The sequence below is a fragment of the Bombina bombina genome, chromosome 9, assembly GCF_027579735.1.
Source record: "Bombina bombina isolate aBomBom1 chromosome 9, aBomBom1.pri, whole genome shotgun sequence".
Lineage (NCBI taxonomy): Eukaryota > Metazoa > Chordata > Amphibia > Anura > Bombinatoridae > Bombina > Bombina bombina.
In genome coordinates, this window is record NC_069507.1 from 24,454,291 (window position 1) to 24,703,553 (window position 249,263).

General features: G+C 39.4%; 2 protein-coding genes across 3 annotated transcripts in view; one reads left to right on the plus strand and one right to left on the minus strand.

The window, feature by feature from the left end:
- Window positions 1–34,594, plus strand: part of PSD (pleckstrin and Sec7 domain containing) — a 325,502-nt gene extending 290,908 nt beyond the window's left edge. Inside the window, 3 exon segments of the mRNA XM_053692857.1 lie at window positions 21,300–21,444; window positions 25,084–25,224; window positions 33,888–34,594. Of these exon segments, the coding sequence (XP_053548832.1) occupies window positions 21,300–21,444; window positions 25,084–25,224; window positions 33,888–34,133 (532 nt within the window). The 3' untranslated portion in view covers window positions 34,134–34,594.
- Window positions 34,595–64,968: 30,374 nt separating this feature from the next.
- On the minus strand, window positions 64,969–243,552 carry NFKB2 (nuclear factor kappa B subunit 2). Of its 2 annotated transcripts, none has more exons than XM_053691952.1 (22): window positions 243,396–243,552; window positions 175,083–175,155; window positions 174,377–174,417; window positions 162,072–162,170; window positions 160,568–160,719; window positions 158,405–158,511; window positions 148,868–149,026; window positions 129,241–129,345; window positions 119,090–119,175; window positions 118,030–118,168; window positions 113,207–113,329; window positions 111,887–112,120; window positions 111,411–111,543; window positions 110,635–110,749; window positions 109,512–109,719; window positions 108,273–108,442; window positions 106,045–106,147; window positions 105,363–105,610; window positions 99,955–100,021; window positions 95,885–96,057; window positions 95,321–95,432; window positions 64,969–66,060 (listed from the first exon to the last, which is right to left on the minus strand). In XM_053691952.1, exons 1-22 carry the CDS (start codon window positions 243,426–243,428, stop codon window positions 65,900–65,902), a joined length of 2,841 nt encoding a protein of 946 aa, XP_053547927.1. In that variant the 5' UTR covers window positions 243,429–243,552; the 3' UTR covers window positions 64,969–65,899. The 2 variants fall into 2 exon arrangements, with proteins under 2 accessions (XP_053547927.1, XP_053547928.1); XM_053691953.1 differs by lacking the exon at window positions 243,396–243,552 and adding an exon at window positions 193,098–193,464.
- Window positions 243,553–249,263: the final 5,711 nt, after the last annotated feature.

Genomic DNA, 249,263 nt, shown 5'->3' on the forward strand with positions numbered 1-249,263 from the left:
TGCTCAGTAAGTTATCACATTGTCACACACTCTGTTACATGCTCAGTAAGTTATCACATTGTCACACACTCTGTTACATGCTCAGTAAGTTATCACATTGTCACACACTCTGTTACATGCTCAGTAAGTTATCACATTGTCACACACTCTGTTACAAGCTCAGTAAGTTATCACATTGTCACACTCTGTTACATGCTCAGTAAGTTATCACATTGTCACACACTCTGTTACATGCTCAGTAAGTTATCACATTGTCACACACTCTGTTACAAGCTCAGTAAGTTATCACATTGTCACACACTCTGTTACAAGCTCAGTAAGTTATCACATTGTCACACTCTGTTACATGCTCAGTAAGTTATCACATTGTCACATACTCTGTTACATGCTCAGTAAGTTATCACATTGTCACACACTCTGTTACATGCTCAGTAAGTTATCACATTGTCACACACTCTGTTACATGCTCAGTAAGTTATCACATTGTCACACTCTGTTACATGCTCAGTAAGTTATCACATTGTCACACACTCTGTTACATGCTCAGTAAGTTATCACATTGTCACACACTCTGTTACATGCTCAGTAAGTTATCACATTGTCACACACTCTGTTACATGCTCAGTAAGTTATCACATTGTCACACACTCTGTTACATGCTCAGTAAGTTATCACATTGTCACACACTCTGTTACATGCTCAGTAAGTTATCACATTGTCACACACTCTGTTACATGCTCAGTAAGTTATCACATTGTTACACACTCTGTTACAAGCTCAGTAAGTTATCACATTGTCACACACTCTGTTACATGCTCAGTAAGTTATTACATTGTCACACACTGTTACATGCTCAGTAAGTTATCACATTGTCACACACTCTGTTACATGCTCAGTAAGTTATCACATTGTCACACAGTCTGTTACATGCTCAGTAAGTTATCACATTGTCACACACTCTGTTACATGCTCAGTAAGTTATCACATTGTCACACACTCTGTTACAGGCTCAGTAAGTTATCACATTGTCACACACTCTGTTACATGCTCAGTAAGTTATCACATTGTCACACACACTGTTACAAGCTCAGTAAGTTATCACATTGTCACACACTCTGTTACAAGCTCAGTAAGTTATCACATTGTCACACACTCTGTTACAGGCTCAGTAAGTTATCACATTGTCACACACTCTGTTACATGCTCAGTAAGTTATCACATTGTCACACACACTGTTACAAGCTCAGTAAGTTATCACATTGTCACACACTCTGTTACATGCTCAGTAAGTTATCACATTGTCACACACTCTGTTACAGGCTCAGTAAGTTATCACATTGTCACACACTCTGTTACAGGCTCAGTAAGTTATCACATTGTCACACACTCTGTTACATGCTCAGTAAGTTATCACATTGTCACACACACTGTTACAAGCTCAGTAAGTTATCACATTGTCACACACTCTGTTACATGCTCAGTAAGTTATCACATTGTCACACACTCTGTTACATGCTCAGTAAGTTATCACATTGTCACACACTCTGTTACATGCTCAGTAAGTTATCACATTGTCACACACGCTGTTACAAGCTCAGTAAGTTATCACATTGTCACACACTCTGTTACATGCTCAGTGAGTTATCACATTGTCACACACTCTGTTACAGGCTCAGTAAGTTATCACATTGTCACACACTCTGTTACAGGCTCAGTAAGTTATCACATTGTCACACACTCTGTTACATGCTCAGTAAGTTATCACATTGTCACACACTCTGTTACATGCTCAGTAAGTTATCACATTGTCACACACTCTGTTACATGCTCAGTAAGTTATCACATTGTCACACACTCTGTTACATGCTCAGTAAGTTATCACATTGTCACACACTCTGTTACATGCTCAGTAAGTTATCACATTGTCACACACTCTGTTACATGCTCAGTAAGTTATCACATTGTCACACACTCTGTTACATGCTCAGTAAGTTATCACATTGTCACACACTCTGTTACATGCTCAGTAAGTTATCACATTGTCACACACTCTGTTACATGCTCAGTAAGTTATCACATTGTCACACACTCTGTTACAGGCTCAGTAAGTTATCACATTGTCACACACTCTGTTACAATGCTCAGTAAGTTATCACATTGTCACACACTCTGTTACATGCTCAGTAAGTTATCACATTGTCACACACTCTGTTACATGCTCAGTAAGTTATCACATTGTCACACACTCTGTTACATGCTCAGTAAGTTATCACATTGTCACACACTCTGTTACATTTCTCAGTAAGTTATCACATTGTCACACACTCTGTTACATGCTCAGTAAGTTATCACATTGTCACACACTCTGTTACATGCTCAGTAAGTTATCACATTGTCACACACTCTGTTACATGCTCAGTATGTTATCACATTGTGACACACTCTGTTACGCTCAGTAAGTTATCACATTGTCACACACTCTGTTACATGCTCAGTAAGTTATCACATTGTCACACAGTCTGTTACATGCTCAGTAAGTTATCACATTGTCACACACTCTGTTACATTGCTCAGTAAGTTATCACATTGTCACACACTCTGTTACATGCTCAGTAAGTTATCACATTGTCACACACTCTGTTACATGCTCAGTAAGTTATCACATTGTCCACAGCTCTGTTACATGCTCAGTAAGTTATCACATTGTCACACACTCTGTTACATGCTCAGTAAGTTATCACATTGTCACACACTCTGTTTACATGCTCAGTAAGTTATCACATTGTCACACACTCTGTTACATTCTCAGTAAGTTATCACATTGTCACACACTCTGTTACATGCTCAGTAAGTTATCACATTGTCACACACTCTGTTACATGCTCAGTAAGTTATCACATTGTCACACACTCTGTTACATGCTCAGTAAGTTATCACATTGTCACACACTCTGTTACATGCTCAGTAAGTTATCACATTGTCACACACTCTGTTACATGCTCAGTAAGTTATCACATTGTCACACACTCTGTTACATGCTCAGTAAGTTATCACATTGTCACACACTCTGTTACATGCTCAGTAAGTTATCACATTGTCACACACTCTGTTACATGCTCAGTAAGTTATCACATTGTCACACACTCTGTTACATGCTCAGTAAGTTATCACATTGTCACACACTCTGTTTACATGCTCAGTAAGTTATCACATTGTCACACACTCTGTTACATGCTCAGTAAGTTATCACATTGTCACACACTCTGTTACATGCTCAGTAAGTTATCACATTGTCACACACTCTGTTACATGCTCAGTAAGTTATCACATTGTCACACACTCTGTTACATGCTCAGTAAGTTATCACATTGTCACACACTCTGTTACATGCTCAGTAAGTTATCACATTGTCACACACTCTGTTACATGCTCAGTAAGTTATCACATTGTCACACACTCTGTTACATGCTCAGTAAGTTATCACATTGTCACACACTCTGTTACATGCTCAGTAAGTTATCACATTGTCACACACTCTGTTACATGCTCAGTAAGTTATCACATTGTCACACACTCTGTTACATGCTCAGTAAGTTATCACATTGTCACACACTCTGTTACAAGCTCAGTAAGTTATCACATTGTCACACACTCTGTTACATGCTCAGTAAGTTATCACATTGTCACACACTCTGTTACATGCTCAGTAAGTTATCACATTGTCACACACTCTGTTACATGCTCAGTAAGTTATCACATTGTCACACACTCTGTTACATGCTCAGTAAGTTATCACATTGTCACACACTCTGTTACATGCTCAGTAAGTTATCACATTGTCACACTCTGTTACATGCTCAGTAAGTTATCACATTGTCACACACTCTGTTACAAGCTCAGTAAGTTATCACATTAAGCTCAGTAAGTTATCACATTGTCACACACTCTGTTACATGCTCAGTAAGTTATCACATTGTCACACACTCTGTTACAAGCTCAGTAAGTTATCACATTAAGCTCAGTAAGTTATCACATTGTCACACACTCTGTTACATGCTCAGTAAGTTATCACATTGTCACACTCTGTTACATGCTCAGTAAGTTATCACATTGTCACACACTCTGTTACATGCTCAGTAAGTTATCACATTGTCACACACTCTGTTACAAGCTCAGTAAGTTATCACATTGTCACACACTCTGTTACATGCTCAGTAAGTTATCACATTGTCACACACTGTTACAAGCTCAGTAAATTATCACATTGTCACACACTCTGTTACATGCTCAGTAAGTTATCACATTGTCACACACTCTGTTACATGCTCAGTAAGTTATCACATTGTCACACACTCTGTTACATGCTCAGTAAGTTATCACATTGTCACACACTCTGTTACATGCTCAGTAATTTATCACATTGTCACACACTCTGTTACATGCTCAGTAAGTTATCACATTGTCACACACTCTGTTACATGCTCAGTAAGTTATCACATTGTCACACACTCTGTTACATGCTCAGTAAGTTATCACATTGTCACACACTCTGTTACATGCTCAGTAAGTTATCACATTGTCACAACACTCTGTTACATGCTCAGTAAGTTATCACATTGTCACACACTCTGTTACAAGCTCAAGTAAGTTATCACATTGTCACACACTCTGTTACAGGCTCAGTAAGTTATCACATTGTCACACACTCTGTACAGGTCATAGTTATCTTGTAACACACTCTGTTACATGCTCAGTAAGTTATCACATTGTCACACACTCTGTTACATGCTCAGTAAGTTATCACATTGTCACAACACTCTGTTACATGGCTCAGTAAGTTATCACATTGTCACACACTCTGTTACATGCTCAGTAAGTTATCACATTGTCACACACTCTGTTACATGCTCAGTAAGTTATCACATTGTCACACACTCTGTTACAAGCTCAGTAAGTTATCACATTGTCACACACTCTGTTACATGCTCAGTAAGTTATCACATTGTCACACACTCTGTTACATGCTCAGTAAGTTATCACATTGTCACACACTCTGTTACATGCTCAGTAAGTTATCACATTGTCACACACTCTGTTACATGCTCAGTAAGTTATCACATTGTCACACACTCTGTTACATGCTCAGTAAGTTATCACATTGTCACACACTTGTTACATGCTCAGTAAGTTATCACATTGTCACACACTCTGTTACATGCTCAGTAAGTTATCACATTGTCACACACTCTGTTACATGCTCAGTAAGTTATCACATTGTCACACACTCTGTTACAGGCTCAGTAAGTTATCACATTGTCACACACTCTGTTACATGCTCAGTAAGTTATCACATTGTCACACACTCTGTTACATGCTCAGTAAGTTATCACATTGTCACACACTCTGTACCTAGCTCAGTAAGTTATCACATTGTCACACACTGTTACATGCTCAGTAAGTTATCACATTGTCACACAGTTTGTTACAGGCTCAGTAAGTTATCACATTGTCACACACTCTGTTACATGCTCAGTAAGTTATCACATTGTCACACACTCTGTTACATGCTCAGTAAGTTATCACATTGTCACACACTCTGTTACATGCTCAGTAAGTTATCACATTGTCACACACTCTGTTACAGGCTCAGTAAGTTATCACATTGTCACACACTCTGTTACATGCTCAGTAAGTTATCACATTGTCACACACTCTGTTACATGCTCAGTAAGTTATCACATTGTCACACACTCTGTTACATGCTCAGTAAGTTATCACATTGTCACACACACTCTGTTACATGCTCAGTAAGTTATCACATTGTCACACACTCTGTTACAAGCTCAGTAAGTTATCACATTGTCACACACTCTGTTACATGCTCAGTAAGTTATCACATTGTCACACACTCTGTTACATGCTCAGTAAGTTATCACATTGTCACACACTCTGTTACATGCTCAGTAAGTTATCACATTGTCACACACTCTGTTACAAGCTCAGTAAGTTATCACATTGTCACACACTCTGTTACATGCTCAGTAAGTTATCACATTGTCACACACTCTGTTACATGCTCAGTAAGTTATCACATTGTCACACACTCTGTTACAAGCTCAGTAAGTTATCACATTGTCACACACTCTGTTACATGCTCAGTAAGTTATCACATTGTCACACACTCTGTTACATGCTCAGTAAGTTATCACATTGTCACACACTCTGTTACATGCTCAGTAAGTTATCACATTGTCACACACTCTGTTACAGGCTCAGTAAGTTATCACATTGTCACACACTCTGTTACAAGCTCAGTATGTTATCACATTGTCACACACTCTGTTACATGCTCAGTAAGTTATCACATTGTCACACACTCTGTCACAGGCTCAGTAAGTTATCACATTGTCACACACGCTGTTACATGCTCAGTAAGTTATCACATTGTCACACACGCTGTTACATGCTCAGTAAGTTATCACATTGTCACACACTCTGTTACATGCTCAGTAAGTTATCACATTGTCACACACTCTGTTACATGCTCAGTAAGTTATCACATTGTCACACACTCTGTTACATGCTCAGTAAGTTATCACATTGTCACACACTCTGTTACATGCTCAGTAAGTTATCACATTGTCACACACTCTGTTACATGCTCAGTAAGTTATCACATTGTCACACACTCTGTTACATGCTCAGTAAGTTATCACATTGTCACACTCTGTTACAAGCTCAGTAAGTTATCACATTGTCACACACTCTGTTACATGCTCAGTAAGTTATCACATTGTCACACACTCTGTTACATGCTCAGTAAGTTATCACATTGTCACACACTCTGTTACATGCTCAGTAAGTTATCACATTGTCACACACTCTGTTACATGCTCAGTAAGTTATCACATTGTCACACACTCTGTTACATGCTCAGTAAGTTATCACATTGTCACACACTCTGTTACATGCTCAGTAAGTTATCACATTGTCACACACTCTGTTACATGCTCAGTAAGTTATCACATTGTCACACACTCTGTTACATGCTCAGTAAGTTATCACATTGTCACACACTCTGTTACATGCTCAGTAAGTTATCACATTGTCACACACTCTGTTACATGCTCAGTAAGTTATCACATTGTCACACACTCTGTTACATGCTCAGTAAGTTATCACATTGTCACACACTCGTTACATGCTCAGTAAGTTATCACATTGTCACACACTCTGTTACATGCTCAGTAAGTTATCACATTGTCACACACTCTGTTACATGCTCAGTAAGTTATCACATTGTCACACACTCTGTTACATGCTCAGTAAGTTATCACATTGTCACACACTCTGTTACATGCTCAGTAAGTTATCACATTGTCACACACTCTGTTACAAGCTCAGTAAGTTATCACATTGTCACACACTCTGTTACAAGCTCAGTAAGTTATCACATTGTCACACACTCTGTTACAGGCTCAGTAAGTTATCACATTGTCACACACTCTGTTACATGCTCAGTAAGTTATCACATTGTCACACACTCTGTTACATGCTCAGTAAGTTATCACATTGTCACACACTCTGTTACATGCTCAGTAAGTTATCACATTGTCACACACTCTGTTACATGCTCAGTAAGTTATCACATTGTCACACACTCTGTTACATGCTCAGTAAGTTATCACATTGTCACACACTCTGTTACATGCTCAGTAAGTTATCACATTGTCACACACTCTGTTACATGCTCAGTAAGTTATCACATTGTCACACACTCTGTTACATGCTCAGTAAGTTATCACATTGTCACACACTCTGTTACATGCTCAGTAAGTTATCACATTGTCACACACTCTGTTACATGCTCAGTAAGTTATCACATTGTCACACACTCTGTTACATGCTCAGTAAGTTATCACATTGTCACACACTCTGTTACATGCTCAGTAAGTTATCACATTGTCACACACTCTGTTACATGCTCAGTAAGTTATCACATTGTCACACTCTGTTACATGCTCAGTAAGTTATCACATTGTCACACACTCTGTTACAAGCTCAGTAAGTTATCACATTGTCACACACTCTGTTACATGCTCAGTAAGTTATCACATTGTCACACACTCTGTTACAGGCTCAGTAAGTTATCACATTGTCACACACTCTGTTACATGCTCAGTAAGTTATCACATTGTCACACACTCTGTTACATGCTCAGTAAGTTATCACATTGTCACACACTCTGTTACATGCTCAGTAAGTTATCACATTGTCACACACTCTGTTACATGCTCAGTAAGTTATCACATTGTCACACACTCTGTTACATGCTCAGTAAGTTATCACATTGTCACACACTCTGTTACATGCTCAGTAAGTTATCACATTGTCACACACTCTGTTACATGCTCAGTAAGTTATCACATTGTCACACACTCTGTTACATGCTCAGTAAGTTATCACATTGTCACACACTCTGTTACATGCTCAGTAAGTTATCACATTGTCACACACTCTGTTACATGCTCAGTAAGTTATCACATTGTCACACACTCTGTTACAAGCTCAGTAAGTTATCACATTGTCACACACTCTGTTACATGCTCAGTAAGTTATCACATTGTCACACACTCTGTTACATGCTCAGTAAGTTATCACATTGTCACACACTCTGTTACATGCTCAGTAAGTTATCACATTGTCACACACTCTGTTACATGCTCAGTAAGTTATCACATTGTCACACAGTCTGTTACATGCTCAGTAAGTTATCACATTGTCACACACTCTGTTACATGCTCAGTAAGTTATCACATTGTCACACACTCTGTTACATGCTCAGTAAGTTATCACATTGTCACACACTCTGTTACATGCTCAGTAAGTTATCACATTGTCACACACTCTGTTACATGCTCAGTAAGTTATCACATTGTCACACACTCTGTTACATGCTCAGTAAGTTATCACATTGTCACACACTCTGTTACATGCTCAGTAAGTTATCACATTGTCACACACTCTGTTACATGCTCAGTAAGTTATCACATTGTCACACACTCTGTTACATGCTCAGTAAGTTATCACATTGTCACACTCTGTTACATGCTCAGTAAGTTATCACATTGTCACACACTCTGTTACATGCTCAGTAAGTTATCACATTGTCACACACTCTGTTACATGCTCAGTAAGTTATCACATTGTCACACACTCTGTTACAGGCTCAGTAAGTTATCACATTGTCACACACTCTGTTACATGCTCAGTAAGTTATCACATTGTCACACACTCTGTTACATGCTCAGTAAGTTATCACATTGTCACACACTCTGTTACATGCTCAGTAAGTTATCACATTGTCACACACTCTGTTACATGCTCAGTAAGTTATCACATTGTCACACACTCTGTTACATGCTCAGTAAGTTATCACATTGTCACACACTCTGTTACATGCTCAGTAAGTTATCACATTGTCACACACTCTGTTACATGCTCAGTAAGTTATCACATTGTCACACACTCTGTTACATGCTCAGTAAGTTATCACATTGTCACACACTCTGTTACATGCTCAGTAAGTTATCACATTGTCACACACTCTGTTACATGCTCAGTAAGTTATCACATTGTCACACACTCTGTTACATGCTCAGTAAGTTATCACATTGTCACACACTCTGTTACATGCTCAGTAAGTTATCACATTGTCACACACACTGTTACATGCTCAGTAAGTTATCACATTGTCACACACTCTGTTACATGCTCAGTAAGTTATCACATTGTCACACACTCTGTTACATGCTCAGTAAGTTATCACATTGTCACACACTCTGTTACATGCTCAGTAAGTTATCACATTGTCACACACTCTGTTACATGCTCAGTAAGTTATCACATTGTCACACACTCTGTTACATGCTCAGTAAGTTATCACATTGTCACACACTCTGTTACATGCTCAGTAAGTTATCACATTGTCACACACTCTGTTACATGCTCAGTAAGTTATCACATTGTCACACACTCTGTTACATGCTCAGTAAGTTATCACATTGTCACACACTCTGTTACATGCTCAGTAAGTTATCACATTGTCACACACTCTGTTACATGCTCAGTAAGTTATCACATTGTCACACACTCTGTTACATGCTCAGTAAGTTATCACATTGTCACACACTCTGTTACATGCTCAGTAAGTTATCACATTGTCACACACTCTGTTACATGCTCAGTAAGTTATCACATTGTCACACACTCTGTTACAAGCTCAGTAAGTTATCACATTGTCACACACTCTGTTACATGCTCAGTAAGTTATCACATTGTCACACACTCTGTTACATGCTCAGTAAGTTATCACATTGTCACACACTCTGTTACATGCTCAGTAAGTTATCACATTGTCACACACTCTGTTACATGCTCAGTAAGTTATCACATTGTCACACAGTCTGTTACATGCTCAGTAAGTTATCACATTGTCACACACTCTGTTACATGCTCAGTAAGTTATCACATTGTCACACACTCTGTTACATGCTCAGTAAGTTATCACATTGTCACACAGTCTGTTACATGCTCAGTAAGTTATCACATTGTCACACACTCTGTTACATGCTCAGTAAGTTATCACATTGTCACACACTCTGTTACATGCTCAGTAAGTTATCACATTGTCACACACTCTGTTACATGCTCAGTAAGTTATCACATTGTCACACACTCTGTTACAAGCTCAGTAAGTTATCACATTGTCACACACTCTGTTACAGGCTCAGTAAGTTATCACATTGTCACACACTCTGTTACATGCTCAGTAAGTTATCACATTGTCACACACTCTGTTACATGCTCAGTAAGTTATCACATTGTCACACACTCTGTTACATGCTCAGTAAGTTATCACATTGTCACACTCTGTTACATGCTCAGTAAGTTATCACATTGTCACACACTCTGTTACATGCTCAGTAAGTTATCACATTGTCACACACTCTGTTACATGCTCAGTAAGTTATCACATTGTCACACACTCTGTTACATGCTCAGTAAGTTATCACATTGTCACACACTCTGTTACATGCTCAGTAAGTTATCACATTGTCACACACTCTGTTACATGCTCAGTAAGTTATCACATTGTCACACACCTCTGTTACATGCTCAGTAAGTTATCACATTGTCACACACTCTGTTACATGCTCAGTAAGTTATCACATTGTCACACACTCTGTTACATGCTCAGTAAGTTATCACATTGTCACACACTCTGTTACATGCTCAGTAAGTTATCACATTGTCACACACTCTGTTACATGCTCAGTAAGTTATCACATTGTCACACACTCTGTTACATGCTCAGTAAGTTATCACATTGTCACACACTCTGTTACAGCTCAGTAAGTTATCACATTGTCACACACTCTGTTACATGCTCAGTAAGTTATCACATTGTCACACACTCTGTTACATGCTCAGTAAGTTATCACATTGTCACACACTCTGTTACAGGCTCAGTAAGTTATCACATTGTCACACACTCTGTTATAGGCTCAGTAAGTTATCACATTGTCACACACTCTGTTACATGCTCAGTAAGTTATCACATTGTCACACACCCTGTTACATGCTCAGTAAGTTATCACATTGTCACACACTCTGTTACATGCTCAGTAAGTTATCACATTGTCACACACTCTGTTCATGCTCAGTAAGTTATCACTATTGTCGACACACCTCTGTTACATGCTCAGTAAGTTATCACATTGTCACACACTCTGTTACAGGCTCAGTAAGTTATCACATTGTCACACACTCTGTTACAAGCTCAGTAAGTTATCACATTGTCACACACTCTGTTACAGGCTCAGTAAGTTATCACATTGTCACACACTCTGTTACAGGCTCAGTAAGTTATCACATTGTCACACACTCTGTTACATGCTCAGTAAGTTATCACATTGTCACACACTCTGTTACATGCTCAGTAAGTTATCACATTGTCACACACTCTGTTATAGGCTCAGTAAGTTATCACATTGTCACACACTCTGTTATAGGCTCAGTAAGTTATCACATTGTCACACACTCTGTTACATGCTCAGTAAGTTATCACATTGTCACACACCCTGTTACATGCTCAGTAAGTTATCACATTGTCACACACTCTGTTACATGCTCAGTAAGTTATCACATTGTCACACAGTCTGTTACATGCTCAGTAAGTTATCACATTGTCACACACTCTGTTACATGCTCAGTAAGTTATCACATTGTCACACACTCTGTTACAGGCTCAGTAAGTTATCCCATTGTCACACACTCTGTTACATGCTCAGTAAGTTATCACATTGTCACACACTCTGTTACAGGCTCAGTAAGTTATCACATTGTCACACACTCTGTTACATGCTCAGTAAGTTATCACATTGTCACACACTCTGTTACATGCTCAGTAAGTTATCACATTGTCACACACTCTGTTACATGCTCAGTAAGTTATCACATTGTCACACACTCTGTTACATGCTCAGTAAGTTATCACATTGTCACACACTCTGTTACAAGCTCAGTAAGTTATCACATTGTCACACACTCTGTTACATGCTCAGTAAGTTATCACATTGTCACACACTCTGTTACAATGCTCAGTAAGTTATCACATTGTCACACACTCTGTTACAGTGCTCAGTAAGTTATCACATTGTCACACACTCTGTTACATGCTCAGTAAGTTATCACATTGTCACACACTCTGTTACAGGCTCAGTAAGTTATCACATTGTCACACACTCTGTTACATGCTCAGTAAGTTATCACATTGTCACACACTCTGTTACATGCTCAGTAAGTTATCACATTGTCACACACTCTGTTACAAGCTCAGTAAGTTATCACATTGTCACACTCTGTTACAAGCTCAGTAAGTTATCACATTGTCACACACTCTGTTACATGCTCAGTAAGTTATCACATTGTCACACACTCTGTTACATGCTCAGTAAGTTATCACATTGTCACACACTCTGTTACAAGCTCAGTAAGTTATCACATTGTCACACACTCTGTTACATGCTCAGTAAGTTATCACATTGTCACACACTCTGTTACAAGCTCAGTAAGTTATCACATTGTCACACACTCTGTTACATGCTCAGTAAGTTATCACATTGTCACACACTCTGTTACATGCTCAGTAAGTTATCACATTGTCACACACTCTGTTACATGCTCAGTAAGTTATCACATTGTCACACAGTCTGTTACATGCTCAGTAAGTTATCACATTGTCACACACTCTGTTACATGCTCAGTAAGTTATCACATTGTCACACTCTGTTACATGCTCAGTAAGTTATCACATTGTCACACACTGTTACAGGCTCAGTAAGTTATCACATTGTCACACACTCTGTTACATGCTCAGTAAGTTATCACATTGTCACACACTCTGTTACATGCTCAGTAAGTTATCACATTGTCACACACTCTGTTACAAGCTCAGTAAGTTATCACATTGTCACACACTCTGTTACAAGCTCAGTAAGTTATCACATTGTCACACACTCTGTTACAAGCTCAGTAAGTTATCACATTGTCACACACTCTGTTACATGCTCAGTAAGTTATCACATTGTCACACACTCTGTTACAGGCTCAGTAAGTTATCACATTGTCACACACTTTGTTACAGGCTCAGTAAGTTATCACATTGTCACACACTCTGTTACATGCTCAGTAAGTTATCACATTGTCACACACTCTGTTACATGCTCAGTAAGTTATCACATTGTCACACACTCTGTTACAAGCTCAGTAAGTTATCACATTGTCACACACTCTGTTACATGCTCAGTAAGTTATCACATTGTCACACACTCTGTTACATGCTCAGTAAGTTATCACATTGTCACACACTCTGTTACAGGCTCAGTAAGTTATCACATTGTCACACACTCTGTTACAGGCTCAGTAAGTTATCACATTGTCACACACTCTGTTACAAGCTCAGTAAGTTATCACATTGTCACACACTCTGTTACATGCTCAGTAAGTTATCACATTGTCACACACTCTGTTACAGGCTCAGTAAGTTATCACATTGTCACACACTCTGTTACATGCTCAGTAAGTTATCACATTGTCACACACTCTGTTACAAGCTCAGTAAGTTATCACATTGTCACACACTCTGTTACATGCTCAGTAAGTTATCACATTGTCACACACTCTATTACATGCTCAGTAAGTTATCACATTGTCACACGCTGTTACATGCTCAGTAAGTTATCACATTGTCACACAGTCTGTTACATGCTCAGTAAGTTATCACATTGTCACACACTCTGTTACATGCTCAGTAAGTTATCACATTGTCACACACTGTTACATGCTCAGTAAGTTATCACATTGTCACACACTCTGTTACATGCTCAGTAAGTTATCACATTGTCACACACTCTGTTACATGCTCAGTAAGTTATCACATTGTCACACACTCTGTTACATGCTCAGTAAGTTATCACATTGTCACACACTCTGTTACAAGCTCAGTAAGTTATCACATTGTCACACACTCTGTTACATGCTCAGTAAGTTATCACATTGTCACACACTCTATTACATGCTCAGTAAGTTATCACATTGTCACACACTCTATTACATGCTCAGTAAGTTATCACATTGTCACACACTCTATTACATGCTCAGTAAGTTATCACATTGTCACACAGTCTGTTACATGCTCAGTAAGTTATCACATTGTCACACACTCTGTTACATGCTCAGTAAGTTATCACATTGTCACACACTCTGTTCTGTTGTACCTTAACATTTGGGTTTAAACTCTTAAAGGGGACACTGACATACATTCACTAACAGCTTGTGTGGTCTTCCCAAATGTTATTTCTCTTGTTAAGTGTATCCAGTCCACGGATCATCCATTACTTATGGGATATTAACTCCTCCCCAACAGGAAGTGCAAGAGGATTCACCCAGCAGAGCTGCTATATAGCTCCTCCCCTAACTGCCATTACCAGTCATTCTGTTACACCCAACGAATAGATAGGATGTGTGAGAGGACTGTGGTGATTATACTTAGTTTCATACCTTCAATCAAAAGTTTGTTATTTTATAATAGCACCGGAGTGTGTTATTCCTTCTCTGGTAGAATTTGAAGAAGAATCTACCTGAGTTTTTCTATGATTTTAGCCGGAGTAGTTAAGATCATATTGCTGTTTCTCGGCCATCTGAGGAGAGGTAAACTTCAGATCAGGGGACAGCGGGCAGATTAATCTGCAAAGAGGTATGTAGCAGCTTATTATTTTCTGACAATGGAATTGATGAGAAAATTCTGCCATACCGATATAATGTAAACTCAGCCTTAAATGCAGTAGCAGCAACTGGTATCAGGCTGTCATGTATGTATATTTTACACTTCAGTATTCTGGGGAATGGCACTTCACTGGAATTATACTGTATGCATAAAACTTTAGCCTAATTTGCAGGGACTAGCAACAGGCTTTTTAATAACACTCAATTTATTAATGTTAAACGTTTTTTGCTGGCATGTAAAATCGTTTAATTTTCTGAGGTACTGGGTGAAAAAATGTTTTGGGCACTATTTTTTTCCACTTGGCAGTCGTTTTATTTAATTTATGACAGTTTACTGATCTCTCTCACTGTTATGTGTGAGGGGGAGGACAGAAGTTTATTGTCTTCCCTGCATGATCCGGTTCATCTCTACAGAACTCAGGGGTCTTCAAAACTTGTTTTGAGGGAGGTAATCACTCACAGCAGAGCTGTGAGATTGTAGTTGACTGTGATAAAAAAAAAAAAACTTTTATTTCTGTATTTTTTTTTTTATTTTTTTTTCTGCTATCAGGGTTAGTTATCCTTTGCTAATGGGAGCAATCCTTTGCTAAAATTGTGTTTTTTACAAAGATTTGATGCTATAACTTTTCAGTTTATTAATTTTCAACTGTCATAACTTTTTCTGTGCTTCTTATAGGCACAGTACATTTTCATATTATAGTAAATTACTTGAAAAGTATTTCCAAGTTGCTAGTTTATTTGCTAGTGTGTTAAACATGTCTGATTCAGAGGAAGATATCTGTGCTATATGTGCTAAAGCCAAAGTGGAGCCCAATAGAAATTTATGTACTAACTGTATTGATGCTACTTTAAATAAAAGTCAATCTGTACAAATTGAACATATTTCACCAAACAACGAGGGGAGAGTTATGCCGACTAACTCGCCTCACGTGTCAGTACCTGCATCTCCCGCTCGGGAGGTGCATGATATTGTAGCGCCGAGTACATCTGGGCGGCCATTACAAATCACATTACAGGATATGGCTACTGTTATGACTGAAGTTTTGGCTAAATTACCAGAACTAAGAGGTAAGCGTGATCACTCTGGGGTGAGAACAGAGTGCGCTGATAATATTAGGGCCATGTCAGACACTGCGTCACAATTTGCAGAACATGAGGACGGAGAGCTTCATTCTGCGGGTGACGGTTCTGATCCAAACAAACTGGATTCAGATATTTCAAATTTTAAATTTAAGCTGGAAAACCTCCGTGTATTACTAGAGGAGGTGTTAGCGGCTCTGAATGATTGTAACACAGTTGCAATACCAGAGAAAATGTGTAGGTTGGATAAATATTTTGCGGTACCGGCGAGTACTGACGTTTTTCCTATACCTAAGAGACTTACTGAAATTGTTACTAAGGAGTGGGATAGACCCGGTGTGCCGTTCTCACCCCCTCCGATATTTAGAAAGATGTTTCCAATAGACGCCACCACACGGGACTTATGGCAAACGGTCCCTAAGGTGGAGGGAGCAGTTTCTACTTTAGCTAAGCGTACCACTATCCCGGTGGAGGATAGCTGTGCCTTTTCAGATCCAATGGATAAAAAGTTAGAGGGTTACCTTAAGAAAATGTTTGTTCAACAAGGTTTTATATTGCAACCTCTTGCATGCATTGCGCCTGTCACGGCTGCAGCAGCATTTTGGTTTGAGTCTCTGGAAGAGACACTTGAATCAGCTCCATTAGATGAGATTACACACAAGCTTAAAGCCCTTAAGTTAGCTAACTCATTTATTTCAGATGCCGTAGTACATTTAACTAAACTTACGGCTAAGAATTCCGGATTCGCCATTCAGGCACGCAGAGCACTGTGGCTAAAATCCTGGTCAGCTGACGTTACTTCTAAATCTAAATTGCTTAATATACCTTTCAAAGGGCAGACCTTATTCGGGCCCGGGTTGAAAGAAATTATCGCTGACATTACAGGAGGTAAAGGCCATGCCCTGCCTCAAGACAGAGCCAAACCTAAGGCTAGACAGTCTAATTTTCGTTCCTTTCGTAATTTCAAAGCAGGAGCAGCATCAACTTCCTCTGCACCAAAACAGGAAGGAGCTGTTGCTCGCTACAGACAAGGCTGGAGACCTAACCAGTCCTGGAACAAGGGCAAGCAGGCCAGGAAACCTGCTGCTGCCCCTAAGACAGCATGAATCGAGGGCCCCCGATCCGGGAACGGATCTAGTGGGGGGCAGACTTTCTCTCTTCGCCCAGGCTTGGGCAAGAGATGTCCAGGATCCCTGGGCGTTAGAGATCATATCTCAGGGATACCTTCTAGACTTCAAATTCTCTCCCCCAAGAGGGAGATTTCATCTGTCAAGGTTGTCAACAAACCAAATAAAGAAAGAGGCGTTTCTACGCTGCGTACAAGATCTTTTATTAATGGGAGTGATCCATCCGGTCGGAACAAGGACAAGGGTTTTACTCAAATCTGTTTGTGGTTCCCAAAAAAGAGGGAACTTTCAGGCCAATCTTGGATTTAAAGATCCTAAACAAATTCCTAAGAGTTCCATCGTTCAAAATGGAAACTATTCGGACAATTTTACCCATGATCCAAAAGGGTCAGTACATGACCACAGTGGATTTAAAGGATGCTTACCTTCACATACCGATTCACAAAGATCATTACCGGTATCTAAGGTTTGCCTTTCTAGACAGGCATTACCAGTTTGTAGCTCTTCCATTCGGATTGGCTACGGCTCCGAGAATCTTCACAAAGGTTCTGGGTGCTCTTCTGGCGGTACTAAGACCGCGAGGAATTGCGGTAGCTCCGTACCTAGACGACATTCTGATACAAGCTTCAAGCTTTCAAACTGCCAAGTCTCATACAGAGTTAGTACTGGCATTTCTAAGGTCGCATGGATGGAAGGTGAACGAAAAGAAGAGTTCTCTCTTTCCACTCACAAGAGTTCCCTTCTTGGGGAATCTTATAGATTCTGTAGAAATGAAGATTTACCTGACAGAAGACAGGTTAACAAAGCTTCAAAATGCATGCCATGTCCTTCATTCCATTCAACACCCGTCAGTAGCTCAATGCATGGAGGTGATCGGCTTAATGGTAGCAGCAATGGACATAGTACCCTTTGCACGCCTACATCTCAGACCGCTGCAATTGTGCATGCTAAGTCAGTGGAATGGGGATTACTCAGACTTGTCCCCTACTCTGAATCTGGATCAAGAGACCAGAAATTCTCTTCTATGGTGGCTTTCTCGGCCACATCTGTCCAGGGGGATGCCATTCAGCAGGCCGGACTGGACAATTGTAACAACAGACGCCAGCCTACTAGGTTGGGGCGCTGTCTGGAATTCTCTGAAGGCTCAGGGACAATGGAATCAGGAGGAGAGTCTCCTACCAATAAACATTCTGGAATTGAGAGCAGTTCTCAATGCCCTTCTGGCTTGGCCCCAGTTAACAACTCTGGGGTTCATCAGGTTTCAGTCGGACAACATCACGACTGTTGCTTACATCAACCATCAGGGAGGGACAAGAAGCTCCCTAGCAATGATGGAAGTATCAAAGATAATTCGCTGGGCAGAGTCTCACTCTTGCCACCTGTCAGCAATCCACATCCCGGGAGTGGAGAACTGGGAGGCGGATTTCTTAAGTCGTCAGACTTTTCATCCGGGGGAGTGGGAACTTCATCCGGAGGTCTTTGCCCAAATACTTCGACGTTGGGGCAAACCAGAGATAGATCTCATGGCGTCTCGACAGAACGCCAAGCTTCCTCGTTACGGGTCCAGATCCAGGGATCCGGGAGCGGTTCTGATAGATGCTTTGACAGCACCTTGGACCTTCGGGATGGCTTATGTGTTTCCACCCTTCCCGATGCTTCCTCGATTGATTGCCAGAATCAAACAGGAGAGAGCATCAGTGATTCTAATAGCGCCTGCATGGCCACGCAGGACTTGGTATGCAGATCTAGTGGACATGTCATCCTGTCCACCTTGGTCGCTACCTCTGAAACAGGACCTTCTGATCCAGGGTCCCTTCAAACATCAAAATCTAATTTCTCTGAAGCTGACTGCTTGGAAATTGAACGCTTGATTTTATCAAAACGTGGTTTTTCTGAGTCAGTTATTGATACCTTAATACAGGCTAGGAAGCCTGTTACCAGAAAGATTTACCATAAGATATGGCGCAAATACTTATATTGGTGCGAATCCAAGAGTTACTCATGGAGTAAGGTTAGGATTCCGAGGATATTGTCTTTTCTACAAGAAGGTTTAGAAAAGGGTTTATCCGCTAGTTCCTTAAAGGGACAGATTTCAGCTCTGTCCATTCTTTTACACAAACGTCTGTCAGAAGTTCCGGACGTTCAAGCTTTTTGTCAGGCTTTAGCTAGGATCAAGCCTGTGTTTAAAACTGTTGCTCCACCATGGAGTTTGAACTTAGTTCTTAATGTTTTACAGTGGGTTCCGTTTGAACCCCTTCATTCCATTGATATCAAGTTGTTATCTTGGAAAGTTCTGTTTTTAATGTCGATTTCCTCGGCTCGAAGAGTCTCTGAGTTATCTGCCTTACATTCTCCTTATCTGATTTTTCATTCAGACAAGGTAGTTCTGCGTACTAAACCTGGGTTCCTACCTAAGGTGGTCACTAACAGGAATATCAATCAAGAGATTGTGGTTCCATCTTTGTGTCCTAATCCTTCTTCGAAAAAGGAACGTCTGCTACACAATCTAGATGTAGTCCGTGCCCTGAAATTTTATCTACAGGCAACTAAGGATTTTCGACAAACGTCTTCCCTGTTTGCCGTTTATTCTGGTCAGAGGAGAGGTCAAAAAGCTTCGGGTACCTCTCTCTCCTTTTGGCTTCGTAGCATAATACGGTTAGCCTATGAGACTGCTGGACAGCAGCCTCCTGAAAGAATTACAGCACATTCTACTAGAGCTGTGGCTTCCACTTGGGCCTTTAAGAATGAGGCTTCTGTTGAACAGATTTGCAAGGCTGCAACTTGGTCTTCTCTTCATACTTTTTCCAAATTTTACAAATTTGACACTTTTGCTTCTTCGGAGGCTGTTTTTGGGAGAAAGGTTCTTCAGGCAGTGGTTCCTTCCGTATAAAGAGCCTGCCTGTCCCTCCCGTCATCCATGTACTTTAGCTTTGGTATTGGTATCCCATAAGTAATGGATGATCCGTGGACTGGATACACTTAACAAGAGAAAACATAATTTATGCTTACCTGATAAATTTATTTCTCTTGTAGTGTATCCAGTCCACGGCCCGCCCTGTCACTTTAAGGCAGGTAATTTTTCCATTAAACTACAGTCACCACTGCACCCTATGGTTTTCCTTTCTCTGCATGTTTTCGGTCGAATGACTGGTAATGGCAGTTAGGGGAGGAGCTATATAGCAGCTCTGCTAGGTGAATCCTCTTGCACTTCCTGTTGGGGAGGAGTTAATATCCCATAAGTAATGGATGATCCGTGGACTGGATACACTACAAGAGAAATAAATTTATCAGGTAAGCATAAATTATGTTTTTATAGAGCCCACAAAACTCTCAGCTCTTCAGTGAATTAGTTTTCATGTGTTTCTCTGTTATTTAAGAGACATGAGAGACATAATAAAGCTTTCATGATTCAGCTAGTGCAGGCAAATTTATAAAGATATTAATTGGCTTCTATTTATAAATTTCCTTGTTTCTATTGTTAGTTGAAACTTAACTTCTTTCCATAAAATCATCAGGAGCGTGCACATAACTTGATCACTATATGGCAGCAGTGCTTGTAATAATGTTTGTAACAATGTTATACATATGATGCAGAAGAGATGTGCACACTCCTGAGCCTACCTCAGTATGATCTTAGGTGCTGAGTTTCAACAGAGGTTGCCAAGGCAAAGAGGACATTTTGAAAAGTATTAGGTAAAAAGTGTTTAAAGTTAAGATGAAACTAACACTTTCTTTTTACTTCAGGAACGCAGAGCAGATGCATTCCTGGATCACCCGCATTAATGTTGTAGCAGCCATGTTTTCTGCGCCGCCATTCCCAGCTGCCATCGGTTCACACAAGAAGTTTAGTCGCCCACTTCTGCCCAGCTCCATCACCAGGCACTCTCAGGTAATAACATGTGAGTTGTCACCTGGAGATACCTTAGGCGGGTAGGTGACCTCATGATAAGCTTAGATTATTTTTGGCATGTTCATTTATTTGCTTATTTTTTTACAATTTTATTAACGGACAAATATTAATCAGCTTAGTGTACATGGATTACCCAACTGAGTAAGACCTGAAGTAAACCATCATTATTATTATTATTAACAGTAGACAACACAGAACTGCATGACAAACTCCAGTACTTGGGCACCATTGCCTTCGTGCTGAGCAATATCCGACATGTAGTGACCCCATCGAAGTCTATTAAGCAAGCATTTAGCACCCCCACAACATTAGCGCATCCCAGACTACTGCTCGAGCGACAAAAAATAACTTTGGACTTTTAATATAAGAGCAAGAATGAGAGCGCTATTGGTTGCACTTGATCGAAGCATCAATAGAGATAATATTTGTGCGCTCCACATGTTATCTAGACCTTAATGTTAAAATCTCAAGTTGTTTTATTTTCCTTTTAATGGACACCGAACCCACATTTTTTCTTTCATGATTCAGATAGAGCAGTAATTTTAAGCAACTTTCTAATTTACTCCTATTATCAAATTTTGTTCATTCTCTTAGTATCTTTATTTAAAAAGCAAGAATGTAAGTTTAGATGCCAGCCCATTTTTGGTGAACAACCTGGGTTGTTCTTGCTGATTGGTGGATAAAGTTACCCACTAATAAACAAGTGCTGTCTAGGGTCTGAACCAAAAATTGTCTGGCTCCTTAGCTTAGATGCCTTCTTTTTCAAATAAAGATAGCAAAAGAACGAAGACAAAATGGTAATAGGAGTAAATTAGAAAGTTGCTTAAAATTGATGCTCTATCTGAATCACAAAATAAAACATTTGGGTTCAGTGTCCCTTTAAGCATTTTAAGTGAATTCAGATGTATTATTTAGAATTCTCTTGCAATATACATACTGTGTACTGCAGTATTATTTGTATAATGAGGACTGAATGACATAAGTGACATATGGGTGGCATAATGTATATAGCTACATGAATAATGCTATACAGAGAAGTCTATTGGTATTATAATTCAAGATATGGACAGTAACGTCAGAATGAAACCTTCTTGGATCAGATAGATCATGCAAGTTTAAAACACTCTCTACTTAATAAATTTGGCTTATTCACTTAGTAAAAGAAAAAATTATATAGGAGGGCGCTATAAGCTGAGTATATATATGTACCAATTAAAAATGAGTGAAGAGCAACTTATTAGTTAAAAGATCAGTGCAATTTATTTATTAATAGGGACACAATGATATATTTCTTATATATCAAATTAATAATATCACTAATAGATGCAAGTTCTACGAAAAAATAGAGGAGATATTAATAAGCCTCAATGAATAATATAGTGACTATCTTGAGAAAGCCCGAGTTTGTGGGTGAAACGCGTTGATCTGTAGCCAGCTGAAGCTGTACTGCTACTATTTATTCTTTATTGACTGAGTTCGTAAAGTTTGGCCAAACCGGTAAGAACTTGCATCAACATCCTGGAACTTTTCATACCGAATAACCCTGCGTACGAGATGTACTAAGTGCAAGTAACATCACACAGGTGCAGGAATATCACGTGACGTGCACACACGTGATTGCGCACCAGAAGCAGTTTGTCGGAAACCGTCCTGGGAGAAGAACGTAGGAATCTATTCGGAAGCTCATTGCATTAGAAGGGGCTGAGGCTGACTGTATCAGAAAGCACAGGTAATCCGTTAAAAAGGTTTTTTCAAGAACCGGAGGGTGAGTACCGCCCATCTCTACGCTACATTGAGACACTAACCAACCGGACAGATGTAGATATAATATCTAACTAAGAACGGTAGTGTTGATATTTTAACATAAGTACCCTAGACATTGTGGATCAAACGACATACTACATCTGAAGAACCATTACTATTATAACTATATATTATAGACTTTATGGGAGTTGCTGTTTGAAAGCACATATCGTAAAAAATCCTTTTTGGACCTCCTATATCCAAAACGAGAGTATATCATTTGGGAGACGTCCCTAATGAATTATTATATTTCATTTGGAATTAGGCTTCATTATTTTTGATCGGCTAAGGTTTTAAGTTTTTTAAATTTGTTTTTATTTAATCTATATCACTGCATTTTCTATTTGTATCGCATTGTTGCCATTTAACTATAAAGTTTAGAACATAGTCACTGGGTCCTGTAACATTATTGCAGCCATTAAATTAATTGCTGCCCTAGTGATACAGTCTACGAATACTCCTAGTGCGCTTATTTAATATTGTGCTATATTATTCATTGATACTTATTAATATCTCCTCTATTTTTTCAGAGAACTTGCATCTATTAGTGATTTTATTAATTTGATATATAAGAAATATATCATTGTGTCCCTATTTATAAAAAAATTGTACTGATCTTTTAACTAATAAGTTGCTCTTCACTCATTTTTAATTGGTACATATATATACTCCGCTTATAGCGCCCTCCTATATAATTTTTTCTTTTTTTCTTTTGAATCTCACTTTTTGGTGTTTCACATGGAAGGTAACACTAAGGAGAGGCAATGAGTCTTGTGGTCCAGCGCTACACTTCTTCTTTATTCTTATTCACTTAGTAACCTTTGTGGAAGGGTAAACCAAGGTAGGCTCATAGGAACTAAGTGTGCACTTGCCTTTAGCACTCTAGGAAGGCAGTAATTGCAACAATGTTCCTAGCAATGTTATACATTGCTGCATGAATTATGAGCGTTTTAAGGACCATTAAATACAGTAGATTTACATAATAAAATAATCAGATAATGAAGACAATGCAGTAACACACAATCAGAATTTAAAATAACAAATTTCAAAATTGTCGTCAATTTCCTACCCCCTGTATTATGTGACAGCCGCCAGCGACTTACAGGCTCATATGCGTATACACTGGGAACTCTTGCACATGCTCAGTAGGAGCTGGTGCTTCATAAAGCGTACAAATAAATGTATCATGTGACAGCCATCAGCCAATCACAGACTCATATACGTATACGCTGTGAACTCTTGCACATGCTCAGGAGGAGCTGGTGCCTCAGAAAGTGTGCAAATAAATGTATCATGTGACAGCCATCAGCCAATCACAGACTCGTATACGTATACGCTGTGACCTCTTGCACATGCTCAGTAGGAGCTGGTGCTTCAGAAAGCGTACAAATAAAAAAACTGCACCATTTGGTAATGGAAGTAAATTGGTAAATTGATACTTTAGTGTCCCCTTTTTTCCGTACTGTTCATTTATGACAATGGCAGGTCTAGAATTTATCATTTGGGGGTGTTGAGAACATAAATATCAGGCGCTATTACCATTATATTCTATAACCCTTTACCGAAATCATCACTCACCCCTTCCCCCAATTGAAACCCCTTGCTCTGTACTTATTTGTTATAGCTGCACACATTCCCCTGTCTTTTCATCTATTTTACAACCCCCCCATGCTCAGGGCCTCTCGGCTGCTGATGTTTCTTGTGGTATGATCTGAAGGGCGGGACTGGGAGTATTATTGTACACATAAGAGTGGCTTGAAGTGACGCTAAAGTAAACATTTAAGTCAAAATTAAACCGATCTCTTGTGTGTTTAGGAGGAACAGGTAAAAACACATGAATCCAAGTTCAAGAGCATGTCGTCTAGTTTGATAGAACATCGCACATCCCCTCCGGACAAAAAGGTGAAAGTAAAAGTGGATGAATTCAAACAGAAAGAAGAGTACTTAGAGTTTGAGGTGTGTATTGCGCATTCATTTGTCATTGACATTTTTCTTATAGAAATGGATTTTCATTTGAATCCCAGGCACAGATTGAAACAAAACACCCTGTTATTAATATAAATATTCAGTGACTTTTACAGACCTCGTGATCCATAGGTGTGTGAATCAAAACAGCTGTGAAAGGCACATACTGGGTAGTAAGAGGAAATATCTCTGTATTTGAATGATCATAGACTGACTAAAAATCAGTTTACTGTGATATGAAATGACAGTAAAAAAAACACTGTAGCCTTGTAAAAAGATTTATTAAAACAAGCCCCAGCACTGATCCCTGAGGCAAAGAACTTGCTTGTGATACCACAAATGAGATATCAACAGGTTCCAGCAAAAGAGACTAAAATACTCTTTGAACTATTGATAGTTCACATTTATACCTTGGTGACAATATTTACATGATGCTCGTACTAACAAATAAATCTCACATCCATAAGGTCACATGTACATTCAGCAAAATAAACATTATGGTGCAGATCTACATTGTCCATTTTTGCCACAACAAATCAGAATTAGGGTCCCATTTAACAATGCATGGACAGATAAGGTCGCTTGTGCAAACCTGTCCGCCCAGCATGGCAGCCAGTGGGCAGCAGTATGCTGCCCACATTTAACATTGCACAAGCGGTTACTTGTGCAATGTGTCCCCTGCTCACACTAGGCCAATGGCGTGAGCAGAGGCTGTCAATCATCACAGGCAAATTTGATGTACAATGTAACCAACCTGATGACAATACTCTGTCACCACTCAAGGGGGCGCTAATATACACGGAATATATATTGTGCTAGATCACTCCTATAATGTCAACAGATTACAAAATACAACAAAAATATAGTGTATATATAGTGTGATAAAATATACAAAATTATATAACTTATTAGTCCATAGGTGAATCAATCACTGAAAAAAGTGTTGTCCATTTGGACTTGCTTCCAATGGTCTTTTATTCTTGAATTCACGGCAGCTCCTTCCCAAATAGAAGAGGTTAACTGGAATCTGTGATGGTATAAAACAAACACACAGAAGGGCAGCACTCACTCGTGCTTAGTAGTGCATACTGGAATCTCACAGTGTCCCAGCTCACTGTTCTTTTCCCACAGGTCTCAGTCTAGGCTGTAGTCTCCAACCGCAAACAAACATGGACAGGCTCTCAGTCAAGTGATAGGTTTTAAAATCAGTGAGCTGGGACACTGTGAGATTCCAGTATGCACTACTAAGCACGAGTGAGTGCTGCCACACTTGTGAGTACCTGAACATCTGTTATCACATATTTGTACACCATCTGTACTTTATTACACTAGGAGGTGCCCTTCTGTGTGTTTGTTTTATACCATCACATATTCAAATTTGATGTACAGGTTTGGAAGTAGCAGTCTGATGACAGCTGCTTATTAACTATCAGCTACAAAGCTGCATACACAGCTTGATAAATGAAGCCCTTAGTTTTATTTATTCTGGTTATGCTTTTATTACTTTTTTAAGTCACGAATGTGTGATTCTCTCAAAAGAGCATGAGACGCTCATTTTCATTTGATTCTGCCAGGCTGTTTAGGGCAATACATATATTTCTTTCCTAAGATATGGTGAGTCCACGGCTTGATTAATTACTGTTGGGGATATCACTCCTGGCCAGCAGGAGGAGGCAAAGAGTACCACAGTTAAACTGCTAAGTATCACTCCCTTACACACAACCCCCAGTCATTCTCTTTGCCTTCGGTGCATGGAGGAGGTGAAGTTTAGGTGTCTGAAGAAAAAATTTGATTTAATCTACAAGCAAGTTTTGAGGTATAGCCGTATTCCACGTCATTCCTGTTTGGGTAGTGGTGCCTTTAAAGCAGTTAGGAACTTGTAAAGATTCTGACAATATAATTCCTTCTTCTGAGACTGAGGTGGTATCCTTCAGATTTAAGCTTGAACACCTTCGTGTATTGTTAAAGGAGGTTTTAGCTACTTTAGATGACTCCAATACCCCTGTTGTTGTCACTCCTAAGAAATGTAGTAAACTTAATAGTTTCTTTGATGAACCTTCCACTTCAGAGGTTTTTCCTGTGCCAAACAGCGCTAAAAAAGGGAGATTATCTCACAGGAATGTGAGAAACCAGGGGTTTCTTTTTTCCCTGTCTCCCATTTTTAAGAAAATGTTTTCTGTCGAAGACTCCATTAAAGACCCTTGGTATACTGTACCCAAAGTTGAAGGGGCCATTTCCACTCTGTCTAAGAGAACTAGAAATGTGCGATTCGTTTCGGATCGATTCAGAAATTCGGCCGAATTTCTTAAATTCAGAGATTCGGATCGATTCGAATTTCCGAATTGAAATAGTGCCGAATCTACCAAATAAATCCGAATTAGTTAGGATTTATTCGGTAGATTCGGATGGCCATGGATTACACTAGTATTGTACAGTATATTAGGTTATATCACTCTACTAATATACAGTACATAATACTAGTCTAATACACAGCATATCCCACCTAACACATACCGAAATTCCGAATTTCCGAATCGAACCGAATCAGCGGAATTTATTCGAATCCGAAACGAATCCAAAACAAATTCATTCTAATTTTTCCGAATTCGAATCGATCCGAACCGAAATTTGAAAAAATCCGAATCAATCCGAACCGAAACAAATTTTTCAATCATGCACAAGTCTAAAGATAACCACTATTCCTATTGAGGATAGCTGCTCTTTTAAGGATCCAATGGTCAAGAAGCTGGAGGCTTATTTAAAAAAGATTTATGTTCATCAAGGTCTCCAATCACAACCTGTGGTGTGTATTGCCACCATGACTAGTGCAGCATCTTATTGGTTCAACGCCTTGTCTGATTCTCTTCAAGTAGAGACTTCCTTGGATGAAATTCAAGATAGGATTAAAGCTCTTAAAGGGCCATAATACCCAAATGTTTAAACACTTGAAAGTGATGCAGTATAGCTGTAAAAAGCTGACTAGAAAATATCACCTGAACATCTCTATGTAAAAAAGAAAGATATTTTACCTCAAAAGTTCCTCAGTAGCCACATCCCATTGTAAAGGACTTCTAAGCAGCAAATCAGTATGTCTGTCCCGGGACAGCCGAAGGATTGAGCCTTGTGCACTCTCATGTTATTTCCTTATTCAATGTAAGGAAGTTTACAATGAAATCTCATGAGAGTTAAGTCAAATCTCATGAGATCACAGTAAAAGAGTTCATGACCTCAGCACTGCTGATTGACTGCTGTTCATTTCTTCATTTTTCTTTTCTTTTTTTACCTGAGTATAAATTTTTACACAGAACTTACTCTGCCGAGCTGAGGAAATTGTTAGGTAAAATATCTTCCTTTTTTACATAGAGATGCTCAGGTGATATTTTCCTGTCCGCTTTTTACAGTTATACTGCATCAGTTTCAAGTGATTTAGCATATGAGTATTATGTCCCTTTTAAGTTGGCCAATTCCTTTATTGCAGATGCCATTTTACAGGTTGTTAGACTAGGAGCTAAAACTTCTAGTATCGCTGTCCTAGCCCGCAGGGCGTTATAGTTGAAATCCTGATCTGAGGACGTTTCCTCTAAAGTCAAGCTTCTGGCGATTCCTTACAAGGGCAAAACCTTGTTTGGACCCGGTTTGGCAGAAATTATCTCTGATATTTTGGGTGGAAAAGGGTCTTTTATACCTCAAGATAAAAATAATAGGCCTAAAGGACGTCAGAGTAATTTTCATTCCTTTCGTAACTTCAGAGGAAAGCCTTCCCCTTCTTCTTCCAAGCAGGAACAATCCAAGTGTTCTTGGAAACCCAATCAGTCTTGGAACAAGGGGAAACAATCAAAGAAACCTGCAGCTGATTCCAAATCAGCATGAAGGGTTTGCCCCTGATCCGGGATCGGATCGGGTTGGGGGGGGGGGAGACTTTCTCATTTTTTTCAAGCCTGGATATGAGATGTCCCAGATCCCTGGACTGTGGACATAGTATACCAGGGTTCAAATTGGAATTCAAAGACTTTTCCTCCCAGATACAGATTCCTTCTCTCAAGATTATCTGCAGACCAGATAAAGAGAGAGGCTTTCTTAAAATGTATACAGCATCTTTCCTCCCTGGGAGTGATAGTTCCAGTGCAGGAACAGGGTCTCGGGTTCTAGTCCAACCTATTTGTGGTTCCCAAAAAAGAGGGAACTTTCCGTCCCATTCTAGACTTGAAGTGTTTAAACAAGTTTCTCAAAGTTCCATCCTTCAAGATTGAGACTATAAGATCCATTCTTCCTTTAGTACAAGAGGGTCAGTTCATGACAACCATAGACCTAAAGGATGCGTATCTTCGTGTTCCTATTCACAGGGACCATAACAGATTCCTGTAATTTGCCTTTCTGGAGAAACATTTCCAGTTTGTGGCCCTTCCATTTGGTCTAGCCACGGCTCCCAGAATTTTTTCAAAGGTTCTGGGGGCTCTTTTGGCAGTGATCCGTTCTCATGGAATTGCTGTGGCACCCTACCTGGACGACATATTGGTTCAGGCACCATCTTTTTAACTAGCAAAATCTTACACAGAGATATTGTTTTCTTTTCTTTGTTCCCATGGATGGAAAGTGAATCTGGAAAAAATCTCCTTTTCCCTTGCTACAAGAGTAGTGTTCTTAGGGACCATAGGGACAATAAAGATTTTTCTGACAGAGGTCAGGAAAAACAAAATAATTTCCTCTTGTCTCTCTCTTCAGGCTTCTGCTCATCCTTCAGTGGCTCAATGTATGGAGGTAATCGGTCTGATGGTGGCTTCCATGGACATCATTCCTTTTGCTCGATTCCATTTGAGAGCTCTCCAGTTGTGCATGCTCAGACAATGGAATGGCGACCATGCGGATCTATATCAGAGAATAGAGTTAGATCAGACGTCAAGGGATTCTCTCCTGGGGTGGATTTCTCAGGAACATCTGTCTCAGGGCACATGCTTTTGGAGACCTTCCTGGGTGATCATGACCACGGACGCCAGCCTGCTGGGGAGCAGTCTGGAACTCGTTAAAAGCTCAGGGCCTTTGGACTCGAGTGGAATCTGCTCTTCCCATCAACATCTTGGAGTTGAGGGTGATTTACAATGCTCTATTTGCTTGGCCTCAGTTGTCCTCAGCTCAGTTTATCAGGTTCCAGTCAGACAGCATAACCTCTGTGGCTTACATCAATCACCAGGGAGGAACTCGAAGTTCCTTAGCCATGAAGAAGGTTACTCAGATTCTTCAGTGGGCAGAGACCCACAATTTCTGTCTATCTGCCATCCACATTCCAGGAGTGGACAACTGGGAAACTGATTTTCTGAGCAGACAGACTTTTCATACCGGGGACTGGGAACTCCATCCGGAGGTGTTTCCCAGCTTAGTCCTCAAATGGGGGTGCTGGAGTTAGATCTGATGGTATCCCATCAGAATGCTAAGCTTCCAAGGTACGGTTTAAGGTTAAGAGATCCGCAGGCTGTTCTGATAGATGCTCTGGCGGTTCCTTGGGTTTTCAGGTTGGTATACCTGTTTCCGCCATTTGCTCTCCTTCCACGAGTCATTGCTCGTATCAAACAGGAGAGGGCGTCAGTGATTCTAATAGCCCCTGCGTGGTCTCGCAGGATCTGGTTTGCAGATCGTGTGGAGATGTCATCTCTTCCACCTTGGAGACTACCTCTGAGGAAGGACCTCCTGATTCAGGGTCCCTTCCTTCATCCAAATTTTCTTTGTCTGAAGCTGACTGCTTGGAGTTTGAACGCTTAATTCTGTCTAAGCGTGTTTTTTCTGAGTTGGTCATTGAGACCATGATTCAGGCTCGCAAGCCTGTTACTAGAAAGATTTACCATAAGATATGGAGTAAATATCTTTATTGGTGTGAATCCAAGGGCTGCTCTTGGAGTAGAATTAGAATTCCCAGAATTGTATCTTTTCTTGAGGAAGGCCTGGAGAAGGGATTGTCAGTCAGTATCCTGAAGGGTCAGATTTCTGCTTTATCAGTTTTACTACATAAACGTTTGGCGGATGTGCCAGATGTGCAATCTTTTTTTCAGGCCTTGGTCAAAATCCGGCCTGAATTTAAGTCTGTTGCTCCTCCTTGGAGCCTTAATCTTGTTCTTAAAGTTTTACAGCTGGCTCAGTTTGAGCCGTTGCATTCCTCAGACATTAAGTTGTTATCTTGGAAGATTTTGTTTCTTGTTGCTATCTCTTCTGCTCGAAGAGTCTCAGAACTCTCAGCTCTGCAGTGTGATTCCCCTTATCTTATTTTTCATGCCGCAAAGGCTGTTCTTCGTACTAAGTTAGGTTTCCTTCCTAAGGTTGTTTCTAATAGAAATATCAATCAAGAAATTGTTGTTCTTTCTCTGTGCCCTAATCCTTATTCTTCAAAAGAATGTTTGTTACACAATTTGGATGTTGTACATGCTCTTAAATTCTAGTTACAGGCGACTAAGGATTTTCGCCAATCCTCTGATCTCTTTGTTTCTCTGGGAAAAGTTAAGATCAGAAAGCTACTGCTACTTCTCTTTCTTTTTGGTTACGAAGTATAATTGGTTTGGCTTATGAGACTGCTGGACAGCAGCCTCCTGAGAGAATTATGGCTCATTCCACAAGAGCTGTTTCCTCTTCTTGGGCTTTCAAAAATGAAGCTTCTGTGGAACAAATTTGAAAGGCTGCAACTTGGTCTTCTCTACATACTTTTTTCAAAATTTTACAAATTTGATACTTTTGCCTCAGCTGAGGCTTCTTTTGGGAGAAAGGTTCTTCAAGCGGTGGTGCCTTCTGTTTAGGACTGCCTGTCTTGTCCCTCCCTATTTATCCCTATCCTCTAGCTTGGGTATTGGTTCCCAACAGTAATTACTCAAACCGTGGACACACCATATCTTAGGAAAGAAAAACAAAATGTATGTTTACCTGATAAATGTATTTATTTCCGGATATGGTGAGTCTACAACCCCACCCTTTATTTTAAGACAGTTGTTCTTTTGACTATAACCTCAGGCACCTCTACACCTTGTGTTACTCCTTTTTCTCCATTTCCCTCGGTCGAATGACTGGGGGTTGTGGGTAAGCGAGTGATACTTAGCAGTTTAACTGTGGTGCTCTTTGCCTCTTCCTGCTGGCCAGGAGTCATATTCCCAACAGTAATTACTCAAGCCATGGAATCACCATATCCGGAAAGAAAGAAATTTATCAGGTAAGCATAAATTTTGTTTTTTACATTTGATTTGAATAAGATCTAGTTTACCATCTCATATAGCAGCCTCTCAATATGAATGTACTAATTGCTGTAGAATAAAGATACTCATTAATTCTAATAAATTATACATTTTCAATGGTCACTTTTTAAATAAAACATTCCTTATCTAAAACCCAGCAGCTGCCATGTAATGCCAGTCTGGGCACCTCAACTTAGGCATAAGTCCTACCCCAACACCTAAAACAACTTAATGAAACTCCTGATGTAACCATCACAAACACCTGTACTCTGGTAAAGTTTCAGAAATATAAATACAGTTGGACCAGTTTTTTGTTTTTTTTTGCAAGCTTTCATAGTATATTTGGTTTTGGATACAACTATTAAACCCACAAAACATATTTAATAGTAAAGGTCTAATATTAGATACATTACCTATAAAGCCTGGGTTGGTAACATGGTAATGTTTTAACCCTTTGAGTGCTAAGCACTTTCCCACCTGGGTGCTAAGGTTTTCTTAAAGGGTTTTTTATTTTTAATATTTTTAAAAATATTTTTTTTTACTTTTTTTTTTTATTTATTTCAGATCCCCAAGACTTACACCATTGGAAAGGTTAGGCGATTACCTTTCCAACGGTGGGTCTTGGGGGTCTGTAGCTGCTTCTAAGCAGCATGCCCCCTGCCCTGCTCCTATATTTAACATTGTTAATGTTAAATAAAGTTGCGCGGTGACGTCATCACGTTTATAGCGCGTGACGTCACCATGCAAATCGGAAGCCCCGGAGATGCCTTTCATTATGCAGCACCGATCGCCGGGGTAGAAGCGGGTGGGAGCACCCAGATCTCCCTCAAGTTGGGAAAGTGCTAGTGACGGCTCTGAGCCATCATTAACACCAGAGTGGGAAACTCTGTGACCGCTCAGAGCCGTCATTAGCACTCAAGGGGTTAAAGGATACATTTTTGTACATGTGTTTGAAAGGGACACTGAACCCAAATTGTTTCTTTCATGATTCAGATAGAGCAGCAATTTTAAGCAACTTTCTAATTTACTCCTATTATCAAATGTTCTTCATTCTCTTGGTATCTTTATTTGAAAAGAAAGCATGTAAGTTTAGAAGCCAGCCCATTTTTGGTGAACAACCTGGGTTGTTCTTGCTGATTGGTGGATAAATTCACCAACCAATAAACAAGTGCTTCCATGGTTCTGAACAAAATATTGTCTGGCTCCTTAGCTTAGATCCCTTCTTTTTCAAATAAAGATAGAAAGAGAACAAATAAAAATTGATAATAGGAGTAAAATAGAAAGTTGCTTAAAATTGCTGATCTATCTGAATCATGAAAGAAACCATTTGTGTTCAGTGTCCTTTTAAGTGAAAAACCGAGTATTAACCTTCTGAATTAAAGCTGATTGTTTTGAATCTAAGCTCTTTCAACACAGCTGTGATTTTGTTTTCATCTTTTCTTACTGTAGAAGTCACGCTACGGCACCTATGCCATGCTACTGCGAGCAAAGCTGAAGGCTGGCACTGAAGAGTTGGAAGCTTTTGAATCTACTCTCTTTGACTCAGCAGAAAATGATGAAGATGGACTAAAAAAGTCACGGTCGAGTCCCTCTCTAAATCTGGACCCACCTGTTTTATCCACCAAAGCAAAATGCCACCAGTCAGCTCGATCCAGCTGCAGACCGACCCATAGTAGCAGTCGGCAGAAATCTTGAAGGACCAACAAGTTGTTTTTTTGGAGAAAGAAGAGTCTGATGTCCCTCTTTATCTATAGCTACCTGCCGGGACCTTGGTTGGCACCACAAAGTGTTTGCATGATACCATACATTTTGCTGGTAAGCACTTAGCCAGGTGAAGTCTTTACAGAGCTTTAGAAAACTTTGCTGGAAGGCCCCCGCAATGACAGGGTAAGTTCTCACACAGTAAAGACATTGCCCATGGATAGGACACAACATTCTCGCTGAACAACGATCATGTGCGTGAAAGCCACTCTATTATTTGTGTATCTGTGACCAGATGATGAGTAAACCCTTTGTTTTATATTCAAAGCCATTAAATTCATTTTATCAGTGGGAATTTACCAAAAAGTAGTATTTCTTGTATAACTTGGATACCCAAATGAACTTCATTATGGATTCAAATACAGCACATAAACTTTCGTACCACTAAATCTTTTTATGGGAACTACTTAAAGACTCAAAGATGAATGCCTATGATTCAACAAGAAAAGGGCAATGTACAGGATTTCTTTTGTAATTTTGTATATGAAATAATCCCTTCATTTGGAAGAAAAACACCAGATTGAACTAAAGAAACCATGGATTGATTTCTCAGAGGGCTTTTGGCACATGGTTTGATCAAGATGGTGCCATTTCCAAGCAGTTGCTTACTGGATTCCTCCTTTTTTGTGACATATTTTTGCACTTTTACTATGTACTGCGTCTAAGATTGTCAGGCTGATTTTTGTAGTTTTAATGCTTCTTTTGAGAATTGGGAAGTGTTTCCTTTTATGATAACCTTTTTGAATGTCAGATTTCATTAAGAGAGTTCAGTCTTAATGCATCAAGACAAGAACGGTGCAAATGTCTCTGCATGTGTCTACAAAGACGTGATACGTCAGCTTTGTCTTTAGCATAGACGTTGGACCAGGACATTACCTTTTTGATATGTGGCTTTTGATGAAAACCAGCATAATGTGCATTATTCATAGTTGTGCAAAGTGACTTTGTTGCAGTGACAATGAGAAATTAGGATACTGCTGTTTTCATATACACCTTTTCCAAGATATAGCTGTGGGCTCTGTGGAGATGCCAAGTGTTAAAGCCATAGAATCTGCAAATGCACAGCGTGATTGCAAAAAACAAGGAAAATTTATTTCTCCATATTTTATTTAAAACACTAGAACAATTTGTCCTAAATTAATTCTTAAATTTTGTTAGGGAAAAGTGCTAACATAAATGTGGTGGGTTAGTAGAAGCAGATACAACCAGTATAGATATATGTTTAACTTCAGTTTTTTTTATATTCATCAATTTAAAAACAAAGAAACAGCAGACATTCCATCTATCCACACATCAATGCAAGTTATCAGCTCATTCACATAAGAGAATATATGTTAAAAAAATGTACTCCCCAGACAGAACGTTACTGGTTGTGTGGCATTTATATAGGAGTCTGTGCAATGTAACAACATCTTATGAAGTTAACATTATTCTATCTTCTCAGCATAATTTCTGAAGTGTTTGGAACCATATATGAATGTAGCCAATTAATGATTTAGCGAAATGCCATACATTATTTAAATTTTACCCAGTGCCACCAAACCCTAGGTTAGACAATTTAGTTTATCTATGTCCTGCCCCTTTATCTTATAACTTGTGAAGCCATAGAGGTCTGGCACACTAAAAATATTTTCAAGAAGGTTTTCAAGAGGTGTTTCTCTGGATTTCAATAACCCTGTGCATTTTGCTAACAATGCCAGTTTTAAATAATGTTAATCCGTTTAATTTATGCAGACGTTTTGCAGCATGGTGCTCCATTTCTGATATATACTAGGTATAGGGGTCCTATTACCACCCTTTAAAGCCTACACTTAATGAGTACAATATGGCAGATCACGGCTAGGAGCTTTTCTGTACAATGTGTGCTACATCAGCTAACCCAACCTAAATGCCACACTAAAACAACTTTTTCTACTTTACATATTTTCAAGTAAATATATAAATTAAATTGTTTTACACAACTTGTCAAATTTTGTATTAGCAGTGCAAAAGTTTGTAAAATGACAATTTTTAAGAAGAAATATTAAGGAAGTAGATTTTCCTCTATAAAGTTTATTGCAGATACACAAACCATTGCCATGCCACTGTCCCATATGGGCAGCCACTCAATTACCTATAAGGGCAATATCACAGGACAAACCAGCTTATACTCAAGCAAAATACATTTATAGCTTTCAGAATAGTCAGTTTCCTTGAAATGATACCCTTGTCCATAACACATTTCATACTGTTTTGTATCCCTGGTACCACTGAATCATTTTGATAAATAATGGTGTATAACTGAATTTTGGTGCATAACATGATGTTTTACAGGGAAATTTTTGTACTGGGTAAAAAAAACATCCGTATAGTAAGTAAACTCAAAGGGATAGAGGGTTGAACTATGGACTGTTTCTGAGGATGATTTCAAAGCAAAGATGTAAATGTTTGGCTAATCAACTGCTATGCACATATACAAGGGACAAATTGCGCACACCACATTACGCGTTTCACCTTGCACTGTGTTTTGCCCAGCTTGGTACCTTTCCTTAAAGTCATTGTATTCATAAGTGAATCTCATGCTTATGTACATATCTTCGGTTGCACTGTTCCCTTATGATTAGCTTTTTTTTGTGATCTGAGCTAATCTACAAGATGACTAATACTTGGGCAGGTTTAGTCCTTGGCAGACGGCGAATGCCACTTACTGTAGGGAACATAATGATGTTTGATGTTACCTTTTTTTAGTGTTTGAGGCAGAATATTGGCACACAATAAATCAGAAATGACAATAATTAGTTGCAGCGCTTTCAATTATCAATGGAAAAAAACATTCCTCTACATTTTATAAAAGTAACTGCAGCCAAATTGATTTTTGATACATAATATTACAAACCATTTATTGGGTATCTATTCAGGTTTTTTTATTCAAAATTATGTAAAGTGATTTTGTCGGGTTAAAGGGCCAGTAGTTTTAGGAATGTAAATAAGATAATGAATGTGCATCACAGCTCACTTAAATGAATATGCACTGAGCCTTTTCTATGGGGGCATAGACATAAGTGATCTGCAGTCTAGTACACTTATACTTTACCCTGCTGCACAGCCAGCCCACAGCTGCAGTCAGTTATATGCTAGGCTCTGCAGTTGTTTTGCTTTCTTTAAAGGGACATAAAAATGCAAAAAGACCCCTCATGTGTTAGAGCATTTATAATAACTATATAACGTCTGCGAAGAAGTTAAACACATTGTAAAGACAGGTCCAGATAAGCAATGCACCACTATCCCTGGCTTAGAGGGACAGTAAACACAGTGATATTATAATGTAAAATGCTTAATTGTACATAGCAAAACATGTTTGAAATATACTTTTATTATTTATTTTGCCCCCATTTCCTGTAATTAAAGTCTGAAAAGTGTGGATTTTTCCAGTCTTGAAAACTGAAAGAGCAGGTGGCAAGCTTCACAGGCCTATCCCTGCAACATATCTCTCTATAATTTGCAGCTTCTTATCTTTATATTCCTGTTGAAGACAAACAATGTGAACACAATGACAGTGGCGACCGCTGTTGTCCCAAGACACAATTTCGAATTGGCTCCTCCATATAAGGAGAGTGGTGGCTGGAATTTAACTATTAGAAAAACGATTTCACCAAACATTCTGTTGTAATAATACTTAGACTGCAGTGTTTACTGTCTCTTTAACAAATCTGGTAAACCAATGACAAGAGGCATATGTGCGTATCCAACAATTAGCAGCTAGTTCCCAGTAATGCATTGCTGTTCCTGAACCTATATATGTATGCAATTCAATGAAGGATAATGAAGTATTATAAAAGTAAATTGAAAACCTTTTAAAATTGCTGCTGTTTTAACCATAAAAGTTTTTCATTTTGACTTTATAGTTTCTTTAAAGGGACATTAAACACTTAAAGATGGTAATATAAAATGATTAATCGTATATATATATATATATATATATATATATATATATATATATATATATATATACATATATAAACAATATACTTTCATTATTGATTTTGTCCCCTTTTATTGTAATTCCTTTTTGAAAATGTGAGCTTTTAGTTCCTGTTAGAAATGGAAGTGTAGAACACTGTTATATTCCACACAACCATTGGCTGCACACTCTAGTGACCTATTTATAACTGTCTCTAATTGGCCACAGCAGAGAAGGTAACCTAAGTTACAACATGGCAGCTCCCAATTTATAGACACTGAAACGTTACACTTATTTTGTCACTATTTAAACAACTAATGAAACTTTAAAATATACATCTACATGTGATTCTCGGACTAATCTTTTCTTTGAATGCATCAGTCTGTCTAGCATTTATGTAGTGTTCAATGTCCCTTTAAATACTATGTCATATTATGAGCCAGGTCTGTCTCTGTTCAGACTGGTATGTAGCCTGAGCAATGACAACATAAACACTGCTGTCAGCTAAAGTTTACTGTACAATGCAGATCACTATTCCTGTACTATTGATCTAAGACCCTCTATAAACTGTGTGATAAAATATTAGGGAGTTCTCTATCATTTGGATACATATGTTCAGATGCTGAAATCCTTTATAAAAAATAACATTTTGAACAGTCTGAAGTTTTTGTAGATGTTTCTTACTTAAAAGAAGCAGCTTAATTAGCTGCCAAAAAAAAAAGATTTTCCGGAGAGAATTTCTTTCTGCCAGAGTCAGGTGATAAAAAACAGTTCAGTTGGGGACAGCTTGGTTTTTATTTGTAATGACCGTGTGTATGAAGTGGGAATATGCAGAGGAATACAAAGAAGCATAATGCTCATGGTAATCAGTTATATATAAAATGCCCTGTTGCTGTATTCACACCATGCCCTATCATTACTGTGCTAAAACAACATACATAGTGCCATTAACTCACAGATACCTTGTGGATATTAACTCATTGTTTGCTAGCAAGCATTGTATCACAATATGCAGACAAGTAGTTAAAGGGACATGTTTTATCCTTTATACGAAAGAGCAGCAGGTGTAGTATTGTTTGCATGAAGAAATGTTAAAAGGGAAGTATTCATCAAGTTTCTGTCATCTGTATATATTGCCTGAAAATATATAAAGAGGTAATACAACACTAACAGTTGTGCGCTTCCTAATACTCAGTGGCTTGTACAGTATGTGCTCATTGATAGGGTTGCCATATTTCCGCTTTAAGGAGGACACTTATGAAAAATACATATGCCAGGGGCTGTTTTGAATAATGTTCCATTATAAGAACCCGGACATATGCATTTTTCATATGTGTCCCCCTTAAAGCGGCAATATGGCAACCCTATCAATGAGCATCAGCAGAAAGCACTTGCCAACCAATAAGCATTAACAGGAAATATATATCAGCCAATGGGCATAGCAGGAAACACATATCAGCCAATGAGTATTAGTAGGAAGCATTTGTGAACCAATGTGTATTAACAAGAAATATCTATCAGCCAGAGGGTAATTCAAAGAAATACATATCATCTGATGAGCATTAACAGAAAATATACATCAGCCAATGAACATTAACAGGAAATATATATCAGCCAATGAATGGGCATAACAGCAAATACATATCAGCCAGAGGGTGTTAACAGGAAATACATATTAGCCAATGAGCATTAACAGGAAATATGCATCAGCCAAATAGCATTACCAAGAAGCACTTGGCAACCAATGAACATTAAAAGGAAATAACCATTATCCAATAAGCATGAACCGAAAATACATATCAGCCATTAAGTAATAACATAAAGCACTTGTCAACTTATGAGAACTAGCACTTTTCAGCCAAATAGCATTAAAGGGCCATAATACCCAAATGTTTAAACACTTGAAAGTGATGCAGTATAGCTGTTAAAAGCTGACTAGAAAATATCTCCTGAACATCTCTATGTAAAAAAGAAAGATATTTTACCTCAAAAGTTTCTCAGTAGCCACATCCCATTGTAAAGGATTTCTAAGCAGCATTTTAGTGTGTCTGTCCTGGGACAGCTGAAAGGATGAGCCTCATGAACTCTCATATTATTTCACCAATCAGGTAAAGGAAGCTTACTATGAAATCTCATGAGAGTTAAGTCAAATCTCATGAGATAACAGTAAAAAAGTTCATGACCTCAGCACTGCTGATGCTGATTGGCTGCAGTTCATTTCTTCATTTTTTTTTTAATTTTTGACCTGCAGCTGGGAGCAGCTGAGTATAACTTTTTACACAGAACTTACTCTGCTCAGCTGAGGAGATTGTGAGGTAAAATATCTTCCTTTTTTACATAGAGATGCTCAGGTGATATTTTTCTGTCACCTTTTTACAGTTATACTGCATCAGTTTCAAGTGATTTAGCATATGAGTATTATGTCCCTTTAACAGAAAATAACTAGTAGTCAATGAGAATTCACAGGAAGTTAGTAAGTTGCATACCAGCCAATCAGCATTAGCAAAAATCACTTGTCAACAAAAGGAAATAGCTATCAGCCAATTAGCATTAGTAGGAAGTGCCTATTAGCCAATGAGAATAAGTAGGAAGTCCCTATTAGCCAATGAGGATTAGCAGGAAGTCCCTATTAGCCAATGAGGATAAGTAGGAAGTTCCTATTAGCCAATGAGGATTAGCAGGAAGTCCCTATTAGCCAATGAGGATTAGCAGGAAGTCCCTATTAGCCAATGAGGATTAGCAGGAAGTCCTTATTAGCCAAAGAGGATTAGCAGGAAGTAAACAAGCGAGACAGCTGTGTTAGCTGTAGTTTATATCTTTTCATTTAGGTTTAATTCAAAACCTCAACCCGTTTAGATACTGATCTTTTATATAAATGACAGAAATGTAGAGAATTTTTGAGTACTGTGTCTCTTTAAAATGTTTATGAACTGCTGATACCTAAGTATGTGTTGTTCGCTGGCTGATGGGGACAGTTTCCACAGGAAAAACAATTGGTTAAAGTCTCACAAAAACATAAAAACCCCCGCATACGAGCGAATTGCCTCCGGGTGTTCCACTCACGCAGCTATATCACTGGGATTAGATAAGCAATGCTGATGCCTTTCAGTGTATATTGTGGGTGAACATGTCAGCATTTTCTTTTGGTTTCATGAGCATTATTTAAGCAAATAGCATGATTGGTCATATTGCCCCTCGCATACTATGGGTCTGACATTTTATTTGGCGTTCTGCAGCACAAAGGGCTTAGCTATTGCGTCATATACTTTATCATTCCAGACAATATCTAGTAGGTTTTAGAGGTACGGCTTCTGTTTTCCTTCAAGGGTATTTCCTTTCTGCGTCACTAATTCTGAGAATGTTTAATAATGTTGTTTTTTTTTTCTTCTGTAATTTTGGTCAGTTGCAAGTCATGCGCCTGAGAAATGCCAAACTGTTTTTGTGTAAAAAAAGATCTGTGTTGAGTTTTTTTTCTCATAAATTTATTAAATTGAAACAACTCTCCATATGGCTGTGTGACTTTGTTTCTGTTAAAATTATTTTGTATGAAGACATATTGGGAAGATCAAATAAATGCATTAAACAATTGGTTATATTCTAACTGGAAAATAACATCAATAATATATATACATTTAAAATTCACATGTATGTGTTAAACACCAAAATGCTAAATACACATTTGGTTATCTGTAATTAAAGAAATAATTTTAAATAAAGCTTTTCTTTTTATACAGTGTGGGCCAGCTTACCAGTAGAGCGGTAGTTTACGCTTGCATTCGAGCATTAAAATCACTAGAAGTAATTTCTTTGCGCTCGGAGAGTTCAATGTTTCCCCCATAGACTTCACTGGAGCCAAAAAGCGACCCACAAGTCGCGCAAACACGATTGCGGGTTATTTAAAAGAGTAACATAAGAAGATAATATTGCATATTTCATAATACATTGTTCTGCACAGAGCATAATATGTTATATTCATTCTTAAAGAGATATTTAAATATATATCTGATGGAATTTTGCACAAATTTATATTTATACCTATATATATATATATATATATATATATATATATATATATATATATATATATATATATATATATATATGATAATATCTCATATGTAAGGGCACTCACAGGGATTTAAAATTAAAACTTTATTGAGGAATTTTCTTAAAAGTCAAATGTCGACGTTTCGGGCCAAAGTCGGGGCTTTATCAAGACAACATGTCAGTTACAGCTTGTGTATTACACATGCTGGAGCGGCGTCCTAGCCGTCCTCCCGCAAGTTAATGCAAAAAGATATATATATATATATATATATATATATATATATATATGTGTACATATGTATTTATGTGTAATAAATACATATATACACATATAAATACATACATAGAAATGCACACACACACACATATATATATATATATATACACACACATATAAATACATACATAGAAATGCACACACACACATATATATATATATATATATATATATATATATATATATACACACATATAAATACATCCATAGAAATGCACACACACACACACACACACACATATATAAATATTTAGATATGTATATGTATGCATCTCTATGTTAAAGCCCTTTGCAGACCTTTATTTTCTAAAGAAAAAGAGGTAAGAAAAACACTATTGTGGCACACTGATACTATAAGTGGATAGTGAGTACAGAAAAAATAAAAGAAAGGGAAGACGGGGATGGTTAGTTAAAACTTAACTTATACTGATTTAATAATATATAAAAAAATATAGGGTGAAAAAGCACACATATTAAAAAACAACAAGGAAGACTGCTGCCTGAGTGTGTCACCATGAACTATTAAATCCCCAAAGGTTACAATAATAGGGCAAATATATAGTCTGAGAAGGTGATTACTGAGCAGGCAATAAAGAGATGCAATTATACATTAGTTCTATAACTATTACCTGAGTGCACACCTAATATAGGGATAACTACGTCTGCATGTATGGGCACTTGTAAGAGGACAGAAAGGAGTACGATAAAGTGTAGTGATTGGTGTAACTTGAGAAACAGTGAGGTCAGATAGCCTCCAAATCAGTATTAGAATCTCAATGATAGCTGAGTTTACAAGTTAGCATTACACTAAACGAGATTAACATAATGTTACTTGTATCTCGAACAGGAGGCTATTGAAATATAAAGGGTTTACAAGATTATGTCACCAAATGTAGGCTCATAAATTCCAATTAACATAACCAAGATAGGCTGTGTTATACCTAGGAATATCGTACTCACTTACCAGACTAAGCCTGGAGTATCACAGCCAAAATGTCTGGAATAGTACCTTTTAATAACGTGATAGAAAGGCGTTCGCACTGCTCCCTGTTGTGTGTGTTTATAGTCAATTTCTCCTAAACCGCTGTAATTTGTATGCGGTACGGTTCTCTCATTACTTTTTAGGTAAGTTAGTTTACTGTGCCTGCATATTTTAGTTTCTACTATTCTAGTTACGGCAAGCCTCAGTACGGTATTAAAAGTTAATATCCAGCTGTTAGGGCGGTGATACGAATAGATTGTATTATTTACTAAACTCATAGATTTATAGAACTAGCTATTTAGCTTTCCTTTCTATCACGTTATTAAAAGGTACTATTACAGACATTTTGGCTGTGATACTCCAGGATTAGTCTGGTAAGTGAGTACGATATTCCTAGGTATAACACAGCCTATCTTGGTTATGTTAATTGGAATTTATGAGCCTACATTTGGTGACATAATCTTGTAAACCCTTTATATTTCAATAGCCTCCTGTTCGAGATACAAGTAACATTATGTTAATCTCGTTTAGTGTAATGCTAACTTGTAAACTCAGCTATCATTGAGATTCTAATACTGATTTGGAGGCTATCTGACCTCACTGTTTCTCAAGTTACACCAATCACTACACTTTATCGTACTCCTTTCTGTCCTCTTACAAGTGCCATACATGCAGACGTAGTTATCCCTATATTAGGTGTGCACTCAGGTAATAGTTATAGAACTAATGTATAATTGTCTCTCTTTATTGCCTGCTCAGTAATCACCTTCTCAGACTATATATTTGCCCTATTATTGTAACCTTTGGGGATTTAATAGTTCATGGTGACACACTCAGGCAGCAGTCTTCCTTGTTGTTTTTTAGTTGTTTTTTAATATGTGTGTTTTTTCACCCTATATTTTTTATATGTTATTAAATCAGTATAAGTTAAGTTTTAACTAACCCATCCTGGTCTTCCCTTCCTTTTATTTTGACTGTACTCACTATCCACTTATAGTATCAGTGTGCCACAATAGTGTTTTTCTTTTTCTTTAATATACTTACCCAGGCACTAGGCACTGCCCCCCTATACGTACATATTACAATAGGGGGGATCTGGATGTGTGTTCATTAACCCTCGCCTTCCTCGGTTTTATTACCAGGGAACCCCGTCTTTTTCTCAAACCTTTATTTTCTTACACCTGAGACCTCATATCTTGAAGCTCTTATAACTTTTTATTGCAATTTTTTTTAAATAATTTTTATTAGACAGTGTTGTTATGAGTGTAACTGTACTTTTTAATGTATTTTTTATGTGTTTTGTGACAGTTTTTATTCTATCATAACAGTTAAACTAAAGGTCCATTTTGATTAATTAGTGCCCGTTTTTTTTTTTTTTTTTTTTTTTTTTTTATTTACAATAATGCATAATACATGTACAAATAAATTTGAACCCCAACCGGGGTATACAAAGGAAAAAATAATAAACAGTGTATAATTGCAAAACTATAATTCCATAACTTTTCCAGATTTCAATTGCACATTATTGGCTTTTCCATTTTATATACAAAAAGGCAAGGACAAGGACAAAGACAAGGACAGAGACAAAGACAAAGACAAGGACAAAAAAATAAATAAATTAATTACCACATTCCTAATAAGACCAAATCAGAACTTCGGAAATGATATATTAAATATTCAATTTCAGAAGGTGGAAGTGCTTTTATAACTGGTGACCATTTAAGAAAAAAACCTGACAATCTCTTCCTCTTTATCGGTACTAATATCAAGTTGTTCAAGGGTACATTGTTTTTTTAAGCAATTTTTAATTTCCGGGATACTAGGAACTGCCCGCATTTTCCATTTTTTTAAGATAAGGTATCTAACGGCCAATATAACAAGATTAATAAATTTAGTATTAAGTTGGTCACTTCGTGAATTTAGCAGGAAAACTACGTTCTTTGCTGTTAAAGATATAGGAGTATCAGTAAGAATTTTCCGAAGCCAGAATTGAACTTTAAGCCACATATTTCTAATCATTGGACAGGTCCATATCATGTGCAGAAGGTTCGCCTGTAGAAGGGAGCATTTAGGACACATACTAAAATTTATGGTCCCACATTTAAATCCCTTTTCTGGGGTAAAATAAGACATATAGAGTAGTTTCACATGCGACTCCCTCCAATTTGCGGAGGGAGTTGCGCGAGTAGCTTCTTGAATTGAGATATGAGGTATTTTAGAGTCCAATTCATGCTTCAATAGTGTAGCCCATTTAAGGAAAATTCTATCAGTGTTAATTGTGCCTGCTTTAGAGATCAGGATCGTATAGGCGGGAGTAATTGACATAAATCCATTTTTGACTAAAACTAGCCAGTTCTCAAGGATACCTAGGGACCAGTTCCACCCATAATCATTTGCAAGTTTTAAGACATAGTGTCTGGCCTGGAGATAGGCAAAGAAATTTCTCTGCAGGAGATTAAATTCTGTTCTAAGCATATCAAATGACTTAATACAATTCTTTCCCATGTCTAGTAGCTGGTATGCCTCAGATAAGCCCTCCTCCCTCCATTTTGCAAAAATATTAGAAAGAAGACCTGCTTGGAATTGAGGATTCCCCGAAAGTGGAATATACTTCGATACATGATATTCTATAGCTAACAAGTTACAGATCTTTCTCCATGCTAAGATTGGGTTATATAAGGATTTTGCTTTTTTTATTTCAGGCGGAATATAAGCAGCATCAGAGTGGATAAGAGCAACAAGAGAAAGAGGACTCGAGATGTTTCTTTCGAGATCATTATCAGTCACATAGTTTTTTAGAAACAGCCAGTCCGTCACTACACGAGCTAAAAAAGCATAATTGTAGAATTTAAGATCTGGTAAAGCGAGGCCCCCGTATTGTACCGGAAGAGAGAGTTTTACAAGGGAAATCCTAGGCTTCTTATTCTGCCATAAAAAAGAGGTCAGCTGGGAGTTGAAAAGCATTAACTCCTTCTTCTTTAAAAGAAGAGGAGTATTCTGAAATATATAAAGTATTTTAGGTAAGAAACCTATTAAAAACAAGGGCACTTTAATTCATCAAAATTGACATTTCACTGTTTTCTTCAAAAACTTACCTTTTAATCCTGGCAGCCGCTCCAGCACTTCCTCCGCCCGTCGCAAGCCGTCTTCTTTGGTCCAAAATGACGAATCCGGCCTCCTCCAATCACAGCGTTGCATCAGGCCAAGATTCCCTGGGGGGGGGGGAAGCTGTGATTGGAGGAAGCCTGATTAGTTATTTCTGACATCTGCAAAGGCTTCTAACGGCTGAGCGAATCGCTGGAGTGGCATTCAGGATAAAAATGTAACGCCTAGATTTAGAGTTCTGCGTTAGCCGTCAAAACCAGCGTTAAGGGCTCCTAACGCTGAATTTGGCCGCCCGCTGGTATTTAGAGTCAGTCAGGAAAGGGTCTAATGCTCACTTTCCAACCGCGACTTTTCCATACCGCAGATCCCCTTACGCCAATTGCGTTTCCTATCTTTTCAATGGGATCTTTCTAACACTGGTATTTAGAGTCTTGGCTGAAGTGAGCATTAGAACTCTAACGACAAAACTCCAGCCGCAGAAAAAAGTCAGGAGTTAAGAGCTTTATGGGCTAACGCCGGTTTATAAAGCTCTTAACTACTGTGCTCTAAAGTACACTAACACCCATAAACTTCCTATGTACCCCTAAACCGAAGTCCCCCCACATTGCCGCCACTCTAATAATAATTTTTAACCCCTAACCTGCCGACCGCACACCGCCGCCACCTACGTTATCCCTATGTACCCCTAATCTGCTGCCCCTAATATCGCCGACACCTACATAATATTTATTAACCCCTAATCTGCCCCACCCCAACGTCGCCGCTACCTACCTACACTTATTAACCCCTAATCTGCCGAACGGACCTCGCCGCTACTCTAATAAATGTATTAACCCCTAAAGCTAAGTCTAACCCTAACACCCCCCTAAGTTACTTGATTTTAAAATACCTTTGAGCTTTGCTGGAGATGATACACCTCCAACATTCCAAGAAATAAAATTTAAATTTCTACTCATCTAAGAATTGTGATTATATTACTACTAAGGCCAGCCCACCTCTAGAGGGGTACCCGGGGGTGGGAGGGGAAGAAAAAGAAAAAAAAAAAAAAAAAGAAAAGAAAAAAGGAAGGGGGGGGGGGGGGAAACCACAACATATAACAAATAAACCTGCATCCATTCACTACCCAAGCTAACTATATCTATGCAAGCTGGTAGTTTTCCTTCACTGCCACTCATTACATATCTCTTTACTACGTTGATCCTAACTGTGCTGGTATATTTACCTAGTTACACCTTAATATTCTTTGTTTTACAGTATAAAACAGAGGAGTTGATTCAATACAAGGATTGAAACGTGTACACATATTAGCACTCACATCTCGTAGTAATGTGGCTATAAATTTGGAACATCTAGTACCAAAGGGGAGACGGTCTGTGCCGTAGGAGTTAAAATATAACCTTTATTAGGATTATTAAAAAAGATTCCACAAAACAAACACAAACATATATAAATAAAAACTCTCAATGTTGAAAAGGATGCTATATAGAGGGTATAGATGCTAAACGTAGTTATGTGCATAGAGGATTATCTCCAGACCTAGGATTAGGGGTATTCCTGGTTACTGGGATATCTCCTGGTTATAGCTGCTTCTGTATATAATATATGATGCTTGTAAATACAATGATAAGTACTATTTCCTGGCTAGAATATTTTAATTGTTCATGGTCTCAAAGATCTTTAAAAATAAATTTATTCTGCAGTATAGTACCTATAAATATGATTGTATATGCTTCTCGGGCATGTGCATTTAGTTCTTTGACATTAGTGCTGCTAATGCAGTAATAGCTATATTTCAAAAGCTAATAGTATCCTTAATTCAAATGACTCACTTTTTTGGTCATTGAATTGCTTCTTAGGTTAATAGAGCGTGGTTTATAATTGGAATTGAGGGTGTGAAGTAGTAGCCGTTGTTAACTTTGGTCACACTCTGTTATAGAGTACACTCTCAATGCTTTATATTCTTAAAGGCATTTAAACCATATAGTGCTTATTTCAAGTTGGAAAATATAGGTATATTATTATTAATGCGTAGCACTAGTTATTGTGGTACTTGTGAGTCATTACTTTCTGGACATGTAATTAATATCATGAACTTGTTATTTACCTCCAATTTTTAAGGGTAAATTTGGCTATGTTCTTAATAAAGATAGGATGACCTATTAAATTGCATAACTAAGTGGTATGCCCTAATAGTATTGGGTATATGATTTTCAGTTTATTAACATGAACATGTTGCTATTTCAGGGCTGTATGCAATTTTCATAGTTGATACAAATGTTGCTGTTAGAACATAGCGTTATGCAAGTCCACACAGTGTGGTTTATATCCAGATTATTAGGCTATGTTTTTCTGAGGGTATTTGACGCTTATCCCCCGGTATTTTATACTTTGCGTTATGCAAGTTCATACAGTGTTAATTTATATCCAGATTATTAGGCTATGTTTTTCTGAGGGTATTTGACGCTTATCCCCCGGTATTTTATACTTTGCGTTATGCAAGTTCATACAGTGTTAATTTATATCCAGATTATTAGGCTATGTTTTTCTGAGGGTATTTGGCGAATATCCCCAGGTGCTTGGTACCAACAATATGGAGTGTTTAAATGCTATAGATGTCTTACACTGATATCATCAGTTATGCTCCTATTAGCTTGAACTTTAGTGTGACTAGTCTTTTAATTCAATAATGCAATCATTCATCCTTCATTCGTACTCAAATGCCCAGGAGCTGCATAAAGTCAGCAACTATTAGTTAAATCCCATTAGCATAACTTGCTATAATCGTGAAATGAACTACGGTTAGCTTTGGATTTTTTAGCTAGTTCAATAATTTCATTTATGTGGCGGTCCACCTTACATTCATGCACTTGGCTTTCTAGCCGTTCTATAATGCTTAGGTGTAGGCAAGTCACTATAGTGGTTTTCTAGTGAACTAGGCTATATCGATATTCTCTAAATCGTAATACACATTACTTCAACCATTTTTACATATAACTTGGCTGTACGCCTTACGCAATTATAACGCTATGGTTTCAGTAGTGTGAATAAGTACTATATCCTGATTTCAACATTAGCAATTAAAAAGTTTGGCTTAAAGCCTAACAACAGATCAATGCCCTAACATGTTTCGCCACCAACGTGGCTTTCTCAAAGGGTACGGCGCGGCGTTTGGCGTGGTCTCTTATAGACTCTGGTCCAACCCTTTGTGGTGACGTAACGTCCTATCAGATTCATTGTGCTTTGTGAACCAATTGGAATGGTTCTAACATTATGACCAAACAGTAGCTTTGTGCTGATTGGCTCAATATCGATGTCATTGATTTGGAGGGTGTCAGAATGTTATTCTAATCTGGATGTTTCTTCTATGCATTTGTATAGAATTTTCTGACTTCATTTATATTACAGAAAGTATAACCCATTGATTAGTTCGATCATTTGTCTCATTATACTTAAAACATTCATATGAATCCTAGAGTGTGGAATGTATATATATATTTCTAGTGATATATAATATTTCAAGTATTCTATCATCACTATATAGATGTTATACTCATGGGTCATATGTTATCTCAAGATATGCTGTTATGTTAAGTAGTCATACTTATTACTTATAATTAATAAGTGGAGAGTACTATGCAAGTCATTTGGATATTAGATTCTTAATAACCGGTATTTTTATTAAAAGGATCATAAAAGATAATGAATATTGAAGTGAAAAAATAAATAAACACTAATAGATAGTAATTCCGTCAGGATCTTACTAAGGAATAATTTCATAGAGTTCGTATTAACCAACATTTTATTAATGTAGTTGTTATTAGTGTAAAATTTACTCTTAATTCCACATTTTTATATATTTGTGGAGGTACCCTATAGATATAGTGGAAAGTGTGTTGTTGTGAATAAATCGTGCTGTTGTTACAGGTGAAATAAAATATATATAAATAAAATATAAAAAATAAAAAATATATGATAAATAAAGAATAAAAATAATAAATAAAAATAAAAAGTGGACTAGTGAGAGACGTGAAACATAGGTTTGAGATGCTTGTGGGTGTATTCCAAGTGATATACTGGGTTAATAATGAAAAAATTATTATTCATATATTAATGCATCTACTTCTTACTTGTGATGCCGATTATACATATACTATTATTAACAAGATTACCCTGGGGAGGGAAATGGGTGAGAGGAAAGAGTATGTGATATGCACTCATAATGCATATGGTAGGTGATATATAGGTGGAATAGTGTGGCTTCAGAGTATAACTTTAGGATCCTCTACTTCTTTTAATGTCATTTTAATGCTTTGTGTTATTATTCAGCACATCTAAATTTCATTCTTCAATTTGTCCTTTTAAAGACCTCTTGCTTGCATTTTCTCATATTGTGATTAGTTTTTCTAAAATATATTCTCAATGGGAATAATTTTATACTTCCTGATTTCGATAAGATGTCTTTATAAGTATGACACATAGTTGTTATGCTCATTTAACCCATTGGGTGTAATTGAATTTAATAGGTAAATACATCTACTTTCATACTGTATTAATGATTTCTCTTTATCTCCTCCACGTATGCCCAGGTTTATTTTCTGCACTCCATAGCATTGCAGGCAATTAGTTTTGCCTTGATGATATTTATAGAAGTGTTGAGCTACTGATGTAATGGTTTTTCTTTTTTGTAGATCTTTCGCTGCATTCCTTATGTTTCGTACGTGTTCCTGTAATCGTGTATGTAATTTGCGTGTTGTCATGCCAACATAGTTTTTTGGGCAATTGCAGCTCAGAACATATACTACTCCAGTAGTGTTACAATTGATGAAGGATTTGATATTGTGTACTTTATTGAACCTATCCTTAATTGTAGTGGTCTTTTTCAGGAACTTGCAGCTTGTACATGATCCACATGAATATGAACCATTTGGTATAGTGCCTTTTTTGGTCCTTTGTTTTTGCGTGAAGTGGCTTGGACTAATCAAGTCTTTTAAGTTCTTAGGTTTCCTATAGCTGACCTCAATTTTGGGTCCTATTATGGGTTCCAATATCTTATCAGCTTGTAAGATATGCCAGTGTTTTTTGATTATTTTAATTACTTCCTGGCTCTGTGCATTGTAAGTTAATACTAGTCTTGTCTTTCCATCACTCTGTTTGGATTTCGGTTTTAGCAGGTCTTGTCGGTTGGTTCTTTTAGCTCTGTATTTGGCTTTCTTTATGGATGAACGACTGTACCCCCTCTGGCTGAGACGAGCAGCTACTTCTGATGCTCTTTTTTGATATAATTCATCTTCTGAACAATTTCTCTTTGTTCTCAGGAATTCCCCTACCGGTAGAGATTTAATTGTACATGGAGCATGAGCACTTGTGCTGAATAGTAACGTGTTAGTAGCTGTCTTTTTTCTGAATAGATCGGTACCCAACATGTCGTTGGTTTTCTTGAATAATCTTAGGTCCAAAAATGTGATTTCCTCTTGACTGCATTCATATGTCAGTTTGATATTAAGGTTATTGTTGTTCAAGGTAGTGAGGAATTTGTCGAGTTTATCTTTGGGTCCTTCCCAGATCATCAGGATATCGTCTATGTATCTCAGCCAGAGGGGGATGTGTTGTGTGAATTCATCATTTTCTGTTGTGAAGACTGTATGATGTTCCCACCAACCTAAGAATAGGTTGGCGTAAGTTGGTGCACAGGCAGTAGTTCCCATTGCTGTCCCTCTACACTGCAAGTAGAATTGGTTGTTAAAGACGAAGTAGTTTTTCTTCAGTACAAATTCCAATAATTTTATGACAAATTCATTATGGCTTGAGTCTTCTTTATTAGTCATATTAAGGTAATATTGTACTGCTTCAAGTCCCAGGTCATGCTTAATGCTAGTGTAGAGGGCTTCCACATCGGCAGTAACTAGCCAAGTGGTAGGTCCTATTTGGATATCTTGGAGTTGTTGTAACGTTTCCATAGTGTCCTTAATGAACGATGGTATTTGAGTAAGAAATTCCCTCAATCTTATGTCAATGTATTGACTTGCCTTCTCTGTGAGGTTTTCGTTACCAGACACTATGGGGCGTCCGGGTGGGCGTTTCAATCCTTGTATTGAATCAACTCCTCTTTTTTAGAATAAAACAGTACACAGCACCTAACTTTAATATTATAGCAAGGTAAATTACCTGCCCTAATCATTATAGAGCATCTCAAGAATACCGGATAGTAGTGCTATTTAGTTTCTCTCTCTTTTTTTGTTTTACAGTATGTCTTAGCTTCTTCTGGGGTATTTAGCAGATTTTGCCCTTCTTTCTCTTCTATAGCTATTCTTGCTGGATACCTGAGGCTAGCCTTTATACCTGCTTTAATAAGGGCAGAGCAATATGGTGACATTTCTCTTCTCCTAGCCGTCGTGTCGGTAGAGAAGTCCTGGAATAATAGTACTTGTGTACCTTCAATAGTGAGTGATATAATCTTTCGGTACTGCTGCATAACCCTAATTTTATCTTGGAAACACAGGTATCTAATAACTATCATTCTAGGGCGTTTTTAATTATCTGCGTCTGTCCTGCTTGGGCCGACCCTGTGTGCTCTTTCTACCGCCAGTTTATCTCCCTGTAATTCCAAGCCTAATAGCCTGGGTAACCTAGTGGAGGCAAATTGTAACAGATCTGTAAATTCGCTATTTTCTGGCAAGCCCACCACCCTCACATTGTTTCGGCGCGATCTATCTTCAAGATCGTCAACTTTATTTTGCAAAGATTTAATGGTATCTGTAAGTTTTTGGTTACTTGCTTCCTGTACGGTATATAGGTCTTCTAACTCTGATATTCGAGTCTCTGCCTCTGTCAGCCTACTGGAGAACTGCCTAATTTCCACCGTAAACCCAGCCAGATCTTTTTTCAATGACTCAAGTTGTGGTACGATCAGTTCTGCTAACTGATTATTCGTAATCTGTATGTCTGTGCTGGCGGTGGCCATCATGGACGTCTCCAGCAGACTGTCTGCTACTGCATCATTTAAGGGCTTGTTGCCTTTCTTATCTCTCTTGACAGGCATAATTGGGGATCTTTGTTTCATATTAGTCATATATCTTTCCATGAAGTGTCGTGAGTAAAAAATTACTACAAATAGTGAATATTGTATATGCCTTTATACCTATAAGCATGTGTATGCACAAAAGGTGAATAAAAAGTGAAAGAAAAGAAAAAAAAAAGAAAAAAAAAATATATATATTTTGAGGTTGTGTGACCTCTATCTTACAATGCAAATTCTAAACAGCTCCTCCCTACGAAGCCGATACAGCTTCAAACAATCTTGTGTGTATGTGCAAAAAGCTAAAACAAAAGTGCTTTACTTATTTAAGGGAATTATAAGTTTTCAGACCCCCTCGCCTATTAGGCTAATTGTATTTCTACTTGTATCGTCAGATTGATATGTTATTCTTCAAAAACGAAAAACAAACAAACACAAACCTCAGCAGATCTACTTTGCAGTAGCATTCTCTGGTAAAAATCAGTAGTTGTCTACTCACACCTGGCGCAAGAACTTAATATGACAGCTATTGTAGACAACCACATATACATACAATCAATGACAGAAACACAAAGCAGAAATATACAGGTAAACAGAAAGAAATATATAACAGCAGATCAGCGGGGTCAAAGTCCTTTGCCTCACTTCCTACACTATGAGCAAATATTCTGCACTCAGTCTGTGCCCCCTAAGTTAAATATAATTTTTATCTAACGAAATAAATTAACTCTTATTAAATAAATTATTCCTATTTAAAACTAAATACTTACCTGTAAAATAAACCCTAACTAGGTACAATAGCTATTAAATAGTTAATAACTATTTAATAGCTACCTAGTTAAAATAATTACAAAATTACCTGTAAAATAAATCCTAACCTAAGTTACAATTAAACCTAACACTACGCTATCAATAAATAAATTAACTAAACTACCTACAATTACCTACAATTAAATCAACTAAACTAAATTACAAAAAACAAACAAACACTAAATTACAAAAAATAAAAAAAGATTACAAGAATTTTAAACTAATTACACCTACTCTAAGCCCCCTAAAAAAATAACAAAGCCCCCCAAAATAAAAAAAATGCCCTACCCTATTCTAAAATAAAAAGTTAACAGCTCTATTACCTTACCAGCCCTTAAAAGGGCCTTTTGCGGGGCATGCCCCAAATAAATCAGCTCTTTTGCCTGTAAAAAAACATACAATACCCCCCCAACATTACAACCCACCACCCACATACCCCTAATCTAACCCACCCAAACCCCCCTTAAAAAACCTAACACTAAGCCCCTGAAGATCTTCCTACCTTATCTTCACCCAGCCGGGTATCACCGATCAGTCCAGAAGAGGGTCCGAAGTCTTCATCCTATCCGGGCAGAAGAGCTCCTCCAGAGGGTCCGAAGTCTTCATCCTATCGGGGCAGAAGAGGACATCCGGACCGGCAGACATCTTCATCCATGCGGCATCTTCTATCTTCTTCCATCCGGCGCGGAGCGGGACCATCTTGAAGCAGCCGACGCGGAGCCATCCTTCTTCACCGACGGACTAACGACGAATGAAGGTTCCTTTAAATTACATCATCCAAGATGGCGTCCCTCGAATTCCGATTGGCTGATAGGATTCTATCAGCCAATCGGAATTAAGGTAGGAAAAATCTGATTGGCTGATTCAATCAGCCAATCAGATTCAAGTTCAATCTGATTGGCTGATCCAATCAGCCAATCAGATTGAGCTTGCATTCTATTGGCTGTTCCGATCAGCCAATAGAATGCAAGCTCAATCTGATTGGCTGATCCAAGAAGATAGAAGATGCCGCATGGATGAAGATGTCTGCCGGTCCGGAAGTCCTCTTCTGCCCGGATAGGATGAAGACTTCGGACCCTCTGGAGGAACTCTTCTGCCCGGATAGGATGAAGACTTCGGACCCTCTTCTGGACGGATCGGTGATACCCGGCTGGGTGAAGATAAGGTAGGAAGATCTTCAGGGGCTTAGTGTTAGGTTTTTTAAGGGGGGTTTGGGGGGGTTAGATTAGGGGTATGTGGGTGGTGGGTTGTAATGTTGGGGGGGTATTGTATGATTTTTTTTACAGGCAAAAGAGCTGATTTCTTTGGGGCGTGCCCCGCAAAAGGCCCTTTTCAGGGCTGGTAAGGTAATAGAGCTGTTAATTTTTTATTTTAGAATAGGGTAGGGCATTTTTTTTATTTTGGGGGGCTTTGTTATTTTTTTAGGGGGCTTTGAGTAGGTGTAATTAGTTTAAAATTCTTGTAATCTTTTTTTATTTTTGTAATTTAGTGTTTGTGTTTTTTGTAATTTAGTTTAGTTGATTTAATTGTAGGTAATTGTAGGTAGTTTAGTTAATTTATTTATTGATAGTGTAGTGTTAGGTTTAATTGTAACTTAGGTTAGGATTTATTTTACAGGTAATTTTGTAATTATTTTAACTAGGTAGCTATTAAATAGTTATTAACTATTATATAGCTATTGCACCTAGTTTAAATAAATACAAAGTTGCCTGTAAAATAAATATAAATCCTAAAATAGCTACAATATAATTATTCGTTATATTGTAGCTATATTAGGGTTTATTTTACAGGTAAGTATTTAGTTTTAAATAGGAATAATTTATTTAATAAGAGTTAATTTATTTCAATAGATAAAAATTATATTTAACTTAGGGGGGTGTTAGGGTTAGGGTTAGACTTAGCTTTAGGGGTTAATACATTTATTAGAGTAGCGGCGAGGTCCGGTCGGCAGATTAGGGGTTAATAAGTGTAGGTAAGGTAGCGGCAACGTTGGGGGGGCAGATTAAGGGTTAATAAATATAATATAGGTGTTGGCGATGTTGTAGGCAGCAGATTAGGGGTACATAGGGATAATGTAGGTTGCGGCACTGTCCGGAGCGGCAGATTAGGGGTTAATAATAATATGCAGGGGTCAGCGATAGCGGGGTTGGCAGATTAGGGGTTAATAAGTGTAAGGTTAGGGGTGCTTAGACTCGGGGTACATGTTAGAGTGTTAGGTGCAGACTTAGGAAGTGTTTCCCTATAGGAAACAATGGGGCTGCGTTAGGAGCTTAACGCTGCTTTTTTGCAGGTGCTGTGCTACCTCTTCTACCTACCTTCTTCCTATAGATCTAATATTGTATATATGTGACACATCCTGTGCTGCCTCTTCCTCCTATAGATCTCATATTGTATATATGTGTCACATCCCGTGCTATCTCCTCCTCCTATAGATCTCATATTCTATATATGTGTCACATCCTGTGCTACCTCTTCCTCCTATAGATCTCATATTCTATATATGTGTCACATCCTGTGCTACCTCTTCCTCCTATAGATCTCATATTCTATATATGTGTCACATCCTGTGCTACCTCTTCCTCCTATAGATCTCCTATTGTATATATGTGTCACATCCTGTTTTACCTCTTCCTTCTATAGATCTCATATTGTATATATGTGTCACATCCTGTGCTGCCTCCTCCTCCTGTAGATCTCATATTGTATATATGTGTCACATCCTGTGCTGCCTCCTCCTATAGATCTCATATTGTATATATGTGTCACATCCTGTGCTGACTTCTCCTCCTATAGATCTCATATTGTATATATGTGTCACATCCTGTGCTGCCGCTTCCTCCTATAGATCTCATATTGTATATATGTGTCACATCCTGTGCTACCTCTTCCTCCTATAGATTTCATATTGTATATATGTGTCACATTCTGTGTTGCCTCCTCCTCCTATAGATCTCATATTGTATATATGTGTCACATCCTGTGCTGCCGCTTCCTCCTATAGATCTCATATTGTATATATGTGCCACATCCTGTGCTACCTCTTCCTCCTATAGATCTCATATTGTATATATGTGTCACATCCCGTGCTACCTCTTCCTCCTATAGATCTTGTATATATCTGTCACATCCTGTGCTACCTCTTCCTCCTATAGATCTCATATTGTATATATGTGTCACATCCTGTGCTACCTCCTCCTCCTATAGATCTCATATTGTATATATGTGTCACATCCTGTGCTACCTCCTCCTCCTATAGATCTCATATTGTATATATGTGTCACATCCTGTGCTACCTCCTCCTCCTACAGATCTCATATTGTATATATGTGTCACATCCTGTGCTACCTCTTCCTCCTATAGATCTCATATTGTATATATGTCACACCCTGTGCTACCTCTTCCTCCTATAGATCTCATATTGTATATATGTGTCACATCCTGTGCTACCTCTTCCTCCTATAGATCTCATATTGTATATATGTGTCACATCCTGTGCTACCTCTTCCTCCTATAGATCTCATATTGTATATATATGTCACATTCTGTGCTACTTCTTCCTCCTATAGATCTCATATTGTATATATGTGTACATCCTGTGCTACCTCTTCCTCCTATAGATCTCATATTGTATATATGTGTCAAATCCTATGCTACCTCCACCTCCTATAGATCTCATATTGTATATATGTGTCAAATCCTATGCTACCTCCTCCTCCTATAGATCTCATATTGTATATATGTGTCACATCCTGTGCTACCTCTTCCTCCAATAGATCTCATATTGTATATAAGTCACATCCTGTGCTACCTCTTCCTCCTATAGATCTCATATTGTATATGTCACATCCTGTGCTACCTCTTCCTCCTAGAGCTCTCATATTGTATATATGTTTCACATCCTGTGCTGCCTCTTCCTCCTATAGATCTCATATTGTATATATGTGTCACATGCTGTGCTACCTCTTCCTACTATAGATCTCATATTGTATATATGTGTCACATCCTGTGCTACCTCGTCCCCCTATAGATCTTGTATTGTATTTGTGTCACATCCTGGCTACCTCTTCCTTCTATAGATCTCATATTGTATATATGTGTCACATCTGTGCTACCTCATCCCCCTATAGATCTTGTATTGTATATATGTGTCACATCCTGTGCTACCTATTCCTTCTATAGATCTCATATTGTATATATGTGTCACATCTGTGCTACATCTTCCTCCTATAGATTTTATTTTGTATATATCTGTGACATCCCGTGCTACTTCTTCCTCCTATAGATCTCACATTGTATATATGTGTCACATCCTGTGCTACGTCTTCCTGCTATAGATCTCATGTTGTATATATGTGTCACATCCTGTGCTACCTCTTCCTCCTATAGATCTCATATTGTATATATGTGTCACATCCTGTGCTACCTCTTCCTCCTATAGATCTCATATTGTGTATATGTGTCACATCTTGTGCTACCTCTTCCTCCTGTAGATCTCATATTGTATATGTGTCACATCCTGTGCTACCTCTTCCTCCTATAGATCTCATATTGTATATATGTGTCACATCCTGTGCTACCTCTTCCTCCTATAAATCTCATATTGTATATATGTGTCACATACTGTGTGACCTCTTTCTCCTATAGATCTCATATTGTATATATGTGTCACATACTGTGCTACCTCTTCCTCCTATAGATCTCATATTGTATATATGTGTCACATCCTGTGCTGCCTCTTCCTCCTATAGATCTCATATGGTATATTTGTGTCACATTCCATGCTACCTCTGCCTCCTATAGATCTTGTATTGTATATGTGTCACATCATGTGCTGCCTCTCCCTGCTATAGATCTCATATTGTATATATGTGTCACATCCTGTGCTACCTCTTCCTCCTATAGATCTCATATTGTATATATGTGTCACATCCCATGCTACCTCTGCCTCTTATAGATCTCATATTTTATATATGTGTCACATCCTGTGCTACCTCTTCCTCCTATAGATCTCATATTGTATATATGTGTCGTATCCTGTGTGACCTCTTCCTCCTATAGATCTCATATTGTATATATGTGTCACATCCCGTGCTACCTCTTCCTCCTATAGATCTCATATTGTATATATGTGTCACATCCTGTGTGACCTCTTCCTCCTATAGATCTCATATTGTATATATGTGTCACATCCCGTGCTACCTCTTCCTCCTATAGATCTCATATAGTATATATGTGTCACATCCCATGCTACCTCTGCCTCCTATAGATCTTGTATTGTATATGTGTCACATCATGTGCTGCCTCTTTCTCCTATAGATCTCATGTTGTATATATGTGTCACATCCCGTGCTACCTCTTCCTCCTATAGATCTCATATTGTATATATGTGTCACATCCCATGCTACCTCTGGCTCTTATAGATCTTGTATTGTATATGTGTCACATCATGTGCTGCCTCTTCCTCCTATAGATCTCATATTGTATATATGTGTCACATCCCGTGCTACCTCTTCCTCCTATAGATCTCATATTGTATATATGTGTCACATCCCGTGTGACCTCTTCCTCCTATAGATCTCATATTGTATATATGTGTCACATCCTGTGCTTCCTCTTCCTCCTATAGATCTCATATTGTATATATGTGTCACATCCCGTGCTACCTCTTCCTCCTATAGATCTCATATTGTATATATGTGTCACATCCTCTGCTACCTCTTTCTCCTATAGATCGTATGTTGTATATATGTGTCACATCCCGTGCTACCTCTTCCTCCTATAGATCTCATATTGTATATATGTGTCACATCCGTGCTACCTCTTACTCCTATAGATCTCATATTGTATATATGTGTCACATCCCGTGCTACCTCTTCCTCCTATAGATCTCATATTGTATATGTGTCACATCCCGTGCTACCTCTTCCTCCTATAGATCTCATATTGTATATATGTGTCACATCCCGTGCTACCTCTTCCTCCTATAGATCTCATATTGTATATATGTGTCACATCCTCTGCTACCTCTTTCTCCTATAGATCTTATATTGTATATATGTGTCACATCCCGTGCTACCTCTTCCTCCTATAGATCTCATATTGTATATATGTGTCACATCCGTGCTACCTCTTACTTCTATAGATCTCATATTGTATATATGTGTCACATCCCGTGCTACCTCTTCCTCCTATAGATCTCATATTGTATATGTGTCACATCCCGTGCTACCTCTTCCTCCTATAGATCTCATATTGTATATATGTGTCACATCCTGTGCTACCTCTTTCTCCTATAGATCTCATATTGTATATATGTCACATCCTGTGCTACCTCTTCCTCCTATAGATCTCATATTGTATATGTGTCACATCCTGTGCTACCTCTTTCTCCTATAGATCTCATATTGTATATATGTCACATCCTGTGCTACCGCTTCCTCCTATAGATCTCATATTGTATATATGTGTCACATCCTGTCCTACCTCCTCCTCCTATAGATCTCATATTGTATATATGTGTCACATCCTGTGCTTCCTCTTCCTCCTATAGATCTCATATTGTATATATGTGTGACATCCTGTCCTACCTCCTCCTCCTATAGATCTCATATTGTATATATGTGTCACATCCTGTGCTACCTCTTCCTCCTATAGATGTCATATTGTATATATGTGTCACATCCTGTGCTACCTCTTCCTCCTATAGATCTTATATTGTATATATGTGTCACATCCCGTGCTACCTCTTCCTCCTATAGATCTCATATTGTATATATGTGTCACATCCTGTGCTTCCTCTTCCTCCTATAGATCTCATATTGTATATATGTGTCACATCCTGTGTGACCTCTTTCTCCTATAGATCTCAGATTGTATATATGTGTCACATCCTGTGCTACCTCTTCCTCCTATTGATCTCATATTGTATATATATGTCACATCCTGTGCTACCTCCACCTCCTATAGATCTCATATTGTATATATGTGTCACATCCCGTGCTACCTCTTCCTCCTATAGATGCCATATTGTATATATGTGTCACATCCCGTGCTACCTCTTCCTCCTATAGATGCCATATTGTATATATGTGTCACATCCTGTGCTACCTCTTCCTCCTATTGATCTCATATTGTATATATGTGTCACATCCTGTGCTGCCTCCTCCTCCTATAGATCTCATATTGTATATGTGTCACATCCTGTGCTATCTCTTTCTCCTATAGATCTCATATTGTATATATGTGTCACATCCCGTGCTACCTCTTCCTCCTATAGATGCCATATTGTATATATGTGTCACATCCTGTGCTACCTCTTCCTCCTATAGATGCCATATTGTATATATGTGTCACATCCCGTGCTACCTCTTCCTCCTATAGATGCCATATTGTATATATGTGTCACATCCCGTGCTATCTCCTCCTCCTATAGATCTCATATTGTATATATGTGTCACATCCTGTGCTGCCTCTTCCTCCTATAGATCTCATATTGTATATATGTGTCACATCCTGTGCTGCCTCCTCCTCCTATAGATCTCATATTGTATATATGTGTCACATCCCGTGCTACCTCTTCCTCCTATAGATGCCATATTGTATATATGTGTCACATCCTGTGCTACCTCTTCCTCCTATAGATGTCATATTGTATATATGTGTCACATCCCGTGCTACCTCTTCCTCCTATAGATGCCATATTGTATATATGTGCCACATCCCGTGCTACCTCTTCCTCCTATAGATGCCATATTGTATATATGTGTCACATCCTGTGCTACCTCTTCCTCCTATTGATCTCATATTGTATATATGTGTCACATCCTGTGCTGCCTCCTCCTCCTATAGATCTCATATTGTATATGTGTCACATCCTGTGCTACTCTTCCTCCTATAGATCTCATATTGTATATATGTGTCACATCCTGTGCTACCTCTTCCTCCTATAGATGTCATATTGTATATATGTGTCACATCCTGTGCTACCTCCTCCTCCTATAGATCTCATATTGTATATATGTGTCACATCCTGTGCTACCTCCTCCTCCTATATATGTCATATTGTATATATGTGTCACATCCTGTGCTACCTCTTCCTCCTATAGATCTCATATTGTATATATGTGTCACATCCTGTGCTACCTCTTCCTCCTATAGATCTCATATTGTATATATGTGTCACATTCCGTGCTATCTCCTCCTCCTATAGATCTCATATTGTATATGTGTCACATCCTGTGCTACCTCTTCCTCCTATAGATCTCATATTGTATATATGTGTCACATCCTGTGCTACCTCTTCCTCCTATAGATGTCATATTGTATATATGTGTCACATCATGTGCTACCTCCTCCTCCTATAGATCTCATATTGTATATATGTGTCACATCCTGTGCTACCTCCTCCTCCTATAGATCTCATATTGTATATATGTGTCACATCCTGTGCTACCTCCTCCTCCTATAGATATCATATTGTATATATGTGTCACATCCTGTGCTACCTCTTTCTCCTATAGATCTCATATTGTATATATGTGTCACATCCCGTGCTATCTCCTCCTCCTATAGATCTCATATTGTATATATGTGTCACATCCTGTGCTACCTCTTCCTCCTATAGATGTCATATTGTATATATGTGTCACATCCTGTGCTACCTCTTCCTCCTATAGATGTCATATTGTATATATGTGTCACATCCTGTGCTATCTACCTATATATGATCTGATGGTAAATGTTTTAGTTAGGTTCTGTTTGCCTTCCTGTCTCTGGATCATCACATGCAAAACAAGAATCACAGGAGATTTAATTATCTCACTCAATGCTTAAAATAGCTATAAAGCAATTTGAGATGTCAGAGTAACAACAATGCAATGCCAGCTGGCACACGCATGGTTAAATCATTTCCTGCTGCGGAACTGCAATGAATGGAGTACTTTAATTCCACGGTAATAGGAGCAAGCACGGTACTATCATGCAGACCTGGAAGTGGTTCTATTTCTATTATTATACCGTAGATTTGTTTACATAAAGGCACAGAGCCCAATCAATAGAAGGACTTGACATAGCTCAAGAATTACAAGGGCCACAGCAGCCCACAGGGCCACAGTCCTAGGTATACACTACTGAACCTTTACTTGTGGTTGCTGTTTACCCAGTAGAGACACATAAGCCATGTGCAGATTGGTTATTAGTGCAAATAACTTACCTGCAATGGTCAAACGCATAAGTTAGCACATCTCAAACACATTTGTGCAAAATAAAAAGTTTTGAAGTGCATAAGATCTTTTTCAGTGAAGCGCTTGATTGCTGATACATACAATGCATAATTACAGTTGTCCCTTTAAGATTGCCTCATGTAATCATTGATTTTATACTTAAAGGGATTTGATAAACTTCTACACTGTGATACATAAGTGATTTAGGCACATTTGGCAGCACACTGAGTTTATTTTAAAAACAAGGAGAAAATAAATGATGTGAAGACTAATAATAATATACTGTATATTAATTAGTGGTTTCTGCAGTACAGTTAAAGGGACATTTTGGTCAGAATTGAAATGCACATAGATGAATTACATCTTTGGATGCAAAATAACTACAATATAAATTTATTAGCAAAAATGTTTCTAGTACACATTCTCATTTGTCTCTGCACATGCACGTGTGAAGCATAGCTAGATATTCTCAGTGCACAAGCATTTCAATACTGCAGCTGCTCAGAGAGCTAGTGGGGCTGGTATCACATAATTATTTTGTTACCAGATGATGCAAGCACCTTAGGCTTTCTGAGCAAGGTCTGTGTTTAATATGCTAATGCACAGAGTATACTTAAAGTGACATGATATCCAAATATTGAAGTACTTGAAAGTGATGCAGCATAGCTGTAAAAAGCTGACTAGAAAATATCACCTGAAGATCGCTATGTAAAAACAATATTTAGCTCAAAATTCCCTAAGTATTGACACCCCACTGTAAAGAGACTTTAAGAAGCCAATCAGAATGCTAGTCCCAGGGCTTACAAGGGAGTGTGCATCCGGTATGTTATTTTTCTATTCAGTTTAAGGAAGCTTACTATGAAATCTCATGAGACCACAGCAAAGGCAAAGCATCACCTTACCACTGCTGATTGGCATTTGTTTTTAACTTGCAGTCGGACAGCAGCTGAGAGGTAACTGCTCACTGAACACTTACTCTGGTGAGCTGAAGAAATTGTGCGGATCTTCCTTTTTTACATAGAGATGCTCAGGTGATATTTTCATGTCAGTTTTTTTCAAGTAATTTAGCATATCAGTATTATGCCCCTTTAAGGGCACTCTTGAAACTGCTATAGCTTTTACAACAAGCATTTTTGTTAGAAATGTTTTTGCAATATACATGTATTATCTAAAACTGAAATGCAATTTTTGTTGGAATGTCCCTTTAAGTGTTGAGAAAACTATGCTCCCTGCATGTGCATTCTTACAAGTTATTTAAAACGGGTTTTGACTTCTTCACCAGGTTGCCAGCAATATACTCAGTACTACTGTATACATTATGAATGGTTGAAACATTTATAAACACAAGAACAAAACTACTCATAACGCAAACTGGAGTGAAGCTTTTACAAGTCGCTCAGTAAGAAAGTTTACTAGACTTCAGATAACAATTATTTTACACATAAATCTGACAATGGGGCACTGTTTACTTTTTCAAGAATGGGCCTTTGAGCTGCTTATTTATTTTTTAACAACCTCATAAAACATTAATAGTGTTTATACCAAAACAAGTGTAACTACATATATTTTATGCCAGATCATAGTATTAGCAGAGTGCACCGTGTCCCTCCTATCGGCATAATGTCACCAAATAGATCCTAATTGGTTGATAACATGTGGACAGGTCCTGGTTGGTTGAAAGTAGCTGTGTCCTGTTACACTCCAAAGCACTTAAGTTCTCTGCAAACAAAAACTCTACTTTATAAATATGATAAAAAAAATGTATTCAGTTCCCTAATTCAGAATTACAATATTTCTCTACCTCAATAATGATGTTATCAAGAGAATTGTGCTGTATACGAACGCTCTGACAAAAATATGCTGATACATTGTTACAAAATACTTTTTATATATATATATTCAATTTATTCTTGATAAACAAAAATAGAAACTATTTAAATAATATGAGTAGTGGAAAGTGCAAAGTGGAAATGGAAGATACAACGAAACTAGCAAACAGTTACATATATCAGTGTTACTGGGTCAAACGGAAGCCATAGCCTCTGCTGATTTGGAATAATTGTTTTTTTTTTCTCATCCGATGCAGCTTATATGCTTGTTCTGTTCAACTGACTTTCCAAGTGTGATTTTGAATAAAAATAGAAAAGGAACATATAAAAAAACATTATTTGCAAATTATAACATTGTTTCTTTGTTTTAAAACCCCCACAGGTTTTGAGTAATCCCCAATTTCATACTCTCCAATAGATTAACTCAAAGCACAAAGTCCAGAGCTCTCACTCCAATCAGTGATATTTTACAGTTTATTTTCCACTTGCTGGTTTTGTGTTTGCAGCCAGTTCAGCTGTTGGGGACCTTGTTCTGGTAACTTGAAGTGTTGGTTTCTGTGGCTCTGTACTCTGGGATTCCATAGTTTGATCTCCTTCCACCGACTGACTTCCGTACGCACTGTCAATTTTCCCTTCTGTTGGGTAAGAATACAAGGTCTGGTCAGTATGTAAAGATATGTAAATGCCAAACTGACACCAAGTCAGCACAATATAAAGTTTAATTAGTTGTAGAACTAAATTTTAGCTACTTTAAAGAGAGTTTCTGTAAGTTTATTTAGGTCAAGTCATGTTTAACTGTTATGTGTGTTGTACAAACATTTTTCATACACAATTTTCTTGTTGCTCCGGACAGGGCAGTGGGCAAATATACTAAAATGCCTCCCTTCTATCTCCAGGTTTGCCAGTTCCTTTGTTATGTTATGATAGTCTACCCCAAATGTTTTATTGTTTAAAAATATAGATAACGCCTTTACTACCAATTTCCTCCTGCACAACCAACATTGACCACAGTCTACAGAGGTAAAAAAGTGTATTAATATAACCATGTTAGTTATGCTAAACTGGGGAATGGGTAATAAAGCAGGGGCGGATTGAAACCAATCAGGGCCCCGGGCAAAAATTAGGGAAGGGATCCACACTGTCTCACACTGACCCAAATGTATTAAAATGTATGCAAATAAACATGGCAGCTTCCCTGTGCCTCAGGCCCCCAACCTCGAGGATCAGGACCCTCAGTGTCAAGGGCCAGAGACAGGGCCCCCAACCTCCAGGGCTAGATCCCATACTCAATGGGCCTCACAGTGACAGACCCCCCCCACTCTAGGACCCCCATCAACAAACCCCATATCCAGGCACAAGTCCCCCATACTGTGGCTTGGGCCCACACTAAACCCACACTTAACTGCTTAGTAATTGATAGGGCAGCTGTCAGCCCCAGCTTAAGCAGCTCACCAGGAGCCATGAAAATGCCATTTGTGGGCCCCTGACATGCTGGGCCCTCAGTCCATGTCCTATTTGCCCAGCTGATCAGTCCACCCCTGTAAAAACTTAAATTATGCTTACCAGATTATTTCCTTTCATTTTGTATGGGAAGAGACCACAGCTGCATGCCTTACTTTTGGAAAATACTGAACCTGGCCACCAGAAGGAGGCAAAGACACCCCAGCCAAAGGCTTAAATACCTCCCGCACTTCCTCATAACCCCAGTCATTCTGCCGAGGGAACAAGGAACAGTAGGAGAAATATCAGGGTGAAAAAGGTGCCAAAAGAATAAATTTAAATTTAGGGCCGCCCATCGGAGAACATGGGTGGGAGCTGTGGACTCTTCCCATACAGAAGGAAAGTAAATTATCTGGTAAGTATAATTTAAGTTTTCCTTCTTAATATGGGAAGACTCCACAGCTGCATTCCTTACTTTTGGGAAACATATACCAAAGCTCTAAAGTACACGGAATGCTAACGGGAGGGAAAAAAGAGAGGCGGACCCTAATCTGAGGGCACCACAGCCTGCAAAACCTTTTTCCCGAAGGCTGCTTCAGAAGAAGAAAAAACATCAAACTTGTTAGGTCTGGAAAAAGTATGTAAGGAGGACTAGGTAGCCGCCTTACAAATCTGATCCATAGAGGCCTCATTTTTGAAGGCCCAAGCGGAAACCACAGCTCTTGTAGAATGAGCCACAATCCTCAGAGGAGGCTTATGTCCTGCTGTCTCTATGCTAAACGGATGACACTCCACAGCCAAAAAGGATAAGGAAGTCGAAGAGGCCCTCTGACCCCCACGCTTCCCGGAAAAGAGAACAAACAGAGAAATAGGTTTGTCTAAATTCCTTCGTAGCCTAAAGATAGGACTTCAAGGCACAAACCACATCCAGAATTACGTTGAAAATGTTCATTCGACGAGGAAGGATTAGAACATAAGAAAGGAACCACAATCTCTTGATTGATGTTGCGAATTGACACAACCTTAGGAAGAAAATCTAACTTGGTTCGAAGAACAGCCTTATCAGTATGGAAAGCCAGATAAGGAGGGACGCATTGCAAGTCAGCAATCCCAGATACTCTGTTCGCAGAAGCAATAGCCAGTAGAAAAGGAACCTTCCAAGACAACAATTTAATGTCTACTTCATGCATAGGGGCATATGTATCAAGCTCCGAATGGCGCTTGATGCCCCGTGTTTCTGGCGAGCCTGCAGGCTTGCCAGAAACAGCAGTTATGAAGCAGCGGTCACAAAGACCGCTGCTCCATAACCTGTCCGTCTGCTCTGAGCAGGCGGACAGACATCACCGGAAATCAACACGATCAAGTACGATCGGGTTGATTAACACCGCCCTGCTGGCGGCCTATTGGCCGCGAGTCTGCAGGGGGCGGCGTTGCACCAGCAGCTCTTGTGAGCTGCTGGTGCAATGCGGAGTACGGCGAGCGTATTGCTCGCCGTATTCAGCGAAGTCTGGCGAACCTGATCCGCACTGTCGGATCAGGTCCGCCAGACTTTGATAAATATGCCCCATAGGCTCCAACGGAGCCTGTTGCAAAACTTTAGAAAAAGATTTAAACTCCAAGGAGGAGCAATAGATCTAAACACAGGTTTAATCCTAGCAGAGCCTTAACAAATGACTGCACATCTGGAAGTTCAGCGAACTTCTTGTGCAGTAACACAGAAAGGGCCGAAATCTGTCCCATCAGGGGACTTGCAGAAAAGCCCATCTCCAGTTCATCCTGGAGTACAGAATAAGTAGGTCCTCCACACCTTATAATAGATGCGATGAACAACCAGCTTACGAGCTTGAATGAGAGTAAAAATAACTCTCTCAGAAAACCCTGTCTTGGCTAGGACTCAGCGTTCAATCTCCATGCAGTCAGCCTCAGAGAATCTAGTCATTGATGAACAAAGAGACCTTGGTCAGCAGATATCTGCAACAAGGTAACGTCCACGGAGGGCATGAGGACATCCCCACTAGATCTGCAAATCATATCCTTTGCGAGCAAGACAGAGCAATCAGTATCACTGACGCCTGCTCTTGCTTGATTAGAGCCACTACTCGAGAAAGTAGTGGTAAACGGCCGGAAAAGATAAATTAGATTTAACCTCCAAGGCACCACTAATGCATCGGATCCCTGTACCTCGACCCATATCTGGGTAGCTTGGTATTGAGACGTCATAAGATCTTGAAAGGATTGTCTGCTGAGGAAATCCGCTTACTAGTTGTCCACACCCGGAATGTGGATCGCTGACAGCGAACAGATGTGGGTCTCCACCCACTCCAGTATCCGAGATACTTCCCTCATAGCTAGGGAGCTTTTCGTTCCTCCCTGATAGTTGATGTAAGCCACTGAGGTTATAGTGTCTGATTGGAATCTGATAAACTGGGACAAACCCAGCAGAGGCGAAGCCTTCAGAGCATATTGCCCGAAGTTCTAAAATGAGATCAAGAGGGAACTTTCCTCCTGAGTCCATAGGCCCTGTTCCTTCATGGCACCCCAAACAGCTCCCCATCCTGACAGACTCGCAACTGTAGTCACAATCACCCAGGATGGTCTTAAGACACAAGTCACTCGAGACAAGAGATCCGGACAAAACCACCAAGAGAGCGATTCTCTCGATCAGTTGTCCAGAGAAATCTGTTGAGACAGAGCCGAATTATCGCCGTTCCACTGCTTCAGCATGCGTAGTTGCAACAGTCTGAGGTAAAATCTGGCAAAGGGAATGATGTCCATGCTGGACACCATGAGACCAATCACCTCCATACACCGACCCACAGGTGGCCTTAAGGAGGTCTGGAGTGCAAGACATGTTGAAGCTAGCTTGCAACGTCTCTGGTCTGTTAGAAATATTCTCATGTCTATGGAGTCTATTATAGTACCCGGGAAGTCTACCCTGGTACTTGATATAAGAGAACTCTCTCTAGATATATCTTCCATCCATGGGATCAAAGAAGACAGAGGAGAGATTATGAATTGTCCACTCTTCGAAAAATCTCTTAGAGCCATAGCTAGACCCAACGGAAGTGCAATAAACTGGAAGTGCTGGTCCAGGAACGCAAACCTTAGGCTTTGGTACGTGAAGGGAGCATCCTTCAGCTCTATCGTGGTCATGAAATGCCCTTCTCAAATGAGGGGAAGAAAGGACCTTATTGTCTCCATCTTGAACGAGGGGACATAAAAACTTGTGTAAGCACTTTAGGTTCAGAATCGGACGGAAAGTTCCCTCCCTCTTTGGGACCACGAAAAAGGTTTGAATAGAATCCCAAACCTCTCTCTGCTATAGGCACCGGGACAATAACTCCTAAGAGGACAAATCCTGTACGCACCCCAGGAAGGCTTCCCTCTTTACTGGTCAGGAAGACAGGTTTGAGAGGAGAAATCTGCACCTAGGCGGCTGAGACTTGAAACCTATCTTGTAACCCTGAGCTATGACCTCCAGGACCAATGGATCCTGCACGTCCCTTAACCAAGCGACTGAAAAGAGTAACAGCTTGCCCCCAACATGATCCAAAAGAGGACTGGGGACCATTCATGCCGACTTAAGACTCAGCGGGCTTCATGCTCTGCTTGGATTTATTCCAGGAATGAGCCGGCATCCAAGAGCTCTTGGTTTGCTCTGGCTTAACGGAGGACAATGCTGACAATGGGTTTTATCAGAACGAAGAGAATGAAAATTGTCCCTTAGACTAGTTTTTATTATCTAACCGTAGGAGGGCACCCTTGCCCCCTGTGACCGTGGAGATAATTGAGTCCAGGCCTGGACCAAACAAAAACAGAATTTATGTTTACCTGATAAATTACTTTCTCCAACGGTGTGTCCGGTCCACGGCGTCATCCTTACTTGTGGGATATTCTCTTCCCCAACAGGAAATGGCAAAGAGCCCAGCAAAGCTGGTCACATGATCCCTCCTAGGCTCCGCCTACCCCAGTCATTCGACCGACGTTAAGGAGGAATATTTGCATAGGAGAAACCATATGGTACCGTGGTGAATGTAGTTAAAGAAAATAAATTATCAGACCTGATTAAAAAAACCAGGGCGGGCCGTGGACCGGACACACCGTTGGAGAAAGTAATTTATCAGGTAAACATAAATTCTGTTTTCTCCAACATAGGTGTGTCCGGTCCACGGCGTCATCCTTACTTGTGGGAACCAATACCAAAGCTTTAGGACACGGATGAAGGGAGGGAGCAAATCAGGTCACCTAAATGGAAGGCACCACGGCTTGCAAAACCTTTCTCCCAAAAATAGCCTCAGAAGAAGCAAAAGTATCAAACTTGTAAAATTTGGTAAAAGTGTGCAGTGAAGACCAAGTCGCTGCCCTACATATCTGATCAACAGAAGCCTCGTTCTTGAAGGCCCATGTGGAAGCCACAGCCCTAGTGGAATGAGCTGTGATTCCTTCGGGAGGCTGCCGTCCGGCAGTCTCGTAAGCCAATCTGATGATGCTTTTAATCCAAAAAGAGAGAGAGGTAGAAGTTGCTTTTTGACCTCTCCTTTTACCGGAATAAACAACAAACAAGGAAGATGTTTGTCTAAAATCCTTTGTAGCATCTAAATAGAATTTTAGAGCGCGAACAACATCCAAATTGTGCAACAAACGTTCCTTCTTTGAAACTGGTTTCGGACACAGAGAAGGTACGATAATCTCCTGGTTAATGTTTTTGTTAGAAACAACTTTTGGAAGAAAACCAGGTTTAGTACGTAAAACCACCTTATCTGCATGGAACACCAGATAAGGAGGAGAACACTGCAGAGCAGATAATTCTGAAACTCTTCTAGCAGAAGAAATTGCAACTAAAAACAAAACTTTCCAAGATAATAACTTAATATCAACGGAATGTAAGGGTTCAAACGGAACCCCCTGAAGAACTGAAAGAACTAAGTTGAGACTCCAAGGAGGAGTCAAAGGTTTGTAAACAGGCTTAATTCTAACCAGAGCCTGAACAAAGGCTTGAACATCTGGCACAGCTGCCAGCTTTTTGTGAAGTAACACAGACAAGGCAGAAATCTGTCCCTTCAGGGAACTTGCAGATAATCCTTTTTCCAATCCTTCTTGAAGGAAGGATAGAATCTTAGGAATCTTAACCTTGTCCCAAGGGAATCCTTTAGATTCACACCAACAGATATATTTTTTCCAAATTTTGTGGTAAATCTTTCTAGTTACAGGCTTTCTGGCCTGAACAAGAGTATCGATAACAGAATCCGAGAACCCTCGCTTCGATAAGATCAAGCGTTCAATCTCCAAGCAGTCAGCTGGAGTGAAACCAGATTCGGATGTTCGAACGGACCCTGAACAAGAAGGTCTCGTCTCAAAGGTAGCTTCCAAGGTGGAGCCGATGACATATTCACCAGATCTGCATACCAAGTCCTGCGTGGCCACGCAGGAGCTATCAAGATCACCGACGCCCTCTCCTGAGTGATCCTGGCTACTAGCCTGGGGATGAGAGGAAACGGCGGGAACACATAAGCTAGTTTGAAGATCCAAGGTGCTACTAGTGCATCCACTAGAGCCGCCTTGGGATCCCTGGATCTGGACCCGTAGCAAGGAACTTTGAAGTTCTGACGAGAAGCCATCAGATCCATGTCTGGAATGCCCCACAGCTGAGTGACTTGGGCAAAGATTTCCGGATGGAGTTCCCACTCCCCCGGATGCAATGTCTGACGACTCAGAAAATCCGCTTCCCAATTTTCCACTCCTGGGATGTGGATAGCAGACAGGTGGCAGGAGTGAGACTCCGCCCATAGAATGATTTTGGTCACTTCTTCCATCGCTAGGGAACTCCTTGTTCCCCCCTGATGGTTGATGTACGCAACAGTTGTCATGTTGTCTGATTGAAACCGTATGAACTTGGCCCTCGCTAGCTGAGGCCAAGCCTTGAGAGCATTGAATATCGCTCTCAGTTCCAGAATATTTATCGGTAGAAGAGATTCTTCCCGAGACCAAAGACCCTGAGCTTTCAGGGATCCCCAGACCGTGCCCCAGCCCATCAGACTGGCGTCGGTCGTGACAATGACCCACTCTGGTCTGCGGAATGTCATCCCTTGTGACAGGTTGTCCAGGGACAGCCACCAACGGAGTGAGTCTCTGGTCCTCTGATTTACTTGTATCTTCGGAGACAAGTCTGTATAGTCCCCATTCCACTGACTGAGCATGCACAGTTGTAATGGTCTTAGATGAATGCGCGCAAAAGGAACTATGTCCATTGCCGCTACCATCAAACCGATCACTTCCATGCACTGCGCTATGGAAGGAAGAGGAACGGAATGAAGTATCCGACAAGAGTCTAGAAGTTTTGTTTTTCTGGCCTCTGTCAGAAAAATCCTCATTTCTAAGGAGTCTATTATTGTTCCCAAGAAGGGAACCCTTGTTGACGGAGATAGAGAACTCTTTTCCACGTTCACTTTCCATCCGTGAGATCTGAGAAAGGCCAGGACAATGTCCGTGTGAGCCTTTGCTTGAGGAAGGGACGACGCTTGAATCAGAATGTCGTCCAAGTAAGGTACTACAGCAATGCCCCTTGGTCTTAGCACAGCTAGAAGGGACCCTAGTACCTTTGTGAAAATCCTTGGAGCAGTGGCTAATCCGAAAGGAAGCGCCACGAACTGGTAATGCTTGTCCAGGAATGCGAACCTTAGGAACCGATGATGTTCCTTGTGGATAGGAATATGTAGATACGCATCCTTTAAATCCACTGTGGTCATGAATTGACCTTCCTGGATGGAAGGAAGAATAGTTCGAATGGTTTCCATCTTGAACGATGGAACCTTGAGAAACTTGTTTAAGATCTTGAGATCTAAGATTGGTCTGAACGTTCCCTCTTTTTTGGGAACTATGAACAGATTGGAGTAGAACCCCATCCCTTGTTCTCTTAATGGAACAGGATGAATCACTCCCATTTTTAACAGGTCTTCTACACAATGTAAGAATGCCTGTCTTTTTATATGGTCTGAAGACAACTGAGACCTGTGGAACCTCCCCCTTGGGGGAAGCCCCTTGAATTCCAGAAGATAACCTTGGGAGACTATTTCTAGCGCCCAAGGATCCATAACATCTCTTGCCCAAGCCTGAGCGAAGAGAGAGAGTCTGCCCCCCACCAGATCCGGTCCCGGATCGGGGGCCAACATTTCATGCTGTCTTGGTAGCAGTGGCAGGTTTCTTGGCCTGCTTTCCCTTGTTCCAGCCTTGCATTGGTCTCCAAGCTGGCTTGGCTTGAGAAGTATTACCCTCTTGCTTAGAGGACGTAGCACTTTGGGCTGGTCCGTTTCTACGAAAGGGACGAAAATTAGGTTTATTTTTTGCCTTGAAAAGCCGATCCTGAGGAAGGGCGTGGCCCTTACCCCCAGTGATATCAGAGATAATCTCTTTCAAGTCAGGGCCAAACAGCGTTTTCCCCTTGAAAGGAATGTTAAGTAGCTTGTTCTTGGAAGACGCATCAGCTGACCAAGATTTCAACCAAAGCGCTCTGCGCGCCACAATAGCAAACCCAGAATTCTTAGCCGCTAACCTAGCCAATTGCAAAGTGGCGTCTAGGGTGAAAGAATTAGCCAATTTGAGAGCATTGATTCTGTCCATAATCTCCTCATAAGGAGGAGAATCACTATCGACCGCCCTTATCAGCTCATCGAACCAGAAACATGCGGCTGTAGCTACAGGGACAATGCATGAAATTGGTTGTAGAAGGTAACCCTGCTGAACAAACATCTTTTTAAGTAAACCTTCTAATTTTTTATCCATAGGATCTTTGAAAGCACAAGTATCCTCTATGGGTATAGTGGTGCGTTTGTTTAAAGTGGAAACCGCTCCCTCGACCTTGGGGACTGTCTGCCATAAGTCCTTTCTGGGGTCGACCATAGGAAACAATTTTTTAAATATGGGGGGAGGGACGAAAGGAATACCGGGCCTTTCCCATTCTTTATTAACAATGTCCGCCACCCGCTTGGGTATAGGAAAAGCTTCTGGGAGCCCCGGGACCTCTAGGAACTTGTCCATTTTACATAGTTTCTCTGGGATGACCAACTTGTCACAATCATCCAGAGTGGATAATACCTCCTTAAGCAGAATGCGGAGATGTTCCAACTTAAATTTAAACGTAATCACATCAGGTTCAGCTTGTTGAGAAATGTTCCCTGAATCAGTAATTTCTCCCTCCGACAAAACCTCCCTGGCCCCATCAGACTGGGTTAGGGGCCCTTCAGAACCATTATTATCAGCGTCGTCATGCTCTTAAGTATCTAAAACAGAGCAGTCGCGCTTACGCTGATAAGTGTTCATTTTGGCTAAAATGTTTTTGACAGAATTATCCATTACAGCCGTTAATTGTTGCATAGTAAGGAGTATTGGCGCGCTAGATGTACTAGGGGCCTCCTGAGTGGGCAAGACTCGTGTAGACGAAGGAGGGAATGATGCAGTACCATGCTTACTCCCCTCACTTGAGGAATCATCTTGGGCATCATTGTCATTGTCACATAACTCACATTTATTTAAATGAATAGGAATTCTGGCTTCCCCACATTCAGAACACAGTCTATCTGGTAGTTCAGACATGTTAAACAGGCATAAACTTGATAACAAAGTACAAAAAACGTTTTAAAATAAAACCGTTACTGTCACTTTAAATTTTAAACTGAACACACTTTATTACTGCAATTGCGAAAAAACATGAAGGAATTGTTCAAAATTCACCAAATTTTCACCACAGTGTCTTAAAGCCTTAAAAGTATTGCACACCAAATTTGGAAGCTTTAACCCTTAAAATAACGGAACCGGAGCCGTTTTTAACCTTAACCCCTTTACAGTCCCTGGTATCTGCTTTGCTGAGACCCAACCAAGCCCAAAGGGGAATACGATACCAAATGACGCCTTCAGAAAGTCTTTTCTAAGTATCAGAGCTCCTCTCACATGCGACTGCATGTCATGCCTCTCAAAAACAAGTGCGCAACACCGGCGCGAAAATGAGGCTCTGCCTATGATTTGGGAAAGCCCCTAAAGAATAAGGTGTCTAAAACAGTGCCTGCCGATATTATTATATCAAAATACCCAGAATAAATGATTCCTCAAGGCTAAATATGTGTTAATAATGAATCGATTTAGCCCAGAACAAGTCTACAGTCTTAATAAGCCCTTGTGAAGCCCTTATTTACGATAATAAACATGGCTTACCGGATCCCATAGGGAAAATGACAGCTTCCAGCATTACATCGTCTTGTTAGAATGTGTCATACCTCAAGCAGCAAGAGACTGCTCACTGTTCCCCCAACTGAAGTTAATTGCTCTCAACAGTCCTGTGTGGAACAGCCATGGATTTTAGTGACGGTTGCTAAAATCATTTTCCTCATACAAACAGAAATCTTCATCTCTTTTCTGTTTCTGAGTAAATAGTACATACCAGCACTATTTCAAAATAACAAACTCTTGATTGAATAATAAAAACTACAGTTAAACACTAAAAAACTCTAAGCCATCTCCGTGGAGATGTTGCCTGTACAACGGCAAAGAGAATGACTGGGGTAGGCGGAGCCTAGGAGGGATCATGTGACCAGCTTTGCTGGGCTCTTTGCCATTTCCTGTTGGGGAAGAGAATATCCCACAAGTAAGGATGACGCCGTGGACCGGACACACCTATGTTGGAGAAATCTTTCCTTTAAAGGGGAGGGAAGACATCTAGACTTAGAAGATAGTAGCAGATAATGACGTCAGCCAGAGCCCGACGGGCCTGAGCAGAAAAGCCTTAGCCTTAGCATTCAGGCAAATAATCTGCTTAATAGCATCACAGATAAAAGAATTAGCAACCCTCAAGGCGGTAATTATTTCCTGAATAACATCGAGGGGACCTCTCCACCCTGATCAAATCCTATAAGGGGACGCATCTCTAGGTAGTTTCTCCAGCAACCGCGGTGAAGATAGCGCCATCCATTTAAGGGATGGAACTCCACAACTCCATTAAGAGTCCAGGACCGGGAACAATTTCTTAAAGGAAGAAGAGGGGTAAAAGGAATCCAATCCTCCCTAGTATTCTAACAAATTTAATTACATTTTAGAATGTTATCATTGCATGGCAAAAGATTTTTTTCAACCTGGGAATAGATTTTAAATGCTCTTCCCTTCTTACAATATGTGGGAATCCAGAATTTATACCAGGAATTCAACAAGCAGTTTTTAAATCATGGTCTCAAAAGGGGTTGATACATCTTCATCAATTGTTCTCTCCTTCCGGACATTTACTATCCTTTAATAACCTTATTTGCATGTTCCAAATACCCAGGAATGATCTGTTTGCATATTTTTAGATACGTCATTTTATTCATTCTAAAAGTTGGAAAATCGAGCTACTGTGTCGATGGTCCGAGATCAATCTATCTATCAGGAAATTTTCTGTAGGCAAATGTTCTATATCATTACTATATGATATTTTGCTTTCCAAACATGGTCAGCTATATGTAAATAAAATTCAAGCTTTTTGGGCATTGCACTTTCCAGCAGTAGACTCTATAAATATTAGACACAGTTGTATGTTAATACAAAAACTTACAATTCCCATTGGTTGGAAAGAATCACATGTCAAACTGATTCATAATGTCTATTTCTCTCCCTCTAAATTGGAAAAATTCTTTCCTAATAATGATTTTTACTGTTCTAAATGCCATCTAGACAAAGCAGGTATTCTACATATATTTTGGAAATGTCCAAAAATATCACAATTATGGCCCAAATTAAATTTTTGGTACAACAAACTTTTTTTCTGATCATTTCAAGATTAATGGTAGTTATATATTTTTCTTGTCGGACTCTGCAATCATTAGACCAAATTACTATCATAGCTACTGTACGCTGATAATGATAATGCAACACATGAAATTGAAGAAGTCGAAGGATACATCTCCACCTAGGTTTTCTACTTTTATAAGTACCCTGCTACAACATATTACGTTCGAGATACAGAATATGAATTTATTAAATGATAATAAGATGCAGGAATTCTTGGACAAATGGCTACCACTGATCAAAGCACAAACATTGGTGATTCAAAAACAGTTATCTCCATTATTCAACACCAAACCATTTATATCAGCAGCTAAAACAGGGCTGTTGGATACCCGCTTCATCAGTAGCACAGTAATTCGAAGACTGTGTTAAAGCAAGTAATGATATAGAGGGAAGGAGTGATTCATTTATGCTTATAATTCTTTTTCTTTTCTATTTGTTGTATGTTTACTTTATGTTTTTGGGGGTATAAAAGAAAAATGTGTACGGTTCATAGGCATGATAGTTTTTTTTATAAGTGAAAGAATGTAGAAGGAACAACACTAACAAAGTGTGTTTAGGAAAAAAAGAGAGGTGCGCCTATTCAATGCTATTCCTAAGGTGGAGGTTCTAATTATGGTATTTTCTGTTATTTTCTGTGAAAAATATAAAACAACAATAATGCAACAATAAAATTATATATATATATAAATGATCAATAATAACAAATGAAATATAATAAATACTTAATAGATTCCTTGGTATTGATATACAGGAAAAGAAATGTCCATATATGTTCAGTGTACTGAAAGTCCCATAATTCCTGAGGAGTTATGCAATATAGATAGCCCCAGAACAACAGCAGCTCTCTCCAAAATATACGTGAAGATGAAACTTGGTCCTGGGAATGACAAAAAAAGAAGAGGCGCTCTGGTGCAGATAAACCCAACAATAAGTGAGATTTCCAAAACAAGAAATACTAGTACTCACAAAGGTATTTGCACTTCCAGTGCAATAATCCACAAGCCGAAACTTCTGAGCCGTTCGGCTGACTCTTTCTCTCCCGATATGCTCCCAGCAACATTCAGGCCCACTCCTTTACCTCAATCAGTATGAGGTAAGTGCCGCGCAGTATCAGTAGAAAACTCCCTTGAATCACCAGCTGTTCAGAATATAGGATGATCACTTGCAGGACTGGAGTCAGAGTACTTGTCTTTGTGGGGGTAAAATAAACCCCTTTCACCAGATGGCCATGTAAAACAAATGAAAACAATAATAGTGCAACCCCGTATGTAAATAGTGACAAATATTTTATTCCATACAGTGCACTCACATTTAGTACCCTCAAATATATATGAGGTATAATAAAAACAAAGACCGGTTGTCCCAGCCAACAGTATTTAGACAGCAACTCTTCCCAAAAAGCTGTGCTCAACTTTTTCGTATTTAAAGTTCAAAGTGAGACCAATATACAGCAGTATATTCAGCAGTCCTGATGTGTCCTATTTTGTAATAATCACTTAGTCCTAGTCCTTACGCGTTTCAAAGGCATTAATGCTTGTCAGCCTTCTTCATCAGAGGATTCCTCTGATGAAGAAGGCTGACAAGCATTAATGCCTTTGAAACGCGTAAGGACAAAATAGGACACATCAGGACTGCTGAATATACTGCTGTATATTGGTCTCACTTTGAACTTTAAATACGAAAAAGTTGAGCACAGCTTTTTGGGAAGAGTTGCTGTCTAAATACTGTTGGCTGGGACAACCGGTCTTTGTTTTTATTATACCTCATATATATTTGAGGGTACTAAATGTGAGTGCACTGTATGGAATAAAATATTTGTCACTATTTACATACGGGGTTGCACTATTATTGTTTTCATTTGTTTTACATGGCCATCTGGTGAAAGGGGTTTATTTTACCCCCACAAAGACAAGTACTCTGACTCCAGTCCTGCAAGTGATCATCCTATATTCTGAACAGCTGGTGATTCAAGGGAGTTTTCTACTGATACTGCGCGGCACTTACCTCATACTGATTGAGGTAAAGGAGTGGGCCTGAATGTTGCTGGGAGCATATCGGGAGAGAAAGAGTCAGCCGAACGGCTCAGAAGTTTCGGCTTGTGGATTATTGCACTGGAAGTGCAAATACCTTTGTGAGTACTAGTATTTCTTGTTTTGGAAATCTCACTTATTGTTGGGTTTATCTGCACCAGAGCGCCTCTTCTTTTTTTTGTCATTCCCAGGACCAAGTTTCATTTTTTATAAGTGTCAATAGATATAGGGATATGATAAACAGGAATTATCCTGTATTGGTTTGGAAACCTCTGAAATCAGGGTAATCTCTGTGAATTTCATTATGGCCAAATTCTTGAAAGACGTGGTCTACAATTATTTTTCTGTGGTTTATGTATTTATCTATTGTTATTTTATAAACATGTCACCTGTTTTATGGGCATGAAGTGCGTGTAATTTTCTCCCTTATGTTCTGTGAACTGGCTTAATAAAAGAATAAAAAAAGGAATCTTGTCAAATTTATTCTTAATAATGTTCGCCATCTAACAGGAGCAGGGAAGGATAAAGCACCACCCTGTCACCAAACTCTATCCAATTTAGAAATCAAAAGTTCATCAGGCAATTTAGCCTCTGGAACCTCTAAATTCGCCAAAACTTCCTTTAGAAGAAAGCGCAAATTCCTAAAACTAAAGTCTGGTTCGTCTGCAGCCGGAGGTTTAGAGGCAGCAGACTCCGACCCAGAATGTTCTCAGAAAAAACTTCATCCTTGGATAACTTATTAGTTAAATCCAATAAATTATCTGATGTACTCTGGGAAGGAGTGCAATACGTAACCTTTCGCTTGTGCTTAGCAGGGCGAGGTAAAGCATTAAAGGCCGCAGACACCACCGTCTGAACTGCGCAGTAACGTCTGGTGGAAAAGGCCCCCTCCAGATGGAGGATCAGCAATGCTACGGGAAACTGCATATGTAGAGAGAGAAGAATGTAGGGTACGCACCTCACTGGACGACAACTCCTCAGAGGTGAACGGCTCAGTGGTATCAAACAGGTTTGATATTATCACATTATCAAGGCATATGGAACACAATTGAGAGTGCGGATCTAAGGCCTCCTCACAATATAAACAGGAATTACTCTTTAGGAATAGAGGGAGTGCCCTCTAAAGAAACCGAATCCTCCATCGCTAGTGCAATAACCGGAGAGCTATTGAAAATAAAACAATCTTATTTTATTCACAAAAACGGCACCCTTATACCCCAATCTCCTATGACCCAGACAGTACAGAGATTTATGACTCCTCTCTAATAGACACCCGGTCAGGAAAGAGGGAAAGAATCACATGGTGCACAATGCAGGACCGTCCCTGCTATGAGAAAAAGCGCGCCAAGCTTGTACGCTGCACAGCTCTCAAAGTTAAGTGAAACCTGTATATTCCATAACAGCCTATGAGCCTAATATCGCACACATAAAGCAGCATCAAATCAAATAAACATATAAGATTATTCCCCACTGTTCAATAATCCCCCTCAGGAGATATTAACCCTTGATTCTATACAGATAAAAGGAGTCACACTGTGACCCTGTCTTCATACATGTATAAAAAAATTCAACGATCTTACCAGAATCTATGCCGTGGAACAGTAACACGGCCCTTCAAGTGTGACAGATAGTAGTGTTGCTTCTGACATGGACTTGAGTGAAGAAAGCAGGCAGTAAAACTCGTCAACACTGATTGCCTATGGAGCTGTTAATATGAGTCGGGATAGTTATGCAGAAAGACTCTCCCTGCATCTCCGGACTCTAACTTTCATCCATGCTCTCACTGAGAGGCTGACAGGACTACTTAAAACTCCAGTCCCATCTCGAAGAGTATTACCCTCCATACGAGACTACTCTGAAATCTTCTTACACTTCTCTGCGAACCTCCTGTGACGAAAGGCAAAGAATGACTGGGGTTATGAGGAAGTGGGGGAGGTATTTAAGCCTTTGGCTGGGGTGTCTTTGCCTCCTTCTGGTGGCCAGGTTCAGTATTTCCCAAAAGTAAGGAATGCAGCTGTGGACTCTTCTCATATTGAGAAGGAAAAAGGGATTATCTAACTTTTTAAACAATACAAATGTTGGAGTAGACTGTCCCTTTGACTCCTTCTTTAGTGAATTAGCTGAACAGCAGTGTTTTAGGGGACACTTGTAGCACTAAAAGCCTGTAGCAAGTCTTGTGCAGCAGAGAAATCCACAGAATACTGGCAGCTCTACAAACATCCTGTAGGTAGGAGATTTATAAGGGAATAAGGAACAAGTAGGTTTTAGCAGAGCGAAGGGGTTAGGTAGGAGAGTATTTCTAGACCAGGGCAGACATACAGTAGGCTGCAGTTTTAATAAGTGCCTTGTATGTTAGGTCCAGGTTTAGAATTTTGCAGAATACGGAAACTGGCAAATACTACCTAATGTGCTGTTACATATATACAGAAACTGGTAAATGCTACCTTAATGTGCTGTTACATATATACATAAACTGGTAAATGCTACCTTAATGTGCTGTTACATATATACATAAACTGGCAAATGCTACCCTAATGTGCTGTTACATATATACATAAACTGGCAAATGCTACCTTAATGTGCTGTTACATATATACATAAACTGGTAAATGCTACCTTAATGTGCTGTTACATATATACAGAAACTGGTAAATGCTACCCTAATGTGCTGTTACCTATATACATAAACTGGCAAATGCTACCTTAATGTGCTGTTACATATATACATAAACTGGTAAATGCTACCTTAATGTGCTGTTACAAATATACATAAACTGGTAAATGCTACCCTAATGTGCTGTTACCTATATACATAAACTGGCAAATGCTACCTTAATGTGCTGTTACATATATACAGAAACTGGTAAATACTACCTTAATGTGCTGTTACATATATACAGAAACTGGTAAATGCTACCTTAATGTGCTGTTACATATATACAGAAACTGGCAAATGCTACCTTAATGTGCTGTTACATATATACAGAAACTGGTAAATACTACCTTAATGTGCTGTTACATATATACAGAAACTGGTAAATGCTACCTTAATGTGCTGTTACATATATACAGAAACTGGTAAATGCTACCTTAATGTGCTGTTACAAATATACAGAAACTGGCAAATGCTACCTTAATGTGCTGTTACAAATATACATAAACTGGTAAATGCTACCTTAATGTGCTGTTACATATATACATAAACTGGCAAATGCTACCCTAATGTGCTGTTACATATATACAGAAACTGGTAAATGCTACCCTAATGTGCTGTTACCTATATACATAAACTGGCAAATGCTACCTTAATGTGCTGTTACATATATACATAAACTGGCAAATGCTACCCTAATGTGCTGTTACATATATACAGAAACTGGCAAATGCTACCTTAATGTGCTGTTACATATATACAGAAACTGGTAAATACTACCTTAATGTTGCTGTTACATATATACAGAAACTGGCAAATGCTACCTTAATGTGCTGTTACATATATACAGAAACTGGTAAATACTACCTTAATGTGCTGTTACATATATACATAAACTGTCAAATGCTACCTTAATGTGCTGTTACAAATATACAGAAACTGGCAAATGCTACCTTAATGTGCTGTTACCTATATACATAAACTGGTAAATGCTACCTTAATGTGCTGTTACATATATACATAAACTGTCAAATGCTACCTTAATGTGCTGTTACAAATATACAGAAACTGGCAAATGCTACCTTAATGTGCTGTTACCTATATACATAAACTGGTAAATGCTACCTTAATGTGCTGTTACATATATACAGAAACTGGTAAATGCTACCCTAATGTGCTGTTACCTATATACATAAACTGGCAAATGCTACCCTAATGTGCTGTTACATATATACATAAACTGGTAAATGCTACCCTAATGTGCTGTTACATATATACATAAACTGGCAAATGCTACCCTAATGTGCTGTTACATATATACATAAACTGGCAAATGCTACCCTAATGTGCTGTTACCTATATACATAAACTGGCAAATGCTACCTTAATGTGCTGTTACATATATACATAAACTGGCAAATGTTACCTTAATGTGCTGTTACATATATACATAAACTGGCAAATGCTACCTTAATGTGCTGTTACAAATATACAGAAACTGGCAAATGCTACCTTAATGTGCTGTTACATATATACATAAACTGGCAAATGCTACCTTAATGTGCTGTTACAAATATACAGAAACTGGCAAATGCTACCTTAATGTGCTGTTACATATACACATAAACTGGTAAATGCTACCTTAATGTGCTGTTACATATATACATAAACTGGCAAATGCTACCCTAATGTGCTGTTACAAATATACAGAAACTGGCAAATGCTACCTAATGTACTGTTACATATATACAGAAACTGTCAAATGCTACCTTAATGTGCTGTTACATATATACAGAAACTGGCAAATGCTACCCTAATGTGCTGTTACATATATACAGAAACTGGCAAATGCTACCTTAATGTGCTGTTACATATATACAGAAACTGGTAAATGCAACCTTAATGTGCTGTTACATATATACATAAACTGGCAAATGCTACCTTAATGTGCTGTTACATATATACATAAACTGGCAAATGCTACCTTAATGTGCTGTTACATATATACATAAACTGGTAAATGCTACCTTAATGTGCTGTTACATATATACAGAAACTGGCAAATGCTACCTTAATGTGATGTTACATATATACATAAACTGGCAAATGCTACCTTAATGTGCTGTTACAAATATACATAAACTGGCAAATGCTACCCTAATGTGCTGTTACATATATACATAAACTGGCAAATGCTACCTTAATGTGCTGTTACATATATACAGAAACTGGCAAATGCTACCTTAATGTGCTGTTACATATATACAGAAACTGGCAAATGCTACCTTAATGTTGCTGTTACATATATACAGAAACTGGTAAATGCTACCCTAATGTGCTGTTACATATATACAGAAACTGGCAAATGCTACCTTAATGTGCTGTTACATATATACAGAAACTGGTAAATGCTACCTTAATGTGCTGTTACATATATACAGAAACTGGTAAATGCTACCTTAATGTGCTGTTACATATATACAGAAACTGGTAAATGCTACCCTAATGTGCTGTTACATATATACAGAAACTGGCAAATGCTACCTTAATGTGCTGTTACATATATACAGAAACTGGCAAATGCTACCTTAATGTACTGTTACATATATACAGAAACTGGCAAATGCTACCTTAATGTGCTGTTACATATATACAGAAACTGGTAAATGCTACCCTAATGTGCTGTTACCTATATACATAAACTGGCAAATGCTACCTTAATGTGCTGTTACATATATACAGAAACTGGTAAATACTACCTTAATGTGCTGTTACATATATACAGAAACTGGCAAATGCTACCTTAATGTGCTGTTACATATATACAGAAACTGGCAAATGCTACCTTAATGTGCTGTTACATATATACAGAAACTGGTAAATACTACCTTAATGTGCTGTTACATATATACAGAAACTGGTAAATGCTACCTTAATGTGCTGTTACATATATACAGAAACTGGCAAATGCTACCTTAATGTGCTGTTACAAATATACAGAAACTGGCAAATGCTACCTTAATGTGCTGTTACAAATATACATAAACTGGTAAATGCTACCTTAATGTGCTGTTACATATATACATAAACTGGCAAATGCTACCCTAATGTGCTGTTACATATATACAGAAACTGGTAAATGCTACCCTAATGTGCTGTTACCTATATACATAAACTGGCAAATGCTACCTTAATGTGCTGTTACATATATACATAAACTGGCAAATGCTACCCTAATGTGCTGTTACATATATACAGAAACTGGCAAATGCTACCTTAATGTGCTGTTACATATATACAGAAACTGGTAAATACTACCTTAATGTGCTGTTACATATATACATAAACTGTCAAATGCTACCTTAATGTGCTGTTACAAATATACAGAAACTGGCAAATGCTACCTTAATGTGCTGTTACCTATATACATAAACTGGTAAATGCTACCTTAATGTGCTGTTACATATATACATAAACTGTCAAATGCTACCTTAATGTGCTGTTACAAATATACAGAAACTGGCAAATGCTACCTTAATGTGCTGTTACCTATATACATAAACTGGTAAATGCTACCTTAATGTGCTGTTACATATATACAGAAACTGGTAAATGCTACCCTAATGTGCTGTTACCTATATACATAAACTGGCAAATGCTACCCTAATGTGCTGTTACATATATACATAAACTGGTAAATGCTACCCTAATGTGCTGTTACATATATACAGAAACTGGTAAATGCTACCCTAATGTGCTGTTACCTATATACATAAACTGGCAAATGCTACCCTAATGTGCTGTTACATATATACATAAACTGGCAAATGCTACCCTAATGTGCTGTTACCTATATACATAAACTGGCAAATGCTACCTTAATGTGCTGTTACATATATACATAAACTGGCAAATGTTACCTTAATGTGCTGTTACATATATACATAAACTGGCAAATGCTACCTTAATGTGCTGTTACAAATATACAGAAACTGGCAAATGCTACCTTAATGTGCTGTTACATATATACATAAACTGGCAAATGCTACCTTAATGTGCTGTTACAAATATACAGAAACTGGCAAATGCTACCTTAATGTGCTGTTACATATACACATAAACTGGTAAATGCTACCTTAATGTGCTGTTACATATATACATAAACTGGCAAATGCTACCCTAATGTGCTGTTACAAATATACAGAAACTGGCAAATGCTACCTAATGTACTGTTACATATATACAGAAACTGTCAAATGCTACCTTAATGTGCTGTTACATATATACAGAAACTGGCAAATGCTACCCTAATGTGCTGTTACATATATACAGAAACTGGCAAATGCTACCTTAATGTGCTGTTACATATATACAGAAACTGGTAAATGCTACCTTAATGTGCTGTTACATATATACATAAACTGGCAAATGCTACCTTAATGTGCTGTTACATATATACATAAACTGGCAAATGCTACCTTAATGTGCTGTTACAAATATACATAAACTGGTAAATGCTACCTTAATGTGCTGTTACATATATACAGAAACTGGCAAATGCTACCTTAATGTGATGTTACATATATACATAAACTGGCAAATGCTACCTTAATGTGCTGTTACAAATATACATAAACTGGCAAATGCTACCCTAATGTGCTGTTACATATATACATAAACTGGCAAATGCTACCTTAATGTGCTGTTACATATATACAGAAACTGGCAAATGCTACCTTAATGTGCTGTTACATATATACAGAAACTGGCAAATGCTACCTTAATGTTGCTGTTACATATATACAGAAACTGGTAAATGCTACCCTAATGTGCTGTTACATATATACAGAAACTGGCAAATGCTACCTTAATGTGCTGTTACATATATACAGAAACTGGTAAATGCTACCTTAATGTGCTGTTACATATATACAGAAACTGGTAAATGCTACCTTAATGTGCTGTTACATATATACAGAAACTGGTAAATGCTACCCTAATGTGCTGTTACATATATACAGAAACTGGCAAATGCTACCTTAATGTGCTGTTACATATATACAGAAACTGGCAAATGCTACCTTAATGTGCTGTTACATATATACAGAAACTGGCAAATGCTACCTTAATGTACTGTTACATATATACAGAAACTGGCAAATGCTACCTTAATGTGCTGTTACATATATACAGAAACTGGTACATGCTACCTTAATGTGCTGTTACATATATACAGAAACTGGTAAATGCTACCTTAATGTGCTGTTACATATATACAGAAAGTGGTAAATGCTACCCTAATGTGCTGTTACATATATACAGAAACTGGCAAATGCTACCTTAATGTGCTGTTACATATATACAGAAACTGGCAAATGCTACCTTAATGTGCTGTTACATATATACAGAAACTGGTAAATGCTACCCTAATGTGCTGTTACATATATACAGAAACTGGCAAATGCTACCTTAATGTGCTGTTACATATATACAGAAACTGGCAAATACTACCTTAATGTGCTGTTACATATATACATAAACTGGCAAATGCTACCTTAATGTGCTGTTACAAATATACAGAAACTGGCAAATGCTACCTTAATGTGCTGTTACATATACACATAAACTGGTAAATGCTACCTTAATGTGCTGTTACATATATACATAAACTGGCAAATGCTACCCTAATGTGCTGTTACAAATATACAGAAACTGGCAAATGCTACCTAATGTACTGTTACATATATACAGAAACTGTCAAATGCTACCTTAATGTGCTGTTACATATATACAGAAACTGGCAAATGCTACCCTAATGTGCTGTTACATATATACAGAAACTGGTAAATGCTACCCTAATGTGCTGTTACATATATACAGAAACTGGCAAATGCTACCTTAATGTGCTGTTACATATATACAGAAACTGGTAAATGCAACCTTAATGTGCTGTTACATATATACATAAACTGGCAAATGCTACCTTAATGTGCTGTTACATATATACATAAACTGGCAAATGCTACCTTAATGTGCTGTTACAAATATACATAAACTGGTAAATGCTACCTTAATGTGCTGTTACATATATACAGAAACTGGCAAATGCTACCTTAATGTGATGTTACATATATACATAAACTGGCAAATGCTACCTTAATGTGCTGTTACAAATATACATAAACTGGCAAATGCTACCCTAATGTGCTGTTACATATATACATAAACTGGCAAATGCTACCTTAATGTGCTGTTACATATATACAGAAACTGGCAAATGCTACCTTAATGTGCTGTTACATATATACAGAAACTGGCAAATGCTACCTTAATGTTGCTGTTACATATATACAGAAACTGGTAAATGCTACCCTAATGTGCTGTTACATATATACAGAAACTGGCAAATGCTACCTTAATGTGCTGTTACATATATACAGAAACTGGTAAATGCTACCTTAATGTGCTGTTACATATATACAGAAACTGGTAAATGCTACCTTAATGTGCTGTTACATATATACAGAAACTGGTAAATGCTACCCTAATGTGCTGTTACATATATACAGAAACTGGCAAATGCTACCTTAATGTGCTGTTACATATATACAGAAACTGGCAAATGCTACCTTAATGTACTGTTACATATATACAGAAACTGGCAAATGCTACCTTAATGTGCTGTTACATATATACAGAAACTGGTACATGCTACCTTAATGTGCTGTTACATATATACAGAAACTGGTAAATGCTACCTTAATGTGCTGTTACATATATACAGAAACTGGTAAATGCTACCTTAATGTGCTGTTACATATATACAGAAACTGGTAAATGCTACCTTAATGTGCTGTTACATATATACAGAAACTGGTAAATGCTACCCTAATGTGCTGTTACATATATACAGAAACTGGCAAATGCTACCTTAATGTGCTGTTACATATATACAGAAACTGGCAAATGCTACCTTAATGTGCTGTTACATATATACATAAACTGGTAAATGCTACCCTAATGTGCTGTTACATATATACAGAAACTGGCAAATACTACCTTAATGTGCTGTTACATATATACATAAACTGGTAAATGCTACCCTAATGTGCTGTTACATATATACAGAAACTGGCAAATACTACCTTAATGTGCTGTTACATATATACATAAACTGGCAAATGCTACCCTAATGTGCTGTTACATATATACAGAAACTGGCAAATGCTACCTTAATGTGCTGTTACATATATACATAAACTGGTAAATGCTACCTTAATGTGCTGTTACATATATACATAAACTGGTAAATGCTACCTTAATGTGTTGTTACATATATACAGAAACTGGCAAATGCTACCTTAATGTGCTGTTACATATATACAGAAACTGGTAAATGCTACCTTAATGTGCTGTTACATATATACAGAAACTGGTAAATGCTACCTTAATGTGCTGTTACATATATACAGAAACTGGCAAATGCTACCTTAATGTACTGTTACATATACACAGAAACTGGTAAATGCTACCTTAATGTACTCTTACATATATACAGAAACTGGCAAATGCTACCTTAATGTGCTGTTACATATATACAGAAACTGGCAAATGCTACCTTAATGTGCTGTTACATATATGCAGAAACTGGCAAATGCTACCCTAATGTGCTGTTACATATATACATAAACTGGTAAATGCTACCCTAATGTGCTTTTACATATATACAGAAACTGGTAAATGCTACCTTAATGTACTGTTACATATATACAGAAACTGGCAAATGCTACCTTAATGTACTGTTACATATACACAGAAACTGGTAAATGCTACCTTAATGTACTGTTACATATATACAGAAACTGGCAAATGCTACCTTAATGTACTGTTACATATATACAGAAACTGGCAAATGCTACCTTAATGTACTGTTACATATACACAGAAACTGGCAAATGCTACCTTAATGTACTGTTACATATATACAGAAACTGGTAAATGCTACCTTAATGTACTGTTACATATATACAGAAACTGGTAAATGCTACCTTAATGTACTGTTACATATATACAGAAACTGGTAAATGCTACCTTAATGTACTGTTACATATATACAGAAACTGGCAAATGCTACCCTAATGTGCTGTTACATATATACAGAAACTGGTAAATGCTACCTTAATGTGCTGTTACATATATACAGAAACTGGTAAATGCTACCTTAATGTGCTGTTACATATATACAGAAACTGGTAAATGCTACCTTAATGTGCTGTTACCTATATACATAAACTGGTAAATGCTACCCTAATGTGCTGTTACATATATACAGAAACTGGCAAATGCTACCCTAATGTGCTGTTACATATATACAGAAACTGGTAAATGCTACCCTAATGTGCTGTTACATATATACAGAAACTGGTAAATGCTACCTTAATGTGCTGTTACATATATACAGAAACTGGCAAATGCTACCTTAATGTGCTGTTACATATATACAGAAACTGGTAAATGCTACCTTAATGTGCTGTTACATATATGCAGAAACTGGCAAATGCTACCTTAATGTGCTGTTACATATATACAGAAACTGGTAAATGCTACCTTAATGTGCTGTTACATATATGCAGAAACTGGCAAATGCTACCTTAATGTGCTGTTACATATATACAGAAACTGGTAAATGCTACCTTAATGTGCTGTTACCTATATACATAAACTGGTAAATGCTACCCTAATGTGCTGTTACATATATACAGAAACTGGCAAATGCTACCCTAATGTGCTGTTACATATATACAGAAACTGGTAAATGCTACCCTAATGTGCTGTTACATATACACAGAAACTGGTAAATGCTACCTTAATGTGCTGTTACATATATACAGAAACTGGTAAATACTACCTTAATGTACTGTTACATATACACAGAAACTGGTAAATGCTACCTTAATGTGCTGTTACATATATACAGAAACTGGTAAATGCTACCCTAATGTGCTGTTACATATATACAGAAACTGGCAAATGCTACCTTAATGTGCTGTTACATATATACAGAAACTGGCAAATGCTACCTTAATGTGCTGTTACATATATACAGAAACTGGTAAATGCTACCTTAATGTGCTGTTACATATACACAGAAACTGGTAAATGCTACCCTAATGTGCTGTTACATATATACAGAAACTGGTACATGCTACCTTAATGTGCTGTTACATATATACAGAAACTGGCAAATGCTACCTTAATGTGCTGTTACATATATACAGAAACTGGCAAATGCTACCTTAATGTACTGTTACATATATACAGAAACTGGCAAATGCTACCTTAATGTGCTGTTACATATATACAGAAACTGGTACATGCTACCTTAATGTGCTGTTACATATATACAGAAACTGGTAAATGCTACCTTAATGTGCTGTTACATATATACAGAAACTGGTAAATGCTACCTTAATGTGCTGTTACATATATACAGAAACTGGTAAATGCTACCTTAATGTGCTGTTACATATATACAGAAACTGGTAAATGCTACCCTAATGTGCTGTTACATATATACAGAAACTGGCAAATGCTACCTTAATGTGCTGTTACATATATACAGAAACTGGCAAATGCTACCTTAATGTGCTGTTACATATATACATAAACTGGTAAATGCTACCCTAATGTGCTGTTACATATATACAGAAACTGGCAAATACTACCTTAATGTGCTGTTACATATATACATAAACTGGTAAATGCTACCCTAATGTGCTGTTACATATATACAGAAACTGGCAAATACTACCTTAATGTGCTGTTACATATATACATAAACTGGCAAATGCTACCCTAATGTGCTGTTACATATATACAGAAACTGGCAAATGCTACCTTAATGTGCTGTTACATATATACATAAACTGGTAAATGCTACCTTAATGTGCTGTTACATATATACATAAACTGGTAAATGCTACCTTAATGTGTTGTTACATATATACAGAAACTGGCAAATGCTACCTTAATGTGCTGTTACATATATACAGAAACTGGTAAATGCTACCTTAATGTGCTGTTACATATATACAGAAACTGGTAAATGCTACCTTAATGTGCTGTTACATATATACAGAAACTGGCAAATGCTACCTTAATGTACTGTTACATATACACAGAAACTGGTAAATGCTACCTTAATGTACTCTTACATATATACAGAAACTGGCAAATGCTACCTTAATGTGCTGTTACATATATACAGAAACTGGCAAATGCTACCTTAATGTGCTGTTACATATATACAGAAACTGGCAAATGCTACCTTAATGTGCTGTTACATATATGCAGAAACTGGCAAATGCTACCCTAATGTGCTGTTACATATATACATAAACTGGTAAATGCTACCTTAATGTGCTGTTACATATATGCAGAAACTGGCAAATGCTACCCTAATGTGCTGTTACATATATACATAAACTGGTAAATGCTACCCTAATGTGCTTTTACATATATACAGAAACTGGTAAATGCTACCCTAATGTGCTTTTACATATATACAGAAACTGGTAAATGCTACCCTAATGTGCTGTTACCTATATACATAAACTGGTAAATGCTACCCTAATGTGCTGTTACATATATACAGAAACTGGTAAATGCTACCTAATGTACTGTTACATATATACAGAAACTGGCAAATACTACCTTAATGTGCTGTTACATATATACATAAACTGGTAAATGCTACCCTAATGTGCTGTTACATATATACAGAAACTGGTAAATGCTACCTTAATGTGCTGTTACATATACACAGAAACTGGTAAATGCTACCCTAATGTGCTGTTACATATATACAGAAACTGGTACATGCTACCTTAATGTGCTGTTACATATACACAGAAACTGGTAAATGCTACCCTAATGTGCTGTTACATATATACAGAAACTGGTACATGCTACCTTAATGTGCTGTTACATATACACAGAAACTGGTACATGCTACCTTAATGTGCTGTTACATATATACATAAACTGGCAAATGCTACCTTAATGTGCTGTTACATATATACAGAAACTGGTAAATGCTACCCTAATGTGCTGTTACATATATACAGAAACTGGCAAATGCTACCTTAATGTGCTGTTACATATATACATAAACTGGCAAATGCTACCTTAATGTGCTGTTACATATATACAGAAACTGGTAAATGCTACCCTAATGTGCTGTTACATATATACAGAAACTGGTAAATGCTACCCTAATGTGCTGTTACATATATACAGAAACTGGCAAATGCTACCCTAATGTGCTGTTACATATATACATAAACTGGCAAATGCTACCCTAATGTGCTGTTACATATATACATAAACTGGCAAATGCTACCCTAATGTGCTGTTACATATATACAGAAACTGGTAAATGCTACCCTAATGTGCTGTTACATATATACAGAAACTGGCAAATGCTACCCTAATGTACTGTTACATATATACAGAAACTGGTAAATGCTACCCTAATGTGCTGTTACATATATACAGAAACTGGTAAATGCTACCTTAATGTGCTGTTACATATATACAGAAACTGGCAAATGCTACCCTAATGTGCTGTTACATATATACAGAAACTGGCAAATGCTACCCTAATGTACTGTTACATATATACAGAAACTGGTAAATGCTACCCTAATGTGCTGTTACATATATACAGAAACTGGTAAATGCTACCTTAATGTACTGTTACATATATACATAAACTGGTAAATGCTACCTTAATGTGCTGTTACATATATACATAAACTGGCAAATGCTACCTTAATGTGCTGTTACATATATACAGAAACTGGCAAATGCTACCTTAATGTGCTATTACATATATACAGAAACTGGCAAATGCTACCCTAATGTGCTGTTACAAATATACAGAAACTCTCAGCTAAAATGATAAATGTCTCTGATGAAAGAAAAGCAACTCTAGGTGCTTGTGAGCTTTGTATGTGACCAGTGAGAGCAGCTGGGGAAGTGGGAGGAAAACAGAGAAAGAATGAAGGTCATCTGGCTGACTCTCCATAGCGAAGATACAATGTGACAAATAATGCCAAGACAATAGCTGGCTTTGTACTGGGCACTGCCATACACAGAGCCAGGAGAGTCTGGCATTGCTTTGCAGTTAAAGTGAGCTCCACCAAGCTGCGGTAGAAATGTATCTCTTATATAACATACACTCCGGCTGCGCACAAATTCTTTATTCATAAAAACAATATATTGTTATTCTAGCTCACTTTACAAAGTGTAGGGGATAATACACATTAGAATATGTATTTACTGATATTGTCATGTATTCCATGCTAGAATATTAAACGGGTCAAGTGTGGGAACTCACCAAGACTTTCACCCCCCTCACAATTAATATTGTTTTATATAAATGTATATATACACACTGTAATTATAAGTATATAATCTATACACTTTGGTTAATGAAAGCAAATTAAATCCAATGAAGGGTTGAGTGGTTGCCTTTGGGCCTGAGACTCCTCCTGTATCACAGCGTTTCCCCCACTTAAGGTGTAATTGTCCTTTTTCTGCTGAGGGGAGCTAAATAACCCCAATCAAGCCACACAGAAATGTAAGTACTATGTATTCCACAGTGTGGGGTGATCACAGAGCAGGACCGCTGACAAGCTTGCATTTAGTGTATTGTAGGAAGTGTTACTGCCCATTACTAGATGATCTCACTATCCCTCTAACCAGAATGTGCTTCAGTTCCTCCCACCAGCAGCAGCAGTGTTTACTGAAGCATTTTAGTTCCCCCTGCAAAAATACTGCAGGAACTCTGTTCCCATGCGTTCCCGCCCGACTTGACCCCTGATATTAAAACTGTTTTTTTTATAGTTCCTTATCAGTACAGAACACGTGAATCACTGTATAATACCACGCTACAAGTACCTGATGCCCGCAGTTTGGTGTATGTTTCAGACTGGCACAGGAGCTGTACACCCTCATTCAGTCCCATGGATTCTAGTGTTGTAATAAGCTCTTTAAGACTGCCTCCCGCAAGCTGCAATATTGATATAAAACAGGAGCAGTTAAAAAACAAACTTCATCTGTCAACATCTTAAAGGGACATCGAACCCTTTTTTTTTTCTTTCATGATTCAGATAGAGCAGTCATTTTAAACAAATTTCTAATTTACTTCTATTATCATTTTGTCTTCGTTCTCTTGGTATTTTTTGTTGAAAAGCATGGATGTAAGCTCATGGGCGTGCATGTGTCTGTATCATTATATGGCAGCAGTTTTGCACGAATGTTATCTTTTTGCAAGAGCACTATATGGCAGCACTATTTCCTGCTATTAGTGCACCAGATGCTACCTAGGTACCTCTTCAGCACAGAATAACATTTTTATGGTGAAAGTAAATGTTATGCTCGGTCTGAGTCACAAAAGAAATGTTTGGGTTTCATATCTCTTTAAGCTAAAATATTACAAAATGGGCCACAGTGCCAACTCACTTCATAGCTGTGCAGCAGGCGCTCCGTGGGGGAGGGCGTGTTCCTGTAGGTATCAACTAAACTTTGAAGCCTCAGTCGTGTAGCGAGCTCCGTCCAGTCCGCGCCAGTTTGACCATCGTTTAGTATTTGCTCCAGTCGGCGCACAGTGTTTGTCTCCAAAGACAGAACATTACCTGAAATTCAAAAAATCCACGCGTCATTATCAGAGACTCCCAACAGGTGTGCGCGGCAAAAAAATATAATACAACAACTCCTGTAGCAAACTGCAGATTTTAGTCCTTGATAAAGGGGTATTAAAGGGACACTAAACCCAATTTATCTCTTTAATGATTCAGATACAGCAGCAATTTTAAGCAACTTTCTAATTTACTGCTATTATCAATTTTCTTCGTTCTCTTGGAATCTTTATTTAAAAAGCAGGAATATAAAGCTTAGGAGCCAGCCCATTTTAAGTTCAGCACCCTGGATAGTACCTGCTTATTGGTGGCTACATTTAGCCACCAATAAGTAAGCATAACCCAGGTTCTGAACCAAAAATGGGCCAGCTCCTAAGCTTTACATTCCTGATTTTTAAATAAAGATAGCAAAGAAGAGAAATTGATACTAGGAGTAAATTAGAAAGTTGCTTAAAATTGCTGCTCTGTCTCTTTAAGCGCAATTTAATTTTTCATGCAAAATGTAATTATACAGAGTTCATCATTTAAATCTGACATTTTTAGTGATTTTGCTCCCCCAGAGAGGCTGGAACGCATTCCATGATCCGACCCTGATTGGTCACAGCAGAGGAGATAAGGTATAAAACTCTAAAGAGTTATGTGGTTCCCTATATGCACATCATACAAACATTTAGTTTAGCAAAGCAGCTATTACTGCTAGAAATGTAAACAAATGGCTTTAATGTCCCCTTACTTAAAGGGACATGAAACTCAAATATTGTCTTTCATGATTCAGATGTAGAATACAATTTTAAACAGCTTTCCCATTTACTTCTATTAGCTAATGTGCTTCATTCTCTTGGTATCCTTTGTTGAAGAAGCATGATCAAATCTTGCTTCTTTGTTGAAGAGATATCTAGATAGGTATAACGTGCACTTGTCAGGAAATAGTGCTGCCATCTAGTGCTTTTGCTAATGTACAACATTGTAGCAAAACTTCTGCCGCACGTGCACACTCCTGAACTTACCTCCCTGCTTTTCAACAAATGATAACAAGAAAGCAAAGAAAATGATATAATAGAAGTACATTGGTATGTTCTGTCTAAATCATGACAGAAAAAAACTTGTGCTTTATGTTCCTTTAACTAAAAGAAGTGCATGACAGTGATCTGTCTTATTATTTCTCAACATTAAAACCTTTTTCTGAATGTTTAAAAACAAACGGCTAGATTACGAGTCTTGCGTTAGGGTTAAAAAGCAGCGTTAAGAGGTCCTAACGCTGCTTTTTAACGCCCGCTGGTATTACGAGTCTTGAAGTTACAGGCTCACCACTAACTTTTTTGGCCAGACTTGGCAATACAGCAAATCCACTTACATAAATTGCATATTCTCTTTTTTCAATGGGACTTTCATAGCGCCTGTATTACGAGTCTGCCAAAAAGTGAGCGGTACACCCTCTCCTGTCAAGCCTGGTACCGCATTTTAAAGTCAGTAGTTAAGAGTTTTACACTACAACGCTGTAGCATAAAACTCTTAACTAAAGTGCTAAAAAGTAACACCCATAAACTACCTATTGACCCCTAAACCGAGGCCCTCCCACATCGCAAACACTAAAATAACATTTTTAAACCCTAATCTGCCGAACCGGACATCGCCGCCACTATAATAAACATATTAACCCCTAAACCGCCGCACTCCCGCATCGCAAACACTAGTTAAATATTATTAACCCCTAATCTGCCGGCCCTAACATCGCCAACACCTACCTACATTTATTAACCCCTAATCTGCCGCCCCCAAAGTTGCCACCACTATATTAAATGTATTAACCCCTAAACCTAAGTCTTACCCTAACCCCCCTAACTTAAATATAATTACAATAAATCTATATAAAATTACTACAATTAACTAAATTAATCCTATTTAAAACTAAATACTTACCTATAAAATAAACCCTAAACTAGCTACAATATAACTAATAGTTACATTGTATCTATCTTAGGGTTTATTTTTATTTTACAGGCAAGTTTGTATTTATTTTAACTAGGTACAATAGTTATTAAATAGTTATTAACTATTTAATAACTACCCAGTTAAAATAAAGACAAATTTACCTGTAAAATAAAACCTAACCTAAGTTACACTAACACCTAACACTACACTATAATTAAATTAATTACCTAAACTAAATACAATTAATTACAATTCAAAAAAATTATTTAAAGTACGAAAAAAAAATAACACTAAATTACAGAAAATAATAAAATAATTACAAGATTTTTAAACTAATTACACCTACTCTAATCACCCCCAAAATAAAAAAGCCATACCCTACACTAAATTACAAATAGACCTTTAAAAGGGCCTTTAGCTGGGAATGAAGGTTCCTTTAAGTGACGTCATCCATGATGGCGTCCCTTCAATTCCAATTGGCTGATGGAATTCTATCAGCCAATCGGAATTAAGTTAGGAAAAATTCTATTGGCTGATGCAATCAGCCAATAGGATTGAAGTTCAATCCTATTGGCTGATCCAATCAGCCAATAGGATTGAGCTTGCATTCTATTGGCTGATAGGATCAGCCAATAGAATTGAACTTCAATCCTATTGGCTGATTGAATCAGCCAATAGGATTTTTCCTACCTTAATTCCGATTGGCTGATAGAATTCTATCAGCCAATCGGAATTGAAGGGACACCATCTTGGATGACGTCACTTAAAGGAACCTTCATTCGTCTTTAGTCGTCGGCCGAGAAGGATGCTCCGCGTCGGATGTCTTGAAGATGGAGCCGCTCCGTGCCGGATGGATGAAGATAGAAGATGCCGTCTGGATGAAGACTTCTGCCCGTCTGGAGGACCTCTTCTGCCCGGCTTGGATGAAGACTTCTGCCAGTCTGGAGGACCACTTCTGCCCAGTTGGGTGAAGACGTCTCATGGTAGGGTGATCTTCAAGGGGTTAATGTTAGGTTATTTTAAGGGGGGATTGGGTGGATTTTAGAGTAGGGTTGGTTGTGTGGGTGGTGGGTTTTAATGTTGGGGGGGTATTTGTAATTTCTTTTTACAGGTAAAAGAGCTGATTACTTTGGAGCAATGCCCCGCAAAAGGCCCTTTTAAGGGCTATTTGTAATTTAGTGTAGTGTAGGGTAGGGTTTTTTTTTATTTTGGGGGGGGGGCTTTTTTATTTTGTTAGGGGGATTACATTAGGTGTAATTAGTTTAAAAATCTTGTAATTATTTTATTATTTTCTGTAATTTAGTGGTTTTTTTCGTACTTTAGATAATTTTTTTAAAGTGTAATTAATTGTATTTAGTTTAGGTAATTTATTTAATTATAGTGTAGTGTTAGGTGTTAGTGTAACTTAGTTTAGGTTTTATTTTACAGGTAAATTTGTCTTTATTTTAACTAGGAAGTTATTAAATAGTTAACAACTATTTAATAACTATTGTACCTTGTTAAAATAAATACAAAATTGCCTGTAAAATAAAAATAAACCCTAAGATAGCTACAATGTAACAACATGTAACAACACCCCTAATATTACACTTATTAACCACTAATCTGCCGCCCCCAACATCGCCGATACCTACATTATACTTATTAAACCCTAATCTGCCGTTCCGGACATCGCCGCCACCTACATTATATTTATTAACCCCTAATCTGCTGCCCCCAACATCGCCGCCACCTACATTATATTTATTAACCCCTAATCTGCCGCCCCCAATGCCGCCGCAACCTACCTACACATATTAACCCCCAATCTGCCGCCCCCAACGTCGCAGCCACTGGCTCAAAAAGAGACAAATAGCGCTTACTTACGCATTGAATCCTAACAAAGGATCTGAATGCACAAGTCTAGTTTTACATTGTCTTTAACATCACTGATCAGTTGTTGTAAGGAGCACATGATATTACCAGATTCTGGCGCTGCCGGTGCCCGTGCCACGCTGCCAGGTGTGTGCTTGCACAAGATCTCCCGCACCTGGGGGAAAATAAAGACACAAGGTGCTGTTTAAATTAGCATCAAATATATGAACTGTCTTGATTCTCATTTGAAAAATAAAAAAAAGTTAAACTTCGCTGAAACTTTAAAAAGTAAAGACACTGATTGCTGAGACTATGAACCATGAAACAATAAACTACAATTAATAAATCATTTTAGATTCAATGGTGCCAAAATATTTAAACATCAGCCAATCACATAATGCATATACATATATAGGGGCCTATTTATCAAATGTCTTGCGGACCTGATCCAACAGTGTGGATCAGGTCCGCAAGACATCGCTGAATGCGGAGAGCAATACGCTCTCCGTATTCAGCATTGCACCAGCAGCTCATAAGAGCTTGATAGATAGGCCCCTTAGTGCGAACTCTTGCGTAATCTGTTGGCGCTTTACAAATAACCGATAATAATAATATACAGTGTGAACTCTTGCACATGCTCAGTAAGAGCTGGTGCCCCAGAATGTGTGCATTTAAATGTATCATGTGACAGCCATCAGACAATCACATAATGCATATACATATACAGTGTGAACTCTTGCACATGCTCAGTAAGAGCTGGTGCCCCAGAATGTGTGCATTTAAATGTATCATGTGACAGCCATCAGACAATCACATAATGCATATACATATACAGTGTGAACTCTTGCACATACAATTAATTATTATTATTATCGGTTATTTGTAGAGCGCCAACAGATTCCGCAGCGCTATGGAAAGTCTATAAAACTGCTGCTCTATCCGAATCATAAAAGTTTAATTTTTACTTTAATATCCTATTAATGACTCAGACAGAGTGTCCCATTTTAAACCATTCCAATTTACCTTTTTCTTTCTTGAAACTCATCTCCTTTCCATGAGAGCATACTGAGGGGAGCTCAGGAGTGTGCACGTGTCTTGAGCACTCTATGACAGCTATGTTTACAACAATGTTTGTAATAATGTTATACATAAATTGCTCAAGACACGTGAACGCTCCAGAGACTACCTCAGCAGGTTGCCATTAAAAAGATCTATGTTTTAACAAAGGAGATTGGGAAAAAGAGTTTGTTAACAGAAGTAAATTGTAAATAAAGTTGTACATTATATCTGAATCAAGAAAGCAAAGACAAAATTGAACTTAAATGGACATTTTAAATAACTCTCCGATATACTTTTATTATCAATTCTGCTTAGATCTTTAGCCATGTGGCAGCAGTGTTTGCAACAATGTTTATAGTAATACTATACATAGTTACAAACACTGCTGCCATAGACTGCTATAGACACATGCACCCTTCTAAGCTCTTATCAGCCTACGTAGATTTACTCTTCAACAAAGGATACCAAGAAAACAACGCACATTTGGTAATAGAAGTAATTTGCAAAGTTGTTTAAAACGACGTTCTGTTTGAATCCTGATGATTTTGACTTTATGTTTCATGTCTCTTTAAAGGGATACTAAACCCAATTTTTTCTTTTATAATTCAGATAGAGCCTGAGATTTTAAGCACCTTTCTAATTTACTCCTATTATCAATTTTTCTTTGTTCTCATGCTATCTTGATTTGAAAAAGCAGTACTGTAAGCTTTAGAGACGGACCATTTTTTGTTCAGCACCTGGGTAGCACTTGCTGATTTGTAGCTAAATGTAGCAAACCAATCAGCAAGCGCTATTGAGGTGCTGAACTAAACATGGGCCGGCTCCTAACCTTTTATTACTGCTTTTTCAAATCAAGATAACATGAGAACAAATAAAAATTGATAATAGGAGTAAATTATAAAGTTGCTTAAAATTGCATGCTCTATCTGAATCATTAAAGGAAAAATTGTGGGGTTAGTATCCCTTTAAGGCATTGTAAAAGCTATCTGCTGTGTATATATGTTGTTATGCATCAGTCTCACACTACTGTAGCCTTTATAAGACTAGATTGTAAGCTATCTGCTGTGTATATATGTTGTTATGCATCAGCCTCACACTACTGTAGCCTTTATAAGACTAGATTGTAAGCTATCTGCTGTGTATATATGTTGTTATGCATCAGCCTCACACTACTGTAGCCTTTATAAGATTAGATTGTAAGCTATCTGCTGTGTATATATGTTGTTATGCATCAGCCTCACACTACTGTAGCCTTTATAAGACTAGATTGTAAGCTATCTGCTGTATATATATGTTGTTATGCATCAGCCTCACACTACTGTAGCCTTTATAAGATTAGATTGTAAGCTATCTGCTGTGTGTATATGTTGTTATGCATCAGCCTCACACTACTGTAGCCTTTATAAGATTAGATTGTAAGCTATCTGCTGTGTATATATGTTGTTATGCATCAGCCTCACAATACTGTAGCCTTTATAAGATTAGATTGTAAGCTATCTGCTGTGTGTATATGTTGTTATGCATCAGCCTCACACTACTGTAGCCTTTATAAGACTAGATTTATATCTGCTGTGTATATATGTTGTTATGCATCAGCCTCACACTACTGTAGCCTTTATAAGACTAGATTGTAAGCTATCTGCTGTGTATATATGTTGTTATGCATCAGCCTCACACTACTGTAGCCTTTATAAGATTAGATTGTAAGCTATCTGCTGTGTATATATGTTGTTAAGGCATTGTAAAAGCTATCTGCTGTGTATATATGTTGTTATGCATCAGTCTCACACTACTGTAGCCTTTATAAGACTAGATTGTAAGCTATCTGCTGTGTATATATGTTGTTATGCATCAGCCTCACACTACTGTAGCCTTTATAAGACTAGATTGTAAGCTATCTGCTGTGTATATATGTTGTTATGCATCAGCCTCACACTACTGTAGCCTTTATATGACTAGATTGTAAGCTATCTGCTGTGTATATATGTTGTTATGCATCAGCCTCACACTACTGTAGCCTTTATAAGACTAGATTGTAAGCTATCTGCTGTGTGTATATGTTGTTATGCATCAGCCTCACAATACTGTAGCCTTTATAAGATTAGATTGTAAGCTATCTGCTGTGTGTATATGTTGTTATGCATCAGCCTCACACTACTGTAGCCTTTATAAGACTAGATTGTAAGCTATCTGCTGTATATATATGTTGTTATGCATCAGCCTCACACTACTGTAGCCTTTATACGACTAGATTGTAAGCTATCTGCTGTGTATATATGTTGTTATGCATCAGCCTCACACTACTGTAGCTTTTATAAGACTAGATTGTAAGCTATCTGCTGTGTATATATGTTGTTATGCATCAGCCTCACACTACTGTAGCTTTTATAAGACTAGATTGTAAGCTATCTGCTGTGTATATATGTTGTTATGCATCAGCCTCACACTACTGTAGCCTTTATAAGATTAGATTGTAAGCTATCTGCTGTGTATATATGTTGTTATGCATCAGCCTCACACTACTGTAGCCTTTATAAGACTAGATTGTAAGCTAACTGCTGTGTATATATGTTGTTATGCATCAGTCTCACACTACTGTAGCCTTTATAAGACTAGATTGTAAGCTATCTGCTGTGTATATATGTTGTTATGCATCAGCCTCACACTACTGTAGCCTTTATAAGACTAGATTGTAAGCTATCTGCTGTGTATATATGTTGTTATGCATCAGCCTCACACTACTGTAGCCTTTATAAGACTAGATTGTAAGCTATCTGCTGTGTATATATGTTGTTATGCATCAGCCTCCCACTACTGTAGCCTTTATAAGACTAGATTGTAAGCTATATGCTGTGTATATATGTTGTTATGCATCAGCCTCACACTACTGTAGCCTTTATAAGATTAGATTGTAAGCTATCTGCTGTGTATATATGTTGTTATGCATCAGCCTCACACTACTGTAGCCTTTATAAGACTAGATTGTAAGCTATCTGCTGTGTATATATGTTGTTATGCATCAGCCTCACACTACTGTAGCCTTTATAAGACTAGATTGTAAGCTATCTGCTGTGTATATATGTTGTTATGCATCAGCCTCCCACTACTGTAGCCTTTATAAGACTAGATTGTAAGCTATCTGCTGTGTATATATGTTGTTATGCATCAGTCTCACACTACTGTAGCCTTTATAAGACTAGATTGTAAGCTATCTGCTGTGTATATATGTTGTTATGCATCAGCCTCACACTACTGTAGCCTTTATAAGGCTAGATTGTAAGCTATCTGCTGTGTATATATGTTGTTATGCATCAGCCTCACACTACTGTAGCCTTTATAAGACTAGATTGTAAGCTATCTGCTGTGTATATATGTTGTTATGCATCAGCCTCACACTACTGTAGCCTTTATAAGACTAGATTGTAAGCTATCTGCTGTATATATATGTTGTTATGCATCAGCCTCACACTACTGTAGCCTTTATAAGGCTAGATACAGCCTTGAACATTCTATAAAATAGCCCTTCCATCTCCCAGCTTGTTCTCTTCAATCCAAACAGCAGATTGCATAAAACAGACCTGCGTCACGCAGCTGACAGGTTCAAGGGAAGAAGCGCCAAGCTGCTCGAGCACAGACATCAATTAATTCAGTGGATGCAAAGCTAGAAATGTGCTGTTTAAATTGTAAAATGATTTAGAAAGAATCTCCTACTGCAAATGTATTAACCATTTAATACTTAAATTACAGCTGCAGATCCACCAATAAACATGTATATAAGGAGCAGATAAGGAGTAAAACCTCTAAATACTTGTGCTAACAGGTGTGTATGAAATGAGGTTTAACCGGCAACAGTGTCTTAGGTAAAAGCATGACAGGGATTTAACCTGCTGGCTGCCAAATATGGCTGTAATTCAGTTCTATGCAAAGCTGTATTGTGATCTCAGGTAAACAGGCATGTTTTTTGTACAATTCTATAAGAGCATATACTGTGTGTATACCGTTGGAAAGAAGCATACATATTTCTTTCCCCATGAGACACAGTTTCAGAGTCTTTGCTCTCAGCCTGTTATGTAATGGGTTAAAAAGCTGCCCTTATGAAATAACAATGACATATGTAGAAGGTCCCCTTATTTTGTTTTCAGTAGTGATCTTGTGAATGTATAAATGTAATGTTGTCTGACACTGAGGCACAGCCAGAGACCCTTTTATTCATCTACATCTGGCTGACTGCTGTTTTTTACATGATAACTGGGGGTGGGAGGGGGACAATTGAAAAAGGCATTATGATTATTCATGCCCCTCTGTGATGCATAAAGGTTTGTTATGTGCTGTTTTGCTGCAGATCACCAGATAAAGTCTAGATGTACCCCAGAAGAAGAGGTCACGTTTCCCTCTTGCTCACCCTGTGGATGTGCAGGACAAAACCCATTTATCACCAGTTTCTGTAGTTCTCTTACCTTTTGGGTTTTAGCTAAATCAAGTGGTGTGTGTCCTGGGTGCTTTCTCTTCAGTGTACAGTGTGTCCGTCTGCCCATATCATCCCCACTGTGGTCAGATTCAGAGTCCATATCTACACTAGTGTCTGAATCGGTGTCCTCTTCCTCGTCAGAGTCCATTGTCACATCAGAATCGCTGTCTGTGCTTTGTCTCTTATAAGGCGCTGAGACTCTCATGGGCTCATCATTTTCAGAGTAGACATCAGCTCCTGGTAGGTGAAGATGAGGTATGAGCTAAGCGTGCGCCAAAAATTGTGCCATCCAACAAGTTAACATTCAAAAGCTAATTGTTTTCATTAAAAAAAGTAACCTCTGTGTTTCAAAGGACAGAAAACACAGAAACATATTAAAAAACAGCAACTAAAAATACAAATAATTATTGGATAACTCTATAACAAAAATATGCAACAAAAACAAAACAAGGGCTCAGCTGATTATTTGTTCCATTGATATCATTAACTAGATTATAGCATAATCATCACTCATGAATGTAAAGTCTGTGATAGTGTGACAGGGGCCACACCTCAAAAATTGTAGCAAACTATATATTTTGTTTTAACACCAAGTGAATGCATAAATCAGATTTCATATTTATTTTATACAGAGACAAGAACAACTCAATAAAAGGTAAAGATAAAAGTACCAGCACTGATAAGCATCTTGGTGAGAACAGGAGATCCTAAACTTGCAGCCAGGTGCAGCGGCGTGTTACCCCCAAATGTCCGTAAATTGATGTCAGCTCCCAGCTGAAGAGATAAAGAAAGTTACATTATATGTGTTGTCATCTGACCTGTTGTCACTACAATGACAAAAAATGAGACAATCACTGCACATCTATGACTTCTGTGCACAGGAAACGCGTAGTCACTACAGCTGCAGAATCAGAATCATTGTACAGCTCATTCTGTTAGCTTAAACGTGTGTACAATATATGATTTTATTTAGCAATTACATTCAGTATCAAAATAATACTGTACAATGATTTTCATGATTTGTATCATTAGTAAATACTTTTATTTAAAGGGACATGGAACCCAAAATGTTTCTAATTTACATCTATTATGAAATGTTCTCCGTTCTATTGGTATCTTTTGTTGAAAAATGCTCAGGAGTGTGCAGGTGTCTGGAGCACTATATGGCAGCAGTTTTGCAAGAATGTTATCCCTTTGCATTATTTCCTGCCATATAGTGCTCCAGATGCTACCTAGGTATCTCTTCAACAAGAATATAATGGGAATGAAGCAAATTTGATAATAAAAGTAGACTGGAAACTTCTTATGATATGCTCAGTCTGAATCACAAAATAACATTTGAAGGTTTCATATTCCTTTTAATTTTTAAACTCTATCATCTATCTATTTATCTATCTATCTAACGATCTATCTATCCACACAAATAAATGCACACACAAAATAAATATACACCCACTGTATATATTTATACAGATCAACCGTTTAGCCTGTATGATGCCCCCTTATTTTCCTGTTTCCAGATGATTCTTACAAACAAATATATTTATATCCTAACGCGTCAATTGGTAATGTCTCTAGCGCGTCAATTGGTTATGTCTCTAGCGCGACAATTGGTAATGTCTCTAGCACGTCAATTGGTAATGTCTCTAGCACGTCAATTGGTAATGTCTCTAGCACGTCAATTGGTAATGTCTCGAGCGCGTCAATTGGTTATGTCTCTAGCGCGCCAATTGGTTATGTCTCTAGCGCGTCAATTGGTTATGTCTCTAGCGCGTCAATTGGTTATGTCTCTAGCGTCAATTGGTTATGTCTCTAGCGCGACAATTGGTTATGTTTCTAGCGCGACAATTGGTTATGTCTCTAGCACATCAATTGGTTATGTCTCTAGCACGACAATTGGTTATGTTTCTAGCGCGACAATTGGTTATGTCTCTAGCGAGTCAATTGGTTATGTCTCTAGCAAGTCAATTGGTTATGTCTCTAGCGCGTCAATTGGTTATGTCTCTAGCGCGTCAATTGGTTATGTCTCTAGCGCGTCAATTGGTTATGTCTCTAGCGCGCCAATTGGTTATGTCTCTAGCGCGTCAATTGGTTATGTCTCTAGCGCGTCAATTGGTTATGTCTCTAGCGCGTCAATTGGCTATGTCTCTAGCGCGTCAATTGGCTATGTCTCTAGCGCGTCAATTGGTTATGTCTCTAGCGCGTCAATTGGTTATGTCTCTAGCGAGTCAATTGGTTATGTCTCTAGCGCGTCAATTGGTTATGTCTCTAGCGCGTCAATTGGTTATGTCTCTAACGCGTCAATTGGTTATGTCTCTAGCGCGTCAATTGGTTATGTCTCTAGCGCGTCAATTGGTTATGTCTCTAGCGCGTCAATTGGTTATGTCTCTAGCGCGTCAATTGGTTATGTCTCTAGCGCGTCAATTGGTTATGTCTCTAGCGCGTCAATTGGTTATGTCTCTAGCGCGTCAATTGGTTATGTCTCTAGCGTGTCAATTGGTTATGTCTCTAGCGTGTCAATTGGTTATGTCTCTAGCGCGTCAATTGGTTATGTCTCTAGCGCGTCAATTGGTTATGTCTCTAGCGCGTCAATTGGTTATGTCTCTAGCGCGTCAATTTCCAATACAAATATCAATCACGACATCTAGTAATGAAACCTTCCTGCTTTTTAATAAATCCCATGATGTATGTGAAGATTCCTCTCATCCATTGTCTCCTCCAGGTACAGGTATTATGACCCTGAAGTTTTCCCTGTTATGTGAATGTTTTATTTTTAAAAACCTAATTTTAACAAGTATCAGTTGACTGATCTGTTTTTTAGGTGAGGTCTGTCTAGTGAGCTAATAAGTTCCTCTCTGTCTGCTGCTGTACCATATAGACAACAGTAGTGTGTCCTTACCCTCTTGATCAGGAATGTAGCCATATTTAGGTTATCCATCTCCACCGCAATGTGTAGTGGGGAACGCCCACTCTTCCTTTCTGCGGCATTGACATCGGCACCTCCGTTTACAAGCACCTCTATACACTTTTCATTCTTCCCTTTCACTGCCCAGTGAACCGGGAACAAACCTGCATAGGAAGATAGACATAGAAATCACCCACCCAATAAATGACAATGTCACAGGACTAAGCTTCCAGTTTTTCCTGCACACTTTACTTTTTAGATTTATCAAAAAAAGTTTCCAATTAAAAAAAACAACAACAAAAAACAGACAGATATTGAATTGTGCTTATTAAACAGCAATACGGAAGGGTAATAGGGAAAAAGGGAATTAACTGAGCTATATCCTGACAAATTTTCTCAAAGCATCTTCAGACATTTGTACCTCTCGTGTTTCATGTGTTAAACATACACAGAGATGGAAATCTGTTTATTATTGTTTTGATGATCTGTAAAACAGCCAGGTGATTACTGAATGCAGTAAATTAGTGGGAATACTTCTATTGGTTTTGAGAATTTGTCTAAATCAAAGCCAAAACTATTTGGGCATAATCCAGATTCTAATTCTTCATATCTAGATCCAACTGATTGAACACAAAGTATTAAAGGGATAAAAAGGTCAAAAATGAAATGTGCGTGGGTTAGTTTTAGTTTCAAATAGAAGTATTTTTGCAATATATAAAAAATGCTTCTAATAAAAGTTATTACTGCTTTTCTGTGGCATACGCACATATGCTGTGAGCCCTGTGCACCAGGTGTAGTGTTTAAATACTGGTGCATGGGCCTCACAGCATATGTGTGTATGCCACAGAAAAAACAGTACTAACCTTTACTAGAAGCAGTTTTGCTAATTGAAGTATATTGTAAAGATGATTATATTTCACACTGAAATGTGCCAATACACATTTCATTTTTAACCTTTCTATCCCTTTAATTCTATTCTGAAGAGTCTCTATAGATCTACAGATGTATGAAAGAGCTGTGAAACAAAGAATAAATAGAAACCTTCTGGAGCCAGCTGGATATATGTAGTGTGTATGTTAGATCATAACCTTAGTGGGCCAGAAAAGTCTGGACCTGACTTTACCTATAAAATGCTGTAACAAATTAGATTCTTTTTGTTACTTCCGTGCCCTTTACAAACACGTATGAGGCAGACTTTTTTATAGGAATTGTTATACAGAATATTCTACTCACCATGATAATCTGGCATGTTGAGAAGGTTCCTGTGGGCAGTGGACATGTGAGTCAGCAGAACATTAAGCATCTTCTCATCCCTTGCTTGCACGGCCAAGTGAAACACAGAGTTCCCATAACGATCAAGGATAGTGGGATCAGCCCCAGCTCTCAGCAGTAACGTCACCACACTATACTGCTGGGTAATCACGCCAAGGTGCAGAGGAGTCTAAGGGCAAGAAAAGCAGGTCACATGATGCCAACGCCAAATCAACGCTCAGAAAACGCCTCCAGCTGCAGCCATGTCTAAAAGAACATTAGCAAAGTCCCTATATGTCTAACTCAGAAATAGCAGGTCTGTAAACAACCGCACTATATTCCTTAAAGGGACATAAACCTGCAAGATTAATCAGGGCATTTTCCTATTTCCCTATTGCTTGACTTTATCTATGTGTTTAACCTCTGAAAAGCAGTCCTGTGCCGATTGTGGTTAGTGATTGGTGCCAATGCACATATGCCACTGCTGATTGGCTCAGTGGCATATGTCCATCATCAGATCAGTAGTGCATTGACGATCTAGAGCTGACTTTCATCAGGTGTTTGAATGATTAAAACATAGGCACAGACAATCAATCGTGTCATAAGAAAATAATATAACATGTATTGTAGTTTTATGTCCCTTTAAACTCAAAGTTAACCCCTATAAACTGCTTAATTAAACATAGCAATGTTCGATTATTTATTTTGTTGTGTTTAACTGTAATTTACCTCAGAAAGTCATGATTTTTTCACTACCCTAGATAGGCTGGAGTGCATGACCAGGCTACATGCTGCACTGTGATTGCTTGCAGCAGTTCAAAAGCTAAGTTACGTCTGGCAGCAAAGGAGTTTTTCAAGAGGATTAGGCCTGGTCTAGATATGAAAATCTGCAATGTTTGTCACCAAACTGCTTTTAAAATGCAGTGTTTATTTGCAGATATATACTATGGATGTACAAAAAGGTACTTTTCTTTTATGGCTGTTTAAATATGACATTTTCATCAGCTGTTAGACGTTCTACATGAATAGGCTTCAGGCACCACCCTTTAGATAATCAGACCAATCCCTGAGTACCCTTGCCTTACCCACTAGGGTAGTTTTGTACCTGGTGCAGGTGGTTCCTCATGTTGATAATCTGTTGGTTGGGGATACTCGCGATGACATGAACGAGTTGATGGATGACAGACGTCTGCCCGTGTATGATGGCGATATGTAAAGGTCTGAAAAAGGACACAGTGACCATGAACTCATCTGCGTTTATATTATCAACATAAAATCTCACCAAAAATTAAAATAAAAACAGATTTGCCAAATTTGCAACTGTGCCCTGATATAAAACCAGATAGCAACCAGGGAGGCAAAAACATTATCCACCATTTTGTATTAAAACCAGGTCAGGGAATTATGCCCCACCCCTAATAATCGTACACAAAATAGTATATAGTAAAGTTCATTCAAATTCAGGTTCGCTTCATGTTTTGTAAGTGAATCTCCTCTTACAATGCATCCTTACACACCTACAAAATCTTACAGATTTACTTTAAAAACATCAAGAGGCCGCACAATTATTATAAGTAATTTGTAAAAAATGGCTGTTCAGTGAATAGATACAAATTACCATAAGTGACACAATTGTGTTGCTTTAACATAAATAATATCACTTTTGCTAAAACATTGAATAAGTGGAAGCGGGAGCTAATTGATAGCTCAGGGACAAATAATAAAAATTAATTACTATAAAGATGTTTTTTCGAGCTAAGAAAATTGCATTTAAAACCAAAATGGTTTCATATTTTTCCACTTTAAACCAATCAAAATTTTATTATTTGTGAATTGAATGCAAAAGTATTAACCACATTTAATAAAGGAAAACTAATTTACGTGTCTCCGTTTTCATCCCGCGTTGACGTTAAAGGTCTCTGCACTGCCAGGAGCATGCGAGGATCCGAAGTCCTGGCGTAGTCCAGTAAAGCTTGTGATGTGCGCTGAACGTGGGACAGCATCCTCATATTAGCTGCAGGCAGAGACACACATCAGGAGTTAAACTTCTAAAGGATGCATTACCAGGATCCCCTCGCTAAAACAGGCCACACTACTAGCGTCAATAAGAAAATGCTTGGCCACCAGGAAATACTGCAATGCCTTGCTATACAGAGTGACGCAGACCTCTCTGGCAGCCAAGTTAAAACTAAGAAGCACAAATATTATATATAAGTAGCTATCTGCTAAATGTGAAATGTATATTACATTCCCAGCATTACATTATTCCCTATGACCCCCTCAGTCATGTGACCCTGCGTAACTGCTCCCTCCAGATGTGTATCAGGCAGACACACGTGCACCTGTTTGTGCAGTACCTTGATGCCATAACTCCCTATAGTGTACAATCCTCTGCTGGGACACAGCGCTCTCCCTTTGTGGCTCAGATTCTTCGTTTTCCAGTTTAATGTTTTCCAACGTCTCTTTTCTCTCGTTAGGTTCCACAGGTGCTGAGTCTTTCATCATGTGCCCCCCGCCCTGGTAGCCCCCCACATGCCCGGAACTGTAATAACTGGGGGGCAAGCTGGCAAAGTTGAAATTCATGTTACTGCCTAGTGAGAAAAAAACAAAACAAAAAAAAGTCTAAACTATTGGGTTATATTTGAGAAATGACTGAGCACTGAGAGGTGAAGAAAACCTTCATTTTAATCCCCTTCAGAATATTTTGCTATGTAAGGAAAAAAAACCTTAATAAAACTTTTTACGTCACTAGCGGCAGATGTCATTTATTTGTGTTATTTCAGCAGAAGCTGCTTTTCACACATCTATAAGAGAAACGTCCTTCCCTGGCATCTGAGGTGTTAAATAAAAATATGTCTATAATGTCAGAGACTTATATTCCCCTCCTCCTGTGGAGCTCTTAAATGAACAGAAACGTCACCCTATTGTGATACAGCTTCTTCATAAAAAATGCTTTTTGTTTATGTTTCAGTGGGATAAGGATATTTTGTACCTGTAACAATTTGGGGCTCCATGTACTAAGAGGCGGGCGGACAGCTTCTTAACTCGCGAAGCTGTCCGCCCGCCTCCGCTACACACGGGCAGCGGATCTATTGATCCGCTTGCCCGTATGTACCATTACACACTCAGCGGAGTGTGTAATGCCCGCCCCTTCAGTCGCGCGACCAATCACGTGACTGAAGGGGCTGTCAATCACCGAGAGCGAGCGAGCTCTCAGTGATTTTGCTTCGCCACCTAAGAGGTGGCGTAGGGTGTAGGAAGCAGCGGTCTAATGACCGCTGCTTCGGCTCGCATATGCGAACCTGCCCCGCAAAGGCTCCGGAGCAGCTTTCGCTGCTTCGTACATGGAGCCCTTGGTATCAGATTAATGTAGGATTAGTTCCTCAGCCCCTTTAAAGCGTAACATTGTTTGTAGCAATGTTATACATTGTTTCAAATGCTGCAGTCATAAAGTGCTAAAGACACATGCACGCTCCTGAGCTCCTATCAGCCTACCTAGGTTTACTTTTCAACAAAGGATACCAAGAGAACAAAGCAAATTTTCTAAAAGTAAATTGGAATTTAAAAAAAAAACTATTTTTATTGCGAGCTCTCTCTGAATCATGAAAGTTTAAATTTTAACTTTACTGTCTCTTTAACCAGGATTTAACCACATAAACCAATATGTGTGCACTTACTTCCTCCAAGTCCAAAGCTACCAGATCCACCTCCAGCGCCGCCCATGGGGGCCCCTCCGCCATAGAAGTGGTTGTTGAAAGTTGGGAGATCCTTGCGTTTTTTTCTCTCCACTTCTTCTTTATCTGAAAATAATGTATTTGTGTCTGTCACAAGAGGAAACTGCAATTGATAGAGTAAGTTGGTTTGTGCTACAGTATATTCTATAGGAGTTGTTGTCTTTAATGGGTCCTTACTCACACAAGACTTAATGGAAGATCTACTTCTCAGTAGTTACAAAGAGGAAATGATATCAATATGTACGTGCAGCCTCTGAGGCCTTGTGGTGCAGCTCACATGAGTGACCCTGCAACTACAGATTTACGAAGCAGTTTCTGGTTCTTCTCCACCTCAAAGGTGGCAGAGAAAAATCACCTAGAACATGCTGGATCGGGTTGATTGTCAGACCCTGCTCTCGCATGGTTAGAAGCACAAAGCTGTGCAAAGTTACATTTTACCAACTGCCGAAAGCAGACGGACCCATGTAGTGAAAGTATTGTTTTGTTATGTACATTGCTTAAATCAGCAGAGATAAGTGGGGAATGCAATTTGATTCTTTGTTTTGTAAACATATCATGTCAGCACCTTACAACACTTTCTAAAGTGATAACATGTTACAGAGATAGTCCAGAGTTTTTCACATCTGTTGAGCACTCTCCATTCCTAACTCTTAGGTTAGTGAATTAGGGACAAAAAATACTGCCAAACTGAAATACTACACTGGAATGGAAACAAAGAAAGGGCCAGATTACAAGTGGTGCGCTAATGATAGTGTGGGCGCAATAACCAATATCGCTTGACTTTGCTATCAACTTTTATAATACAAGTCCATGGTAAAGCGCATTAATCAGAGAAGGATTAGCCCAGCCGTCTTCGCTCAAGCACAGTATATATTTTCAATGGATATCCCAACGGCGCTAATTTGAGCTGGTACTACAAGTCGAAACTTATAGTTTGCACTTAAGTGCAAGCCGAAACTGCGCTATTATATTTAGTGCAACTTCAGACCTGAAGTAAAGTGTAAGGGTTAAAAAAAAAGTTGCACAAAACACAATAAAAAAAACTTTTAAATAAAGTATTATTCACATATGTACACTTTTTAATAAAAGTATATAATTAATATTAATAAAAGGGCATTAAAAGGGTTAAAAAAGGATATGGTAGATGGCACATTGACTGGGAAGGGCTCCAATATGTATAAATGTTTTTTTTTTTTGTTTTTTGTTTTTTTAAATATTTTTTTATTGAAGTCGTGCATAAATACAACAAAAGGAAATGCCTCAAAACAATTACAGAGAAGTGCAAATACCATATTGTTAAGTAAGTATTACAGACAAAGCCCTGCAGAAAGGGCATACTATATCCATATAGCTCAAACATTATTATAATATTAGGGCAATCAATAGTGAGACTTCAGTTTTACAATAAAGGTAGTAGAGAAAACCAAAATGATCCCCTCCATGCCGTATAGAAAACAAATTAGAGTTACCACTCAGATATAGTTAGGGCAGGGGGGGGGAGGTAGCTTTATGGATTTATGGGGGGGGATGCAGCGGGCGAGAGCCGCTCGAAATAAAGTAGGGGGGGTGGAGGGGGAGTGGAAGGCGGAGCCGATCAACCTGGCGAGCTTATAGTTACTATTATCAGGACACAAAGTGCACTGTAGTTTTAATAGCTAAGTAAAGTCTTAAAAATATCTAGGTAATGTATAGGGCATCTGTAGACATCGATATGGGAGCATAATGAGGTTAATCTCAAGGCCTAAACTGTATCTCTCTTATGTGCCGAGGACAGATCTTTCCTCCATAACCTAATATTACGTGTAACAGGTATAGATATAAAATAATACTACTGATATGGAGATTTCCCTGCTAGTACTGATAAAATAATGTCCTGAGGAAACTATGTAACATTAGGAATATAAATGAATACTTGTGAGCTAAATATATATATATTAGAAGTGATGAATTACATTAAAAAGTAGTCTCACCTTTCGGGCTGAATATTCACAGTGAAAGATCCTGCATGAGTCTGCTCATGTCAGGAGGGAGCTCAGGAGGTGTGGAACTGATCTACTAAGAGGCTAACTATGGCTTAGAATATTATGATCATTAAGTTATAAGAAGTAAAAATATTAGGGAACTTAATAACATATGTGATCCCAAACGCTTGGGGAGATAATGTTCCAGGTTGTCTTACTGATACTGGATATAATTTTGCTCAAAAAATAAATAAATAAATAAATAAAAAAAAATAGTAACTATGAATAACATAAAAAACATGCAAGGTACAGTAGTCACTCAGTAGACATCACTATAACTGCTAAACTGACAGTTAGAAGCCAATATTTTAGTCTATTCCAACTCTCAATAGAGCCCCAGTCTAAACTTTTATACCGTATATGGCAGCTAGCATGATAAGCAGTAATATTCTCTTTTAACAGATTGACTCTTACTGCCCTCATTCAGCGCAGTAGCAAAATCCCCAATAACTATCCAATAAGCCATTAATCAATTGTTACAAGTATTTAAACACATATTATTTAGACCTAAATGGTTTAACGTAATAGAGCCATAGACGGCCAAACCAATAGCTAATGAAAGCAAATGCTAGCAGTTGCTGGAGACTCATATGGTTAGCTTAAACAGATATATGACTCATTAAAACTTTTATGAACGAGGAGCAGAACAGTCAAACGTATATATAAAATAAAACATAAAACATAATGAACAGGTTGAAACTAATATATCTGTAGTTATAAATAATGTCCATGATGTTGACGACCATGTCCTTAGACCTGCCTACCGAGTTAGAGTCTCCTAACTCCGTTCCATATGCCAGGCAGACAGATAGCAAGCCTAACCTCCTGGATCAAAAGTGCCACTTGACAGACCAGCATAGGGTTGTGTAGAGTCTGTTTTGCAATGTCTCTGTTCAGTTCCGATAGCATAAATTATAGAAACAGGGACCCCTGATGTACTCCTAATGTCCCAACTAACATGGTAATTTAAAAGCCAGAGCTGCTTCTTTAGAATGTGGAGGGACATCCCAAGGCTTCTTGGGTGCTGCTTGCTGCGCATCTGTGATGTACAAAGATGGCTCTGTAACTGTGAATCCCCATAACGAGCAGGGGGATTTCTCATAGCAAAGTCTAGATGGGGCTTCCCATCAGCCAGCCGTGTCAGCCCGACTTTGTCGGGCAGGATGTCAGGAGCTAGAGGAGCGCAAAGTAAAATATCTAAATGCGCAGGCTTCCGTGGGTGAGTAACCTGGTGCCGCAGGTGGGTGGTAAGGAAGGGCTGGAAGTGTTTCTTAGCTATGGTCGGAACTGCTCCCGCCAACTCCAGCAAGATCTCAACAGAGATGACCGCAGCGGCTGCATGTGGGTATGCCGGGTCACAGCTCATCGCCCCCAACAGAACATTTACAGAAACCTGACCAGTCTGCCGCCCCAGCGGTCGTTCATATATGAGTGGGATCGGTGAAATCGAATTTTCTGTCTGGCTAGCCGCATCCACATCTCTGTCAGTTAGGTGAGCGGCGCCATCTTTGCTGCGCAAATTAGAAATGAGAGACCGCAGGCCGTGATACTGCCTGTCTGCTTTACTGCATAATTCCTCTAGAAGTAAAGCCAGATAGATGGATGACTCCTCCATTTTCAGAGTAGTGCAGGGGTAACAACAACTGGCTAGTTGATGAACTGGGCCCGTCTGTCGAGTGGGTATTTAGTGGCTCAATTACCACGTTGTATTCTCCGTCTCGGTTTGAGCCGTTTAGGATGCCGCTGCGCCTTCTCAAAGTCCAGTAAATTAAATTTCAGGCTCAGATTATAGAGGCCATGTTCCAGCATATGTCATAAATAGATCTTAGATAGTTATAGCTTCTCAGGACGCCATAATTTTAGATTTTCAATGAAAAAGTATCAGGAGCTCTGCTATGGTGCGTCTTGTTGCTCTAGCAGTTGGCTCCGCCCCCCTAAATGTTTAAATATGTGTATGTGTGTATGCATACATGTCTATATAAGCCTATATAAGTGTATACATGTGTATACTGTAAATGTGTTTATACGTGTAAATATAAATGTGCATACATACATACATATATACACACACATGTAAACACATAAATACACATGTATACAATTATATACACACACACATCTATCTATAAACATTCATATAGATATAGTGTATAGGTAAAAATATATATTTTACAAAAAATAATCAAATATATTTATATAGAAATATATTTTTTAAAATAAAAAGAACATTTTCTTTCATGTGAAGAACATAGGAACTGAAAGTATTCTAACTCACTTCGGGTTTAGCGCAGTTGGTCTAATGCAGTGTCAGTTTAGCGTGCAAGCGATAACTATGTTTTTTTTACAGAAGAAGTTAGCACCAATGTGGTATCCGAAGTCCTGAAGTCGGTCTTTCGCTTGTGAGCTAACTTTTTACTTTCAATTTGTAATACGTGCGCAAAACCGACCGCAATAAATTTTAACTTTGAGCTCTGTTAGTGCTCAAGCAAAAATGTTGTTTAGCTCTCGACTTGTAAGCTGTCCCAAAATGTAGGTAATTATTCAAAGCTTCTGTTTAATGCATAATTTAATGCTTACATGTGATAACTCTCTTTTCAGTCTTGGTCTCTTTAACCCTTTGGCTAACATAACGCAAAAATAAGTTGCTCGGCAATGGTTTATAGCCGACTATGGCATCCAGGGAGTTAAATACTCTTCTCTATAGTCCTTATTTAAACCAACAACCTTTTGGTGTGAGAACTTTACCTTGCTCCAAGGGGTAGTAAGTAAACTGCTTTGAATCACTGACATCTCCACCTTTTTTGCGCTTTAACTGTAAAAAAACTGTGACCGGACGATCAATCTTCATCTTGTGATACGGCGGTGTCCGAAACACTATGGCATACTAGATGAAAAAAACATATGCGTTAGGTTCAGGTAAAATCTAAAGGGCCTAATGGTTACAGGTATACAATAAGCTGTTCAAAGGTAGAGCAATTTGTATTATATGTGTAATAAATATTGTTGTGTTTGCAGCAGAAGACTAACTCCTTATAAAGTGGAACAAAATAAACATTTGGCAGTTAGCAAAAGATTTTAATGAAACCCTGCACCAATCAATAAAAACACAATGCAGCATGTTGCAGGGTCTGTATCTTAGATCTGCTGATGCACTATAGACACTCTGGGGGAAGTAAACACAATTTTTAAACATAAATTACAGTTAAAGCAGGCAAAATACATACTGTAATTAAAGTACATTGCATAGTTTTTACTACGTATAATAAAATATCTTATGTTAATACCCCTTGAATTAGCCATATTCATTTAACTACAGAATGTGTATGTGAATGTTTTCTGGGTGCTACGATAATTATGTTACATCCTTTATGTTCATCTATTAATTTTGTAACATATTGGAACAATAATATTTAGCCTTTTTTTTTTGCATTGTTTGTTGTGTTGATATTTTGTGTGTGTTAAAATATTTATTTACATTTTATGTATTTGAGTTGTGATTTACAGCACAACAGTGTTTTTTCTTTGTATTGTAACACTAGACCACACATTATATTACTGCTATAAAGCAATACCTTGGTTAAATAAATAAATCAATATTAAGGAAATATACCACAAAATATTAGCTACATTTCTGGATATACAAATAACTATTGCAGACATCAGATCTCACACACTAACACAATATCCTGCAGACATGAAATTACACTGGTTAATGTGATTTGGGAGCTCTGCACAGTAACAAAATTATGTGATGTGATTTTAGTGGGAAATTTAATATAAATTTAAATCAAATAAAATTGTGTACCTGCTTATGTACGTCTGTGGGTGAGAAGTCGCCAAACGCTTGCCAGCCATTGTCATCGTCTTCATAAAAGCGCACTTCTATGTCATCTAGAGAGAGGTAGGACATGTGACTTGGGGGGATACAGTCCGTGCTCTATACCCCTAAACACTGCTCTGGTTACATGTAACTGTCATGTGTCTGTAACATGACGTAAATGACACATATATGCAGAAGTGCTCACACCAAGTAGGGTTGTCAGCTGTCATTGTCATTAGAATAAATATTTATACAAAACAGCCCAGAACAAAACAGCAACTAGGACTGGTTTTAAATGATTGTCTGTTTACAATTAGATACCAATAAATTGAGAAGAAATTTCACCATGATAGGACTTTTATTTCTATATTTTTTCTTTATTTTCTAGTATTTCTACATTGACTTGATCCTTAAAGGGATATAAAACATTGCTCATTTAGTGCAAATAAAAGTAAACTTAAATAACACAGATTGTGTTAAAAACAGCAACAACTTTTCTTGAAAAATGAACTTTTAGAAATTCTCACTGTAGTCGTTGCCTTTAGTGAGATAAAGGAGCTACTATTATAAAAAATACTAAAAGGGACTGTCTAGTCAAAATTATACTTCATGGTTCAGATAGGGCATGTAATTTTGAACAACTTTCCAATTTACTTTTATTGTCAAAAATGCTTTGTTCTTTGGTATTCTTTGTTGAAAGCTAAACCTAGGTCGACTCATATGCTAATTTCCAAGCCCTTGAAGGCCGCCTCTTATATTAGTGCATTTTAAAAGTTTTTCCCAGCTAGAAAGTGCTAGTTCATGTGTGCCATATATATAACATTGTGCTCACTCCCGCAGAGTTATTTATAACTCACCACTGATTGGCGAAAATGCAAGTCTGACAAAAGAACTGCAATAAGGGGGCAGTCTGCAGAGGCTTAGATATAAGGTAATCACAGAGGTTCAAACAATACAAATTCTGGAATAGACTGTCCCTTTAAGTTCTACTGTCACATTATTGTTGCAGTCCTCTTCTGAGCATGGGCAAGATTATAATTAGTGCATGAGTCTACTAGCAACTTCTTCAAAAGGGTAGCTGCTCCTTGTGGAGCTGGGACAGGAAGTAATGGACACTGCACACATGAAGTTAAAAAAAGAAAAAGAAATAAAAGGGAAAAACGTTTAAAATGATGAATAATACATATTGCAATGGTAGAACCTGCTGCTTAGTGCTTTTTATTACATCAATGAAACGTACTGTTTATATCCCTTTAAAGCATACCTGACATGTCAGTAAAATACAATGCAAAGGAAAACTTAAATTAAAGGAAATCAAACCCCAAATGTTTATTTGATGATTCAGAGAGAGCCTGTAATTTTAAACAACTTCCCCCTGTACTTCTATAATCAAATTTGCTCCATTCTCTTGGTATCCTTTATTGAAGAAGCAGCAAAGTATTACTGCGAGCTAACTGAACACATCTGTTGAACCAATGAAAAGAGTAATTTATGTGCAGCCACCAATCAGCAGCTAGTTACCAGTAATGCACTGCTGCTCTTGAGCTTACCTGTTTGCTTTTCAACTAAGGATACCAAGAGACTAAAGCAAATTTGATAATAAAGGTAATTTAGAAAGTTTTGTAAAATCATATGTTCTGACTGAATCATGAAAGAAACATTTTGAGTTTCATGTCCCTTTAAGCAGAGATCCAAAACATTGCTTTCTTTGCTGCTGAGTTTGACCCTTTAAGAACACAGGTTTTCACCAGTTTCTGTTCTTAAATGACACGGGCAATTTTCACATTTTTGCTCACTTTTGGTTTACAATTAATTATCCACTCTTGTCAACATACAAATTAGCCACCATTTTAACAGAAAAAGACCATTCCTGTGATACCCTATATGGGTTTCTTTATAACAATATCTATAAAACTAGTGTAGCTAAAGAGAAATCCCTACAAATGAATTCATCATGTTGTCCTGGTTTTAGGAATACCCCATATGTCTAGCTTTAAAAGTAATTTATAGCAAATACTAGTGTTAAAGCCCGTGTGCACCGGCCAAAATGTTTAAGGAACTGCAGCGCAGCAGTCCCACCGCCCCCTTCAGCCCACCCGCCTGCATCATAACCCTCACACGCCACCAACGATCGGGGACATGAGTGAGTATAGGGGCATGAGTGAGTATAGGGGGCATGAGTGAGTATAGGGGCATGAGTGAGTATAGGGGGCATGAGTGAGTATAAGGGGACATGAGTGAGTATAAGGGGACATGAATGAGTATAGGGGGCATGAGTGCGTATAGGGGGCATGAGTGAGTATAGGGGGCATGAGTGAGTATAAGGGGACATGAGTGAGTATAAGGGGACATGAATGAGTATAGGGGGCATGAGTGCGTATAGGGGGCATGAGTGAGTATAGGGGGCACGAGTGCGTATTCTGTTCTTAAATGACACGGGCAATTTTCACATTTTTGCTCACTTTTTGTTTCCAATTAATTATCCACTCTTGTCAACATACAAATTAGCCACCATTTTATCAGAAAAAGGCCATTCCTGTGATACCCTATATGGGTTTCTTTATAACGATATCTATAAAACTAGTGTAGCTAAAGAGAAATCCCTACAAATGAATTCATCATGTTGTCCTGGTTTTAGGAATACCCCATATGTCTAGCTTTAAAAGTAATTTATAGCAAATACTAGTGTTAAAGCCCGTGTGCACCGGCCAAAATGTTTAAGGAACTGCAGCGCAGCAGTCCCACCGCCCCTTTCAGCCCACCCGCCTGCATCATAACCCTTACACGCCACCAACGATCGGGGACATGAGTGAGTATAGGGGCATGAGTGAGTATAGGGGCATGAGTGAGTATAGGGGCATGAGTGAGTATAAAGGGAATGAGTGAGTATAGGGGCATGAGTGAGTATAGGGGCATGAGTGAGTATAGGGGCATGAGTGAGTATAGGGGGCATGAGTGAATATAGGGGGCATGAGTGAGTATAGGGGGCATGAGTGAGTATAAGGGGCATGAGTGAGTATAGGGGTCATTAATGCGTATAGGGGGCATGAGTGAGTATAGGGGGCATGAGTGAGTGTAAGGGGCATGAGTGAGTATAGGAGGCATGAGTGAGTATAGGGGGCATGAGTGAGTATAAGGGGCATGAGTGAGTATAGGAGGCATGAGTGAGTATAGGGGTCATGAATGCGTATAGGGGGCATGAGTGAGTATAAGGGGCATGATTGAGTATAGGGGTCATGAATGCGTATAGGGGGCATGAGTGAGTATAAGGGGCATGAGTGAGTATAGGAGGCATGAGTGAGTATAGGGGGCATGAGTGAGTATAAGGGGCATGAGTGAGTATAGGAGGCATGAGTGAGTATAAGGGGACATGAGTGAGTATAGGGGGCATGAGTGAGTATAAGGGGCATGAGTGAGTATAGGGGGCATGAATGCATATAGGGGGCATGAGTGAGTATAAGGGGCATGAGTGAGTATAGGAGGCATGAGTGAGTATAGGGGGCATGAGTGAGTATAAGGGGCATGAGTGAGTATAGGAGGCATGAGTGAGTATAAGGGGACATGAGTGAGTATAGGGGGCATGAGTGAGTATAAGGGGACATGAGTGAGTATAGGGGGCATGAGTGAGTATAGGGGGCATGAGTGAGTATAAGGGGACATGAGTGAGTATAGGGGGCATGAGTGAGTATAGGGGGCATGAGTGAGTATAAGGGGCATGAGTGAGTATAAGGGGCATGAGTGAGTATAGGGGGCATGAGTGAGTATAGGGGGCATGAGTGAGTATAGGGGGCATGAGTGAGTATAGGGGGCATGAGTGAGTATAAGGGGACATGAGTGAGTATAGGAGGCATGAGTGAGTATAGGGGGCATGAGTGAGTATAGGGGACATGAGTGAGTATAGGAGGCATGAGTGAGTATAGGGGGCATGAGTGAGTATAAGGGGACATGAGTGAGTATAGGAGGCATGAGTGAGTATAGGGGGCATGAGTGAGTATAGGGGACATGAGTGAGTATAGGGACAAAAAAATAAGCTGAATAGATTTTAACCAAATAAAGGTAGTAAAATATCACCCATAAACATTTGTCTCCAGGAAGTTTTCTTAAATATTGGCACTGCTGTTCAAGCTGTAGGATTGTCAAAAAATATTGCCATATGGGAAATCTCATTTTTTCCATCTTAAAGGGACATAAAACCCAAACAATTTCCTTTATGATTTAGGTAGAACTTACAATTTTAAACAACTTTCCAGTTTACCTCTATTATCAAATTTGCTTCATTATTTCGTTGTCATTTGTTGAAGGAGCAGCAATGCACTACTGGTTTCATATGAACACATGGGGGAGTCAATGACAATCGGTATATATATATATATATATACAGCCACCAATCAGCAGCTAGAACCTAGGTTCTTTGCTGCTCCTAAGCTTACTTAGGCAAATCTTTCTGCATAAGATAACAAAATATGGAAGCAAATTAAATAATAGAAGTAAATTGGAAAGTTAAAATTGTATTCTCTATCTAAATCATGAGTGTCTAATTATGACTTTACTGTCCCTTAAAGGGACATTAAACCCACATTATTTCTTCCATGATTCAGATAGAGAATACCATTTTAAACAGCTTATATTCTTTCCTGAAAAGCATATCTAGATAGGCTCAGTAGCTTCTGATTGGTGGCTGCACATAGATGCATCCTGTGATTGGCTTGCCCGTGTGCATTGCTATTTCTTTAACAAAGGATATCTAAAGAATGAAGCAAATTAGATAATAGAAGTAAATTGGAATGCTGTTTAAAATTGTATTATCTGTCTGAATTATGAAAGAAAAAAATTGGGTTTAATGTCCCTTTAACTACAAAAATACCAAAATGGATTTACTTTACAGTTTTACAATTTAAAACAACTTCCAGTCTAAGGTAAACTGCAAACTTCCTGACAAGTTAGTTAGCAAGAAGCCTTAGACAAAAAACATAATTTATGTAAGAACTTACCTGATAAATTAATTTCTTTCATATTGGCAAGAGTCCATGAGCTAGTGATGTATGGGATATGCAATCCTACCAGGAGGGGCAAAGTTTCCCAAACCTCAAAATGCCTATAAAATACACCCCTCACCACACCCACAATTCAGTTTAAAGAATAGCCAAGTAGTGGGGTTATAGAAAAAGGAGTAGAAAGCATAAAAAAAGGATCTGTAAATATAATTGTGCTTTATACAAAAAAATACAACCACCATAAAAAGGGTGGGTCTCATGGACTCTTGCCAATATGAAAGAAATGTATTTATCAGGTAAGTTCTTACATAAATTATGTTTTCTTTCATGTAATTGGCAAGAGTCCATGACCTAGTGACGTATGGGATAGTAATACCAAAGATGTGGAACTCCACAGAAGATTAGATAGATCATTAGAGATAAGCAGAGGAATCAAACTGAAACAGCTGCCTGAAGAACTTTTCTACCAAAAACTGCTTTCGAAGAGGCAAATACATAAAAACGGTAGAATTTAGTCAATGTATGCAAAGACAACAAAGTAGCTGCTTTGCAAATCTGATCAACTGAAGCTTCATTCTTAAAAGCCCACAAAGTGGAAACTGATCTAGTAGAATGAGCTGTTATTCTCTGAGGCGGGCCTGACCCGACTCCAAATAAGCTTGATGAATAAAAGCTTTAACCAGGATGCCAAGGAAATGGCAGAAGCTTTCTGACCTTTCCTAGGACCAGAAAAGACAACAAATAGACTAGAAGTCTTCCTGAAATCTTTAGTAGCCTCAACATAATATTTCAAAGCTCTTACATTATCCTATTAATGTTGTTAGAATTCAAAACTTTAGGTAAAAACTGAAATGAAGTCCGCAAAACCGCCTTATCCTGATGGAAAATCAAAAAAGGAGACTCACAAGAAAGAGCAGATAATTCGGAAACTCTTCTAGCAGAAGAGATAGCCAAAAGGAACAACACTTTCCAAGAAAGTAGTTTAATAGCCAAAGAATACATAGGCTCAAAAGGAGGAGCCTGTAAAGCCTTAAAAACCAAATTAAGACTCCAAGGAGGAGAGATTGATTTAGTGACAGGCTTGATACGGACCAAAGCCTGCACAAAACAGTGAATATAAGGAAGCTTAGCAATCTTTCTGTGAAATAAAACAGAAAGAGCAGAGATTTGTCCCTTCAAGGAACTTGCAGACAAACCTTTATCCAAACCATCCTTAAGAAACTGTAAAATTCTAGGAATTCTAAAAGAATGCCAGGAGAATTTATGAGAAGAACACCATGAAATATAAGTCTTCCAAACTCGATAATAAATCTTGCTAGAAACAGATTTACGAGCTTGTAACGTAGTATCAATCACTGAGTCAGAGAAACCTCTATGACTAAGCACTAAGCAATCAATTTCCATACCTTAAAATTTAACGATTTGAGATCCTGATGGAAACGGTCCTTGAGACAGAAGGTCTGGTCTTAAAGGAAGTGGCCAAGATTGGCAACTTGACATCCGGACAAGATCCGCATACCAAAACCTGTGAGGCCATGCTGGTGCTACCAGAAACACAAACGATTGTTCCATGATGATCTTGGAGATCACTATTGGAAGTAGAACTAGAGGCAGAAAGATATAAGCAGGTTGATAAAACCAAGGAACTGCTAACGCATCCACCGACTCCGCCTGAGGATCCCTGGACCTGGACAAGTACCTGGGAAGTATCTTGTTTAGATGGGAAGCCATCAGATCTATTTCTGGAAGACCCCACATCTGAAAAAACACATTTAGATGGAGAGACCACTCCCCCGGATGTAAAGTCTGACGGCTGAGATAATCCGCTTCCCAATTGTCTACACCTTGGATATGTACCGCAGAAATTAGACAAGAGCTGGATTCTACCCAAGAAAGTGTCCAAGATACTTCTACATAGCTAGGAGACTGTGAGTCCCACCCTGATGATTGACATATGCCACAGTTGTGATACTGTCTGTCTGAAAACAAATTAATGGTTCTCTCTTCAACAGAGGCCAAACCTGAAGAGCCCTGAAAATAGCATGGAGTTCTGAAATATTGATTGGTAACCTCGCCTCTTGAGATTTCCAAACCCCTTGTGCTGTCAGAGATCCCCAGACAGCTCCCCAACCTGAAAGACTTGCATTTGTTGTGATTACAGTCCAGGTTGGATGAACAAAAGAGGCCCCTTGAGCTATACGATGGTGATATAACCACCAAGTTAGAGAGAGTCGAACATTGGGATTTAAGGATATTAATTGTGATATCCTTCTATAATCCATTGATTCAGCATACAAAGCTGAAGAGGTCTCATATGAAAACAAACAAAGGGGATCGCGTCCAATGCTGCAGTCATGAGACCTAAAACTTCAATGCACATAGCCACTGAAGGGAATGATTGAGACTGAAGGTTTCGACAAGCTGAAACCAATTTTATTCGTCTCTTGTCTGTTAGAGACAGAGTCATGGACACTGAATCTATCTGGAAACCTAAAAAGGTGACCCTTCTCTGAGGAATCAAGGAACTTTAATCTGCCCCCCACCAGCTGAGCTGGAAATAGGGCTGCATCTACAAGCAGACTTTGGGGCTGGCTTTGGTTTCTTAAAAGGCTTGGATTTATTTCAACTTGAAGAAGGTTTCCAATTGGAACCAGATTCTTTGGGGCAAGGATTGGCTTTCTGTTCCTTATTCTGTCGAAAAAAACGAAAACGATTAGAAGCTTTAGATTTGCCCTTAGATCTTTTATCTTGAGGTAAAAAAACTCCCTTCCCCCCCAGTGACAGTTGAAATAATTGAATACAACTGAGAACCAAATAAATTGTTACATTGGAAAGAAAGAGATAGTAATCTAGACTTAGATACCATGTCAGCATTCCAATATTTGAGCCACAAAGCTCTTCTAGCTAAAATAGCTAAAGACATAGATTTAACATCAATATTGATGATATCAAAAATAGCATCACAGATAAAATGATTAGCATGTTGACGCAAGCGAACAATGCTAGACAAATCAGGATCTGTTTCCTGTTGCGCTATGCAGCTGCAACATCAGCCATGGATATAGCAGGCCTAAGAATGTAGCCAGAACATAAATAAGCTTTCCTTAGATAAGATTCAAGTTTCCTATCTAAAGGGTCCTTAAAAGAAGTACTATATTCCATAGGAATAGTAGTACATTTGGCAAGAGTAGAAATAGCCCCATCAACTTTGGGGATTTTTTCCCCAAAACTCCAATCTAACTGCTGGCAAAGGATACAACTTTTTAAAACTAGAAGAAGGAATAAAAGAAGTACCAGGCCTATTTCATTCCTTTGAAATTATATCAGAAATAGCATCAGGAACTGGAAAAACCTCTGGAGTAACCACAGGAGGTTTATAAACTGAATTTAAACGTTTACTAGTTTTAGTATAAAGATGACTAGTTTCCTCAATATCCAAAGTAATCAACAACTCTTTTAACAAGGAACGAATATACTCCATCTTAAAGAGATAAGTAGATTTGTCAGTGTCAATATCTGAGGTAGGATCTTCTGAACCAGATAGATCCTCATCAGAGGAGGATAATTCAGTATGTTGTCGGTCATTTGAAATTTCATCAACCTTATGAGAAGTTTTAAAAGAGCTTTTACGTTTATTAGAAGGTGGAATAGTAGACAAAGCCTTCTGAATCGCATCAGCAATAAAATCTTTTATATTCACAGGGATATCATGTACATTAGATGTTAAAGGAACAACAGGCATTGTACTAGCACTGATGGATATATTTTCTGCATGTAAAAGCTTATCATGACAACTGTTACATACTACAGCTGGAGATAATCTCCGCTAATTTACAACAGATACACTTAGCTTTGGTAGAACTGTTATCAGGCAGTAGAGTTCCAACAGTGGTTTCTGAGACAGGATCAGATTGAGACATCTTGCAAATGTAAGAGAAAAAACAACATATAAAGCAAAATTATCAATTTCCTTATATGGCAGTTTCAGGAATGGGAAAAAAATGCAAACAACATAGCCCTCTGAGCATAAAAAAGGCAAGAGGCATATAGGAAGTGGGGCTTAAATAATTAAATTATTTGGCGGCAAGTATGACGCACAACGCAAAATGAAATTTTTTGGTGCTAAAAACATCCGGAAATGACGCAACTCGCGTCATGGCAGACGCAACCTTGTGTAAGGAAACTTGGCGTCAACTAAGACGCCGGAAATTACAAAATGACCGAACGTACCTTCGCGCCAAAAAAATTCTCGCGCCAAGAATGACGCAATAAATATCAGCATTTTGCGACCTCGCAAGCCTAATTTTGCCAGCGAAAATTAATGAAAAAGCAGTCAATTTGAAGAAAAGAATATACTCCAGGTAAGAAAAAATAACTTCCTAAATATGTTTCCCAATTTTGAAACTGATAGTCTGCAAAAGGAAATATACATAAACCTGACTCATGGCAAATATAAGTACAATACATATATTTAAAACTTTATATTAGTACATAAAGTGCCAAACCATAGCTGAGAGAGTCTTAAGTAATAAAAACATACTTACCGAAAGACACCCATCCACATATAGCAGATAGCCAAACCAGTACTGAAAAAGTATCAGTAGAGGTAATGGAATATGAGAGTATATCGTCGATCTGAAAAAGGGAGGTAGGAGATTAATCTCTACGACCGATAACAGAGAACCTTTGAAAAGATTTCCGTGAGGAAAACCATAGAATCAATAGGTGATAATCCCTTCGCATCCCTCTGACAAACACTGTACTCAGAGGAATCAGGCTTCAAAATGCTGAGAAGCGCATATCAACTAAGAAAATCTAGCACAAACTTACTTCACCACCTCCATAGGGAGGCAAAGTTTGTAAAACTGAATTGTGGGTGTGGTGAGGGGTGTATTTATAGGCATTTTGAGGCTTGGGAAACTTTGCCCCTCCTGGTAGGATTGTATATCCCATATGTCACTAGCTCATGGACTCTTGCCAATTACATGAAAGAAAATGCATTAAACTCAGAAAAACTGCACAGTTGTGTACAATAGGTATATTAGACAGCTGCCTATAAAGTCCTCCTTTCACACATCATACTGTGGGATAAAAAATACAGTAAGACCTCACATTCAGTTACACCTTTAAATGTATAGTCACCTTTTTGGACTTTATCGCAGAGTAGATATACTTCATCCCCTCCTTTTACAGAGCCTGCAGTTTTATCCATTCGTGAAATGCGCAGGTTTGATGCTCCAGGAGATTCTACAAAATGAGTTAATAAAATATGAGATAAAGTCAATAAAAATGTCATATTGTAGGGACTAATAGAAATGGTATTATTGTTACAAAGACATGAAGGATTCAGGAGAGATATAATAGGTTTAGAGTCAGAATGTACCATGACTAGGGGAGTATTTTGGCAACCAGATCTGTGCCTAGGGCAGAATGATTTGAGGGGAGGGGTATTTTGGCTGTAGTTCTATGACATGATGACTTCACACTCCTGCGTTCTCATTGTTTTCCTGTCATCAGGATGTGAAATTGTTGGAGTGGGGGAATTGAGTGGCAGCCTAGGCAGCACAAAAACTAAATGCACAACTGACCATGACTACTGTAGTAAATTTACTGAAATGTCTTTTTACAAAACGCACAATCGCAATATAATAATGTGTAGTTTCTCTATTAACCACAAGGTGTCAGCACATACCTCTTATTCATGACACCAAGGATCAAATATTTGGGGCCAGATTACGAGTGGAGCGCAAATGTTTGCATGTAAGTGATAAAAGGTTTATCGCAGGGGTTTGCGCTCGCCGGGCTTACCGCTTGTATTATAAGTTAAAAGTGAGCGCGATCGCTTGAGTGCAATTGCAATTTACGCTAGAATGATTAGTGCAACTTCAGAGCTCTGGTTAACTGTTTTGCAAAACATAAAAGTATCAAAAATGCATTACAAAGTACAGTTACATGTTAACACTGTCTAATAAAAATGATTAACAAAAAATATTGCACAAAAGGGCTCAAAGAGGTCTCTGGTGTTAGAAAAAAAGGCAGACAAAGGGCTATAACATATACATACATATATCTTTAAAAAATAATATCTATATATTTGTCTATATATGTGTACATAAGTATTTATATGTGTATATATGTACAGTATTTATATGTGTATATATGTATTTATGTATTTATATGTGTTTATATGTACAGTATTTATATGTGTATATATGTACAGTATTTATATGTGTATATATGTATTTATGTATTTATATGTGTATATATGTATTTATGTATTTATATGTGTATATATGTATTTATGTACAGTATTTATATGTGTATATATGTATTTATGTATTTATATGTGTATATATGTATTTATATGTGTATATATGTATTTATATGTGTTTATATGTATTTATGTATTTATATGTGTATATATGTATTTATGTACAGTATTTATATGTGTATATATGTACAGTATTTATATGTGTATATATGTATTTATGTATTTATGTGTGTATATATGTATTTACGTACAGTATTTATATGTGTATATATGTATTTATGTATTTATATGTGTTTATATGTATTTATGTATTTATGTGTGTATATATGTATTTACGTACAGTATTTATATGTGTATATATGTATTTATGTATTTATATGTGTATATATGTATTTATGTATTTATATGTGTATATATGTATTTATGTACAGTATTTATATGTGTATATATGTATTTATGTATTTATATGTGTATATATGTATTTATGTATTTAAATGTTACATACAAGAGAAATGTCGAAAGATATTCAGCGCTACAAATACTAAAAATATATAAATATATGTGGTGTTATATCAAATGAAATGTCTCTCTGGTGGAGTAGACAAATGCCCTTGATCTCACAAAGGCAGTCCAAGTGGTGAATATGGACAGGTTAGTTAGATCTTATACGTTCAAGATGTGGTTTTGCCAATAAGTCTTTACAATAACTGCAACAATGGTACTAGGAGACAAGTGGTATGCCCTTACCAGAGGGTACCTTTGGTAAGGGCATACCACTTGTACCATTGTTGCAGTTATTGTAAAGACTTATTGGCAAAACCACATCTTGAACTTATAAGATCTACCTAACCTGTCCATATTCACCACTTGGACTGCCTTTGTGAGATCAAGGGCATTTGTCTACTCCACCAGAGAGACATTTCATTTGATATAACACCACATATATTTATATATTTTTAGTATTTGTAGCACTGAATATCTTTTGACATTTCTCTTGTATGTAATTTTTCCATCAGTGTCAGGGGTACACTGAATCGTATACATTCATGCAGCTCAATACCTACACCAATCAAGTCTATTAAGAGTTTACAGGGAACATATACATCCCAGATCTACATATCTCTTAAACAGGTGTAGAAATTTACAAACATTTTCTCAATATATGACTACATTTACCTATCTGTTTATGGAACAACTGAGCGCTGGTACCTTTCTTGAATACATTCTACCTCATGTATTTATATGTGTATATATGTATTTATGTACAGTATTTATATGTGTATATATGTATTTATGTATTTATATGCGTACATATGTATTTATGTATTTATATGTGCATATATGTATTTATATGTGTATATATGTATTTATGTATTTATATGCGTACATATGTATTTATGTATTTATATGTGCATATATGTATTTATGTATTTATATGTGTATATATGTATTTATGTATTTATATGCATACATATGTATTTATATGTGTATATATGTATTTATGTATTTATATGTGTATATATGTATTTATGTTTGTATATGTGTATATATGTATTTATATGTGTATATATGTATTTATATGTGTATATATGTATTTATGTATTTATATGTGTATATATGTATATATGTATTTATATGTGCATATATGTATTTATGTATTTATATGTGTATATATGTATTTATATGTGTATATATGTATTTATGTATTTTTATATGTAGAGAACAATAAACACGTGTGCATAAGATAGGCAGTTTTATGTAGTTTCATGACATCCTCTAGCTAAATTGTGTATCATTGACAATTATTTACTCCTCTCATCAGACTTTATGTAGATGCAATGTACATGAGTAAGACTGCACATATGGGGGCAGATATTGCAGCATTGCTGTGTGGGACAGAAGGAAAAAGACTCGTGCAGCTCATATCAGAAAGTAACATAAAATTACTGTGTGTAGTAATCATCACAGTCAGCCAGGGGTTAACACTGATTCTCATTCACACAGTGGGATTCTCTCACAAGTTAGATCATATGACCCCCATCTGTGTCTGATACAGAGCAGTATTCGCCAGTGTAAATGGTATCTGGGCATTACAAATGGGGCCTGTGTATAACTGACCCTAATCTTATCAAGAACACGTCTTCAAGACTGGTTTGTTTAGGAGAGGAAATAACTGGTAAGATGTAAATATGTTACAAAGGATTAAAGACCCATTGCAGTCCTCACCAGCACACAAGGAGTTAATAGTATACGTTTAGTGTACAGTACAAACCGAGCTCTGTTACCAGTGTGGGAGGAATCCACTGAAAAGTCATCAGATCTAATCTCACTTTCTGTTTTAAAGTGGAAACTTATTTCTGTGTTACTCATTCTATGATTATTTTGACTGCGTTTGTGTATTTGATAAAAAAAATTCCACTCTCTGTCACATAAAGTATCTTCTGAAGTTCTGAAATTAAATGGGAAATTTAGGCAAAAAAAAACAAAATCTTTATCTTCAGAAAACCCAGTTGGGGCTTTACCATAAACCCCCTGCTAGTCACAGAAAGTTACTGCCCCTGAAGGATACAGAGCACTGCTCTCTTAGAGGGTAACCGTCTGCTATAGAAGTTTACTGCTACCATAGAGGGTAACTGGGCATCTCTGCTATAGAAGTTTACTGCTACCATAGAGGGTAACCGGCATCTCTGCTATAGAAGTTTACTGCTGCCATAGAGGGTACCTGGGCATCTCTGCTATAGAGGGTAACTGGGCATCTCTGCTATAGAGGGTAACTGGGCATCTCTGCTATAGAGGGTAACTGGGCATCTCTACCATAGAGGGTAACTGGGCATCTCTGCTATAGAGGTTTACTGCTACCATAGAGAGTAACTGGGCATCTCTGTTAAAGAAGTTTACTGCTACCATAGAGGGTAACTGGGCATCTCTGCTATAGAAGTTTACTGCCACCATAGAGGGTAACTGGGCATCTCTGCTATAGAAGTTTACTGCCACCATAGAGGGTAACTGGGCATCTCTGCTATAGAAGTTTACTGCTACCATAGAGGGTAACTGGGCATCTCTGTTAAAGAAGTTTACTGCTACCATAGAGGGTAACTGGGTATCTCTGCTATAGAAGTTTACTGCCACCCTAGAGGGTAACTGGGTATCTCTGCTATAGAAGTTTACTGCCACCATAGAGGGTAACTGGGCATCTCTGCTATAGAAGTTTACTGCTACCATAGAGGGTAACTGGGCATCTCTGCTATAGAGATTTACTGCTACCATAGAGGGTAACTGGGCATCTCTGCTATAGAGGTTTACTGCTACCATAGAGGGTAACTGGGCATCTCTGCTATAGAAGTTTACTGCTACCATAGAGGGTAACTGGGCATCTCTGCTATAGAGATTTACTGCTACCATAGAGGGTAACTGGGCATCTCTGCTATAGAAGTTTACTGCTACCATAGAGGGTAACTGGGCATCTCTGCTATAGAAGTTTACTGCTACCATAGAAGGTAACCGGCATCTCTGCTATAGAAGTTTACTGCTGCCATACAGGGTAACTGGGCATCTCTGCTATAGAAGTTTACTGCTACCATAGAGGGTAACTGGGCATCTCTGCTATAGAAGTTTACTGCCACCATAGAGGGTAACTGGGCATCTCTGTTAAAGAAGTTTACTGCTGCCATACAGGGTAACTGGGCATCTCTGCTATAGAAGTTTACTGCTACCATAAAGGGTAACTGGGCATCTCTGCTATAGAAGTTTACTGCTACCATACAGGGTAACTGGGCATCTCTGCTATAGAAGTTTACTGCTACCATAAAGGGTAACTGGGCATCTCTGCTATAGAAGTTTACTGCTACCATAGAGGGTAACTGGGCATCTCTGCTATAGAAGTTTACTGCTACCATAAAGGGTAACTGGGCATCTCTGCTATAGAAGTTTACTGCTACCATAGAGGGTAACTGGGCATCTCTGCTATAGAAGTTTACTGCTACCATAGATGGTCATGGGGAATCACTCTCATAGAGGGTAACTGGATATCATTCCCTTTCAAGCTCTGAGTTGAATGTATGACATAGGTTGTTTGCACTACTCACTGGATTTTTGTATGCAAAAATTTGTCACACAGGTAAAAATAAGTTCACCCAAAATGCCTGTAAAGTCAAAAGATAAGAAATCTAAAATGTCGAATATTAGCTCAGATATTATTGTTGATGCAACTTTGCCCGTAATTGATACACAAACCTTGATAGTACAACTTACTGGAATTTTCGCGCCACAATTTGATATGATTAAAAAGGAGCTATCTGGTATTGCTACAGAAATAGCTTTCCTTTCCGTAGAGGTTAGACCAGTGATTTTCAACCTTTTTTTTGCCGTGGCACACTTTTTTACATAAAAAAAATCCTGTGGCACACCACCATCCCATACTGTATGTATTGTGCTGTCATGCCATGCCTCCTACAAACTATACGTGACATATTGATATTCATTCACAAACAATCATAATGATTGTCTGTGAATGAATGTCAATATGTCATGGTTGTAAATGATGCCTGCCTGCCTGTGTGTGATGAGCCTGTCACATACCTCTCAATATTTCAAAATTTGAAAGAGGGACACCCCTGCACTGGGAATAAAAAACAAACAAAATTTAAAAAATATGTCACACTGTTGTCAGTCTGTGGCAGCATACCTGAGGATCTCTCACGGCACACTAGTGGGCCGCGGCACACTGGTTGAAAAACACTGGGTTAGACAATTTTCCTCTAGAATTAGTGAAGCAGGAAATAGTATCTTAGATCTAGAGGATCCTGTCAACACCCAGGAAAGCACAATCCAAAAACAAGACTCTAAAATTTCGAATATGCAGTTGCGCCTGGAAGATCTGTATGATCACTCCAGGCGCAACAACATTAGGATAGTGGGTCTCCCTGAGAACGCTGAATTTGAGGATTTAATGAACTTTACTTCTACAGTATTGCCTCAAGCCTTAGGGATACCTGCTCAACAGCTTCCCTTAATAATAGAAAAAGCGCCTAGAATTAATGCCAGGAAAAACCATACTAATGACACGTTTAGGAGTAGAATATGTGTATTTAAGTTATTAAAATTCCAAGACAAAATAGAATTACTTAAATTATTCAAGAGAAATGGTCCTCTTATGCTGGGAAATAATAAGATTTTTTTATTCCAAGATTTTTCTAATGAGACTTCTCTTAAAGTGAATGTTAATTCAGAAGAATCGGTGCCCGGTTTTTAATAATCCTATTAAAAACAAGGTCACTTTAATTCATCAAAATTTACATTTTACTCGTTTTCTTCAAATACTTACCTTTTAATCTTCACAGCCGCTCCAGCGATTTCCCCAGCCGTCGGAAGCCTCTTCATACGTCAGAAATGACGAATCCGGCTTCCTCCAATCTAGGCTCCCCCCCCCCCCCGGGGGGGAATCATGGCCTGAGGCAACGCAGTGATTGGAGGATTTGTCATTTTGGACCCGCAAAGAGGGCTTGTGACGGGCAGAGGAAGCGCTGCAGTGGCTGTCAGGATTAAAAGGTAAGTATTTGAAGAAAACAAGTGAAATGTAAATATTGATGAATTAAAGTGACCTTGTTTTTAATAGGATTATTAAAAACCGGGCACCGATTCATCTGAATTTACATTTAAGAGAAAGCTCATGGCCCCGTTTTGTACCCAACTAATTAATAAAGGAGTTCAAGCCCGCATGATATACCCTGCAAAAATCATAGTTGTTGACAATGGAACTAAGTTAGTCTTTAATGAAGTATCAGAAATTAAGGAATTTAATTAAGCAGAGGCCACTCTCAGTTATCTATGAAACACTTCTAAATGGGTTTAAGTCAAGGCAATTAGAAGACCTCTATAATAAATGGGAAAACAGCATACCTATCTGCAGAGAAGATAAAATTATACAAATCAGTTTGGGGACAATACATAAACTGGAGAACTCAATGGCAGGAAGGGAATCACATTTTAGACTTATGCACCAAGATTACTTAACTCCGAATAGAGTTTGTAAGTGGAATAAAGAGGTGGAGAATAAGTGTATTAAATGCTCAAGAACTAATCCGGACTTACTCCATTTGGTATATGAATGCCCTAAACAATTTCAATTGTGGTCGAAAGTGGGCTTTTGGCTTTCTAGTATATTAAAATTAGATATAAAACTATCATCAGTAAATGTTTTTTTCCTCACACACTCTCCTCTATGGGGGGGAAATAATAGATTCATACATAAAGTGATAATAAAAACAAGATCATTGATCTTTTCCTGCCGGATCAATAAAAATTCTCCAAATGTTAGTCATATTAAGAAGGCAATGCTAAAAGAAGGCATTCTTGAAGCATATGACTATAAAAAGTTTTCCCCTTTCAAAGTAGATAAATTCTTTAATGTCTGGGGTCCATTTATTAAGGCTATAGGTAATGATTATATGAATCATATTAATCGGATTATCAGTATTCCCCAACTATCTGGAGAGGAGGGGAGAGGGATGTGAAGGGAGATGAGAGGAATTGAGAGGAAAAAAGAAAAAAAATTTTTTTTTTTTCTCTTTCTCCCCCCAAGCACTTCCATAGATATAGTGACAAACAATTTATTCAAGAACAATCCCCTTGGTCAATGCTAGGACTAAGGATAAATGTATCCACTTAGGAAGGATTGACTGTGTGGTTCAAATGTTTCCTTATTATAATGGACTTTGCCTTCCTTGTTCTTTCGTTTATATATGTGATGTAAAGTAACTATGTACGCAACTTTGTATTGTTGTTATAAGAAAATAATAAAATATTAAAAAAAAAAAAAAAAAAAAAAAGAAATTAAGGAATTTATTGCATCCAAATAAAAGATTATTTGGTCTAGTACTCTAGCCAGGTAGGGCCCAATGTATAGATTACTCAGTAACTTTTTGATTTTACATTATGGGTTATACCAAGTACCAATTGTGGCAAGCATAGGAAACAGGTAATATGATAAGTTGTACTCTGGTTTTAATTCCTCCCCCCCTTTTTTTCTCTTCTTTTTCTTTCTTCTCTCCCCTCTCCCTCCTATTTCCCCCTTCACTCTCCCCCCCCCCCCATTTTCACGTAGTGTCTAAAAATATTTTTTAAATACTAAAATGGTCACTATGGTGGAAAATCTTAAAATATTATCTTGGAATGTTGGGGGGATTGCTTCAACTATGAAGCGTGAACTTATAATCAAAACGTTGGCGAAGGTTAAGTCCGGCGTTTTTTTTTTTTACAGGAAGCACATCTTAATGCCATAGAAGCAGCTAAATTGAAGTCAAATGGGTGGGTTAGGTTGTAGTATTAATTCCTAATTCCTTACTTAATAAAAAGGCAAGCCCACATTTTCTGTTAAAGTGTCAGTAAACCTAAAAAATAATGTTATATAATTCTGCACATAGTGCAGAATTATATAACATTATTTTAGTGCTATTGTTATAAAAGCTTTTTTTCCCTTTGAATTTTTTAAAAAGATGCCGCTTTTACAGACCCGCTCTCTGCTATCTGCTGAGCGGGTCTGTTTTTTTTACTCAGCGCATCGGGCCAGCTGTATAGTCACAGCCCCGGCCCGACCGCGCCATAACATTAAGTGCAGCTCGCTCCTGCTCTGTCTGACAGCAAGAGCGAGCTGCACTTAATGTTATGGCGTGGTCGGGCCGGGCTGTGACTATACAGCTGGCCCGATGCGCTGAGTAAAAAAAACAGAACCGCTCAGCAGAGAGCGGGTCTGTAAAAGCGGCATCTTTTTAAAAAATTCAAAGGGAAAAAAAGCTTTTATAACAATAGCACTAAAATAATGTTATATAATTCTGCACTATGTGCAGAATTATATAACATTATTTTTTAGGTTTACTGTCCCTTTAAGTAAGGAATTAGATTACAATATTATGAAGGTTGAGATGGACCCCAAGTTCAGATATATCTTATTACAAATACAAATTAGGAATATTAAATTCACATTTTGCAACATATATGGCCAGAATAAATTCTCCATTGATTTCTGGGAAAAGATCAAATATAAGGTATATCCCTTTATTGGGGAAAATGTTGTCATGGCAGGGGATTTTAATATGACGTTGTCCCCAGAATTAGACAGATTCTCTGAATTTTTTTTAAAGAATATAAGAAAAATTCAAAATATTTTAAAATGATTTGCTATAAATTATTTGCTATAAATAGCAAATAATTCGCAGGTATGTTCCTGTGAATCCAAAAAACATAGAACATTTTTCAGAATTGATCTGTTTTTAATTTCTGAACCTGTTTCGATTAGACAGATGGAGACAGGAATTGGTGATATGTTCATTTCAGACCAAACAATTATATCATTATCATTCCCTTCTTTATCTAGCATGGTAGATAATATGCAAACTCTCTTCTTCCCTCGCTTTCTAGTCAATAATCCCAAATTTTCACTTTGGCTACAACAGAAGTGGAAGGACTACTGTACCCATAAAATTGTCTATTTTAATAAAATAGAGGTGTTCATTACTGCGTGGGGAAATTAAGGCTTATATGATCGGCAGAAATAAAAAGAATAGGGCTCTGGAAATTCAACTCGCTAACCAGGTCAGAAACTCCTGTAGAAGATACTGTGGGGAAAGGTCTATAGCTAATTGGAATAAATACATGGAAATAATAAGAAGAGAGAGGGACATGTTTTTAAAGCAAAAATCCCAAGAAGAAGAGATAAAAAACAATCTACGTTTTAAAGGTTTCCATGGACGCTCGGCTAAATATCTATCCAAACTTGTTTAAAATAGGAAGAAAAAAAAATTATATACCTGCCATCAAAGTAGGACATAATAGACATACTAATACTCAAGAAATCAATAACATATTTTCACCTACTATTAACAACTCTATGCAGGATTAGATATAAATACGATTAAGCAAGACATCTTTTGGACCAAAGTTAAGCTCCCTAAGATTCAAGAGAAAGATTTGACAGTGCTCATTGCCACTATTTCCACGGAGGAGATTAGTAAGGCAATAGATGAGACCAAATAAATAAATAAAGCCGCAGGACCAGAATGTCTGCCCGCAGTGCCCCTTATGCACTATCTGCACTACTCCATTGCCCAACAACACATTTACCTAATAAGATTAAAATGATGAAGCTGATATGTAACTCAATCGAAGCATGGCAAAAAATTAATGTTATGTTAGATATTAACTTTGAATTAACTCCATATCTTCTAATTCAAGGTAACCCTCAATTTACACCAGGTCTAACTTATGAGGTTTATGACAAATGGACACAACAAGGTTTGACTTATGTTTGCCAATGTTTAAATTCTTCATTGCAAATGAGATCTTTTTCAGATATTGCCAGGGAATTCAATTTACCTAATAAGAATTTTTATGCATATCTCCAGATGAGACATTTTGTGGCGGGAATTGAGAAATCTTGCGCAAACTTTTGCAGATGGGACCAAATTAAATCATATATAGTAGGATACAAAGCTGGTAACCACAGTATAGCACTACTATACAAAATTATGTTGGCTAAACAGGGTCAATTATTAATTAACAATTTGACAGAGAAGTGGCATATTCACTACGGAGATATTTCGTCAGAAATACTCACTACATCCTTCAAATGGATTAAAACTGCCATTATTCCCACATCCTGGAAGGAGACACATCTAAAGCTGCTTAATAACACCTATTTGACCCCCTGGAGAGTCTCTAAATGGAACTTCCATTCTAACAACAATTGCCCAAAATGCAATAATATAAAAGCAGACCTAATCCACTGTATGTGGTTGTGTCCAAAAATTCTACAGTTCTGGGGAAAGGTAGAATTTTGGATAAATAAAAATTCAGAGAATAAAATTAAATTGACCTCTAGAGATATTTTCTTTCTCCGAACAGCAGATAATAAGCAAACAAATATTAACTACATTAATACAGCTATTGCACTTGGTCGTAACCTGATATTAAAAGAATGGAAAAGTAAGCAGGCACCCTCAATTTCATCCTTCATAAATCACATATATTCCCAGATAGGTTTTGAGAAATTAACTATATCGCCACTAAATAAGAGAAAAACGAAAGCCTTCTTTTTAAAATGGTTGAAGGTTATTTTAAATTATCCACTAAACATACAATTTTCTCTGATTTATACGTTCCGTAGGACTGAATATTTCAAATCCTTAGTATTATCTAATATTTTCCCTGCAGACTGGTATTAAATTTAGTTTAACATGAAGTTAGGGCGATATTGGGGTGATTGAACAGACACAGGAGGGAAAATCCTTTTCCTTTTTCACCCTTTTTTTTTTTTTTTTTTTTCCTTTTGTTTTGTCTTGGTTTAATAGCCACAGGCCACTTGCTAATGCCCCACTCCTTTGGCCAAAGGAGGGGGGAACCTACAAAAGGGGGTAATATTTTATTAAAGATAGAAATTTCTGTTTTTGTATCTCCCCGCCTCCATAGTCCTTATTCTCTGAGATAAATTTAGTGAGATAAATATTAAGAGGAAGGACAGCCACTTGAATTGTCTAAATTTTCTTTTTTCGATCTGAAGAATGTTTAAATATGTGTCTAAAATATGAAACTCAATGAGATGTATTTTTTTTCTTATTATCTTTAATCTGTATACTGTTAATTTCCTTTCTGTATTAATAAATAAAAAAATTATGTTTAAAAAAAAAAAAGAATGTCTGCCCGCAGAATATTATAAAATCTTAGCTGAAGAAATTATTCCAACTTTAGAAAAACTTTTTAACAATGATTTTATATCAGACAACCCGATATCTCTGCAGCCAATATCTCCTTGATCCCTAAGAAAGGCAAAAATGCGGAGGACCCTGCTTCCTATAGGCCCATATCAGTCCTTAATACTGACTATGAGATCTCAGCCGCTATTATTGCCTCTAGACTTTCTTCCTCTTTAGATAAGCTCATTTATCCCGACCAGACGGGATTCATGAAGGGTAGAAGCGTGACAAAAAATATACGTAAAGTGGTTACCTTCTTGGATTTTTGTTGGAATATAGAACATGGGAAGGAGAAGAAGCTTCTTCAAGATGTGGCAATCCTTACTTTAGACACCGAAAAAGCCTTTGACTCCATCTTCTGGGGTCATCTTTTTAAGACTTTAGAAAATTTTGGCTTTAAAAATCAATTTCTTCAATTTATACATAAGATCTATGATAAGCCAAAATCTTATCTTTTGGTTAACAGGCTTCTATCGCCAAAAATCACGCTCAGGAGAGGGACAAGACAGGGGTGCCCTTTGTCACCTCTTCTATTCAATATAGCTCTTAAGCCTTTAGTCGTCCGTCTAAAGGTTACTCTAAAAGGTATCACTATGGGTTTACATAATCTGAAGATTCTCCTTTACGCGGATTACTTATTACTTTTCTTGGATAATACGTGTCAATCAATACCTTCTTCTCTTCAATGTATGGATGAGTTTAGTGCATTTTCAGGATACAAAATGAATCTTGATAAAAGTGAACGTATGTGGGTCAATAAATCTATAAAGAGTTTTCAAAAACATCCATTTAGAGTTGTTGACGCTATTAAATACATAATATTACATAAGAACCCTAAAAATTGGTATAGACTTCACTTTTTGCTCCTTTTTAGGAAGATCAGAGTGGATTTGGAATTGTGGGCAACTTTATCATTATCCATCACTGCTCATATTAATCTAATTAAAATGATTATCTCCCCACGCTTACTATACCCACTCCAGAACTTACCTTTGTTTATTTTAAATGATGACTCAAAAAAACTCCTCTCCAGGTTTTCTAAATCTATCTGGAAAAATAAAAAGTATGGATATCTTTAAATAGACTAATGCAAAATCGTGGTGCAACGGGTCTCGCACTCCCAAACTTTCAATTATATAATTGGGCTGCCATGCTTAAAATCGCTATAGATTGGATTGCAGAATCATTAGAAATGGAGACCTACAATTTTTCTCCTTACTCTTTGAAGGCTATACTGCATTGTCCACATCAAAAATTGCCGTCTGTTATTTATCTTATTTCAATTAAAAATATTGTTTCAGCATGGCAGAAGTTCTATACTATATTAGAAGTAGAATATACATTTTCTGATTTTATACCTATAGTCAGTAACCCACAGTTTCCCCCAGGCAATTTTCAGTCTTTAAGGACTGGGCTGAAAGGGATCTTAAATATATCTGTCAAACTATTGATGAAAATGGACAGATGCTACCCTTTGAGCTACTGTCTCAACATTTTGATCTAGCTAGAACAAACTTTTTTGCATACTTGCAATTACGGCACTATAATAATACTCAAAACTGGGGTTTGGCTTAGTTGTCTGCGTGGTCTGAAATTAAGATATGTATCCAAAAATGTATAGTGGGTAACACATCTATTTCCCTCTTATATGACATCATGCTCACTAAACAAAGCTGAATTTATCTTGATAAACTGTGCAATATCTGGGCACATACTTTTCCATCAATAGATCATGATACAATCAAACTAAGTTGTGTAGCACTGAATAAATATGACATTTCAATGAGTTGGAAAGAATCACACTTTAAACTTATTAATAATTTGTATTTATCCCCACTCAAATTATCAAAGATGTATCCAGCAAAAGTTGGTAAAGACGTTAAACACTATTATACTAACGGTTAGGCATTTAATAGCTAAAAATTGGAATGCTAACATGGTTACGGGCCTAATACAGATTCTTAAATATATTCAATACCACATCATTTACAAATGATTTCACTCACAATTCTCCTCAGAAAAATAGTTAAAAGATTCTTATTGGGCTGGCTACCAATTATTAAATCATACTTTTTACCAATTCAAAAACGTATCCTATCCCCCTTTTTGACTTCTATTAGCTTTATGGAACTGGTCCTCATAGACCTATTCCCGTACACATGGATGGCTGATTAGAAAGAAGCAGGGCATACCTTGTGTTGCTTGGGGGGTGGGGGGGGGGAATCCCTGCTCCTTTTTTTTTTTTTTTCTTTTTTTGTACCATCGTGAAATATTAACACGGTTCCTCTTTTTCTATATCTACTTTCTGTTTAGGGTCTAAGCTCTGCATACCCCAATTGTATTCTTTCTTAACATGGACTTTTTTTTTAGGAGTCTTATGTGAATCTAACATAAGAATAGGAGATAATCTAGAGCAGAGCTTTCCAAACTTGTCATGTTGGTGACACACTTTGTAGACCTACATCATTTCGCAACACAGTAATTCAGTTGTACTAGCAAAAAGGAGGTTAAACTAACTTGTTTTAAAAGATACAGACACAAACATAAATTATATTATAACAAAATGTATTTACAAGTAACAGTATGTATGTGCAAGAATTAAAAAAGTTTAATAACACCAATAGCTACTTACTATTTTAATGGGATGTATGAGGTTGATGGGATGAACACAGTTTCTGAATATTTGGTGTAATATTAGATAAAGACACTCACATTTCATCATCAAGCATTTTTAAGCTTCCACTTCCTATCCGTATATCAAGAGCTGGAGCAGCAATGCACTACTGGGAGCTAGTTGCAAAAAAATCCCACTGACTTCTGACTTTAGCTCAGCGTTTAAGCTGCCACCCTCAGAGCTCTGTGAGTCCGACTGACTACTGCCCGCGCTGCAAACACACTGCTGTCCCACTCACTGGCTACACTTGCAGTCACGAGCCAATTAAGGAGACTACACGTGCAGTCAGGAGCCAATGTGCCGCCAAATCCGCCAATGGTAATAGTTTCAGTTCCCACTGAGCTGTGCCAATTGGTTAAGATGATCTGTGACCCACTAGGTATCAATCACGTGTCAACCATGTGATATGCGTAGCAGGCAGGTGGATAGTGAGAAACCAAAAAACAATTAAAAAAAAAAAAAAAAAAAAAAATTTGTGCTGAAGCAGGGACACACCTACACACTGCTGCCGACACACAGTTTGGAAAGCACTGATCTAGAGTATAGATTATTGTTAAATATATGTTTTCACTATCTATGTTATTATTTGTCCTAAAATACCTTATATATGTATACTATAGGGTTCTATAATTTATATTTTGGTTTGCATTTTTGTATATTACATTTTTCGATGGTCCTGCAAAAAGAAAATCTATTTATATAAAAGTAAATATGCTGTTAAATAGATGTATTTATGTTATAAAAACTTAATAAACAAGTGGGCGTGTCCAAACAACGGCCTTGAATAGTCACATCTTTCCAGAGCTCCAGTCGATCTCTAGACAATCCGCCAATATCTGGAAGCATCTTACAGATATTCATCAATAAAAGTCAGCTATACCACTGCACAGTCTTGCTGCGCTACAGCCCTTAAAGAATAATCTGTGTTCCTGACACTAGGGCTCGGAATCGGACAAAGAAGGCCTACAGCGGCGGCTGACACGTAGGCAACGCTACCCCCCTCTGCTGTCCCACTCACTGGCTACACTTGCAGTCACGAGCCAATTAAGGAGACTACACGTGCAGTCAGGAGCCAATGTGCCGCCAAATCCGCCAATGGTAATAGTTTCAGTTCCCACTGAGCTGTGCCAATTGGTTAAGATGATCTGTGACCCACTAGGTATCAATCACGTGTCAACCATGTGATATGCGTAGCAGGCAGGTGGATAGTGAGAAACCAAAAAACAATTAAAAAAAAAAAAAAAAAAAAAAAATTTGTGCTGAAGCAGGGACACACCTACACACTGCTGCCGACACACAGTTTGGAAAGCACTGATCTAGAGTATAGATTATTGTTAAATATATGTTTTCACTATCTATGTTATTATTTGTCCTAAAATACCTTATATATGTATACTATAGGGTTCTATAATTTATATTTTGGTTTGCATTTTTGTATATTACATTTTTCGATGGTCCTGCAAAAAGAAAATCTATTTATATAAAAGTAAATATGCTGTTAAATAGATGTATTTATGTTATAAAAACTTAATAAACAAGTGGGCGTGTCCAAACAACGGCCTTGAATAGTCACATCTTTCCAGAGCTCCAGTCGATCTCTAGACAATCCGCCAATATGAAGCATCTTACAGATATTCATCAATAAAAGTCAGCTATACCACTGCACAGTCTTGCTGCGCTACAGCCCTTAAAGAATAATCTGTGTTCCTGACACTAGGGCTCGGAATCGGACAAAGAAGGCCTACAGCGGCGGCTGACACGTAGGCAACGCTACCCCCCTCGGCTGGCCGAGGAGAACCGCCTTAATTGAGCAAAAAATCTATACAGCACTGGCACCTCACTTTTACATCTAAAGCATAACTGTACAAAAAGAAGCAGGATTTCAGGAGAGAGGAGAAAAATTAAAATTGCCCACATGGGTGAAGAACATTGAGAGAACCTTAATGGCACTCCTCGATAAAGCACCATATGACTTTCTGATTACTAAAATAAACGCTAATGGTTTTATAGATCTAACTTCAGAAAAGTCACCAGCAATTCTCATTCAAGATGGTGCCAGCTGCACTAAGCACCACGCAGTAGATCTGGACGAAGGGAGCCAAAGCAGGCGCAAAGCACCCTCAATAACTCTGAAGAATCACATCAGACACCACAATATAAGACCAAGCCTAACACCATACTAGCCAATGCATTGCCCAAGGGACGTAACTCCGTCAACATCGCAGTCTGTCACAATATCAAGCCGGACATTGCAAGCAGGACATATATCTGGTGTTAAGTGCACTCCAGAGGGAACTTTGGGGGGGGGGGGGTTCCCAAGGGACCGCAACCACTAGACTGACAAGCCCCTTGCCAAAGTCTAACAATATGGAAAATGACATCAACGCCTTGGGCAAGGGCCCTCTTGACAAACACGGCGCCATTTGGCCTACGACTCACAGAAACCCACCACGAACAGGAATTTAAGTAAGCCCCTCAGATCTTGTAACAAGCTTTACTTGCACCTTAGAAGAAGACTTTTCAAACCTCATAAAGACTGGAAAATACCGGAGAAAAAAAAAACAAAAAAACAACGGGGGGTTGATTAAAAAAGAACTCTCATTAATATTGCAACCATGTTCGGTGGATTATGGTAAATCCAATGTTTGTACCTCAACCTGTTTTGCATAGTTTAAAGCTGTTTCTTACTTATATGTCTAGCAAGTTATCTTTAACGGTGAATATGTTTTATAGCACACATGTTAATATTATGGAAACAGCAATTATATTGTGGCTTATTGCATTAGTAGTACGTCTGTACAAATATATACCTCTCCTAGCCTAAAGGGTTAGTAAAGATATTAGAGCACTGGGAGTTAATTTTTAAAAAAATATTCTGGGGAGTTCAACACACTTCAGGTGACAAAACAGTAACTAATGTCCAACCAATAGTTACACCTGGATAAAATGTATAAGTTTGCCAGCAACTAGAATCCAAAGCTTTATTAGAGAGATGGAGGATTTATGTGTACTGATTACGCCAGATCAAATATTACCTGTTTAACAATACCTAGAACCTAATGCTGTATTATCTAGATAGCTTAAGTGTTAAATGCTTTTCACCCCACCATACTTAAGATACAGTATGGTACCATTTGCTTTTTATTTTTCACTAGTTATATTATATATACAGAATAACTTTCACTACCATGTTACACATGATGAAATCTGTGAACACCTTTGTTTCAGTGCTTCTCCTGAGGGTTTGAGGGGGGCCCGGGGAGGGGGGGGGGGGTAACTTTCACGACTGATTCTGAAACAGCAGTTATAGCACCGCTATGCTACCTAAATATATCATTATTTTTTGTATACCCACCCAATCCAGGGGTACGTGGGGGCCCTTGGTGGGATCAATCTTACATTTCTTAAGTGTAGGAAGCTATCATGGTTTCCTTTCCATTATTGGGGAATGCATAACCGATATAAGTGCCTCTTCTCTTTGGACTACGGCCAGGCCCATGAGGGAGTCAATATAAAAATATCATAACTTAAATATATGCTTACTAATGATATGAGGTAACTCATAGAGGCTTGGAATTCGACAGTATACAGTCAGTCCATATCTGAAGATAGAACTGATGATAATGTGGTGCTAATTTAGTCAGTTACACCAACCAGATGTAAAGATATATAAGGACAGTCCTAGCTATAAATAGTTGTTTATTTAAAATCCCTAAACAGCTCAACATCCCAATCCCAGATTAAAGATGTGCTAAGCCTCCCTTGTTCAATAGATGGCGATATCATCATTCCATTTAGCAATGTTTACTAAGAGCCAATTGGAGGTGTAAACAAGTTATCACTATTACACAACTGCAAATACAGCTCACCACCCTTATAATTATTTGCACAAACTTCTCTTTTGATTATTGGTAAATAGATTGCCACAGGCATAAAGTGCTAATAAAAAGTCATTCAGAAATATATTCGGTTCAATTTTGGTCATAAGCTTTAAAGATTTACATCAGGCTATGACTACGGCATTTTGCTGAAACGCGTAAGCCATCTATTGCTACGCTCCTCTAAGCTACTGTTGTATGGGTACTGCTGTCCTGTACTTTTTAATGTTTTGGAATAAAGTTGAACCTTTTATATACGAGTGGTGGTGAACTTTTTGTGCTCTTTAAAGATTTACATCACTTAGAAATGATAATCCTTTATTTTCTTTATTTTGTCTATCTCTCGTATTAAATTGTATTTTTCTTCCACATAACACCAATACAGCCCATATTTGACTTATCTAAAGATCCAAAAAAGGTCTTATAAGTTATTGATGGGGCCAAGAATGAGGTACACTGACCTAGTGAATATTGCCTTTAATATAATTTATGAAACATGTTGTCTTCAAACTATTATTTGCTCATCTGTGAGATATACTCTAATGTAACAATTTTGTTATATACCATTTATATCCAATTTATATGTTTGATTTCAATAAAGCTTTTTTGAAAATAAAAAATAAATAAAAAAAACAACATATATATATATATAAAAAAAGCATATAGCGTATTGCCCTGTTGTCTTCGGATATAGAGCAGGATACCTTGTTACAGTAAGTGATCGTACAAACTAAAGTGTATAAAACTGTTGAGGTAAACGCAGCGTGTTCGGCTTCCAGCGTGCATTGCAGTTCTACAGAACAGTCCTGCCCACTTTGATATATAATTGTCCATCACAAAGAGGGCGGGACTATTTTATATCTTTTAATTAATTGTTACATTGCCCCTTTGGAATCCAAGTGTGCTCTTGGAGAGTGTACCATTACTAGTTGCAGTCATTCTCTAAATCTGTGCACAGTTTTATACACTTAGGTCTAGTTTCCATTGATGTGGTACATTTTGGAAATTGGTGATAAAAACATTTATATCCATTAAAGAATATGGAGAATTTTTTTGTTACCAATAGTTTCCAAACTTTACTACCTTAGTGGAAACTAGGCCTTAGTATGTATATTGTGTTTTATTTTGAGTGTATATCATTTTTAGCGTACAAGTACAGTAGGTGATCATATTAAGCAAGCACATGCTACTGGGTACTCACTGCTATCATGGATAGGATCTGAAATCACTGGTGGTAATGAAAGCGTGAATGCGCCGTTGCTGTCAGGTAGGTACGCAGTGAATCTAAGGCGGACTATGCTGAGATCTGTAACTTTTTTCAGTTCTTTAACTTCCTGTTCGATCTTCTTCTCTTCCTGCTCTGTGGGTGCCCAAATTTTTTTAAAAAAAAGCATTTAGTTAAACATCCACAATAGTGCAAACTGTAATGTAATACTGTAGAGTGTATACAGATGCCATGATAGGAAATGGTGGTGTATGCCCCAAGGTTACATCTAAAAGAGCTTATTTTGCTGACTAAACCTACTTTTTCTTATCAGTCTAGTTAAAGGGAGAGTAAATTAAACTTTCATGATTCAGACTTAGCATTTTATGAAAATGTCACCTCTTAGCAAAATATTTTTTTTGCCATGGGCTGCTGCAGCAGCTAAGAACGGTTGAAACGAATAAAGGCTCTATATGCATGAAGTATCTTATACTTCATGAATGAAAGTGCCTTTTGTTTCAACAGTCAACCCTAGTGTTTCAAAAACGCTATGGTTGACTTTCACTTTAATTGCTGCTTTTTTTACACATCTTTTAAATACCCGAAATAAAATAATTTTACATTTTTGTTGTTGTTGTAGCATGAACAGCTAGTCTTATAGTTTCTCTATGTGGTTTAGTATCTTATTTGCTATATAAAGAACATAATATCTCTAATGTTGAGACATTAACTTTTAAGCATTTTTCTCTTTCTATAAAATCAAAATGAAAAGAAAGTCCCTTTACCCTGAGAATATTTCTCAGCTTAATGCATTTAGGATGTAATATAGAGGAGGAAAAATGAGTATTGAATATTTACTTATTTTTAATAAAATGATTAAGATAGAGAATACAATTTTATTCTCTTGGTATCCTTTGTTAAAGAAACAGCAATGCACTTGGGTGAGTCAATAACATGTGCAACCACCAATCAGCAGCTCTTGAGCCTACATACGTATGCTTATCAACAAAGTATACTAAGAGGACAAACAAGTTAGATAATAGAAGTGAATTTGAAAGTTCCTATAAATTTCATGCTCTCTCTGAATCATGAAAGAAAAAGTGGTTTTCATTTCTCTAATGATTTAGCAAATAAAGATGATCCTGTGTGCAGCCGTATAACCGCTAAGATTACTACAATTTGTTATATATTTATTTCAGTTCCTAGACAGAGATTCCAGTTATTAATGTATCCCTGTGACAGTTCCCCATTACAGAAACCACAAATATACAACCAAATATACTAAAATGTGACTTCCAATAAAACAGAATTATGTTATTACAGAGAGAAATAGTAGAGAATTGCAGAGTCAGCTTCGCTCCTTAATGATCTAAACAAACACAAATGCATTCATTTTCTTTTCTTTCATGTAATTAGCAAGAGTCCATGAGCTAGTGACGTATGGGATATACATTCCTACCAGGAGGGGCAAAGTTTCCCAAACCTTAAAATGCCTATAAATACACCCCTCACCACACCCACAAATCAGTTTTACAAACTTTGCCTCCCGTGGAGGTGGTGAAGTAAGTTTGTGCTAGATTCTACGTTGATATGCGCTCCGCAGCAGGCTGGAGCCCGGTTTTCCTCTCAGAGTGCAGTGAATGTCAGAGGGATGTGAGGAGAGTATTGCCTATTTGAATTCAATGGTCTCCTTCTACGGGGTCTATTTCATAGGTTCTCTGTTATTGGTCGTAGAGATTCATCTCTTACCTCCCTTTTCAGATCGACGATATACTCTTATATATATACCATTACCTCTACTGATTCTCGTTTCAGTACTGGTTTGGCTATCTGCTATATGTAGATGAGTGTCCTGGGGTAAGTCTTATTTTCTGTGACACTCTAAGCTATGGTTGGGCACTTTATACGTAAAGTTCTAAATATATGTGTTTAAACTTATATTTGCCATGATTCAGGATAATCAGTATTCCTTCTTTCAGACTGTCAGTTTCATTATTTGGGAAAATGCATATGAATAAAATATTTTTTCTTACCTTAAAGAAATTTTCTAATTGACTTTTTTCCTTGCGGGCTGTTAGGCTCGCGGGGGCAGAAAATGCTTCAATTTATTGCGTCATTCTTGGCGCAAGCTTTTTTGGCGCAAAATTTTGTCATTTTTGACGCATGTGTGTTACAGACGTTTTTTTTCTTGCGCCAAAAAGTGTGGGCGTCATACTTGGCGGCAAAAAATGTGGGCGTCATACTTGGCGCCAAAAAATGTGGGCGTCATACTTGGCGCCAAAAAATGTGGGCGCCATACTTGGCGCCACTTTTTTTCACATTATTTAAGTCTCACTTTTTTGTTGCTTCTGGTTGCTAGAGGCTTGTTTGTTTTGCATTTTTTCCCATTCCTGAAACTGTCATTTAAGGAATTTGATAATTTTGCTTTATATGTTGTTTTTTTCTATTACATATTGCAAGATTTTCCATAAATTATTCCTGGATCAGAACATACTGAGGGATTCCTGTTGACTAAGAAGTCCTACCAAAGCTAAGTTCATTTATTTTAAATGTTATGAATCTTTATCTTTAGCTATGGTTTGTAATAAGTTATCAGGATAAACTTTTACATGCAGAATCCATTAGTATTTATGCTTTATGTATTGCTTTTCTTTTTACATCTTATGTACAAGATATACTTAGAAAATTTATAAGAATATTTTTCTGATTCTAGGTTAAGGCTTTGTCTGACTTTGCGCCTTCTATTAAAACATTTTTAGGTCTTTTTCAAACTTCTTTTTGATGAAGTTTCAAATGACCAACAACATACTGAATTATCCTTCTCTGATGATGTTTTTTCTCTTTCAGAACTTTTCATCATCAGATATTGACACTAACAAATCTACTTTTTTATTTTTTATTAGAGTACATTTGTTTTTTGTTGAAAAGGTGTTGATTATTTTGGATATTGAGGTAACTAGTTTTTTTTCAAAACTAGCTAACATTTTATTTCTGCTTATTTTATCTTCTGTGTCTTCAGAGGTTTTTTTCCATTCCTTCATACTAGGGAATGGAATAGGCTGACAATTTTCTTCAAAGGTTTTAAATGATATTCTTTGCCGGCAGTTAAATTCAATTTTGAGGGTTCTCCAATTTAATGGGGCTATCTCTACTCCTGCTAAATTATGCTATTGTTTCTATAGCAAAATAGTATTTATTTTCTTTTTAAATGGTTGTATCCTATTTAAGGAAATTTTTTTATTTTCAGGTACTTTTCTTGGACCTGTAATTTATTTGGATGATGTTGCTTTTGCTCCATTTTTTCTGTTTACTTTAAAGATCAAGTATCAGATTATGTATTATTTAGCATTGTTAAGGGACAAAGTCTACTGCTCATTTGAGGTTCAGACTGGGTGCTGTTGCATTTGTCTTGTTGTCTTGCATTTTTGTTTATGCAAGTCCGGTGTGTTCTGGTCCCTTAACTGGATTAACATGCTAATAATTTTATTTGTTTCTTCATTTTTATTGAATATTTTCACAAATGAGGTTTAATCTATGTCTTTAGCTGTTTTTAGCTAGAAGAAATTTTGTGATTTCTAAAAAATCCTTATTTCTTTTTTTACAAGATAATCAATTATTTGATTCATATTGGATTCAATTCTTAACTGTTACTCTGGGCTTCAAGATTAAGTTCTTAGACTAAAACTTTAAGCTTATTTTAGTTTGGTTGTTCTTACTAAAGAACAAAATTCTAAATTCTTACCCAAGTAACATGTTTTTATTTAGAAGTTTTTTTGGTTCTATTCGGTCCAAAATTCTTAGATTTGGGTACAAAATAAAATTTGAAGTAAAACCGTCTGTGAGAAGTCTTTTTCTCTCTATTATATTCCAGCTATTCCAGTAAGGCTAACACTTTCCTTAATGTGTTTCAGTCCCATATATTTTGGGTAATGTTGAAGTGCGGTTGATCACCTGTTGAGGATCAAGCGCTGCTCAGATCTGGAATCTTCTGGGGTATTTATTCCAGTTCCATTTTTAGGATCTGGGTTTTGGGGTTTTATTCAAACTATTCATTGTTCCAAAGATAGAAAATCTTTTTATTATATAAATGTACCATCTTTTAGATTGGTATTTATATGGTCTATTCTGACTTTTTTTGGTCAGTGATAGCATTATTTGTTTTCATTAGATATAATAGATGCATATCTTAATTTCTGTTTTCGTTCAGATTATTTTTATTTTCTGAGACTACGGAATCTCATATGATTCAATTTTGTTTTTTCAAGACATGGTTAGAGGATCTTTTTATCAAAAGCTCTTGATTCCTCACACAAGGGTCACCTTTTTTAGGTTTCCAGATAGATTGTGTCACTGTCTTTGTCTCTAACAGATAAGTGATTTTTTTCTTATTGGGTTCCGTCTGTCGGTACCTTCAGTCTCTATTATTTCCTTCAGTTGCTATATATGCATGGAAATTTAGGTCTTATGGCTGCAGCATTGGATTCATTTTCCTTTGCTCATTTTCATAGAAAACCTTTCCAGTTTTTTATGCTGCATAATGGTGCAGGGATTCTAGGATTTCACTTTTTAAATCTTCGAATTCTATGTTTATCTATCTTTGATTCGGTGGTTAAGATCACCATCATTTAGTTCTACAGGCCTCTTCGATTCTTTCAACCTGGACCATGATCTCTATAGATGCGAGTCTTTTAGGTTGGGAGGCTGTCTGAGGTTCTCTGTCAGCACAAGGGGTTTGGAAATCTCAGGAGGCGAGATTACCATTTGATATTTTGGAACTCCGTGCATTCCCAGAGTTCTTCAGTTGGTTTCTTTTGAAGAAGAGACGTTTATTGTTTTTTTCAGACATTATCACATCTGTGGTGTATGTCAATCATCAGGGTGTGACTATCAGTCTTTAGACTGTGACAAAGTATCTCAGATATTTGCTTGGGCTAAATCCAGCTCCTATCTAAATTCTGGGGTCCTTTTCCCAGGTATAGACATTTGGGAAGCGGATTATCTCTGTTAATCAAGCTTTACATCCGGGAGAATGGTCTTTACCCAGATATGTTTTTCAATTTTTCAGATGTGAGGGCTTCCAGAAATAGATCTGTTGGCCTCTCGTCTTAACAAGGAATTTCCCAGGGGCCTATTTCAGGTCCGGGGATCCTCAGGCGGAAGTAGCGTATGCATTGACACTTCCTTGGAATTATCATTCTGTCTATATCTTCCGCCTCTAGTTCTTCAAAAATTCTAATGGAGCGTTTGTTTGTACTGCTGGTGGTTCCAGCATGGCCTCACAGGTTTTGGTATGCGGATCTCATTCGGATGGCCAGTTGCCAACCTTGGACATTTCCGTTAAGACCAGACCTTTTATCTCAAGGCCCATTTTTCCATCAGGATCTCAAATCATTTAATTTGAAGATATGGAGATTGAACGTTTGATTCTTAGTCATAGAGGTTTCTCTGACTCAGTGATTAATACTATGTTACAGGTTTGTAAATCTGTCTCTAGAAAGATTTATTATCGAGTTTGGAAGACTTTCATTTCTTGGTGTTCTTCTCATAAATTCTTTTGGCATTCTTTTAGAATTCCTAGAATTTTACAATTTTTCAGGTTGGTTTTGTCTGCAAGTTATTTGAAAGGACAAATCTCTACTCTTTCTGTTCTTTTTCACAGAAAGATTGCTATTCATTCTGATATTCATTGTTTTGTACAGGCTTTGGCTTGTATCAAACCTGTCATTAAGTCAATATCTCCTCCTTGGAGTCTCAATTTGGTACTGAGGGCTTTACAGGCTCCTCCGTTTGAACCTTTGCGTTCTCTGGGCATTAAAATTACTTTCTTGGAAAGTATTGTTCCTTTTGGTTATCTCTTCTGCTAGAAGAGTTTCTGAGTTTTCTGCTCTTTCTTGTGGATCTCCTTTTCTGATTTTTCATCAGGGTAAGGCAGTGTTCCTTCCTGTTATTCATTATTTTGTTCAGGCTTTGGTTCTTATCAAACCTGTCATTAAGCCAATTTCTCCTCCTTGGAGTTTTAATTTGGTTCTAAAGGCTTTACAGGCTCTTCTATTTGAGCATATGTTTTCTCTAGACATTATTTACTTTCATGGAAAGTATTGTTCTTTTTAGACATCTCTTCAGCTAGAACAATTTTTAATTATCTGTTCTTTCTTGTGAGTCTCCTTTTTCTGATTTTTTCATCAGGATAAGGTGGTTTTTGCTATCCTCATTTCAATTTTTACCTAAAGTTGTGATTTCTATCAACATTAGGGAGGAATTATTGTCTTTTACTAAGACTTCTTTGGTAAGATTCTTACTTTCTTTGGATATGGTAAGAGTTTTGAAATCTTATGTTGAAGCTATTCAGATTTCAGATAGTCTTCTAGTCTATTTGTTATCTTTTCTGGTGTTAGGAAGGTCAAAAGGCTTCTGCCATTTATTTGGCATCTTGCTTAAACTTTTGATTCATCATGCTTATTTGGAGTCGGGTGGATTCCCGCCTCGGAGGATTAAGGCTCATTCTACTAGGTAAGTTTCTACTTCCTGGGCTTTTTAAGAATGAAGCTTCTGTTGATCAGATTTGCAAAGCAATGACTTGGTCTTCTTTGCATACTTTTACTATGTTCTACCATTTTGATGTTTTCTCTTCTTTAGAAGCAGTTTTGGTAGAATGGTACTTCAGGCAGCTGTTTCAGTTTGATTCTTCTGCTTATATTTTCAGTTTTTTTCATTATAAAAATTGAAACTTTTTTGATTTGGGTAGTGGATTAATTTTTCAGCGGAATTGGCTGTCTTTATTTTATCCCTCCCTCTCTAGTGACTCTTGCGTGGAAGTTCCACATCTTGGGTATTTATTATCCCATACGTCACTAGCTCATGGACTCTTGCTAATTACATGAAAGAAAACATAATTTATGTAAGAACTTACCTGATAAATGAATTTCTTTCATATTAGCAAGAGTCCATGAGGCCCAGCCTTTTTTGTGGTGGTTATGATTTTTTGTATAAAGCACAATTATTCCAATTCCTTATTTTTTTTATGCTTTCGCTCCTTTTTTATCACCCCACTTCTTGGCTATTCGTTAAACTGAATTGTGGGTGTGGTGAGGGGTGTATTTATAGGCATTTTAAGGTTTGGGAAACTTTGCCCCTCCTGGTAGGAATGTATATCCCATACGTCACTAGCTCATGGACTCTTGCTAATATGAAAGAAATGAATTTATCAGGTAAGTTCTTACATAAATTATGTTTTTTCATTAATTTATTTATTTATTTATTTATAAAATATTTTACCAGGAAGGATACATTGAGATTTCTCTCGTTTTCAAGTATTTTACCATTTACAAAAACCACATCTCTGGCCACTGGTGGAGACAGCTATTCTTAGGCTTCAAAATATTTTGGGAAAACTACAAAGTTTTGTAGATTCCTCAAGAGGTTCCCATTTACTGCAGCACAAATTAGCCTTAAATTAACCACTTGGCTGCCAGTGAGGGCTACAATGCATTACATAGCAAGCCAAGAGGCTAAAGAATATATTAAAGGTACAAAAAAAACAAAATTAATATGCACATGAATATTTTTCAGCTATGAATGGAAACATTTTTATAATACATATGTGTTAGAAGAAAATATAGGTTTTTGTGCACAAAGCATCTGTACATATACCCAGTTTGCATCATTGCTAACAAATACACTGTATCGTTAGTTCCCTGCGCAGGTGCAGTGCTTGAATAAGGGTGCACAAGATATATGTACATATGCTCCCTGCACAGTAAAAGCTCTCACTGAAATAGTCTAAACTTTCAATTGAAATATTTTTGCTAATACATGTGTATTAGAGAAGTGATTCATTTCAAAACTGAAATGTATCCATGTGCATTTTAATTGTAAATTTTATGCCCCTGCATTAGACTTTATAACAGAAAAAGACAAACTGATTGAAATTCTGTTATTTTCCATTAACAAAAGATATTAGATTTGGACATGAACAGAATATTATTTACTAGAATGGGGGAGGGGTTTACATAGTTTTTTTTCTTCCTTTTGGCTACGATTTCTGATCTATGGGATCTACCCTGACCCTGAGATTTCTCGCTAATAGCCATGAACTAAGAACTGCTCTGTATTCTTATTATCAAAGAAATTTGTCTCTCAATGTTATGTTTTTGGAACCAAATTCTAAATGTTCTCTGCACTCTGTATGTCTAGTAAGAATTTATATATGGATTTTATATCATGAACTTATCATTTTCCTGTAGCAAAATACACTAATTATGTTATTAAAATATATATTCACTTTTATATGCACCTTTATTGTTTTAAAAATCTCAGAACAAATGTTTTACCTAATTTTACACATTAGCAGACCATTAAATGCAGCTGTTTCATTATAAACAAATTTATAATAAAAACACAATACAAAGCAATTTTTAATTTGTTGAATTACCTTTTATTTAGTTTTAAATATGCAGTATTTTTTTCCTGCAAATTTCAATGTTTTCTTTCATTTCTCTGCCCCCTGTATCACATGAGAGCTGTCAGCCAATCACATACTCAGATATGTATGAGATATGAACTCTCACACATGCTCAGTAGGAGCTTCAGAGAGTGCACAAATAAGGCCGTGCACACTCCTCTAAGAATGTGCACAAGGTCTTTTACAGAAAAGATTTGTGTCAGACTCCAACAACTAAACTAAATACATATTCAAGTGTATGTGACAGTTCCAAACACTTCTGCCATAGCACTATTGGGCCTTTAATAAATGTAATAATATTAAGTAAGTTTGTTTAGTTTTTGTTTTTTATATATTGTTTGCTCTACCTGAATCATGAAAGTTTAATTTTAACAAGGTTTTTACCTGTTGCCTTCAGTGTAAATGAATTATAATTATCACAGGTATCACCAGCAGAGATTTATAAGGTTCTTTTACTACGTTTTATAGTGTTTGAAGCTTTCGCTCAAGGGGGCCTATTTATCATATGTCTGTCGGACCTGATCTGACACTGCGGCAGCAATACGCACTCCGTATTCAGCATTACACCAGCAGCTCTTGTGAGCTGCTAGTGCAACGCCGCCCCCTGCAGACTCGCGGCCAATCAGCCGCCAGCAGGGGGGTGTCAATCAACCTGATCGTACTCGATCGGGTTGATTTCCAGCGATTCCTGTCCGCCTCATCAGGGCAGGCGGACACGGTTATGGAGCAGCGGTCTGAAGACTCGCCAGAAACACGGGTCCATAAGCCCCCTTACGGAGCTTGATAAACGGGCCCCTATATGTTAACCACCTTGGTTCCAAGGAAGTGCTGCGCCTTCTTCTACAAACAAAGGATGGCTGTAGCTTCTATTTAAGAACAGGAGTGAAGATGCATTTTTTCTCTAACTCTAATAAAAAGGCCTTCTGGGAACACAGATTTCTATTAGTAACTTCAGGATTTCCCAAACTACTTTCTAAATGACACAATTTTGTTTCTTCGAGGGCTCAGCGTCATATGTAATCGTGAGGTCACATAGGACCTGCAAAACTCCCATGTCTGATTTAGAAACTTACCAGTGAGTGGTGTCTTGCGATTTCTCAGCAACTGCTGCCGCATTTTCAGTTTCACTATATCAGTCTGGCTTTTCTTGGTGACGTGTACAATACCCAGGCTGTTAAACCTGCAGAAAATGCATCAGGAACAGTTCAACGGAAAGACCGAAAATGAAATAACAAAAATATTAATCTAATAATTATAATTAAAGGGACAGTCAAGTCAAATTAAACTTTTAAGATTTAGAATGCAACTTTATATTTTAGTTTTATCTTCAAATTTGCTTTGTTCTCTTGGTATTCTTTGTTTAAAGTTAAATCTAGGTCGGCTCAAATGCTATTTTCTATGCCAAGGCCACCTCTTATCTCAGTACATTTTGACTGTTTTTCACAGCTAGACAGTGCTAGTTCATGTGTGCCATATAGATAACATTTTGCTTACTCCTGTGGAGTTATTTATGAGTCAGCACTGATTGGCTAAAATGCAAGTCTGTCAAAAGAAGTGAGATAAGGGGGCAGTCTGCAGAAGCTTAGATACAAGGTAATCACACAGGTAAAAAGTGCATTAATATAACTGTGTTGGTTATGCAAAACTGGGGAATGGTAAAAAAGGGATTATCTATCTTTTAAAACAATAAACATTTGCAAGCAGACTGCCCCTTTAACTTATTTTTGCCTGTTAAGTCCTTAGTTATTATATACAGTGGTCAATCACAATACTGTAGAAAAGTTTATATAGGGATTTTACTACCAAATTCACCAGTAAATCATTTGATAAACTTTACTACGGGATTACTACAGTATGTTAACAAACCTTTAATTAACCTCTTGACTACCAGAGACAAACTGTTACTTAACCCCCTGGCTATCAGATAATGATTGTTTCAAACTGTTACTTAACTTCTTAGCTACTAGGAAGAGATAATTAACAAAAACTATGATTAACCACTTAGATACCAGAGAGAGCTTTATAATCAGCCTTTACTTAAAGGGACAGTTCACCCAAAAACTTTCTCCCCTTTAAATTATTCTTAATGATCCTTTTTACCTGCTAGAGTGTATTAAATTGGTTGCAAGTGGCTCCTTTACTCCTATTTCAGCATTTGAAATAGCTGATTTAGCTTTTGGTTTCCCAATCTATACTGAAAGTTTTGATACTGGCGTATACGCTATTGGCAAGCCTAAGTAAACACAGCCAGCAGAAGAGATTACACCCTCAGTGGGGGGCATGATAGTTAAGTAATAAAATGATAATTTTCCATTGTTCTCTCTATGTATTGAGCTTTGGTGTTCCAGACAAATATAAGATAAGGAAACAAGTCTGCGTACATAAAAGTGATAACATAATGAGATCTGATATTACCTGAAGCTCAACCCATTGTAATAGGCTGTGGTTTCAAAGCACACAACCAGCTACTTTAGATACACAAATAAACCCGAAAATGCAATTTCTCAAATATTTTATACTCTGCAGTTGGTATAACAAGTCATTTAAAATACATTTATGGAAAAACAATTTTACAGTGTACTGTCCCTTTAACCCCTTGGCTACAAGGGAGGGTCTGTTAACAAACATTTACTTGGCTATTGATACTAGAGAGGGATTATTAACAAACCATTTCTCAATCACTTTGTATTCAAAGAGGAATTGTTAGCAAACTTTTATTTAACCCTTTGGCTACCAGAGAGGGATTGTTACTATACCTTTATATAACCCTTTGGCTACCAGAGAGGGGTTGTTACTATACCTTTATTTAACCCCTTGGTTACCAGAGAGGGATTGTTACTATACCTTTATTTAACCCCTTGGCTACCAGAGAGGGGTTGTTACTATACCTTTATTTAACCCCTTGGCTACCAGAGAGGGGTTGTTACTATACCTTTATATAACCCTTTGGCCACCAGAGAGGGGTTGTTACTATACCTTTATTTAACCCCTTGGCTACCAGAGAGGGGTTGTTACTATACCTTTATTTAACCCCTTGGCTACCAGAGAGGGGTTGTTACTATACCTTTATTTAACCCATTGGCCACTAGTGAGGGATTGTTATCATACCTTTATTTAACCTCTTGGCCACCATAATGGCTATTATACCTTTGTTTAACCCCTTGGAGACCAGAGAGGAATGTTAGCAAACCTTTACTTAAATGATTGATGTTTATATTTATTTGTGTCATACTTACTGAGCCGTCATGTCTGTGGGTCCCACTGCCACCACATAGTTTCCTTGTTCATTGGTTTGCTTTCCCACCAGGCTGTGTGCGTGAACCCTTGGGGGGTCCGTGTGCGTCACCAGGTCCACTTCAATCTTTGCCATCCCGATGTAATTAAAGAGCTACAGGACAGAATGTAAATCTATACTAAAGACTTGTATGGCTGGAACAGACACATGATTAATATTAGATATGCGGTGGCATTTGTCTCTGAGGGTACCTTGCTGTCCAGTGATGTATTAAAATATTGCAGCGTCTGGTATTGTGCATCCTGTACACGTAGCTGCTGAGTAAATCTAACCTGAAAAATTACCAATGTATGTATGTATTTATTTATGTGTGTGTATGTATGTATTTATTTATATGTGTATGTATTTATCTATGTATTTATGTGTGTATGTTTGCATTTATGTGTGTATGTATGTATCTATGTATTTATTTATGTGTGTGTATGTATGTATTTACTTATGTGTGTATGTATCTATGTATTTATTTATGTGTGTATGTATGTATTTATGTGTGTATGTATCTATGTATTTATCTATGTGTGTATGTATGTATTTATGTGTGTATGGATGTATGCATGTATTTATAATGTGTATATGTAAGCATGAATATGTATTTATGTGTGTATGTATGTACTTATGTGTGTATGTATGTATGTACTTTTTATGTGTGTGTGTATGCATATATGTATGTATGTATGTATGTATGTATGTAATGTATGTATAGGTGTGTGATATTTTTATATATATATATATCGTGCTCCACCCGTAATCTTGGCCAGTTTTTTTACCCTAGATGTAGATGGTCCCTTTCATATAAAGAACAAATATGAACAGCCAAGGAAAGGTCTCAGGTCTACTGCAATAAGTAGTAACATAACTATCCTAAATTATACTATTTACTCAGTGCAAACACAGATATATTAATGTAATCTTACATTACTTAAAGGGACAGTACACACGGTGTAATTACTTTTCTGTTGTGTTGCTAAAGAATAACATATCAGCCGATACTACAATTAGTTTTCAATAACTAAACTCCAGCCACCATTTGCCTTATGTGGAGGAGCCAATCAGGGCTTTAGTCAGCAGACAATGCTAACCTCTGTCATTATGTTAGTATAAAGTAAATGGTTTTGTAGCTGTTATTAATTAAAGCCAATTAGGGGCAGATATGTAGCCGTTAGCCTTGAGAGGTCAGCAGGTGCATTTTGAGGTCTGAGAGTAAGAAATTGCTCAAGAGCTAAGTCACATGAAAAGGGGGCAAAATAAATAATAAAACTAAATGATAAAGTTGTTTCTTTACACATAACTAAACATTATGTAAGACAATCTCAAGGTGTTCACTCTCCCTTTAAGATAATGACCCAAATCAGGAAATATTTATCCCTTGTATATAGCTTGTGGCCCCTCAGAGATTGTACTGTATGTTACACCTTGCTGCATATTTCTAGTCATCACACACTCACTTTTACAGTTGGATACGTCTTCCTTCCTTTTTCACTGGTTGCTCCTGGCAGCCCCCCGTGTGATGGTCCTTCACAAACATATCGAAATCGGAATCCGCGCTGTATGATACAGAAACAGTCCTTACAATACAGTAAACATTTTAAGACTATCATGACAAATACTAAGCACACAGTACCCTCTTCTCGTGTAGATATAGATACTGAGCACACACTACCCTCTTCTCATGTAGATATAGATACTGAGCACACACTACCCTCTTCTCATGTAGATATATATACTGAGCACACACTACCCTCTTCTCATGTAGATATAGATACTGAGCACACACTACTCTCTTCTCATGTAGATATAGATACTGAGCACACACTACCCTCTTCGCATGCAGATACAGATACTGAGCACACACTACCCTCTTCCCCTGCATATATAGATACTGAGCACACACTACCCTCTTCCCCTGGATAAAAAGATACTGAGCACACACTACCCTCTTCCTCTGCAGATATAGATACTGAGCACACACTACCCTCTTCTCATGCAGATATAGATACTGAGCACACACTACCCTCTTCCCCTGCAGATATAAATACTGGGCACACACTACCCTCTTCTCATGCAGATACAGATACTGAGCACACACTACCCTCTTCCCCTGCATATATAGATACTGAGCACACACTACCGTCTTCTCATGCAGATATAGATACTGAGCACACACTGCCCTCTTCTCATGCAGATATAGATACTGAGCACACACTACCCTCTTCTTATGCAGATATAGATACTGAGCACACACTAACCTCTTGACATGCAGATATAGATACTGAACACACACTGCCCTCTTCCCGTGCAGATATAGATATTGAGCACACACTACCCTCTTCCCGTGCAGATACAGATACTGAGCACACACTACCCTCTTCCCCTGCATATATAGATACTGAGCACACACTACCCTCTTCTCATGCAGATATAGATACTGAGCACACACTGCCCTCTTCTCATGCAGATATAGATACTGAGCACACACTACCCTCTTCTTATGCAGATATAGATACTGAGCACACACTAACCTCTTGACATGCAGATATAGATACTGAACACACACTGCCCTCTTCCCGTGCAGATATAGATATTGAGCACACACTACCCTCTTCCCGTGCAGATACAGATACTGAGCACACACTACCCTCTTCCCCTGCAGATATAGATACTGAGCACACACTAAACTCTTCTCATGCAGATACAGATACTGAGCACACACTACCCTCTTCCCCTGCAGATATAGATACTGAGCACACACTACCCTATTCACATGCAGATATAGATACTGAGCACTCACTACCCTTTTCATATGCAGATATAAATACTGAGCACACATTGCCCTCTTCCCTTGCATATACAGATACTGAGCACACACTACCCTCTTCTCATGCAGATATAGATACTGAGCACACACTGCCCTCTTCCCTTGCAGATACAGATACTGAGCACACACTACCCTCTTCTCGTGTAGATATAGATACTGAGCACACACTACCCTCTTCTCATGCAGATATAGATACTGAGCACACACTACCCTCTTCTCATGCAGATATAGATACTGAGCACACACTACCCTCTTCCCCTGCAGATACAGATACTGAGCACACACTACCCTCTTCCCTTGCATATATAGATACTGAGCACACACTACCCTCTTCTCATGCAGATATAGATACTGATCACACACTGCCCTCTTCTCATGCAGATATAGATACTGAGCACACACTACCCTCTTCTTATGCAGATATAGATACTGAGCACACACTAACCTCTTGACATGCAGATATAGATACTGAACACACACTGCCCTCTTCCCGTGCAGATATAGATATTGAGCACACACTACCCTCTTCCCGTGCAGATACAGATACTGAGCACACACTACCCTCTTCCCCTGCATATATAGATACTGAGCACACACTACCCTCTTCCCCTGCATATATAGATACTGAGCACACACTACCCTCTTCCCCTGCAGATACAGATACTGAGCACACACTACCCTCTTCCCTTGCATATATAGATACTGAGCACACACTACCCTCTTCTCATGCAGATATAGATACTGATCACACACTAAACTCTTCTCATGCAGATACAGATACTGAGCACACACTACCCTCTTCCCCTGCATATATAGATACTGAGCACACACTACCCTCTTCACATGACAGATATAGATACTGAGCACACACTACCCTCTTATCATGCATATATAGATACAGAGCACACACTACCCTCTTCCCCCGCAGATATAGATACTGAGCACACACTACCCTCTTCACATGCAGATATAGATACTGAGCACACACTACCCTCTTCTCATGCAGATATAGATACTGAGTACACACTACCCTCTTTACATGCATATATAGATACTGAGCACACACTGCCCTCTTCCCCTGCATATATAGATACTGAGCACACACTACCCTCTTCCCCTGCAGATATAGATACTGAGCACACACTACCCTCTTCACATGCAGATATAGATACTAAGCACACACTACCCTCTTCTCATGCAGATATAGATACTGAGCACACACTACCCTCTTCTCATGCATATATAGATACTGAGCACACACTACCCTCTTTACATGCATATATAGATACTGAGCACACACTGCCCTCTTCCCCTGCATATATAGATACTGAGCACACACTACCCTCTTCCCCTGCAGATATAGACACTGAGCACACACTACCCTCTTCACATGCAGATATAGATACTAAGCACACACTACCCTCTTCTCATGCAGATATAGATACTGAGCACACACTACCCTCTTCTCATGCAGATATAGATACTGAGCACACACTACCCTCTTTACATGCATATATAGATACTGAGCACACACTGCCCTCTTCCCCTGCATATATAGATACTGAGCACACACTACCCTCTTCCCCTGCAGATATAGATATTGAGCACACACTACCCTCTTCCCCTGCAGATATAGATACTGGGCACACACTACCCTCTTCTCATGCAGATACAGATACTGAGCACACACTACCCTCTTCCCCTGCAGATATAGATACTGAACACACACTGCCCTCTTCTCATGCAGATATTGATACTGAGCACACACTACCCTCTTCTTATGCAGATATAGATACTGAGCACACACTACCCTCTTCTCATGCAGATATAGATACTGAGCACACACTACCCTCTTCTTATGCAGATCTTGATACTGAGCACACACTACCCTCTTCACATGCAGATATAGATACTGAGCACACACTACCCTCTTCTCATGCTGAAATAGATACTGAGCACACACTACCCTCTTCATATGCAGATATAGATACTGAGCACACACTACCCTCTTCACATGCAGATATAGATACTGAGCACACACTACCCTCTTCTCATGCTGAAATAGATACTGAGCACACACTACCCTCTTCATATGCAGATATAGATACTGAGAACACACTACCCTCTTCATATGCAGATATAGATACTGAGCACACACTACCCTCTTCATATGCAGATGCAGATACTGAGCACACACTTCCCTCTTCACATGCAGATATAGATACTGAGCACACACTACCCTCTTCTCATGCAGATATAGATACTGAGCACACACTACCCTCTTCATATGCAGATACAGATACTGAGCACACACTACCCTCTTCATATGCAGATACAGATACTGAGCACACACTACCCTCTTCTCATGCTGAAATAGATACTGAGCACACACTACCCTCTTCATATGCAGATATAGATACTGAGAACACACTACCCTCTTCATATGCAGATATAGATACTGAGCACACACTACCCTCTTCATATGCAGATGCAGATACTGAGCACACACTTCCCTCTTCACATGCAGATATAGATACTGAGCACACACTACCCTCTTCTCATGTAGATATAGATACTGAGCACACACTACCCTCTTCTCATGCAGATATAGATACTGAGCACACACTACCCTCTTCATATGCAGATACAGATACTGAGCACACACTACCCTCTTATCATGCATATATAGATACAGAGCACACACTACCCTCTTCCCCTGCAGATATAGATACTGAGCACACACTACCCTCTTCACATGCAGATATAGATACTGAGCACACACTACCCTCTTCTCATGCAGATATAGATACTGAGCACACACTACCCACTTCACATGCAGATATAGATACTGAGCACACACTACTCTCTTTACATGCATATATAGATACTGAGCACACACTGCCCTCTTTCCCTGCATATATAGATACTGAGCACACACTACCCTCTTCCCCTGCATATATAGATCCTGAGCACACACTACCCTCTTCCCCTGTAGATATAGATACTGAGCACACACTACCCTCTTATCATGCATATATAGATACAGAGCACACACTACCCTCTTCCCCTGCAGATATAGATACTGAGCACACACTACCCTCTTCACATGCAGATATAGATACTGAGCACACACTACCCTCTTCACATGCAGATATAGATACTGAGCACACACTGCCCTCTTTCCCTGCATATATAGATACTGAGCACACACTGCCCTCTTCCCCTGCATATATAGATACTGAGCACACACTACCCTCTTCCCCTGTAGATATAGATACTGAGCACACACTACCCTCTTATCATGCATATATAGATACAGAACACACACTACCCTCTTCCCCTGCAGATATAGATACTGAGCACACACTACCCTCTTCTCATGCAGATATAGATACTGAGCACACACTACCCTCTTCACATGCAGATATAGATACTGAGCACACACTACCTTCTTCTCATGCAGATATAGATACTGAGCACACACTACCCACTTCACATGCAGATATAGATACTGAGCACACACTACCCTCTTCATATGCAGATACAGATACTGAGCACACACTACCCTCTTATCATGCATATATAGATACAGAGCACACACTACCCTCTTCCCCTGCAGATATAGATACTGAGCACACACTACCCTCTTCACATGCAGATATAGATACTGAGCACACACTACCCTCTTCTCATGCAGATATAGATGCTGAGCACACACTACCCTCTTCTTATGCAGATATAGATACTGAGCACACACTACTCTCTTTACATGCATATATAGATACTGAGCACACACTGCCCTCTTTCCCTGCATATATAGATACTGAGCACACACTGCCCTCTTCCCCTGCATATATAGATACTGAGCACACACTACCCTCTTCCCCTGTAGATATAGATACTGAGCACACACTACCCTCTTTATATGCAGATACAGATACTGAGCACACACTTCCCTCTTCACATGCAGATATAGATACTGAGCACACACTACCCTCTTCTCATGTAGATATAGATACTGAGCACACACTACCCTCTTCTCATGCATATATAGATACTGAGTACACACTACCCTCTTCACATGCAGATATAGATACTGAGCACACACTACCCACTTCACATGCAGATATAGATACTGAGCACACACTACCCTCTTCATATGCAGATACAGATACTGAGCACACACTACCCTCTTCACATGCAGATATAGATACTGAGCACACACTACCCTCTTCACATTCAGATATAGATACTGCATGAGAAGAGGGTAGTGTGTGCTCAGTATCTGAGCACACACTACCCTCTTCATATGCAGATATAGATACTGAGAACACACTATCCTCTTCATATGCAGATATAGATACTGAGCACACACTACCCTCTTCTCATGCAGATATAGATACTGAGCACACACTACCCTCTTCACATGCAGATATAGATACTGAGCACACACTACCCTCTTGACATGCAGATATAGATACTGAGCACACACTACCCTCTTGACATGCAGATATAGATACTGAACACACACTGCCCTCTTCTCATGCAGATATAGATACTGAGCACACACTGCCCTCTTCGTTTGCCGAACGGCTGCTTTGTAAACTTTGATGAATGAAAGTTCCCCTGTTTTTAATATTATTTTTAAAAAATGGGCTTTCATTCACCAAAGTTTACCTTCACTTTAATAGGAGCTATCTAAACATCAGACAAGCCATGAAGCTTGGACTTGGAAATTACCCAAAATGACAACGGTACGTTAAGCACAGATTTATTCAGGAAGGCAACGGCTACTAACAGTATTTTACAGATATAGATACTGAGCACACACTGCCCTCTTCGTTTGCCGATATAGATACTGAGCACACACTACCCTCTTGACACGCAGATATAGATACTGAACACACACTGCCCTCTTCCCATGCAGATATAGATACTGAGCACACACTACCCTCTTCTTATGCAGATATAGATACTGAGCACACACTACCCTCTTCTCATGCAGATATAGATACTGAGCACACACTACCCTCATCTTATGCAGATCTTGATACTGAGCACACACTACCCTCTTCTCATGCTGATATAGATACTGAGCACACACTACCCTCTTCTCATGCTGAAATAGATACTGAGCACACACTACCCTCTTCTCATGCTGATATAGATACTGAGCACACACTACCCTCTTCTCATGCTGATATAGATACTGAGCACACACTACCCTCTTCTCATGCTGATATAGATACTGAGCACACACTACCCTCTTCTCATGCTGATATAGATACTGAGCACACACTACCCTCTTCATATGCAGATATAGATACTGAGAACACACTATCCTCTTCATATGCAGATATAGATACTGAGCACACACTACCCTCTTCTCATGCAGATATAGATACTGAGCACACACTACCCTCTTCACATGCAGATATAGATACTGAGCACACACTACCCTCTTCTCATGCTGATATAGATATTGAGCATGCACTACCCTCTTCTCATGCTGATAAAGATACTGAGCACACACTAACCTCTTCTCATGCTGATATAGATACTGAGCACACACTACCCTCTTCTCATACTGAAATAGATACTGAGCACACACTACCCTCTTCATATGCAGATATAGATACTGAGAACACACTACCCTCTTCATATGCAGATATAGATACTGAGCACACACTACCCTCTTCATATGCAGATATAGATACTGAGCACACACTACCCTCTTCATATGCAGATATATACTGAGCACACACTACCCTCTTCATATGCAGATATAGATACTGAGCACACACTACCCTCTTGACATGCAGATATAGATACTGAGCACACACTACCCTCTTGACATGCAGATATAGATACTGAACACACACTGCCCTCTTCTCATGCAGATATAGATACTGAGCACACACTGCCCTCTTCGTTTGCCGATATAGATACTGAGCACACACTACCCTCTTGACACGCAGATATAGATACTGAACACACACTGCCCTCTTCCCATGCAGATATAGATACTGAGCACACACTACCCTCTTCTTATGCAGATATAGATACTGAGCACACACTACCCTCTTCTCATGCAGATATAGATACTGAGCACACACTACCCTCTTCTTATGCAGATCTTGATACTGAGCACACACTACCCTCTTCTCATGCTGATATAGATACTGAGCACACACTACCCTCTTCTCATGCTGAAATAGATACTGAGCACACACTACCCTCTTCATATGCAGATATAGATACTGAGAACACACTACCCTCTTCATATGCAGATATAGATACTGAGCACACACTACCCTCTTCATATGCAGATATAGATACTGAGAACACACTATCCTCTTCATATGCAGATATAGATACTGAGCACACACTACCCTCTTCTCATGCTGATATAGATACTGAGCACACACTACCCTCTTCATATGCAGATATAGATACTGAGCACACACTACCCTCTTCATATGCAGATATAGATACTGAGAACACACTATCCTCTTCATATGCAGATATAGATACTGAGCACACACTACCCTCTTCTCATGCTGATATAGATACTGAGCACACACTACCCTCTTCCCCTGCATATATAGATACTGAGCACACACTACCATCTTCTCATGTAGATATAGATACCGAGCACACACTACCTTCTTCTCATGCAGATATAGATACTGAGCACACACTACCCTCTTCACATGTAGATATAGATACCGAGCACACAATACCCTCTTCTCATGCAGATATAGATACTTAGCACACACTACCCTCTTCATATGCAGATACAGATACTGAGCACACACTACCCTCTTCCCCTGCAGATATAGATACTGAACACACACTGCCCTCTTCACATGCAGATATAGATACTGAGCACACACTACCCTCTTCTTATGCAGATATAGATACTGAGCACACACTACCCACTTCTCATGCAGATATAGATACTGAGCACACACTACCCTCTTCTCATGCAGATATAGATACTGAGCACACACTACCTTCTTCTCATGCAGATAAAGATACTGAGCACACACTACGTTCTTCTTATGCAGATATTGATACTGAGCACACACTACCCTCTTGACATGCAGATATAGATACTGAACACACACTGCCCTCTTCCCATGCAGATATAGATACTGAGCACACACTACCCTCTTCCCGTGCAGATATATATACAGATACTGAGCACACACTACCCTCTACACATGCAGATATAGATAATGAGCACACACTACCCTCTTCATATGCAGATATAGATACTGAGAACACACTATCCTCTTCATATGCAGATATAGATACTGAGAACACACTATCCTCTTCATATGCAGATATAGATACTGAGCACACACTACCCTCTTCTCATGCTGATATAGATACTGAGAACACACTACCCTCTTCATATGCAGATATAGATACTGAGCACACACTACCCTCTTCCCCTGCATATATAGATACTGAGCACACACTACCCTCTTCTCATGTAGATATAGATACCGAGCACACACTACCCTCTTCTCATGCAGATATAGATACTGAGCACACACTACCCTCTTCACATGTAGATATAGATACCGAGCACACAATAGCCTCTTCTCATGCAGATATAGATACTTAGCACACACTACCCTCTTCATATGCAGATACAGATACTGAGCACACACTACCCTCTTCTCATGCAGATATAAATACTGAGCACACACTACCCTCTTCACATGCAGATATAGATACTGAGCACACACTACCCTCTTCCCCTGCACATATAGATACTGAGCACACACTACCCTCTTCACATGCAGATATAGATACTGAGCACACACTACCCTCTTCCCATGCAGATATAGATACTGAGCACACACTACCCTCTTCCCTTGCAGATATAGATACTGAGCACACACTGCCCTCTTCATATGCAGATATAGATACTGAGCACACACTATCCTCTTCATATGCAGATACAGATACTGAGCACACACTACCCTCTTTACATGCATATATAGATACTGAGCACACACTGCCCTCTTCATATGCAGATATAGATACTGAGCACACACTGCCCTCTTCTTATGCAGATATAGATACTGAGCACACACTACCCTCTTCATATGCAGATATAGATACTGAGCACACACTACCCTCTTCTCATGCAGATATAGATACTGAGCACACACTACCCTCTTCATATGCAGATATAGATACTGAGAACACACTATCCTCTTCATATGCAGATATAGATACTGAGCACACACTACCCTCTTCTCATGCAGATATAGATACTGAGCACACACTGCCCTCTTCTTATGCAGATATAGATACTGAGCACACACTACCCTCTTATCATGCATATATAGATACTGAACACACACTGCCCTCTTCATATGCATATATAGATACTGAGCACACACTGCCCTCTTCATATGCAGATATAGATACTGAGCACACACTACCCTCTTCTCATGCAGATATAGATACTGAGCACACACTGCCCTCTTCACCAGAAATGCTTGTGCAATGTAAAATGCCGACAGTATATGCTGTCAACATTTAGCGATGCCGGACGGACATGATTCAATGCAGTGAAGTTTTTATTGTGTAATTGCCAGTTATTCAACTCAACTGTATTTAGCTGTCATTTAAAGGGATAAAAAATCCAAAAATTTAATTTTGTGATTCAGACATATCAAAACATTTTTAAAAAGTTTCCATTTTACTTTTTATAAAATGTTATTCTTTCCCATGATATTCTGTGTTGAAGAGATACTTAGGTAGGCGTGAGGTGCACTACATGACAGGAAATAGTGCTGCCCTCTAGTGCTCTTTCAAATGGATAACATTCTTGCAAAACTGCTGCCATATAGTGCTCCAGAAATGGGCCGGCTCCTAAGCTTACGTTCCTGCTTTTCAACAAAAGATATCAAGAGAATGAAGAAAATTGATAACAGAAGTCAATTAGAATATTGTTTAAAATCACATGCGCTATCTGAATCATGAAATGAACATTTTGGGTTTTATATTCCTTTAAGTTTAATGTCACCTCAGCTACTTGTGCCCTTCACATAAAGAGATCTTTCCAGGCCAGATCCTAAACACTGCTCTGAATGAGTAAAAACAGAACTGCAGACCCATCTGTTAAAGGGAAATGAACCCCCTTAGATACCTAGATAGGCAGCGTGCACGTGTCTGAGCACTACATGACAGGAAATAGTGCTGTCATCTAGTGCTCTTGAGAATGTTTAACATTGTTATTTAATGCTGCAGACACGTGCACACTCCTGAGCTTACGTACCTGCTTTTCAACAAAGGATTACAAGAAAACGAAGACAATTTGATAATAGAAGTAAATTGGAAAGTTGTTGAAACTGTGTGTTCTATCGGAATCATGAATATGTCACTTGATGCTGCACAAACCAAACAACTAGCTGTTTAAAGGGACTTAAACGTCAAAATCAAACTTTCAGGGATCAAATACAGATTGCAAATAAAAAAATCCAATGTACTTCTGTTATTAAATGTATCTCTTTCTCATTTGTGTAAACTCATCTCCTTTCCATAAGAGCATACTGAGGTAGGCTAAGGAGCGTACACATGTTTTCAGCACTATATGTATAAAATTGTCAGAAACATTTTTGCAAACATTGCTGCCATAGAGTGCACAAGACACGTGCACTCTTCTCTACATTTCAACCATGGAGGCTAACAGGTTAACAATATCAGGGGCTCCCATATCAACAGCGCCCTCTCTGGCTGTTTGAAATCAGCAGACGCTAAACCATATAACTGCTTCTCTGTGATGCGCACTTATGCAGCTGTCCTGGACAAATATGGCAGCGCTGAACAGCCATCTTGAAAACCTGCAGCCTAACTGTAAAGGCAAATCCACACACTTTCCTTATACTGTGACCCCTGCAGTGCATTGGGGGGGGGGCGTGATGAACGTGAAGCCCAACCCCCCTGTAGTAAAACCAACACTGAAGGCAAGGCCAGAACAGCACCCTAAAGCTTTAGACCAGGGGTGTCCAAACTTTGCTCTCCAGAGGTTTTGGAACTACATTTCCGATGATGCTCAGCCAGCATTTTATCTAGCTGAGCATCATGGGAAATGTAGTTCCAAAACCTCTGGAGAGCAAAGTTTGGACACCCCTGCTTTAGACACTGTAGTTACGCCCTGAAACTAAAGTCATAGATGTAATATATTTCCCTGTGTATTCTATTTTAACACGTAAATGTCTTGGTCCCCAGCCCTATAAGGAGCAGAATATGCAAATAAGCCAGCTGTCAATAAATTGCGACATTTCTGGTATGTTGCTTTTGGATCCGTTTTTATCTTTATTGTTCCATTTTTGCGCTTAAAGGGACACTGAACCCAAATTTTTTCTTTCATGATTCAGATAGAGCATGTAATTTTAAGCAACTTTCTAATTTACTCCTATTATCAAATTCTCTTCATTCTCTTGGTATCTTTATTTGAAATGCAAGAATGTAAGTTTAGATGCCGACCCATTTTTGGTGAACACACTGTGTTGTTCTTGCTGATTGGTGGATAAATTCACCCACCAATAAACAAGTGCTTTCCATGGTCTGAACCAAAAAAATAGCTTAGATGCCTTCTTTTTCAAATAAAGAAAGCAAGAGAATGAAGAAAAAATGATAATAGGAGTAAATTAGAAAGTTGCTTAAATTTGCATGCTCTATCTGAATCATGAAAGAAAAAATTTGGGTTCAGTGTCCCTTTAATGGAGAGGTTATGGGATGGGCTAAAATGTGAGTCAAAAGAGTAAATAGTTTTGTAACATTTTTCAAACCTGACCCAAGATTTATAAACTAAAAATATTTTTTTTAGTGCCAAAACCACTCCCAGTGCAGTTAGGATGACGCAGAGTGTGTGAATAGTTTTGTGTTCATGGTTCTTTAACTCACCTGCTTGGGTTGCTCAATAATCGCCAAGTATGGGCCATTGTCTGCACAGAAAAGAGAAAACTGTCACATGAATATAAAAAGCAGATTTATTAATAGACAACGGCTTGTCATTTTTTAACCATTGTTGGGGAAATAATGCATTACTATTAATTTATGCAGCCACCTATAACTACCAAGGGATTCGAATGGCCAGAAAACATATAAAATAGAACCTTTTTTTTATAATAATCTAATCAATTTAAGTCTAATATGCTACATAATTATCCTGCAGCACAGACTACAGACTTTGTAGTTAGAGTTTTCATGTCCGTTTCCTGTTCTTGCGATTTGTTTGAAATGGAGCTGGTTACTCCACAACCATTGTCAGCAATGCATTGAATAAGAGTATTATACACATGTGATTTTATAGCTCTAACAAAGTCAGTGTAAAATTTGTGCTGCTGATGCTGAATAAACTGTTAGTTTACTGGGATTTAGCTATGATTCACACTAAAAATGTTTTATGCACTTGTAAATATAACAGATGTAAAAATGTGAACAATTTCCAATCTCAAATCCAAAATTGAAATTAGTTTAAAAATGTTAGCTCTGCATTTGAGATGATACCTGAAGATTCTATAAAATAATCCCCAACTACACATGTAAATGATGTGCGCACATTAGATACCGGATTGTCACACTTAGTTCTCGTCTGCAGTGTACTTACGTGCCTCCGGTGTTGGCTCATTCTCATCCACCAGATCACTGGAATGGTCATAGGTATCCAGTGTAACCATATACTAAACAAAGAAAAGAAACAGATTTCAGTCTGGCAGGAAAGGGTATAATCACTGTTAACTTGATATTGAACTTGCTTTAAAGGGACAGTCTACTCCAGAATTTTTAATGTTTAAAAAGATAGATAATCTCTTTATTACCATTCCCCAGTTTTGCATAACCAACACAGTTATATTAATATACTTTTTACCTCTGTGATTACCTTGTATCAAAGCCTCTACAGACTGCCCCGTTATTTTAGCTCTTTTGACGGACTTGCATTTTAGCCAATCAGTGCTGACTCCTAATTAACTCCACAGGAGTGAGCACAATGTTACATATATGGCACACATGAACTAGCGCTGTCTATCTGTGAAAACTGTCAAAATTCACTGATATAAGAGGTGGCCTTCAAGGACTTAGAAATTAGTATATGAGCCTACCTAGGTTTAACTTTCAACTGAGAATACCAAGAGAGCAAAACAAATTTGATGATAAAAGTAAAATGAAAACAGAATTTATGTTTACCTGATAAATTACTTTCTCCAACGGTGTGTCCGGTCCACGGCGTCATCCTTACTTGTGGGATATTCTCTTCCCCAACAGGAAATGGCAAAGAGCCCAGCAAAGCTGGTCACATGATCCCTCCTAGGCTCCGCCTACCCCAGTCATTCGACCGACGTTAAGGAGGAATATTTGCATAGGAGAAACCATATGGTACCGTGGTGACTGTAGTTAAAGAAAATAAATTATCAGACCTGATTAAAAAAACCAGGGCGGGCCGTGGACCGGACACACCGTTGGAGAAAGTAATTTATCAGGTAAACATAAATTCTGTTTTCTCCAACATAGGTGTGTCCGGTCCACGGCGTCATCCTTACTTGTGGGAACCAATACCAAAGCTTTAGGACACGGATGAAGGGAGGGAGCAAATCAGGTCACCTAAATGGAAGGCACCACGGCTTGCAAAACCTTTCTCCCAAAAATAGCCTCAGAAGAAGCAAAAGTATCAAACTTGTAAAATTTGGTAAAAGTGTGCAGTGAAGACCAAGTCGCTGCCCTACATATCTGATCAACAGAAGCCTCGTTCTTGAAGGCCCATGTGGAAGCCACAGCCCTAGTGGAATGAGCCGTGATTCTTTCGGGAGGCTGCCGTCCGGCAGTCTCGTAAGCCAATCTGATGATGCTTTTAATCCAAAAAGAGAGAGAGGTAGAAGTTGCTTTTTGACCTCTCCTTTTACCGGAATAAACAACAAACAAGGAAGATGTTTGTCTAAAATCCTTTGTAGCATCTAAATAGAATTTTAGAGCGCGAACAACATCCAAATTGTGCAACAAACGTTCCTTCTTTGAAACTGGTTTCGGACACAGAGAAGGTACGATAATCTCCTGGTTAATGTTTTTGTTAGAAACAACTTTTGGAAGAAAACCAGGTTTAGTACGTAAAACCACCTTATCTGCATGGAACACCAGATAAGGAGGAGAACACTGCAGAGCAGATAATTCTGAAACTCTTCTAGCAGAAGAAATTGCAACTAAAAACAAAACTTTCCAAGATAATAACTTAATATCAACGGAATGTAAGGGTTCAAACGGAACCCCCTGAAGAACTGAAAGAACTAAGTTGAGACTCCAAGGAGGAGTCAAAGGTTTGTAAACAGGCTTAATTCTAACCAGAGCCTGAACAAAGGCTTGAACATCTGGCACAGCTGCCAGCTTTTTGTGAAGTAACACAGACAAGGCAGAAATCTGTCCCTTCAGGGAACTAGCAGATAGTCCTTTTTCCAATCCTTCTTGAAGGAAGGATAGAATCTTAGGAATCTTAACCTTGTCCCAAGGGAATCCTTTAGATTCACACCAACAGATATATTTTTTCCAAATTTTGTGGTAAATCTTTCTAGTTACAGGCTTTCTGGCCTGAACAAGAGTATCGATAACAGAATCTGAGAACCCTCGCTTCGATAAGATCAAGCGTTCAATCTCCAAGCAGTCAGCTGGAGTGAAACCAGATTCGGATGTTCGAACGGACCCTGAACAAGAAGGTCTCGTCTCAAAGGTAGCTTCCAAGGTGGAGCCGATGACATATTCACCAGATCTGCATACCAAGTCCTGCGTGGCCACGCAGGAGCTATCAAGATCACCGACGCCCTCTCCTGAGTGATCCTGGCTACCAGCCTGGGGATGAGAGGAAACGGCGGGAACACATAAGCTAGTTTGAAGGTCCAAGGTGCTACTAGTGCATCCACTAGAGCCGCCTTGGGATCCCTGGATCTGGACCCGTAGCAAGGAACTTTGGAGTTCTGACGAGAGGCCATCAGATCCATGTCTGGAATGCCCCACAGCTGAGTAACTTGGGCAAAGATTTCCGGATGGAGTTCCCACTCCCCCGGATGCAATGTCTGACGACTCAGAAAATCCGCTTCCCAATTTTCCACTCCTGGGATGTGGATAGCAGACAGGTGGCAGGAGTGAGACTCCGCCCATAGAATGATTTTGGTCACTTCTTCCATCGCTAGGGAACTCCTTGTTCCCCCCTGATGGTTGATGTACGCAACAGTTGTCATGTTGTCTGATTGAAACCGTATGAACTTGGCCCTCGCTAGCTGAGGCCAAGCCTTGAGAGCATTGAATATCGCTCTCAGTTCCAGAATATTTATCGGTAGAAGAGATTCTTCCCGAGACCAAAGACCCTGAGCTTTCAGGGATCCCCAGACCGCGCCCCAGCCCATCAGACTGGCGTCGGTCGTGACGATGACCCACTCCGGTCTGCGGAATGTCATCCCTTGTGACAGGTTGTCCTGGGACAGCCACCAACGGAGTGAGTCTCTGGTCCTCTGATTTACTTGTATCTTCGGAGACAAGTCTGTATAGTCCCCATTCCACTGACTGAGCATGCACAGTTGTAATGGTCTTAGATGAATGCGCGCAAAAGGAACTATGTCCATTGCCGCTACCATCAAACCGATCACTTCCATGCACTGCGCTATGGAAGGAAGAGGAACGGAATGAAGTATCCGACAAGAGTCTAGAAGTTTTGTTTTTCTGGCCTCTGTCAGAAAAATCCTCATTTCTAAGGAGTCTATTATTGTTCCCAAGAAGGGAACCCTTGTTGACGGAGATAGAGAACTCTTTTCCACGTTCACTTTCCATCCGTGAGATCTGAGAAAGGCCAGGACAATGTCTGTGTGAGCCTTTGCTTGAGGAAGGGACGACGCTTGAATCAGAATGTCGTCCAAGTAAGGTACTACAGCAATGCCCCTTGGTCTTAGCACAGCTAGAAGGGACCCTAGTACCTTTGTGAAAATCCTTGGAGCAGTGGCTAATCCGAAAGGAAGCGCCACGAACTGGTAATGCTTGTCCAGGAATGCGAACCTTAGGAACCGATGATGTTCCTTGTGGATAGGAATATGTAGATACGCATCCTTTAAATCCACTGTGGTCATGAATTGACCTTCCTGGATGGAAGGAAGAATAGTTCGAATGGTTTCCATCTTGAACGATGGAACCTTGAGAAACTTGTTTAAGATCTTGAGATCTAAGATTGGTCTGAACGTTCCCTCTTTTTTGGGAACTATGAACAGATTGGAGTAGAACCCCATCCCTTGTTCTCTTAATGGAACAGGATGAATCACTCCCATTTTTAACAGGTCTTCTACACAATGTAAGAATGCCTGTCTTTTTATGTGGTCTGAAGACAACTGAGACCTGTGGAACCTCCCCCTTGGGGGAAGCCCCTTGAATTCCAGAAGATAACCTTGGGAGACTATTTCTAGCGCCCAAGGATCCAGAACATCTCTTGCCCAAGCCTGAGCGAAGAGAGAGAGTCTGCCCCCCACCAGATCCGGTCCCGGATCGGGGGCCAACATTTCATGCTGTCTTGGTAGCAGTGGCAGGTTTCTTGGCCTGCTTTCCCTTGTTCCAGCCTTGCATTGGTCTCCAAGCTGGCTTGGCTTGAGAAGTATTACCCTCTTGCTTAGAGGACGTAGCACTTTGGGCTGGTCCATTTCTACGAAAGGGACGAAAATTAGGTTTATTTTTTGCCTTGAAAGGCCGATCCTGAGGAAGGGCGTGGCCCTTACCCCCAGTGATATCAGAGATAATCTCTTTCAAGTCAGGGCCAAACAGCGTTTTCCCCTTGAAAGGAATGTTAAGTAGCTTGTTCTTGGAAGACGCATCAGCTGACCAAGATTTCAACCAAAGCGCTCTGCGCGCCACAATAGCAAACCCAGAATTCTTAGCCGCTAACCTAGCCAATTGCAAAGTGGCGTCTAGGGTGAAAGAATTAGCCAATTTGAGAGCATTGATTCTGTCCATAATCTCCTCATAAGGAGGAGAATCACTATCGACCGCCTTTATCAGCTCATCGAACCAGAAACATGCGGCTGTAGCTACAGGGACAACGCATGAAATTGGTTGTAGAAGGTAACCCTGCTGAACAAACATCTTTTTAAGTAAACCTTCTAATTTTTTATCCATAGGATCTTTGAAAGCACAACTATCCTCTATGGGTATAGTGGTGCGTTTGTTTAAAGTGGAAACCGCTCCCTCGACCTTGGGGACTGTCTGCCATAAGTCCTTTCTGGGGTCGACCATAGGAAACAATTTTTTAAATATGGGGGGAGGGACGAAAGGAATACCGGGCCTTTCCCATTCTTTATTAACAATGTCCGCCACCCGCTTGGGTATAGGAAAAGCTTCTGGGAGCCCCGGGACCTCTAGGAACTTGTCCATTTTACATAGTTTCTCTGGGATGACCAACTTGTCACAATCATCCAGAGTGGATAATACCTCCTTAAGCAGAATGCGGAGATGTTCCAACTTAAATTTAAACGTAATCACATCAGGTTCAGCTTGTTGAGAAATGTTCCCTGAATCAGTAATTTCTCCCTCAGACAAAACCTCCCTGGCCCCATCAGACTGGGTTAGGGGCCCTTCAGAACCATTATTATCAGCGTCGTCATGCTCTTCAGTATCTAAAACAGAGCAGTCGCGCTTACGCTGATAAGTGTTCATTTTGGCTAAAATGTTTTTGACAGAATTATCCATTACAGCCGTTAATTGTTGCATAGTAAGGAGTATTGGCGCGCTAGATGTACTAGGGGCCTCCTGAGTGGGCAAGACTCGTGTAGACGAAGGAGGGAATGATGCAGTACCATGCTTACTCCCCTCACTTGAGGAATCATCTTGGGCATCATTGTCATTGTCACATAAATCACATTTATTTAAATGAATAGGAATTCTGGCTTCCCCACATTCAGAACACAGTCTATCTGGTAGTTCAGACATGTTAAACAGGCATAAACTTGATAACAAAGTACAAAAAACGTTTTAAAATAAAACCGTTACTGTCACTTTAAATTTTAAACTGAACACACTTTATTACTGCAATTGCGAAAAAACATGAAGGAATTGTTCAAAATTCACCAAATTTTCACCACAGTGTCTTAAAGCCTTAAAAGTATTGCACACCAAATTTGGAAGCTTTAACCCTTAAAATAACGGAACCGGAGCCGTTTTTAACTTTAACCCCTTTACAGTCCCTGGTATCTGCTTTGCTGAGACCCAACCAAGCCCAAAGGGGAATACGATACCAAATGACGCCTTCAGAAAGTCTTTTCTAAGTATCAGAGCTCCTCTCACATGCGACTGCATGTCATGCCTCTCAAAAACAAGTGCGCAACACCGGCGCGAAAATGAGGCTCTGCCTATGATTTGGGAAAGCCCCTAAAGAATAAGGTGTCTAAAACAGTGCCTGCCGATATTATTATATCAAAATACCCAGAATAAATGATTCCTCAAGGCTAAATATGTGTTAATAATGAATCGATTTAGCCCAGAAAAAGTCTACAGTCTTAATAAGCCCTTGTGAAGCCCTTATTTACGATCTTAATAAACATGGCTTACCGGATCCCATAGGGAAAATGACAGCTTCCAGCATTACATCGTCTTGTTAGAATGTGTCATACCTCAAGCAGCAAGAGACTGCTCACTGTTCCTCCAACTGAAGTTAATTGCTCTCAACAGTCCTGTGTGGAACAGCCATGGATTTTAGTGACGGTTGCTAAAATCATTTTCCTCATACAAACAGAAATCTTCATCTCTTTTCTGTTTCTGAGTAAATAGTACATACCAGCACTATTTCAAAATAACAAACTCTTGATTGAATAATAAAAACTACAGTTAAACACTAAAAAACTCTAAGCCATCTCCGTGGAGATGTTGCCTGTACAACGGCAAAGAGAATGACTGGGGTAGGCGGAGCCTAGGAGGGATCATGTGACCAGCTTTGCTGGGCTCTTTGCCATTTCCTGTTGGGGAAGAGAATATCCCACAAGTAAGGATGACGCCGTGGACCGGACACACCTATGTTGGAGAAAACTTGTTTAAAATTGCTGCCCTATCCGAATCATGAGAATTTAGTTTTGACTAGACTGGCCCTTGGAATAAGAGTGAACTGTAAAAGAGAAAATAAAGTAGGTAACCTATTTCCATAACTGACAAGACAATCTGGTGTCACAGGGTTAGAATGTTGCATATTGTTGTAATGAAGAAATGTAACTGTTATAGGGCTGGTGTTAACTCTTTGCGGTATATTTATTAATGTGCGAGTGGACATGATACGATGTAGTGTATCATGTCCGCCGCACATCGATAAATGCCGACAGAATACGCTGTCTGCATTTATCATTGCACCAGCAGTTCTTGTGAACGTCCACTAGCAGGGGGTGTCAATCAACACGATTGTATTTGATCGGGTTGATTTCTGTTCGCGGCCTCAGCGCAGGAGGACAGGTTATGGAGCAGCGGTCTAGAGACAGCTGAATCATAACTTCTGTTTCCGGCGGCATCAAACTCCATACTGAGCCTGATAAATATGCCCCTATGTCTGTAAGAGAACACCGTAATGCAATGCTCTCTCAGTGGTAGCCACAGGTTAATCAGACAATGACACTTTCCCACTGATGACCCTGACCCTATGAACATCTTCTCAGTGCAGCCTTTTGCCAGTATTGTGTTATTAACGGCTGGACTTTGTCACACTCCGGGGCCACCACAGTGTTTTTTTGAAGATTCTCTGATGTCTGTGAAGCAATAAAGATGTCAACTCAGTTCTTAGCTGAGTATTCAAGTGACATTGTTCCTATTTCCACAGCTGTTTCTTCGGTGCCGCCTTTTCCTTCTCCTCCATGATGACTCCTATTTCTCTCTTTCTCATGTCCCTCAGCCTCTCTCACTCTGTGTGTCTTTACCAGTCTGTGTGCCAGTCTCTGCCCCTCTTTCTATACTTTATTCTAGAGGTATTGGTGGCCCCAGTAATGTGATGCAGTCATTTTCTTCTGCATAGTCTGGTTTGTATCAAGAAAAGCAACAATCTAACCTTACAATAGACCCAAGATCTTTACCCCATGTTGACCCCTTTCATTGCATAAAATTTAGTTTGGCCGCTATTTTCCAATATATCCCTTTTTCATCTGTAAATTCTGCATCTGATTTTGACTTGGCATTGTGGGCACAAGTTGAGTCACAGTTCTCTGTGCCTTGAGCATTGGCTTATAGAGCCCCTGTCACAGCTTTCCGGTTAAGTGTTCATAATAAGGTGACAGCAAGTTTTTGTACCACCCTGCCAGGTCCTACTTTGTCATTTGTAGCCATAACCAAGTCAGTGATGGTGGTTGACCCAGGAGCTTTTCTCTGGAAACAGGAGACATAGGGGTCAATTTATGAAGCAGTGAATGCCGTATCCGACCGACTCCGCTTTTGGTCAGTCTGAAACAGAAGTTAAGAAGCAGCGGTCTTAACACTGCTGCTACTTAACTAGTCCGTCACCTCTGAGGCGCCGGACAGCAATCAGCCAGACCGGATATGATCAGGTTTAGTGACACCCCCTGCTATGGGCCAATGTGTGGCGGGCACCATTGCACAAGGATTTTAACGAGAAATGCTTGTGCAATTATAAATGCATTTTTTTTAAAAACATTTTTAAAGTGAGTCCATCATTCTACCACTATACACCAGTATTGATCTCCAGCCTATCAATTGGACTTTCAGTCTCGTAATTGTTTTTATACATTTTTTACACATTTATTTGATACATCTTATGTTGAAAACTGTAAAACTTTTTCTATTGTGGATCCACATTTTCAATTTAATTGCCTTATTGTATGTTTATGCCATTTTGAAATCCGTATGTTAAATAGGGAAGTTTGTAAATAAACCTGTTTTTACACCACTAGCCCCATCGACACCTAGACCATTTTTGAGGCGCTCTGAACACAAACACATATTGCTATTCCCCTTTAGGCTAGCTAGTTAGCCTCTGTTCAGAGCTACAGGGGCACCTTATCTATGGCGCTATATCAACAACACATATCCAATAATAAATGCCGACAGCATACAATGATAATTCGGCCCCTAGGAGTTCAGTTTGATGTCACTAATTTAGTGGGTCACTGGCCTGGTGCATTATTAGCCTAAGTTGAGAATGAAACAACTTTTTGTCTCCTTCCTCTTATTCCATACAGTTTAAGGTTCATGGGATAAAAATGTAAGGGTCAATATAACATTTATAAATGTCTTCCCATAGGCTGCTCTTTGTCATGTGATGTAACACTATCTCGGTGAGGATCGGTGGCCTATTACTGAGAAGGATTCCATCTGGCACTATACATGGCTAACGTTGCTATTCCTCTAGAGAGAAGACACAAGAACCTTGTACCTAACTTTTTCAGTTTAGAAATTGACTCAGTTGCTAAAACTCACTCTTCAGTAATGAAAAACTCACATAAAGCTATCTTCTCATGTCTCCTAAAGCCAGATAGGGGCAAGTATGTAGCAGGGTTAGGCTTGTGAAGCCTGTAATGTACACTGAATCTTAGAACAGGAAAATCAACAATTTACAAACAGCAAAGGGTAGAAAAAAATTATGAAATCATATTGTAAAGCTGTTTAAGTAACACTGAGCTCTAACACAGCTTATATACAAAACGTAACAATATAAACCTACACATTACTGTAACACTGAATACACACTGTGTAACACTGAGCTCTAACACACCTTATATACAATGTAACAATATAAACCTACACATTACTGTAACACTGAGCTCTAACACACCTTATATACAATGTAACAATATAAACCTACACATTACTGTAATACAGAATACACACTGCATAACACTGAGCTCTAGCACACCTTATATACAATGTAACAATATAAACCTACACATTACTGTAATACAGAATACACACTGTGTAACACTGAGCTCTAACACACCTTATATACAATGTAACTATATAAACCCACACATTACTGTAACACAGAATATACACTGTATAACACTGAGCTCTAGCACACCTTATACACAATGTACCAATATAAACCTACACATTACTGTAATACAGAATACACACTGTGTAACACTGAGCTCTAACACACCTTATATACAATGTAACAATATAAACCTACACATTACTGTAACACTGAATACACACTGTGTAACACTGAGCTCTAACACACCTTATATACAATGTAACAATATAAACCCACTCATTACTGTAACACAGAATATACTGTATAACACTGAGCTCTAACACACCTTATATACAATGTAACAATATAAACCTACACATTACTGTAACACTGAGCTCTAACACACCTTATACACAATGTACCAATATAAACCTACACATTACTGTAACACTGAATACACACTGTGTAACACTGAGCTCTAACACACCTTATATACAATGTAACTATATAAACCCACACATTACTGTAACACAGAATATACACCGTGTAACACTGAGCTCTAACACACCTTATATACAATGTAACTATATAAACCTACACATTACTGTAATACAGAATACACACTGTGTAACACTGAGCTCTAACACACCTTATATACAATGTAACTATATAAACCCACACATTACTGTAACACAGAATATACTGTATAACACTGAGCTCTAACACACCTTATATACAATGTAACAATATAAACCTACACATTACTGTAACACTGAGCTCTAACACACCTTATACACAATGTACCAATATAAACCTACACATTACTGTAACACTTAACCCTGTCACATATATGTCCCCAATTTGCAGTTTGTTATCTTATCTTCTCCGCTGAAGCCAAACAATAGAGATTTTGTTAACACAATGATAGTTGCAGGCCCTCTCATCTACATGTGTAAGTTCAGATTGGCTCCTCGAAAAAAAAAGGAAAGTCGTGGGTGTAGTTCAACCATTAGAAAACTATTGCAGTAAACAAGGTGTTAATCTGTTCTAATAGCATTCAATCTCTGTTGATATGTTAATTGCAAGGTTGCAGTAAAATGTTGTAAATACAAGTTGTTTAGTGTCTCTTTAAGAACTGGAGATATTTTAGAGGCAACTCCAGTCCATTTGCCAGAGCTTAAACGCTTCCTCTAACCTCCCACACCATGTGCTTTTTAGTAAAGCAATAGCTGCTGTCACCATGTAAACAGGATGTAGACAAGGAGGGTTTTCTCACATATTGTGAATCACAGATGACAGATCCCACTAGTAACAATAGATACTCATTTGCACCGTGACACAAATCACAGCAACAAATGTCTGTGCGCTTCAGCCATAAGCACCCAATGATCAGGCAGTAAGGAGCCATGAGGAGCAGTGATGAGGCAGTGAGGAGCAGTGAGGAGCAGTGAGGAAGCAAGGAGGAGCAGTGATGAGGCAGTAAGGAACCATGAGGAGCAGTGATGAGGCAGTAAGGAACCATGAGGAGCAGTGATGAGGCAGTGAGGAGCAGTGATGAAGCAAGGAGGAGCAGTGATGAGGCAGTGATAAGCAGTGAGGAGCCATGAGGAGCAGTGATGAGGCAGAGAGGAGCAGTGATGAGGCAGTGAGGAGCAGTGATGAGGCAGTGAGGAGCAGTGATGAAGCAAGGAGGAGCAGTGATGAGGCAGTAAGGAACCATGGGGAGCAGTGATGAGGCAGTGATGAGGCAGTGAGGAGCAGTGATGAAGCAAGGAGGAGCAGTGATGAGGCAGTGATAAGCAGTGAGGAGCCATGAGGAGCAGTGATGAGGCAGAGAGGAGCAGTGATGAGGCAGTGAGGAGCAGTGATAAGGCAGTGAGGAACAGTGATGAGTCAGTGAGGAGCAGTGATGAGGCAGAGAGGAGCAGTGATAAGCAGTGAGGAGCCATGAGGAGCAGTGATGAGGCAGAGAGGAGCAGTGATGAGGCAGTGATGAGGCAGTGATGAGTCAGTGAGGAGCAGTGATGAGTCAGTGAGGAGCAGTGATGAGTCAGTGAGGAGCAGTGATGAGTCAGTGAGGAGCAGTGATAAGGCAGTGAGGAGCAGTGATGAGTCAGTGAGGAGCAGTGATGAGGCAGAGAGGAGCAGTGATAAGCAGTGAGGAGCCATGAGGAGCAGTGATGAGGCAGAGAGGAGCAGTGATGAGGCAGTGAGGAGCAGTGATGAGGCAGTGAGGAGCAGTGATGAGTCAGTGAGAAGCAGTGATAAGGCAGTGAGGAGCAGTAATGAGTCAGTGAGGAGCAGTGATGAGGCAGTGAGGAGCAGTGATGAGTTAGTGAGGAGCAGTGATAAGGCAGTGAGGAGCAATGATGAGTCAGTGAGGAGCAGTGATAAGGCAGTGAGGAGCAGTGATAAGGCAGTGAGAAGCAGTGATGAGTCAGTGAGGAGCAGTGATGAGTCAGTGAGAAGCAGTGAGGAGCCATTAGGAGCAGTGATGAGGCAGATAGGAGCAGTGATGAGTCAGTGAGGAGCAGTGATAAGGCAGTGAGGAGCAGTGATGAGGCAGTGAGGAGCAGTGATGAGTCAGTGAGGAGCAGTGAGGAGCCATTAGGAGCAGTGATGAGGCAGATAGGAGCAGTGATGAGGCAGTGAGGAGCAGTAATGAGTCAGTGAGGAGCAGTGATGAGGCAGTGAGGAGCAGTGATGAGTTAGTGAGGAGCAGTGATAAGGCAGTGAGGAGCAATGATGAGTCAGTGAGGAGCAGTGATAAGGCAGTGAGGAGCAGTGATAAGGCAGTGAGAAGCAGTGATGAGTCAGTGAGGAGCAGTGATGAGTCAGTGAGGAGCAGTGAGGAGCCATTAGGAGCAGTGATGAGGCAGATAGGAGCAGTGATGAGTCAGTGAGGAGCAGTGATAAGGCAGTGAGGAGCAGTGATGAGGCAGTGAGGAGCAGTGATGAGTCAGTGAGGAGCAGTGATAAGGCAGTGAGGAGCAGTGATAAGGCAGTGAGAAGCAGTGATGAGTCAGTGAGGAGCAGTGATGAGTCAGTGAGGAGCAGTGAGGAGCCATTAGGAGCAGTGATGAGGCAGATAGGAGCAGTGATGAGTCAGTGAGGAGCAGTGATAAGGCAGTGAGGAGCAGTGATGAGGCAGTGAGGAGCAGTAATGAGTCAGTGAGGAGCAGTGAGGAGCCATTAGGAGCAGTGATGAGGCAGATAGGAGCAGTGATGAGTCAGTGAGGAGCAGTGATAAGGCAGTGAGAAGCAGTGATGGGTCAGTGAGGAGCAGTGATGAGTCAGTGAGGAGCAGTGAGGAGCCATTAGGAGCAGTGATGAGGCAGATAGGAGCAGTGATGAGTCAGTGAGGAGCAGTGATAAGGCAGTGAGGAGCAGTGAGGAGCCATTAGGAGCAGTGATGAGTCAGTGAGGAGCAGTGATGAGTCAGTGAGGAGCAGGGAGGAGCCATTAGGAGCAGTGATGAGGCAGATAGGAGCAGTGATGAGTCAGTGAGGAGCAGTGATGAGTCAGTGAGGAGCAGTGATAAGGCAGTGAGGAGCAGTGATGAGGCAGTGAGGAGCAGTGATGAGTCAGTGAGGAGCAGTGATAAGGCAGTGAGGAGCAGTGATGAGGCAGTGAGGAGCAGTGATGAAGCAGTGAGGAGCAGTGATAAGGCAGTGAGGAGCAGTGATGAAGCAGTGAGGAGCAGTGATGAAGCAGTGAGGAGCAGTGATGAAGCAGTGAGGAGCAGTGATGAGTCAGTGAGGAGCAGTGATAAGGCAGTGAGGAGCAGTGATGAGTCAGTGAGGAGCAGTGATAAGGCAGTGAGGAGCAGTGATGAGTCAGTGAGGAGCAGTGATAAGGCAGTGAGGAGCAGTGAGGAGTCAGTGAGGAGCAGTGATGAGTCAGTGAGGAGCAGTGATGAGTCAGTGAGGAGCAGTCAGGAGCCATTAGGAGCAGTGATGAAGCAGTGAGGAGCAGTGATGAAGCAGTGAGGAGCAGTGATGAAGCAGTGAGGAGCAGTGATAAGGCAGTGAGGAGCAGTGATGAAGCAGTGAGGAGCAGTGATGAGGCAATGAGGAGCAGTGATGAGTCAGTGAGGAGCAGTGATAAGGCAGTGAGGAGCAGTGATGAGGCAGTGAGGAGCAGTGATGACGCAATGAGGAGCAGCGATGAGGCAATGAGGAGCAGTGATGAGTCAGTGAGGAGCAGTGAGGAGCCATTAGGAGCAGTGATGAGTCAGTGAGGAGCTGTGATAAGGCAGTGAGGAGCAGTGATGAGGCAGTGAGGAGCAGTGATGAGGCAGTGAGGAGCAGTGATGAAGCAGTGAGGAGCAGTGATGAGTCAGTGAGGAGCAGTGAGGAGCCATTAGGAGCAGTGATGAGTCAGTGAGGAGCAGTGATAAGGCAGTGAGGAGCAGTGATGAGTCAGTGAGGAGCAGTGATAAGGCAGTGAGGAGCAGTGATGAGTCATTGAGGAACAGTGATAAGGCAGTGAGGAGCAGTGATGAGTCAGTGAGGAGCAGTGATAAGGCAGTGAGGAGCAGTGATGAGTCAGTGAGGAGCAGTGATGAGTCAGTGAGGAGCAGTCAGGAGCCATTAGGAGCAGTGATGAGGCAGATAGGAGCAGTGATGAGTCAGTGAGGAGCAGTGATAAGGCAGTGAGGAGCAGTGATGAGGCAGTGAGGAGCAGTGATGAGGCAGTGAGGAGCAGTGATGAGGCAATGAGGAGCAGTGAGTAATGAGAAAGTACATTAATTCTAGAATATCTGATGAACCTTCCACCAAAAACAACAATTTATAAAATCCTAAAGCAGCCTCCGATTCTCTGTGCCCGGCAGCGCAGTGCATAGTACTATATGACCTTGATTCAGTGGTGCTCACACCGCTGCATAAAGTGCATCACTCGGGTGGTCATACCATGTTTAAAATTCACTGAGCATCACTTTTTTTTACAGATTCGTTAGTTGGTATTCATTCTATTAACATCTATTCTTATTAGGTGCCCAACATATTACATCTCACATATGATATCAGAACCAATTATTATCATTTATTTGTATAGGGCCACACAATTCCATAGCGCTGGGTACTGAGACAGGGGTATACAATGACGGATTTGTGATAAGATACAAATACATAACAGACTAAACAAAAATGTGTACAGGAGAAGGGCCCTGCTCTGAAGAGATAACAGTCTACAGGTTGAGGGTGCAGAGACATAAGGTGTTGGGTAGCTTGTCACATGGGCTGTAGTCGCAGCAGTGAGTCAGGCAGTTCAAGATTTATTTTGGGTAGGATAAAAACAGAGGAGAGATGCTAAGCTCTGAATAGGTTGGTTATTAAAGAGCGTCTGAAGCTATACAAGGTTGGAGAAAGAGTGATGGTGTGGGACATAGAGTGCCAAAGGTCAGGAGCAGCACATGACAAGTCTTGGAGGTGAGAGAGGGATGTAGAGATAATTTATGAGTGGAGAGACGTAGGTCAGAGTTGGATCAAAAGAGAATGGGTGGGGGAATATTTGGATATGAGAGAGGAAATATAGTTGGGAGTTAGGCTGTTGAGTGCTTTGTAAGTTAGGGTTAATACTTTGTAAGTTAGGGCTAATACTTTGTAAGTTAGGGTTAATACTTTGTAAGTTAGGGTTAATACTTTGTAAGTTAGGGCTAATACTTTGTAAGTTAGGGTTAATACTTGGTAAGTTAGGGTTAATACTTTGTAAGTTAGGGCTAATACTTTGTAAGTTAGGGCTAATACTTTGTAAGTTAGGGCTAATACTTTGTAAGTTAGGGTTAATACTTTGTAAGGTAGGGCAAATACTTTGTAAGGTAGGGCAAATACTTTGTAAGTTAGGGTTAATACTTTGTAAGTTAGGGTTAATACTTTGTAAGTTAGGGTTAATACTTTGAATTGTATTCTGAAGTGTATGGTGTAAAGATTGACAGAGCGGAGCAGCTGATGTAGAACAGCAATTTATGTCAATGAGTCTAGTTAAAGCATTCATGATAGATTGGAGGGGGGAGATGCAGTGTTTGGGAAGGCCATTAAGGAGTAAGTTGCAACAGTCACTATGTGGCAAAATTAATAAAAAAAGTATCTTATAGTTTCTTGAGTAAGGAAAGGACAAATTCTGGAAATGTTGAGTAGGTGTGCACGACAGGTCAAAAAGTCAAGGTGTATCTAAAGATGAGGCCTGAAGACACCTGGGAGATTTCTACCTAATGCAAGAAGGCAAAAGACTATTTCCTGTGAATTCTATCAATACAAGTTACTACAAGAGTGTAGCACAAGGTATAATAAACCCCACTTGATGTATTGTTAAGATAATACTGACTTACAAAACGTTTACCAGGACTCCCACAGAGGGAAAGCTTAGCTTGCTATACTAGTGAATAGGTAATAATTGCTGAAGTAACCATTATTATTATTACTAATTATTTTATTTAATTGTTGAAGCTTCAGATATAATTCTTGTTGGATCATCACTGGCTAATAAAAAATAGCCTAACTGGATAGAACAGAAGGTGTTTCGGCGACGTCACAGATACAAACAAGGTGCTGACAGTGGCGTTTGTGGCATTTCAGAGGTGTTCTTGGGATTTTCACCCTCACAAATGCTGAGTATTTATAAAGACTGTTCATGTGAAGTATTTCATCTCGCGGTCGTATTTCGCTATTTCAGTGTCAATAAGGTTGTTTTGATTTGCTTTTTACTAACTTCTTTTCTTTTGAAGTTGTTATTTGTGCATATGACTATGTGGGTTGGCTTGTCCAGGGTGTTTTTTCCCATTTCATTTTGATTGATCTGCAACGACTGGAAAGCATTTTTGTGTCCTTTACAGTTGAACTAATTTTATTCACTGAGAGGAAAACAGTTACTAGATAGAGGTGAAAACGAGAGGGTACAAATCTCTGAATTGCACAATTTTAAACTTGTGATGTTGCAGGGAGTTTTAGGCAGCTGCCTGCTTTGCCTAATAAAGCCCTTAGCCCTTGTTTGAGATGTTTGTCCTTTACTGAAAATCAAAATACTAGAATAACACATTATTAGAGAAATATAGAGAGCCGGGTAGGAACAATTTTGGAATTCTTGAATTAGATTTTAAATGTAACCAGAAAACAAAGGGTGAAGACTGAATCAATGCTTTCCAGGTTTGTGAAATGACATCACACACTCGCTACTAATTGTAGTGTTCCTTACTAAAGGGAAAATAAGTACCTTGAGTCACATAAAACCTTTAATATTGTGTTGTAAAAAAAATACCTTTACCATATCAATAAATTTATTTTTCACTCTTTTTTTCTGTCATTTAAATCTGAAAATTATGTGTTTTCCAATTCTAAAGTTAAGACGTCAGAAGCACAACCTTGCCACATGTCTGCCTCTAATTGGCCTTAGCAGAGGTGATAAAATAAAATACTTCAAAACAATGGACATTTTGCTAACAAAATAACAGAGGAAAGTTTGTTTACTCCGGTAGCAGGTAGGATGTGGCTCCATCAAATAAGGCAAATAGTGAGGGGAGTTTGACTTTTGAATAACAAGTGCAGCAAACAAGGTGAAAATGCATTCCAGACATTAACACTCACATTTCATAACTACAGAAAGAAATGTTGCAATTACACATATGTGTATACATAAAGATGATATCTGGGCCTGATAATTACTGCACCATAGTATTATTTTGTGTATGTGTATTTTATGATACATTATACATAGGTAATAAGGTAATCACTGTTACTAAAAATCAGGGATGTTGCAGATTAGGCCTGCTCTGGACATTAGGGACTTAGGTAACTAAATAGAATATCAGATTAAGTGATGCAGCAGGCTATAGTGGTATGGAGTAGAAGTGCTTTAGGTGACAAAGGAATTATTTGCAGAATAATGCAGCTGTAGAACTTCAGGTTAGATCAGTAAAGAGTATTACACATATTACAAACAAAAACAATGCTGAGCTTCTAGCATATACTGAGATTGCATGCTCTGAATGTCAGTAATGCTGCAGGCTGCTGCACAAAGCGTATTACCAATGCTTCAGGAAGAAGCAGTATTTCCTAAATACTGAAAATGTTGCAGACTAGAGTAATAAGGAGTATCACTTAATCTATAAACACAGGAGCATTTTATATAGCTACAAACACATTGTGTCTTTATTATTTCTACTTCCAGTTACATAAATATACTGATACTACATAACATTATAACAACATTACATTATACACAAAACAAACATGTGGATACATTTATAGAAATAAATCCAGCAACATTTGCTGATATCTGGTGTCATTCCCCAGACAAATATAACTCAGTATAAAGAGCAAGCACCATAAGAAAAACCATCATAACCTCCAACTATTAACCCTTTGTCTCAAAGACATCAGTCTTACTCTGAAGTGCCATGTTATTTCCATGTTTTTATTAATATTAATTAGGTTTATAATTTCCTGTATAACACAACTTCTGCACTTAAAATAAATCAAAGAAACTTTATGGGACAGAAGGAGACTAATGTGCCATTAAGTCACATAGGAACAGTGTCTGGACTATAAGAAGTAGTTTAAAGAGAAGGCTGAATTATTGATAATATGAGGATAAAAAAAATGTGATTTAATGAAAGTACAGATGATCTATTAAATCACCCTGTAGTGGGGACACCATCATTTGTACAGAACATAGCCCAGAAGGCACTGGGACATGAACAATCCAGTTACTTACAAAGTCTGTTTTTTCCATTTTATAAGCAGTTATGTTCCCAGGTGGTTGTCTCTTGTGGGTCTTGAGAAGAGTTTAAAGTGTAAGATCCAGGATGTCACGTTGCAGAAGTTATTTGTCTAATCATAAAGAGCCAGTAAGGACGGTCCCCAGTGTGCAGGGAAGGCACAACAGATCCTCTTAGTGAATACAGGCTGTCAAACAGGTCAGAGAATGCCAGCTGCAGGAAGCGGGGCACGCTGATACCAGGGACTGTGGGGAAATACAGCAGGCGAGTGAGGGAAAGGTAAAGTGAGAGAAAACAGAGGAGGGGAAGGGCCCCAGGGAAGTTGGAGCGATCAGGAAAGTCCCTAAAATACCAACCCTGAGAGAAGTGACTTCACAGTCACATGGCTTTATAGGCCACACCCTCTCTAAGCAGGAAGCAAAACATACTGTACTGTATCTATACACAGGGCACTCACATACTGTACTGTATCTATACACAGGGCACACACTCACATACTGTACTGTATATATACACAGGGCACTCACATACTGTACTGTATCCATACACAGGGCACACACTCATATACTGTACTGTATCTATGCACAGGGCACTCACATACTGTACTGTATCTATACACAGGGCACACACTCACATACTGTACTGTATATATACACAGGGCACTCACATACTGTACTGTATCTATGCACAGGGCACACACTCACATACTGTACTGTATCTATACACAGGGCACACACTCACATACTGTACTGTATCTATACACAGGGCACACACTCACATACTGTACTGTATCTATACACAGGGCACTCACATACTGTACTGTATCTATACACAGGGCACACACTCACATGCTGTACTGTATCTATACACAGGGCACACACTCACATACTGTACTGTATCTATGCACAGGGCACTCACATACTGTACTGTATCTATACACAGGGCACTCACATACTGTACTGTATCTATGCACAGGGCACTCACATACTGTACTGTATCTATACACAGGGCACACACTCACATACTGTACTGTATCTATACACAGGGCACACACTCACATACTGTACTGTATCTATACACAGGGCACACACTCACATACTGTACTGTATATATACACAGGCACACACTCACATACTGTACTGTATCTATGCACAGGGCACTCACATACTGTACTGTATATATACACAGGGCACTCACATACTGTACTGTATCTATGCACAGGGCACTCACATACTGTACTGTATATATACACAGGGCACTCACATACTGTACTGTATCTATGCACAGGGCACTCACATACTGTACTGTATCTATACACAGGGCACACACTCACATACTGTACTGTATATATACACAGGCACACACTCACATACTGTACTGTATCTATACACAGGGCACACACTCACACACTGTACTGTATCTATACACAGGGCACACACTCACATACTGTACTGTATCTATACACAGGGCACTCACATACTGTACTGTATCTATACACAGGGCACTCACATACTGTACTGTATCTATACACAGGGCACACACTCACATACTGTACTGTATCTATACACAGGGCACACACTCACATACTGTACTGTATATATACACAGGGCACACACTCACATACTGTACTGTATCTATACACAGGGCACACACTCACATACTGTACTGTATCTATACACAGGGCACACACTCACATACTGTACTGTATATATACACAGGGCACACACTCACATACTGTACTGTATATATGCACAGGGCACACACTCACATACTGTACTGTATATATACACAGGGCACACACTCACATACTGTACTGTATCTATGCACAGGGCACACACTCACATACTGTACTGTATCTATACACAGGGCACACACTCACATACTGTACTGTATCTATACACAGGGCACACACTCACATACTGTACTGTATCTATACACAGGGCACACACTCACATACTGTACTGTATCTATACACAGGGCACACACTCACATACTGTACTGTATCTATGCACAGGGCACACACTCACATACTGTACTGTATCTATGCACAGGCACACACTCACATACTGTACTGTATCTATGCACAGGGCACACACTCACATACTATACTGTATATATACACAGGGCACACACTCACATACTGTACTGTATCTATACACAGGGCACACACTCACATACTGTACTGTATCTATACACAGGGCACACACTCACATACTGTACTGTATCTATACACAGGGCACACACTCACATACTGTACTGTATCTATACACAGGGCACACACTCACATACTGTACTGTATCTATGCACAGGGCACACACTCACATACTGTACTGTATCTATGCACAGGGCACACACTCACATACTGTACTGTATCTATGCACAGGCACACACTCACATACTGTACTGTATCTATACACAGGCACACACTCACATACTGTACTGTATCTATACACAGGGCACACACTCACATACTGTACTGTATCTATACACAGGGCACACACTCACATACTGTACTGTATCTATGCACAGGGCACACACTCACATACTGTACTGTATCTATGCACAGGCACACACTCACATACTGTACTGTATCTATGCACAGGGCACACACTCACATACTGTACTGTATCTATGCACAGGGCACACACTCACATACTGTACTGTATCTATAAACAGGGCACACAGTCACACACTGTACTGTATCTATACACAGGGCACACACTCACATACTGTACTGTATCTATGAACAGGGAAAACACTCACATACTGTACTATATCTATACACAGGGCACACACTCACATACTGTACTGTATCTATGCACAGGGCACACACTGACATACTGTACTGTATCTATGCACAGGGCACTCTTATACTGTACTGTATCTATGCACAGGGCACTCACATACTGTACTGTATCTATACACAGGGCACACACTCACATACTGTACTATATCTATACACAGGGAAAACACTCACATACTGTACTGTATCTATACACAGGGAAAACACTCACATACTGTACTGTATCTATACACAGGGCACACACATACTGTACTGTATCTATACACAGGGCACACACTCACATACTGTACTGTATCTATACACAGGGCACACACTCACATACTGTACTGTATCTATACACAGGGCACTCACATACTGTACTGTATCTATACACAGGGCACTCACATACTGTACTGTATCTATACACAGGGAAAACACTCACATACTGTACTGTATCTATACACAGGGCACACACTAACCTACAAAGCACTCAACAGTCTAACTCCCAACTATATTTCCTCTCTCATCGTGAAATACTCCCCATCCCGTCCTCTTCGATCAACCTCTGACCTACGTCTCTGCACTCCTGTTATCTCTACATCCCACTCTCGCCTCCAAGACTTCGCACGTGCTGCTCCTGTCCTCTGGAACCCTCTACCCCGCTCCATCAGACTGTCTCCAACCTTGTATAGCTTCAGAAGATCCTTGAAAACCCACCTATTCAGAGAGGCTTACCATCTCTCCTCCATCCCGCATCCGAACCAAGCTAATACATGAACTGCCTGACTCACTGCTGCAAATACAACCGATGTAACAAGCTACCCCAACCTTATGTCTCTGCACCCTAAACCTATAGACTGTGAGCTCTCCGGAGCAGGGCCCTCTTCCTCCTGTACTAGATTTGTTTAGTCTTGATATGTTTTGTATTGTATCACAAATCTTTGTCATTGTATACCCCTATCGTACCCTGCGCTACGGAATTTGGCGGCACTATACAAATAAATGATAATAATAATATATCTATACACAGGGCACACACTCACATACTGTACTGTATCTATACACAGGGAAAACACTCACATACTGTACTGTATCTATACACAGGGCACACACTCACATACTGTACTGTATCTATGCACAGGGCACACACTCACATACTGTACTGTATCTATACACAGGGCACTCACTCACATACTGTACTGTATCTATGCACAGGGCACACACTCACATACTGTACTGTATCTATACACAGGGCACACACTCACATACTGTACTGTATCTATACACAGGGCACACACTCACATACTGTACTGTATCTATACACAGGGCACACACTCACATACTGTACTGTATCTATACACAGGGCACACATCACATACTGTACTGTATCTATGCACAGGGCACACACTCACATACTGTACTGTATCTATGCACAGGCACACACTCACATACTGTACTGTATCTATGCACAGGGCACACACTCACATACTATACTGTATATATACACAGGGCACACACTCACATACTGTACTGTATCTATACACAGGGCACACACTCACATACTGTACTGTATCTATACACAGGGCACACACTCACATACTGTACTGTATCTATACACAGGGCACACACTCACATACTGTACTGTATCTATACACAGGGCACACACTCACATACTGTACTGTATCTATACACAGGGCACACACTCACATACTGTACTGTATCTATGCACAGGGCACACACTCACATACTGTACTGTATCTATGCACAGGCACACACTCACATACTGTACTGTATCTATACACAGGGCACTCACATACTGTACTGTATCTATACACAGGGCACACACTCACATACTGTACTGTATCTATACACAGGGCACACACTCACATACTGTACTGTATCTATACACAGGGCACTCACATACTGTACTGTATCTATACACAGGGCACACACTCACATACTGTACTGTATCTATACACAGGGCACACACTCACATACTGTACTGTATCTATGCACAGGGCACACACTCACATACTGTACTGTATCTATACACAGGGCACACACTCACATACTGTACTGTATCTATGCACAGGGCACACACTCACATACTGTACTGTATATATACACAGGGCACACACTCACATAATGTACTGTATCTATACACAGGGCACACACTCACATACTGTACTGTATCTATACACAGGGCACACACTCACATACTGTACTGTATCTATACACAGGGCACACACTCACATACTGTACTGTATCTATACACAGGGCACACACTCACATACTGTACTGTATATATACACAGGGCACACACTCACATACTGTACTGTATCTATACACAGGGCATTCACTCACATACTGTACTGTATCTATGCACAGGGCACTCACATACTGTACTGTATATATACACAGGGCACACACTCACATACTGTACTGTATATATACACAGGGCACACACTCACATACTGTACTGTATCTATGCACAGGGCACTCACATACTGTACTGTATCTATGCACAGGGCACTCACATACTGTACTGTATCTATGCACAGGGCACACACTCACATACTGTACTGTATATATACACAGGGCACACACTCACATACTGTACTGTATCTATACACAGGGCATTCACTCACATACTGTACTGTATCTATGCACAGGGCACTCACATACTGTACTGTATCTATACACAGGGCACTCACATACTGTACTGTATCTATACACAGGGCACACACTCACATACTGTACTGTATCTATGCACAGGGCACTCACATACTGTACTGTATCTATGCACAGGGCACACACTCACATACTGTACTGTATATATACACAGGGCACACACTCACATACTGTACTGTATCTATGCACAGGGCACACACTCACATACTGTACTGTATCTATGCACAGGGCACTCACATACTGTACTGTATCTATGCACAGGGCACACACTCACATACTGTACTGTATATATACACAGGGCACACACTCACATACTGTACTGTATCTATGCACAGGGCACTCACATACTGTACTGTATCTATGCACAGGGCACTCACATACTGTACTGTATCTATGCACAGGGCACTCACATACTGTACTGTATCTATGCACAGGGCACTCACATACTGTACTGTATCTATACACAGGGCACTCACATACTGTACTGTATCTATGCACAGGGCACTCACATACTGTACTGTATCTATACACAGGGCACTCACATACTGTACTGTATCTATGCACAGGGCACTCACATACTGCACTGTATCTATGCACAGGGCATTCACATACTGTACTGTATCTATGCACAGGGCACTCACATACTGTACTGTATCTATACACAGGGCACTCACATACTGTACTGTATCTATACACAGGGCACACACTCACATACTGTACTGTATCTATACACAGGGCACACACTCACATACTGTACTGTATCTATACACAGGGCACACACTCACATACTGTACTGTATCTATACACAGGGCACACACTCACATACTGTACTGTATCTATACACAGGGCACACACTCACATAATGTACTGTATCTATACACAGGGCACTCACATACTGTACTGTATCTATACACAGGGCACACACTCACATACTGTACTGTATCTATACACAGGGCACTCACTCACATACTGTACTGTATCTATACACAGGCACAAACTCACATACTGTACTGTATCTATACACAGGGCACACACTCACATACTGTACTGTATCTATACACAAGGCACACACTCACATACTGTACTGTATCTATACACAGGGCACACACTCACATACTGTACTGTATCTATACACAGGGCACACACTCACATACTGTACTGTATCTATACACAGGGCACTCACATACTATACTGTATCTATACACAGGGCACACACTCACATACTGTACTGTATCTATGCACAGGGCACTCACATACTGTACTGTATCTATACACAGGGCACACACTCACATACTGTACTGTATCTATAGACAGGGCACACACTCACATACTGTACTGTATCTATGCACAGGGCACTCACATACTGTACTGTATCTATACACAGGGCACACACTCACATACTGTACTGTATCTATACACAGGGCAAACACTCACATACTGTACTGTATCTATACACAGGGCACTCACATACTATACTGTATCTATACACAGGGCACACACTCACATACTGTACTGTATCTATGCACAGGGCACTCACATACTGTACTGTATCTATACACAGGGCACACACTCACATACTGTACTGTATCTATAGACAGGGCACACACTCACATACTGTACTGTATCTATGCACAGGGCACTCACATACTGTACTGTATCTATACACAGGGAACACACTCACATACTGTACTGTATCTATACACAGGGCACACACTCACATACTGTACTGTATCTATACACAGGGCACACACTCACATACTGTACTGTATCTATACACAGGGCACTCACATACTATACTGTATCTATACACAGGGCACACACTCATATACTGTACTGTATCTATGCACTGGGCACTCACATACTGTACTGTATCTATACACAGGGCACACACTCACATACTGTACTGTATCTATACACAGGGCACACACACTCACATACTGTACTGTATCTATACACACTCACATACTATACTGTATCTATACACAGGGCACACACTCATATACTGTACTGTATCTATGCACAGGGCACTCACATACTGTACTGTATCTATACACAGGGCACTCACATACTATACTGTATCTATACACAGGGCACACACTCATATACTGTACTGTATCTATGCACAGGGCACTCACATACTGTACTGTATCTATAGACAGGGCACACACTCACATACTGTACTGTATCTATGCACAGGGCACTCACATACTGTACTGTATCTATACACAGGGCACACACTCACATACTGTACTGTATCTATACACAGGGCACACACTCACATACTGTACTGTATCTATACACAGGGCACACATTCACATACTGTACTGCATCTATACACAGGGCACTCACATACTATACTGTATCTATACACAGGGCACACACTCATATACTGTACTGTATCTATGCACAGGGCACTCACATACTGTACTGTATCTATACACAGGGCACACACTCACATACTGTACTGTATCTATACACAGGGCACACACACTCACATACTGTACTGTATCTATACACAGGCACACACTCACATACTGTACTGTATCTATACACAGGCACACACTCACATACTGTACTGTATCTATACACAGGCACACACTCACATACTGTACTGTATCTATGCACAGGGCACTCACATACTGTACTGTATCTATACACAGGGCACTCACATACTGTACTGTATCTATACACAGGGCACACACTCACATCCTGTACTGTATCTATACACAGGGCACTCACATACTGTACTGTATCTATACACAGGGCACACACTCACATACTGTACTGTATCTATGCACAGGGCACTCACATACTGTACTGTATCTATGCACAGGGCACTCAAATACTGTACTGTATCTATGCACAGGGCACTCACATACTGTACTGTATCTATGCACAGGGCACTCACATACTGTACTGTATCTATGCACAGGGCATTCACATACTGTACTGTATCTATGCACAGGGCACTCACATACTGTACTGTATCTATGCACAGGGCATTCACATACTGTACTGTATCTATGCACAGGGCACTCACATACTGTACTGTATCTATACACAGGGCACACACTCACATACTGTACTGTATCTATACACAGGGCACTCACATACTGTACTGTATCTATACACAGGGCACACACTCACATACTGTACTGTATCTATGCACAGGGCACACACTCACATACTGTACTGTATCTATACACTGGGCACACACTCACATACTGTACTGTATCTATGCACAGGGCACTCCCATACTGTACTGTATCTATGCACAGGGCACACACTCACATACTGTACTGTATCTATACACAGGGCACACACTCACATACTGTACTGTATCTATGCACAGGGCACACACTCACATACTGTACTGTATCTATACACAGGGCACACACTCACATACTGTACTGTATCTATATACAGGACACTCACATACTGTACTGTATCTATACACAGGGCACACACTCACATACTGTACTGTATCTATGCACAGGGCACACACTCACATACTGTACTGTATCTATAAACAGGGTACTCACATACTGTACTGTATCTATACACAGGGCACACACTCACATACTGTACTGTATCTATACACAGGGCACACACTCACATACTGTACTGTATCTATACACAGGGCACACACTCACATACTGTACTGTATCTATGCACAGGGCACTCCCATACTGTACTGTATCTATGCACAGGGCACTCACATACTGTACTGTATCTATAAACAGGGCACACACTCACATACTGTACTGTATCTATGCACAGGGCACTCACATACTGTAATGTATCTATGCACAGGGCACACACTCACATACTGTACTGTATCTATACACAGGGCACACACTCACATACTGTACTGTATCTATACACAGGGCACACACTCACATACTGTACTGTATCTATGCACAGGGTACTCCCATACTGTACTGTATCTATGCACAGGGCACTCACATACTGTACTGTATCTATACACAGGGCACACACTCACATACTGTACTGTATCTATGCACAGGGCACACACTCACATACTGTACTGTATCTATACACAGGCACACACTCACATACTGTACTGTATCTATACACAGGGCACACACTCACATACTGTACTGTATCTATACACAGGGCACACACTCACATACTGTACTGTATCTATGCACAGGGCACACACTCACATACTGTACTGTATCTATGCACAGGGCACACACTCACATACTGTACTGTATCTATGCACAGGGCACACACTCACATACTGTACTGTATCTATAAACAGGGCACACAGTCACACACTGTACTGTATCTATACACAGGGCACACACTCACATACTGTACTGTATCTATGAACAGGGAAAACACTCACATACTGTACTATATCTATACACAGGGCACACACTCACATACTGTACTGTATCTATGCACAGGGCACACACTGACATACTGTACTGTATCTATGCACAGGGCACTCACATACTGTACTGTATCTATACGCAGGGCACACACTCACATACTGTACTGTATCTATACACAGGGCACACACACTCACATACTGTACTGTATCTATACACAGGCACACACTCACATACTGTACTGTATCTATACACAGGCACACACTCACATACTGTACTGTATCTATGCACAGGGCACTCACATACTGTACTGTATCTATACACAGGGCACACACTCACATCCTGTACTGTATCTATACAGAGTTCACTCACATACTGTACTGTATCTATACACAGGGCACACACTCACATACTGTACTGTATCTATGCACAGGGCACTCACATACTGTACTGTATCTATGCACAGGGCACTCAAATACTGTACTGTATCTATGCACAGGGCACTCACATACTGTACTGTATCTATGCACAGGGCACTCACATACTGTACTGTATCTATGCACAGGGCATTCACATACTGTACTGTATCTATGCACAGGGCACTCACATACTGTACTGTATCTATGCACAGGGCATTCACATACTGTACTGTATCTATGCACAGGGCACTCACATACTGTACTGTATCTATACACAGGGCACACACTCACATACTGTACTGTATCTATGCACAGGGCACTCAAATACTGTACTGTATCTATGCACAGGGCACTCACATACTGTACTGTATCTATGCACAGGGCACTCACATACTGTACTGTATCTATGCACAGGGCATTCACATACTGTACTGTATCTATGCACAGGGCACTCACATACTGTACTGTATCTATGCACAGGGCATTCACATACTGTACTGTATCTATGCACAGGGCACTCACATACTGTACTGTATCTATACACAGGGCACACACTCACATACTGTACTGTATCTATACACAGGGCACTCACATACTGTACTGTATCTATACACAGGGCACACACTCACATACTGTACTGTATCTATGCACAGGGCACACACTCACATACTGTACTGTATCTATACACAGGGCACACACTCACATACTGTACTGTATCTATGCACAGGGCACTCCCATACTGTACTGTATCTATGCACAGGGCACACACTCACATACTGTACTGTATCTATACACAGGGCACACACTCACATACTGTACTGTATCTATGCACAGGGCACACACTCACATACTGTACTGTATCTATACACAGGGCACACACTCACATACTGTACTGTATCTATATACAGGACACTCACATACTGTACTGTATCTATACACAGGGCACACACTCACATACTGTACTGTATCTATGCACAGGGCACACACTCACATACTGTACTGTATCTATAAACAGGGTACTCACATACTGTACTGTATCTATACACAGGGCACACACTCACATACTGTACTGTATCTATACACAGGGCACACACTCACATACTGTACTGTATCTATACACAGGGCACACACTCACATACTGTACTGTATCTATGCACAGGGCACTCCCATACTGTACTGTATCTATGCACAGGGCACTCACATACTGTACTGTATCTATACACAGGGCACACACTCACATACTGTACTGTATCTATGCACAGGGCACTCACATACTGTACTGTATCTATGCACAGGGTACTCCCATACTTTACTGTATCTATGCACAGGGCACTCACATACTGTACTGTATCTATACACAGGGCACACACTCACATACTGTACTGTATATATACACAGGGCACTCACATACTGTACTGTATCTATACACAGGGCACTCACATACTGTACTGTATCTATACACAGGGCACACACTCAGATACTGTACTGTATATATACACAGGGCACACACTCACATACTGTACTGTATCTATACACAGGGCACACACTCACATACTGTACTGTATCTATACACAGGGCACACACTCACATACTGTACTGTATCTATGCACAGGGCACACACTCACATACTGTACTGTATCTATGCACAGGCACACACTCACATACTGTACTGTATCTATGCACAGGGCACACACTCACATACTGTACTGTATCTATGCACAGGGCACACACTCACATACTGTACTGTATCTATAAACAGGGCACACAGTCACACACTGTACTGTATCTATACACAGGGCACACACTCACATACTGTACTGTATCTATGAACAAGGAAAACACTCACATACTGTACTATATCTATACACAGGGCACACACTCACATACTGTACTGTATCTATGCACAGGGCACACACTGACATACTGTACTGTATCTATGCACAGGGCACTCTTATACTGTACTGTATCTATGCACAGGGCACTCACATACTGTACTGTATCTATACACAGGGCACACACTCACATACTGTACTATATCTATACACAGGGAAAACACTCACATACTGTACTGTATCTATACACAGGGAAAACACTCACATACTGTACTGTATCTATACACAGGGCACACACATACTGTACTGTATCTATACACAGGGCACACACTCACATACTGTACTGTATCTATACACAGGGCACACACTCACATACTGTACTGTATCTATACACAGGGCACTCACATACTGTACTGTATCTATACACAGGGCACTCACATACTGTACTGTATCTATACACAGGGAAAACACTCACATACTGTACTGTATCTATACACAGGGCACACACTAACCTACAAAGACTGTGTCTCTCCGGAGCAGGGCCCTCTTCCTCCTGTACTAGATTTGTTTAGTCTTGATATGTTTTGTATTGTATCACAAATCTTTGTCATTGTATACCCCTATCGTACCCTGCGCTACGGAATTTGGCGGCACTATACAAATAAATGATAATAATAATATATCTATACACAGGGCACACACTCACATACTGTACTGTATCTATACACAGGGAAAACACTCACATACTGTACTGTATCTATACACAGGGCACACACTCACATACTGTACTGTATCTATGCACAGGGCACTCACATACTGTACTGTATCTATACACAGGGCACTCACTCACATACTGTACTGTATCTATACACAGGGAAAACACTCACATACTGTACTGTATCTATACACAGGGCACACACTCACATGCTGTACTGTATCTATACACAGGGCACACACTCACATACTGTACTGTATCTATACACAGGGAAAACACTCACATACTGTACTGTATCTATACACAGGGCACACACTCACATACTGTACTGTATCTATGCACAGGGCACACACTCACATACTGTACTGTATCTATGCACAGGGCACTCTTATACTGTACTGTATCTATCTATACACAGGGCACACACTCACATACTGTACTGTATCTATACACAGGGAAAACACTCACATACTGTACTGTATCTATACACAGGGCACACACTCACATACTGTACTGTATATATACACAGGGCACTCACATACTGTACTGTATCTATACACAGGGCACTCACATACTGTACTGTATCTATACACAGGGCACACACTCAGATACTGTACTGTATATATACACAGGGCACACACTCACATACTGTACTGTATCTATACACAGGGCACACTCTCACATACTGTACTGTATCTATGCACAGGGCACACACTCACATACTGTACTGTATATATACACAGGGCACACACTCACATACTGTACTGTATCTATATACAGGGCACTCACATACTGTACTGTATCTATACACAGGGAAAACACTCACATCCTGTACAGTATCTATACACAGGGCACACACTCACATACTGTACTGTATCTATACACAGGACACACACATACTGTACTGTATCTATACACAGGGCACTCACATACTGTGCTGTATCTATACACAGGGCACTCACATACTGTACTGTATCTATACACAGGGCACACACTCACATACTGTACTGTATCTATGCACAGGGTACTCCCATACTTTACTGTATCTATGCACAGGGCACTCACATACTGTACTGTATCTATACACAGGGCACACACTCACATACTGTACTGTATCTATGCACAGGGCACACACTCACATACTGTACTGTATCTATACACAGGCACACACTCACATACTGTACTGTATCTATACACAGGGCACACACTCACATACTGTACTGTATCTATACACAGGGCACACACTCACATACTGTACTGTATCTATGCACAGGGCACACACTCACATACTGTACTGTATCTATGCACAGGCACACACTCACATACTGTACTGTATCTATGCACAGGGCACACACTCACATACTGTACTGTATCTATGCACAGGGCACACACTCACATACTGTACTGTATCTATAAACAGGGCACACAGTCACACACTGTACTGTATCTATACACAGGGCACACACTCACATACTGTACTGTATCTATGAACAAGGAAAACACTCACATACTGTACTATATCTATACACAGGGCACACACTCACATACTGTACTGTATCTATGCACAGGGCACACACTGACATACTGTACTGTATCTATGCACAGGGCACTCTTATACTGTACTGTATCTATGCACAGGGCACTCACATACTGTACTGTATCTATACACAGGGCACACACTCACATACTGTACTATATCTATACACAGGGAAAACACTCACATACTGTACTGTATCTATACACAGGGAAAACACTCACATACTGTACTGTATCTATACACAGGGCACACACATACTGTACTGTATCTATACACAGGGCACACACTCACATACTGTACTGTATCTATACACAGGGCACACACTCACATACTGTACTGTATCTATACACAGGGCACTCACATACTGTACTGTATCTATACACAGGGCACTCACATACTGTACTGTATCTATACACAGGGAAAACACTCACATACTGTACTGTATCTATACACAGGGCACACACTAACCTACAAAGACTGTGTCTCTCCGGAGCAGGGCCCTCTTCCTCCTGTACTAGATTTGTTTAGTCTTGATATGTTTTGTATTGTATCACAAATCTTTGTCATTGTATACCCCTATCGTACCCTGCGCTACGGAATTTGGCGGCACTATACAAATAAATGATAATAATAATATATCTATACACAGGGCACACACTCACATACTGTACTGTATCTATACACAGGGAAAACACTCACATACTGTACTGTATCTATACACAGGGCACACACTCACATACTGTACTGTATCTATGCACAGGGCACACACTCACATACTGTACTGTATCTATACACAGGGCACTCACTCACATACTGTACTGTATCTATACACAGGGAAAACACTCACATACTGTACTGTATCTATACACAGGGCACACACTCACATGCTGTACTGTATCTATACACAGGGCACACACTCACATACTGTACTGTATCTATACACAGGGAAAACACTCACATACTGTACTGTATCTATACACAGGGCACACACTCACATACTGTACTGTATCTATGCACAGGGCACACACTCACATACTGTACTGTATCTATGCACAGGGCACTCTTATACTGTACTGTATCTATCTATACACAGGGCACACACTCACATACTGTACTGTATCTATACACAGGGAAAACACTCACATACTGTACTGTATCTATACACAGGGCACACACTCACATACTGTACTGTATATATACACAGGGCACTCACATACTGTACTGTATCTATACACAGGGCACTCACATACTGTACTGTATCTATACACAGGGCACACACTCAGATACTGTACTGTATATATACACAGGGCACACACTCACATACTGTACTGTATCTATACACAGGGCACACTCTCACATACTGTACTGTATCTATGCACAGGGCACACACTCACATACTGTACTGTATATATACACAGGGCACACACTCACATACTGTACTGTATCTATATACAGGGCACTCACATACTGTACTGTATCTATATACAGGGCACTCACATACTGTACTGTATCTATACACAGGGAAAACACTCACATCCTGTACAGTATCTATACACAGGGCACACACTCACATACTGTACTGTATCTATACACAGGACACACACATACTGTACTGTATCTATACACAGGGCACTCACATACTGTGCTGTATCTATACACAGGGCACTCACATACTGTACTGTATCTATACACAGGCACACAATCACATACTGTACTGTATCTATACACAGGCACACTATCACATACTGTACTCTATCTATACACAGGGCACAAATTCACATACTGTACTGTATCTATACACAGGGCACACACTCACATACTGTACTGTATCTATGCACAGGGCACTCATATACTGTACTGTATCTATGCACAGGGCACTCACATACTGTACTGTATCTATGCACAGGGCATTCACATACTGTACTGTATCTATGCACAGGGCACTCACATACTGTACTGTATCTATGCACAGGGCATTCACATACTGTACTGTATCTATGCACAGGGCACTCACATACTGTACTGTATCTATACACAGGGCACACACTCACATACTGTACTGTATCTATACACAGGGCACACACTCACATACTGTACTGTATCTATGCACAGGGCACACACTCACATACTGTACTGTATCTATACACAGGGCACACACTCACATACTGTACTGTATCTATGCACAGGGCACTCCCATACTGTACTGTATCTATGCACAGGGCACACACTCACATACTGTACTGTATCTATACACAGGGCACACACTCACATACTGTACTGTATCTATGCACAGGGCACACACTCACATACTGTACTGTATCTATGCACAGGGTACACACTCACATACTGTACTGTATCTATACACAGGGCACTCACATACTGTACTGTATCTATGCACAGGGCACACACTCACATACTGTACTGTATATATATACAGGGCACACACTCACATACTGTACTGTATCTATACACAGGGCACTCACATACTGTGCTGTATCTATACACAGGGCACTCACATACTGTACTGTATCTATGCACAGGGCACTCACTCACATACTGTACTCTATCTATACACAGGGCACAAATTCACATACTGTACTGTATCTATACACAGGGCACACACTCACATACTGTACTGTATCTATGCACAGGGCACTCACATACTGTACTGTATCTATGCACAGGGCACTCAAATACTGTACTGTACCTATGCACAGGGCACTCACATACTGTACTGTATCTATGCACAGGGCATTCACATACTGTACTGTATCTATGCACAGGGCACTCACATACTGTACTGTATCTATACACAGGGCACTCACATACTGTACTGTATCTATGCACAGGGCATTCACATACTGTACTGTATCTATGCACAGGGCACTCACATACTGTACTGTATCTATACACAGGGCACACACTCACATACTGTACTGTATCTATACACAGGGCACTCACATACTGTACTGTATCTATACACAGGGCACACACTCACATACTGTACTGTATCTATGCACAGGGCACACACACACATACTGTACTGTATCTATACACAGGGCACACACTCACATACTGTACTGTATCTATGCACAGGGCACTCCCATACTGTACTGTATCTATGCACAGGGCACTCACATACTGTACTGTATCTATACACAGGGCACTCACTCACATACTGTACAGTATCTATGCACAGGGCACTCCCATACTGTACTGTATCTATGCACAGGGCACACACTCACATACTGTACTGTATCTATACACAGGGCACACACTCACATACTGTACTGTATCTATGCACAGGGCACACACTCACATACTGTACTGTGTCTATACACAGGGCACACACTCACATACTGTACTGTATCTATACACAGGGCACTCACATACTGTACTGTATCTATACACAGGGCACACACTCACATACTGTACTGTATCTATGCACAGGGCACACACTCACATACTGTACTGTATCTATAAACAGGGTACTCACATACTGTACTGTATCTATACACAGGGCACACACTCACATACTGTACTGTATCTATACACAGGGCACACACTCACATACTGTACTGTATCTATACACAGGGCACACACTCACATACTGTACTGTATCTATACACAGGGCACACACTCACATACTGTACTGTATCTATACACAGGGCACTCACATACTGTGCTGTATCTATACACAGGGCACTCACATACTGTACTGTATCTATACACAGGCACACAATCACATACTGTACTGTATCTATACACAGGCACACTATCACATACTGTACTCTATCTATACACAGGGCACAAATTCACATACTGTACTGTATCTATACACAGGGCACACACTCACATACTGTACTGTATCTATGCACAGGGCACTCATATACTGTACTGTATCTATGCACAGGGCACTCACATACTGTACTGTATCTATGCACAGGGCATTCACATACTGTACTGTATCTATGCACAGGGCACTCACATACTGTACTGTATCTATGCACAGGGCATTCACATACTGTACTGTATCTATGCACAGGGCACTCACATACTGTACTGTATCTATACACAGGGCACACACTCACATACTGTACTGTATCTATACACAGGGCACACACTCACATACTGTACTGTATCTATACACAGGGCACACACTCACATACTGTACTGTATCTATGCACAGGGCACTCCCATACTGTACTGTATCTATGCACAGGGCACACACTCACATACTGTACTGTATCTATACACAGGGCACACACTCACATACTGTACTGTATCTATGCACAGGGCACACACTCACATACTGTACTGTATCTATGCACAGGGCACACACTCACATACTGTACTGTATCTATACACAGGGCACTCACATACTGTACTGTATCTATGCACAGGGCACACACTCACATACTGTACTGTATATATATACAGGGCACACACTCACATACTGTACTGTATCTATACACAGGGCACTCACATACTGTGCTGTATCTATACACAGGGCACTCACATACTGTACTGTATCTATGCACAGGGCACTCACTCACATACTGTACTGTATCTATACACAGGGCACACACTCACATACTGTACTGTATCTATACACAGGGCACAAATTCACATACTGTACTGTATCTATACACAGGGCACACACTCACATACTGTACTGTATCTATGCACAGGGCACTCACATACTGTACTGTATCTATGCACAGGGCACTCAAATACTGTACTGTATCTATGCACAGGGCACTCACATACTGTACTGTATCTATGCACAGGGCATTCACATACTGTACTGTATCTATGCACAGGGCACTCACATACTGTACTGTATCTATACACAGGGCACTCACATACTGTACTGTATCTATGCACAGGGCATTCACATACTGTACTGTATCTATGCACAGGGCACACACTCACATACTGTACTGTATCTATACACAGGGCACACACTCACATACTGTACTGTATCTATGCACAGGGCACACACTCACATACTGTACTGTATCTATGCACAGGGCACACACTCACATACTGTACTGTATCTATACACAGGGCACTCACATACTGTACTGTATCTATGCACAGGGCACACACTCACATACTGTACTGTATATATATACAGGGCACACACTCACATACTGTACTGTATCTATACACAGGGCACTCACATACTGTGCTGTATCTATACACAGGGCACACACTCACATACTGTACTGTATCTATGCACAGGGCACACACTCACATACTGTACTGTATCTATACACAGGGCACTCACATACTGTACTGTATCTATACACAGGGCACACACTCACATACTGTACTGTATCTATGCACAGGGCACACACACACATACTGTACTGTATCTATACACAGGGCACACACTCACATACTGTACTGTATCTATGCACAGGGCACTCCCATACTGTACTGTATCTATGCACAGGGCACTCACATACTGTACTGTATCTATACACAGGGCACTCACTCACATACTGTACTGTATCTATGCACAGGGCACTCCCATACTGTACTGTATCTATGCACAGGGCACACACTCACATACTGTACTGTATCTATACACAGGGCACACACTCACATACTGTACTGTATCTATGCACAGGGCACACACTTACATACTGTACTGTGTCTATACACAGGGCACACACTCACATACTGTACTGTATCTATACACAGGGCACTCACATACTGTACTGTATCTATACACAGGGCACACACTCACATACTGTACTGTATCTATGCACAGGGCACACACTCACATACTGTACTGTATCTATAAACAGGGTACTCACATACTGTACTGTATCTATACACAGGGCACACACACTCACATACTGTACTGTATCTATACACAGGGCACACACTCACATACTGTACTGTATCTATACACAGGGCACACACTCACATACTGTACTGTATCTATGCACAGGGCACTCCCATACTGTACTGTATCTATGCACAGGGCACTCACATACTGTACTGTATCTATACACAGGGCACACACTCACATACTGTACTGTATCTATGCACAGGGCACTCACATACTGTACTGTATCTATACACAGGGCACACACTCACATACTGTACTGTATCTATACACAGGGCACACACTCACATACTGTACTGTATCTATGCACAGGGCACACACTCACATACTGTACTGTATCTATACACAGGCACACACTCACATACTGTACTGTATCTATACACAGGGCACACACTCACATACTGTACTGTATCTATACACAGGGCACACACTCACATACTGTACTGTATCTATGCACAGGGCACACACTCACATACTGTACTGTATCTATGCACAGGCACACACTCACATACTGTACTGTATCTATGAACAGGGAAAACACTCACATACTGTACTATATCTATACACAGGGCACACACTCACATACTGTACTGTATCTATGCACAGGGCACACACTGACATACTGTACTGTATCTATGCACAGGGCACTCACTCATATACTGTACTGTATCTATGCACAGGGCACTCACATACTGTACTGTATCTATACACAGGGCACACACTCACATACTGTACTGTATCTATACACAGTGCACACACACCCACATACTGTACTGTATCTATACACAGGGCACACACTCACATACTGTACTGTATCTATGCACAGGGCACACACTGACATACTGTACTGTATCTATGCACAAGGCACTCTTATACTGTACTGTATCTATGCACAGGGCACTCACATACTGTACTGTATCTATACACAGGGCACACACTCACACACTGTACTGTATCTATACACAGGGCACACACTCACATACTGTACTGTATCTATACACAGGGCACACACTCACATACTGTACTGTATCTATACACAGGGCACACACTCACATACTGTACTGTATCTATACACAGGGCACACACTCACATACTGTACTGTATCTATGCACAGGGAAAACACTCACATACTGTACTGTATCTATACACAGGGCACACACTCACATACTGTACTGTATCTATGCACAGGGAAAACACTCACATACTGTACTGTATCTATACACAGGGCACACACTCACATACTGTACTGTATCTATGCACAGGGCACTCACATACTGTACTGTATCTATACACAGGGCACACACTCACATACTGTACTGTATCTATGCACAGGGCACACACTCACATACTGTACTGTATCTATACACAGGGCACTCACATCTTGTACTGTATCTATGCACAGGGCACACACTCACATACTGTACTGTATTTATACACAGGGCACTCACATCCTGTACTGTATCTATGCACAGGGCACAAACTCACATACTGTACTGTATCTATACACAGGGCACACACTCACATGCTGTACTGTATATATACACAGGGCACTCACTCACATGCTGTACTGTATATATACACAGGGCACACACTCACATACTGTACTGTATCTATACACAGGGTACTCACATACTGTATCTATACACAGGGAACACACTCACATACTGTACTGTATCTATACGCAGGGCACACACTCACATACTGTACTGTATCTATACATAGGGCACACACTCACATACTGTACTGTATCTATACACAGGGGACTCGCTCACATACTGTACTGTGTCTATACACAGGGCACACATTCACATGCTGTACTGTATCTATACACAAGGTACTCACATACTGTACTGTATCTATACACAGGGTACTCACATACTGTACTGTATATATACACAGGGCACACACTCACATCCTGTACTGTATCTATACACAGGGCACTCAAATACTGTACTGTATCTATACACAAGGCACAAACTGACATACTGTACTGTATCTATGCACAGGGAACTCACATACTGTACTGTATCTATGCACAGGGCACAAACTCACATACTGTACTGTATCTATACACAGGGCACACACTCACATACTGTACTGTATCTATACACAGGGCACACACTGACATACTGTACTGTGTCTATACACAGGGCAAACACTCACATACTGTACTGTATCTATACACAGGGCACATACTCACATACTGTACTGTATATATACACAGGCACACACTCACATACTGTACTGTATCTATAAACAGGGCACACAGTCACACACTGTACTGTATCTATACACAGGGCACACACTCACATACTGTACTGTATCTATGAACAGGGAAAACACTCACATACTGTACTATATCTATACACAGGGCACACACTCACATACTGTACTGTATCTATGCACAGGGCACACACTGACATACTGTACTGTATCTATGCACAGGGCACACACTGACATACTGTACTGTATCTATGCACAGGGCACTCTTATACTGTACTGTATCTATGCACAGGGCACTCACATACTGTACTGTATCTATACACAGGGCACACACTCACATACTGTACTGTATCTATACACAGGGCACTCACATACTGTACTGTATCTATACACAGGGCACACACTCACATACTGTACTGTATCTATACGCAGGGAAAACACTCACATACTGTACTGTATCTATACACAGGGCACACACTCACATGATGTACTGTATCTATACACAGGGCACTCACTCACATACTGTACTGTATCTATACACAGGGAAAACACTCACATACTGTACTGTATCTATACACAGGGAAAACACTCACATACTGTACTGTATCTATACACAGGGCACACACTAACCTACAAAGCACTCAACAGTCTAACTCCCAACTATATTTCCTCTCTCATCGTGAAATACTCCCCATCCCGTCCTCTTCGATCAACCTCTGACCTACGTCTCTACACTCCTGTTATCTCTACATCCCACTCTCGCCTCCAAGACTTCGCACGTGCTGCTCCTGTCCTCTGGAACCCTCTACCCTGCTCCATCAGACTGTCTCAAACCTTGTATAGCTTCAGAAGATCCTTGAAAACCCACCTATTCAGAGAGGCTTACCATCTCTCCTCCATCCCGCATCCGAACCAAGCTAATACATGAACTGCCTGACTCACTGCTGCAAATACAACCGATGTAACAAGCTACCCCAACCTTATGTCTCTGCACCCTAAACCTATAGACTGTGAGCTCTCCCGAGCAGGGCCCTCTTCCTCCTGTACTAGATTTGTTTAGTCTTGATATGTTTTGTATTGTATCACAAATCTTTGTCATTGTATACCCCTATCATTGTACCAAGCGCTACAGAATTTGGCGGCACTATACAAATAAATGATAATAATAATATATCTATACACAGGGCACACACTCACATACTGTACTGTATCTATACACAGGGAAAACACTCACATACTGTACTGTATCTATACACAGGGCACTCACATACTGTACTGTATCTATACACAGGGCACACACTCACATACTGTACTGTATCTATACACAGGGAAAACACTCACATACTGTACTGTATCTATACACAGGGCACACACTCACATACTGTACTGTATCTATGCACAGGGCACTCACATACCGTACTGTATCTATACACAGGGCACACACTCACATACTGTACTGTATCTATGCACAGGGCACACACTCACATACTGTACTGTATCTATACACAGGGCACACACTCACATACTGTACTGTATCTATGCACAGGGCACTCACATACTGTACTGTATCTATACACAGGGCACACACTCACATACTGTACTGTATCTATGCACAGGGCACACACTCACATACTGTACTGTATCTATGCACAGGGCACTCTTATACTGTACTGTATCTATCTATACACAGGGCACACACTCACATACTGTACTGTATCTATACACAGGGAAAACACTCACATACTGTACTGTATCTATACACAGGGCACACACTCACATACTGTACTGTATATATACACAGGGCACACACTCACATACTGTACTGTATCTATACACAGGGCACTCACATACTGTACTGTATCTATACACAGGGCACACACTCAGATACTGTACTGTATATATACACAGGGCACACACTCACATACTGTACTGTATCTATACACAGGGCACACACTCACATACTGTACTGTATCTATACACAGGGCACTCACATACTGTACTGTATCTATACACAGGGCACACACTCAGATACTGTACTGTATATATACACAGGGCACACACTCACATACTGTACTGTATCTATACACAGGGCACACACTCACATACTGTACTGTATCTATGCACAGGGCACACACTCACATACTGTACTGTATATATACACAGGGCACACACTCACATACTGTACTGTATCTATACACAGGGCACTCACATACTGTACTGTATCTATACACAGGGCACACACTCACATACTGTACTGTATCTATACACAGGGAACTCACATACTGTACTGTATCTATACACAGGGCACTCACATACTGTACTGTATCTATACACAGGGAAAACACTCACATACTGTACTGTATCTATACACAGGGAAAACACTCACATCCTGTACAGTATCTATACACAGGGCACACACTCACATACTGTACTGTATCTATACACAGGACACACACATACTGTACTGTATCTATACACAGGACACTCACATACTGTACTGTATCTATACACAGAGCACTCACATACTGTGCTGTATCTATACACAGGGCACTCACATACTGTACTGTATCTATACACAGGCACACAATCACATACTGTACTGTATCTATACACAGGGCACTCGCTCACATACTGTACTCTATCTATACACAGGGCACAAATTCACATACTGTACTGTATCTATACACAGGGCACACACTCACATACTGTACTGTATATATACACAGGCACACACTCACATACTGTACTGTATCTATACACAGGGCACTCACATACTGTACTGTATCCATACAAAGGCACACACTCACATACTGTACTGTATCTATACACAGGGCACACACTCACATACTGTACTGTATCTATACACAGGGCACTCACTCACATACTGTACCTATACACAGGGCACTCACATACTGTACTGTATCTATACACAGGGCACACACTCACATACTGTACTGTATCTATGCACAGGGCACACACTCACATACTGTTATACACAGGGCACACACTCACATACTGTACTGTATCTATACACAGGGCACTCACATACTGTACTGTATCTATACACAGGCACACACTCACATACTGTACTGTATCTATACACAGGGCACACACTCACATGCTGTACTGTATCTATGCACAGGGCACACACTCACATACTGTACTGTATCTATACACAGGCACATACTCACATACTGTACTGTATCTATACACAGGCACACACTCACATACTGTACTGTATCTATACACAGGGCACACACTCACATACTGTACTGTATCTATACACAGGCACACACTCATATACTGTACTGTATCTATACACAAGAACACAATCACATACTGTACTGTATCTATACACAGGGCACACACTCACATACTGTACTGTATCTATACACAGGAACACACTCATATACTGTACTGTATCTATACACAGGCACACAATCACATACTGTACTGTATCTATACACAGGGCACTCACTCACATAGTGTACTGTATCTATACACAGGGCACTCACTCACATAGTGTACTGTATCTATGCACAGGGCACACACTCACATGCTGTACTGTATCTATACACAGGGCACACACTCACATGCTGTACTGTATCTATACACAGGCACACACTCACATACTGTACTGTATCTATACACAGGCACACACTCATATACTGTACTGTATCTATACACAGGCACACAATCACATACTGTACTGTATCTATACGCAGGGCACACACTCACATAGTGTACTGTATCTATGCACAGGGCACACACTCACATACTGTACTGTATCTATGCACAGGGAAAACACTCACATGCTGTACTGTATCTATACACAGGGCACACACTCACATACTGTACTGTATCTATACAAAGGGCAAACACTCACATACTGTACTGTATCTATACACAGGGCACACACTCACATACTGTACAGTATCTATACACAGGCACACACTCACATACTGTACAGTATCTATACACACGCACACACTCACATACAGTACTGTATCTATACACAGGGCACACACTCACATACTGTACTGTATCTATACACAGGCACAAACTCACATACTGTACTGTATCTATACACCGGGCACTCACTCACATACTGTACTGTATCTATACACAGGACACACAATCACATACTGTACTGTATCTATACACAGGGCACACACTCACATACTGTATTGTATCTATACACAGGGCACACACTCACATACTGTACTGTATCTATACACAGGCACAAACTCACATACTGTACTGTATCTATACACAGGGGACACACTCACATACTATACTGTATCTATACACAGGGGACACACTCACATACTGTACTGTATCTATACACAGGGGACTCACTCACATACTGTACTGTATCTATACACAGGGGACACACTCACATACTGTACTGTATCTATACACAGGGGACACACTCACATACTGTACTGTATCTATACACAGGGCACACACTCACATGCTGTACTGTATCTATACACAGGGCACACACTTACATACTGTACTGTATATATACACAGGGCACACACTCACATACTGTACTGTATCTATACACAGGGCACACACTCACATACTGTACTGTATCTATACACAGGGCACTCACATGCTGTACTGTATCTATACACAGGGCACACACTCACATACTGTACTGTATCTATACACAGGGCACACACTCACATACTGTACTGTATCTATCTATACACAGGGCACACACTCACATACTGTACTGTATCTATACACAGGCACACAATCACATACTGTACTGTATCTATACACAGGGCACTCACATACTGTACTGTATCTATACGCAGGGCACACACTCACATAGTGTACTGTATCTATGCACAGGGAAAACACTCACATGCTGTACTGTATCAATACACAGGGCACACACTCACATACTGTACTGTATCTATACACAGGGCACTCACTCACATACTGTACTGTATCTATACACAGGGCACACACTCACATACTGTACAGTATCTATACACAGGGCACACACTCACATACTGTACTGTATCTATACAGAGGGCACAAACTCACATACTGTACTGTATCTATACACAGGGCACACACTCACATACTGTGCTGTATCTATACACAGGGCACACACTCGCATACTGTACTGTATCTATACACAGGGAAAACACTCACATACTGTACTGTATCTATACACAGGGCACACACTCAGATACTGTACTGTATATATACACAGGGCACACACTCACATACTGTACTGTATCTATACACAGGGCACACACTCACATACTGTACTGTATCTATACACAGGGCACTCACATACTGTACTGTATCTATACACAGGGCACACACTCAGATACTGTACTGTATATATACACAGGGCACACACTCACATACTGTACTGTATCTATACACAGGGCACACACTCACATACTGTACTGTATCTATGCACAGGGCACACACTCACATACTGTACTGTATATATACACAGGGCACACACTCACATACTGTACTGTATCTATACACAGGGCACTCACATACTGTACTGTATCTATACACAGGGCACACACTCACATACTGTACTGTATCTATACACAGGGAACTCACATACTGTACTGTATCTATACACAGGGCACTCACATACTGTACTGTATCTATACACAGGGAAAACACTCACATACTGTACTGTATCTATACACAGGGAAAACACTCACATCCTGTACAGTATCTATACACAGGGCACACACTCACATACTGTACTGTATCTATACACAGGACACACACATACTGTACTGTATCTATACACAGGACACTCACATACTGTACTGTATCTATACACAGAGCACTCACATACTGTGCTGTATCTATACACAGGGCACTCACATACTGTACTGTATCTATACACAGGCACACAATCACATACTGTACTGTATCTATACACAGGGCACTCACTCACATACTGTACTCTATCTATACACAGGGCACACACTCACATACTGTACTGTATATATACACAGGCACACACTCACATACTGTACTGTATCTATACACAGGGCACTCACATACTGTACTGTATCCATACAAAGGCACACACTCACATACTGTACTGTATCTATACACAGGGCACACACTCACATACTGTACTGTATCTATACACAGGGCACTCACTCACATACTGTACCTATACACAGGGCACTCACATACTGTACTGTATCTATACACAGGGCACACACTCACATACTGTACTGTATCTATGCACAGGGCACACACTCACATACTGTTATACACAGGGCACACACTCACATACTGTACTGTATCTATACACAGGGCACTCACATACTGTACTGTATCTATACACAGGCACACACTCACATACTGTACTGTATCTATACACAGGGCACACACTCACATGCTGTACTGTATCTATGCACAGGGCACACACTCACATACTGTACTGTATCTATACACAGGCACATACTCACATACTGTACTGTATCTATACACAGGCACACACTCACATACTGTACTGTATCTATACACAGGGCACACACTCACATACTGTACTGTATCTATACACAGGCACACACTCATATACTGTACTGTATCTATACACAGGCACACAATCACATACTGTACTGTATCTATCTATACACAGGGCACACACTCACATACTGTACTGTATCTATACACAGGCACAAACTCACATACTGTACTGTATCTATACACAGGGCACTCACTCACATACTGTACTGTATCTATACACAGGACACACAATCACATACTGTACTGTATCTATACACAGGGCACACACTCACATACTGTATTGTATCTATACACAGGGCACACACTCACATACTGTACTGTATCTATACACAGGCACAAACTCACATACTGTACTGTATCTATACACAGGGGACACACTCACATACTATACTGTATCTATACACAGGGGACACACTCACATACTGTACTGTATCTATACACAGGGGACTCACTCACATACTGTACTGTATCTATACACAGGGGACACACTCACATACTGTACTGTATCTATACACAGGGGACACTCTCACATACTGTACTGTATCTATACACAGGGCACACACTCACATGCTGTACTGTATCTATACACAGGGCACACACTTACATACTGTACTGTATATATACACAGGGCACACACTCACATACTGTACTGTATCTATACACAGGGCACACACTCACATACTGTACTGTATCTATACACAGGGCACTCACATGCTGTACTGTATCTATACACAGGGCACACACTCACATACTGTACTGTATCTATACACAGGGCACACACTCACATACTGTACTGTATCTATCTATACACAGGGCACACACTCACATACTGTACTGTATCTATACACAGGCACACAATCACATACTGTACTGTATCTATACACAGGGCACTCACATACTGTACTGTATCTATACGCAGGGCACACACTCACATAGTGTACTGTATCTATGCACAGGGAAAACACTCACATGCTGTACTGTATCAATACACAGGGCACACACTCACATACTGTACTGTATCTATACACAGGGCACTCACTCACATACTGTACTGTATCTATACACAGGGCACACACTCACATACTGTACAGTATCTATACACAGGGCACACACTCACATACTGTACTGTATCTATACAGAGGGCACAAACTCACATACTGTACTGTATCTATACACAGGGCACACACTCACATACTGTGCTGTATCTATACACAGGGCACACACTCGCATACTGTACTGTATCTATACACAGGGAAAACACTCACATACTGTACTGTATCTATACACAGGGCACACACTCACATACTGTACTGTATCTATACAAAGGGCAAACACTCACATACTGTACAGTATCTATACACAGGCACACACTCACATACTGTACAGTATCTATACACAGGCACACACTCAAATACAGTACTGTATCTATACACAGGGCACTCACATGCTGTATTGTATCTATACACAGGGCACACACTCACATACTGTACTGTATCTATATACAGGGCACACACTCACATACTGTACTGTATCTATCTAGACACAGGGCACACACTCACATACTGTACTGTATCTATACACAGGGCACACACTCACATACTGTACTGTATACATACACAGGGCACACACTCCCATGCTGTACTGTATCTATACACAGGGCACACACTCAAATACTGTACTGTATCTATCTATACACAGGGCACACACTCACATAATGTACTGTATCTATACACAGGGAACTCACATACTGTACTGTATCTATACGCAGGGCACACACTCACATACTGTACTGTATCTATACACAGGGCACACACTCACATACTGTACGGTATTTATACACAGGGCACACACTCACATACTGTACTGTATTTATACACAGGGCACACACTCAAAAACATAAATACATAGTTAAACCTTTTTGATGCTAAAGTGCCCGGTTTTTAAAAATTCGATTAAAAACAGGGGCAATTTAATTTATCAAAATTAACATTTCACTCATGTTTTGAAAAAAAAAAAAACTTACCTTTTAATCTCGACAGAAGCTCCAGCTTCCTCCGGTCGTTGGAAGTAATTTCTGATGTCAGAAATGATGGATAGGTCATCCTCCAATCATGGCTTCTCCCCCGGAGGAATCAGTGTCTGATTCAATGCCGTGATTGGAGGAAGCCGGATTCCTCATTTTAGACCCAGGAAGAGGCTTTGTGACGGGTGGAGGAAGCTGGAGCGGCTGTCAAGTTTATAATGTAAGTTTTTTTTTCACAACAGGAGTGAATTGTAAAATTTGATTAATTAAAGTGCCCCTGTTTTTAATCAAATTTTTAAAAACCAGACACTTTAGCATCAAAATTGACATTCACTTTAACTGCAAAGGGTTCCAATACACTTCTATATATGTCTATATTTGTATACATATGTATTTATGTGTTTATATGTGTATATATGTCTGTAAATACATATATATACACACATATAAATACATATGATGCACAAAAGAATATGTAAAACCGCATTATCCTATATGACAATAAATTTTGATGTATATACGTAAATATACAAATAATAATGATGATGAAATGTCCAAAAGTCCACAGGAAATAGTGTATCCCAAAGAAGGCTGCAGGACTAAAAGATAAGTGAAGACTCCCTGGCAATCTTCACCAGATATGTACAAAAGACAGGTGTCCAGATCCGTAGTGTAGAGAAAAACGGAAACCGGAAAAGTTACTCAGCTGTGCAGCGTCTGAAGTGCTTAATCCAGATGTCCACGGTATGCCTCCCTGGTTCGTCTTCACCAATGTGGGATCCAGACTTTTCCGGTTTCCGTTTCTCTCTACACTACAGAACTGGAGACAGCAGCAAGTTGGGAGTTTTTTTTACAAACGGTGGCTACTTACCTCATATGGATTGAGGTTTTTAGAAGTAAGTGAGTGGTGATAGGGGATTTGTTACCCCATAATAGTTTATACACCTTTTTGTCCATAGTTGTCACATAAGGAAGGCGCTGACACCTGTCTTTTGTACATATAAATACATATGTACACATATATAGACATATATATTTATATATATACAAACATATACATTTGTAAAGATGTATATGTATGCCTATGTTAAATCCCTTTGCCTGCCTTTTTTTCCAACACCTGAGATCTCATATCTTTGAGCCCTTATAGCTTTTGTATTCTTTATTCAAAAGCATATGTACATATCCTCAATAGTAGCAATGCACTACTGAAAGCTAAATGGTGATTGGTGGCTACTCACATATGCCTCTTGTCATTGGCTCACCGGATGTGCAGTGCTAGCTCCAAATAGTGCATTGCTGCTCTGGGGCTGACTTTAACTATGCATTTAATCCCTTTGCAGGGGTGAAACATATAGGGCGCAATCCGATATACGGCGTAGGTTTCAGCGCAAGCGTGGGAACCCGCGCCGCCCGTAATTTCACCATGCACATCGGGGTATTACATATAAGACGCCCCTAAGTGCCGTAAGTCGGATAAACTAGCGATGTCCAGAAATAAGCGTAAGTACAAATTTCTGGAGTCGCCAGTGACTTACGGCACTTTAGAAACTGCCATCGCCTAAGAAAAATAATTACAATTTTAAATCTCCCATAACTGTCTAACACGCCTCCCAAAAATAAGCCCGACACGTATACCCTTATATCCGCAATCCCCCCTCTCACTCCTAATAATAAATGTATTAACCCCTAGACCGACAACCTCCCACAACGCAATAAGCCTGATTATTAACCCCTAAACCGCCATAGCCCAAACCGCAAGTAATAACTAAATTATTAACCCCTAAAATGCCATATTCCACACCGCAATAAACCTATTCTAGTATTAACCCCTAAACCGCCATAGCCCACATAGCCTATTAAATCTATTAAACCCTAATTTGCCGCTGCCAACGCCGCCGCCACTATAATAAAGTTATTAACCCCTAAACCTAAGTCTAACCCTAACACCTCCCTAACTTAATTATTATTTAAATAAATCTAAATAATAATATTACTATTATTAACTAAAGTATTCCTATTTAAAACTAAATACTTACCTGTAAAATAAACCCTAAGATAGCTACAATATAATTAATAATTACATTGTAGCTATTTTAGGATTTATTTATATTTTACAGGCAACATTTTATTTATTTTAACTAGGTACAATAGCTATTAAATAGTTAATAAGTATTTAATAGCTACCTAGTTAAAATAATTACAAAATTACCTGTAAAATAAATCCTAACCTAAGTTACAATTACACCTAACACTACACTATCATTAAATAAATTAAATTAATTAACTACAATTAGCTAAAGTTAAATACAATTAACTAAAATAAACTAAAGTACCAAAAAACCCCCCACTAAATTACAGAAAATAAAAAAAATTACAAGAAGTTTAAACTAAACTAATTACACCTAATCTAAGCCCCCTAATAAAATAAAAAAGCCCCCCAAAATAATAAAATGCCCTACCCTATACTAAATTACAAATAGCCCTTAAAAGGGCCTTTTGCGGGGCATTGCCCCAAAGTAATCAGCTCTTTTACCTGAAAAAAAAAATTACAATACCCCCCCCCAACATTGAAACTCCCCACCCACACACCCCTACTCTAAAACCCACCCAATCCCCCCTTAAAAAAACCTAACACTACCCCATTGAAGATCACCCTACCTTGAGACGTCTTCACCCAGCCGGGCAGAAGTCTTCATCCGATCCGGGCACAAGTGGTCCTCCAGCCGGGCAGAAGTCTTCATCCGATCCGGGAAGAAGAGGTCCTCCATCCGTGCAGAAGTCTTCATCCAAGCTGCATCTTCGATCTTCTTCCATCCGACGAGGAGCGGCTCCATCTTGAAGACATTCGGCGCGGAGCATCCTTTCTGGCCGATGGACTAACGACGAATGGCATCCCTCGAATTCTGATTGGCTGATAGGATTCTATCAGCCAAACGGAATTAAGGTAGGAAAAATACGATTGGCTGATGCAATCAGCCAATCGGATTGAGCTTGCATTCTATTGGTTGTTCCAATCAGCCAATAGAATGCGAGCTCAATCCGATTGGCTGATTGGATCAGCCAATAGGATTTTTCCTATCTTAATTCCGATTGGCTGATAGAATCCTATCATCAGCCAATAGCTATTGTACCTGGTTAAAATAAATACAAAGTTGCCTGTAAAATAAATATTAATCCTAAAATAGCTAAAATATAATTACTATTTATATTGTAGCTATATTAGGGTTTATTTTACAGGTAAGTATTTAGCTTTAAATAGGAATAATATATTTAATAAGATTTCATTTATTTTGTTAGAATAAAATTATATTTAATTTAGGGGGGTGTTAGTGTTAGGGTTAGACTTAGCTTTAGGGGTTAATACATTTATTAGAGTAGCGGCGAGGTCCGGTCGGCAGATTAGGGGTTAATACTTGAAGTTAGGTGGCGGCGATGTTAGGGAGGGCAGATTAGGGGTTAATACTATTTATTATAGGGTTTTTGAGGCGTGAGTGAGGCAGATTAGGGGTTAATAACTTTATTATAGTAGCGGTGAGGACCGATCGGCAGATTAGGGGTTAATAATTATAGGTAGGTGGCGGCGACGTTGGGGGCGGCAGATTAGGGGGCAATAAATATAATACAGGGGTCGGCGATGTTAGGGGCAGCAAATTAGGGGTACATAGGGATAACGTAGGTTGCGGTGGTGTACGGAGCGGCAGATTAGGTGTTAATAATAATATGCAGGGGTCAGCGATAGCGGGGGCAGCATATTAGGGGTTAATAAATGTAAGGTTAGGGGTGTTTAGACTCGGGGTACATGTTAGGGTGTTAGGTGCAGACTTAGGAAGTGTTTCCCCATAGGAAACAATGGGGCTGCGTTAGGAGCTGAACGCTGTTTTTTTTGCAGGTGTTAGGTTTTTTTTCAGCTCAAACTGCCCCATTGTTTCCTATGGGGGAATCGTGCACGAGCATGTTTTTGAAGCTGGCCGCGTCCGTAAGCACTGCTGGTATTTAGAGTTGCAGTGGCGGTAAATTATGCTCTACGCTCCCTTTTTGGAGCTTAACGCAGCCCTTCTGTTAACTCTAAATACCAGCGGTATTTAAAAGGTGCGGGGGGGGGGGAAATACACGCGTAGCTAAAGCACCCCTTTGGCCGCAGAACTCTAAATCTAGCCGAATGTAATTATTAATTATATTGTAGCTATCTTAGGGTTTATTTTATAGGTAAGTATTTAGATTTAAATAGGAATACTTTAGTTAATAATAGTAATATTATTTAGATTTATTTAAATAATAATTAAGTTAGGGGGGTGTTAGGGTTAGGGTTAGACTTAGCTTTAGGGGTTAATACATTTATTAGAGTAGCGGCGAGGTCCGGTCGGCAGATTAGGGGTTAATACTTGAATTTAGGTGGCGGCGATGTTAGGGAGGGCAGATTAGGGGTTAATACTATTTATTATAGGGTTTTTGAGGCGGGAGTGAGGCAGATTAGGGGTTAATAACTTTATTATAGTAGCGGTGAGGACCGATCGGCAGATTAGGGGTTAATAATTATAGGTAGGTGGCGGCGACGTTGGGGGCGGCAGATTAGGGGGTAATAAATATAATACAGGGGTCGGCGATGTTAGGGGCAGCAAATTAGGGGTACATAGGGATAACGTAGGTTGCGGTGGTGTACGGAGCGGCAGATTAGGTGTTAATAATAATATGCAGGGGTCAGCGATAGCGGGGGCGGCATATTAGGGGTTAATAAATGTAAGGTTAGGGGTGTTTAGACTCGGGGTACATGTTAGGGTGTTAGGTGCAGACTTAGGAAGTGTTTCCCCATAGGAAACAATGGGGCTGCGTTAGGAGCTGAACGCTGCTTTTTTGCAGGTGTTAGGTTTTTTTTTCAGCTCAAACTGCCCCATTGTTTCCTATGGGGGAATCGTGCACGAGCATGTTTTTGAAGCTGGCCGCGTCCGTAAGCACTGCTGGTATTTAGAGTTGCAGTGGCAGTAAATTATGCTCTACGCTCCCTTTTTGGAGCTTAACGCAGCCCTTCTGTTAACTCTAAATACTAGCGGTATTTAAAAGGTGCGGGGGGGAAAATACACGAGTAGCTAAAGCACCCCTTTGGCCGCAGAACTCTAAATCTAGCCGAATGTAATTATTAATTATATTGTAGCTATCTTAGGGTTTATTTTATAGGTAAGTATTTAGATTTAAATAGGAATACTTTAGTTAATAATAGTAATTTTATTTAGATTTATTTAAATAATAATTAAGTTAGGGGGGTGTTAGGGTTAGGGTTAGACTTAGGTTTAGGGGTTAATAACTTTATTATAGTGGCGGCGACGTTGGCAGCGGCAGATTAGGGGTTAATAGATTTAATAGGCTATGTGGGCTATGGTGGTTTAGGGGTTAATACTAGAATAGGTTTATTGCGGTGTGGGCTATGGCGGTTTAGGGGTTAATACATATAATGTAGGTGGCAGTGGGCTCCAGGAGCGGCAGTTTAGGGGTTAATACACTTTATTAGTTATTGCGGTGGGGGATTGCGGTTGACAGGTAGATAGACATTGCGCATGCATTAGGTGTTAGTTTTTTTTTTTTGCAGGCATTTTAGGGAGTTACGGTGCTCCAATACTCAGCGCAAGGCTTGCTACGGCTGCCTTTTATGGTGAGGTGAAAATGGAGTAAGATTTCTCCATTTTTGCCACGTAAGTCCTTGCGCTGGATATTGGATACCAAATTGCGCGTCTTTTCCATGTTAGTCTATGGGTAAAAAAAACTACGTCCGACGGGTGAAATATACGCGCGTAACTTGTATGCTACGCTGTATATAGGATACCAAAAATGCGCAAAAACCAGCGTCGCAAATGCAGGCATATGTAATGGGGCCCATAATGGTCAATCACAATCTTTATGAAAAAATCCATGATGTTTACTGCAGTTATTTTACTCCACCCACTATTTGCCTTATTTTGAGGAGCCAATCTGGGCTTTAGTCAGAAGACAACAAGGCTAGCCACAGTCATTATGTTAGTATAAAGCACATTTTTTGCAGTTGTTATCAGATAAAGCCAAATAGGGACAGGTATGTAGCAGGGTTCCCCTTGCAGAGTGCATTTAAAGTTCTGAGAATTAGAATTTGCTCAACTTTCAAAGATAAATTTCATGAAAAAGGGCAAATAAATAATAATATATTGCAAAGTGGTTTCATTACACATAACTAGACATTTTCTAATAAATAAAATTATGTCAATGGTAACAATGCCGCAGGAGAGAGTTGCTTGTTGAGTACATGAGCTCCAACATTTAGTACAATTAGTATAATGCTTAATATATCAATATATAATTATATAATACAATAGTGGCCAAACACTTCTTAACTGAAAGTACTTTATCATGCACCTGTATTACATTAAAGGGACATAATATCCAAATGTTGAAACACTTGAAAGTGATGCAGCACAGCTGTAAAAAGCTGACTAGAAAATATCACCTGAACATCTCTATGTAAAAAAGAAAGATATTTTACCTCAAAAGTTCCTCAGCAGTCACATCCCATTGTAAAGGACTTTAAGCAGCAAATCAGTATGCCTGTCCCGGGACAGCTAAGGGGCTGAGCCTTGTGCACACTCGTGTTATTTCCCTATTCAGTTTAAGGAAGTTTACTATGAAATCTCATGAGAGTTAAGTGAAATCTCATGAGATCACAGTAAAAGAGTTCATGACCTCAGCACTGCTGATGCTGATTGGCTGCTGTTCATTTCTTAATTTTTTTTTTTTTTTACCTGCAGCTGAGCAACAGCTGAAGTATAACTTTTTACACAGAACTTACTCTGCTGAGCTGAGGAGATTGTGAGGTAAAATATCTTCCTTTTTTACATAGAGATGCTCAGGTGATATTTTCCTGTCAGCTTTTTACAGTTATACTGCATCAGTTTCAAGTGATTTAGCATATGAGTATTATGTCCCTGTAAGAGAGCCATTAGGGTTATTGGTGTATAAAAACATCAGGGGCGCCACACCAATTGGCCAAACACACAAAACGGCTTTAGATTACAGCATGAGAGTAATCATGAAACTACAATTCCCAGAAAGACTTGCAAAGAGATCACATGGCAATCAGCAGCCAATCAATATAAAGGAAGAAACCAGGGCGCACCATCTGCCAAACTCTGAATCTCTGACTAATTAGAGGGTTACTAAACAGTAAATACATGACAGACATAATGATATATTCAAAGCAAAGGTTAGCCTTAGAATAATATGCTGATATATGTTTTACAATTATATTAGCTTTAAATAAAATTGTTTTTATATTGATGTATTTTAAATGACTTGTTATACCAGCTGCAGAGTATAAAATGTATGAGCAATTAACATTTTATTACTTTATTACTATCCTGCACCCCATTGGGAGTGTAATTTATTCTACTGGCTATGTTTACATAGCCTAGGCTTAAAGGGACAGTAAAACTACAAAATAATGTTATATAATTCGGCAGAGATAGTTTATTCAAAAATTTAATTTTTCAGAACACCGCTTCTGGCTCTACTGAGCAGGACTTTTTTTTCATAAGCGCTTCGCACTGTCTGGTCACAGCGCCCCGGGTCGCGCCATTAAACTGAATGTAGCTCGCTCCTGTTACCAGACCAGAGCAGGAGTGAGCTACATTCAGTTTAATAGCACAATCCGGCACGCTGTGACTGGACGGCGTTCTCGTGAATCGCTTATGGAAAAAAAGACCCACTCAGTAGAGCCAGGAGCAGAGTTCAGAAAAATTTAAATTTGGAATAAAATATCTCTGCAATCCTTGTACTTATAAAGTTGGCGCTAAACTAATCTTATATAATTCTGCACTATGTGCAGAGTTATATAACATTATTTTGTAGGTTTACTGTCCCTTTAAGTATAGACACTTTCAGTACAGTTTGGGATACCACAGGCTAAATCAGCTATTTCAAATGCCAAAATAACTGTAAAGGAGCTACTTGTAAACAATTTAATACACTCCAGCAAGTAAAATGGATCATTGGGAACAATTTAAAGGGGAGAAACTTTTTTGGGTGAACTGTCCCTTTAAAGGTCCATAATAAACGATTATATTTTACATATGTTTCATTCCATTTTCTTGTTTTAATTACATTCACGTGTTTGTTTGTTTTTTTAAAACTAAGACTTTTTATATTAAAAAAATTTCTCTAAAGTATAAAAAATAGTTCCTTGCCAAACTGTTTCAAAATGCCCCAGAAATGGGCTTTTTTTTCTTTTCCTTTCCCCATGTCCAATAAGCATTGACTTGCTGATCAGACATGGGAGCATGCACGGGAGCAGGCTAAAAGTGGAAGACAGCGAACGCCAGCTGACATTAAATGGTTGCTCTTAGCAACGTTTACACGATCTCTGCTAGCGTGCCAGGACGCATCAAAGGTTGCCATAGCAGGGACCACATTGGTTTTTGATTGGCATTTGGCAGCCTGCTCTTCTTTGCATTTGTGAAGAGCTAAGGAAATGCTGGATTGCGCAGGCTCCGACTTACATGTCTGTCGACCGACTCACAGCCTAATTGGAAACTGAATGCCACTTTTCATGGGCAGTGGAAGCAATATTAAATTTGTTTGAAAATATCTTTAAAACAATAAATGACATTTAATAGATGTATATTGGTAAAATATTAATATTGTTATCAACTGTTTGTTAAGCCTTTGATAAAAAATGACTATAATGACCCTTTTAGTAGTTTAGTTTCTATAAATATGTTTAAAATAGTTTTCTACATATCTTTGTTTTCTGCTGTAAATGATCAGGAAAAGCTAAAAAAATCGGTCAATAAAATAGAGTTTTTGTAAACAAGGCAGTGGTGATCCCAGTTAGGTTATCTTTTGTTTCACACATCCGCGGTTTCTCAGTAGGAAAGTGAGATAATGAAAAAACTTACGTTCAAACATGGCAGTGACCATTACTTTACAGAAACTCATTGTATTTTATAAAACAAAGACTTTTCAGAGTTAAATTACAGGAAAAAGGGACAGCATAAATAATGAAAGTATATTGACTACCCATAATTAAACATTTTATATTATTTAATATCCCTTAATGACTACAAACTGCCAAGAAACATATTTACAACCATATCATTATTTGCTAAAACTGAAAGAGAAACTGCCCAATAACGAGCTATCAAGTGCTTTCTCAGTGGGTTAGGGTTGAGTAATTGTCACAAACAGGGACTTCCAGTAACTGGGGACGTCTAGTGAGGTCAGCAATGGACATAAAGTGCAAAACTAAAATACTGCAGATTTCAGAGCCTTTTCAATGTAAATTTACTTTGTTCTCTTGTGATCCTTTGTTATAAAGCATACCCAGGTAGGCTCAACAGCAGCAGTGCAGTACCGGGAACTAGTTGATGATTGGTGGCTACACACATTTGTATTTTGTCACTGGCTCACCTGATGTGTTCAGCTAGCTCCCAGTGGTGGGTTACTGCTCTGCAGCTGACTTTATCTATGTATTTAAAGGGACAGTCAAGTCCAAAAAAAACTTTCATTTTTCAAATAGGGCATGTAATTTTAAACAACTTTCCAATTTACTTCTATCAACAATTTTGCTTTGTTCTCTTGGTATTCTAGTTGAAAGCAAACCTAGGAAGGCTCATATGATAATTTCTAAGCCCTTGAAGGCCGCCTCTATTTTATTTACTTTTCACAGCAGGGGAGAGCAAGCTCATGTAGGCCATATAGATAGCATTGTGATCACGCCTGTGGCTAGTGGCAGACACTGCACTAATTGGCTAAAATGCAAGTCAATAGATAATAACTAAAAGTCATGTGATTAGGGGCGGTCAGAAGATGCTTAGATACAAGTTAGTCACAGAAGTAAAAAGTGTATTAATATAACTGTGTTGGTTTTTCAAAACTGGGGAATGGGTAATAAAGAGATTATCTATCTTTTAAACAACAAAAATTCTGGTGTTGACTGTCCCTTTAAGTTCTATGCAGGGGTTAAACACATAGTTATGTGCAAGCAGCAGTGGAATGATAAAAGACTAACACATCACAGTGTTCTCTTGTTTGCACATTAATGTCCCGTTAAAGAGGAGAACATTTTACAGAACAATTTCCCTTTAAGAACAAACAAAATAATAAATTGTTCATTGAAGCATAAACTCTAACTTTGTCTTTAGACTAAATCACAAAATTGTTGCATTTCCCACTTCCTCTAGACAGGCCGAAGTGTATTCAGTAGATTCTCTACATAGTGCACAGTGATTGTTTGATATGTACAGAAGCACATGTATATCTCTACCCATCATTGGCTACAGCCGAGGAGATAAGATAAGCATACTCAAGAGGATGTTAAAGGGGTGTGTCCCCAGACTGCAAAACAAAGCAAATTACGTTTTAAAACATTTATATATAACTATTTTGCTACCCAGCAATTAACCTCTGATGTACGTAAAAAATCATAACGTTGGTGCCCATTCAAAGGGTCAGTTAGCACTTTGTGAGCTTAATTATACAGTAAAACTACTTTGTAAAATACTTTATTTATTTTGCCACTTTTTCTGTAATTTAAATCTGACAGGTTTCACAAGGCTGACCCTGCAACATATTGTATATCTCCATAATTTGCAGTTTGTTATCTTTTCTTTTCTTCTGAAGCCAAACATAATGGCAGGGGAAAGTCCTGTCTTCTCCAGACTCAAGTCTCCCACCAGAGGCTTGAATTCTGTTGCTTCTTCTTGTTTGTGTAGCTTTTCTATAACCGGTACTGCAGTATTAACATTTTCAGTATAGGTGGTGGTTTAATACAGTAAAACCCACTATTTAACTTTACAAAATAAAGGTAAATTCTCTATTTGTATACAACTTAAAGGGACATGAAACACAATTTTTTTTCTTTCATCATTCAGAGACAGCATATAAATTTAAACAATATTCCAATTACCTTTTATTATCAAATTTGCTTCATTCTTTTGTTATTCTTTGATGAAGGTGAAGCTATGTACTAGAGGAAGCTAGTTGAAAACAAAGGAAAAGCACTAATGTCACTACTAGTGGTGCAGTCAGGAATTCCCCAGTAACCTAAATTTCTTATTGTACTATTAGATTATTGTACTATTACATTATTGTACTATTATATTATTGTACTATTAGATTATTGAACTATTACATTATTGAACTATTACATTATTGTACTATACATTATTGTACTATTAGATTATTGTACTATTACATTATTGTACTATTACATTATTGTACTATACATTATTGTGCTATTAGATTATTGTACTATTACATTATTGTACTATACATTATTGTACTATTAGATTATTGTACTATTACATTATTATACTATACATTATTGTACTATTAGATTATTGTACTATTAGATTATTATACTATACATTATTGTACTATTAGATTATTGTACTATTACATTATTGTACTATTACATTATTGTACTATACATTATTGTACTATTACATTTTTATACTATTACATTATTATACTATTACATTATTGTACTATTACATTATTATACTATACATTATTGTACTATTAGATTATTGTACTATTACATTATTGTACTATACATTATTGTACTATACATTATTGTACTATACATTATTGTACTATTACATTATTGTATTATACATTATTGTACTATTAGATTATTGTACTATTACATTATTGTATTATACATTATTGTACTATACATTATTGTACTATACATTATTGTACTATTAGATTATTGTACTATTAGATTATTGTACTATTACATTATTGTACTATACATTATTGTACTATTACATTTTTATACTATTACATTATTGTACTATACATTATTGTACTATTAGATTATTGTACTATTACATTATTGTACTATACATTATTGTACTATACATTATTGTACTATTACATTATTGTATTATACATTATTGTACTATACATTATTGTACTATACGTTATTGTACTATTAGATTATTGTACTATTACATTATTGTATTATACATTATTGTACTATTAGAAGTTTTTTTAAAGGTTTTATCTTGGATTGTTATAGCAGTATCTGTGCATAGTATTGTTATTATGAGTGTAACTGTACTTTGTAATGTATTTTTGATGTGTTATGTGACACATTTTTGCTTTGAGCTCTGAGGACACAGTAATCATTCTAGAGTTAATCACGATTACGCGCAAGCGATCGCATTTACTTTCAACTTGTAATACAAACAACTTGTGTGCAAATGTTTGCGAAAACCCGATATTTGCGCTCCACTTGTAATCTGGCGCCAAATAAGGGTTAAGGTGTTTAAACAAATTTTATTTATTTTTAGGATTTATCTCCAGTAAAATGTTGGCATTTTGGAAACAAGGCAGAATTCTAGAAATGATCTACTTGACTTCTGACTCATATATGAGACCATAAGGAAGTTCCCAGACGCTCTCATCTACGTTTATGCACATTTTGTTCTGCTCTTATGCAAAATATTTCCTACCAATGCCTCTGACCAGCCTGGGGATTTCTTATGGTTGCTGAAAATACAATGTCTGCTAAAAAAGAATTGTAGGCGTAAAGAAAAAAAAACCTGGAGAATTTAACCGTGATTGTACTACACTGTAGATTCCCTGGGACTCTTTTTAGATACAACAAAGTTAAGGTACATTTACAAGGCTCTGATGTTTTACAGCCCATTTTCATTTATCAAGCGTATATAAAAATCCCTAACATACAGCACACTTGTCATTATCTAATAAATATGCAACTCATTCGTGTCATTCTAATAAGGCAATGAAAATCTTCTATGACAGGCAAGGATTAAACAAGACTTTGCAATGTGACATTTTACAGAGATATTTACTAAAAAAATATTTTGCATAGGATAGCATCATATTTAAAGGCAATATACAATGATTTGTTATACCAACTGCAGAGTATAGTATGGGTCATTCTTTTATTTTTATTTGTGTATATGAAATAGCCATTTGATGGGGGGCGGTTCTAGTTGAAACTAAAACTCATTGCTGATCTTCCAGGAAGAGCAGAACGCCTTATCTTACCTATATTAAAAAGCTAATACTTAGAGAGTGCAACTGAAAGTTAACATTTAGTACCTATCTCACCCGCACAGTGAGTGTAATTTATTCTGTAGCTTTTTGTTTACATAACCTTTTTATAGTCAATACTGCTGCTATACTGTTTTCAGTATAGATAGGGATACAATGGGCAAAACACATATTTCAAATGATAAAATAAATGTAAAGGAGATATTTGTAAACAGTGTAATACACCCCAACAGGTAAAATGGATAATTGGGAATTATGCATGATATATAAAAATAGAATATAGCAACATTGAACGAGGTATATATTCTGTTGTTTTTTTTAGATGGTCTAGGAATGGAAGAAAAAAAACAATGCTACAAATAAAATTATTTTACCATTCCAGAACTCAGAGTTTATATTTAAAGGTGACTTAAAGGGACAGTCTACTCCAGAATTTTTAGAGATAATCCCTTTATTACCCATTCCCCAGTTTTGCGTAACCAGCACTGTTTTATTAATATCATTTTTACCTCTGTGATTACCTTGTATCTAAGCCTCTGCAGACTGCCCACCTAATTCAGTTCTTTTGACAGACTTGCACTTTAGCCAATCAGTGCTGACTTAAAAATAACTCCGCAGGAGTGAGCACAATGTTACCTATATGACACACATGAACTAGTAGGGGCCGATTTATCAAGGGCCGAATGGCCCCTGATGCCCCTGTTTTCGCGCAAACCTTCAGGTTTGCCGGAAACAGCAGTTATGAAGTTATGAATGCTCCTTAACTGGTCCGCCTGCTCTGAGGCTGCGGACATCAATCCGCCCGATCTCTTACGATCGGGCTGATTAGCACCCCCTGCTACAGGCCGATTGGCCACAAATCTGCAGGGGGCGGCATTGCACAAACAGTTCACAAGAATTGCTTGTGCAATGATAAATGCAGACAGCGTATGCTTTCGGCATTCATCAATGTATGTCGGACATGAGCCGCTGGGCGGATCATGTCGGACAGACAGATGATAAATCGGCCCCGTAGTGTCTAACTGTGAAAAACTGTCAAAATGCACTGAGATAAGAGGCAGCCTCCAAGGGATTAGAAATTAGCATATGAGCCTTCCTATGTTTAGCTTTCAACAAAGAATTCCAAGAGAACAACACAAATTTGATGATAACATATAAAAGCTCCTCCTTATAACATCAGATAAGATATTTATCTCAATACAATGCTCAAATATATATATTATAAAAGCCACTAAGTAATCCAAATACTGCTACAATGTGTAGGGTGAGAATGTTCCTTTAGATAGGCTCGGTCTCTCTGTGACCTGCTGTATATACTCTCATATTCTTCCCATCCCCAGTCTGCTCAGCACTGTAAAGTCAAAATTCAACTTTCACAACTATACAGTTTTAAACGTGTTTTCAAATATTCTTCTGTTATGAAACTGACCAATTTGCTGAAAAGCATACCTAAGTAGTCTCAGAAGAAGCAAAGCATTACTGTGAGCTAGGTGCTGATTGGTGGCTGCACATATCTCTCTTGTCATTGTCTCACCAGATGTTTTATCTAGCTGTCAGTAGTGCATTGCTGATTAGATGACTTTGCAGGGAGTTGGACAAATGGTTATATACAAACTAAAATGCAATAGTAAAATGCTCTAACACAACAGAGTATTTTCTTATTGCCAGCTAATGCCAGATCATGTTTCCCACAATGCTCGGCAGCTATGAGGGTTCCCATACGCTCCAAAGGGTCACATGATATTTTCTAGCTCTTTTACTGGATCACAGCAACACAAATTACATCCATGAATTAATTGAGTATGTATAAGAAAGTGGGCAGGGTGATATCTGGGGTGAAATAGAAGCTGTGTGTTTTCTGGGGTAAAAATCTAAATTCTCCCCAACTCTGGGGTTGAAAATAGGGACACAGTGGAAGCCACAGAGACAGTGGCAGTTTTAGGGGGGAACAAGGGGTGCAAAAGCACCTCAAATATTCTACTTTGCATCCCCTTTGGGATGAAGAGAAAGGCAAAAGGGTAAAAAAAATAACTACCCCTGCCTGTGTGCTTTTAGGCAGGTCACACCCCACAACTGCCTAACCACACCCCACAACTGCCTAGCCACACCCCACAACTGCCTAGCCACACCCCACAACTGCCTAACCACACCCCACAACTGCCTAGCCACACCCCAGACCACCTGGGACCTCAACTCTACCTGCCCATGAAGTACTTATAGCTGTTCCTCTACCCACCCTGTCCCTACGCGTAATACCAGGGAATGTCTAGTTCAAATAAACTTTCATGATTCAGATAGAGCAGCAATTTTAAGAAACTTTCCAATTTACTCTTATGATCAATTATTCATCGATCTCTTGGTATCTTTATTTGAAAAAGCAAGAATGGAAACTTAAGAGCTGGCCCATTTTTGGTTCAGCACCTGGGTAGCGCTTGCTGATTGGTCTCTAAATGTGGCCACCAAGCAGCAAGCGCTACCCAGGTTCTGAACCAAAAATGGGCCGGCTCGTAAGCTTTTTTAATTAAAGATACCAAGAGAACGAAGAAAAATAGAGAATAGGAGTAAATTAAAAAGTTGCTTAAAATTGCTGCTCTATCTGAATCATGAAAGTTTAATTTTCACTAAACTGTCCCTTTAACCCCCATAATAAGGTGCTGGTACTAACACTGCACGGAGGGTTTGCATGCGGCCCCAGCCAGTACCTGTCTCCTCTAGACAATAATACAAATAATGAAAGGGTCACATATTTATGTAGTTTTGAACAGTGTGGAATTTAAAGTCAATTTGTGATTTAAAGGGACATAAAACCCTTCTAGACTTTGTTTTGTTGCACTAAATTATCATACCAGGTGAACGTGAAAATGTTCTGAATATATTGACACTATTTGCTGTAAATGATTTTCAACAGTCCAACTGCACATCACTTATCTCTTTTGGAGGGGCCAATCTGGACTTCTCACTGAAGTACACAAGGGTAGACACTGTCATTTTGTTAACAAAACTTGCATTATTTTATAGTATCTTATTGTCTCTGCAGAGGTCAGTTAATGACAGGTATGTAGCAGGGTTAGGCTTAACTTGTAGGCAAAAATGCAGAACTAGATTGCGATTGATGGTTACTTCAGATAGGTGTAATTTCAGTTAATATTAATAATTGTAATAAAAAAATAAAGATTCTCAGTTTGCACAAATGTAAGATATAAAGAACCTATTACCTACTATTACTGAATACACTGCTAAATGCACATTGCCTGACAATTACTGGAACAATTTGACCGCAGGTAGATTTAGTTATCAGTTGAATTCTAAGAAGAGTCCCCAGCAATGTATATTCTGTCTCTGGTAATAAAGCTCAGAAGATTTTTTTCTATTCTCTGTTCCCAGGAACTGTTTCAAGAAAGAACTTTTCACTTTATTTAACTGTTATATGTTTAATCTGCAGCTCAGGAATGAAATAAAGAAATATTTTATTCATTCCCTGCCCTTACAATGTGCTGGCATTCTCACTGGGCACCAGACTGGCACTGTAACTTTTCTGTTCTCTTTTTTTTTTGTTCATGAAATGTTACAGTAAAAAAATGCATTATGTTTAGTTTGTGTAGTAATAAAATAAGCAATTGTTAAACATAAATACTAAATAATAGCAGACAACACTGCAGAAACAAGTCTGTTTATAAAACATACAACATGTATCACCTGTCTGAATATGTTTTATATTAAAGGTAAAATCTGACAGCAACATAATACTTTATTTTAAAACCCAGACAAATCAATAGCAACTCCTAAAGTGATTTGTTCATGTTAGGCAGTGAACTCTAAACCCTTTAAATTAGGCATTGAGACACAGTGAGACAGGGTAAGTGCTAGGCTTAGCTTTAGGGTTATGGTAGAGTGAGGGTTAGACATAGGGTTAATGTTTGGGGTTAGTGTTAGGTTTAAGGCTATACATAGGGCTAATGATTAAGTTAGGTTTAGGGTTAGAGCAAGACATAAGAATAGGGGTAGCCTTAGGGTTAGCTCTATACATTGGGTTAAGGATTGGATTAGGGCTCTCTACCCTATAAATACACCCACACTATCTGATCTGTGCCCACTACCTTTTACATACACTTACATTATTTACTCTGTGCCCACTGTCCTATACATTATGTGCTCAGTGCCCACTGCCCTATATATTATGTGCTCAGTGCCCACTACCCTATATATCATGTACTCAGTGCCCACTGCCCTATATAGCATGTGCTCAGTGCCCACTGCCTTATACATTATGTACTCAGTGCCCACTGCCTTATACATTATGTACTCAGTGTCCACTGCCTTATACATTACGTTTCCTTAGTGCCCACTGCCCTATACATTATGTGCTCAGTGCCCACTGCCTTATACATTATGTGCTCAGTGCCCACTGCCTTATACATTATGTGCTCAGTGCCCACTGCCCTATACATTATGTTTCCTTAGTGCCCACTGCCCTATACATTATGTGCTCAGTGCCCACTGCCTTATACATTATGTGCTCAGTGCCCACTGCCCTATACATTATGTACGCAGTGCCCACTGCCTTATACATTATGTACTCAGTGCCCACTGCCCTATATATTATGTACTCAGTGACCCACTGCCCTATACATTATGTAACTCAGTGCCCACTGCCCTATACATTATGAACTCAGTGCCCACTGCCCTATACATTATGTGCTCAGTGCCCACTGCCTTATACATTATGTACTCAGTGCCCACTGCCCTATACATTATGTACTCAGTGCCCATTGCCCTATACATTATGTGCTCAGTGCCCACTGCCTTATACATTATGTGCTCAGTGCCCACTGCCTTATACATTATGTACTCAGTGCCCACTGCCTTATACATTATGTACTCAGTGCCCACTGCCTTATACATTATGTGCTCAGTGCCCACTGCCCTATACATTATGTTTCCTTAGTGCCCACTGCCCTATACATTATGTGCTCAGTGCCCACTGCCTTATACATTATGTGCTCAGTGCCCACTGCCCTATACATTATGTACTCAGTGCCCACTGCCTTATACATTATGTACTCAGTGCCCACTGCCCTATACATTATGTGCTCAGTGCCCACTGCCTTATACATTATGTACTCAGGGTCCACTGCCTTATACATTATGTGCTCAGTGCCCACTGCCTTATACATTATGTGCTCAGTGCCCACTGCCCTATACATTAAGTTTCCTTAGTGCCCACTGCCCTATACATTATGTGCTCAGTGCCCACTGCCCTATATATTATGTGTTCAGTGCCCACTGCCCTATAAATTATGTTTCCTTAGTGCCCACTGCCCTATACATTATGTGCTCAGTGCCCACTGCCCTATATATCATGTGCTCAGTGCCCACTGCCCTATACATTATGTGCTCAGTGCCCACTGCCCTATACATTATGTGCTCAGTGCCCACTGCCTTATACATTATGTGCTCAGTGCCCACTGCCCTATACATTATGTGCTCAGTGCCCACTGCCTTATACATTATGTGCTCAGTGCCCACTGCCCTTATACATTATGTGCTCAGTGCCCCACTGCCCTATACATTATGTGCTCAGTGCCCACTGCCTTATACATTATGTGCTCAGTGCCCACTGCCCTATACATTATGTGCTCAGTGCCCACTGCCCTATACATTAAGTGCTCAGTGCCCACTGCCTTATACATTATGTGCTCAGTGCCCACTGCCCTATACATTATGTGCTCAGTGCCCACTGCCTTATGTACTCAGTGCCCACTGCCCTATACATTATGTTTCCTTAGTGCCCATTGCCCTATACATTATGTGCTCAGTGCCCACTGCCCTATATATTATGTGTTCAGTGCCCACTGCCCTATACATTATGTTTCCTTAGTGCCCACTGCCCTATACATTATGTGCTCAGTGCCCACTGCCCTATACATTATGTGCTCAGTGCCCACTGCCCTATACATTATGTGCTCAGTGCCCACTGCCTTATACATTATGTGCTCAGTGCCCACTGCCCTATACATTATGTGCTCAGTGCCCACTGCCTTATACATTATGTGCTCAGTGCCCACTGCCTTATACATTATGTGCTCAGTGCCCACTGCCTTATGTACTCAGTGCCCACTGCCCTATACATTATGTTTCCTTAGTGCCCATTGCCCTATACAGTATGTGCTCAGTGCCCACTGCCTTATACATTATGTACTCAGTGCCCACTGCCCTATATATTATGTGTTCAGTGCCCACATACAGCGCCACCCCCTGGCTCACCTGGTTTAGAGGGTAAAGGAGAGGGCTCTGCATTGGGCTCTGTTGTTAGCGGATACTGGGGGCCACTTCAGCTGCTGCGCTGCACATCGGTCCCGGGATACGCGGAGAAGTGAGCTGCAGTCTGTCCAGTGGGAAAGCCCCTGTGTCCGAATAAGGGGAATTCCAGTGACGTCCGAATGCCGCGCCCTTTCCCTCTTATGCACAAAGCTGAGAGGATAAACTCCAAACATGCCCCGCCCACCCAGGCCCCTCAGCCAATGAAAAAGCAACTAAGGGGTTCCTCTGGGTAATCGTGTGCCCAGTCCAGAAGTAAGAAGGGTTAAGTAGGGTGGCCGCACCTGACAGAGAGAGGAGGAGGATCAAGCAGAGGGCAGCACCTGACAGAGAGAGAGGGGCATCAAGCAGAGGGCAGCACCTGACAGAGAGAGAGGGGCATCAAGCAGAGGGCAGCACCTGGCAGAGAGAGGGGCATCAAGGTGAGGGCAGAACCTGGCAGAGAGAGAGGCATCAAGCAGAGGGCATCACCTGGCAGAGAGAGAGGAGCATTAAGCAGAGGGCAGCACCTGACAGAGAGAGAGGGGCATCAAGCAGAGGGCAGCACCTGGCAGAGAGAGGGGCATCAAGCAGAGGGCAGCACCTGGCAGAGAGAGGGGCATCAAGCAGAGGGCAGCACCTGGCAGAGAGAGAGGGGCATCAAGCAGAGGGCATCACCTGGCAGAGAGAGAGGGGCATCAAGCAGAGGGCAGCACCTGGCAGAGAGAGGGGCATCAACCAGAGGGCAGCATCTGACAGAGAGAGGGGCATCAAGCAGAAGGCAGCACCTGGCAGAGAGGGGCATCACGCAATGGGCAGCACCTGACAGAAAGAGAGGCATCAAGCAGAGGGCATCACCTGACAGAGAGAGTGGCATCAAGCAGAGGGCAGCACCTGGCAGAGAGAGAGTGGCATCAAGCAGAGAAGCAGCACCTGGCAGAGAGAGGGGCATCAAGCAGAGGGCATCACCTGGCAGTCAGAGAGGGGCATCAAGCTGAGGGCAGCACCTGACAGAGAGTGGGGCATCAAGCAGAGGGCAGCACCTGGCAGAGAGAGGCATCAAGCAGAAGGTCAGCACCTGCCAGAGAGAGAGGGGCATCAAGCAGAGGGCAGCACCTGGCAGAGAGAGAGGGGCATCAAGCAGAGGGCAGCACCTGGCAGAGAGAGAAAGGCATCAAGCAAAGGGCAGCACCTGGCAGAGAGAGAGGCATCAAGCAGAGGGCAACACCTGGTAGAGAGAGAGACATAAAGCAAAGAGCAGCACCTGGCAGAGAGAGAGGAACATCAAGCAGAGGGCAGCACCTGGCAGAGAGAGGCATCAAGCAGGGGCAGCACCTGCAGAGAGAGAGAGAGAGGCATCAAGCAGATGGCAGCACCTGGCAGAGAGAGAGGCATCAATCAGAGGGCAGCACCTGGCAGAGAGAGAGAGGCATCAAGTAGAGTGCAGCACTTGGCAGAGAGAGAGAGAGGCATCAAGCAGAGTGCAGCACCTGGCAGCTAGAGAGGGGCATCAAGCAGAGGGCAGCACATGGCAGAGAGAGAGGGGCATCAAGCAGGGGGCAGCACCTGGCAGATAGAGATTCATCAAGCAGAGAGCAGCACTTGGCAGAGAGAGAGGCATCAAGCAGAGAGCAGCACCTGGCAGAGAGAGAGGGCATAAAAGAGAGGGCAGCACCTGGCAGAGAGAGAGGCAGAGGGCAGCGTTTGGCAGAGAGGGCATCAAGTAGAGGGCAGCACCTGCAGAGATAGAGACATCAAGCTGAGGGCAGCGTTTGGCAGAGAGAGGCATCAAGTAGAGGGCAAGACCTGGTAGAGAGAGAGGCATCAAGCAGAAGACAGCACCTGGCAGAGAAGATAGGCATCAAGCAGAGGGCAGGCACTTGACAGAGAGAGCATCAAGCAGAGGGCAGCACCTGGCAGAGAGAGAGGGGCAATCAAGCAGAGGGCAGCACCTGGCAGAGAGAGAGGAGCATCAACCAGAGGGCAGCACCAGGCAGAGAAAGGCATCAAGCAGAGGGCAGCACCTGGCAGAGAGAGAGGGGCATCAAGGAGAGGGCAGCACCTGGCAGAGAGAGGGGAATCAAGCAGAGGGCAGCACCTGGCAGAGAGAGAGAGGCATCAAGCAGAGGGCAGCACCTGGCAGAGAGAGAGGGGCATCAAGCAGAGGGCAGCACCGGGCAGAGAGAGGCATCAAGCAGGAGGGCAGCACCTGGCAGGAGAGAGGGGAATCAAGCAGAGGCAGCACCTGGCAGAGAGGGGCATCAAGCAGAGAGAGGCATCAAGCAGAGGGCAGCACCTGCCAGAGAGAGCCATCAAGCAGAGGGCAGCACCTAGCAAAGAGAGAGGGGCATCAGTACAGCACGATCAGTAGAGCATGATCAGTACAGCACGATCAGTAGACCATGATCAGTACAGCACGATTAGAAGAGCATGATCAGTACAGCACGATCAGTAGAGCATGATTGGTACAGCACGATCGGTACAGCACGATCAGTAGAGCACGATTAGAAGAGCATGATCAGTACAGCACGATCAGTACAGCATGATCAGTACAGCACAATCAGTTCAGCATGATCAGTACAGCATGATCAGTACAGCACGATCAGTACAGCATGATCAGTACAGCACGATCGATAGAGCAGGATCAGTACAGCACTATCGGTACAGCACGATCAGTACAGCATGATCAGTACAGCACAATCAGTAGAGCATGATCAGTACAGCACAATCAGTAGAGCATGATCAGTACAGCACGATCAGTAGAGTAAGATCAGTACAGCACGATCAGTACAGCACGATCGGTAGAGCATGATCAGTACAGCACGATCAGTAGCGTAAGATCAGTACAGCACGATCAGTACAGCACTATCGGTAGAGCACGATCAGTAGAGTAAGATCAGTACAGCACTATCGGTAGAGCACGATCAGTACAGCACGATCAGTAGAGCATGATCAGTACAGCATGATCAGTACAGCACAATCAGTACAGCACAATCAGTACAGCACGATCGGTAGAGCACGATCGGTAGAGCATGATCAGTACAGCACGATCAGTAGAGTAAGATCAGTACAGCACGATCAGTACAGCACGATCGGTAGAGCATGATCAGTACCTGGCAGAGAGAGAGGGGCATCAAGCAGAGGGCAGCCACCGGGCAGAGAGAGGCATCAAGCAGAGGGCAGCACCTGGCAGAGAGAGTACAGCATGATCAGTAGAGTAAGATCAGTACAGCATGATCAGTACAGCACGATCAGTAGAGTAAGATCAGTACAGCACTATCGGTAGAGCACAATCAGTAGAGTAAGATCAGTACAGCACGATCGGTAGAGCACGATCAGTACAGCACGATCGGTAGAGCATGATCAGTACAGCACGATCGGTAGAGCATGATCAGTACAGCACGATCGGTAGAGCATGATCAGTACAGCACGATCGGTAGAGCAGGATCAGTACAGCACTATCGGTAGAGCACGATCAGTACAGCACAATCAGTACAGCACTATCGGTAGAACATGATCAGTACAGCACTATCGGTAGAGCACGATCAGTACAGTACGATCAGTACAGCATGATCAGTAGAGCACAATCAGTACAGCATGATCAGTACAGCATGATCAGTACAGCACGATCGGTAGAGCATGATCAGTACAGCACGATCAGTAGAGTACAGATCAGTACAAGCACGATCAGTACAGCACTATCGGTAGAGCTTGATCAGTAGAGTAAGATCAGTACAGCACTATCGGTAGAGCGCAATCAGTACAGCATGGTCAGTACAAGCACTATCGGTAGAGCACGATCAGTACAGCATGATCAGTACAGCACGATCGTTAGAGCATGAACCAGTACAGCACGATCGTTAGAGCATGAATCAGTACAGCACGATCGGTAGAGCATGATCAGTACAGCACGATCGTAGAGCATGATCAGTACAGCACGATCGGTAAAGCATGATCAGTACAGCACGATCGGTAGAGCAGGATCAGTACAGCACTATCGGTAGAGCACGATCAGTACAGCACAATCAGTACAGCACTATCGGTAGAGCCTGATCAGTACAGCATGATCAGTACAGCACAATCAGTAACATCATGATCAGTAGAGCATGATCAGTACAGCATGATCAGTACAGCACGATCGGTAGAGCATGATCAGTACAGCACGATCAGTAGAGTAAGATCAGTAGAGTAAGATCAGTACAGCATGATCAGTACAGCACGATCAGCTACAGCACGATCGGTAGAGCATGATCAGTACAGCACGATCAGTAGCGTAAGATCAGTACAGCACGATCAGTACAGCACTATCGGTAGAGCTTGATCAGTAGAGTAAGATCAGTACAGCACTATCGGTAGAGCGCAATCAGTACAGCCACAATCAGACAGCACGATCGGTAGAGGCATGATCAGTACTCTGGCAGGAGAGAGAGGGGCATCAAGCAGAGGGCAGCACCGGGCAGAGAGTGGCATCAAGCAGAGGGCAGCACCTGGCAGAGAGAGGGGCATCGAGCAGAAGGCAGCACCTGGCACGCTCAGTACAGCATGATCAGTAAGGCACAATCAGTACAGCATGATCAGTAGAGCATGATCAGTATAGCACGATCAGTAGAGTAAGATCAGTACAGCACGATCGGTAGAGCATGATCAGTACAGCACGATCAGTAGAGTAAGATCAGTACAGCACGATCAGTACAGCACGATCGGTAGAGCATGATCAGTACTTGGCAGAGAGAGAGGGGCATCAAGCAGAGGGCAGCACCGGGCAGAGAGAGGCATCAAGCAGAGGGCAGCACCTGGCAGAGAGAGGGGCATCGAGCAGAAGGCAGCACCTGGCACGCTCAGTACAGCAATGATCAGTAAGGCACAATCAGTACAGCATGATCAGTAGAGCATGATCAGTATAGCACGATCAGTAGAGTAAGATCAGTACAGAACGATCGGTTAGAGCATGATCAGTACAGCACGATCAGTAGCGTAAGATCCGTACAGCACGATCAGTACAGCACTATCGGTACAGCACGATCAGTACAGCATGATCAGTACAGCACGATCAGTAGAGCATGATCAGTACAGCACGATCAGTAGAGCATGATCAGTACAGCATGATCAGTACAGCACAATCAGTACAGCACGATCGGTAGAGCATGATCAGTACAGCACGATCAGTAGAGTAAGATCAGTAAAGCACGATCAGGTACAGCACGATCGGTAGAGCATGATCAGTACCTGGCAGAGAGAGAGGGGCATCAAGCAGAGGGCAGCACCGGGCAGAGAGAGGCATCAAGCAGAGGGCAGCACCTGCAGAGAGAGTACAGCATGATCAGTAGAGTAAGATCAGTACAGCACGATCAGTACAGCACTATCGGTAGAGCACGATCAGTAGAGTAAGATCAGTACAGCACTATCGGTAGAGCACGATCAGTACAGCACGATCGGTAGAGCATGATCAGTACAGCACGATCGGTAGAGCATGATCAGTACAGCACTATCGGTAGAGCAGGATCAGTACAGCACTATCGGTAGAGCATGATCAGTACAGCACAATCAGTACAGCACTATCGGTAGAGCACGATCAGTACAGCACGATCAGTACAGCATGATCAGTACAGCATGATCAGTACAGCACAATCAGTACAGCATGATCAGTACAGCATGATCAGTAGAGCACGATCAGTACAGCATGATCAGTACAGCACGATCGGTAGAGCATGATCAGTACAGCACGATCAGTAGAGTAAGATCAGTACAGCATGATCAGTACAGCACGATCAGTACAGCACGATCGGGTAGAGCATGAACAGTATAGCACGATCAGTAGTGTAAGATCAGTACAGC

What these genes read in the sequence shown, in the direction of transcription:
- NFKB2 (XM_053691952.1), bottom strand. Translation starts at nt 243,428, where the DNA reads ATGCAGAGCCCTCTCCTTTACCCTCTAAACCAG. An exon ending in TGAGCCAACACCGGAGGCAC is followed by an intron (nt 174,418 to 175,082) that starts GTAAGTACACTG and finishes TTTTCTGTGCAG; the next exon opens with ACAATGGCCCATACTTGGCG. An exon ending in AGATCCTATCCATGATAGCA is followed by an intron (nt 129,346 to 148,867) that starts GTGAGTACCCAG and finishes CTCATTTTGTAG; the next exon opens with AATCTCCTGGAGCATCAAAC.